This window comes from Symphalangus syndactylus, chromosome 8 (genome assembly GCF_028878055.3).
Source record: "Symphalangus syndactylus isolate Jambi chromosome 8, NHGRI_mSymSyn1-v2.1_pri, whole genome shotgun sequence".
In the NCBI taxonomy this organism is placed as follows: Eukaryota; Metazoa; Chordata; class Mammalia; order Primates; family Hylobatidae; genus Symphalangus; species Symphalangus syndactylus.
This window is the reverse complement of record NC_072430.2, coordinates 27,259,482-27,547,839: the sequence shown is the minus strand read 5'-3', so window position 1 is coordinate 27,547,839 and position 288,358 is coordinate 27,259,482. Positions and strand designations below refer to the sequence as shown.

General features: G+C 43.0%; 2 protein-coding genes, 2 long non-coding RNA genes and 1 pseudogene across 29 annotated transcripts in view; 2 read left to right on the top strand and 3 right to left on the bottom strand.

Annotated features, from left to right (window-relative positions):
- Window positions 1-135,372, bottom strand: part of FOXN3 (forkhead box N3) — a 463,072-nt gene extending 327,700 nt beyond the window's left edge. For 2 of the 22 annotated variants that reach the window (XM_063644029.1, XM_063644040.1), the window contains exons 1-3: window positions 135,192-135,371; window positions 20,228-20,346; window positions 2,303-2,405 (exon numbers count right to left, since the gene is read on the bottom strand). The gene's annotated coding sequence lies outside the window, so the exon portion shown is untranslated. Of the gene's footprint in view, window positions 1-2,302; window positions 2,406-9,682; window positions 9,812-9,880; window positions 9,925-20,227; window positions 20,347-47,483; window positions 47,773-88,889; window positions 88,936-135,191 lie in introns of those variants that run through there. The other 20 variants (XM_063644028.1, XM_063644041.1, XM_055288469.2 and 17 more) reach the window with 14 other exon arrangements.
- A 9,634-nt stretch (window positions 135,373-145,006) lies between these two features.
- On the bottom strand, window positions 145,007-287,757 carry LOC134737289 (uncharacterized). 5 transcript variants are annotated; one of them, XR_010122028.1, is made up of 5 exons: window positions 287,211-287,730; window positions 219,249-219,330; window positions 153,430-153,529; window positions 147,450-147,646; window positions 145,007-145,222 (listed from the first exon to the last, which is right to left on the bottom strand). It is a non-coding gene; the product is annotated as an uncharacterized lncRNA (long non-coding RNA). The 5 variants fall into 5 exon arrangements; XR_010122031.1 differs by lacking the exon at window positions 147,450-147,646 and having other exon boundaries at window positions 287,211-287,745; XR_010122032.1 differs by lacking the exons at window positions 147,450-147,646; window positions 153,430-153,529 and having other exon boundaries at window positions 287,211-287,757.
- Window positions 152,677-161,254, top strand: LOC134737295 (uncharacterized). Its single transcript, XR_010122039.1, has 3 exons — window positions 152,677-152,741; window positions 160,351-160,410; window positions 160,919-161,254. It is a non-coding gene; the product is annotated as an uncharacterized lncRNA (long non-coding RNA).
- On the top strand, window positions 183,471-184,081 carry LOC129487557 (interferon-induced transmembrane protein 3-like). Its single transcript, XM_055288478.2, has one exon. The coding sequence runs from the start codon at window positions 183,518-183,520 to the stop codon at window positions 183,917-183,919; it is 402 nt and encodes a 133-aa protein (XP_055144453.1). The 5' UTR covers window positions 183,471-183,517; the 3' UTR covers window positions 183,920-184,081.
- LOC129487556 (cysteine and histidine-rich domain-containing protein 1-like) lies at window positions 252,176-253,538 on the bottom strand (annotated as a pseudogene).
- Window positions 287,758-288,358: the final 601 nt, after the last annotated feature.

Genomic DNA, 288,358 nt, shown 5'->3' with positions numbered 1-288,358 from the left:
GTCACACAATTGCCTAGGCCAGGAGTTGGTAAGCTTTTCCCATAAAAGACCATAGGGTAAATATTTCATGGTTTCCATTGCACTTATTTAACTCTGCCATTGTAAGGGCAACAACTGCCATAGACAATCCAGAAATGAACAAACATGGCTCTGTTTCAATAACATTTTATTTAGGGACACTGAAATTTGCATTCCATATACATTTCATGAGGCACAAAATTTTATTCTTTTAATTTTTCCCAACCACTGAAAAATGTGAAAACCATTCTTAGTACATTGGCGATGCACATACAGGCGGCAGGCAGTACTTGGTCCCTGGGCCGACTGTGGTTTACCAACCCTTGGCCTGGGCTTAGGAGGGGTGGCAACAATCTATTAGGCAATTTCTGCAGTGGGAGGAGAACACAAATACTGCTATTCTAGTTCTTCCACTTCCTGGTGGCTGGTGATCCCAGGCTATGATTCCAGAAGGCCCAAGCTTCTGCACACCTGTGTGCAGGAAGGCAGATGGTGCGTGGCCAGGGAGGACCCAACAGGCAGCGAGCGGGGTCTCAGCTGGCAACTCTCAGTAGCACGTTTAAGACCCAGGACAGGCCAGGTGTGGTGGCTCATGCCTGTAATCCCAGCACTTTGGAGAATGTGCCTTGGGATGCCAAGGCAAGAGGATCACTTGAGGTCAGGAGTTCGAGACCAGCCTGGCCAATATGGTGAAACACCGTCTCTACTACAAATACAAAAATTAGCCGGGCGTGATGGCGGACGTCTGTAGCCCCAGCTACTCAGGAGGCTGAGGTAGGAGAACAGCTTCAACCTGGGAGGCGGAGGTTACAGTGAGCAGAGATGGCGCCGCTGCACTCCAGCCTAGGTGACAGAGCAAGACTCTCTCAAAAAAAAAAAAAAAAGACCCAGGGCAGTGAAAGCCACCACTGCTTCCACCAGCTTAACAAAGGGCAGACCTGGCGGAGAGTGAGGGGTGGACAGGATCCACTGCACCATACCCAAATTAATCAGGGCACTTGGCTCCCATCCCTGACTACAGCCCCAGCCCTCCCCCTTGAGACCCTCCCTGAATTCTGGCTTTCAGAACTCTCTGGATGAGCTCCCAGCCTTACTTTATAAATGCGTGTTCTTAACTTATGCTTCCTCCCCTGCAGCTCCACTTCTCAGAATCGCCCCTTGTGAATTACCAGGAATTGACCTCACAGAGCTCATCCCAGGGCCCTGACAAGCCCCAAAGGCCAGACAGAGCTCAGAGGGGAGGATGGCAGGTGTGTGAGAGAAGAGTAAATAATCAGGTAGACAGGCAGAGGCAGGGTGTGGACAGGCCCAGAGAAGCAGAAAAGATCAGCAAAGCAGTGGCCAAGCCAGGGTGGGTCAACAGAAACCACTGTCCCAGCAGGACAGTGCCAGCCAAAGCCCCTCTGCAATGGGAAGGTGGAGTTTCCTCAACAGGCTCCACTCCAGGATCCTTAAGGGACCCCTGAAGGGGAGTCTGGTTCTGGGTGGGGCAGAAGATCTGGGTCCTCTAGACCTTCTGATGGAGGCAGTCAGGACCTCAACTGCCTGCGTTCACGGTGGGTTCATTCCTGTCTTCCCCTCAAGGCTCAATGCCACACCTCTTCCTTCTGCCTGGCCAAATGATCCACAGTGACAAAGCCCAACTGAGGCCCTCCCCGGTCCCTGAATTCTTCCCTAATTATTTCAATCCCAATCCTCAAAGCTTCTCCATTCCCTGAACCGAGGAACTACCACCAGCTCATAGCCCCGGCCCTATGCTCAGCACCATCTGCCATTTTCTTTTGAGTGAGTCAACTTTGCCTAAACTGTGGGCTGAGGATAGGAGCCAGCCTTCTACTTTTTCATCCCCACCTGTCCCAAGAACACACAACAGATACTCAATACTTACTGAACTCAACTAAAAGTACAACATTAGAAAGATTAATACAATTAAAGTAAAACATGAGATGGTGGCAACAAAAATAATTTAGAAGCTAATTTCTATGTGAAAATTCCCAGCAATATTCCGGTGGCTTTGTATTTCTACGACTCCCACCAGAATTTTAAATAAAGATGTCATTCAATGTTTTTAATCATCTTAATGCCTAAATTGGATTGACCACATTGTCAAGTCTGATCACCTGCATAAATTGATCATTAAGAAGATTGGGGGGAGGCGGGGGAGGATACCAGTTGATGGAGAAATAATCAATTTGGTATTTGCATTTAAATATAGCTTTGGCATTTCATTTATTCAATGCAATCTACGTAAAGCATGGCGAGCTGGGGAAGGCAGTGTGATTACCTGAGTCGGAATGGGTCCAGGAAACCGAGGTCAGCATTGCTCCCGTCACAGAAAGGACAGAGGGGCCTCCATAATCACGAGAATGCTGGTCTTCTAGAGGCTGCTGGAAAGGAGCAGTAGGAAGTCAGAATTAAGCAGAAGCAGCAGAGAGAGCCCTTGCAACCACAATGGATGTCATCTCTGGCCTGACTCTAGAAAATGACGCACTTCAGTGAAAAAGCCAATTGTAACAGTACCTCTTTATTTCTTGGATCGTTATTAAAAGACTGGATCTTTCACGAGGGAGTGTTTTTGAAACTGTCTCATGGGGCATAAGAAGATCCAGAAATTTGAAAATACATGCCATCTCAATATGAGATTATTTTATTTTGCTACAACTGCCATTGAGACATTTGTGAGATCATTTTATGTACTACAGCTGCTACTCAAACACTTGTCTACATAAAGGAAAAACATCAGAGCACCCACAAGCGCTCAAGGCCAGCATTTCACCCCACGGACCAGCCTTGATCCACTGGGTAGACCAAGTGTACAGGCTGCAAAGTCAACGACTCTATTGTTGTAAAATGAAATGTCTCTGGCTCTACTCCTCACTAAATGGGCTGCAAGTTATCAGGCCATGGTTAACCAATAATCTTGCAAAATAGGAAAGCTGGTACATGAGACAGATTGCATAATAATCTCTGAAGAAGATATCTTTTTAACCGGGGCCTCAAGGATAACAAATCAATGAACCCTCTAATGAAAAGAATGGTATTAACCTATGCACTGTAGTCTGAGAATGTTAGGAGTATATTAATCAGATCGGCGGTTCCCAAACTGTGGGTCTTGGAATAGCAGCATCAATATTGACTGAGAGTTTGTTGGAAATGCAAATTATTGGCCCCTACCCAATATCTACTGAGTCAGAATATATTATCCAGAAGTAGGGCCCAGAAATCTGTGTTTTAACAAGCCCTCCAAGTAATTCTGATATACCTTAGATCATTAATTTATCCACCCATACAAAGACATTCTGTTGTAAAATAAAATCACCCTACTCTACTTTGTGTTTAAGCTCCTATAAGGACAAAGCATAGAGTTAGGGATCGCACCATGGAGGGATGAAGAGTCAGAGATGATAAAGAACCGGCCCTCGAGAAACATATTGTCCACTATGGAAAATAAGACACATATGCAAGCAACTCAAATACTGGCAGATACTGGCAGACCGTGTTATTTCTTCTAACGGCTGGAGAGTGTCAAGACAAAGGAGACATTTGTTTCCATTTGGGGTGAGGAGTGGGGGGTGCCACAAAAGGAAGGCATCATGAAGACAATAATAATGGCCTTGAGATTAGGACAGAATTTTAACAACAACAAAAACCAGACAGCAACCGAAGCGAAGGCCCAGAGGTTGGAAAGCATGAGGGCTATTCGGGGGCATGGGGTAACCAGGTCTGGCTGATACAAGAGAAACCTGAAGGTGACCTGAGTGAGACAAGGTTACTTCCAAGTGCAGACAGGTAAGAGCTAGGGGCTCTTTTTTTTTTTTTTTTTGAGACAGAGTCTCTCTCTGTTGCCCAGACCAGAGTGCAGTGGCACAATCTCAGCTCACTGCAACCTCTGCCTCCCAGGTTCAAGCGATTCTCCTGCCTCAGCCTCCCCAGTAGCTGGGATCACAGGAGCCCACTACCACACTGGGCTAATTTTTGTATTTTTAGCACAGACAGGGTTTCGCCATGTTGGTCAGGCTGGGGGCTCCTCTTTTTCATTAAAGACCACCGAGCAGGCACCAGTGGCTTATGTTTAATTAATGTCTGGGCCAGGCACGGTGACTCATGCCTGTAACCCCTGCACTTTGGGATGCCGAGGTGGGCACACCGCTTGAGCCCAGGAGTTCAAAACCAGCCTGGGCAACAGGGCAAAACCCTATCTCTACAAAAAATACAAAACAAAACAAAAAAATAGGTGTAGTGGTACAGGCCTGTAGTCCCAGCCACCTAGGAGGCTGAAGAGAGAGGAGCATCTGAACTTAGAGGTCAAAGCCACAGTGAGCCATGATGGTGCCACTGCCCCATCTCAAAAAAAAAAAAAAAAAAAATCTACATCCAGTTTACTTTTCTGTACTTTTGGCAGTGCATTTTCTAAAGGGAAGAACCGCAACTGCTTCAAGGATTAACAGCAGAAGGTTTGTCTAGGAGGAAGAATTCACACACAAAATTTTAAAGTAGGTACAAGAATCTGGAAGTCACAGTTGCCTCAGGCCATTCTGCAAAGGGGCAAAATGTTACCACGCCTCGACAGCCCCTGAGGACATCTCTGGTATTAGCTTTCAAAAAATACTGTCACTCAAGTTGAGAGGGGTATGACTCAGTCTCCAAAAAAGTTAAATTAATACATCTCCAATTAGAGGAAAAAATGCTTTTCATGATCAAATTGGTATGGCTTTGCTTCTAGAAAATGGACATAAATAGGTTTTATTTCCTGATGTTGGTAGGTGAACAAGGCGGTACTGAAAATGTTTTTCATGTCACACCAAGACTCGGATTGAAACGAAGCCGGATTCAGAATTGGCAGTCTCTGCTTACCCATGCCAGCTTCGCCACTCAACTTTCTGAGTCACTATGGACAAGGCATAAACCCCCTGAACCTCAGTTTTTCATCTATCAAGAAAAAGAGGCACCAACCTACCCCACCTTCTTGGAAATTTAAATAAGAAAATAGAAATGAAGTTGCTGTGAAAATTATAAAGTGCAATACTATATAGAGGTATAGAATTATCCTCCTCATCGAGGCATTTGGCTACTAATTAACACTTGTTATCCTACTGGCCTTTGAAAATATAAAAGCAACATGTTTCTGATGCCCTTGAGATTCTCCTTTTAAATATTTGTAGATACAGTAGTTCTGAGGAACAAACTTGGCATCAACCAAACCATTCTCCCAAAAAGCATTTCAAGGTAAATCTTTTACTTGTAATTAAAAAATTTTTTTGTATTCCTCTAACCACGATAGAGCATCCAGTTATCTTTTAGCAGCTCCTGGTGAGCACAACTCAGTCTTCAGCAACACCGACATATATGATGGCAATAATTTATCATCTCTGCAGTCGTTTAGTCCCAGATGGACCATTTACTAATTTATTTCCATATGTAACTGGCAGAGAGATTAATCAGGCTTCCAACTCCAAAACCTGAATTGTGCTTTATTCCCTTAACAGGCTAACTCTGGGCAGAAGAGGCACAGATTTACACAGAAACCAAGAGTTCCTCTTAAAAAGCCTGTCAGCCTCAGACGCAAGCCTTACACACACACACACACGCACACGCATGCACACACTTGCACACACATCTTTCTTGAGACAGCTTGCTCCTATGTCAGCTTGGAGGGCTGGTTCTTTCCTCAGATCCTCATGGACTCCACACAGGAGCTGTGTCTGATACAACTGCAGGCAGGAGTAAAACGTAATGCCAAATGCAGTAAAGTTGCAGCCACATTCCCCTCCCTGTCTGCAAGGTCGGAAGCTCAGATTTCTGAAAATGAAGAGATCTTTTTGCCATGGTGCTGCGACCAGCTGGCCCAGTGATGCGGTGCCCAGGCGCTGGGAGGCATGTGCTTGCTTTTTTCCACTCTTTTTAAGGGTCTGAACTTGACTGAATTCAGCAGCTGCCGTGTCCTCAGCGATGGCTAATGAATTGTTAGCTTTGCTCCCGGTTCCCCTGAGCTCAACTCCCAGTCCACTTTTGTTTTTAATTCTATCCCAATGATATCAGCGTTTAGCAAAGAGTGGTGAACGGATTGTTGTTGGATGACGGTGTTTACATATAGAAAGCAAGCCAGACATGGGCAGAAAGCACCAGCTGATCCCTGATGCCTTAAGTGGAACCCAAGGCCATGCCAAGAAGGCCTGGCAGACAGGAGCATGTGGAGGTATTGTCGGCTAAGCTAAGTTCACATACCTGGGGCGCTAACCAACTCTCTCGCTTTGAAGAAGTCACTTGACAGTTCAGGTTTAAAATTCTCTCCCCTATAATATGAATTTAGCTCCCTGAAGTTCCTTCTGGCTCTAAAATCTAGTGATTCTATGAATATGAAAAAGATCAGCCATTCACCTGGTTTGTTCCATGAGTTTAGCCGATGACAAACAGCAGGAAGTTTGGAAGCATCTGAAAGTGGCTGAATGGGTCCAGATGCTTTTGGTGCTGTGACAGACACAGCCTTTGGAATCTCAGCAGCCAACAGATTCCTTTTGCTCAAAGAACAGAAGCATCTGACGACTGGTCCACAATGTATATCTTTACAAGGTTTTAAGAATTCAATTAAATACAACAGTTCCATTACAGTATTATTCTAGGTATGGCGAATCCTGCAAAAGTACATACGTCATGGCCCTTGTCTTTAATACATTTACATATTAGTTAAGGAGATACACTGCTAATCATTTTTGGTTTTTTTGAGATAGCGTTTCGCCCACGTGGCCCAGGCTGGAGTGCAATGGCGCGATCTCGGCTCACCGCAGCCTCCGCCTCCCGGGTTCAAGTGATTCTCCTGCCTCAGCTGGGATTACAGGCATGCGCCACCACCCCTGGCTAATTTTTTTTTTTTTTTTTTTTTTTTTTTTTTTTTTTTAAAGTAGAGACGGGGGTTTCTCCACATTGGTCAGGCTGGTCTCGAACTCCCGACCTCAGGTGATCTTCCCGCCTTGGCCTCCCAAAGTGCTGGGATTACAGGCGTGAGCCACTGCGCCCGGCCACTGCAATCTTAATACAATGCAATATGTGCTATAATCATTGACAAAGAAATGGTTAAGTGAACGTGGAGGATGGAGAAATCATTTCAATGCAAGGGGGAGATCTGTAAGGTTTTACAGGGGAAGCAGAATTTAAGCTGGGCCTTGCAAAGCAAAGATGGGACTATAGGTATCCGGACAGAGGTAACGGTGAGAGCAAAGGCCTGTGTGCTTTCAAGTGTGGTCGGGGCACAGTATTCAGGACCCAAGGACAGGGGCATAGGATGCCCAAGGAAAAGAAGACACAGTGAGATGAGAAGCTGGAAAGAAACTCGAAGTGGAAAGCCCTGGATGCCAACCTTTCATCCTGTGGTCTCTGGGAATCTTCAGAAGTTCTGGGCAATGGAGATTCCAGATGAGCTCTGCCTCGGGAGGTTTATTCGGACCATTTTACCACCATTTATGACTGGGAATAAGATCCATCTGTACCTTCATGTTTCTCTTAGTCATTCCACCTTGCCACTATTTGGGAATCCCTCAAATTTATTTTTTTTTTCTAAATCAATTTCCTGGCCCTTTGAATGGAAGCGATTGAGTTTCCTCTAAGTACTGCCAAGATTTCACATTCCAATGATGAGTTCGGCCTAGCGCTTTACATTTAGGTTCATGTGTTTTTCTATTCTTACAAAAGAGTTAAAATAGCAAAGACGGGTGTTTTGTTTTGGTTTCTTTCTACACTGGAAAATATTTCTGTATGATGAAAAAAATACACAAACGTCCTGACTGTTGGAAGGGCCTGCTCCAGCACTCTCCAAAAAACAAAAGTTGAACTAGTCATCCAAGTAGTTCACTGAAACTTTTTTGATCTCCAGTGTCAGAGTCCCAGGTTATTGAGCCCAAGTTTTCCAAGGTCCTTCAAGCACAATAACAGAACGTCATGTAAACTGTCTCCTACCAATGCTATTTGGTCCCCTCAGCCTGGGGGAGCCAAGCACACGTGGTATCATGCAGCTTTCACACGGAGAAGTCCCAGGATACATGGGGCACGCACCTGGCAAGCTAGGGCATGGGGACGGAGGTCTGCCCTCCCACCCACTCAAAAGATGGGTCTTAAAACTCCACTGAAGTGGGGCGTACAAGTGGGCCGAGCAGCTCGTTCTCTGAGAATGGAGCTGCCTTCGGTATGAGCCACCATAAAAAGTTTCCCAAGGTTCGCACCTATAATCTCAGCACTTTGGGAGGCTGAGGCGAGAGAATGGCTTGAGCCCAGAAGTTTAAGATCAGCCTGGAAAATATAGTGAGGTCTTTTAGTTGGGCGTGGTGGTATATGCCTGTTGTCCCGGCTACTTGGGAAACTGAGGCAGAAGGATCACTACAGCCCAGGAGGCAGAGGTTGCAGTGGGGCTAGATAGCACTGCTGCACTCTGGCCTGGGTGACAAAGTGAGACTCTGTCTCAACAAAATAAAATAAAACCAAAAAACAACTCCCATAGAAGATACAAATTTCAATTCCCATCTCTGGATTGCTCAGACTACACATGGACATATATGGAAAGCTTCAACATTCATTTATCAACTTATTTAGAAAGGCACATTGTATCTACCCACTGGGGTGTGGTGCATTCCAGGGTTCAAGTCCCTGGTTTAGAATCCAAAACCTGTCCTAGCCCTCCACATGCGCGGGTGCTCGGAAGTTCCGAGCCCCTCAGAGGTATTCTCTTAACACCTAATCAAATAATGACTATGAAGAATAATATGCAGTACATACTGTAGATAGTTCCCTGTGCACATAAAAAAATAGTCTCATACAGCCCAAAGAGCTATCTGCATCGCTTTTTCTAAAAGTCCACCTATGGTCGGAAAACTAACCTTCTTCAAATGAATAGATTAGCTTAAATTACCATGCCATTTTACATTCTCTTCACTGATACACGAATAATAAAACTATGAGGTAAATGTAGGCTTAAATCGAATAATGGGCATAAATAAAAAAATTTTTGACATTAAAAACTCAGTGGAAATTGAACTACAAGATACTTGAAAGCTTCCACAATCATAACATGCACACTGAAATCCATTAACCTAATACCTAGGCTGCTATTCAAAAGTAGGGGTCTAGCAGGCAAATAAATACTCATTTGAACACTCCTCCTAAATTACTGTACAATTTGGTTGCAAAGTCACACACTTACAAAGTCTATCATCTTTACTTGGTTGCTCTGTAACCAACACTGAAGTCATATAAGGTTACATGTGGCAGCATGAGATCAACACAGATACCAGCAAATGGTACTAAAAAGTAGCAGCAAATGTCAAAGACAAACCAGGGTCAGCTTGGAGAGAATGAGATATTTACATAAGCTTTCAGAAAAGACAATGGAGCCCCGATTTCCCCTTAACTGCACACCTAATCAACCTCTCTGCTCCTCACCTGATCATTCTGATATAAAAGCAATTTCTACAGTGATACATTCAAAGACCTTAGTTGCCATAAACTCAGCAGCTGTTAAAAAGATTCTGTTGCACATTCGATTTGCTTTAAGACTCAGCTATTTCCAACCAAAGCTTTCATTTCTTATCCATCACTACCCCCCTCCAAAAAAAAAAAAAAATAGCTTCATTAACAATATCCTTCTTTGATATGTCATCTGCCAAGGCCATTCTCTTACCTTTGTAACTCACATTTTTTTCATTTGAGGATATTTACCCAAGCAAGGACAATTGTTTGACTGGAATCTTGCAACTTTCAACTTTGCCCAGATTTTGCCATCATGCAGAAGGGGAATGCCGCAACCCCCGACACATCGTTTGGTTGAGCTAATACACATCTGAATCCAGAGCTATATTTTAAATTCTTTTACACTTACTTAATATAGTGCATGCCGCCTGTCCACTGATGCGATATCAGAAACCTGCAAGCTACTATTTCTGCAACTGTGTCACTGTAGATAGTCTGAAACATGTACGTAGCTGTTGCCATGGAAACAAACACAGCTAGGGTAGAGTGCCACGCTGTGTTAATTCCTTCACCCATGAACCCCAGGGGAATGCTAACATTCATCTTCTTTCTCCTTTAGTCTCACACTGCTTTAATATTTTTTTAGCATTATCAAATGATGTACTAAATACATATGGTACACCTGAAAATACGGATGGCTGAAATGAGCCATGGTACCAACCAAGCCTGCCGGCTGTCTGCTTAAGGTGGTACAGCTCTGCAATGGATCCTTTCCTGAACTTCTCCTGAGAGAAATAAAGAACTTTGTCTTTCTTTTAAAACGGTGTGGAAAGGACAGAAAAGGTGAGCATCTTGTCTCCCCTAAGAAGAACAGTTATCCTGCAATTGCACCAGAATAAAGATGCTATCAGAAATGTACCTTCTCAGTTCTCTGAAAGGCAGAGGGAGGCCTTGCAAACTTTCTGAAGTGGATCCAAGCTAAGAGTTGTTCTCCCTTCCAAGTAGAGCTGCATTAGCAGGCTATAAACCCAATAGTTTTAATTAGGCAAGAGCATAAACCCTTAACAAGGGATTCATCTGTCCCCACTTGGTCTTTATTCCTAAACCCATGCAAGAAGGTATTAAAATGAGTAAGTAGGCAATGAGATGGAAATCTGCCATTATTCAGAAAGAAATTGTGATTTTCCTGGAATTTGAACATTTTCTTTTTTGCTTCAAGTTCATATCTCTGCCCTTATCAATGCTTGGACCTGTGGAGAAAAGTCAAACTCTTCCACTGCACCTAAAAGCCAAAATGTATGGTTATTGGTGCACTGGGCCACCGTCTCATTACTCAACTGGTAAGCCGCTTTAAATATTGGGGTTATACTCATCACCGTAGACAAAAGTAAGCTGTTCAAAATCTTAATTACATCATATCCCTTGGGCTGGTTGATAATATTCAATCTAGATGAAAATGGCCACGTTTTAGATTTGCATGCTGATGTGTTTCACTTGAATACAATTTTCGCACTAAACAATCAATTGTAGGCTTTAAAAGTGCAGCTCTGTAACCCTCAACTGGCATATTTTAAAGAAACCACTACTTTATTTGTGGGGATTATGGCAAAATTAGCCTAGAAAAAATGAGCAAACTTTTCCTGTTATTTTCCTAAATTGAATCATGCTTGACTATTTACTATGATAATAATAATAAATTCATTCCTAAAATAAAGCAGAACAGGAAATGGATATATACACACCTTACTGGTTAAAGAAATTCATCACTTTTTAAAAGCAATCTCAAAAAGATGTTAGCGTCCAGTAGAAAACCTAGTCTTCAAGTATTAGCAGGGCAGGTAAGGATTACCTTTTAACTAATCACGACCAGTACTCATAAACTTCAGAGGCAGAACCACAGCAATGAAAACTGCAGTCCCTTCCATTAACTTTACATTTCTGCCTCTTATTTGCTTCAAGTTCAAACTCTGCCATTATCAATGCCCTTACATTCCTCTAGTATCAGAAAGCATTTTGACATAGGTTATTTCATCTGACTGTCATGAGAGTTCCATGAACTAGCTTGGCAGGTATCACCAATCTCATTTCACATTAGATACACTGAGGCTCCAAAAATCAGCAACTGGTCCGAGGCCACAAGGTAAGTGTCAGACCTCGCCTAGGTCACCTGGTCCAATGTTCTCTGTAGGGGCCGTGCTGCTCCTAAGCATGCTCACAATGCAGTTGGCTGCCTGTAATCCCAGCACTTTGGGAGGCCGAAGTGGGTGGATCACGAGGTCAGGAGCTCGAGAACAGCTTGGCCAACGTGGTGAAATCCCGTCTCTACTAAAAATTCAAAAATCAGCTGGGTGTGGTGGTGGGCACCTGTAATCCCAGCTACTCGGGAGGCTGAGGCAGGAGAATCTCTTGAACCTGGGAAGCGGAGGTTGCAGTGAGCTGAGGTGGCACCATTACACTCCAGCCTGGGCGACAAGAACAAAACTCCGTCTCAAAAAAAAAAAAAAAAAAAGTATTTGACTAGAGTTAACAATAGTTATAAAAGGATAGATACTAAGTATCAGATTAATTGGTTTGGGGATTAACTATGGCTGGTGGTGGAAGTTAGGCAAATCCTCCCCTTTGACCTCACCCACCCATTCTCTTCTCCCAAGGCTTTAGGCTGAGAGCAGCAAGAGCTCCCAGAGCAGATCATCTCAGCCTACTCACTACACCCCGCCCCACCTTCCTTCCCAGGCGTGCCAGCCCAAGTCCTGACACCATTCCTCAGAGAGGGCCCTGGAGTGGAAAGATACCTGGGGGGGTCCTTGGGCTTTGGAAGTGAAAGGGGGATTGGGAGCAGCAGTAATTATTATATTTAGCCTCCCTAAGGAAGTAAGCCATTCCAGATGCTGGCTGTCATCCCCGTACACCCCGCAATGTTTTTATTGTGGTAAAATACAGATGACATAACATTTACCATCTTAACCACTTTTAAGTGTATAGTTCAGTGGTATTAAATATGTTCATAATGACATGCAACCATCACCACCATCCATCTCTACAACTCTGTACCTAGCACACAATTACTCCCCATTCTCCACTCCCCCAACTCCAGCCCTTGGTAGCCATCATTCTACTTTGTGTGTATGATTTTGACTCTTCTACCTCATAAAAGTGGAACCATGGAATATTTGCCTTTTTGTGACTGCCTTATTTCACTCAGCGTAATGTCCTCCAGGTTCATCCATGTTGTAGCGTGTGTCAGAATTTTATTTCTTTTTTTTGAGATGGAGTCTTGCTTTGTCTCCCAGGCTGGAGTGCAATGACGCAATCTCAGCTCACTGCAACCTCCGCTTCCTGGGTTCAAGTGATTCTCCTGCCTCAGTCTCCCGAGTAGCCGGGATTACAGGCGCCCACCACCGCACCTAGCTAATTTTTGTATTTTTTAGTAAAGATGGGGTTTCATCATGTTGGCTAGGCTGGTCTAGAGCTCCTGACCTCAGGTGATCCACCTGCCTCAGCTCCCGAAGTGCTGGGATTACAGGCATAAGCCACCACGCCCGGCCAATTTTCTTCATTTTAAGGCTGAGTAATATTTCACTGTACAGATATACCACATTTTATTTATCCATTCATCTGTCGATAGACACTTGAGTTGCTTCCATGTTATAGCTATTGTGAATGATACTGCTATGAACATGGATGTATAAATATCTTTTTTTAAAATTTTTTTTTGAGACAGACTTTCACTCTTCTTGCCCAGGCTGGAGTGCAATGGTGCCATCTTGGCTTACCACAACCTCTGCCTCCCAGGTTCAAGCAATTCTCCTGCCTCAGCTTCCCCAGTAGCTAGGATTACAGGCATGCACCACCATGCCCGGCTAATTTTGTATTTTTAGTAGAGATGGGATTTCTCCATGTTGAGGCTGGTCTCGAACTCCTGACCTCAGGTGATCCACCCGCCTCGGCCTCCCAATGTGCTGGGATTACAGGCGTGAGCCACTGTGCCCGGCCTGGATGTATAAATATCTCTGAGACCCTGCTTTCAGTTCTTTTGGGAAAATACCAGAAGTGGACTTGCTGGATCATATGGTAATTTTATGTTAATTTTTTGGGGAACTGCCATACTATTTTCCACAGTAGTTGTACCACTTTACATTCCTACAACGGTGTCCAAGGGTTCCATTTTCTCCATATCTTCACCACACTTGTTATTTCCTGTTTGTTTGTTTTTTTTTTTTTTTTTTTTGAAATGTTAGCCATCCTAATAGGTATGAGGCAGTATCTCACTGTAATTTCGATTTGCATTTCTCCCCAGTGATTAGTGACATTGAGCATTTTTTTAACACTCCTACTGGCTATTTGTATATCTTCCTTGGAGAAGTATCTGCTCAAGTCCTTTGCCCATTTTTGAATTAGGTTGTTCTTTTAGGAGTTCTGTACGTATTCTGGATATTTATCCCTTATCAAATATACAATTTGCAAATATATTCACCTATTCTGTCTGGCTGCTTCTCATTTTTTTTTTTTTTTTTTTTTTTTTGAGACGGAGTCTTGTTCTGTAGCCCAGGCTGGAGTACAATGGTGCGATCTTGATCTCGGCTCACTGTAACCGCCGCCTCCTGGGTTCAACCAATTCTCCTGCCTCAGCCTCCCAAGTAGCTGGGACTATAGGCACGTGCCACCAGGCCCAACTAAATTTTTTGTATTTTTAGTAGAGATGGGGTTTCACTGTGTTAGCCAGGATGGTGTTGATCCCCTAACCTTGTGATCCGCCCGCCTCTGCCTCCAAAAGTGCTGGGATTACAGGGGTGAGCCACCGCGCCCAGCCCTCTGTCTGGTTGCTTCTTAGCCACACTTATATGCACTAGATAACTGAAGTGAATTTCATCACAATTTGGGTTATTCCTGACTTCCTCCCGAATTACCCTGGATATTGAGAACTACCAGGATTTGGTCATGCTACCAACTGGTGAAAGAGGACTTCCTAGAGGTGAATGTTTCCAGAACGCGGAATTGTTTCTAGGTAGGTCTGGGGGTGTTCATGCAGCCGCAGAGGCATCCTATGGACAGAGCTCTTGGTGGTGGGCTGCACACAGAGGGCGGGGGGCTCTGGGTGGGTGGGCTGCACACAGAGGGTGGGGGGAACTGGGTGCTTTATAAGGATGCTCCAACTCACGAGTCAATGATTGGATCCTTTGCGATGAAAAGCTTTTCAAAACGGATTGTGTATGAAAACAACGAATTGGGCAAAGTCTGTGGCTCACGATTTAGCCTGTTACAGATATTTTTCACAGCTTGCCTGGCTTTATGAACCTCTGCCCATGATGATAGAGAGGCGATCTCAGAAGCCATAGCAGCGGAGGAGTGAAGGAGGAAGAGGCCACCCGTCCAGGAAAAGGCCCCATACTAGGGTGATTTCCTAATCCTTGTATTTACATTTTAATATTCTCTGGCCTCCTCCCACCCCACCCTGCCTGTCAGGGTATCAGCTGCTCTTCTCACTGTGCAAAGTGGCCTGGCTCCCACAGTTCCCTCCTGTTTTGATTCGCATCTAATATGCCAGAGGCTGAGAAACCAAATAATAGAGTTGATTAGAATTTTGTCTGAAATAAGATGAATACAGGCCTGAGAAAGTGTCCCTGAGCACCGAAGTGCGGACTTTTGGAAGTCATTGACGCTAGGTCAATTAGCCTAAAGCCAGTTGCCTAATGAGCAATTTGCCTATAATTTAAAAGCTTTTTGAGTGTTTTTACATGGGAATGTCTTTTGATTTTGATTTTTTTTTTTTTTTTGCCGTGTCTTTGGCATTATAAGGTTTGTAAATCAAGCCTTCTAAGGGCCTACCCAGCTTGTTTTTAAACTTTAGTTTATGCTTAATTTTAGTTTCCAAATTAAACTAATTTTTGAGATATTGACAGGGAATGCAAAAGACACTCAAAATGGAAGTAAATTTCTGATGAACTGGTTATAAGGTAAATTGATAGGAACTAGTTTTAAAGAATCTTCTACATGTAATTTTCATTTTTTTGGTTGCAAAAACTACCAAGGGAACTGTGACATCTAGTCAGACTAAAGTGTGCAAACTGCTTCTCACATGTTCCCTGTGCCTTTTTCTTTCTTGTCCTATGATTGTACAGGACTCTCTCAGTTCGGGTTGCAGCCTCCACGGAAGGGGAGTCCTTTTGTATTGTTTGGCTTGGGTTTTTTGTTTGTTTATTTTTTTGAGGTGGATCACACCACTCACTGAGTGCAGTGGTGCGATCTTGGCTCACCGCAACCTCCGCATCCCAGGTTCAAGTGATTCTCCTGCCTCAGCCTCTTAAGTAGCTGGAATTTCAGGCACCCACCACCATGCCCCGCTTATTTTTTTTGTATTTTTAGTAGAGATGGGGTTTCACCATGTTGGCCAGGCTGGTCTCGAACTCCTGACCTCAGGTGATCCACTCTCCTCGGCCTCCCAAAGTGCTGGGGTTACAGGCGTGAGCCACTGCACCCAGCCAGCTTGGGTTTTTTACACCATGAATTTCATTTACGGGCACTCTTCAACAGAACTCAGCTTGCCAACTCTCACCCAGCGAAGTGCTCTCCTTCCCACTCCTTCCATGAGCCGCCATTGTGTGTTTGGAAGTCATCGGCACAGATGGCCTAAGAGGCTCCTGTGATGTTTGCACTGAGACAATAAATCAATTGCAGAAATCTGAGGACCACTCACCTGAAAACCCAATTCTTAATGCAAGGAGAGACTGGGAGAAGCTTCACCCAAGGTCAGTGGGCATCTGGCATGATCAAGACTGATGACACCAGCCTTATTCAATAGGAGAGGTCAGGGACCTTCACGACTCTGTTTCAAGTGCCCTTTGAGAGGGAAACCGAAGAACAGACCTGCCTTTAAGGCCAGAAGCCAAGCTGACCTGTGAGATCAAGACCATGCTGGGGGTGTGCCCCTATCCAACAGCATCGGGGCTGGAAAAAGGGACAGGGAAAAAATGGAGATGGTTCTTGCTACCCTCTGGGCCACTTATCCACTCCACAGAAAGCAGGTATTGTAACCAGCCTGGTACCCTGACCTGGCCCTGCCGGCTGGTGAGAGATGGCTTTTCTCGTGGAGCAGCCATCCCGCAGTTTGTCGGCAGGCGTGGGAGTCACGGGGCAGACTCCCAGAGGAGGGAACTTGACCAGGAAGGCCTCACTCTGAGGATGCTTCCACAGATGCTCAGGCAGGAGTCGGGAAGGAAATTCTCCTACGAATGGAAACGTTTCCTTTTCATTCTGAAATTATCACAGTGACGTTTGCTTTAAATGTCTCCTGTTGGGGACTGAGTAGCTAACTGTCCTCAGCATGCATGAACTCCCTATATCTCTGCATGGAAGACAGTGAAGGGCTCAGATTAATGTGCCCTCCACGGGATCGTGTCGCCTGGAGGATGGGACACAGATATCTAGCCATCGAGGAAGAGGTAAGATGTATTTTTTCCTTTTTCTAAATCTGAGGAAATGTTCAACTGTACACATGTATCTTATGCTAATCCTTAAGAAAAAATAAAGTTTTTAATACAAGAAGTCACTAGTAATGTGCATGATCAAAACATAAACCACTTAAATTAGTTGGAACTTTTTGTGTGTGGCTGTTTTAGTAAAGAACAAATAATACATTTATTAAATAAAAATAAATAAAATACGTTTGTTGGTTTGTTTACTTCTCACACAGCAGCTCACGATGACAGGCAGTCATGTCGGGACTGGACGAGCTGGCACTGTGAAGTCAGAAACCAAGGGTTTTTCTACCTTGTTGCTCCAGTATTCCCTAGTTTGTTTCCCACCTCTGCATAGTCATAAGTAGCTCACAACCACCTTGACCCTGTCTTAATCAGAAGGAAGGAGGAGAGAGGATATGAAGGGTTTGCTCCTTCATTTTAAAGGAAAAATCCAGAGGGTGTACCATCCATTCCACATGCATCCATCAGCCAGAAGTTAAGTCATGAGCCATCGCTGGCAGAAGCTGTCCGCATGAAGCTCAGGGGTTCTACTATTCAAAGGAAGAACAGGGAATGGACACTGGTGGAAAGCTAGCAGGGTTTTTAAAACACTAAATATGGGGACGCTGAGGCAGGAGAATCGCTTGAACCTGGGAGGCAGAGGTGGCAGTGAGCCCAGGTCTCGCCATTGCACTCCAGACCGGGCAACAAGAGTGAAACTCCATCTCAAAAAAACAAATAAACAAACAAAAACACTAAATACGGCCAGGCGCGATGGCTCACACCTGTAATCCCAGCACTTTGGGAGGCCGAGGCAGTTGGATCACCTGAGGTCAGGAATTCGAGACCAGCCTGACCAACATGGCGAAACCCCATCTCTCCTAAAAATTAAAAAAAAATAGCCAGACGTGGTGGCATGAGCCTGTAATCCCAGCTACGCGGGAGGCCTGAGCAGGGGAATCGCTTGAACCTAGGAGGCAGAGGTTGCAGTGAGCCTAGATCCCACACTCCAGCCTGGGCGACAAAGCAAGACTCCACCACAAAAAAATAAAAATAAAAAATAAAAACACTAAATGTATGTGTTTAATGGATATAAAGACATACAGTCAAAATTTACAAACATGCATGGGAATGACAGGCACCAAACTCAAGATGGAGTTTCCATGGGAGCCCGAAGGAGAGACAAGGTGCAGGATTAGGGAAGGACCGGGGTCTTCAATTATGTCTTCAATGTTTTATTTTATTTTTAAAAAAGTATTTGAAGCAAATGTTGAGCTCTGCCAAAGTTGGGTAGCAGGTACTCGGGTATTTTAGCTCTGTCCATGTTAGAAATAGATCATTTTTATAAAAAATTGACAACATTTGGCATTATCTCAACTACCCAATTGCAACTGACCTCATCATATATTTCACCAATTATAAACTGCAGTTTTTCTACATAGGAATCCTCTGAAATGAGTGCATCTATTAGGCAGCATTTTTTCTTCTTAGTGGTACATAAAATTATGATATAGTTTACAACTGATGGTGACTTAGATTTGAAGATGTACAGTGTATAAATTATATTTCATGGGGAGTATGGTGTATTTTAATATGTGTTGGGGGGAAAGAAGAAGAAAGTGTCTCACAAGAGGTCACCCCAAGGACTGTGAAGCTCTTAGAGCTGCAGATGACTTTAGGGAAAGGGCTCCTGGGCCACCCGTTATGGGGCAGTTTCTGACTTCCAGGCCAATGTTCTTTCCACTCTATGTTGGTGTCTCTCTGACAGACGTCATGCAAAACACAAACTTTCAGACTTATTTTCTCTGCAACTGAGGAAAACCAAGCAGATAAAAGCCCTCTTTTCTGAGTTCTGAAGTACTTGAAAATCTCTTACCTGGTGAGAAACAAAAGCATTAAATGGCACCTACAAACTAAACTCAGCCCCAAGAGGGAAGAAAAAGGAATCAGATCATTTCTGAATCAGAATTTTGCTGAGTGGACACAGCAGACACAGCCATTTGAAGACGACAAATGCTCCTCCCTCCACCCAAAGCTCCTGGCCAGCAGAGGTGGCCCAAAGAAACTCCATGACCCATTTTTCTTTAATGTCTGATATGTGCTACTGCAAACTCTTTTGCAGAAAATTAGCTAAGAATACACTGGAAACATTGTTCCTTCTAGAATTATCAAGAATGCAAATCAACCAAAATGAAGAAAAAAAAAACCCCATACAGCTGGTTTATCTGAACACAGAAAAATAAATCACCATTTATTTTTAAAAAAACATTTATGAAAGTTTTCTTCATTTCTCACATTCAGTTAGTATACAGTTGGCATTTTCAAAATTCAAACCTGGTGTGGATTTCAGATTCAATGAAGCACATTGGAAGACATCTGAGTGAAAAAATAAAAGTTCTAGCCATATGCTACTGGTGCATGAATTTGAATATTTGAAAGGTAATCTAGAAATGAGAATGCTTCCAATTCTCCTTACCAACACCGGTAATTCATAGCAACCACACGTTTTACAGATAGAGCCACTTCCCCATCTGAGAGACAACAGTAGGACCGAGTCAGGGACTGGGCTTCTGGCACAGCCTGGCTCGGTTACAAGTGTGTGATTTTTTCACTACATCACTTGACAACTCCGCAGCTCTGTTTGGTCACTGGTGAAGGAGAAATCATGATGCTTGTCTCACCAGGCATATTAACACATAAGAGGGTTTCTAAAATATTCAAGATGGTTAGCAACTGGAGGAAAAGTCAGAGGATCACACACAATGGCTGCTTCCAAAGACAGATGCGACGCCATGAAACAGGCTCTAATATCAAGCCCATCGGATTTGCCCCTTACTTCTATTTATCTACATAGCTACAAAGGAAATGACTAGAGCCAAATGGACAGCAGAGACTCTTCTCCTCACCTTGCTCTGACACTTGTTTGCACCCTGGACTAGGAAGGCAGGTGCCCCCATGCCCCAGCTGGGAGGGTTCCCTGACGGTACCCAGTTAGCTTTGCTCATCCTGTTCCTGGGCCAGGAACTGGGTCACTCAGCCAGAGAATATACAAAGCAAATAGTCACGTGCATTGCTAATCCACTCATGTGCATTCAGGGGACACCAACCCCCAGAAGACCAAAATCCATAGCATTATGCTAGCTCACTTTCCCAGGCACGTGTCAGGAATCCAACCCATGTGTTTGCAGGATGGCTGCATTGCCATGGGGTAAATCCAAACACTGAATGTTTTTATTTCTATGTATTTGGAAATGGGAAGTGGATGGCAAGGCTTGTGAGAGAAGTGAGCAATCTTTTACCTCCTTGTTGGTGAGATGGGAGAACAAAACAATAGCCTTTCTTCTGGATCCATACTGGCAATAATTCCCAATGGACTAATTCTTCAATCTGCCCCAGTTTGTGTAGAGCTGTGTTCTTCCTAGGGGCATTAGAGAAGGTCACAGTAAGGCCCAGAACCACAGCCCTGCAGGAGGAGAGTGTCCAGAACAGCCCATTCCAGGCACCTAAGTCTCTACCACTTCCCCACCAACGAAGTCCAGATTTTAACCCTAATCAAAGCTACAAATCTAGGAGAATCTCTGAGGAGTGGCTTCACAGTGGTTAGCAAAGACACTCTTCTTGGTATAGACTTCTTGTAAGATGACACATCACAATCTTACCACGATTACCAAACGCAACTCCCTCTAACAGCAACCACGGCCCACAGGACCAGCTGTTACCACTTCCCCAACCCCAGTTAGTCCTGTCTGGAGACCCGACGCCCAGAGGTCTTGGATCCATTCCCCACTCACTCATGAAGCTTGTCATGAGTACTTTCTTCCCCAACAGAACTTCATGCATCCCAGAGATGCAGAATGAGAATGATCTCCATCCGGGTCAGCGAAATACAACATATGGTGGGATAAAGGATTGAAAAAGATGCATGCTCCGTGAATTAGTTCCCCATGTGGTTTCGGCCTAGCTGAGTTATGATGGTCAAATCTTACCTCTGCAGCCTAAACTAGATCAGAGATGCAGCATGACTGAGGGAGTTTTAGTTGTTGTTGTTGTTGTTATTGTTGTATAGTTATTTGCTTTAGTCTGTAGGTTGCCTAACATTACACAGCTAATGAAACACTGTCCCTGAACCCATCCGCTCTACACAGCATGGACAGCAGCTGATTAAGCAGTCGATCAGTTTAGCCTAGAAAGCCACCTAACAGCATAATGGCAGAGACCTGAAAACAGTAAGCATTGGGCTAATCTGGAATTCCAAGGTGGTAAGGTAAGATGCAGGCAATCGGAGCTATCGAGTTGCCCCACCAATGGAAAATGGCAGTGACAAATGGAGACTGCTTTCTATTAGAGTCCTTAGCAGGCCAGGTAACACTTGAGAAATTTGAGAATTTGGACACAACTAGAAACCAGTGTTCAATAATCACTCCACCGTTGAGCCAGGGCTTTGCTGAAAAGGTCTTTCTATTTGATTGCAAACCATACATCAACTTGCCTTAATTTTGTTGTAAGGAGAAATCCAAAATATATTCTGAAAGAGATCAACTCTAACTTTATTTAGGTCATGCTGCTGACATACACAAACAATGAGAAGTGTGTGACTAATTCAGAAACAGCAAGGAAAGGTCAATGCCCAGTTTATTTCTTAACCCACAGTAATCTGTGAGTAACATGAAGAGGTATTTGCCACTACCTGCTCATCAATGCTGCAGTCTAAATGAACAGAAGGAGGGAGACGATTTCACACTCATTAAAAAAAAAAAAAAAAAAAAAAAAGGTACTCTAGTATGTAGTGACGTAAGCCTGGAAATCACACATTTAAGGACAGCTCCCAAAAGCATTTAGATAATGAAGCCTCAATAACTTGTGAAGTAGAAATGATTGTAACTGTTTTATCAATACGCAGCCTGATATTCACGCATGGAAAGTGATCCACCCAAAGTCCCTCAGGAGTTAATAATCGTTAAGCCAAATAGTTAGACCTGGAAACTTCAGGCTCAGTACCCAGGCCACACGGCTGTGTGTTTTGTTTTGGGAGGGTGGGCTGACTATATGATGCCCGATCCTAGCATAAACCAGTCAATACAATGCAACATCTGTGCTTGTCATGAAAACAGGCATTTCCGTCTACCCTCGAAGGCAACCAGCCTTCCGCATCTGGAACCACTGGGCCCATAAGGGACCTGGCAATAAATGATGGGAATTTGGCCTATAGGTGAATCACCAGGCTTGTGGCTCAGCTCAAAGCATACGCCCTGCTGAATGGAGGAGTGGCATTATGTGCACATAGAGAAGGCAGCACCGTTCCCTGTCACAATATAGACTTTGTACATTTGTAATACTCTACTATGAGGAAAGAACATCTTCTCTGAGCACATTGAAGAAAGACAGCCTAGAAATTCCACACAGCCAGAGTATCAGCTCCCAGAGGCACCTTCCCAGTCTACACCACCCCAGAGAGAGATTGGTCTGATGGATGGGGAAGGCGGTGTTGAAAGTGGCACTTGCTCAGAAAAGCAGAAGAGCTTGGGCAGAGCAGATAACATCAGCATCATTCTCATCTCCTTGCAGGTGAAACTACAAGAAAACTGAGGCCAGCAGGCAATGAAGTAGACATGTTTTGAGCAGCCCCCAGGGCTTCTGATGCCCAAAGTCACAGAAGACTCCAGACCATTGCTTCTCCAACGTTCGTGGGCCAGGGATCACCTGCAGGCCCTGTGAGATGCAGGTTCTGATCCAGCAGGTGTGCGGTAGGGCTGAGATTCTGCATTTCTAACAAGCACTCAGGGGATGCCAGTGCTGCTGGCCCTGGGCCCACGCACTGAGAAACAGGATCTGGAACAGCACCACTGTGCCCTTATGATTTTAGGCCATTCCTGCCTTCCACATGACAGGCTTTGCATGTAGCAAAGAATAAAACAATAGCTATGGATTGGCCCTATGGAGGGATGTCATATCACCTCCCTGGACACACTCCCACCAGTTTTACATCACCTGCTATCCACCCCCAGCCCCCGCCCCACCCCCACTGATATTGCTCTGAGCTCATCTCCTACTTGCCTCCCTCTCACTCCATTCCACCCACCCTGACCTCCCTGATAGTCTTGGACTGGACCAGGTCCCCATCAGCACCTCCAGACTGGCTGAGCATCAACCCGCCACTTTCCCTCCCCTCCATCAGTGAGGGAATCTGCCCTGCCCTCTGGGTCAAAGTTGCAGCACCCACGCTTGCATCTCCTGGACCTTGTTGCCTGCTTCATCTTTATCCATAGCACTTACCACTATTTGCAAATTATGTACAGTTTTTTTGTTGTTTTTTGTTTGCTTGTTTTTTTAAGATGGAGTCTTGTTCTACTGCCCAGGATGGAGTGCAGTGGCATGATCTCAGCTCACTGCAACCTCCACCTCCTGGGTTCAAGTGATTCTCCTGACTCAGCTTCCCAAATAGGTGGGATTACAGGTGCCCGCCACCACGCCTGGCTTATTTTTATATTTTTTGTAGAAACAGGATTTCGCCATGTTGGCCGAGTTGGTCTCGAACTCCTAACCACAGGTGATCTGCCCGCCTCAGCCTTCCAAAGTGCTGGGATTACAGGCATGAACCACCATGCCCAGCCTATATACATTATTTATTTCACTCATTGTCCACCTCCCCACGAGGATGCCAGCCCCAAAAGGGCAAGGATCTGGTCTGTCTCGTTCCCTGCTGTATCCCAGTACAGGACACATAATGGGCAGTGAAATATTTGCTGAATGAAGAGTTTAACTTTTAATGAAAACTGTAAAGTGCCAACCATCATCCTCAAGGACACCAATGAATTGTTTGCTTACATTTGATATAAATAGTCTTAATCTGAAGAAACGACTTCTTTGAGATTTCAAAATGATCCAGTTTTATCCTGTCATGCAAGTATGGACGTCATGGAAAAGGGCATTCCCCACGTTTCCTAGCTCTCATTCAACAGTCAGCTTAATGGGATTCCCCCTTCCTCCCCATAGAACCCACATGGATGAGAGGCGGATGGAAATCAGCAGGCAGACCTCCTCCTGGCAGAGGCCTCTCACCATGGGGGAAGATTTGAGAAAAGCAGGAGGCAGGAAGGAGAATTCCTCCATGGTGCACATGAAGACCCTGAGGCTCACAGGGAGGTTGAGTGGCTTGCACAGGGTCTCACTGCCAGTGAGTGGTAGGGCTGGGACTGGAACCCACGCATGCCTCCTAACTGCCAATATTCTGTGTACATTGCTTCTCTTAACAAGCAGAATCTGTGACTGGTTTGAGAATAGCTTCAGCTCCAAAACTCATAAGAGGGATTCTGAATAAATCTTATAACAGCTATAGAACCAGAGGAAGTCAGATCTTCCAGGGAGCCAGCCCTGCATATGCACTGAGGGCAGCCACAGCTAAGCAGAGAGGGGTGTGTGTCCATTGCAACTCCAGGACCCAAGCTGCCCTCTAACTTGACTGTGCATCTCCCCAGCACACAGCTCCATTCACACATGAGACCAGTGTGGGGAGGAGGTGGGTAACTCCACCTCGACTCTCAGAGGAACCATAAGCACAGTCACACTCAGAGCAACAGGACATTGTCAGAGTTCACAGATTACAGGCTGAAAAGACTACTCAGACTGGGCGCAGTGGCTCACACCGTAATCCCAGCACTTTGGGAGGCCGAGGCCAGCGGATCACTTGAGGTCAAGAGTTCAATACCATCCTGGCCAACATGGTGAAACCCCGGCCCTACTAAAAATACAAAAATTAGCCAAGCGTGGTGGTGTGCACCTGTAAATCCCAGCTACTTGAGTGGCTGAGGCATGAGAATCACTTGAACCCGGGAGGCAGAAGTTGCAGTGAGCTGAGATCGCACCACTGCACTCCAGCCTTTGTGAGAGTGAGACTCCATCTTAAAAAAAAAAAGAAAACAGTAACCAAATTCATCACCCCCTGCCTCTTCCAAAAGGCTTCTTCTCCTGTTCCACAAAAGTGTATGCCTGACCAATACAGGCATTCATGAGTGTCCAGAAGATTCCCCAACTCGTATTCCAATCATCTCAAAAGACCTGCTTGGTGTATTTCTTTCTTTTTTTTTTGTTTTTTTTGTTTGTTTGTTTGTTTGTTTGTTTGTTTTTGAGACAGTCTCTCTCTGTTGCTTAGGCTACAGTGCAATGGTATAATCAAGGCTCACTGCAGCCTCAACCTCTGGGCTCAAGCAATCCTCCCACCTAAGCCCCCTGAGTAGCTAGGACTACAGGCGTGCACTACTACACTCCGCTAACTTTAAAAACTTTTTTGTAGAGATAGGGTTTCACTGTGTTGCCCAGGCTGGTCTCACAGGCTCCAGCCACTGCATCCAGCCGACCTGCCTGGTTTATAACTCACATTATAACTCACATTCACTCCAAGACCAATTTGCCCTGAAGCCTTGAGGTTACCCCCTACAGGACTGCACCTGAATTAACCTGTGCTCAGTGAGGTTTTTGCAGTCCTGATATGAAGAGTATTGTATTAGTCCATTCTCACACTGCTAAAAGGACATACCTGAGACTGGGTAATTTATAAAGAAAAGAAGTTTAACTGACTCACAGTTCTGCAGGGCTGGGGAGGCCTCAGGAAACTTACAGTCATGGTGGAAGGTGAAGCAAACAGGTCCTTCTTCACATAATGGCAGGAACAAGAAGAATAAGTGCCCAGCAAAGGAGGAAGCCTCTTATAAAACCACCAGATCTCATGAGAACTCACTATCATGAGAACAGGATGGGGCAAACTGCCCCTGACTCACTTATCTCCACCTAGTCCCTCTTATGATGCGTGGGGATTATGGGAACTACAATTCAAGATGAGATTTGGGTGGGGACATGGCCAAACCATAAGTATGGACCCTTAGAGGCAAAAAGGACAGGTTGCTGCTTTCTCAGAGCGCACACCCCTGTTCTCAGCTCTTTCCCTACAACAAATGACTTTCTCTGTGGCCCTCCAGAGCAGGACATGAAGACATAGTGAGGGGCAGTATGACCAGCAGCTTGGGAACTGAAGGGGAAGGGACTTTTTCTCTAGGTTCTATGCCTGGGACTTGTGAATTGAACCGATGAAAGATAAGTAGAAAATGCATACAAATAATTATTTGATGTTAACATTTTTACACGGCATAGGGTAGGGAGAGGGGCTTTATAGAAAGACGTGAAAACCACAAGGAAGCAGTTAAATATACCATTTTAACAAAGAGAAGTAAATTGTGGAGATTGGACAAGACAAAGGAAAAGAGGGTTTGGGCTAGGGGCAGAAAATTGTGGGAAATATATGAGGGAAACCCATGGAAGATAAGAGTTATTCTAGTAAGGTGTGTTTGTACAGGCTCATCTCAGCATCTGCTCCCTATCTCCAATGATAGGAATGTTCTCCTCTTCCCGGTACGGGGAGGCCATCTTTCTCATGGCAAATTTATGCCTTGCTTTTAGGTAAAAAGGGGCAGGACAGAGAGCCCTACCCTGCAACTGCTGTTTCTCAACTGCCTTCAGCTCAAAATAATCAGTAAGTCGAAGAGACATATTTTGGGGTGGCATGTTCTGATCCACATTGGAACTGTGAAGCAAGTACTGTCAGGTGGTGTGGGGGCAGACTTTCACATGTCAAGAGTGATAAGAGTGAAATATAAGAAAGAAACTAGGCCGGGTGTGGTGGCTAATGCCTGTAATCCCAGCACTTTGGGAGGCCGAGGCGGATGGATCATGAGGTCAGGAGTTCAAGACCAGCCTGGCCAAGATGGTGAAACCCCGTCTCTACTAAAAATATAAACATTAGCCGGATGCGGTGGCAGGTGCCTGTAATCCCAGCTACTTGGGAGGCTGAGGCAGGAGAATCGCTTGAACCCGGGGGTCAGAGGTTGCAGTGAGCCAAGATCACGCCACTGTACTCCAGCACTCCAACCTGGGTGACAGAGTGAGACTCCATCTCAGAAAAAAAAAAAAGAAAGAAAGAAACTAGGCAGTCACAGCTTCCCCAGACCACTTCCCAAATGTGATTTCCACAGTCCCATCCTGTTTCTTTTCTTCCCTTTCTTTTTTTTTTATTTTTCACGACAGGATCTCGCTCTGTTGCCCAGGCTGGAATGCAGTGGCCCAATCATAGCTTTCAGCCTCCTGAGCAGCCGGGACTACCGGTGTGCACCACCATGCCCAGCCAATTTTTTTGTTTTGTTTTGTTTTTTCAGTAGAGACAAAGGCTCGCTATGTTGCCCAGGCTGGTCTCGAACTCCTGAGCTCAAGCCATCCTCCTGCCTCAACTTCCCATAGTGCTGGGATTACAGACATGAGATGAGCCACTGCACCCAGCCCATTATGTTTCCAATGCTACCATTTTTTGAGTTTGTTTTCATTTTTATATTTATTTATTTTTTTTTTTTTGAGACGGAGTTTCACTCTTGTTGCCCAGGCTGGAGTGCAATGGCATGATCTCGGCTCACCACAACCTCTGCCTCATGGGTTCAAGTGATACTCCTGCCTCAGCCTTCTGAGTAGCTGGGATTACAGGCACGCCTCACCACATCCAGCTGATTTTTTTGTATTTTTAGTAGAGACGGGGTTTCTCCATGTGGTCAGGCTAGCCTCGAACTCCCAGAGTTTTTTTTTAATCTCAAAACCCTATCCACCGTTACATCAATTCTAAATCTCTCTTTCTCTTTCCTTGTCTTTCTCTCTTACACACACACACACACACACACATGCCCTCTCCTACACCTAGAGAAAAGTTGACAGCATTTTCAGATGAAGTAGAAAGGAAGAGACATCGCTGTCTTTGTTTCTTCCAGGATGCAAGTGGCTAATGTTGAAGAGCTGCCAGAGAACCAGGTGATGACGCTTATCTTGAAAGACAAGATAATAAGGGGACGGGACAAGCCAGAGCAAAGGAGATACCAGAAAAAGAAGAAAGTAGTGAGGGAGAAGGAGGGTGGAGGGTGGGAAGAAGTTGTCCTAAGGGCTGGAGAACCAAGCCCTCCACTCCTGCTGCACAGGGCCAGAACAATGGAGCAACCTTCTTGCCCCAGTCATGCTTCTCGGTGGCAGGTCTCAAAGGGAACTGGCTACTGTAAATGCATTTGCCCTTGGCCTCAGCATCAATCAGACTTGAGACCTTAGCATCTGTGATGGCAAACTGATGACCATCCACACCTCCTTCCTAAGGTGAACTTCTGGGTAAATCACATGCCAAGACAACAGCAATGTTACCTCAATTAAGTGCAATTAAATTGCCCAGGAAAGTTCGTTATCGTGGACTCTTGGAGCTAGAGCCTTAGACCTTAGACACAGACATCATCTACTGTAACCAGACTTTACTGATGTAGAAACTGAGGTCCAAAGAGGTTGGTCAAGGTCATGCACATTATTAGGCGCAGAGCTTGCCCCAACTGTCGGGACGGCACTTTTCCACTACTCACACTGCCTAGCACAAATACATTTAATTTTAGTTCATCACACATTCAGCCTGTGCTTTCGAGGAATTTTATAGTCCTCACTCCATCTGTGCATCTTGCCATTCTACTAGCTTCCCTTCACTCAGTGCCTCCCATGTATCTATCTGTCGCACTGTCCTGAAAAGAAGAGGAGAGGTCCAGGAGTTTAAATTGATCACCATGTGTGTGTCATTTCGACAGCATCGAGATGGCTAAAACAACCACAGCTGAGAATGCTCCAGTTCCTTTTTTTTTTTTTTCTGAGACGGAGTCTCGCCGTCTCCCAGGCTGGAGTGCAGCAGCACAATCTCGGCTCATTGCAACCTCTGCATCCTGAGTTCAAGCAATTCTCCTGCCTCAGCCTCCAGAGTAGCTGGGATTACAAGCGTCCGCCACCAGGTCTGGCTACTTTTTTGTGTATTTTTAGTAGAGATGGGGTTCCACCATGTTAGCCAGGCTGGTTTCAAACTCCTGACCTCAAGTGACCTGCCCACCTCGGCCTCCCAAAGTGCTAGGATTACAGGCATGAGCCACCACGCCCGGCCATGAATGTTTCATTTTCTTCTGAAGGGTCAGTTCTGGATCTACAGTCCACTTTGGGCAAGGGGAGGAAAAAGATTGACAGCCACTAAGACAAGGCCACCATTGTCAACTTACAGCACACACTGTCATTTAGAAAGGTATTAGGTTTTACTTTTCAGAGTGATTGCAATACAGTTAAGACCATTTAGTTTAGAAACCAACCAGTCAGAATGTATTCAAATGTGGCCGGGCACAGTGGCTCACACCTGTAATCCCAGCACTTTGGAGGCTGAGGCGGGTGGATCACCTGAGGTCCAGGAGTTCAAGACCAGCCTGGCCAACCATGGCCAACATGGTGAAACCTCATCTCTACTAAAAATACAAAAATTAGCTGGGTGTGGTAGCAGGCACCTGTAATCCCAGCAACTCAGGAGGCTGAGGCAGGAGAATCACTTGAACCCAGGAGGTGGAGGCTGCAGTGAGCCGGGACCGTGCCACTGCACTCCAGCCTGGAAGACAGAGGGAGACTGTGTCTCAAAAAGAAAAAAACAAGCATGTATTCAAATGTGCACAGTCATTAAAATAACACGTGTATGGAAAAGTTAAAGGCTTGGTTTTCAGATTGCCACATGATGAAAGCGAAGGGTGTTGAGCTGCAGCATGAACCCCATTTCTGCAGCCCTTGGTACCAAAGGAGCATTTAAAGTACCATCATTGTGACGGTGTGGTTGCCTCTGGAACCCAGAAGCAGATGTGCTCCTCATCTCTGCCAGGGCTTTGGTCAAAAGCTACACACCACTTGAAATGGCTGTAGAGTTTTCAAAATGCCACCAGGTGTGGAGGGAAAAAAGCAATTAAACATTCAAATGGTTAAAGAATAATAGTTTGTTTCATCCACAAGTTGTGCATCTCGGGGAGGCAGCGTACACAGCATTATTGTTTGTGAGGCACCAACCAACACCAGAAAGGCATTTTATTTGTGTGCAGATACTATATGTGCAGAGATGGCTATCTGTGAAGATAAATGCTTCAGGGACTTTGAGCTTTAGAAAAAATGGGATCTGGCTAAAGTTTCTCCTCTCTGCTTTCTTGGTTGCTTTAATCTTTTATATCCTTACACAGGCCAAATGGAAATGGAAGCTTCCACTCATCTAAGGTGTAGAAGTAAGTAAACCACCAAAATTTCACGAATTAACACGTGGTATTCTACATGCAATAATGTGTCTTTCTGCTGTAACATAAGTTCTGACTTCTGTGATTAAAATGCCATGAAGGACTCTAGAAAACACATGATATTTAGTGACTTCTCAGCACATGCAAAGCTCTGTGGTAGGCACCATGTTTCAGGCTGCCAGTAGTTTTTTTTTTTTGAGACAGGATCTCACTCTGTCACCCTGGCTGGAGTGCAGTGGCACAATCATGGCTCACTGCAGCCTCAAGTTCCTGGACACAACCTATCCTCCCACCTCAGCCTCCCAAGTAGCTGAGACTATAGGCATGCACCACCATGCCTGGCTAATTTTTTTTATTTTTTGTAGAAACAGGGTTTTGCCATGTTGCCCAGGCTGGTCTCAAACTCCTGAGCTCATGTGATCTGTCCACCTTGGCCTTCCAAAGTGTTGGGATGACAGGTGTGAGCCACTGCATCTAGCCCCAGTAGCTTTTAAAAGCAGACATCCCATGGAAAAGATACTCTGGCCAATAGTCACTGTTCTCAGCCTCAGTCCTGAACTGCTCACCTTGACCTGTCTGTCCAGAAAACTTGGCTTCTCTCCTCCACACTCTCCCCAGAACTGACTCAAACACGTGATCTCCTATTTGTGCTGTGTCTCTAGGATTGATCACATTTAGTTGCCTCTTTGGCCACCACCACGGCTTTCCTGAAAAATGACTGCAGTTCTCGACTCTGCTCCATCTGAGGGCTAGGTTCTCCTACCTAGCATGCACCCGAACCAGACAGATGGTCAACATGGTGAAACTCCATCTCTACTAAAAATACAAAAATTAGCTGGGCATGGTGGCATACGCCTGTAATCCCAGGTACTTGGGAGGCTGAGGCAGGAGAATCACTTGAACCTGGGAGGCGGAGGTTGCAGTGAGCCGAGATCACACTCCAGCCTGGACGACAGAAAGAGACTCCGTCTCAAAAAAAAAAAGGTTTAATTAATTGGCTCACATTTCCACAGGTTGTACAGGAAGCATGATGGCTTCTGAGAAGGCCTCAGGAAACTTTCAATCATGGCTGAAGGCAAAGGGGAAGCAGGCTCATTGTACATGGCAGAAGCAGGAGGAAGAGAGGGAGGGAAGGTGCTCACACTTTTAAATGATCAGATCTCACGAGCACTTACTATGACAAGAGCAGAGCCAAGAGGGAAATCCAGCCCCATGATCCAATCACCTCCCACCAGGCCCCACCACCAACATTGGGGATTACATTTGACATGAGATTTGGGTTGGGACATAGATCCAAATCATATCACATACCAGCATCTTTAGTCTTAGATGATTTTGAGGAGGGCTAGAAGAGCAATTGCAGAGGCCTTGGCTTTCTTTGAACTGTATCCTTCTTTCAACTCCCCTCCCTGCTACCAAGATCAACGGGATGAATCTAGGTGTTATCTAAGTGAATCAAAGACGGCCCGTGTGTATTGGCCTGTAGGTTGCTTATTTCTTCACTGAAGGCTGAAACGTGTTAAAGCAAAACTCTGCTGGTGCCAAACTCAAATTTGTACACATCCAATTTTAATAGAGCCAAAGCAAGCAGATCTTTAGCCATTTAGAACTGACTGCTTTGCAGACCGCACAAAGCTACAACCAGCATCTTCTGGTCATTGACAAGACAGAGCCTTGTGGTTAGACAACCCTAAGGAGCTACTGCCTTCAAAGCAATCTGACCCAGAAGCTCCCCGTCATGCTGCTGAGCAACAGACATCACCTGGGCATGTGTAGGCCCCTCTTCCCCTGAGGGTTCCCTTGCCCTCGCCTTCTGACCTTCAACAGTCTCCTGCCATGAAGGACTTTCCCACGTGCAAACCTGTCAAAGCATTGCCCAATAAAGTTTCTATGTGCTTCTGCTACTTTGTGGTCATATCTTTTTCTCTGATCAGCCCCCAAATCCCTTGAACCTCTCATACCGGGTCTCCAGGTTTCCAATCATGTGACCTCGCTCTCCTGGCAAGGCTGATTGGAGGAGGGGCACACACCTATCCCAAGCCAGGCCAATCAGATTAACTTTCTTGGGAATACAGAATTGGGATTTAGAGGATAGGAAACAAGTTAGACAGCCAAGTATCCTTAATACTATGTTCTTCCTCCTCCCTCCCCACCTTTGCCAAGAAAAACTAAGTTTGTTTGAAGGGGGTCTCTATTACTTGCAATGAAACCACGTAAGCTCAAAATTTTGAATAAAATGTTTAAACACAGAGAGGGATGAATTTCAACCACTGGTGATCAGAAGAGATTTCATGCAAGAAAAGAATTCAGAAATTGGAATCAGGTCTTAAAGAATAAGTTCTGCTGTGGTGGCTCACGCCTGTAATCCCAGCATTTTGGGAGGCTGAGGCGGTTGGATCACAAGGCCAGGAGTTCAAGACCAGCCTGGCCAAGATGGTGAAACCCCATCTCTACTAAAAATTCAAAAATTAGCCCGGCGTGGTGGCGGGCACCTGTAATCCCAGCTACTTGGGAGGCTGAGGCAGGAGAATCACTTGAGCCCGGGAGGTGGAGGTTGCAGTGAGCCAAGATCATACCGCTGTACTCTAGCCTGAGCAACAGTGCGAGACTCTGTCTCAAACAAATAAAAAAAGAGAATAAGTTCTTCCAAGCACTCATCTATAGAGCTGTGGATGAGCACGGTGCGCCTGCTCAAAGGGAAACTAGGCCAGGCTGGAGGAAATGGTCAAGCTGGAGGGGTGGGGAGAAACGGAGGTCAGACAAGGAGACTGAGCCCCAGCTGCAGATGCCTGCGGTAGCACAGACTACAAGCTGGGGAATCCCAGTATATCTGAAGGAAACCGCATTTTCATTTCCCTGCCGTCCAGAGGTGTTTGTGAGACATGCCTGCCGAGAGAAAATTCTTGGAGGGAGGCTGAGGCAAGAGGTTTCTCTTCACGCCGCCTCCCTCACCTTCAGGGAGGCTGGAAAACCATGAAAAAAAAAAGGGTTGTGAAAAAGAGTGTGAGGGCCGCTGGCTTCCGAACTACTGATGTACCATTATGTACAAGTGAGAAGAGCCTGGTCACAGTTAATGGAGAGCCACTGGAGCTGTCTGCGTGTGGTGGAAACGGTGAAGGTGGTATTTGGGCAAATATCAAACTTCACCAAGGTGGTGAAGTTTGGGCAAAGCTGTTGGCGACGGTTTGGAGGAGGAGAGTGTGGAGCCAGAAGGTCAGATGTGAAGGAACAAAAGCCTGTCATAAGATGACGATGACACCAATAGGAATAGGGAGATGAGTGCCCACCATTCCTCAAGGAAAAGCAGCAGTCAGGACTAGCACTGACTGGGGTGGAAGGGGGACAGTAATGCCTTCAGGCTATAGGACCCAAGCTAAGGGAGACTCAAGAACCTAGGGCCAGGGATAAAACTGTAAAAGTTAGGAAAGGAGGGGAGGGTTTGTTTCTGGTGATAGCAGCATAGTTTCTCTTGCAGATAACAGCTACCAACCTTAGACTGAAAAACAATCAAATGAGCAAACAAACAACACTGCCTGAAGGTAGTGTGGAATACAAAAGCAGCAAAAGCTATAAAGGAATCTACCTTCGAAAGAAAGGAACAGCACTAGGTGAAATGTCTGGGTTTTTCTTTTTTTTTTTTTTTTTTTTTTTTTGAGACAGGGTCTTGTTCTGTTGCCCAGGCTGGAGTGCAGTGGCACGAGCGCGGATCACTGCAGCCTCCACCTCCTAGGCCCTAGCGATCCTCCCACCATAGCCTCCTGAGTAACTGGGACTACCAGCGTGTACCTCGACGTCAGGTGACATTTTGAACTTTTGTAGAGACAGGGATTTCGCCATGTTGTCCAGACTGAGTTTTTCTTTTTTTTTTTTTTTTTTGAGACAAGGTCTCGCTCCGTCACCCAGGCTGGAGTGCAGTGGCACGATCACAGCTCGCACTGCAGCCTTAACCTCCCAGGCTCAAGCAATGGGTTTTTTAAAAAAGATTTTTCACTAGTCAATGCCACATGGGACATTTAAAATTTGGATAGAAACCCAAGGTCTCACTGGTTTGGAAAACCAAAAGACAGAGTTTGGGACAACCATGAAAGTTAGAAATAGAAAGATGAAATCCCAGAAAAGGGAGTCTGAGAGTGGGAAGCCCCAAGTTTTGTGTAAAAACTGCTGAAATCTGGCTATACATATGTAGGGAAAATCACACAGACAAGCTAAGACTAAAGACACTGAAAAGATATTTACCTGCTGCTCGCTGCAAGAAAGACAGGAGTTGCAATTAGTTTCCTAAAGATAACCGCTTGAAACAAATCAACATTTTTCAAGAATAACAGAATCCAGAGTCTCTACAATGTATCATTCACAAGAACCAAGTTACTATCCAAAGTAACTAGACATATAAAGAAATAAGAAAATAGAGCCTGTACTCGAGAAAAGCCAACAGCAATCAGAAAGACTGATCCCGGCCGGGCCCGGTAGCTCACACCTGTAATCCCAGCACTTTGGGAGGCCGAGGCGGGCAGATCACAAGGTCAGGAGATCGAGACCATCCTGGCTAACATGGTGAAACCCCGTCTCTACTAAAAATACAAAAAATTAGCCGGGCACGGAGGCGGGCGCCTGTAGTCCCAGCTACTCGGGAGGCTGAGGCAGGAGAATGGCGTGAACCCGGGAGGCGGAGCTTGCAGTGAGCCGAGATAGCGCCACTGCACTCCAGCCTGGGCAACAGAGCGAGACTCCGTCTCAAAAAAATAAAAAAAAGACTGATCCCAAGGTGACCCAGAGGTTACAATTAACAGACAAAGATTTTTAAACACCCATTAAAACAATGCACATGATATTTTACCACCAAAAAATCATGCACATGATATAAAATATGCTCACCATAAACCAGAACTGACTAGGAAATCTAGAACTGAATTATAGAAGTCTGAAATTTAAAAATTTCCTGAATGGATTTAAGAGAATGGTGAGGCCAGGCACAGTGGCTCACACCTGTAATCCAGCACTTTGGGAGGCCAAGGCAGGCAGATCATGAGGTCAGGAGATAGAGACCATCCTGGCCAACATGGTGAAACCCCATCTCTACTAAAAATACAAAAATTAGCTGGGTGTGGTGGCACGTGCCTGTAATCCCAGCTACTCAGGAGGCTGAGGCAGGAGAATCGCCTGAACCAGGGAGTCAGACGTTGCAGTGAGCCAAGATCGCGCCACTGTACTCCAGCCTGGCAACAGAGCAGACTCCATCTAAAAAAAAAAAGAGAGAGAGAGAGAGAATGATGAATATTCATAGATGATAGATACATAGATAGACAGATAGATAGATAGACAGACAGACAGACAGATAGAATAAAAAGAATAGAAGAGAATCAATGATCTACCGAGTGGTAGAAAACATATTATGTACGGATCACTTGAGCCCAGGAGTTTGAGACCAGCCTGAGCAACACGTCAAGACCCATCTCTACAAACAAATTAGCTGGGCATGGTGGTGCGCACTTATAATCCCAGCTACTCAGGAGGCTGGGGTATCCATTGAGCCTGGCAGCCTACTTTAGAGAACCGTAATCACACCACAGCACTCCAGACTGGATGACAGAATGAGACCCTGTCTCAAAAAAAAAAAGAAAGAAAAGAAAACTAACAACAAAGATAATGGTAGATTTCTCACCATAAACAATACAAATCAGAAGTCAGTAGAGCTGTATCTTTATTGCTCTAAAAGAAAAAAAAACCTTATAATGCTGAAAGAAAAAAACTGTCAAATTAGAATTTTATACCCAGTGAAAATAGCTTTGAGAAACAAAATGAAATAAAGGCTTTCAGATGAGATTGGGCACATTCAGGGTGGTAGAGGGCGGTAGACACAAAATGAAATAAAGGCTTTCATTTCAATAAATGAAAAAAGCTGAAAGAATTCATCACCAGCAGACCTGCACTATAAGAAATGTTAGAAGAAGTCCTTCAGGCAGAGAGACAGTGATACCAGATGGAACTCTGCATGTACACAAAAGAATGAAAAGCAACAGAAATAACAAGTTAATATAAAATAACTTTCTTATTATTTTAAATGTCTTTAAAACAAAATTGGCTATTTAAAGCAAAAACAATAACATGAATGGTGGGGCTTATAAGAAATATAGAAGTAAAACATATGTCAACAACAATAGCATAAATGCCAGGAGGTATTGCAGTGTCTTCTTTTAAGATTTTTATACTATAAATTAATATAATATAATTCAAAGGTAGACAGTACTGAGTTGAAGATGCATATAAGTGTAAAGCAACCATTAAAATAATACACAAAGATATAGCTATTAAAGTAAACAAAGGAGATAAAGTAAAAAAAAGAATACTCAATCCAAAAGGAGGCAGAAAAAAAACAATTGAGCCAATATAAAACAAATAACAAGTTAGTTTAAACCCAATCAAATCAATAATCACATTATATATAAATGGTCTAAATACCCCAATTAAAAACAAAGACTGTCAGATAAGATTAAAAAAAAAAAAAAAAACCCAGTAGACCAAACTATATGTACTTATGAGAAAACCACTTAAATATAAAACCACAACTATGTTAAAAGCAAAAGGATAGAAGAAGAAATATCACACTAATATAAATCAAAAGAAAGCTCGAATAGCCCTATTAATATCAAGGTAGATTTTAAATCAAGTAATATTCACATAGTAAAGGTGATATTTCCATAATGATAGAGGAGTCAGTTAATCAAAAGAACATGACAATCTAAATGTCCAGACACCTAATAAAAGAATATCAAAATACCTGAAGAAAAGTAATAGAACATCAAGGAAAAACAGACAAATCGACAATTATAGACTGAGATTTCAGCAACCTTCTCTAGGTACCTGATAGAACAAATAGACAATCAGTAAGGATATAGAAGACATGAACAATACTATCAACCAAATTGAGCTAATATCAAAAACACTACACTGAACAACAGAAGACTACATATTCAGGTGCACATAGAACATTTACCAAGACAGATCTCATTCTGGCCATAAAACATGTATCAATAAATGTGAAAAGGTTAAAGTCATACAAACTATGGTCTGTGATCACAACAGAATCAAATTAGAAATCAACAGAATGATATTTGGAAAATTCTTAAATATCTGAAAACTAAATAACACATCTCTAAATAATCCATGGATCAAAGAAGAAATCAAAAGAAAAATCAGAAAGTATTTCTAACTGGATGAAAATGAAAACACAACATACTAAAATGTGTGGAACACTGCTAAAGCAGACATAGAGGAAATTTAAATATCTGTATTCCAAAAGAAAGGTCTTAAATAATTTGAATTTTTTCTTTCTTTATTTTTTTTTTGAGACAGAGTCTTGCTCTGTCGCCCAGGCTGGAGAGCAATGGTGCAATCTCGGCTCACTGCAACCCTCCACCTCCCGGGTTCAAGCGACTGTCCTGCCTCAGCCTCCGGAGTAGCTGGGATTACAGGCGTGCACCACCACACCCAGCTAATTTTTGTATTTTTAGTACAGACGGGGGTTTCACTATGTTGGTGAGGCTGGTCTCGTACTCCTGACCTCGTGATCCGCCCACCTCGGCCTCCCAAAGTGCTGGGATTACAGGCATGAGCCACCACGCCCAGCCAAATAATTTGTTCTTCTTCTACCTTAAAAAACTAGAAAAAGAACTGCAAATAAAATCCAAAGCAGGCAAAAGAAAGGAAATAATAGAATCGAAATAAATTAAATATAAAACAAAAATGGGAAAAAAAATCAATAAAAACAAAAGCTGGTTCCTCGGGAAGATCAACAAAACTCTCATCAGTATTATTAGGAAAAAAGGAGAGAATACAACAAATGACAAATATCAGGAAAGAAAAGTGATGTCATCACAGCCTACAGATATGAAAAATATAGGAGGACATTATCAACAACTTTATGCCAATAAATTCAATATTTAAATTTAGTTGACAAATTCCCTAAAAGATACAAACAAAAACCAATTTAAAAAAAGCAGGCTTACATCTATTAAAGAAATTGAATTTGTAAGATTAAAATCCTTCACATAAAAAAGACTCCAGGCTCAGAATGTTTTCTTAAATTGAACAGTTATTAATCTTCCAGATGTCAGCTTTTGTCAGAACTCGGAGTTACGAATAGCCCTCACCATACCGACACTTTCTGACTGAGCTCCTTTCTACCCCAAAGACAAGAGACCCTCATAGTTAGGCAGGAATATCATCATCCCTATTCAGCCTGAAGAAGTTACAGAAGATGCATCTTTGTTCCTCTACAACCCTTAGGATTAAGGGTTCTCTTATAAAAGCGCAGGGCTGGGGAGGGGAATATATCAGAGGAGTTCAAACCAGAGCAAGTCCATCTTGAATAGGGGCTGGGTAAAACAAGGCTGAGACCTACTGGGCTGCATTCCCAGGAGGTTGAGGCATTCCTACTCACAGGATGAGACAGGAGGTCGGCACAAGATACAGGTCATAAAGACCTTGCTAATAAAACAGGTTGCAGTAAAGAAGCTGGCCAAAACCCATCAAAACCAAGATGGCCACCAAAGTGACCTCTGGTCATCCTCACTGCTCATTATACGCTAACTATAATGCATTAGCATGCTAAGAGACACTCCCACCAGCACCATGACAGTTTACAAATGCATGGCAATGTCAGGAAGTTACCCTATATGGTCTAAAAAGGAGAGGAACCCTCAGTTCCAGGAACTGTCCACCCCTTTCCCAGAAAACCCATCAATAATTCACCCCTTATTTAGCATACAATCAAGAAGTATCTATAAGTATCCTTAGTCCAGCAGCCCGAGCTGCTGCTCTGCCTATGGAGTAGCCATTCTTTTTTCCCTTACTATCTCCAGTAAACTTGTTTTCACTAAAAAAAAAAAAAAAAAAAAAAAAAAAAAAAGACTCCAGGCCCAGATAGTGTCAGTAGTGAATTCCACCAAACATTTAAGGAAAAATAATACTAATTCTACACAAATGCTTCCAAAAAATTGAAGAGGACAGAGTGCCTTCGGCTTTATTCTATGAGTCCAGGATCACATCAATACCAAAACCAGACAAAGATATACAAGAAAACTAAAAACCAATATCTCTCATGAATATACACATAAAAATTCTTAACAAAAAAAGCTTAGCAAATCAAATCCAATAATAAAGGTAAAAGATAATATATGGCCAAGTGGAGTTTATTCCAGAAATGCAGGGTTGATTTAACATTAGAAAGATCAATCAATATAATGGACAATAGTTAGAACTAAAAAGAAAAAAAAAAGTCAAATGATCATCTCAATAGACATAGAAAAAATATTTGGCAAAATCCAACATCTATTCTTGGTAAAACCTGTCAACAAACTAGTAATAGAAAGAATTTTGTCAACTTCATAAAGAGCATCTACAACCAAAAGCACCACAGCTACTATTATATCAGGACTGAATGCTTCCCCTCTAAGATTAAAAACAAGGCAAGAGGCCGGGTGCGGTGGCTCACATCTGTAATCCCAGTACTTTGGGAGGCCGAGGCGGACGGATCACGAGGTCAGGAGATCGAGACCATCCTGGCTAATACGGTGAAACCCTGTCTCTACTAAAAATACAAAAAATTAGCCGGGCACGCTGGCGGGCGCCTGTAGTCCCAGCTACTCAGGAAACTGAGGCAGGAGAATGGCGTGAACCCGGGAGGCGGAGATTGCAGTGAGCTGAGATCGCGCCACTGCACTCCAGCCTGGGCGACACAGCGAGATTCCATCTCAAAAAAAAACAAGGCAAGATTTTCTGCTCCCATCACTTCTATTTAATATTGTATTGGAGGTTCTAACCATGCCATCAAACAAGAAAAAGAAATAAAAGGTAATCAGGTTGGAAAGAAAGAAGGAAAATTGTATTCAAAGATTATGTCATTATCTTTGTAGAAAATCCCAAAGAATCTACAGAAAAGATCCTAGAACTAGTAAGAGAGTTCAGCAAGATTGCAAGATACAACATCAATATACAAAAAGCAGCTGTATTTCTATATCTTGGCAAACAACAATCAGAAATAAAAATAAACAATATAATTTACAATAATATAAATAATTGAAATACTGAAAGATAAATCTGACAAAAGATATACAAGACCCGTATGCTAAAAAGTACAAAACATTACTGAGAGAAATTAAGGACGTATATAAGTGCAGCAATACACTATGTTCATGGAAGATTCACTATTGTTTAGATGTTAATTTCCCTCAAATTGATCTAAAGATTTAAAGTATTCCCAACAAAAATCCCAACAGGCTTTTTTTCTAGCAGGTGCCAAGCTGATTGACAATTCATATGTAAGTACAAAGGACCCAGAATGGCAAAAACAACTTTCAACACGAAAAAAATTAGAAGACTTACACTAAATGACTTTAAGACTTACAACACTATAATGATGAAGACAATGTGCTATTGGCATCAAGAGAGACAAATGGACCAATGGAACAGAATAGAGTCCAGAAATACACTCACATATATTTGGTCAACTAGTTTTAAACAAAAGTAAAAAAGTAATTTAGTAGAGAAAGGGAGTTTATTCTATTTTATTTTTATTTTATTGAGGACAGAAAAGGAGGAAGGGGAGAGGAGGAGAGGAGGAGGAAGGGGAGGGGAGGAGAGGAGGAGGAAGGGGAGGGGAGGAGAGGAGGAGGAAGGGGAGGAGAGGAGAAACAGGATGAGGGGGTGAAGAGGGAGAAAGGGAGTTTTTTCAACAAACGTTTCTATAACAATTTGAAATCCATATGCAAAGAAAAAACAGAACTTCAATACATATCTTGTACCATATAAAAAAATCAATTCAAAATGGACAACAGAATTACACATAAGACTATAAAACTGTTAAAGGAAAACATAAGAGAAAATCATTGTGATCTTGCATTAGGCAAATACCTGTTAGATATAATGCCAAAAGTGCAATCCATAAATGAAAAAGTTGGATAAATATGACTTCAAAATTAAGAATGTCTGCTCTTTGAAAGACACTGTTAAGAGAATGAAAAGACAAGTAACAGATTGTAATAAAATATTTGCATATCACACATTTGATGAAGAACTTCTATCTAGAATACCATAAAAACTCCCAAAACTCAATGAGTAAATAACCAACCCAACAATATAATGGGCAAAAGACCTGAACAGGCACTTTAGTAAAGAAGATATCTTAATGGCAAACAAGAACATGAAAAGTTGCTCAACCACAATAGCCATTAAGGAAATGCCAATTAAATCTACAATGAGATATTACCATTACATTCCTATTACAATGGCTAATTTTTTTTTTTTTTTTTTTTGGATACAGAGTCTTGCTCTGTTACCCAGGCTGGAATATAGTGGTGTGATCTCAGCCCTCTGCAACCTCCACCTCCCAGGTTCAAGCAAGTCTCCTGCCTCAGTCTCCCAAGTAGCTGGGATTGCAGGTGTGTGCCACCACATCCGGATAATTTTTGTATTTTTAGTAGAGACGGGGTTTTGCCATGTTGACCAGGCTGGTCTCGAACTCCTGACCTCAGGGGATCCACCTGCCTAGGACTGGGATTACCAACAATGGCTAAAATTTAAAAAGCCTGGATCATACCAAGTTTTAGCAAAGATGTAAAGCAACTGGAACTCTCATATCCTGCTGGTAGAAATGTAAAATAGCACAAATACTTTGAGAAATATTTTGACAGTTTCTTAAGAAGTTGAACATATATCTACTATATGACCTAGCCATTCCAATCTTATGTATATATCTGATAGACATGAAAGCATATGTCTTCCATACAGAGACTGGTACACAAAGGTTCACAGCAGTTTTGTGATAGCCCTGAACTGGAAACAATTCAAATGTTCTTCAAAACGTAAATGGAAAAACAAATTGTGGTATATTCATACAATGGAATACTACGCAGCAATAAAGAGGATAGAAGTGTTAATCCATACTCAACATGGATGAATCTTTTTTTTTTTTTTTTTTTAAAGAGAAGGAGTTTTGCTCTTGTTGCCCAGGCTGGAGTGCAATGGCACGATCTCGGCTCACTGCAACCTCCACACCTCCTGGGTTCAAGCGATTCTCCTGTCTCAGCCTCCCGAGCAGCTGGGATTACAAGCATGTGCCACCATGCCTGGCTAATTTTGTATTTTTAGTAGAGACAGTGTTTCTCCATGTTGGTCAGGCTGGTCTTGAACTCCTGACCTCAGATGATCCGCCCACCTTGGCCTCCCAAAGTGCTGGGATTACAGGTGTGAGCCACCGCACCCGGGCTGATGAATCTTAAAATAAGTATGCTGAATGAAAGATCCTGGACACACACACACACACCCCTTAAAGAAGTACATGCTATATGATTCTATTATATAAAATTCTGGACAGTGCAAAGTAATCTACAGTGACAGAGACAAAATAATGGTTGCCCGCATACTTGTTGGAGGGTGGGGAGGAAGGAAAGGAGAGATGACAAATGGGAAGAAAGCAGCTTTTGTGGATGATGAATATCTTCATTACCTTGATTGTTAGGATGAAGCCATGGATGTACACATGCATCAAAACTACACACTTTGAATATGTGTAGTATATCAATAAAGTTATTTTTGAAAGATTACCTGATATGTTAAGACATGCTTCCTAAAGTTTTCCACCAAAGTATCCCTACAGAATAAAACTCTAGGGATCTAGGGCTATAATCCATTAGCCATCAATCCCAAAACCCAAATGTCTTTAAGTCTCATCTTATCTTCTGAAAATCATACATAGGTGGTTCCTGCCTAGTCAAAAAACAATTCGTGTTTGTGTGTGTGTCTATGTTTAATATTAATTACTAGTTAAAATGCATACTATTTTACCCTAACAAATGTTTAAATTAAACAGATACCACAGAGGATGCACCCTGTTTGCTCCATTGCATTCCTAACCCCTGGCACACAAGAGAAGTATAAAAACATTTTAGCCAGTACAATTTTATAGTTATAAAAACATTTTAGGCAGTACAATTGCAAAGTCTAGACGCTTTTACTGTCTTCCTATAGTGTTTCTCTCTCCCCACTCCTCTTTTCTTTTTGAACTTGTGATTTCTGGGAAACTGGGACAGAAAATATATTTGCCAGTATTAGACACTACTTTCCTCTTTTAAGGAAGCAGTGCCTAAGAATTTCAAACGTTTATCATCTAAATGATTTGAAACAAGCAAACAAAAATTAGACTCCTATCCAGGAAGGGGGCATTTTTGGTTCTGATTAACTGAATATTCTAGATATTGCAGAAATCTTGTTGTTGTTTCCTTTCCACTGGATTATACAATGCTTCTGTATTATAATTAAGGCCTTTAACTGGCATGATGGCACACACCTGTAGTTTGAGACTTGAGAGGCTGAGGTGGGAGGATCCCCTGAGCCCAGGAGTATGTGAAGTTGCAGCGAGCTATGAGTGCACCACTGCACTCCAGCCTGGGCAACTGTATTATCAGTTCTCATGCTGCTAATAAAGACATACCTGAGACTGTGTAATTTTTTTTTTATATATACAGGGTCTCACTCTGTTGCCCAGGCTGGAGTGCAATGGTGCGATCTCGGCTCACTGCAACCTCTGCCTCCCTGTTCAAGTGATTCTCCTGCCTCAGCCTCCTGAGTAGCTAGCATTACAGGCCTGTGCCACCAACCCTGGCTAATTTTTGTATTTTTAGTAGAGACAGGGTTTCATCATGTTGGTCAAGCTGGTCTTGAACTCCTGACCTCATGATCCACCTGCCTCAGCCTCCCAAAGTGTTGGGATTACAGGCATGAGCCACTGCACCTGGCCTTGAGACCACGTAATTTATAAAGAAAAAGAGGTTTAATGGACTCACAGTTCCATATGGCTAGGGAGACGTCACAATCATGGTGGAAGGCAAAGGAGAAGCAAAGGCATGTCTTACATGGCTGCAGGCAAGAGAGCATGATCAAGGGAACTCCCTTTTATAAAACCATCAGATCTCATGAGACCACCAGAACAGCACAGGAAAGACTTGTTCTCACGATTCAATTACCTCCCACCAGGTCCCTCCCATTACACCTAGGAATTATGGGAAATACAATTCAAGATGAGATTTGGGTAGGGACACAGCCAAACCATATCAGCAACCAAGGGAGACCCTCTCTCCATATGTATTTTATTTTATCTATTCTATTCTATTCTATTCTATTCTATTCTATTCTATTCTATTCTATTTTATTGAGACAGAGTCTCACTCTATTGCCCAGGCTGGAGTGCAGTGGCATGATCTTGGCTCACTGCAACCTGTCTCCTGGGTTCAAGCGATTCTCCTGCCTCAGCTTTCCAAGTAGCTGGCATTACAGGTGCCTGCCACCACACCCAGCTAACTTTTATATTTTTAGTAGAGATGGGGTTTCACCATGTTGGCCAGGGTGGTCTTGAACTCCTGACGTAAAGTGATCCACCCACCTCAACCTCCCAAAATGCTGGGATTACAGGTGTGAGCCACCCCACCCGGCCTCTATTTTTCATATTTTTATAATGAAATATATATATATAAAGCCTTCAGGTTTCTTTACGCAGTCCTGTGGCTGTAAAGAAAGGCAGAAAAGAATGTGCAGTGTAGAAGCCCTGTGAACAAATCTCTCAGGTCTACAGGCTCAACCCTTTGCTACTTTGATAAACAATTTATAATTTTATGATGCTTTCTAGGAAAGTGGTTTATAATAAATACATATTTCATTGTCTCTAGAATTCAGAAACTAATGAAAAATTACTTTTGAACATATAGAAGTTAACTCATCCAAGCAAGTTCAAATAAGGTCAGACTGACCTCAGCTTGCCAGAATGTTGTCTGAAAGAATAAGTACCTAGGAGTTCTAATTTCTTTAGGACTTTCTCTTTCTCTCTTGCTTCAACACTTGTGGAATCCCAGTGCTATCACTGGAGCATTCATGATGTTGCAAGGAGTTAAAAGCAAGATGTCTCAGACTTTAATGTGCAAACAAATCACATGAGGGACCTTTTTAAAATGTAGTTGGGATTTGGCAGCTTTGGAATGGAGCCGGCATTTCTGCATTTCTGCATTTCTGCCAAACTTGCAGGTGACGCATCAGCAAAGTACAGTATCTGCGCTGCTGGTTCTGGACAACACTTAGCAAAGACTTAAACGCCAGTGGTTCTTTTTTTGTTTTTGTTTTTGTTTTTGTTTTTTTTAAGTTAAAAATTTATTGACATTGTGGAAAACTCTAATATTGCGTTTAATTTATAATAGGAGTTACTTCCCAAAAATGTTAATCACAGCTGGATTGAAAGAGTCTTTGGGAAATGTGGCAATGTTGTTTATATAAGTATACCACATTATAAGTCTACTGGAGATCCAAAGGGATTTGCATTTGTGGAATTTGAAACAAAAGAACAAGCAGCAAAAGCAATTGAGGTAGGTCCAGATCCTGAAGTCAGATCAGGGAAGAGGAAGAGAAGCAGCTCTGAAGATGCAGAATCCCTGTCAATTTCATTCTGTAGTATGCACCACAAGCAGGAACAAGTTAAAGCAAAATTCATTTTGCTGAAACAAAAACTGAGCTGTTTTGGTGGTTACAGCTGTCTGTGACTTGCCCATGTGATTACCTGTTTTGTTTTGTTTTGAGACGGAGTCTCACTCTGGCACCCGGGCTGGAGTGCAGTGGCGCAATCTCAGCTCACTGCAACCTCCACCTTCCAGGTTCAAGTGATTCTCCCCTCAGCCTCCTGAGTAGCTACGACTACAGGCATGAGCCACCGCACCTGGCCTTAAACTCCAGTGGTTCTTAAAGTATCGTACCAGGCCGGGCGTGGTGGCTCACTCTTGTAATCCTAGCACTTTGGGAGGCTGAGGCGGGAGGATCACGAGGTCAGGAGATCGAGACCATCCTGGTTAACACGGTGAAACCCCGTCTCTACTAAAAATATTAAAAATTAGCCAGGCGTGGTGGCGGGCGCCTGTAGTCCCAGCTATTCGGGAGGCTGAGGCAGGAGAATGGCGTGAACCCGGGAGGGGGAGTTTGCAATGAGCCAAGATTGCGCCACTGCACTCCAGTCTGGGCGACAGAGCGAGACTCTGTCTCAAATAAAATAAAATAAATAAAATATCGTACCTGGACTAGCAGCACCAGTATCACTTGGGAACGTGGGAGAAAATGTCAGTGTTGTGGCCCTTCCCCAGACCTCCTGAATCAGAAACTCTGGTGGTAGGGCCTAGATGGCTGTTAATAGCCTTCCAGGTGATTCTGATGCACACTGATATTCAAGAAGCACTAGCTTAGAGAATCAGAACTAACTGACTGCAGCTGCTGAAAAACGGCTCCATTTCAAAAGGTCTGCAATGCCCAGAGAAAGCCACGGAAACTTTAGGAAGAAGCGTAGTTATGAGAGAATATTTTAAACCAGACTGTGTTTAAGTCTTCCAAGAGACATCATCAGTTCTAATGTTTTTAAAGAAAGAAAATACCACCTTAAATACACAAACATAAAAGCTTTCTTGTTGACAAGGTACAATATATATACCACCAGCATAATCACAAGCTCCATTTTTTCATGTTTATAATAAACATGTCACAACCATATTTTTTAAAACCCTCTTCCCTCTCCAAACTGTTTAAATTTGAACACATAAAACTACATCTATTCTTAAACTTTACAAACCTTAAATAATGTGTGAGAACGTTACAAAATCATCAGAAAAACACCGCACAGCCACTGATTTACTGTGGCAAAACAAAAATCTATCAGTTGGGCAAACAATATAATTAGAGGATCCTATTTAGAATGATATTGGCAAGTTGATTTCACTCCAAGTTTAACCAGCATTTCCACTGATCACCAAATGAGAATGAGGTCAACCAGATGATTATTTTGAATAATTGTGCTACTTACATAGATTTGAAAACAAAACAAAAACCACTATTGTAGGCACCAAAGAGATCTGTATAGCTATACATGTAGGTAACAAAGGTATACCTATACATATAGGTAACAAAGACTTGAGAGATACATTCAACTGAATCACAAATAGAGAAAGGTAGGAGGCTGACATGCCAGAATTCAACAAAAATGGGAAGAAATTGATAGAGAAAAACTAAATTGTTATACTCAGGCTCCCCCAAAGGTCATGTAGAGAATGAAAAGTATATAAAAATTAGTATCTACAAAAAGGCCAGTTGAGAATGTAAATAGGCACTGATTACACCAAGTTGCTTGGGGCCACATAAACTCAAAGCTAAAAAATTACTGTGCTTTGGCTTCATTCATGTCATGCATGGAGGAAAGCCACACACGAGGTCCCTTGTTCCATCCAGTCTTTCCCTTTCACTCTCCTCTGGCTGACCTAAGAAAAACATGAATGCCAGCTGATGACACTCATTAACTGCCCTGCCTCTCAAAGTGCAATCCAGGGGCCAGCATCATCCTCACCTGGAGGTGCACTGTCAGATATGCAGATTCTGGCCGGGCGCGGTGGCTCACACCTGTAATCTTAGCACTTTGGGAGGCCGAGGCGGGCGGATCACGAAGTCAGGAGATCCAGACCATCCTGGCTAACACGGTGAAACCTCGTCTCTACTAAAAATACAGAAAATTAGCCAGGTGTGGGTAGTCCCAGCTACTCAGGAGGCTGACGCAGGAGAATGACGTGAAACCGGGAGGCGGAGCTTGCAAGTGAGCGGAGATCTCGTCATTGCACTCCAGCCTGGGCGACAGAGGGAGACTCTGCCTCAAAAAAAAATAAATTTGAGTTATTTGAGCTGAAAGCTTATTATCAGCAAAGTACTGACTAAAAGCCATGTTTCCTCTTCCTTATGTTACAGCATACTACCTGGTCTTCCCTGGAAATCCTAAAGAGCAACGAGAAAAGCTCCCACTTAAGTTGAGATGTGGGGTTCTGGTGGTCTGACCTATAACCAAGAATCTGGCTCTACAGTTTTCTTTCTTCTTTCTTTGGTTGCTTTTTGCTTGGTTGGTTTTTGGCTTTGTTTTTTATAGCAGCAAATCAGGGTCAAGATTTTCATTCCCCAAGAAGCCTTGGTAAGTGTCACCTCGCTAGTCATCCCCTTCCTGGGAATTTTGCCTGACCAGAGATGTGCTTTTTTCCCCCCCACTATGGAATATAATTATGCATTCCTTTTTTTTTTTTTTTTTTTGAGACAGGGTCTCACTCTGTCACCCAGGCTGGAGTGCAGTGGCTCGATCTCGGCTCACTGCAACCTCTGCCTCCCAGGTTCAAGCAATTCTCCTGCCTCAGCCTCCCAAGTAACTGAGATTACAGGTGCGCACCACCACACCAGCTAATTTTTATATTTTTAATTTTTATATTTTTAGTAGAGACAGGTTTCACCATGTTGGCCAGGCTGATCTGGAACTCCTGATCTCAGGTGATCTGCCCGCTTCAGCCTCCCAAAGTGCTGGGATTACAGGCATGAGCCACCACGCCTGGCCCTGTGTATTCTTTTTGATAGGAAAAACTTTCAAGACTCATTTTTCGAAGAAACATTGGAATTTTACCTTTTAGCCCTTAAAGAAAGGAAGCTATCTAACCAGACTTAACCCAGGGCTCTGCTCCAACGTCTTCCGGTGCATGCAATCTTCCAACCTAAGTCCCTACGGCAAACTGCCCTAGCTGCAAGAAGAAAAAGAAATTAGTCATCTTCTAGGCCATTGCTCAAATTTTGCTGTACATTAGACTCCCCTGGGGAACCAGTAAAAATCTCCATGCCCAGGCCACATCCCAGACCAATTCAGTCAGAATTTCTGGATGTGGAATTGGGCATCAGACTTGTTCAAACCTCCCAGGTGATTCCAATGTGCATCAAGGTATGAGAACGGATGCACTAGGCAGTGGCCTCTACCAAGTCTCCCTCTGATGCCAAGAGGCCCGTTCTATCCACTGCTCCACTCATCCTATGTTTATGCCATTCTTCCTGCATCCCAGGCAGCAGAAGCTTGGGGGATATATTTCTGCCCACATCTCAGAATCTGCTCTTCTAAAACAGCTGCTTCAATTGAAGATATATTTTGTGCAAGGCTCTTCCATTTAATGAAGAATTTTTTTCTCGTTCCCTTAATATTCTTTCCCATTAAGGCATAACCTACAAACAGCAGATGAATTACACTTACGCAATGACTATAAAGGACAGCTGTTTTATCTCAATGGAGCATTTTCTCTTTATGATTCCATTATTTTACTCTGGCATGACATGCCTAATGTTTTAAATAAGGCACAGCTTTCCTTTTCTTCCTTCTTTTTTTTTTTTTTTTTTTAAGTTAAGGTGAAATTTCAGCTGGAAATCTACTCTAAAAGATCTTCAAGAAACAGTACATATAAGAACACGGCAGTATTTATTTTTTATGAGCAGCTGAAGGTTGATCAAAACATTCCTCCCCAGCCACAAAATGTGTAACCCTGGCATTTTTCAGTACTATTTCTTGGCACACTGAACACAGGTCAAGACATGGAACAGCATTTTATTTGAATTATTATTCTTGAGCTTCCTGAATCTTCAAGCAGTAATACTTAAAGACACCCATTCATGGTTAGCAGATAATGCAGCCTTTTTTTCATCCAGCAGTGACCCAGTAGAAGGAAAATACAGTGAATAAACTTTTTACTAAAGAGGTGCTGTTAAGTTGTCCTTGGATTGCAACTGCCTGCGTGTGAACTTCTAGAATATTTTCCAGACTGTCTTTTCAATAAGCAGAGCTTGCTCAGTTTGCCAAACCTACTTCCTTACCTTTGTCTATTCTGTTCTTTGGCAACTCTTCTTAACAAGCCTACCCCATTCAAGATCTTTCCCCTGCTCTAATCCATCTCATTATATCCTCTACAATTTCACTTTTTACCTATTCATAATATGGATCTTCAGAAGAACTCCCCAAAAGGATGAAGTCAGAGTCGCAATTGATTTTCTGTTAACATTGGGAGGGAGATTTATGTATATGCCCATAGAAACATACGTCGTTTGTAACACCCAGTTAGTACAAAAGAATTAATCGTATATTCTACTCCATAAACTTGGTTCTATTCAATGATAAAAGACTATATTATTAAAGACAAAGATTAAATAGTTGTAAATAACGGCACATGTGTTTGAGCTGATCTTGAGTCTTTCCAATACATCAACACTCTGCAAAGGTCATTGGAGGCAAAATAAAGCCACCAGCCAAGATGTTTTAGGTGAGGAATGACGCACAGATGAAAAGCCTTGCCAGCACTGTGTGGTGGCTTTGGACATGGGGGCTCCAAAATCTGGCAGACCTGGTTTCAAATCCTGGCTATGCCACTAGTCCTAGCTGTGTATCCCTAGGTCAGGTTTCAGCCTCTGTAACTATCTGCATCTCTGAAATGTAAGTAATAGCAATAATGACCTTTGTGAAGTTGCTGTGAGGATTAAAGTGCTTAGAAAGTAGTGAGTATACATTAGCTATTTTAACAGCATTTCACAGATAAATGCAACCCAAAGGAAACCCATGAGCAAGAGGAATAGGTATTATTTGTGTCTGTCTTCTAGATGTGAAAAGTGAGGCTTATAAAGATTAAATAAGGTCAGCGGGCGCGGTGGCTCATGCCTATAATCCCAGCACTTTGGGAGGTCGAGGCGGGCGGATCACGAGGTCAGGAGTTCGAGACCAGCCTGACCAACATGCTGAAACCTCCATCTCTAATAAAATTACAAAAATTATTGTATTGTGGTGCATGCCTGAAATCCCAGCTACTTGGGAGGCTGAGGCAGGAGAATCGTTTGAACCTGGGAGACGGAGGTTGCAGTGAGCCGAGATCGGGCCTCTGCACTCCAGCCTGGGAGACAGAGCAAGACTCTGTCTCAAAAATAAAAAAAATTTTAAAAGATTTTAAAAAAAGATTAAATAAGGCCATTCTCCAGGTTTATCTTCCAAAAACAATGGCTGTGCTGTTCTCTGTTTAAAATTGTCGGTGGCCCCCATCACCGGGAAATTAAAAAGAAGTATAAAATCCAAATTCTTTATCATGGCGTGACTCCTTGATTATATCTTCTGTTTCTCTCCTCAACTCAACCCCATGTCAGTTCTGCCACAAAGCGTCTCCAGAGCCCCAGAAGGAATGCTGCTCCTCTCTCCTCTGGGATGCCATTCTACCTGGACATGCTTCTAACAAAGCACCCACAGCATTTCTCTGAGGGTGTTGGCTTATGTATCTGAATCCACATCCTAAACAGGAAGTTCCTTGAGAATGGGGACAATGTCCTATTCATCTTTGTAATACCAACATCTAGCCTGGTGGTACTCCACAGAATGGAGGATTCCCGGTGGATTCCATGAAATGCTTGGTGGATGAATAAGTGGACGGATGAATGGATGGATGGTCTGTTCTATCCAATGAATTCCATGGAATGACTGATGGATGCATGGATGGACTGTCCAATCTAGAGGAGTCTATGGAATGTTTGATGAATGAATGAATGGATGGATTGATGGACTGTCCAATTTAGAGGATTCCATGAAACGTTGGATGGATGGATGGATGGATGGATGGATGGATGGATGGATGGACTATCCAATCTAGTGGATTCCATGAAATGCTTAATGAATGAATAAAATGCATGGATGAATGGATGGAAGGATGGCCTGTCTAAAGCCATGCAACAAGTAAATTGCAGAGCCAAAGCAGCTCCCACATCTTCCAACCTCTTGTTGGGGCATCGTTCCCTTGGTTCCCCCACTGCCTTTGCCAATGTGTGAGTGACATCTCTGAAAAGACTGGTGAATAAATCTCTAGATCCAGAATGAACTTACCAAACAATTTTAGGCCATGTTGTTAAGAACAAACAAACAACAAAACTGTGTGCATCAATTTACATATCTATAAAAGAGGCTCATACTTAATGGTGGAGTTTAGAATACATGGAGAGGTAAAGGAGGAACAAGAGAGAAGCCTATGAGATAACATTGACAAGTTCCTTCTTCAAAAGAACCTCAATCGAAAACTGTCACAATAGTAAATATAATTAGATAACAATAATAATACCATATACCACAGTTTATTACTATCCTTTCTTCTGAGGCTTTCAATTGGAACTGAAAACACAATTACTAATTAAATGAGACAACAGGAGGTATCATTTTCCAAATGGAACCCTAGTGATGTAAATGAGTTAGTGCAGCTTCTCAAATTTCTTACTGTCACCCAAAGAGGGGGTTAATCACTTGGCTAGAGTTAACTCAGAAGAACAGATCCACATAATGTATTTGTTCTTCTGCTCAAAACGCAGTTCATTTATGCATTTCCTAAGTAGCTAGTGTGGCCACTACAAGGTCACAAAGATGTTAAAACCCAGTTCCTCCCCTCAAGTAGCATAACGTACCCAGAGTGCACAGATGGCACAAAATCTAGCCAGGACTTGGATCAAAAAACGAAGGCCTCTGGGGAGGAGATGAGAAATAGGGGACTCATATTCCTGGTCTTGGAGGAGTCCAGGTAAAGAATAAAAACAGAATTTTGAAGTGAAGACAGAATGATGCAGGAGGCTGCCATCTCTAGGGGGCTTCGGAAGATTCTGTTTTCCTTTTTCCCTTTCTTTTCTCTTTTTTTCTTTTCTGAGATGGAGTTTTGCCCTTGTTGCCCAGGCTGGAATGCAATGGCGTGATCTTGGCTCACCACAACCTCTGCCTCCCGGGTTCAAGCAATTCTCCTGCCTCAGCCTCCCAAGTAGCTGGGATTACAGGCATGTAGCCACCACGCCCGGCTAATTTTGTATTTTTAGTAGAGACGGGGTTTCTCCATGTCGGTCAGGCTGGTCTCGAACTCCCGACCTCAGGTGATCCGCCTGCCTCAGCCTCCCAAAGAGCTGGTATTACAGGCATGAGTCACCGCACCTGGCCTTTTATTATTATTATTTATTTATTTACCTATTTATTTATTTTTGAGACGGCGTCTCACTCTGTTGTCCTGGCTGGAGTGCAGTGGCGTGATCTCCACTCACTGCAACTTCTGCCCCCTGGGTTCAAGTGATTCTCCTGCCTCAGCCTCCTAAGTAGCAGGGATTATAAGCGACCGCCACCACGTCTGGCTAATTTTTGTATTTTTAGTAGAGACAAGAGTTTTACGATGTTGGCCAGGCTGGTCTCAAACTCCTGACCTCATGATCCACCTGCCTCGGCCTCCCAAAGCGCTGGGATTACAGGCATGAGCTACCACGCCTGGCCACTCTTCTTTTTGTTATTTTTAAAAATTTAGTTGTATAATACCAAATTCTTCACTTGTCTTTTAACTGAAACCTTTCCCAATTTGTGCTTTTAAAGGGATTTGAAGACAAAAAGGTTATGTAGTCAAATGAAATTTGAGAAAATGAAATAAAAATAAAATAGCATCTCCTAGAAAAGGATATAATGTGCAGTTTTGACCAAATTAACTTAATGTTTGTTTTTTAGGAGCATCTTGCTGGCTAGTGTTCTGAAAAACACAGAAAATACTGGTCCAGTGAAAATGATACATAAAACACTCCCCTGTTTTTATTTTGCCGTTGTCTCAGTTTAAAAGAAAAAAAAGGGATGTCTATAATGGAGAAATAAAGCAGGACTCATAAGTAGGGTCGATAACAAAATTTCAAAATCATCATAAACACAACCTCAGGTCCTGCTCACCACTTACAGTGTGTGACCTTGACTTAAAAATTGCTTCCACTTTCTCAGCCTCAGTTTCCGTATCAGTCAAATGGGAATAATATTAACTGCCTCTTAGGGTAAGTAGGTGTATTTATTGAGAAATCCAAGCCAAATCATCCAGCAGAGTACTTAGCACAGAGCACACTTTGACGGTCAGGAACTGCTGTGTGAGACACTGCTGATGGGTGACAGAGACAGGCTCGTTAGGGTTAGTCCACTGCAGCTGTGCCTTCTGATACTAAAACAAAAACATATTCAACTTCGATATGCTTGAAAAACTAGACATAGGCTGCATGAGAAAAGAAAAAGGAAACATACCAAAATGGAAGAGAAGTCTGAAGAACACTCATCTCGAGCCAAATTTTCAAGGAAATGAGTTTAATATGAAATTACAGAAACAGTGCCCTCGGCTGTTTCTACTTTTCTATGAAATCCGATAGCCAGATATCACGATGCAACAGAACAAAGAAAATGCAAAGGACAGCAGGATAAAATAAATACTTTAAGTTGTTTTCTCATGCCACTCCTTCAAACTGGTGTTTGCAGCATGGTAGTAGAAGGTAATGCAATAACCATGTGAAATTTACGGCAGACTTTAGGATTGTGGACATTTCTGAGCAAATAGAGATAACAACAAAGGCCAGGAACAAGTGACTACGGGGTATGTGGTTAGATCAAGACCTTGACAACAGATGCTTTACCTAGCCAAGTAAACCAATGTTTACCACTGCCCTCTAAAAGGCATGCTTAACATAAGACCTAAAATTGAAGCAAATCCTTACACTAGAGTTTCATAGCATTTTTTTTAAATCTTGCGTATAAAGTTGGCTGGAGACCTTAAGCAACCAGTTAGAAAGAAAATGAGGCTGGGCACGGTGGCTCATGCCTGTAATCCCAGCACTCTGGGAGGCCAAGGTGGGCGGATCGCGAGGTCAGGAGCTCAAGACCACCCTGGCCAACATAGTGAAACCTCGTCTCTACTAAAAATACAAAAAAAAAAATCAGCCGAGCATGGTGGCACGCACCCGTAGTCCCAGCTGCTTGGAAGGCTAAGGCAGGAGACTCGCTTGAACCGGGAGGTTGTAGTGAGCCGAGATCATGCCACTGTACTCCAGCCTGGGTGACACAGTGAGACTATGTCTCAAAAAAAAAAAAAAAATGAACTAGTTATATGCTTTTAAAAATCAAATTTTGTTAGGATAAAACATCCAAAGACTGCTGCTGCTAAGAGAAGTCTATATGGAATATTCCTTGATATAAGTGACTCAGATCGGGTCTTCAAAATACTTCTGTTGTGCAGAGATTTGCAGTAGTAAGTAGGAAATGTCTAATAAGTGTTTGCAACATGAAGGAACTGAATGGATGAATGAATGAATGAATAAACTAAATGGCTGAGTCAGAGTATCTTTGGCTGAGTCACACAGTATGTTAGAATTGGAAGAATTCTAAGATTCTTACCGATTTTGATTTCAATTTGTACATTGTGTCATTGGAAGCTCAGGACGTCACCAGGCAGATCTCTCGCAAATATTTGTTGGATATTTGAATGGAACCAGACCTACAGAAACAAGTGCTTTTCCTTCCTCGGTTCACTTCAAACACACCATGTGGGTCGTGCTGTAAGAGGTGTTTGAACCACATCAACTCCATCTTGAATAGGAGCTGAGTAAAATAAGGCTGAGACCTACTCGGGCTGCATTCCCAGATGGTGAAGGCATTCTAAGTCACAGGATGAGATAGGAGGTCAGCACAAGATACAGGTCACGAAGACCTTGCTGATAAAACACTTGGTGGTAAAGAAGCCGGCCAAAACCCACCAAAACCAAGATGGCCACAACAGTGACCTCTGATCCTCCTCACTGCTACACTCCCACCAGTGCCACGGCAGTTTATAAATGCCACAGCAATGTCAGGAAGTTACCCTATATGGTCTAAAAAGGGGAGGCATGAATAATCCCCCCCTTGTATAGCATATCATCAAGAAATAACTATAAAAATGGGCAGCCAGCAGCCCTCACGGCTGCTCTGTCTATGGAATAGCCATTCTTTTATTCCTTTACTTTCTTTATAAACTTGCTTTCGCTTTACTCTATGGACTTGCTCTGAATTCAAGAACCCTCTCTTGGAGTCTGGATCAGGACCCCTTTCCTGTAACAGTGCTATGGCTGGGATTTTGCTCCCTGCTCTGCCACTCTGGACATAGCTGTACATCCTTGAGCAAACTTTTTCACTTCTCTGGTTTCCTTATTTGTAAAACTGGGCACGTGGAACTACAAAGGTCCCTTGCATCAGCAATATTCTAAGATTACTCAGGAAAATATAAGCCCAAAGACCCAAGTTGTTAAAGGAAAAGGGTCCCGATCCAGACCCCAAGAGAGGGTTCTTGGATCTCACGCAAGAAAGAATTCAGAGCGAGTCCACAGTGCAAAGTAAAAGCAAGTTTATTAAGAAAGTAAAGTAGCGAAAGAACAGCTACTCCATAGACAGAGTAGGATGTTCCTGAAAGTAAGAGGAACACATCCACCGTAAGTACAATACTCGTATATATGGGGAGATGTGCTCTGCTACAAGGGTTTGTGATAAAGGATTAATTTTCTTAATTACTATATTTTGCAAGAATCGATATTATTATCTTTAAAGCAAAACTAAGAGTGCCTTTGTTCTCCAGATATCGGGACATCTGGACACTCCCAAGTCTGGGTCTGTTTAGTAAACACTATTAATTTGTTCCCTTAACCATAAACATCTAGAGGCTAGGAATGCCTAACTTTCTGAGAATGGAGCCCAGCAAATCTCAGCCTCATTTTCCTAGCCCTTGCTCAAAATAGAGTCACTCTGGTTCAAACGCCTCTGACAGACTTTTCACAATTAATAAAGTTCAGCATGATCAGAATAAATAAACACAATCTGAGGTTAGTCAAGTTCGTCATTGCTTTTGTCAAACAGCTCGTTTCTCTACCAAACCACAAACTACTATCTGCATCTTTTCTACACTTGTGCCTTAGAAAAAGTGGGACTGATGAGATGGCTTGGAGCAACCCCCTCCTTGTCTACCCAGAGAATTTCTGAAGTGTATTAAGGAGATTTATAATTTGAGATGCAAGTGCCATTTCATTAATTGGCATTCTTGGAGATTTTGATTTTTTCCTGCCATCAATGGGTTAATATGCTGAGATCTTCTTTTGTTTTACAAAGGGGCAAGGAAACACATTTGGCTGATACAGTCCATTATTAAAATTGCATTTCAGCAGTGGCAAAGAACTCCAGCCACCTGACGCTGGACTTAGGCATCCTCTTCCTGTGCTACAACCCAAAGCTATTACATTAAGAGCAGAAGCAAAACAATGGGGCTGCCGACAGCACAAACTCCCCTGGTAGAAGGAAACCATCAATCCTGCCGGTGAAGTATTTAGCTACAAAAGGAGAAAAGACACTCTTTGATTGAAGTATAAGAGGAAGGAATACACAGGCGCTTTTCAATCAGAGCTGGATCGCGTATACTTGAAGAAATACCAGCTTCAACCACCAGATAAGTTTGCCTCTGGAAGGCACAGCTGACAAGTACACCTGGTGAGGACTTGGAGTAAGTATGGGGGCAAATGAGGTCAGTCTTCTCTGCTCCCCCTTCAACTTGGATGCTCACGATCCACACCCATTGCCTGTGAGGTAGTTTCTACAGAGATGAAACAATGAGCTTCCTTAGGGGCCAAAGAGGCACAAGACTGACCTCTTTAGCTTCTGCGGTGCTAAGTAATATTAATAAGCTCTAAGTCTTTATGTAGAAGTCAATGAAATTAGCAGTAGGGTTTAGAAGCCAGAAACACGATGCTGGGTTATTAAAAAAACAAAAACAAAAAAACCCCGACCATTCTTTTCAGCTAAACTCCAGCTCCAGTTCTCTGGGCTAGAATAGTAGTGTTAATAGATTCCGCCTCGACTAAAAAGGGAGCCAGTGGCAGAAAATCTATTCCTCCGGCAAGGTTGCTGGGCAACCAGCAAGCTTTTGGCATGTGGCTGATGTCTCCAGGCAGCCCGGACTACACAAAGTAAGCTCTTCCATCACTTACAACTAACTTGATTTTGATGGATTAAAACCAAATAAAAATGTACTGTAACTCACTCACTTCCAAATTCAGAAATCAGAGAGACAGAAAATATCCCAACACCCAACTAAAGACTAACTTATCACAAACACTAGGATTCACTGAAGTTCATTCTACTGGGTGATTAATCTCTTCTGCATTCTAGTATACAACTGATTTGGTTTTAAGACCAGAATATCCAAAACCAATGGGGGTGGGGGAGAAGTACTCAAAATGTTTTGGAAAAATATTAATGTTATGAAGATGGAGCTTCGATGTAATGGATTCTGGTGTCAAATGCATCTTTATGCCTAGTATTTTGCTTTTTAATTTTAATGGGTACACAGTCTGGTACTATTTTAGCTGCATTTTTTTTAAGAGATTGCTTTTTTTTTTTTTTTTGAGACAGAGTCTTGCTCTGTCGCCCAGGCTGGAGTCTCCTGCCTCAGCCTCCCAAGTAGCTGGGACTACAGGTGCCCGCTACCACACCCAGCTAATTTTTTTTATTTTTAGGAGAGACGGGGTTTCACCATGTTAGCTAGGATGGTCTTGATCTCCTGACCTCGTGATCCGCCTGCCTCGGCCTCCCAAAGTGCTGGGATTACAGGCGTGAGCCACCACGCCCGGTCTTTTTTTTTTTTTTTTAAGACAGGGTTTTGCTCTGTCCCCCAAGCTGGAATGTAATAGCGTGATCACTGGTCATTGTAAACTTAAAACTCTGGGCTAGAATTTAGCCACAATTATTTAGCAAAATCTCCTTTTGCTAACATCTGAGGACATCAGTCAATAATCAACAAACCCTTACTAAGGGTTCTGAGATCCCAACCTTATGCTGTAGGGCGACAGAGAAAGGTAAGACCTTGGGCCAGGCCTTATTTAGAATACATTTACTATCAGGACATAAAGTAAAATGGCCTCTTCTCATCATCTACAGTAGTCCCTCCTTCTCCACGGGGGACAAGCTCTAAGACCCCCAGTGGATCCCTGAATCCCCAGATAGTACCAAACCCTACACATCTATGTTTTCTCCATCTAACGGAAGACAGCTACTGAGTGACTTACAGATGGGTAGTATATACAGTGTAGAAATGCTAGACAAAGGGATGATTCATGCACCGGGCAGGACACAGCAGGACAGCACGAGATTTCATCACAATCCTTAGAGCAAGATGCAACTGAAATATACACTGTTCATTTTTGGAATCTTCCATTTAATATTTTCAAGCTGCAGTTGACTGTAGGTAACTCAAAGCATGAAGAGAACTGTGTATAAGCGGGGACTACTTCTTCCTCAGAAGGTTAGTTTGGCATTTACTGTGTTTATTTCTGAAAGACGCCTCCCAGAGATACTGAACAAGCTGGCTGGACTCTAAAACTGGTCAGTTTTTCCCAGGGTTCCGGAATGAAGCAGGCCTACCTGCCAGGGCTCTGAATGCCATAAATACCTTCACACCTGATGTCTAACTTTTCTTTCTCTTTGAGAAACACATGCTTGATAGCATTTGTAATGAATCATCACCTTCAGTGAGAGCCTCTTCAAAAAACTGCACATACTGGCATGGACAGGACATTTCCTCTTCTTTGCAACCCTGAACCTGGAATCTCATTCGTCGATACCAGGCCACCAGAGGAGAGACTGAGGGTAAATGCAACCAAAACAAGGAGACGAGCAATCGTGCCCACATGTCTAAGAGTGTCGGGTGAAACCAAACTGTGCCTACTGGCTCCTTCTAACACGGAGAATGCATATGACTTCTAGACAGGCACTTTCATGGTCCAGCCATAGCATGTCCCATTCGTGGCCTCCCCAGCTCCCAGTCCATTACACATCCATTACACCGTTAGTCAGTTTCCATGTTTCTTGCAACACATTAAAATGCAGTGCAAGAGCTAAAAGCAGCCTCCTCTGAAACCATCATGATGATAAAATGCAACTTGATGGAAACCGATAAATTATTATTGCTCCGTAACAAGACATATGCCCTCAGGTAACAAAAAGTTGTTAATTTTAATAAGAAAAAGAGGCCTAATGGGTATCCTCAAGAGCTTGTGAAGGTAACTGATCTATGGGGCAGAGCTAATCTCAAGTCCAACACTGGCCACCCTTCACAAACGCCACCCCAGAAATCCTTTGCTGAGCCACTACTCCCCAAACTAAACTTTCCCTGTTACCTATAGCTCTGCCTGTCCATGGAACCTTTTCTACTTTATAGTCATTCTTTGCCTATTACTCTCCTCTCTCCTACCAGGTATATGTATGTGCGCCACGTGCAGTCCTAGGTTCTTATTCACAGAGTTAGACGCTCAATCAAGGTTAGACGATTTTGTTTTTCACTGGAGGAGAACACAACGGCATGTAAACATAACCCCTGAAAAATTAAAACTTTTTAGGTTTCTGGATCATCTGTGCTATCCGATCAAACTGTTAGCTCCAAGATGTAGAAAGAAGAATCTATGGTATGAATATTAAGTCAGCCAAACAGCTTTACTCTTTCTATGGGAGTGCTTTTTGCTTCCTGTAAATAGCCTAGTAAATGGCTGTTTTACAGAGAATTATTCAGTAATGAGAAGCCATGGAAAAATTAAGAGGCAATGATTTTTTCCCAATATCTTCTTTTCTTTTTTCTTTTTTTTTTTTTTTAAGACGGAGTCCCACACTGTTGCCAGGCTGGAGTGTAGTGGTGCAATCTCGGCTCACTGCAAGCTCCGCCTTCCAGGTTCAAGTGATTGTCCTGCCTCAGCCTCCCAAGTAGCTGGGACTACAGGCACCTGCCACCACGCCCGGCTAATTTTTTGTATTTTTAGTAGAGACGGGGTTTCACCATGTTGGCCAGGATTGTCTCAATCTCTTGACCTCGTGATCCACCCGCCTCAGCCTCCCAAAGTGCTGGGATTACAGGCGTGAGCCACCGCACCTGGCCCCAGTAGCTGCTTTTCTTAAAATAATTTTTTATATTATAAAAGCAAACCAAATTTCCTGTATAACCTTTGCCCTTTTCACATATATGTATATACATACACATGTATATATACACATATGCATGCACATATGCATACACATACACACATATACATATGCAAACATTCATATATACACACACAGTCTCGCTCTGTCAGCCAGTCTGGAGTGCAGTGGCGTGATCTCGGCTCACTGCAACCTCCGCCTCCCAGGTTCAGGCAATTCTCCTGCCTCAGCCTCCCAAATAAATGGAATTACAAGCGCCTGCCACCACACCTGGCTAATTTTTGTATTTTTAGTAGAGACGGGGTTTCACCGTGTTGGACAGGCTGGTCTCGAACTCCTGACCTTAAGCAATCCACTGGCCTCAGCCTCCCAAAGTGTTGGGATTACAGGCTCGAGCCACCACACCGGCCCTGACACTAGGTAATTTAGAAAGAACAGAAGCAGGGCAAGGTGGCTCACACCTGTAATCAGATTGCTGATGAGAATGTGAAATTGGATAACCACAGTCATTGTATGTGTTGTGCTTCTATAACAGAATACCGGACACTAGGTTATTTATTTATTTATTTATTTATTTATTTATTTTTGAGACATAGTTTTACTGTGTTGCCCAGGCTAGAGTGCAGTGGCACAATCTTGGCTCACTGCAACCTCTGCCTCCCAGGTTCAAGTGATTCTCCTGCCTCAGTCTCCCAAGTAGCTGGGGCTACAGGCACGTGCCACCATGCCTGGCTAATTGGTTTTTTGTTTATTTGTTTTTTGTTTTTTGTTTTTGTATTTTTAGTAGAGATGGGGTTTCACCATGTTGGCCTGGCTCGTCTCGAACTCCTGACCTCAGGCAATTGTTAATTGTTGATTACCACTAGAATTTTCACATTGCCTGAGGAGTATGCCACATTGCTTCTTTCAGATTTATTGATAATAGCATCCCATTTGTTTCCTATCTAGAAATTATCATTTGTAACCAATTATTTGTTACTTCCTAGTTTGCCCATCTCCCCAACGGACCGTGAACTCCCACAGGTAGATACTATTTCTATCTTACCCTCCATTACTGCCCAGCACCAAGGCTGATGTGAATGTTTGTTGAATGATCACTGCCTGAATTAACTGATTACTTAAATAATGCCTAACTGAAGTTCTAGCTTAGTTGAGGGTCTTCGAAATAAAGCTGGTGATTTAGCAATTTGCCAGGAGATTTTGCTTCACAGAAACCCTTGCAACCCAGAATTCCGAAGCTAGTTATCTCCTCTAGGGAATCTCAGGAAGCCAGTCCCTAACCCTAGGAGAGAAAGTAGGAAGTCGAAGGGGGAACTGGCAAAGGGAAAATACTTTCTCTTGTTCAAAGACGGCATTCAACACTGGACACACCTCTGTTCAATTATTCATGATAGAACACTTGAGTTGAAATAAAAAATATATATGTGTTTTTAAACACAGCTTTGGGACAAGAAACATCCCATTCACTTAGAGTAAAAATTACCTTTCACTTGCTTACTCCTGCCTGAGCTTTCTCTCCCTCCCACCCTTAATCTCTGCCCTACATATTTCCAAGATTTTCTCAGATGGTATTTTATATCATTTCCTAATTATTCCTCACATGTATATTTATGTTTGTCAGAATATATGCATGCATGCAGCTAGGCTACATATATGGTTATAAAGATGTGCACATGTCACAGCATTACTTATTTACTCTTGCTAATATAGCAGGGTAACAGAGACGGAAAAATCAAAGCGGTAGATAATTTAAAAATTATTCATATTTGACTCTAGGACACCAACAATTTACTTAAACACTAGACTTCATTTAGCTTAGGTTATTAAGACTAATTTATGTTTCAAAGGCATACACTAACTAATCGTATGGGATAATGTACGTAAAAGTATTCTATAATTAGAAGCTTAAAGTAAATGTAAGTTATTACCATAATAATGATGATTTTTCTTTTCAGTTTATATATATGTATGTATGTATATATGCCTATATATTACAAGATCTAGGTAGCCTAACACAATTGTTTTCAAATACCTGCTCACAGCCAATACTGGTCAGTGACAAAGTTTTCAAAATGAGAAATATCAGAACAAGGTATTAAGTTTTTTATAATGTGCCGGGCGTGGTAGCTCACGTCTGTAATCCCAGCACTTTTGGACGCCAAGGCAGGTGGATCACCTGAGGTCAGGAGTTCGAGACCAGCCTGATCAATATGGTGAAACCCTGTCTCTACTGAAAATACAAAAATTAGCCAGGCGTAGTGGCGGGCGCCTGTAATCCCAGCTACTCGGGAGGCTGAGACAGGAGAACTGCTTGAACCTGAGAGGCGGAGGTTGTAGTGAGCTGAGATCATGCCACTGCACTCCAGCCTCGGCGACAGAGTGAGACTCCATCTAAAAAAAAAAAAAAAAAGAAATTTATAATGTTAAATGTATTATATTTTTAAATACTCTTTATTCTGAAATTAAATTCTTACTCATGTGTTGTTTGAAAGGCCTTTTGTTTTATGAAATTATAGTGATAACAAATGGTAATTTTTAAAGTCCTTATATGTAAAAAAAAAAGAACATTTTCTTTTGAAATGTTAACTAATCCATGGAATTGAAGAATCTGTTAAAAGCTAATTCAGGCAACAAAAACACCAACGCCTGTCCATGGTCTATTTGAGAAAAGAAAGCAAGGCTCCTCTTAGCCTTCAACAATCCCAATTACAATGACATTCGAAACATCCGGAAAGATGCATCCTCTGAGCAGAGCCCTCTCTGGCCCCAGGCACTCCAGCACCTAGTGGCTTGTGTGAGCTCACTTCCTACTCCCCAATATCCCCCAAAACAGAAGCACCACTTTAGAACAAACCCCAAATCTTATACTAGTCCAAGGTGGGGGCAGGGTGAGGGAGGAATTAAATCCAATTTATTATTGGAGAAGAGACTTCAATGTTTCCATCTGATGGTTCAAACACCCATAACAGAACTGGTATTTCTTTTCAGATTCAAGGCATGGCCAAGTCGCACAGGCTCACTTCAGGGTCCAGTTTTCATCTTGGAGGCTGCAACCCAAGCGAGCTCCCTGCCCTTTGATCTGGCTGGAGCCAGAGTGTTACAAATATGCTTGTATTAAGCTATCACCAGTCTGCCTGAGGGCATCAGCCTGGAATGCGAGGATGGGAGCTTCAGACTGTGAGGTTCCCAAGTCTTCATTCACATTACATTTCTTTCTGGCAGGCTGGCTAATGCTCCTTCAGCGTGATGCCTGTGAGCCACGGTAATGCATGACGGCATCACAAACAGGACTAGAGAGTTTTGCCTCCATCCTCCAGGCCAAGAATTCAGATGAAGAACAGGAGAACTACAAGCAAACACCAGTACTCTAAATTACACCTTTATCATGCAGCTGGCAGGCACTGACTGAGCACCCATGAGCTCCAAACACCATGCTATGAGACACAAAGGAAGCTCTGTGGTCTTTGGCCATCAAAACATCCACGTTCCGCCACCCATTTCTGGGGTAAATGAATCCTTACACAGACCCCATCCCCTTCCATTCTGAGGCCTTATCCTCCTAGACTTGACAGGGCAGGTCTTCATTTTCCAAATCAAAATGTATAAAAAACTTGTTATAGCTGGAAGACATTCTGCGTGAAATAATGTACAGTGCACAGCAAACACTTCCAGTAGCACTGCCAGCCCTTCCCCATTTCCTGGACAATCTACTGAAAAATCTTCCACTCATTCTTTCATAGGTTGAGGGTGTCTGCTGGGCCAAATTGTCTGCCGGTGACAGAGAGAAACCAACAAACTCTGCATCACCTAGGGATAAAACTGAAAAAGAGAGACAGATGTCCTTGACAAACAGCACACTCTGCACTACACCTGTGTGACTTGTCACCAAGAGATGTCCAACAGTGGATGATCAGAGATGGGGAGAAAGCAGCTCACTTATTTTTCACCAGCTCATACCACATCAGTCATAATCCACAACAAAAATCAACAACTCCTGAGTCCTCGGGCGATTGCTTCATGCAAACACAGAAATGGTATAACTGCGACCACTGTTTTTTGACTCTTCCCCAGAAGTAAAGGTACTGCTTTTAATACCATGCTTGCTGGACATCCATCATCCAAAACACAATGCAATCATCGTAAGGCGGAGAGAGCGAGAGACTCTTTTCTGTGGGGCAGGAGCAGGCAAACCAGAGCCTCTGCAGACATGCAGGGAAGAAACAGTCTTCTACTTCTTGTTAGAATAACGGTGGGACGCACACACGAATGTTTCTGGCTCGCCTTAAAAGAAAGAAACTCTTTCAGAGAGCAGAGACCTTAAACATCTTATCAGCCTTTGAAGTTATGCACAATGACATCCTTTGGTTCCTTGCCCGGGATAGAGGTTTAAGCTTTAAGACTCCATTTACTTACCAGGAATTGTAGAAATGTTTTCACTGCAGCAGAAGGCAAAAGAGCTGACTTATTAAGCAGCAAGTGATAGGATGGTGAGGTAGAGGACAACATCCTTTACATGGGGCACCCGACTGTGCTAAGGGGCTCAAGAGCTGTGGGTCTAACTTTCTGGGGTTAATTTCCTTGATTTCCTGTCTTCTGCACAATCAGATCAGTTTTGTGAGACTAAAGCCAAAATCCTAGAAGCAGAATAGGTTCTGATCCATCCACTATCCCTTCAACCCGTCCCAGGTCCAACCTGTCTTACTAACACTTGTCCTTCCTCCCAACACCACTAGATCCCTACAACCCATCTCACACCCCCGACAAAAAAGGTCACAGCACTCAGCTCCCTCCAAGATACAGAGTTCACAGTGCTGGTATCTTTTCCCACGAGGAGCCAGGAAAGGAGGGCCATGTGCCAGCTGCTGCCTCACACAGTCCTCTAGGGCTTCTGCACGAGTGTGTAGTCCCCTCACGGCAGGTCCTGTACATCTGGTGGACCATTCTATCCCTGCACACTGTGTCACCAGCCAGCATGGTGTCGAGTATGTAGCGGGTACTCATGACACGCTTGTGGAACGAAGGCCTGGTTGCCCCCACCCCTACCTTTCCTCTTTCCTTTCTGCTAGATACCCATCTAGGGGTACACTCTACTTTTAGGGCCTCACCCATGACTAAATCCCAGACATCAGAACTGCTTCCCAGAGCTGTTTGGTCTGTTTTTGTTTTAATCTCACGCCACAGCAAAAATTCTCATGCAACACCCCCAAAAGCTGGGAACCCAGAGATTCTAGGAACCTAGTACTAGTCACCTAAGAAAAGGTAAGAATATCACATGCTGCTGTTACCATGGTCTGATGATCTCCGTAAAATTAATTACTGAATTGGAGCCAAACACTTGAAGGAAAACAGAAGGAAATCTGTTGCCTTGAGATTTATCTTTCTTCTTCAAAGAAAAGCGTACGGTTGCTTCTATAGTACATGATGTTAAGATAGGCCTTGGGCCAATCATTGTAAAAAGCATCTGAAAAATCACTCCAAATTGTGTGTTCAGTTGTTTTGTGAAGGATATAACTATTTGTTTACTTAAGTGGGGCCAGAAAAATCCTGTGAAAATATCAGCTAAACTCAAGTCTCTACCAGCAAATACGAGCATGCAGTTCACATATGTGTCACCGTCACGTGTATTATCTCTGACTTATACATACGAATAATGTATAAATAAGCTGAACCCATTCAAACAACCAAATAATTTTAGTTCGCAATAGAAGCATAAACATAACCCTTGGTTCAAATGAGGTTTTTACTCTAAATTGTCTACGTACACAATAAAACAAACTCCTTGCAGGGGCCTGGAGGGTGTCTCCACATGGGTTGTGTGAATTCTCCTAATTTAAAGTGTTGGGGAGGCTGGGCACAGTGGCTCACACCTGTAATCCCAACACTTTGGGAGGCCGAGGCAGGCAGATCACCTGAGGTTGGGAGTTTGAGACCAGCCTGGCAAACATGCCAAAACCCCGTCTCTACTAAAAATACAAAAGTTAGCTGAGCGTGGTGGCGCGTGCCTGTAATCCCAGCTACTTGGGAGGCTGAGACAGGAGAATCGCTTGAACCCAGGAGACTGAGGTCACAGTGGGCGGAGGCTGCAGTGGGTGGAGGTTGCAGTGAGCCAAGATCGCACCACAACACTCCAGCCTGGGTGAAAGAGCGAGACTCCGTCTCCAAAAAGCAAAAAGTGATGGTGAGTCAACATGAAGGGACTCTTTCAAACACCCCATTTGGCAGGCGTTTATGGTAGGCCTCTATGAGAAAATTGTCAAGACACTTTGGGAGGTCAAGGCAGGAGGATCCCTTGAGGTCAGGAGTTCAAGGCAAGCCTGTGCAAAATGGTGAAACCTCATCTCTACAAAAAATACAAAAGTTAGCTGGGCATGGTGTCGTGTGCCTGTGGTCCCAGCTACTAGGGAGGCTGAGGTGGGAGGATCACTTGAGACCAGGCAGTTAAGAATGCAGTAAGCAGTGATGTCGCCACTGCATTCCAGGCTGGGCAACAGAACGAGACCCTGTCTCAAAAAAAAAAAAAAAAAAAAAAAAAAGACAATTGTCAAGAAATCATTTCTGGTGTGGGGGGCTACATTTGGCCTTCATAGCCAAGAAGCCACACAGTTCCCCATAATTACATAATGAGGACAGTCTGGTAGGGAAAGACTATAAAGTGGTGCTTGTGGGTTAATTGAGTTAAAAGATGAGCCTAAAGGAGCCCTTTACTCAATAACATGAAAGTGAAAATAAAAAAAGCGTAAAATAGATTTAGAAAGCAAAACTCAGGAGGTAAAAATGACCAAATACTAACTTTTAATTCCTAATGAAGCAGGAAGGCAGAACTTGAGTCACATCTCAAGATGTTTGACACCCCAATTAGGATCCTCAGCCCCTTGAACATCTATCTAATTACCCTGGAAATGAATTCCCTGTGCAGCAGGCCCCACAAGCCTTTCCAGCCAACTCCATTGCTCATCGGGAAGTCAGGGAAAGGGAGTATCTAGGTTTAGGTTTGATGATCACAACTTCTCAAGGATTACTCGGATCTCAGAAATAAAGACTGGCAGATCAAGGGGAAAGCGCAGTCAGGACTTTTTGGTTCATTAGAACGGTGAAAATAAAATCACTTTTTGCAGTTGTAAGGAGTCAACACAGGTTAGTTTTCCAGAGCCTAAATAGTAAAAGGAAAATAGCTTTACCCTAACAAACAAGAAGGCATACGAAAGTCAAGCAAGACAGAGGGTAGAAAGAAAAAAAGATACTAATTCCACTAAAAGTGACTTTCTTCTTCATTTTTTTTGTTTTGTTTTGTTTTTTTATTAGACAGAGTCCCGCTCTGTCGCCCAGGCTGGAGTGCAGTGACACGAACTCATATCACTGTAACCTCCACCTCATGGGTTCAAGCGATTCTCCTGCCTCAGCCTCTGGAGTAGCTGGGATTACAGGTGCCCGCCACCATACCCGGCTAATTTTTGTATTTTTAGTAGAGACAGGGTTTCACCAAGTTGGCCAGGCTGGTCTTGAACTCCTGACCTTGTGATCCGCCTTCCTCGGCCTCCCAAAGTGCTGGGATTATAGGCATGAGCCACCGCGCCCGGCCTACTATTTTTTGATTTTTTTGTAGAGGTGAGGTCTCATATGTTGCCCAGGCTGGTCTCGAACTCCTGAGCTCACGCAGTCCTCCTGCCTAGGTCTTCCAAAGTGCTGGGATTACAGGCATAAGCCACCACACACGGCCTCTTTCTTTCGTTTTTATCTTATTGGAAGAAGGAGAGTTGGGGCTTTGGTTATATTTGTTGTTGTTCACTTTTGGTTTTCCATTTACTTTTGTTCCGTTACAATTTTTTTAAATGGTAATATCTGGATATAGTATAAACTTCAAAAAGTTATCAAGAATATGCAGTGAAAACTTTCTCACCTCTGTGGCCAGCCACTCAGCTCTACTTCTCAACAGCAAAAAAACAAACAAGAAACAACAAATACTACTGAAAAGGCAAAAAGAAAAGAAAGAGAAAAACCTAAAATAATTATCTAAATCTAAATCTACTGCTGCATCATTTCAGATATAATCTATGTAAATACTAGCATTTCTTTTTTCTTTTTTCTTTTTTTTTTTTTTTTTTTTGAGATGGAGTTTCGTTCTTTCACCCAGGCTGGAGTGCAGTGGCGTGATCTCAGCTCACTGAAACCTCAGCCTCCCAGGTTCAAGCGATTCTCATGCCTCAGCCTCCCGAGTAGCTGTGATTACAGGCACCCAGCACCATGCCTGGCTAATTTTTTTGTATTTTTATTAGAGACTGGGTTTCACCATGTTGGTCAGGCTGGTCTCAAAGTCCTGACCTCAGGTGATCCACCCACCTTGGCCTCCCAAAGTGCTGGGATTACAGGCATAAGCCACCGCACCCAGCCAAATATTAGCATTTCTTTCTTTTGTTAAAATAATGGGGTTTTTTTGTAAACTGCTCTGCACTCTGCTTTTTTCACTTAACATACCTCAGAGATCATTCCCTATATCTGGAGCTGCCTTACACTGTACAAGTGCAAGTACATCTGTAGGATAAATATCAAGAAATGGAACTGCTTGGCCAAACATACGCATTTTCAGTTGCAATTAATATGATCAATTTGCTTCCCGTGGAGAAACGTATCAACTTATACTGCCATCAGCGACAGGAGGAGGCTCTGCTTCTCACCTCAGCCACTCCCTCAACAGTAGTCCTCTCCATAGAAAGTAAGAGTATTGTTGGCCAGGCGCGGTGGCTCACGCTTGTAATCCCAGCACTTTGGGAGACCGAGGCAGGCGGATCATGAGGTCAGGAGATCGAGACCACGGTGAAACCCCGTCTCTACTAAAAATACAAAAAATTAGCCGGGCATGGTGGCGGGCGCCTGTAGTCCCAGCTACTCGGAGAGGCTGAGGCAGGAGAATGGCGTGAACACGGGAGGCGGGGCTTGCAGTGAGCCGAGATCGTGCCACTGTATCCAACCTGGGCGACAGAGCGAGACTCCGTCTCAAAAAAAAAAAAAAAAAAAAAAAAAAAAAGAGTATTACCAGCTTCACTAATTGAACAGGTAAAAACAATCTCTTAAGGCTAGTTTATGTTTCTCTTATTAGCAGTAAAGATAAGCATCTTGTCATATGCTTAAGAGCCATGTATATTTTCTGTCAACTGCATGTTCATATCTTAGGTGATTTTCTAGTACTTCCTGTTCCTTATTAAAGGCAGTCTCTAGGAAATAATATCTAGACTGGTCTTTTGGACAGTGCTTTCTAGTTTTCTAAGCTCATTCATTCATCCTAATTTGATAATCACAATAACCAGGTAAGGAGGCATAAAATATTATTTCTTTTTTATAGCCAAAAGAGCCAAGGTTTAGATGGTTAGGAGATTTGACCAAAGACCCCGTTGTAAGTTTGTAGCCAGGACTAGCATTCATAAAGCTTACCTTCTAGTTCATGATGTTTGTGTGCGTGTGTATGTGGGGGTGTGTGTGGTGTGTGTGTGTGTGTGCATGTGTTGGTACTACATCAAAATGCCTCTTAGATTGTAGAAAAGATTAGAAAGAAAATATTCTCTTTTTCTCTAATGATGAATTTATACTTTCTATTTACCTGGCCAGTTTTCATCATGTAACAAGCAAAATTTAAGGGATACTAAAACTTTATTTGCTCCCATTTTGTCATTTGGGCCAAAGCCTAAAGACAAGCATCAGAGGCCGGGTGGGATGGCTTATGCCAAGAATCCCAGCACTTTGGGAGGCTGAGGCGGGAAGATCACCTGAGGTCGGGAGTTTGAGACCAGCCTGACCAACATGGAGAAACCCCCATCTCTACTAAAAATATAAAATTAGCTGGGCGTGGTGGCACATGCCTGTAATCCCAGCTACTCGGGAGGCTGAGGTAGGAGAATCGCTTGCACCCAGGAGGCGGAGGTTGCAGTGAGCCAAAATCACGCTATTGCACTCTAGCCTGGGCAACAAGAGTGAAATTCCATCTCAAACAAAAACAAAAAAAAGACAAGAATCAGACTCACTATGTGCCTCATCAATGTATTAACCTATTCTCACTGGGTAGAGGCAGGGCATTGAGGGCGGAGGGAAATTAGGAGGGACTATCTGCATACCTACCCCTGGAGATCTGGTATCTTGGACAGGCCTTCTAATGATGAATGATTTGGGAGAGAGAATGAATAAATAAATGAATGCACCAACTCCTAGGGAGGGGTAAAGGGAGGAGCCTCCCAGGAGGGCAAAGAATGTACCCAAAGGAAGAGAAAGGTGACAAGTCATGTGGGCCTGCCTGCCACGTTTTGGCTACTTACAAGGAATGCCTGTGGGTTCAACCTAAGATATTGATTCCCAAGCCATCTCCGGCTTATCCCTGGCAATCTGGTCTCTGGTCTACCAGAGAAGGGCTGTGGGATGGAAAGTGCCCTGCTGATTTGGGAAAGGGATGGGAAGAGCTGTATTCTGCTCTACATTGTGGGGTGACAGAGCAAGGGAGCCAAAGGTATGGATGATGGGGGCAAAAACAGAAAGAGGCAAAACATAATCAGAGCTGCCTCTGAGCACTTGGGGTATAGACAAGACACCGGAACCTGTGGTGTGGGAAAGAACTCAGGGAGTGTGGCAGTAGTTTATTTATCGAAGCTGTGGTTTAGTACTCTTGTGCTATTAACAAATGGTATTGGAGCTCAGATCCAAAACCCAGTGATGGTCACCCAGCTCTTGACTGTCCTCAAGGCCAGTGTGGCCAAAACATATGATGAGCAGTATTTCATAAACCTGAACTCACACCTTTAGCAAAAGGTGCCGATTTCATCCTTTGGTTAGTACATTAATTGGTTCATTTCCTCTCAAGAGTAGTCCTTTCCATAGAAAGATAAGAAAAACTCTTCTCCCAATTCCCACTCTTATTGGGGGGTTAGTATATCCTAGGTTTCATGAACATGTCAGGATGGTTCAGAGATTGCCCTATAGTCTGATGGAGATCCTGTCCCATACATAAGATGGTGAGATGTGCCAGTTCAGCACGATCCTTGAATAGGGGATCATTCCAAGGGAATCTAATGGAGCTCTTGCAGACACCTACCAGCACCACTACTGGTTTCAGCCAGCCAGCCCCAGGAGTTGGCCCATATCCTGGACTATGGCTTAACCTCACCTGGTTAGCTGTGGACAAGGCCTATTGGTGGGGCTTCAGCAGAATTGCTTGCTGGGGTGTGGCAGAAGTTGAAGGCACAGATTCTGTTGCAAGCATCGGAAGGAGGTTTCTGACACCACATAGAGAAGAGGTGGGTCTCATGTTATGCAAGAATGAGGTACCAAAGGGGGGCACAGTGGCTCACAACTGTAATCCCAGCACTTTGGGAGGCTGAGGCGGGTAGATCACTTGAGGTCAGAAGTTTAAGAATAGCCTGGCCAACATGGCAAAACCCCATCTCTAGTAAAAATACAAAAATTAGCCGGGCATGGTGGTGCGTGCCTGTAATCCCAGCTACTTGGGAGGCTGAGACAGGAGAATCACTTGAACCGGGAAGCAAAGTTTGCAGTAAGCCGAGATCATGCCACTGCACTCCCGCCTGGGCGACAGGGCGAGATTCTGTCTCAAAAACAAACAAATAAACAAAAAAAGAATTAGGTACTAAAGCCAATACATCAGGCAAAGAAGCAAATACAGACAAAACTACTTTAAAATTTAAAAATTACTTTAAAATAGAGTAACCTTATAGATGTAAAAATTCACAATGTGTAGTTACTGATGGGGCACTGAGGATGGGTTTTAAAGACTCATTTGTACTTCTCCAGACAACTCCTGTCTAGCTAGCTAGCTATTTTAGCCAGAAGCACAAAAGGTAGGGTAGCAAAAATACAAGTGGTAGTGCAGGCAAAATGTCGTATGAAGTCAGAAAACATAATGGCCTGGACATAGTGACCGAACCACGAAATGGGTCATCCAGGAATGCAATGGTGCAGACATCGAAGGTGACAGGCAGACCGTCTGCTGGGGCAAGCAGGACCCCACCTGTGGGGCAGGTGTTAAGAAGCAGGCTCTCCTAAGTGGATGGAGAATGGCTGAGCACAGGACCCTCGTTTCCAGGGTTCTCAGCCAGGGAAACAAGACCGCAGTTTAAGGCTCAAAAACAAGGTAGGAATCTGGGTACCAGTCTGGAAAATCAACAGAAAGAACTGAGACTCAAGGTCAAGGCTGGACTAGGTGATGAGGATTCTGGGATCAAACTCCTTGAACAATGCCTCAGGTCAGGATGAGTCCAAGGCCTTGGGCAGGCCCCAGCCCTCAGGGAAGGTGGTGCAGGGAGGAGAGATGCCATGTTCTGGAGCTCAGACCCAGCTATGCCAGAGGTGAGCAAGGAGCAGGTTGGGTACACCACTGTCCCAGCTGCCGCAGGCTCACAGCTGGAAGGTTGGGGCGACAGCAGGGCCGGATGGGCCACGAGCTGATTGTTATTAGCTGACTGAGACGCTTAGTGCATCTCGTGTGACCCACTCACATTTGAGCACGCTTAGACTTCTTAATATGAAACTTCTTCTGCTTTACCCCCTCGCATTCTTGCCCACCCTTTCTGGAACACACAGCGCTGCCAAAGAAAAGTGTGGAAACAAAGTCATAGGACTCTTTTTAACATGACGTAGCAGAACTTATGCAAACAGGACAGATTCAGTGGCTCACACCGGTAATCCCAGCACTTTACTTTGGGAGGCCAAAGTGGGAGGATCACTTGAGCTTAGAAGTTCAAGACCACCCTGGGCAATATAGTGAGACCACCCACGCCCCAACCCCATCTCTACAAAAAATACAAAAATGTGCCAGATGTTGTGGCATGTGCCTGTAGTTTCAGCTACTTGGGAGGCTGAACTGGGAGGATTTATTGAACCCAGAAAGTTGTGGCTGCAGTGAGCTTTGATCACCACTGCACTCCAGCCTTGGTAGCAGAGCAAGATTCCATCTCTAAACAATGTGGCAAATAAGGCCGGGCGTGGTGGCTCACACCTGTAATCCCAGCACTTTGGGAAGCTGAGGAGGGCAGATCACCAGGTCAGGAGATCGAGACCATCCTGCCCAACACGGTGAAACCCCTTCTCTACTCAAAATACAAAAATTAGCTGGGCGTGGTGGTGGGCACCTGTAGTCCCAGCTACTCGGGAGGCTGAGGCAGGAGAGTCACTTGAATCCGGGAGGCGGAGGTTGCAGTGAGCCGAGATTGTGCCACTGCGCTCCAGCCTGGCGACAGAGCAAGATTCCATCTTTTAAAAAAAAAAATGTAGCAAATAAAATAAAATTTTAAATAAAGAAAGAACTTCTTTGTAAAAACAGTATGCAGAAGCAAAGCTCCTCTGAACACTGAGTGGAGGGTGTCAGGGAGTGAGTGAAGTTATTCTCTTTAGATCTGGGACAGGGAAGCAATAGCTGGGGACACAGAGGCAGCCACCCCAGCTCTCAGATACACTTCAGGGGAGGAGGGGGTCTTCCAAAAACAGTGAGGGTCTGTGAGGCTAGTCTTCCTCGCATGAACCAGTAGTGAGCTATGTTAGTCCATTCTCACATTGCTATAAAGAATTACCTGAGACTGGGCAGTTTATAAAGAAAAGAGGTTTAACTGACTCAGTTTGACAGGCTGAACAGGAAGCATGGCTGGGGAGGCCTCAGGAAACTTACAATCATGCAGGAAGGTGAAGGGGAAGCAGGCAAAATCTTCACATAGCGACAGGAGAGAGAGAGGGGGGAGTGCTACACAGCTTTAAATAACTAGATCTTGTGGGAACTCACTCACTATCACGAGAACAGCAAGAGGGAAATTTGCCCCCATGATCCAGTCACCTCCACCAGGTCCCTCCCCCAACACTGGGGATTACAGTTCAACATGAGATTTGGGTGGGGACACAGAGAAAAACCGTATCATGAACACAGGTAAGGGACTGGCCAGGCTGCGGCAATGTGCAGCCCCTGGATACGGGGATGGGCAGAGAACATGGAGGCCACTCCCTCAAAGGGACTGTCTGCCCTAGATACAAGGATAGGGAACCATACCCCATCCCTAAGTTACCTACAGAACTCAGTGGTGACGCAGAAGCTCTGGACAGCAAACACCTACCCCTGGAATAGACTGGCTTTACGAATAGTAGTATATCTTGTCACTAATTTTAGAATTGACTCCACAGCTAGTTTACAAATCTGAGTCTCATTTCTTTATAATGGCCTATCGTTATAGACCAAACATTAACATAACCCAGCAACTATTACCTGCTTTCCAAAGATTTAGGCTTTGTTATCTCTGAGGATATTCAAAAGAAAAGTAAAAGAAAATGTGTACTACAGGGCCAGTTACTGGCATAAGCACTTTATACACATCCACGTGGCTTGCAGAGGAGGTCACTAATATCCTCAAGGAATCTACCAGTCAGTAAACAAGCTGGCATTGGAAACCAGGTCTCCCTTTGGTAACTCTGCTTTGTGGCCTCTAGATATAGCCCCAGTAGAGGTGCTCCAGGTTATTTAAAAAGGTAGCAATTGCCACACTCATTCCTGGACCAATTGGAAAGGACACTGGCAATCAAGAACAGGTAAGGGAGTTTGGGTGCCTTCCGGTGAAGCCTCAGCTGAGATGACTGGGAATACAGAACGGCTTCTACCTGGAGCAGAAGACAGAGATCCATGCAGCCCTGGAGAGGAGGTAAAAGAAGATGCATGGCTGGTGGGCATCGCCAATGGGTGTCCTCCGTGATAAAAGCGTGAGGCCTCACGGTGGCCTCAGGACATCTTCAAAGGCAGTATTTTGTTTGTTTGTTTGTTTGTTTGTTTAGAGACGGAGTTTCACTCTTGTTGCCCAGGCTGGAGTGCAATAGTGCAATCTCGGCTCACTGCAACCTCCACCTCCCAGGTTAAAGCAATTCTCTTGCCTTAGCCTCCCAAGTAGCTGGGATTACAGGCATGCACCACCACGCCCAGCTAACTTTTTGTATTTAGTAGAGATGGGGTTTCACCATGTTGCTCAGGCTGGTCTCAAACTCCTGACTTCAGGTGATCCACCTGCCTTGGCCCCCCAAAGTGCTGGGATTACAGGCGTAAGCCACCGTGCCTGGTGGGTACTTAGTTTCACAGACATTAGGGAAATATGGTAGCAGAGGGAGGTCTTCCAAAAATACTTGAAAAAGACTTACATGTACAATAGTGAGCAGTGGCATTTATGAGAAAGATGGTCTATAAACATTACTATTGCTCTGGCTTTACTTTTAGGTTGGTGTGATCCTGAAGGAAGGAACTGCATGTGTAGGAAAAGGAGTTCCAGGGGGGTTATGTTAATTTACAATCATATCAAATAATATGACTCTTCCTCCTCTCCCTGTAGCTGTATCTAGGAAGTAGGATTTTAACATTTCCGCATTCAACCTCTTACCAGAAAACTACTCCTAAATAAACATCACCAATTTTACTGCCACATCACTAAGTCTTGACAGAATTACCTAAATTATATGTGCTAGGAAGAAAATCAATTGTCAACAGATTTTAAGCGTCCATGCCGTTCTAGGCATCATATTGGTATATGAAAAGAAATATATTAGCTCCCAAGGGGATTTCTATCTTTATGTCCACAGAGAAAATAGGGATGGGTAGACTTGGACTTGGTGTGAAAAATGTACAGGTAAGTAATACCCAAAGTCAAAAGGAATTCAACAATTTGCTAATATCAAACAGTACACAGTTGGCAAATTTGAGTACGTGTGTACACAGATCGTACCAAGTATTTTAAGCAACATACTAAAATTTTACTTCCAAGTTGTCGTCTGCAGGGTTTTTCCATTTCTTCTTATTTATCCACTTTTTTATTGTTGTTATTTGTTTTTTTTGAGACAGAGTCTTGCTCTGTCGCGCAGGCTGGAGTGCAGTGGCGCAATCTTGGCTCACAGCAACCTCCGCCTCCCAGGTTCAAGCAATTCTCATGTCTCGCGTCCCAAGTAGCTGGGATTACAGGCATGCACCACCATGCCCAGCTAATTTTTGTATTTTCGGTAGGAACGGGGTTTCACCATGTTGGCCAGGATGGTCTTGAACTCCTGACCTCAAATGATCCACCTGCCTCAGCGTCTCAAAGTGCTGGGATTATGGGTGTGAGCACCGTGCCCGGCCTATCCACTATTATTTACCCAGCTACTCTATACAGGATGGTAGAACAGAACACTGTACCAGAAACTCCCCCACAATGTGTAGAACAATTCTGGCCTCATGTAGACCTTCAAAGGGTTATTACAAGGACATCACACAAACCTTGATGCTGTCAAAACTACGCTCAATTAAACTAATAGAAGATACTCCATTTCAAAACATACCCAGGTTACATCCTCATGAGGAGGTATCAAAAGAAAATGAATTTGTGCCACTTTTGAATGATGACATCTGTGTTACCACAGCAATTCACCTATCAAACTAATTTAGGTTTAGAGCCAAAATCAACACTGCTGTCAGAGAGTTTATTTCTATTCATTTAAGAACCTCCAGGTTAAAGAGTGGTCAGTGAGAATTTTAATGTCTTGGGAAAAGAGAGAAAAATGAGAGTCTAAGTACCGCACACAGTAACAAGAATGGGACTTTCAGTTTACCCAGCAAATAGACCAAGCAGCTAGTATCAGGTTCTATCCTGTACATCGAAGAGATGCCAAAACACAACCTCTGTCTTAAAGGGGCTTACAGTCCTATCTGCAAAGACATTGACCATGCAGATGTCACAACGATGACAGCTAACTATTACTGATGACTTTCTATAAGCCAGGACTGTCTTATGTGCTTTATTAAATTAATCCTCACCAAGTACTGTCCCACTTTACAGGTGAGTACATAAAGACACATTAAGTAACAAATATTTGAATAGTACTTCTCATAGATGAGTTGCAAATAAACATGATATTCTATCTCATCTGATTCTCAGAACCACAGTGATGCAGACAGTATCCCAAGTGTCCCACAGCCACACAGAATGGCAATGGCAGAACCATGATGGAAGACAGGTCTTGTGGCTGCTAATCCACTTCTATAGATGGCACTAAAAGGCAGGCCTATGAGATCCAAACAAGATACAGACAGAGAATTCTATAGACCTTCACTCAGGAGGAGATCGCTTCCTGTTTGGGTTGTCCGGGCTGCATTCACAAAGAAGGGTGATGCATGCAAGCCTTTGAGGAGTAGGTGTGTTCAGATGGGCAGAAAGGGGAGGGGATGCCACTTGCGAGAGCAAGAGAAGCCAGAGCAAAGTATGGAAGAGGCAGGTATGAGGGACATTTGGGCATCAGAAAACAGATCTGTTTGTTTGAGGGAGGGTCAATGGGGCAATTGCAGGAGATATTGACCGCAGGAAATGGCGTGCCATTGCAGATTTTGCCCAGCATGATAGGATAGGAGAAATTAACATGGTAAAGCTTTCCAGAAGGTTTTTGTGTTTTTTTTTGAGACAGAGTCTCACTCTATCCCCCAGGCTGGAGTACAGTGGCTCAATCTCGGCTCACTGCAAACTCCACCTCCCAGGTTCAAGCAATTCTCCTGCCTCAGTCTCCCAAATAGCTGGGATTACAGGCACCCGCCACCACATCCAGTTAAATTTTTTTGTTTTTTTTTTTAGTAGAGATGAGGTTTCACCACGTTGGCCAGGCTGGTTTCGAACTCCTGACCTCAAGTAATCCACCCGCCTCGGCCTCCCAAAGTGCTAGGATTACAGGCATGAGCCACCGTGCCTGGCCCAGAAGGTGAATTTTAAGTGAGGGGATAGTGAAAAAATAATAGTTAAGGAGAAAGGATCATTGTGATTGCTAAATATAGAATAAATAATATAGAATAATCCAAATTATAATTATAGAATATATATAAAAATAAATAGGATCAACCCTCCAAACTGAAGAGCTTTAATGCTTTTGGTAGAACCCAGAGAATCTCTACAAATAAATGTCCGCAACTCAAATCTCGTCTCTGAATTCTTTCTAACTTTACTTTTGTTTTTTATGGCTAATCCTCAGATTGACTCATATGCTCTCCTTCCGTGCTAAAAGTGAAAGCTACATATCATCATCATCATTAATAATACATGGACGGGACTCAGGTTCCTCACTTGACAGGAAAAGCATAAAGACAGAGCAAGCTCTGAAAGTACAGTTGAAGGTGGTAATGATTCACCGCAGTTTAGTCTCCAAAAACCCTCCATGGAAAAACCTTACCCAGCCTCACCTGGTATGCACTGAATTGTAGTCCCCTAAAAAGATCTGTTGGAAGTCTTAACTCTCGGAACCTCAGAATGTGACCTTATTTTGGAAACAGGATCTTGCAGCTGCAATTAGTCAAGATGAGGTCATCTTGAATAAGGTGGGCCCTAAATCCAATATGATGATGTCCTCATAAGAAAAGAAGATGGCGGTGGCTCACGCCTGTAATCCCAATACTTTAGGAGGCCTTGACGGGTGGATCACCCGAGGTCAGGCGTTCGAGACCAGCCTGGCCATCATGACAAGACCCCTGTCTCTACTAAAAATACAAAATTAGCTGGGCATGATGGTGCACTCCTGTAATCCCAGCTACTTGAGAGGCTGAGGCAGGAGGATTGCTTGAACCTAGGAGGTGGAGGTTGCAGTGAGCCAAGATCGCACCACTGCACTCCAGCCTGGGCAACAGAAGGAGAGCTCGTCTCAAAAAAAAAAAAAAAAAAAAAAAGAGAAGAGATACCAACAGAGAGACACAAGGAGAACACTCCGTGATGATGGAGGCAGAGACTGGGGTTAGGCTACCCCAGGCCAAGGAACGCCCAGAATTGCTAGCGACACCAGAAGCCAAGAGAAGGGCATGGAACAGATCCCCTCCTGGAGCCTTTGGGCTGCACAGCCCTGCCAACACCTTGATTTTGACTCCTTGCTTCCAGAACTTGTGAGGGAATAAGTTTCTGTTGCTTTCCCACCCAGTTTGTGGCACTTTTGTTATGGCAACCCAGAGAAATGAATCCACTGGCTTCATGTCCACTTTTAAGAGGTAGGACAGAAAAGGAAAAACACAGACTCACCCAGGACCTGGGAGACATGATCGAGTTCCAGGCTCCCTTCTGCAACCCCTGCCCAGGTGAAGCTCTCTGGGCCCACCGTCCTCATCTTTGACGAGGCCTAAGGCCATTTTTAGCTTTAAAGCTCTAGGATTCTATCACATCATAGCCAAAATAGGCATTTGGTCTCATATTTAAGGAAGGGGAGATGAAAAAAAGGAAACCACTTTCAAACTGCAGAACCCTATGCCCACAAGTAGAAGTCAAGGAGAAAGTGGAAAGAAAGAGTAATTAGTGGTGGTGGTTGCATTTACCATATGCCACATAATCATTCCACCTTCACGTCAAATCTGGCCTGCAGCCCTCATGCCACAGCAACTTAATACAAAGAGACGCTGGGAGCTGCCAAACGCAGAAAATTAATACGAGGGATGCAAGGAGAATCTCTGCAACTACATTTTATTTCTCTAACCTGCTCGTGTCAAGGTCATTTCGCCCCGGAAATATAAAACCTGCTGTGTGGAGAAGGGGTAAAAGAAAGAAAAGAAATCCTGGCAGTTAAGCTGTCCCTGTGACCCTCACCCCAGAATGTCACTTACTTTTCATCTCACATAATTCCTGGCCGGTGGGCTCCTCGGAACTGCTAGAAACTGATGATTAGTAAAACAAATCCCACGAGTAAAGACCAACAAGAAATTCCTATAAAAACCTCACCCATACACACTATACTATTTTACCTTTTTTTCAAAAGTAAATTGCGGCTGTCAAATGACACCCTTTCATTACTGTCACCGACTCTTTTAAGAACAACTAATCAGAAAAGCCTACAGAGGTATTTAATCAGATTTTTTTTTTCTTCAAATGACCTAATGTTTTGGTATAAAACTGCTGCCAGCTCACGCTGGGTAGAAATTTAGCATTGTCAGCATTTAATTATTATTTTATCACGGATTTCTTTACTTTCCTACAGGGAAGAAATAACTTAATTTAAAAAAAAATGCAGCAAGTGCTTAGCTTTTAAAATCACGAGACGCTTGCTTCATTATTGTGCTTTGTCAAAAATTACTAGCTCAGGATATGGGACATATCACGGAAATGCACTTTAGGTTAATAAGTGGTACTGCCATCACTGGCTTCAATCTTTCAGGACACGGAAACTGGGAAGTGAAAATTATGTTCATTGTGTTGGTTTTTGGGAAATGAGATTATTCTAGACTCATTCACGTTTGTGTGTCATAGCAGCTACATATTCTCCTGCCCCTAGGACACCTGGGTCAAGCCTGTGGCTTTACCATTCCCTCCTCCTCCTCCTCCTCCTCCCACTCCATCTTCCTTCTTCTCTACCTTCTCATCCCCTACTCCTTTCCTCCTCCTCCTCCTCCTCTTACTCCCACCCCCTCCTCCTCATCCTTACCCTCCTTCCCCTACCCCCTCCTTCTCCCCTCTTCCTCCTCCTCCCTTGCCTTTTTTCCTCTAAGGTGGGAATAAGAGAGTGAGGAGGAGAAAAGGAGGAAAAATGGAAAGAGAAAGAAAACACAGGTGAGTGTGTGTGACCTCTAGCCAACTGACCCAAGGCTACAAGTATATGACCAATAATGGTGGCACAAGGACCAGACATCCAGGTGCGTTCCCTAAAACTACTCTTTCATTTTTTCCTCATCATTCAGCTAAAATCTCTTTTTAGAAAAATACCTATTTCATCATTAACACCACAAAACCCCCAACCCTTCATCTGCCTCTCTTCCCCCTTAACAAGTTCCTTTTTCCTTGCTTTCGAGTCGAGCTCTGAATAAGCTGGAAATGTTTGGTGCAGACAAGTCAGCAACAATTCTTTCTTGAGCATCTACTGCAAGCAAATAATAGTGCTCACTTCTGAGGGTAGGATGGGGTATAAACCTAGGTACAAAGTGGTACTAAGGCAAGACTGTACAAGGTACAAAGCGATACGAAGGGAAGACTGTACTAGGTACAAAGTGGTGTACTAAGGGAATATTGTACTAGGTACAAAGTGGTACTAAGGTAAGACTACTACGTACAAAGTGGCACTAAGGCAAGACTGTACTAGGTACAAAGTGGGGCTGAGGGAAGACTGTACTAGGTACAAAGCGGTGCTAAGGGAAGATTATCATGGCACATGATACAATTAATGAGTGACAAGAACAAGGAAGGTTACAGTTACCTACTGGCTTCAAAGGTGTTTTGTGCCACCAAACAAATCTCGTCGATTTTGTTTGTTTGTTTGTTTGTTTAGACAGAGTCTCACTCTGTCGCCCAGGCTGGAGTGCAGTGGCGCAATCTCGGGTCACTGCAAGCTCTGCCTCCAGGATTCACGCCATTCTCCTGCCTCAGCCTCCCAAGCAGCTAGGACTACGGGCGCCCGCCATCACGCCTGGCTAATTTTTTGTACATTTAGTAGAGACGGGGTTTCACTGTGTTAGCCAGGATGGTCTCGATCTCCTGACCTCGTGATCCACCCGCCTCGGCCTCCCAAAGTGCTAAGATTACAGGCATGAGCCACCGCGCCCGGCCAAATCTCGTTGATTTCAAAGAGAACTTGAGACTTCTCCCCAAAACCTGTCCTCCCCCAAAACCTATCCTCTCGCTGCCCTCCCAAATTTCTCCCAGCTTAGTAACTGTCACCTCCTAAATGTCAGCATCTGAGGACCTTTGTTTCCCTCCCCGCTTCCATTCTAATCCACTAGAAAGTTCTCTACATCTTCACCACTTCTGTAGTTCACTTTAGTCCGGGGACTTTGCTCACCTGGTCTCCGTGACTGCACTGCTGCCCATCTATGAACCATCCTGCATGAAACAGCAGAAGGGATGCTCTGAATAGAAACCTGACCATGCCACTCTCATACTTGAAACTGGCCGACGGTTTCCCATGAGAGCTAGAATAAACCTAACCTCCTCCCTGCCCCCGACCGCCTCCGCGCACATCCATGCCACACTCTCCCTCACAGTCGCTCCTTCCACCAGCCCCAGGGTCTTTGCACAGGCTCTGCCCTCAGCATGGAAGCCCTTTCCACCACGTGCACAGTGAACTCCTTCGGGATTTTTAGGACTCTTTGTAAATGTCAGCTCCTCAGGGCTGGCCCCTAACATTTGTGTCCTTTCTTGCTTCTTATCACAATTTGCAATTGTTCCACTTGTCTGTTTACTTGCTAATTATACAGAAATTCCTTGCTGGCAAGGGCTCCCTCAGACCTTCTCACTCCATAACCCAACAACTAGCATAATGTTTGGCACAAATGAGAAATTCAGTATTTTTCACAATGAATAAATAAAATGCTTATTTATTTCCCAAAAAAAGTCTATGTAATAGGAGGACGCTCCTAAATGTATTTACACATGGTTTGGATCATGGATGGTTGGCCCTTTCTTAGATAAACTTCAAGTTGAGTTATGATTATGTTTAAAAGGCGCCATTGGCTGGGCATGGTGGTTCATGCCTGTAATCCGAGCACTTTGGGAGGCCAAGGCGGGCGGATCACGAGGTCAGGAGATCGAGGCCATCCCGGCTAACACGGTGAAACCCTGTCTCTACTAAAAATACAAAAATATTAGCCGGGTGTGGTGGCGGGTTCCTATAGTTCCAGCTACTCTGGAGGCTGAGGCAGGAGAATGGTGTGAACCTGGGAGGCGGAGCTTGCAGTGAGCCGAGATCACACCACTGCACTCCAGCCTGGGTGACAGAGCGACACTCTGTCTCAAAAAAAAAAAAAAAAAAGGTGCCATTTCCACTATCCTACCCAGATTACCCACTGACAGCAGAAGGGCAAAATGCATGGAGGGTAGGGGTGGGTGCCCACACTACGTAGGTAGTGGAAAGTCATGGTGATCTTGGGTGAGCAGCAGGCTGTAACAAGTCCTCCCAGTAAGATTTCAGCCCAGCTTTGCTGAGCTGCAGCTGTGGCCTGCCTTCTATTTCCACCTCCTAAAGGAAATGCTGCTTCCTCCATGAGGTGGCTGGGTGATCACACTGAGCACTGTATACTGAACCAACTTAAAATGTATGGCTGCTTTAGAGGTCTACCTGGACACACCACTGACATAGATAATCAACCTCAAAGAAACCTTCATGCCACCAGAAAATCTTGATCATGACAAATCAATCCAACATATATTTGTTGAGGCCAGACATTGTTCTAGGCAATGGAGAATAACAGCTAAAATGAAAAACTAGTTGCTGCCTTTAAGGGACTTACAGACCAGAGTGAGAGTGTGTCCGGAATTGGTGGGTTCTTGGTCTCACTGACTTCAAGAATGAAGCCCCGGACCCTCGCGGTGAGTGTTACAGCTCTTAAGGTGGCGCGTCTGGAGTTTGTTCCTTCTGATGTTCAGATGTGTTCGGAGTTTCTTCCTTCTGGTGGGTTCGTGGTCTCGCTGGCTCAGGAGTGAAGGTGCAGACCTTCGCGGTGAGTGTTACAGTTCTTAAGGCAGCGCGTCTGGAGTTGTTCGTTCCTCCCGGTGGGCTTGTGGTCTCGCTGGCTTCAGGAGTGAAGCTGCAGACCTTCGCGGTGAGTGTTACAGCTCATAAAAGCAGTGTGGACCCAAAGAGTGAGCAGTAGCAAGATTTATTGTAAAGAGCGAAAGAACAAAGCTTCCACAGTGTGGAAGGGGACCCGAGCAGGTTGCCACTGCTGGCTTGGGCACCCTGCTTTTATTCTCTTATCTGGCCCCACCCACGTCCTGCTGATTGGTAGGGCCAAGTGGTCTGTTTTGACAGGGCGCTGATTGGTGCGTTTACAATCCCTGAGCTAGACATAAAGGTTCTCCACATCCCCATCAGATCAGTTAGATACAGAGTATTGACACAAAGGTTCTCCAAGGCCCCACCAGAGCAGCTAGATACAGAGTGTCGACTGGTGCACTCACAAACCCTGAGCTAGACACAGGATGCCGATTGGTGTGTTTACAAACCTTGAGCTAGATACAGAGTGTCGATGGTGTATTTACAATCCTTGAGCTAGACATAAAGGTTCTCCAAGGCCCCACCAGAGCAGCTAACACAGAGTGTCGATTGGTGCATTCACAGACCCTGAGCTAGACACAGGGTGCTGATTGGTGTATTTACAATCCCTGAGCTAGACATAAAAGTTCTCCACATCTCCACCAGACTCAGGAGCCCAGCTGGCTTCACCCAGTGGATCCCGCACCGGGGCTGCAGGTGGAGCTGCCTGCCAGTCCCGCGCTGTGCGCTCGCACTCCTCAGCCCTGGGGTGGTCGATGGGACTGGGCGCTGTGGAGCAGGGGGTGGCGCTCGTCGGGGAGGCTCGGGCCACGCATGAGCCCATGGAGTGGGTGGTAGGCTCAGGCATGGCGGGCTGCAGGTCCCGAGCCCCGCCCCGCGGGAAGGCAGCTAAGGTCCGGTGAGAAATCGAGCGCAGCGCCGGTGGTCTGGCACTGCTGGGGGACCCAGTACACCCTCCGCAGCCGCTGGCCCGGGTGCCAAGCCCCTCATTGCCCGGGGCCGGCACGGCCGGCCGGCTGCTCCGAGTGAGGGGCCCGCCAAGCCCACGCCCACCCGGAACTCCAGCTGGCCCACAAGCGCCGCGCGCAGACCCGGTTCCCGCTGGCGCCTCTCCCTCCACACCTCCCCGCAAGCCGAGGGAGCCAGCTCCCGCCTTGGCCAGCCCAGAAAGGGCCTCCCACAGTGCAGCGGTGGGCTGAAGGGCTCCTCAAGTGCTGCCAAAGTGGGAGCCCAGGCAGAGGAGGGGCCGAGAGCGAGCGAGGGCTGTGAGGACTGCCAGCATGCTGTCACATCTCAAGAGGAGTCATCTATACAACATCTATACATCTATGGCCTCAGATCCGTGCCTGCCAAAGGGCACCATCATCAGTACCTGATGGGGACCCATCAGGTATTGCTCTTGGCCATCACCCTGACTCCTCTTACCACCCAGGGAGCTATCCACAAGGAACAAGGGCCTGAAAGGAAACTCAATTTAACTTTCTCAAGAGCTGAGTCCAGTGCAGAGCTCCAGCAAGGCTTACTCACCTGGCCACCGGGAAGAGAGGAAACAAGTGGAGTCACTTGGTAACCTTTTTTTTTTTTCTTTTTTGAGACGGAGTCTCACTCTGTTGCTCAGGCTGTAGTCCAGTGGCGCAATCTCAGCTCACTGCAATCTCCGCCTCCCAGGTTCAAGCGATTCTCCTGCCTCTGCCTCCTAAGTAGCTGGAACTACAGGTGCCCGCCACCACACCCAGCTAATTTTTTGTATTTTTAGTAGAGACAGGGTTTCACCATGTTAGCCAGGATGGTCTCAATCTCCTGACCTCATGATCCGCCTGCCTCAGCCTCCCAAAGTGCTGGGATTACAGGTGTGAGCCACTGCACCCGGCTGGTACACTTGGTAATTTTTAAGGCACAGTAATCTTGCACACCATTGCTTGTGGCCCATTTCAAGTTCTATAATTTGGCATATCAGTTTCACAGCTGCTCCACCCAAGCAGTGTGGAGGGCAGTTGAAGAGTGGAGCTGAAAACATGGTGTCCCTTGCAGCAAACCTCATGATGCATTAAGAAGCTCTCCCATTTTACAGACGAAAGAACAGGGGAAGATGAAGGGATTGGATTGCTAAGGCCATAAAGCCATGGGATAGCTGAGTAGGATCGAAAACCAAGCTTGTCCAACCCATGGCCTGCCAATGGCATGTGGCTCAGGACGGCTTTGAATGCAGCCCAACACGAATTTGTAAACTTTCTTGAAACATTATGAGTTTTTTGCAGTTTTTTTTTTTAGCTCATTAGCTATCATAACTGTTAGTGTATTTTATGTGTGGCCCAAGACAATTCTTCTTCAAATGTGGCTCAGGGAAGCCAAAAGATTGGACAGCCCTGATCTAAACCCAGGTCTTTGGACCTCAAGTTCAGTTATCTACCTTTGCCTTCAGACTAACCATGGTAGCGATGTCACACGTAGGAAGTGGATTTTACAGCAAATCCATAACCACTGTCAGCAAATAAAAGTAACCATTTCTAGACATTTCAAACTTTGTTGAAATTTTAACTATAACTATCCAGAATGACCAAGACATTTAAATAAGAAAGGAGCACTAAGTAGCTAAAAGCCCATGCACTCAGAACTGCACTCAAAGACTGTCCCCTCAAACTTTTGTTCAAAACCTACAGACTCTTACTTTGAACCTAATTCTAATCAGGTGTGCAGTCTGGCTTCTTAACCCCTAGACAGGTAGAGGTAGTAAATTAAAACAAATTCCTGGAGGGAGACAGAGTGATTGCAATGAAAGGCGATAAACTGGCCTGGCGTGATGGCTCACGCCTGTAATCCCAGCACTTTGGGAAGCCAAGGTGGGTGGATCATTTGAGGTCAGGAGTTTGAGACCAGCCTGGCCAACATGGTGAAATCCCACCTCCACTAAAAATACAAAAATTAGCCAAGCGTGGTGGCAGGCACCTGTAGCCCCAGCTACTCAGGAGGCTGAGGCAGGAGAATTGCTTGCACCTGGGAGGTGGAGGTTGCAGTGAGCCGAGATTGTGCCACTACACTCCAGCCTGGGCAGGAGAGCGAGACTCTGTCTCAGAAAAAGAAAAGAAAAGTGACAGACCGAGAATGAAAAAAGAATAAAAGTTGGTGAACTTTTTATATAAGTATCAGAAAGTAAATATTTTAGACATCACGTACCACACCACCTCTGTTGCAACTACTCAACTCCACCACTGTAGCTCAAAAGCAGCCACAGACAATACCTAAACAAATAAGTGTGGCTCTGTGCCAATAAAACTTTATTTACAAAAAACAGATGGTAAGCCCGATTTGGCCTGCAGGCTATAGTTTGCCTACCCCTAAAATATAGGGAAGCTTCAAAGCCAACACAATGATGGTAGTTTGGAGCCATATCATTAAGAAACACCTGAAAAGCCCTTCAGATACCTGGTATTACTGAGTAGCATGGTCCTTGATCATAAAATTATAGAATTTTAGAAATGTCAACAACCTTAGGAGTCTTATGGTCCAATTCTTCATTTTTATAGATGAAGACATAAATGCTCAGAGATGTTCAGAGACTTGTTAAAGGTCACACAGTGAATTAATGATTAAACTTAAATTAGAAGTAGAGTTTTGATTCCAAGTTTAGAACTCTTTCCATTACTCCATATCTATTATTTTAGCCTTTCGGTAACAATGGAATGGAGGAAAAGCTCATTTAATTAAAAGACTACACCCTTGAGATTGTTAAGATTCTGGAATCACTAAAGTATACAGATCAAACAGTTCTAGATGTTTATAAAGATGATTTTAAATCAAGTCAAAGGTTAAATTAGGTTTCATGTACTCAGAGAATATAACTTTAGAAGCAGTGCTAAAACACCACATTTCAAATAATTAAAAGATTAATATATGTGGAAATTTGTATTCTCCCTTGTGTTTGGGAAAATGAAGTCTCGCTGTCTATTAGTATAAGAAGAAAAGCTGGCCACTGAAGTTGATAAGTTTAGACATGCTCATAGGAATAAATTCTGACCAGTTTCAGGGCAGCCCGAGAATCGCCCAGACACTGGCTGGCCCTAAGTAATTTTTCTAATTGCTGGATGCCACATATTCATTCAATTGCCTCATTCAATTGAAAAATAAAAGACACCCTTCGTCCTACCTTTGTGATCTTCCCCTTTCCTATCATTAGCAATGTCTTCTGCTCCTTTTCTGAATTAATTAGGAAATAAAAATAGAACCCTGACATGTTTATAAAGATTCAGAGTGCTGGTTAAACATGAAAGAACAGAGGTTGGGAACACAGAGGTGACAAATTTTATTTCTGTGATGACAAGTTAGAGTCCTCCTGCCAGCTGGCCCTTGCCATAGCCAGAAGTATGCACCTGTCTACAGAGAAGTCAGGGAAGAAGGGGGAGCTGAAAAAGCCTCGGGGCCCCCGCTTGGCCTTCCATGCCATGCAAATGAGTTCTAATTGCTCGGGGTCATCGAACAGGGTTCCATGTGGCGCTTCCATGACAGCTCCTGGCAGAGAGGGAGGCAGGGAGACAACTTCTGTTAGCCTAACCGCAAAGGTGGTCCTGTTTCTGCTTAGACCCTAGAGCAGGACTCTGGTTTGGCGAGTTCACCTCTCCCTACCTTCTGTCATACAGGAAAAGGGAGAAGAAGGTGCGTCACCTAGTGCTTCTGAGTGTCCCCAAGATGCACTTCTAGTTTGACAGTCCTGCCAAAGGAAATGAGAAGCGATAAGTGATCCAGCCCCGATTAGATCAGCCGCCCTGGGAAAGGTGCTGAGCCAGAGATATTTCACTGAAATAAGGAGAATCTTGGGAATAGATTTCTGGCAAGCAATCCTGAAGCAGATATAGTCTGAATTGGAAATAGATTTCATGGGCAGATAAAGTCTAATAAATGGCAGGTCACTCAAAAATCATATATCATCAAGTCTCATACAGTGTCTGTGAAGTTTATTATCAATAATTTAACATGAGAAGAGCCTAGCCCTTAGCAAATATTTAATTTCAAAACATACCTACTGATTTACTCAGATACAGCATACATAGTATATTAAAAATATATTGCAAGAAGCCAAACGCCAATAAAGCTGCACTTAGAAGACCAGCATGCTTTTTGCTTTCCAAATCCCATTAAGGAAGGGAATGGCCTCCCATCCACGGAGCTAGTCCAACAGCAGTTTCTAAATTGCACTGGAAAAGAAAGTTTGCACATAGACAATACGTGAGCCCCTTCATTCCCAGGTCAAGCAACAGGCCAGATAACACATATACAAGTACTGGGGACAACAATTAAGGACCCCATCAGAATGTGCATGCTGTGCCTAAAGGCCACAAGAGGATTAAGGCAAGGTCATGGCCAGGTGCATGATCCCAGCACTTTGGGAAGCCCATAAGTTCGAGACCAGCCTGAGCAACATGGGGAGACCCTGTCTCTATTTTAATAAAAAAACTAGCAGGCTTGCTGTGGGGGCACCTGTGGTCCCAGCTACTCAGGAGGCTAAGGCAGGAGGATCCCTTGAGCCTGGGAGGTCGAGGCTGCAGTGAGCTGTGATGGTGCCATTGCATTCCAGCCTGAGCAACAGAGCAAGACCCCATCTCCAAAAATAAAATAAAGTAAAAAGAAAGCAAGGTCTTTAGTAGCAAAGACGAGTCATTTTTTAAGGAGACAGGAGGCAAAGGGAATTATCTCCATGGCCACTGTTTGCAATTATTGTTGGTCTGAGCCACTCTGCCTTCAGCCCCTACTCAGTAATTCACTCTACTCCAAAGCAGACCCCCACCTCTTCCTGGCTGAAAAGTGCCACCTCTGGGCAGCCAACATCAGCAACAAGGGTTCTAGAAAAATGGATGTTTTATAAGAGAATGGTAGTTCATTTAACCAAGTTAAAAACAGACGCATGGTCTAATAAGGACATATTCGTTCCATGGTTATCACTTCCAGAATAAGGTTTCTCATCTTCTCTGGCGAGGCAATGAACGGCCTGGCGGGGATATGCTTGGTGGCTGGCAGGGAGAGAGCAGAGGGAGAACCAGTGGGTGCCTGCAATCATCTTCTACCCAGGAAACAGGGAGGGGACCACTGAACTGAGTGCTTGAGGGAGCTTGGTGCCAGTCCCAGCTCTGCCCCCTGCCAAGCCACAGCCCCAGGATTTCACTCCACCATCTCAAAGGGTCGGTCCCTCCCATAGTGTTGGAACATAACTGTTATCAGCTCTCAGCAGAAGGATTTCCTACCACTTTACATCCTTATACTGGAATCTCAATGGGAAGCTTCTCTGATCGTCCTACAGGCAGTGGCTGGAACAAGAAAAGAAGACTGGGCCAAATGTTAGGAGACCTGGCTCTTAACCTCCGAGCTTATCTAGACATGCAAAGACCTCAGAGGCTCCTCCGACTCTAAAATCTCTTCCCTATGAAAATCAGAATTGCCTTTACAGCTCTAAAAAAAAAATTATAAATTTCTAGTTCTTCTGTATGTTGTGCCTTTATAGGGAAGGAAGGGTGTACTGGAACTCTAAAACACTCTACTGCTACCCCCACCAGCTGATCTGTATGCAAACAAGGCCAGCGGGAAGCTGAAGCAGATGAGATCAGGTAAGAAAATCACAAAGTTCTCTAAGCCAAAGTGAGGTGTTCACAGCAAGTTTGTCTATACTGACTCTGATGAAAGCTAACTCAGACTCAAAGTTTCTCCTTCATAAACTGCAATCGTCCTTCCTCCTCTATTTTCCCTGACAAAATCTTCACCTTTCTGCCATCCCATGAAGGGGACCCCCAAGAGACACTGACTCTAGAAGATCATAGTTAAGATCACTCTAGTGATGACCTTGAAGGACGTTGCTATCTGGGTAGGCTCACAGGTCAGCTGGTGACCAAGCACTTGACCCTTGAGATTCATGATAGAGATGGCAGAAAGGAAACTGCGAGGTCGCTTTGGGTCAGTAAACCCTGGCTGGGGTGGGGATGATAGGGAGAAGGGATGAACACTATAATAAACTCAAGCGAGGGGGGCTGGACAAACTGCCCATTCCCTGCTTTTACCAAAGGCAGGTCCTCTCCAATGCTGGTGAATTCTCTGCAAGGCAAAAACCCAGTCTGCAACTCATTGTTACAGCCAAACACAAAGCACAGCTCCAGAGCACACAAACCACCAAGTATGTACAAGTCAGCATTTTGGAAGCAGAAGGAGCTGCCACGCTCGGGCCCTTGGAGGCTGCTTAGGGGAAGCTCTTTCCCTCTCTCGTGGCATCTCTTGATTCAAAAATCAACTTAGGTCCCAAATCAGAGGATACCGACGGTCTCTAACAACTGTTTCTTATTTATAGTTAATAACCCCAGTTCACACTTTGTCTACTTTGGGAAGCACTAGGCAAAGTCATGGCCATGTGATCAGCTCCCAATGCTGGGCTGGGGCTGGCAACCGCCCTCTGGCCTCCACACAGCACTTGTGAAACTCTTCATTCAGCAGAACTGGGGACCAGATGCTTCTATGCCCCACCGATAAACTCCCCGCTCTGAAGTTAGGCTAAGCAGAAGAATCAGGTCTTTGATTTTTGCACAAGGTCTCACGGAAGCAAATTCCATGGCTGACACCATAAGTGACTTGTTTTCAGCGGTTCCTGACACCTCTGATGGCTCCCAAGTTTATTTTCCAGAGACACCCATCTTAGGCAATTCTGGCAGCCCCAGGGGGAAAATGTTAGAAATATCAAAACAGCCACGTGCTGTAGCATTTAGCACATTGTAGAACAATATAAATTTAGTGCATTTAGACCACTTTATATTAACTAATTTAGAAAACGTTGCTTTCGCAGACTTTGCCGGGTGCCTTTCACTGCCAAACTAAATACTCCACTTTAAAATACGCCCCTGCGTACTCATGTGATTTCTCCTTTTAGGCTAGGAATGTAATGTTGACATAAATGTCAATAAAATTAATGAGAGAATGGGCCCTCAAATGGTGCTCCTGTGAAGAGAATTTGTTAGACTGGGACCTTTGAGCCCAAATGTATATATAATTATATAACACTCAGACAAGGAAGGAATCTAAATGTTAAGCTTTAGCAAATTTATCACCTTTGTCAGAAATGCTGTTACCTACAAAACAAAACAAAACAGGTTGCAAGTAAATTAAGATGAAAATACCATCAGATTAGAAGTCTGTCACGGCAAGCTACTGCAGAATTAGAAGGCTGGCCCATCTGCTGGGTATCGAATCCTTCCCTTATCTGTATAGAATTCGGATCAGATGTCTTCTGTTCCCCGAACACTTCCGCCGTTGACTTTGCAAATAGACCTCCTCCCGCCCAACCCAGCTCCTTCCCCTCCCTCCTTCTCTCCCAACTGGCCACTTAGGAAGAGTAAAAATGGCAATTAGAACAGTAGCAGCTATTTTCACTCAATAGTCAAAGAATTGGATACTAGCAGAGTGGCTGCCTCCATCCGTATGCTGATATATAACTACTTTGTCTTGTATTCGTAGTCTCAAAAATCTTCCCTAAGTATAGTAGAATCAGAGAAAATCGCTCTAATCATTGACAAGCGCCCTGTGCTGAGTAAAGCAGCCAGTCTTCTCTTGTCACAGTAAAAGGCTGGGAGTAAAATTTCCCATAAACACAAGGGAAACCTACATTTACTCACATGCCAAGGAAAATGGCAAGGAAGACGCACGTGTAGCCACAGCACAGTCTATGCAGAGGGCCTGCAAATGCCTGGGGTGTGAGTGAATGCCTGGAGGGGCGGAGTTTCCAAGATAACAGCTATTGTGTTTTCTTTTTCACACTTCAGAAGGGAATCCTAAGGACTAGACTCCACTCATCGCATTCCTTTTTCATACACTGATCTCAAGTACAATCACGTAATTTTGAAAATCCATGAAGTCTTCCCTAAATAAAATTATAAGGATAGGTTTCTATTTCCTTCCGATTACCTAGATACCTCCGTCTTCTGGAAAACCCCAAAAAGACCAGTAGACGAATCAGGAAGGTCCTAGGAGTGATTCCTACAATGGCAGGAATCATAAAGGAATCAAAAACCTGCAAATTCATGGCAAATGATGTCATGATGAAATGATGCCACACATCTTTACAAAGTTCACAAAATCCATATATTCCTGGGGCAGTCACAGGGAATTTCTAATTAAATTTCAGGGAGGGAAAGAGAAAACGTTTAACTACCAGCTTCAAACACCTCACACTCCTTCTGTTTCCTAGGAAGTCATTCTTACCCTGGATAATGTAGAGTGCCTGCTTCGGACCCAGGGAAAATTCTCCATTTTCTCCTTCTTTTTCTTCAGGCTATCAGTTCATCATGAACAAATATGGAAATTTTCCTGAGGAGGAAATTCAACTACCAAAATAACTCCTTCATAATTCACACGTGCAATCACAACGGTGATTAATAAAAACCTGAAACAGCTCCTAAAAGCCTAAAGCATTAATTACTCTGTTAGATGTCAGGACTCTATGAAAACCTATGACAGCAGGTTACTCAGGCAAATTAAATCATGTGAACTTCCAGTGGAAAAAGAGAAATCTTCCCTTGGTGGATTTGCAACCTAGTAAATGTATGCTTTCGAAGAGAGGTGACCAACCCACAGCTCTTCAGGGCTCTATATTTCAACCTTGAAAGACATATGAAAGGGAAAAAATGCCATGGCAAATTGAATTTATGCTGGGCTGAAGGGTAATATAATATCCTTTGAAAGACCTAAAATGGATGAATGATACTTTTCCATTAAAGAAGAAACTAACTCTCTTTGAATGTCTATGGTGTGTCCAGCCCTGTGGCTTTTGCAACACAGATGCCCGCTTCTCTTTCAGCAACTTCAATGCGAGTTCCTTCTCAGTGATTTTTGCTAGCTCATCTTTTTTCATCTGATCTTAACACCTTAGTGCTCAGGACTCTGTCCAGGCACTTCTGCCTCTTCTGCCCCCTCTCTCTGGATGATCTTACCCAACCTGCTAGCTATAGACACCACGTATGTGCTGATGATTCAAATTCCATGACTCTCCCCCCGAGTTCCAGACAGGTACATCCAGCTGCCCCCGGATATGTGCAACAGGCATCTCAAACTTAGGCTGACCGACACAGAACTCTTGTTCTCCACTTGCCCACCCCAAATGTGTTCACTCCAAGTCTTTCCAATCTCAAGAAATGATACCACCTTCCAAAATTCTAAAATAATTCTCCATTCCTCCCTTTCTCTCACCCTCCCCTTCTGATCCATCAGCAAGCCCTGTTGCCTCTGCTTCCAAACACAATTCTGAACCGCTCTTTTTTTACCATTCCACTTCCTCACTCTAGCCAAAGCCCCCTTCTTCTCTCCTAGACACTGTCACTCCTCTCAACTGGTATCTCTAGTTCCGTCCTCCACACAGTAGCCAGAATGATTTTCTTGTTTTGTTTTGTTTGAGACAGGGTCTTGCTCCTTCGCCCAGGCAGGAGTGCAGTGGCACTATCACAGCTCACTGCGGCCTCAACCTGCTGGGCCTAAGTGACCCTCTCACCTCAGCCACCTGAGTATCTGGGACTATAGTCACATGCCAACACACCTGTTGAATTTTTAAAAATTTTTGTAGAGATGAGGTCTCTACAAAATATTGCTGAGGCCAGTCTCAAACTCTTGGCCTCAAGTGATCCTCCCATCTCGGCCTCCCAAAGTGCTAGGATTACAGGCATAAGCCACCGTGCCTGGCCTTTTTTTTTTTTTTTTTTTTTAGACAAGGTCTCACCCTGTCTCTCAGGCTGAAGTACACTGGCATGATCATGGCTCACTGCAGACTCAAACTCCTGGGCTCAAGGGATCCTCCCACCTCAGCCTCCTGAGTAGCTCGGACCACAAGCACATGCCATGACGCCTGGCTAATTTATTTTATTTATTTTTTTTGTAGAGACGGGGTCTCACTATGTTGCCCAGGCTGGTCTCAAACTCCTGGCCTCAAGTGATCCTCCTGCCTCAGTCTCCCAAAGTGCTAGGATTACAGGCATCAGCCACTGTGCCCAGCCAAAATATTCTTTTAAGAATATAAATCCAATTCAGTGGCTTCTTTGCATAAAATCCTCTAGTAGTTTCCCAATATACCAGCAATAAAATCCACACTTCTCTTGCCTATAAGCCCTGAGGTGATGGGGCCCTGCCATTTCATTTCCCAGCCATTCCACAACTCACCAATCTCCAGCCAAACAGGCCCTTCTTCCTGTTCCTCAGACATGCAAGCTACTCCCACCTCAGGACCTTGGCATGTACAAGGCTAGCCCCTTCCATGCAGAGAACCTGTATCTGGCCACCCTTACCAAATGGTTCAACTACCATTCTTTGTGATTTTTTTTACCCTGCATGATTATCTCACACCCCATAGTATCTTGTATATTTATTTGTTTAGCTGTTTGTCATTTCCTTGTGTCTTCAATTGAATCATAGAGGGAACTCTGACTCTCTCACTGCTACAGAGTACATACCCAAATAATACTTAATAAATACATAAAGGAATAAATATGTATTGCTACAATTTTCCCTAACTTTATGAGATCGATTATTCCTATTCTGAAGAGAAAAAAAAAATGAGGTTCCCAGGGTTCAGTGCAAAGTTATAGAGGTAACTGAAGGCAAAGCCAGAATTTGAACCTGAATCCATTTGACTCCAAAACCCATATTTCTAAACACCAGATTGGTATTTCTAGCAGAGTTTAGAAAATCAGTCAAGGGCAGTAATTTTCCTCCTAAGAGTCTCCAGAAATAAGTTGCCCAGGAACTTGTATTCGGCTCTTCCACCACAACTACCTCATCTCTAAAATGGATGAACAAAATGAGTTTCTGACAAACACGTTAGGAGGAAGAATTTCCTTCCAGATTACAAGGTGTTCTGTAAACTCTCAGAGGATGGTTTTCCAGGTACCATGCTGAGTAGTTTTAGCCAAAACCTGTTCTGTGCTCGAAGGAAACCACCACCCAGGGCTCTCAGTCAAGCTGGGTAATTGTATAAATACAGTCAAGAGTTAAGGACCACATAACAGTGCCATATATGGACTCCACTTTCTCAAAACCCCTTAAGGGGATACAGTCTCATCCTACTGGAAAATGTTAGGCAAAGGATGGAAATAGTTTATTTCTAGACGGTCCCCCACCTCTGCCCAACCTCCATCTGTGTAATTCTTTGTACTAACACCTGATCCCCCTCCAGAATTGAGACAGCTCTCCCTCAAATATGTGTTCCCTAAGGATCTTGACCTGGTTTTATTTCTAGTGGGAATACATTTGCTCCATAATTGATGCAAGTTGAGGGCAAGGGACATGACATTACTTTATTTCTCCTAAATCAAATTAAATCTGGATCCCAAGGCCTCACTTAATGGAAATTTAATTTCAATTATGTATTTAGGGACCTATTCCCCTTCTGAGGTCAGAGGGACATCTTGGGGGCTTACATGGTACCTAGAGAACAGGGGGAAATGGCCAGGTGTGGTGGCTTATGCCTGTAATCCCAGCACTTTGGGAGGCCGAGGTAGGAGGATCACTTGAGCCAAGAAGTTCAAGACCAGCCTGGGCAACATAGTGAGACCTCATCTCTACAAAAAAAAAAAATTAGCCAATCATGGTGGTGTGTGCCTGTAGTCCCAGTTACTTGGGAGGCTGGGGTGGAAGGATCACTTGAGCCTGGAAGGTCGAGGCCACAGTGAGCCATCATCATGCCAATGTACTCCAGCTTGGGTGACAGAGTGAGACCCTGTCTCAAAAACAAAAACAAAAAAGGCTGGGTGCGGTGGCTGACGCCTGTAATCCCAACAGTTTGGGAGGCTGAGGGGGGAGGATCACCTGAGGTCAGGAGTTCGAGACCAGCCTGGCCAACATGGTGAAACCCCGTCTCTACTAAAAATTTCAAAATTTGCTGGCCACGGTGGTGTGTGCCTGTAATCTCACCTACTCGGGAGGCTGAGGCAGGAGAATCGCTTGAACCCAGGAGGCAGAGGTTGCAGTGAGCCGAGATCGTGCCATTGCACTCTAGCCTGGGCGACAAGGGGAAAACTCTGTCTCAAAAAAAAAAAAAAAAAAAAGAGAGAGCGATAGAATAGGAAAAAAGCGTGTGGTTTTCAGTTCCCTGGGTCACTTGCATGATACGTGTCATCTGACTATTCCCCAGTACCCGCTCTTTTCCCTCCAAACCAAGTGCTTGACCACAGGAGTGCTTGACTGTGGCTCCCAGGGCCATGGTGTTTGATGTTAAGTCCTTCCAGCATCCACATGCTACCCTATCCCAGAGTTTGGCACATTCTCTTATACCACAGGACAGTGGACATGGGTCTCTTCCACTTCAGGGATTCCCTCTCCTACAGTCAGAGAAGCCTAGCAGCCCCTCACAATCTCCCATTATTCACACTGAGCCATTTTTGTATTCTCAGTTCCTATCATCCGCCTTCCTCACATCCTTGACTTTTATCCAGTTTCCTAAAAAAGTCTGAGTTGGGGTTGACTTCTACGTATCTGGAAACCCAACATTTAGCCCCAGGACACAAAGTTACTCTCTGAGGCAAGGGAGTCCAGATTCAGAGTACAAACATTTCACTGTTTTATCAAGAAGGAAGGAAGAAAAATAATTTTTTCAGGTCTTCTGCAGCAGTGAGAATAAACACACTAATGTGTCCACCAAGTGTCATGCCACATGTTCCCCACGTTCTCCTCTAATAATCTTAATAAATCTTCTGGCTCCAACTGTCCCCCCTCTGTGGGAAGCATGTAAATCATTATGTCCATCCTTGTTCTCTTCCCAAGCATGTCTTGGTATTTTCAGCTGCCCGCTCCTCATCTCTACCAGGTAACACATCAGACATCTCAAACTCATGTCCAAAATGAAACTCATCACTTACTTCCCAGTCCCTTCTCCAAGGTTCTCTATTTATATTAATAGCCATGCATAGTGTTCAGCACATAATCAGCATGCAATAAATATTTTTTAAATTAGTGTATGAATAGAGGAATAGCCAACTGAAGAATATAAATACCTTAGCCTAAGCGTGAAGAGCCTAGGTGAGTTGACTTGAAACTCATCTTTTTTTTTTTTGAGACGAAGTCTTGCTCTGTCACCCAGGCTGGAGTGCAGTGGCACAATCTCAGCTTACTGCAAGCTCTGCCTCCTGGGTTCATGCCATTCTCCTGCCTCAGCCTCCCGAGTAGCAAACTCACCTTTTTAAAACAGCTTTATTGGGATATTATTCACACATTTAAAGAATGCCATTTGATAGGTTTTAACATATATATACACCTGTGAAACCATCACCACGATCATCATCTCCAAAAGTTCCCTCTTGCTCCTTTTAATCCTTCTCCCAGCCATCTCCCCTGCCATCTCCAATCACTCATATGCTTTCTGTCCTTATAGATGAGTTTGCATTTTCTATAACTGTATATATATGGAATCATACAATATATATGCTCTTTTCTGGTAGGGCTTCTTTTACTTAACACAATTATTTTGAGATTCTTCCATAATGTCATGTGTATCAATAGTTTATTTTTATTGCTGAATAGTGTTCCATTGTATAGATATACCACCATTTGATTTCTCATTGGCCTGTTGATGGCATTTCCAGTTTGGTGTTATTGTAAATAAAGCTGCTATGAAGATTACATACAAGTCTTTGTGTGAATGTACGCTTTCATTTCTCTTAAACTGGCATTCTCTTAGACTCATTAACTGTAACGAGTAGATCATATGGTAGATATATGTTTACCTTTTTAAGAAATTGCTAAACTGTTTTCAAAGTGATTGCTATGGCTTGAATGCTTTTGCCCCTCAAAATTCATTTATTAGAAACTCATCCCCAGTGCAGCATTGTTGAGAGGTGAGGCGTCTGGAGAGGTGCTCAGTTCGTGAGGTCTCTGCCCTCATAGATGGATTAATGCCGCTATAGAGGGGCTTTCAGGAGTAGGTTCTCTCTCTCCTGCTCTTTTGCCATGCAAGGACACAGCATTCATCCCATTTTGTGCTTCCACCTTCTGCCATGGAAGGATGCCGCAAGAAGGCCCTCACCAGACCCAATGCTGGCATTTTGATCTCAGACTTTCCAGCCTCCAGAACTGTGAATTTGTGTTCTCTCTCTCTCTCTTCCGTTTTTATCTTTATTTTTTGAAATGGAGTCTCACTCTGTTGCCCAGGGTGGAGTGCAGTGGCACTATCTCAGCTCACTGCAACCTCGGCCTCCTAGGCTCAAGCGATTCTCCTTGTCAGCTTCCTGAGTAGCTGAGATTAAGGCATGTGCCACCACATCTGGCTAATTTTTGTATTTTTAGTAGAGGCAGGGTTTCGCCATGTTGGCCAGGCTGGTCTTGAACTCCTGGCCTCAAGTGATCCGCCCACCTCGGCCTCCCAAAGTGCTGGGATTACAGGTGTAAGACACCACACCCAGCCTATTTATTTATTTTTTAGACGGAGTCTTGCTCTGTCACCCAGGTTGGAGTGCAGTGGTGTGATCTCAGCTCACTGCAACCTCCGCCTCCCGGGTTCAAGCCATTCTCCTGCCTCAACCTCCCGAGTAGCTGGGGCTACAGGCATGCGCCACCACCACACCCGGCTAATTTTTGTATTTTTAGTAGAGACAGGGTTTCACCACGTTGGCCAGGCTGGTCTTAAACTCTTTAACTCAAGCAATCTGCCTGCCTCGGCCTCTCAAAGTGCTGGGATTACAGGTATGAGCCACCACACCTGGCCCTGACACTAGGTAATTTATAAAGAACAGAGGCTGGCCTGTAATCCCAGCACTTTGGGAGGCAGAGGCGGGCAGATCGCTTGAGGTCAGGAGTTCAAGACCAGCCTGGCCAACATGGTGAAACCCCGTCTTTACTAAAAATATTTTAAAAATTAGCCAGGCGTGGTGGCGTGTGACTATAGCCCCAGCTACCCAGGAAGCTGAGGCAGGAGAATCTTTTGAACCTGGGAGGCGGAGGTTGCAGTGAACCGATATTGCACCACTGTACGCCAGCCTGGGCGACCCAGGGAAACTCCATCTAGATAAATAAATAATAGATAAATAACCTAGTGTCAGGTATTCCGTTATAGCAGCACAAAACGTACAATGACTGTGGTTACCCAATTTCACATTCCCACCAGCAGAGTATGAGAGTTTCCGTTTCTTTACATCCTCATCAACATTTAGTATAACTGGTCTTTTTAATTTTATACTAGGTGGTGCAGTATCAAAATGTGAATTTAATTTCATTTCCCTAAAGATTTATAATGATGAATATATTTTTAGGTACTTATTTGTCATCCATATATCTCTTTGGTAAAGTGTCTCTTTTCTTTTCTCTTCTCTTCTCTTCTCTTTTCTTTTCTTTTTAGACAGAGTCTCACTCTGTCGCCCAGGCTGGAGTGCATAGGCACAATTGTGGCTCACTGCAACCTCTGCCTCCCGGGTTCAAGCAATTCTCCTGCCTCAGCCTCCCAAGTAGCTGGGATTACAGGCACCCGCCATCATGCCCGGCTAATTTTTGTATTTTTGTAGAGACGGATGGGGTTTTACCGTGCTGGCCAGGCTGGTCTTGAACTCCTGACCTCAGGTGATCCGCCCGCCTTGGCCTCCCAAAGTGCTGGGATTACAGGTGTGAGCCACCGTGCCCGGCAAGTGTCTCTTTTCAAATTGTCCATTTTTTATTGGCCAATCTCACTTTTCAACCTTATTTTTTCCAGTATTCCTCTCTGTGTACCATTCACTCTAATCAAACTTAACGTATAAGCCCCTAAACCCACACACCTCCCACTTTCCTCTATAATTTTGCTGATGCTGTTTCCTTCGCTTTAAATAACTTAACGCCTTCTTCACCTACATTTTTGCCAGTTCGAATTCTAATGATCCTTCAAGTCCCAGAAGAGATGCTACATTCATTCTCAAGCCTTTCCTGAGCCCAGTTTGAGAGTAACGGTTTCCTCATCCAAGCTGCCAGAAATGTCTTTTTCTTCTGCCATTTCTAACTTTCTACCTTGATTTCTACTTATTTGTTGTTGTTTTTAACAAGAAAAGTAAATGTGTTTAAGTCATGTCTGCTTTATCATATGTATGCTAGAGAAATTCATTCCCCCCGATCTTTGAGGTTTACTTTACCCAAATTCATTCATTAAACAAATATTCCCTGAGCATCTACTATGGGTCAGGCGTTACTGGAGGCCCCTGGGATACATCCATGAGCAAAACAGAGACTAAAAAAGCTCCCTGCCCTGGCAGAGTTGACATTCTAGCAGAAGGAGATGGATAATAATAAAGAAATAATAGGCCGGTCTGAGTACAGTGGTATTTACAACTAACTGATCACAAAAACGAATAGATTTCTTTGTTTCTTCTCCACTCCCACTGCTTCACTTGACTAGAAAAAAAGAAAGAAAGAAATAACAGACAAAACAAATAGTAAATTACATAGTATGCTGAAAGATGAAGAGCATTTGGTAAAAAGAAAAGGTAGGGCAGGGTGAAGGAGATTAGGGATGCTAGAGATTGTAGGGGTGGGGCAGGTGACAATTTAAATAGGGTAGTCAGGGTAGGTTTACATGGGAAGTAACATTCAAGCGAAAGCTTGAGTGAGATGGGATCATAGCCATGAGGCTATCTGGGGCTACTTCCTCATTGTCCATGCCTCATAATCTTCCTATATTCTATAGACTACAGGTCTTGAGGTGGAATCTCTATCTGATTCAGCTTGGTATCTTCCCTCTCAAATTACCCAGCACCAATGCCTGGCCTGGCATACCGGATCAAAAGGATTTGCTGAATGAATGATAGAATAAATGAATGCATGGACAGGCTTCAAATCTGCTGGGAAAATATCCAAAAATGAGAAATAAAATGAAAGCAGGATGTAAGAAAAGAGAAAGGTTAATACAAAAGAGAGGATGCCAAAAGCTGAGGCTAAAAAGGAAAAATAAAGAAAAAGCTACAAAAGCACTTCTCAAAATAGGAACCTTGTCATGGACTCTGTGGAGGTTTTAGGTTCCTGAGCACAAAACCAGCATCAGAAGCTGATGTGGTCTCCTACGCTTACCACAGATTAGCGTGAGGTTCGTGAAGACGTCATACTGTCTCCAGAAATAAGCTATTCAACTGCTCAATTGCAACTACTCTCCCTGATCATGATTCAAAAAGTGTATGTTATCTGAAGTAGATTGATGAAAAGGTACATTTTTTTGTTTGTTTGCTTATGCCTCTATCTTAGAAAATATTTAAGATGGCTTACCCAACGCAGGGGATGCGGGGCGGTAGATTTAAACTAAACAGGCTCGCCAAATGCTCTCCCTGACAAACCTCAGATTCTGGTATTCCCTCCCACCATTTCACTAGTGTGCCTCTACTACTGGTGATGTGTACCCATCAGGATTTATTTGCTAAAAGACTCAGATTTGATTGTAAGCTTTTCACATCAATGCAAAAAGGGAAATATTTCCAATCACATGACTCAGTATCTGTAAGATAAAAGCAAATCAACTGTTGTCCTTAAAGGTCTCTATGAAGAGCTCACTATATGTACTAGGCAGTGTACTTAAGAGAAACAGAACCAGTAGATGTACAGACATTTATAGAGATATCTTTTAAAGAACTGGCTTGCACAATTACAGGGGCTGGTGACTCCAAAGGGTACATTGGCAGGCTGGAGACCCAGGGAAGAGCTGATGTTGCAGTTCAAGTCCAGAGGCCGTGTGACGGCAAAATTTCCTCTTTTTTGTGAAGGCAAAAGTTCCTCTTTTTCGGGGGAACCCCGGTCTTTTTCTCTTAGGGTCTTTGACTGATTAGGTGAGGCCCACCCACATTATGGAGGGTAATCTGCTTTATTCAACGACTGCCAATTTAAATGTTAATCTCCTCTAGAAAATCCCTTCACAGCAACATCTAGACTGGTGTTTGACCAAATACCTGGGTATTGTGGCCTAGCCAAGTTGATACATAAAATTACACTGTCTAAAGCAGGATTTGCAAATTCAAATGCTCACAGGAGCCAGGCAGACAAAGAAACTGAGTGAAGCCAGTGTCAGATGATAGAGAACAATAAGGACTGGGGTCATCTAGAGAGTGTATGCCTCATCTAAAGGCAATGAAATTGAAAAAAATTTAAACCACTGTGTGGGAGAAGCAACATTTATCTCAGGGTAAAAAATGCCCAGGCATCAGGCCAGGCACAATGGCTTATGCCTGTAATCCAAGCACTTTGGGAGGCAGAGGCGGGCAGATCACTTGAGGTCAGCAGTTTGAGACCAGCCTGGACAATATGGGGAAACCTCATCTATACTAAAATACAAAAATTAGCCAGGTGTGGTGGCATGCGCCTGTAATCCCAGCTTTCAGGAGGCTGAGGCAGGAAAATTGCTTGAACCTGGTAGGCGGAGGTTGCAGTGAGCTGAGACCACACCACCGCACTCCAGCCTGGGTGACAGAGTAAGACTCTGTCTCAGAAAAAAAATAAAAGCCCAGGAATCATATTTTGGGTAAATTAACAGATAGAGCAATGGGCATATGGGGGCTTTTTTGTTTTAGCATCTGATATAATTTGGATCTGTGTCCCTTCTAAATCTCATGTCAAATTGTAATCCCCAGTGTTGGAGATGGAGCCTGGTGGGAGGTGACTGGATCATGGGGATGGATTTCTCATGAAAGGTTTAGCACCATCCTCTTGGTGCCATCTTCACAATAGTGACTTCTCACAAGACCTGGTCATTTGTAAGCGTGTGGTACCTCCTCCCTTTCTCTCTTGCTCCTGCTCTGGCCATGTGACATGCCTGCTCCCCCTTTGCCTTCTGCCATGACTGTACATTTCCTGAGGCCTCCCCAGAAACCGAGCAGATGCCAGCATCATGCTTCCTGTACAGCCTGCAGAACCGTGAGCCAATTAAACTTCTTTTCTTATAAATTACCTGGTCTCAGGTATTTATAGCAATGCAAGAATCACCTAATATAGGACAAAAAAAGCCCAGGAATCGTGACTTGGGTAAAGTAAAAATTCAGCAATGGGTGTATGTCAGCTTTTCTGTTTCAGCATCCAGCAACTTAACAACCATCAACACTGCCCGATGGCACCAAGATAAAGGACAATTCAGGGAGTGCTCCAGGTTAACATCATGTTACATAGAGAGCTCGCTAATGGCCAGGTTAAATTCAGGAACAGGTCAGACAACCAGCAATCCTCCATAAATATCACCATGCCCAACCAAATACTGGAAAGGTGTTGGGTAGCAGTATATTTGTGGTTAAACTCCTGGTCAGCACCTGGACTGTAGCTCTCCTGTATAGCTAGTTAAGTATGAAGATATGTGATTTAAGACATAGCAGGGGTAGGGCTGTTGTCTTCATGAAGAAAGATTTGGCAAAGATGGAAAGCCAAGGCGTTAGATACCCAGGGGCAAAGCCAACGCTCCTCAGAAAAAAGCAATGATTTCAGGACACTTTAATACCCAGACAACTGGGCCATCAAGTGCCCATGACTGAAATACTTCTAGCCTGGAATTTTGAGAAACCTAATCAAACACACATCTTTTAAAGGGTGTACAATGTCTAGCTTCTCACCATGCAACTTCTTAGTGTGCCCTCAAAGATTAACTAGTTGCGAAACATATGCCACAAATCTAGTGACTTGCTGTATGGTATTACTAACTATAAACCAAGTCAAGGTTGGGAAACATCTACCAAAAAAAAAATTAAATATTTGAACTGCAGTCATTTTTCTTCTGATAATAATTAACCAGCACAGCTGTTTACCATGTGCACGCCCAGATCATGAGACCAAAACACTCTTGTCCTTGTATGAGATGATGTGTTTTTCTAATATCTAGAAAAGACACACCCTTCTCTCCAGACCACTACCCAGACTTACAAAAGCATTTCAGATTTACCTACAGGTGTGAGCCACTTAAAAACACAATAAACTTGTCAGAACCTTTAATAACTTCCCACAAAATCAAATCATTGATAAAAGTCAAATCAGTCTCATTTTGAAAAATCTCAAGATGGCAGAAGGCACCACCAGTTCCTTGAGACTGGTTGTGGTACTCCTCACAATTTGAGAATCCCACAGCCCATGCCAGACCTCAGAAACATTTCCTATTCCCTGCTTCGACTGCATAAGGGGAAGAAGAAGAAAAAGCACACCCAGCCGAGGTCTATAGGCGAACAGTTGCGGCCGCGCCGTGCAGCATGAATTTGAAATGCTGTGAAGGCAGCCCAGGATGGAAGTTGGATGCTTTCTACCCTGAAACCACCTAGCAACAGTCGAGATGCAGCTTCTTAAAATCAGCCATGAGAATGAAGTTGGAGGGGGGGGGCGCCTATTCCTAGTGATTTTTATTTTCCATAATAAGCAAATTCTGAGAAGGGCTGTGTGGCTGTATTCACATCACAAAGCTCCAAAGGCTATTTTAAGAGCACCCTGTTTCTGCTTAGGAGAGGAAGAGAAACTCAGCCCCTTCAGGCACCTCAGAGCTGTCCCAACTTCCCCTCCTGACTCCTCCTTTCCGAACAGTTTGGAAACAAGGCAGCTTGGCCAAAGAGGGCAGCAGTGCTTGGCACAGGGTATGGACTGATGCTGGGCAGGCCCCAGGTTTCCTGGGCATCTAAGCAGCCGAAAGGAGAAGGAACCTACTAAGAGTTGGATATGGCACCAAGTCGATGGTACCATTTGAATCTACCCACCTGCCAATGACACACAATAGAGAACATTTTTTTTTAAGCTCAAAAATGGAAAAAGGGCAGAGTATTTCAATTATTATGGAGATGGGCAAACCAATCAATGAATGATTCTTAAGCCTTCATGTTTGTCCTGTAAGTAAACTGAAGATGTGCAAGTCATCCTTTCTGTCCTGGAAGAGTTAATATTAACCCACACGGACAATGAGAAGGGGAGAGGAGACCCAGCAGATGAGAAAGGTGGAGTAATTTCTGGAAGACTAAGGGTATATGGAAGAGTGACAGCTGAACTCAGGCAGAAGGAGGAAAGCTGACACTCAAAAATTCCCGCAGAGGGGAGAATAGAGCAGAATCAAGTGCATTCACCCCACTGAATCCTAAGGCTCAGGAATCGGAGGCATCAGATACAGAGAAAGTGGGGATGAGGTGAGGGAGTTTAGTTAGACTTGTTGGGCTCAGGAAACAATACAACAAAGTGGAGGCTTCAGAAGTAGCCCCAGAAGCAAAGTCCCTCTCCGACTTTCTCCTGCTCTCCTGTCTCTCACCCCCTCATTCGCCCTCAAGGCAAGCCATAGAAACTAGAATTCCTCTTCCCCAAAGAAGGACATAGAAACCAGAACCCCTCTCCTGAAGAGTCAGCCGTAAAACCTAGAAATACAGCTCTAACCTTCCCCCCACCCCCACCTTTCTGTGCAAGAAATTCTCTGATCTACCTTGTCTGACAGTAGGTCATAAGACCCTCATTCCAGGGGAGGTCTACCCCATACCTGGAGTGAAAGAATGCCACACAGAGAGGCCAGGAAGAATCTGAACGGTCAGGCCTTGCTAGGATCATTCTTTCCTTGTCCAATCACAGCTCTACACGACTGTCCATTATACATCAAACCTAAGCATAAAAATGGATAGCTTTCTCTGTATCTTTAGGTCTTCATTCCAAAGGCTCTTGTGTCACATAAGGCTATGATTAAGTAAATTTGCTATGGCTTTTTCTTGTTAACCTGTCTTTTGGTATAGCAGTGTCGGCCGTGACCTTTATGACAGGGAGAAAAGGGATCGCCTTATTTCCAGCCTACAGAATCCACACTGAAAAGTTAGATCTTCATATTCTCAACCCTGGGAGCCACAGCTCAGAAGAGAGCAGAGATGAGACATCAGACTGAAAAGCAGAAGGCAAAAGCTAAACTCCGTGCACTGAATGGTAAGAGCCCGTGACCCTTGCCCACCTGGCTCCCAGAATGCCAGCACCCAAGTTCATATCCCCTACACAGGAGATTAGGAGATGCTTCTCTGAGAAGGAATGGCCCCAGAGGAAAACCTCTGGAGAGATACTGATATTTGAGGAAACTGGCTCAAACATCCGACCACTCCACAGGGAAGCTCCCCAGTCCATGAGCAGCGCTACTCAGGCACACAGTATCCAATAAGCTCTTCTGAGCCTTTTAAGATTCATTTCAATATGAAAAGGAAATTCAGGCATCACCAGGAATTTAAGGAACATCTACACTGTGAAAGTCAGACATCTAAACAAACAGGAAAGGTGTGGTGGCTCACACCTGTAATCCAAGAACTTTGAGGGGTTGAGGCAGGAGGATCGCTTGAGCCCAGGAGTTCGACACCGGCCTAGGCAACATACGGAGACACCATCTCTACAAAAAATTTTAAAATGAGCCAGGAGTGGTGGCACATGCCTGTAGTTCTAGCTACCCAGGAGACTGAGGCAAGAGGGTCACTTGAGCCCAGGAATTTGGGGTTATACTGAGCTATGATCATACCACTGTACTCCAGCCTGGGTGACAAAGAGAAAAAAAAATTAAAATTGAAATTAAAAGCCAATAAGGAAAACAAGAAACTCAAAGGAAACAGAGATAACACAGGAAACAGAAGAAAATACCCAAAACTCTAATTAATGTTCTAAGAGAAGAGAAGGCATTGCTTATCTTAAAAGAAGAAGAAACATTTAGGAAAAACTTAAAAGGTCTTGGAAATAAAACACATGAAGGAAAAAGAATCCCATAGAAGATCTGGAATTAAAGTGATGGACACTATCCAGAAAGTAAGGCAATAAGACAAAGAGATGATTAAGAAAAATAAATAAGCAAACAGAAGGATCACCCCAATGTTCAACTAATAGAGTTTCTAAGTATTGAGAGAGAATTTTTTGGGGGGGAAGGATTTAAAACAAATTAATACAAAAACAAGCAAATAAGCAAAACCACAAAATCCACAAGAACCTTCCCTAGAACAGGAGCATAAGTCTTCCAATTGAAAGATCTGTTTAAATGTACAGCAGAATGACTTATAAAGACGCAACAAGGGTATAGTATCATGAAATCTCACACCAGGGATAAAATTAAAATTCTAAAAGCTTCCAGAGGAAAAAAAATCTGTTCACATAGAAAAGATGAACCATCAAAATGGCAGATGGACTTCTCGACAACAACAGAAGCTAGACGTTCATTGAGTATTGCCTTTGAAATACTGAGGAAAACTTATTTTCAACCTATAATTATATACCTAACCAAACTACTGACCAAGAGAGGGGATAGATGAGAGACGCTTTCAGAGATGAAGTTCTTGGAAAATTAACCTCCTGTGCTTACTTAGTAAACAATTAGAGAATGTGCTCTAACAAAACACCAAATGTAGCAAACCAAAAAAGAAGAGAACATGGGATCCAGGAAATGAGAACAATATGGGAGACAGGTGAAAAATAAGTCCCTGCACAAAAGCTGGGCCAAAACAGGCTTATAGAGCAACCAGGCCAAATTAGAACAGGGAAATCAAAGTGGAAGGTGTGCATTATTTGCCAAGTTTGAGCAACAACAAAATCAGATTGAAAGTCCGCTGGAAGGCATGGGATGAACAGGTAGGAAGAAAGGAGGGAGGAAGAGAGGGAGGAAGGAAGGAGGGAAAGAGGGAGGGAGGGAGAGAGAAGGAAGGAAACAAGGAGGGAGGGAGGGAATGAGGGAACGAGGAGGAAGGAAAGAAGAAGGGAGAGAGAGAGAAAGGAAGGAGGGAGGGAGGGAGGAGGAAAGAAAGGAGAGAGGGAAGGAGGGAAGGCGGGAGAGAGGGAGGAGGAAGGAAGGGAGGAAGAGGGAGGAAGGGAAGGAAGGAGGAAGGAGGAGTATGTTTAGGGACAGAGAATCATATAGAGAGAAAACAAATATATATAAATCAAAACGAGATAAGGTTTATTAAAAGCAAAAAAAACTAAAAGGGCGTGGTGGCTCATGCCTATAATCCCAGCACATTGGGAGGCCAAGGCGGGTGGATCACCTGAGGTCAGGAGTTCGAGACCAGCCTGGCCAACAGGCAAAACCCCTGCTAAAAAATACAAAAATCATTGGTCTCACTGATAAATAGTGTTCACATTATATAAACAGAATGTCAATTCAAGGGAAAAGAAGGGGGACGGTCTAAATTCTCATCACACTAAGTCTATGGATAATTTTAAATTGATTAAAAGTGAAGAAAATGATCTTAGAGGATTTTTTAAATATAATTTTTTAAATGTTTACACTGTGAAATTTCACATAGAGGAGTGCACAAAACCCAGCTCACTACAGGCTGAACCTCAGCCTCTCGAGTAGCTGGGACTACAGGTGCAGGCCATACTTCCAGCTAATTATTTTTTTTGTAGAGGTGGGGTTTCCATGTTGCCCGGGTTGGTATCAAACTTCTGGGTTCAAGTGATCTGCCCACCTTGGCCTCCCAAAATGCTGGGATTAAAGGTGTGAGCCACTGCACTGGGCAGCTATAGTTGCATCATGTCTATTTTTTGAGCTTTATATAAATGGAATTCAGATGTGTGTGGTGAGGACTTCTTTCACACATTAATGTCAATGAGACTCATCCAGGTTGTGTAGCTATAGTTTGTTTTTATCAGTATGTCACTTTTCATGAATACCATAAAGTATTTGTGTGTGTGAACACAAGCATGCACATTATATTATACTCTTGATGGACACTGGGTGGTTTCCAGTTTTGAGCTTTTATGAATAATGCTGCTATGAACATTTCTATCCATAATTTGGGGTACATACGTATTCACTTTTCCATTGTGCCCGTACATCAGGATAGAACTACTGACTTACAGAATATGTATATGTTCATCTTTTATTAGGTAATGCTGATTAGTTTTCCAAAGTGGTTGTACCAATTTACACTCTCACCACCAGTGTATGAGAATTCTCATTTCTCCAAATCCTCACCAACTCTTGGTATTGTAAGTCATTTTCAGTTGTAAGCATTATGGTGGACATGCAGTCACATTTCACATGGTTTCTAATTTATATTTCCCTGAAGACTTATGAAGTTGAACAACTTTTCACATGTTTATTCGACATTTGCACATCCTCTTTGGTGAAGTCCCTGTTTAAGACTCTTGTCCATTTTTCTACGGGGCTGTTTTGTTTTTCTTGAATTGATTTGTAGGAATTCTTTGTATATCCTTCATATAAGCCTTTTGTAAATTATAGATGTTGAAAATATCTCTTAATTTGCCTTTCATTCTCTATATCTTTTGATGAACAAAAGTTCATTTTAGTATAGTCCAATTTTATCTGCCTTCTCCTTTATAATTGGTTCTTTTGGGTCCTGGCACACACCTGTAATCCCAGCTACTTTGGAGGCTGGAGCAGGAGAATCACCTGAATCCGGGAGGCAGAGGCTGCAGTGAGCCGAGATCCAGCTTGGGCAACAAAGTGAGACTCTGTCTCAAAAAAAAAGTACCTTTTCTACTCTTGGCATTTTGTGTTTCCATATAAATTTTAGAATTGGCTTCTCAATTTTCACAAAACCCTCAGGATTCTGATTGGGATTACACTGACTCTATACATCCCTTTGAGATGAACTGACATCTTTTAAAAAGTAAATCTTCCGGCCGGGCGCAGTGGCTCACGCCTGTAATCCCAGCACTTTGGGAGGCCAAGGCGGGAGGATCACGAGGTCAGGAGATTGAGACCATCCTGGCTAACACGGTGAAACCCCGTCTCTACTAAAAATACAAAAAGAAAAAAAAAAAATTAGCCGGGCGCGATGGCAGGCGCCTGCAGTCCCAGCTGCTCTGGAGGCTGAGGCAGGAGAATGACGTGAACCCGGGAGGCGGAGCTTGCAGTGAGCTGAGATCGCGCCACTGCACTCCAGCCTGGGCAACAGTGGAGACTCCGTCTCAAATAAAAAAAAGAAGTAAGTCTTCCATCTCATAAACAACATACATCCCTCCATTTATTTAGGTCTTCATCTCAATAGTGTTTTATGGTTTTCAATATAGGGGTCTTGCTAGATTTATTCCTAGATAATTTGATTATTTTTATTCTAATGTAAATTCATGTTCTGTTTATTAGTGATAAAGAGAAATACAATTTATTTTTTTCATATTTACCTCATATGCAACAAACCTGCTAAATTCATTTTAGTTCCAACAACTTAACCGAAATTTATTTTGAATTTTCTATATACTCAGTAATTCAGTCTCCCAATAATTAATAGTTTTATTTATTCCTTTCTAATCCTAATACCTTCATTTCTCTTTCATGCCTCATCACACTACCTAAGATCTGCTGTGCAATAATGAATAGAAGTGGTGATAGATGGCAGATTTGTCTTTTTTCCTACTCTCAAAGGGAAACTTTTAACATTTCACCCATTAAGTATGTTTTTTACTTTTTAATGATGTAGGCTATTTTTTATATATACCCCTTTTACAGTAAGAAAACTTCCTTTTTATTAGTTTGCAGAAATCTTTTTAATTGAGAATAAATGTTAATTACATCACATATATTTTCTATATCTATTGAGATGATCGTGATTTTTTCCCTTTATGCTGCTAATATACTAAATAAAACTGACTAATTTCAAATATATTACCCTAACCTTGCATTTCTAGAAGATAACCAACTTGATCATGATGGAGTAATTTATTGCTGGATTCACATACTAATATTTTGTATAGAATTTTATTTTATTTATTTATCGAGACAGATATTTTATTGATTGATCGATTGAGACAGAGTCTTGCTGTGTCACCCAGGCTGGAGTGCAGTGGCACGATCTTGGCTCACTGCAACCTCCGCCTCCCCGGTTCAAGCAATTCTCCTGCCTCAGCCTCCCGAGTAGCTGGGATTATAGGCACGTGCCACCATGCCCAGCTCATTTTTGTAGTTTTAGTAGAGACGGGGGTTTCACCATATTGGCCAGGTTGGTCTCCAACTCCTGACCTCAAGTGATCCTCCTGCCTCAGCCTCCCAAAGTGCTGGGATTACAGGCGTAAGATACTGTGCCCGGCCTTGTTTAGGATTTTAAAATTTATATTCATGAGTGAAACCGGCCTGGAATGTTCCTTTCTTATAACATTTCAGTCAGGTTTTAGTATCAAAATTGTACTGGCCTCTTGAAACCAGCTGGGAGTATTCCTTCTTTTTCAATTCTCTAGTCGAAAGTTTGTGGAAAATATGTGTTATTTCTTCCTTAAATATTTGGTGAACTCAGCAGTAAAACTATCTGAATCTGAAGTTTTCCTTATGGGAAAGTTTGTAATTACATATTCATGAGGAGACATAGAGCAACTCAGCCTGTTATTTTTCTTATAGCAGTTTCAGTAAGTTGCATTTTAAAATTTTTGTCCATTTCCTCTAAAATGTCAAATATATTGTCATAAAGTTTTTCGTAATATTCTCTTACTATCTTTTAAATATAGTTATACCCTTTTTTCATTCCTAATAGTGGTTGTTGGTGCTATTTTTTCTTAATTAGTCTCACCAGGATTTATTGATTTTATTAGTCCTTTGGCTCTGTCGATTCTCCCCCCATTTCATTACCTTTTATCTTATCTTTATTATCTCCTTTCTTCAATATTGTAAAAAAAATTTAGTTGTTCTTTTCTAACTTTTGGAAATTAATGCTTAGGTTATTTTTAAACCTCCCTTCTTTTCTAATATATGCAAATATAAATAGGCTTTAAATGTCCCCCTAAGCATTGCTTTAGATGCATTCCACAATTTTTGGTATGTCATATCTTCATGGTCATTAATTTCCAAATATTTTCCACTTTTCATTGCCATTTATTCTTTGACTTGTGATTGCTTAACTTCTAAACATATAGGGATTTTTCATTTATATTTTTTGTAATTGATTTCTAGCTTAATGTCACTGTAGTTGGAAAATATACTCTATGATTTCCATCCTATACTCTATGATTTCCATCAATATGTTAAGAGTTGCTTTATGACTCACCAAATAGAGAACACTGGCAAATATTCTATGTGCACTTGAAAGGAATATCTATTCTATATTTGTTGAGTGCAATGTTTTATAATTAGATGATGTTTGTTAATTAACTTTGTTCAAATTTTCTATATCCTTATTTATTTTGTCTCTAGATTGTATCAATTACTGAGAGGTGTTTTAAAATTTCTAACTATGTAGATATCTGTATTTCTCCTTGTAGGTCTTATAATTGTGTGTGTGTATGAAAGGGAGACAGAGAGAGAGCGAGTGAGCGCAGTATAAGTGAATTGAATCTTTCTTATTATGAAATATCTCCCTTATCTCTAACAGTGTTCCTTGCCTTACAGTTACGCCATCTTTCTTTGGGTTAGCTATGCAATCTTTCTTTTGCATGGTATATCTTGCTACATTCTGTTATATCGGGCCCTTCTGTATGTTTATAAGAAAGGTTTGTCTCTTTAAAGCATAGTTTTAAAAATCCAATCTGATAATCTTTTGACTTTTAATTTGACTAGTCTATTTATATTGAATATAATGGCTGATATTTGATATAAATCTATTATTCTACTATTTTTTATTTGTCTCACCTGCTCTAGGGTCCTTTTTCTATTTTTCATCTTTGTTTGAATTTCTTAAGTATTCTTTATTATTCTATTTTCCCTCTTTCTTAGCTTGTTATTTATACATTCTGTCATCATTCTTTTAAAGATTATCTAGAGTTTAAAACATGCATCCTTAACTTATCAATGACAACACAACTTGGTTATCACTTCCTGTACACTACAAGGAACTTGGAATTATTTAACTTCATTAACTTCTTTGGATTTATGTTCTACTTTTACCGTGTATGTTATTCCCTACATATTTTAAACTCCACAAAACATAACAATTATTATTTTATACAGTCAATACTTATTTATATTTAACCATTGAATTCTTATTTCTATTGCCCTTCACTCCTGCTTACATTTCTGAGCCTTGATCTGGGATAATTTTCCTTCTGTCCCAAGGATACTCTTTAGTGAATACTTCCTTTAGTATAGATCTGTTCATGATTTTTAAAATTATTTATTCATTTATTTTTATTTTTTAATAGAGACAAGGTCTCACTGTCTTGCCCAGGGTGGTCTCAAACTCCTGGGCTCAAGCAATCCTCTCACGTCAGCCTCCCAACATGCTGGGATTACAGGCATGAGCCACCATGCTCAGCCTCATGATAATTTTTTAATATCTTTAATTCTTCATTTTTGAAAAATCTGGTAAATAGAATTTATAGTTGACAGTTGTTTTCTTTCAGCAATTTGAAGATAGCATTCCACTTCCTTCTGACATCTATTGTTTCAGTTGAAAAGTCAGTTGTCAGTCTTATTTTTCCTTTAACGGTAAGAGGTACCCACTCCCCAACCCTGATGCTTTTCAGCTTTTCTCTTTTTGTTTTATAAATGTTACCATGTTGTCCCTATGTTGTTCTCTTTGGTTTTGTTTTCAGAAATTTTACTATGTTGAATCTTTGTACTTATCCTGTTTGGTGCCCTAGGGCTTCTGGATTCTGTGGCTTTGTGTGATTTGTTAGTTTTAGAACTATCTCAACTATTTTTTTCCAATTATTTTTTATGTCCCACTTTCTCTCTCCTCTCCTGCTGAACCTCCAGTTACATGTATATTAGGCCTTTCTACCATATTTAATATGTCTTTCACAATCTGATATTTATTTTCCATCTAAAAGCCTCTAAATGCTTTATTGTTGATATTTTCTTCTGCTCTATCTTCTAGTTCACTAACTCTCTCCTCAATTGCATCTACTCTATTGAACCAATTCATTTGGTTTTTTTAAAGCTTAATTTTTAAATTACAATTTACACACCATAAAATTCACCCACTGTAAGTGTACATTCAATGGTTTTAGTCATTAATTCATTTATGCAACCATAACCATCACCACAATCCAATCTTAGATCATTTCCATCACCCAAAAAAGTTCACTCATTTAGATTTTAACTACAGTAATTGTATTTTTCAGTTCTAGAAGGTCCATTTGGTCTTATTTACAATTTTCAGTTCTCTGGCAGAGTTTTCAATCTTATCTTTTAATTCTTGAAACATATTAATCACAGTTATGGTAGGAACCATATCTGATTAATCTATTATCTGGATCTCTTGTAGGTATATCCAATTTGATTATTTTTTATTGGTTTCTTTTATCATATCTGGTCTTCTCATGTGATGTGTCTATTATGTCTACTGACTGACAGATACAGTACATGAAAAACTACAGTGATAACATGAGTTTCTGGGAAAAGTATCTTCCTCCAAAGAGAATTTTTATTCTGGCTTCAGGCAGGCATCTAGGCTAGGGGCACTAATCTGAAATTATTTGGGTTTTGGCTTCAGTTCCTATGTTTTATTTCTGATTCACCTAGACTTAGGGTTCTCAATGAAAGCCCAGGTTGTTTACTAGGGCTTCTGCCTCTTCACAGGACCTAAATACAATTACCACACTCTCAACCCCATGAACTTGTTGAAAGCTATGCTAAGTTTCTTAATCTCTTAGCCTCTACTTTTTGAACTGAAATTTTTCTCAAGAAGATAAAACTCAAAAGCAGAGTTCACCTCTCTGAGTTTTCTACCACTCCTCACTCACCCCACCAACCCAGATCTTGGTTCTGCTATTCCCCATTGCCCTGATGGCTCTCCAATTTTTCCAAACTGATTTTTTTTCTTTTTAATTTTGAGCAGATTTTCTCAGCAGAAGAGTTAATCAGAACAAACCTGATCTACTATTGCTAAATATATGCACTACCACTGTAAGTTAGGTGACCATAATTTATCAAACCAGGATGTCCTTGAAAATGAAAGTAGACACTACTAGTGATTACAAGGGGGTAGTAAGCATAAAACAAAACTATCACAAACATGTCAGACTGTATGGTCATCCCAATAATAATGCATGGAGTGAATGAATTCTCTTAACAATCCAGAGGGATCAGAAAGGGCTCATTTCAACACAACATTTCAAAAGAAACAATTGAGACAGATTAGATGCCCCACGGAAATTCCACTGTTGTTTGTAGGGCCCCTTCTAATCTCCTTTAGGGATTTAGCTTTTTCTCCAAATTTTTATTTTGGCAAATAAAACATAAATTTTCTCCAAATTGTTATTTTGCCTAAACAAAAATAAATTAATTTAAAAATCACATTGGCCACATCGAAAATAGGGAGGTATGGTCTCTTCGCTTTATGGTGACTGAATTACTTGGTTTTAAGGATAGAAGTAAACCCTTACTCATTGTGGGAAGAGACTACTCAGTGGCTCATTGCATTAACAGAGGAAGTTAACTATTACAGCCTGCCAGTTCTTGGACCCTATATACTATTAATGTCCTTGGCTGAGATTTGGTGCATTCGTGTAGTTTTGGAAACTCCTTCAAGCAAGAGAGAAATTTTTCTGAAAAAATAGAGAAACCTTAGACTTGAAAAGAAAGTGAGTACAATTCGCAAGAAGAGCACTGCACCATATTCCCTTTTCTATTTTATTAGAAATGCTGTATTTTGCTCTCATTTAGCAGAAATTCTATCCCTTATTCCATGAAGCAAACAACATAATAAGTAAAGGGCTTGCTCTGTCTTGGCTTCTGAGAGAGCTAGATTTGCCTCCTGGGTCATCTTCTTAAGTGAACTCCTTTGGGCTGGAGAGCTATTCTCTGATTAATGCCAGAGCCAAGCCCAGGGAGATGCTCAATCAAATAAAACAGCATTGATGCCTAATTATAGACTCACCATGTCTTGTATTTTGCAGCCTGACCCTTCCTGGAATTTTGACGATGCTATTCAGGATACCACTTCCTATTCTTAATCTGCATATTTTAGATGGCTTGATTCAAAACAATGTTTTGGATACAAACATTCCAACATTTTTCCAAAACACAGGCTTTATCAGCATATAAAGTAATTTGCCACATGCATTGTGTTTGCATCCTAGCAAGTGGATAATAGATTAGAGTTACTAAAACGTCAGTGTGTTTTCCCATCCATAGTACACTGTGGTAAGAAAGAAAGAAGACTCAATGAAAGGAAAACAAAATATGATTCCACAATTTAACTTAGGTCCATATGCCATTGTCATTTAAGACCAATAACAACAGAAAATAAAAATGAGGCATTGAAAACATTGAGCCCAGCAACAAAGCCATTAGTTAAACTCAGGTACGGGGTGATATTGTGGCCAATAACCTAGGATCTGTTTCAGCTGAGATTATCTATGGCCCTGGGGAATATTCCAGAGCTAAACTCCTCTGCTTGTAGATGTGCTCAACACTGGCCTGGAGACAGGTCAGCCTTCTTATGGGAGGCCTAAAACCAAAGGAAAAATGAGTGCAAGGTCTTTTTTTTTTTTTTTTCCCTGTTTCTCCACTGTTTGTCTATACTCCTTCATCAAATCCTCTCTGAGGCAGGGTCTTATCTCCCTACATCCAGCCCCTCAATAGTACTAGCACTCTGTAGACCTCAACAAATATTTCCAGGTGGAGTAAATGAATTCTCACAACAATCCAGAAAGGAGCAGAAAGGGCTCATTTCAAGATAACGTATCAGAAATAACTGAGACAGACTAATCTGATGTCCCATGGAAATTCCACTATTGTTTGTAGGGTCCCTTCTAATCCCCTTCAGGGATTTAGCTTTTTCTCCAAATTTTTATTTGGGCAACTTTCAAACCTAAAGAAAACCTGAGCCTGGGCAACATGGAGAAAGCCCGTCTCCACAAAAAATACAAAAATTAGCTGGGCATGGTGGTGCACACCTGTGGTCCCAGCTATTCGGGAGGCTGAAGTGGGAGAATCACTCAAGCTTGAGAGGTAGAGGTTGCAGTGAGCCGAGATCACACCACTGAACTCCAGCCTGGGTGACACAGCAAGACCTTGTGTCAAAAAAAAAACTGCGAAAGAAAAAGAAAACCTGAAGTAATAATGCAATGAGTAAGAGGCAGACCACGCATATGGTCTGCATCCCTAAATATGTCAGCAGGTATCTCCTTAGAACAAGAACATTTTCATTCATTCAGAAGCTTAATTTTTTTAAAGCACACCATGCATTCAAAACTGAGTGGTAGGTGACTTTTTTTTTTTTTTTTTTGAGACGGAGTCTCACTCTGTCTCCCAGGCTGGAGTGCAGTGGCGCGATCTCGGCTCACTGCAACCTCCGCCCTCCCAGTTCAAATGATTCTCCTGCCTCAGCCTCCCGAGTAGCTGGGATTATAGGCGCCTGCCACCGCACCCAGCTAATTTTTTGTATTTTTAGTAGAGACAGGGTTTCACCATCTTGGCCAGGCTGGTCTTGAACTCCTGACCTTGTGATCCACCGCGCCTGGCAGGTGACATTTTCAAAAGTCCAGTACAACATTCACACCTCAAGGAATGTATTATACAGTTGGTGACTTAGATTATACAAACATAAAATGATTTGGGGTAATTAAATCCTAAGGTTGATAATGCTCTTTATAAGTAAAATAAGAGCTCAGAGAAGTGAAAAGTAAGGGTGGACTGAAGTTTCCGAGAGGAAATATGTGGCAGAGATGGACTGGCTGTTCATCAAACCTGTTTCTTCTTCTTCCCGGGCAAACATCTAGACCACCTTCCCAGCAATCCCCCTTGCAGTCAGATGTGGCCACCTTACCAAGTTCTAGCTAATGGAAAGGGAAAAAAAAAAACAAATTGAGCCACATCTGGGCCTAGCCAATAAAAACCAGCCACTCATGAGCCTCCACCTGCTTTTCCTTTTTCGCTATTATGATCCAAATAAGCACTGTGACCTTGGAGCCATGGGTTGAAAATGACAGAGTCTCAAAATGCCAAGGAGTTGGCTTGCTAAAACCTGAAAGAGTGGTATCCACTAATCAGGTCACCCATTTTGGGTATGTAAGAAACAACTTCTATTGTTTTGATTCATGGCACCATTTTGGCTTTGTTAAAGAAGCTAGCATTACCTCAACTAATATGTTGGAACTTAAAATACCCCTGAATACCTGCAGAAGGAAGTGATAATTTGAAAATAAGGATTATGCTTTTTTCTCTATTGCTTTCTGCACATATGATCTGTACCATAGTTGGCCAAAGGCATTCATGTGTTTCAGGATATATTAATATTATTAAAGAAGGAATACAAAAAGAAAGAAGGATGTAAGTTTCTTTTCCGGTAGTAATGGCAGAGTAAGTACCTGTCCAGTCTTCCAACTGAAAACAACCAAAAATGCTGGACAAAATATTTCCTCAAAAATAGTTTGAAACATATTCATGAGCTCACACAAAAAAATAAGGCACACTCAGAACAGAACGCTTATATTAGTTTTCACCTTGAAGGCATTTAACAAACTGGGAGAACCTGAGCTTCTGTTTTTACAACTTAGCAGGACACAGGGGAAAGCAGACAAACTTGGTGACATTTACGAAGGCCCACCAAGATAGAGTGTATAATAACAGGCATCCAGCTACAGAGAGGACTTTAAACTGCGTGTCTCAAAAATAAGTGCTAAGTAGAAAGGGAAAAGTCTTTACTAAAAATGTGTAACCATGAGGTAGTCCTCACAAGGGTTTACAGAACAAACTGATTACCTGTTTTGTCCCCAAAACCTCAAGTTGAGAATTTTAAGTCCTTGCTTTGCAGGTTGATAATGATCCTAGGAACCTGACAAAAACAAATGCAAATTCTAGAAAAACTCACTTTCAACTCCAACCCACTGATAAAGAATTCACACTAATAGAGTTTCCAAAAACAAAGCAAAACAAAACACACACACACACACAGCCGCAAACACAGAGAGAGAGAGAGAGAGAGAAAGAGAGACAGAGAGAGAGAAACAAAGCACCATGAACAACATACCAGTGAAAACAGTAGAGAGGAGAACCAGGCCAACAAAGACTTCAAACTTTCAAATGATTAGACACAGAACATAAAATATTGTTTAAATAAATAAAAGGGAAGAAGTATATAAGAATTGAGCTAGATCAGATAGATTAGACACAGGAAACCAGAGAAAAAAAACGGAGTAAATTATCTAGACTGCAGCACATAGAAATATAGAGATAGAAAAGATGACAGAGAAGCTAAAACATGGAAAAGACAGAACAAAGGTATAACATATGCTTAATCTCAAACCTGGAATTAGAGAGAAAGAGTACAGAGCAGGAATAGCAGCCTGAGAATCTTCCAGTTCTGATGAGAAAGCCAATCCACAAAATTATAAAACCCCAAAACCCCCAAACAAAATAAACACATACAAATAAATTGACATCTGAACACTTCATGATAAAATTGCCAAACACCAAAAACAAAGAAAATATCTTAAAAAACAGTCTAAAGTACTCTTGGAGAAAGAATACCTTCAACACAAATGGCAATAAGACTTAGCATTGATTTATCAGCAGTGGAAGTCAGAAAACAATTCAGCATCTTTAATATACTGAGAGAAAATAACCATAATTTTATACCTGGCAAAAATATATTTTATACCTAGCAAGATTCCATTTTAAGAACAAGGGGGAAATGGACATTTTTCCAGTGAACAACAGCTGAAAGAGTTTTCCATCAATTTATCCTCACTAAATAGAAGAGAAGTGATGAAGGGGGTGGGCTGGGGGAAGGAATTATAAGCAAAAAATGTAGTAAACATATGGGTAAATCTTAACAAACATTTCTGGTTTAAAATGATAACATGTAATCTGTGAGATTAAAAAAAAACAAAAAAAAAAGATAAAACTAAAACACTGGGCAAAAACGAAACCTAAATTGGTAGAGCAGTGATTGGAGTCAAGTGGTCTAAGGTTCTGGCATTGTTTGAGAGGAGAGGAAAGACACTAATTGGCTTTAGGCTTTGATAAGTATGCATGCTAAAATTTCTAAAGAACCACTAGAAAAGGAAATATGCAAAAGAAATATGGAAGAGGCAGGAAAAATGGAAATAAAATGAAGAAATAAATTAGAATATATGTGTAATTACAATAAATATAAATGCATTATGTATTTCAGTTAAAAGACAATTATTTTCAGACTGGACAAAAACAATATCCAGCTACATTTGTACATGTCATATATAAAAATGCAGCTTAAATATTAGGACATGAAGAGTTATTTATATTAGAAAAAATATATTATGTTTTCATTAACATATTAGAAATGAAAACTTCAAAAGTAATTAAGCTGTCAGAAAAATAGAAGTGTTACACTCTTTTAGACACAAAGTGTAAGAAGAATAAAGATACAAACAGAAATTAAAAAGAGGCTGAACGCAGTAGCTCACACTTGTAATACCAGCACTTTGAGAGACTAATGCAGGAGGATCCCTTGAGCCCAGGAGTTCGAGACAAGCCTGGGCAATATAGCAAGACCCCATCTCTATTAAAAAGTAAAAAAAACTAGCCAGGTGTGGTAGTGCCCTATATAGTTTAAAATGATAATATGTAATCTGTGAGATTAAAAAAAAAAGTAAGCAAGCATATAAATGATATCACAAATGAAAAACTGCAATGACACAGAGATTAAAAATAAGAATTAGAGGCTATTATAAACAATCATTATGCCTCCCAATGTTAAAACTGAGATGAAATCAACGAATTCCTAGAAATGCATAAATTGGTAAAATGGATTCACAAAGCAATAAAACACCAGATTAGTCTTACTATAAAATAAATTGAATTAGTAGTTGTAATCTTCCTAAAAGAAAATACCACTTCCAGATAAACAGATGATTACTATCAGAAGGTAACTACTATTTTGAGGTATACATAATTCTAGTCTTATATAGACTATGCCAGACAATAGAAAAACTCTTTGACTTATTTTAAGAAGGATAGAAAAACATTGATACCAAAATTTGATAAGATCAAGGTTGAGCATTGAAGCCAGTAAAAAAGAAAAAAAATTTGATAAGAAAAGAGAATTATAGGACTTCTCACGCCTGAACATAGGTATCTAATATAGGTGCAAAATTTGGAGTGTGTGTGTGTGTGTGTAGTGTAAAAATAAAACTAGCCGGGTGCAGTGGCTCATGCCTGTAATCCCAGCACTTTGGGAGGCCGAAGTAGGTGGAGCACCTGAGGTCAGGAGTTCGAGACCAGCCTGGCCAACATGGCAAAACCCCAACTCTACTAAAAGTACAAAAATCAGCCGGGTGTGGTGGCACACACCTGTAATCCCAGCTACTCAGGAGGCTGAGGCAGGGGAAGCTTGAACCCGGGAGGCGGAGGTTGCAGTGAGCGGAGATTGTGCCACTGCACTCCAGCCTGGGCAACAAGAGTGAGACTCCATCTCAAAAATAAAATAAAATAAAATAAAAAACTGTATACCTACCTCACACTATACACAAAAAACAATTCTGGGTTGACTCAAGACTGAAATATAACAGCCAAACAGGCACTTTGTAAATGAAGAAACATGTATGACCAATAAACATAAGATGCTTAAGCTTATTAATAACCAAGAAAATTAAAATTAAAATGAGATTATTTCACACCTACTAAATTGGCAAAAATGTTAAAGTCTGACAATATTAAATATCAGTGAGAATATGAAACAACAGAGACACTTAATGTTGGTGAGGGTGTTAACTGGTATAGCCACTTTTGCAAACAGAAGGCATTAAGATGCTGGAGAGCAGTGAGTTTGCCTCAAGATCTGTTGTGGCCAGCAGAGGGGACCCCATTTAAAGACCACCAAGTGGCTAAGACTCAGGTTTGGGCCAGGCCCGGTAGCTCATCCCTGTAATTCCAGCACTTTGGGAGGCCGAGGCAGGCGGATCACTTGAGGTCAGGAGTTTGAGACCAGCCTGGCCAACATGGTGAAACCCTGTCTCTACGAAAAATACAAAAATGAGCCGGGCATGGTGGTGCATGCCTGTAATCCCAGCTACTCAGGAGGCTGAGGCAGGAGAATCGCTTGGACTCGGGAGATGAGGGTTGCAATCAGCCGAGATTGCCCCACTGAACTCCAGCCTAGACGACAGAGCAAGACCCTGTCTTTAAAAAAAAAAAAAAAGGACTCAAGTTTGCTGCCCATGTGCACAGAGGTGGGACCGAGTCAGCAGGGAGTGCCACACAAGTTCTGATAAAGCCAAGAGGATGACCAAGCTAACATATTTAGCAAACTGGATCACTTATTGGAACCCAACCAATCTTTCTTTCTTAACTAAAATAGAATGGAGTAGGTCAATCTGGATTAAGTGTAGCAGGAATGATAAAATCCTGTAGAATTTATGCTTCAACTATACATGATACCTTTTTTTTTTCTTTTGAGACAGAGTGTCACTCTGTTGCCCAGGCTGGAGTGCAGTGGTGCAATCTTGGCTCACTGCAACCTCCACCTCCTGGGTTCAAGCAATTCTCCTGCCTCGGCCTCCCGAGTAGCTGGGACTACAGGCACGCGCCACAACACCCAGCTAATTTTTTTTTTTTTTTTTGAGACGGAGTCTCGCTCTGTTGCCCAGACCGGAGTGCAGTGGTGCAATCTCAGCTCACTGCAAGCTCTGCCTCCCGGGTTCACGCCATTCTCCTGCCTCAGCCTCCCGAGTACCTGGGACTACAGGCGCCCGCCACCATGCCCGGCTAATTTTTTATATTTTTAGTAGAGACGGGGTTTCACCGTGTTAGCCAGGATGGTCTCGATCTCCTGACCTCGTGATCTGCCCGCTTCAGCCTCCCAAAGTGCTGGGATTACAGGCGTGAGCCACCATGCCCAGCCAACACCCAGCTAATTTTTGTATTTTTAGTACAGACAGGGTTTCACCATGTTGGCCAGGATGGGCTTGATCTCTTGACCTCGTGATCCACCCACCTCGGCCTCCCAAAGTGCTGGGATTACAGGCATGGGCCTATACATGCTATCTTATAAAAACTTCTGTTTCATCTATCCACAGTATACATACATATATGTGGTGTACAATGTATCTATATCTTACTGTAGGTCTTTGAAAACCACTAGACTAGACTATGTGTTATAAAACCACAGACTTCAACTACTAGTATAGCTAAACAAGCAGCTCCCAGAAGGCAAGAAACCTTGCCTCCAAGAGCAGAGGCCACCGAGCCTAGGGACCCTGAGTTTGTTCCTCCTTCATAAGAAATAAACAGAAGAGCAAAATTGACATTCCTTCCCACATGCACTATCACAGGCGAAGAACTGGGGATGGGGTAGGCGAGACAACCTGAGGGAATAAGCATTGTTTTCCTATGGAAGACTAGAATTATCTTAAGGAACGGTTTGGATTAGCAGATCCAACTAAGTTTTTTAATGGGTGTGATCAAAAGCTATTCTTTCTCTTGACGATCAATGGGTGTGTGCTGGGGAGGAAGGCTCACTGTAGACAAAATGAACAAACTGCATTTTCTCTGCACATTGGAGTTTTCCAGTGAATGCAAGTGGTGACTGTACTACATGGAGGAACAAGGTTGTGGCCAGAGAACAAGATGCACAAAGGCTGGGAAGCTAGAAGGACCACAGCGAGTTCGGGGTGAAGAGTCACTGACTAGATCCTGGGGCATTCTCTGAGCAGTAATAAGTGGGGCAAGATTATAAAAGAACTTGAAAGTGAGGCAGAAAAAGAGAGACTTGGTAGACTGGGCAATGAGAAGCCATCAAGGTTCTTTTTTTTTTGATAGGGAGTCTCGCTCTGTCGCCCAGGCTGGAGTGCAGTGGCGCGATCTCGGCTCACTGCAAGCTCCGCCTCCCGGGTTCACGCCATTCTCCTGCCTCAGCCTCTCCGAGTAGCTGGGACTACAGGCGCCCGCCACCACGCCCGGCTAATTTTTTGTATTTTTAGTAGAGACGGGGTTTCACCGTGGTCTCGATCTCCTGACCTCATGATCCGCCCGCCTCGGCCTCCCAAAGTGCTGGGATTACAAGCGTGAGCCACCGCGCCCGGCGAGAAGCCATCAAGGTTCTTTTTTGAGACAGGGTCTCGGTCTGTCACCCAAGCTGCAGTGTAGTGGCGCAATCGTGGCTCACTGCAGCCTCAACCTCCCAAGCTCAAGTAATCCTCCCACATCAAGCCTCCCGAGTAGCTGGAACCACAGGTGCACACCACCACGCCTGGCTAATTTTTGTATTTTGTGTAGAGATGGGGTTTCGCCATGTTGCCCAGGCTGGCATCAACGTTTTTAGTAGACAAGGAGCACAACAACATTGACAACATAACAATAAAAATAGCTACAATAATTTGAGTTGCAACCACGTGCCAGGCTGTGCCAAGTGCTTTGCAGGGACTCATGATTTAGCCCTCCCAATAATCCTTTCAGGATTTCCACATTACTGAGTTTTATTTCCATAGTACTTATGGAAATATTACCTAAGGCTTGAGTCTTAGGTTAAGTAACTCGCCTAAAGTCACACAGCTGTTAAGTGGCAGGGAGGGGGTCTGAGAACAGGAAGTCTAGCTTCAAAGCCCGTATTTCAAGAGGGTTTTAGGGACAGAAGTCTTCCAGAGCATGATCAAGGTCACTCGTAGTTTTTTTGGAGGGAAGCACCAGTAAAGGTTGTGGAGATAGATGAACAGGGGGTGGATTTTAAAGAAAGCAACAAGAAGCCCTGGGGATAAATTAGATACATGTGATGTAAAATGAGGGCGGGGGCGGGGGGCGGGGGGCGGAGGGTGGCGGTCCAAGTTTTTTAGCCTGGGAAATAAGGATAATGGTTGTAACCGGGGGAGAAAAAAATGAGGGCCCTTATGGATAATGTCTGCCTGAATGCTTAACTTTGAAATTATGCCACTCATCTTGTTCCCATTTTTCAGATTGAAAAACCACTCTGCCAGGATCTTCATGTTGAAGCTTAAAGGGACTATTAAAAATGATTATTCTAAAACATCTATAGTTGCAAGACTGTAGAAGGAACTGAAGAGGAAAGAGTGGTAGCAGAACCTGCTGATGGCCTGGCCACGTGGCTTTCAGGCTTTACCATCTCAGGGCACACCAGCCCAACTGCCAGCTGCTACCAATGGCATCAAGAAGTCCCTGAGAACCTTCTCTGGCTGAAGACTACTCTGACAGCTTTCATAGATCTCAAGTACTGGGATCAACACGCCCTGAGAACAGTCTTCAACCCATGACCGAAAGCAGCGTGGCTGGCATAGGCGCCCCACGTGCCCCAGTGCAGCTGAGCTCCACCGCCCACAATCTATCTGATGGGATAAGTCATGACTGGCTGCCTTCCCTTCCTCATTTCCCTCTCCTGCACCTACTGGTGTCTTCCTGGGATGGTCTCCCAAGTAAACCATCCACCCTTCAATCCTCCTTGCAGGGTCTGTTTCTAAATTAAAACCAAAGGCATAATATCTCCAGGAAGGATCTCAGGAGGGTGGCACTTCAGTCTGTCTATATCTGCTTAGAATATGAACTTCAAAAGAGCCACATTTGGGGATATTTCCAGTTAAGAAGCCTATGAGAGTTACAGAACAGGGGATAGTCTGTCTGGGAATAATTTCTTCACCCTCGTATCCCTATCATAGGGCACAGTTCCTGGTATGCAGTAGGTGCCCGCAACTGCTCACTGAATGAACATGAGGACGATTTGTTTCCCCCAATTTGTGCATATGTCTTTGGCATTTCCCTTGATTAATCTTTTAAAATAATTTCATACATGTGAAATATGTGAAATCGGACCTGTGAAATATTAATTAGTTCTATCAAGTTCCGATCATTCACCTGAACTCTTTAAGAGAATTAGAAAAGCAGCAGACACACATTTCACTGAAAATGTCTACATCTGTTTCATTGCTAGTTCCACCTGGTCACACGTATACTAGGCACAGTGGCATGCCCAGTGATGATTTAATTTTTAAGTTTCCCCTACACTCTTGCAAGAGCAGAGCTCTTGCTTAGATTAAAAAATCAAGCTGAACCCCACCCTAACTTGGTCTCTGTAGACTTTATATGACTTAGGGGTATAGGGGAGCCCCAAAAAGAAGACTGAATATCTTGCTGATCTGCTGACTTAAGCCAGTATTTTCTTATTCTGAAAGAAATCAAGGAGATGTCAGTATATCTGCACACCTGAGTTTGTTGAGCCGTTCAGACCAAGTGTGAAAGTGAGTGTTGTCTAGGAAATCTGTTTTGTGTGTTAGACATGCTGCCAATTATAGCCAGTTAGACTGGGTATAATCTTTGCGAAATTCTGGAATTAGGACTTTTCATTTACCAAGTAGGTAAACGTGCTCAGGGGTGGACGAAGAGAAAGTCAAAAGGTGAAGACAAATAAAGAAAAATAATCAGGCTGGGCGCGGTGGCTTGCGCCTGTAATCCCAGCACTTTGGAAGGCCGAAGCGGGTGGATCACAAGGTCAGGAGATCGAGACCATCCTGGCTAACACAGTGAGACCCCGTCTCTACTAAAAATACAAAAAATTAGCCAGGCGTGGCGGTGGGTGCCTATAGTCCCAGCTGCTGGGGAGGCTGAGGCAGGAGAATGGCATGAACCCGGGAGGCGGAGCTTGCAGTGACCTGAGATCGTGCCACTGCACTCCAGCCTGGGCGAGAGAGCAAGACTCCGTCTCATAAAGAAAAGAAAAAAAGAAAGAGAATCACTGACAAGGGACCTAAAAAGCCCCTTCCATCACTAATGGTCAGATGTGAGAACACAGAATGTCAAGAAGCAAAATCCTATTTCCGGTGGGAATTACAGCAAATATTCCCCAACCCATCCTGCGCTTTTTTCCCCCCGAAGGGAACTCCATTTTCAGTGTGGAAGGGGAAGTCTTCAACCCTGGGATAGAAATAGTCAGAGGAACAGTTGTGAGGTGGTCAGTCTCAGGGGAAAGCCTGGGATTTGGAGTCAGGGGACTTGACGGTGAGAGCTATCAATAGTCGGGTACCAAAGAATGCGTGACTCTGGGAACACAGTTGCCTTGGTTTCTTCATCTGTAGAATGGGACATGAATGCATATTATCATTAGGTATTAGTAGCAGTATTATTAAGCTAATATGAGAACCAAATAAAATAATGCAGAGAGCAGTATCTGATAAATGAAGGCCCCTCGCCAGTGTGATGTGATTTTTCTGTATCACCCAATACTGCCACACTTCCCCAGAAGTGTCAAGAGGCCATTCTAAATGCTGAATCTAGTCACAAGAAACAACATGATGGTCTTAATTTAGAGATATTTATTAAGTAGTCATTATAGAGTCACTGTTTTATTTTAAAGGCTGCAAAAGTATTCAGTTTGCTGAATTAGGAAATTTCAGAGTGCAACAAGAGCTCTTAAACTGGCTAGGTGTGGTGGCTCACACCTGTAATCCCTGCACTTTGGGAGGCTGAGGTAGGAAGATCGCTTGAGCTCAGGAGTTTGAGACCAGCCTGGGGAGCATAGGGAGACCCCATTTCTACAAAAATAAAAAATTAGTGGGGCATAGTGGTACACACCTGTAGGTCCCAGCCACTCGGGAGGTTGAGGTGGAAAGACTGCTTGAGTCCAGGAGGTCGAAGCTGCAGTGAGCCCTGACTGTGCCACTGCACTCCAGCCTGGGTGACAGAGTGACAGAGTGAGACCCTGCCTCAAAAAAAAAAAAAAAAAAGTCCGGACGCGGTGGCTCACGCCTGTGATCCCAGCACTTTGGGAGGCCGAGGTGGGCAGATCACGAGGTCAGGAGTTTGAGACGAGCCTGGCCAGAATGGTGAAACCCCATCTCTACTAAAAATACAAAATTAGCCAGGCGTGGTGGCACGCACCTGTAATCCCAGCTACTCAGGAGGCTGAGGCAGGAGAATTGCTCGAACCCAGGAGGCGGAGGTTGCAGTGAGCCGAGATCGCGCCATTGCACTCCAGCGTGGGCGACAGAGCCTGACTCTGTCTCAAAAAAAAAAAAAAAAAAAAAAAAAAAACTCTTACATTATCTAAAATCTAAACTTGTATAATATACTAAAATCCCTCTCCAAGTGGGACCTGCTACTCTCTGAACCTTAAGAAAGTGGCATCTGCAAAGGCACTGCAAAGGTACTAGGCACACATTTGGAGAAGCCATCTGTTAGCAACTTCAGCAAGGTCCTGGTAACTGGTATGTATCCTTCAGTTCAAAATGGGAGCTTAATGCTCACTCCCAAAGAAGCACTGCTCCATTATCATGAATACGCCCTGGGACGGTTCTGTTGGTTACACACTCATGCTTCTTTGAAATGCAGGTGGGAGGAGGAAGGAGATAGCTTTAAACAGCCTCAACATGAAAAGCATCAGTCAACACAATTCAATAGTTAACCATGATCATTTCGATCATTTCATTGTTACCACAGCCAACTATTTGGTCCTTATGCTAGTTTCATCTTTGTAAAGGAAATATTTTATATGTAATTTTTTTTCCAGCACAAATTGTTGGAAAATCTTTGGCTTCCTGGAAAACTTATTATTTTAGTTGTCATCTCTAACCCCATGCAGGTAGTAGAAATGTGGCAAGCACAATGAAAGTAACAGGAGAATGTACAGAGGGATCTGTCCTTTCTACTTCTATAGAGTCCTCAACTGAGCTGCCTCTGAGAAACAATGCAGGGAGGTGGGCTGTGGCCATGAGCAGCACAGTTCTACTACGGTTTGCCTGAATGAAGAGTCTCCTGATTTCTCACCTCCATACCAGGCAGAGGTGAATCTAGTGATTGTGAAAATCAAGAGTGGAACTGAAGGGGATTCCTCTGTCTGCCACCCCTAGAAATCCTCAATACTGACAGCTTCTGGGATGTAAGGGGGAAAACTGAGCCCGATCTCAGTAGTGCCATTTCAGAACAATCTCATCATTGAGGAGATAATGTGAATATATTTGATGATATGCAAATATCATCTGTGTGTTATCATTTTACTCAACACTCAAAACACTACTGAGTCTGCCAAGCAGATTTATATAGCTTGGCAAATTTTCATTTCATGAATGACACTTCATATGAAATTATTTTCACTGACTAATAGAATAACAGTGATAGAACAGATCTTGAGGTGGAAATAGAATAAAGCCATGCATTCCAGCAAAATTATCACCAACTAATCTCAAACACCCCCATATGATGTTCCTATAATTTATAAATAAAAGGGTCCCTGGTTTATAAGTAACCCCTAAAAATATGCCTTCCCTCTCATTATAGACTGGGCCAGGGCTCTGTCATGCTTGTGGTCAGTCATCTTTTTCTGTATGTACGTAGGCTTCCTAGGGTACATGCTTGTGGTCAGTCATCTTTTTCTGCATGTACGTAGGCTTCCTAGGGTACACTGTATTATATCACTAATTGCCACCTTTTTCCTACTCACTATGAGCACAAGCGGCCTCTTAAATTGTCAAGGCAAAAGTTCTCTCTTTCGCTAAGAGGTTCCAGGGCTCTGCAAGCAATTCCCCAAGGTCTTCTTTAGAGAACATTTTAGAAGCAGTGGTTTGCAAACTGTGTACACAGTGGTACTGGGTTCCAGAGTGTGCCCTGGGCACAGCCCAGGCGACAATAGCAGGCTCTGGGCTCCTAGCTCCCTCAGAGCAGCTCTGTTTTTATTTGACTCATATATTAGCGTCTTGCATAAGATCCTATTTGGTGCTAAGTATAAAACAAAAATGATGTCTATGAAAATGTGTGCAAACCATTGCAAGAAATGGTTCCGTCTCCCTCAGGCACTCTTAACCTCCTCACCAGGCTGCTCTCTGCAAATGGAGGCGGATGCATTTATTTTCCTTTAAAGAAGCTTACTCTTTTCTCCTCTTCCCGAATTTGAAACATCTAGGAATTGAAGCAATTAAATATACTCATTTTCAACATTCAGAAACTAATCCACACTTCTGCACAGCAAATCCTTTCAAAGTTAAAATTTGTTTTTCTCATGTGTACTATAAACTGGATTTAGCCAACCCATCCCCAATTTCGATTTTTTTTTTTTTTTTTTTTTTTGCTATCAGCAAGGTTGGCATATACCTGACGTGTATTCTTTATGGACTTTTTGTTATAAGCAATGAGAAGAATGAAGCTGCCTCTTTCTCTTTACCTCTCTACACTAATCCAAAATCGACACTGGCATTTGGTTGGTATTCTGGAATAATTATTAGAAATTTGGCATAGCCATCCAAAAACAGCAGCTTCAGTGAGTATGTAAGTAACTAGCTGACAACTGAAAATGAACTGGAATTGTACTGAACATCTTGTTCATTTGTATTAGGAAAATAAGTTGCACATGGTCGTACCATGATCAATTTTCCTAATTCCAAAATCAGAAAGAAATAAACCTAAATGCCACACAGGTTTGCAGAGAACGAATTGTACCACTCCAAAGCCCCTTTGGAAATGAAGTGTTCTGAGCCAACTATTTGCAAGACAATAGAGAATGAAGGTAGATTCTAGAAACCAACAAATCCCATTCATTTCCTTCAGTTTGTAAAAACAAGCAACTGACATGTTTCCTGCCAATGAACACACTTGCAGATAAGAAAGCTCCCTACAGGAAATCCTTGCTAAAAGAGACCAGTTGTGCCATTAAACTTAATCTTCTTTACCAAGTCCCAATCAGTTAAATATCTGGGTGATTTAGCATATATTTCATAATCCCATGTTGTCAAATATTTAACTCTAAAGTATATATTTCTATGACATACATGCAGAATATTAAGTAAACATTAAAATAGAGTTAGGAATCTTCTCCTCCCCACTCCCCACTCAATTAGTTGATGAAAACAAGGGAAATTTGCTGCTTTTTAAAAAGACCAAATTGTTAATTGAACAAGTTTTAAAACTGACCATTATCAATTAAGATAAAGCTATTCAATGCTTTAAATTGCCATGACTTGAAGGAAGACATTTCTAAATGAGTATCAAGAACATAAAATCTGAAGACTGCCATTAACAAGATTAGAAAAATATAAGAAATGAGGCTGGGCGCAGTGGCTCACGCCTGTAATCCCAGCACTTTGGGAGGCTGAGGCGGGCAGATCATGAGGTCAGGAGATCGAGACCATCCTGGCTAACACGGTGAAACCCCATCGCTACTAAAAATACAAAAGATTAGCCGGGCATGGTGGCACACACCTGTAGTCCCAGCTACTTGGGAGGCTGAGGCAGGAGAATCGCTTCAACCCGGGAGGCGGAGGTTGCAGTGAGCCAAGATCGTGCCACTGCACTCCAGCCTGGGCGACAGAGCGAGACTCCATCTCAAAAAAAAAAAAAAAAGAAAAAGAAAAATATAAGAAATGTATTTGCTTTATATTTTACAAGGTTCAATGTTGATCCTCAAAGTCAAAATTTAGGACAGGGCCTCTTTGGTTATTTTTCTCTTAGCGAAATGAACGGGGTGGGGGGTGGAGGCTAGGGGGAGGGGAGGTCTCCAAACTTTTTTCTTTATAGTCCTCATGGAAATCATTACCAAGATACTGGAAATATTTGCAATTTTGATACTGGGACCGTCTCAATTATCCTAAAAACAAAAGCACTCTTCCCCATTCACAAAAGAGGAAACTTTTCTATTATAAGTCAACTGGGTAATAATAATGGGAATTTTGAAACAGTTATTTTCATTTAGATTTTCCTTTCCCTGGTTAGCTTCTGAGAACACCCTCTCTTCTATTTCCCAAAGTACCAGGCAATCTTCATCCCTCCCCTTCACCCCCCACCCCCACCCCCACCATCCCACACACAAACGCAGCCTTCAAAATGCCACCAGTTCCATTGCTTGAGTTCAACTTTGAACCCTCTTGTAAACACAAACACCTCATTATAACTTCCCCCGATGAATCCTCATCCACAGGTAACATTCTAACCTTTCTGGCTCTCAAGAGTTTTGTTCTAACTGTAGACATACAAGTCAGTTTGATCCCACAATTAAGTGTTCAAATACATTGTTCTTAGCCTTCCCTTGCACAGCTCAGGGGAAGCAAAATGCAAAGTAAGCCTGGGGGCTCATCCTTGGTTTAAGGCTCTTTCCTCAAATATTTCCAGTAAAAATACAGTTATGAAATCTAGGAGACCACATTTTTGGTTGTTGTTGTAAAATGACCTTGATTTGACAGGCACGATCTCAGGTTTCAACAGATGCTGTGGGAAAGCTTACAGAAGCCAACGTGTTCTCCAGGCATCTGTGATGACATGCAGGTTTTGTTTTTGTTTTTGTTTCTTTTTAAGTGGTGGTCATGGTAGAGTATGTATGTGTAGTGGGGGTGGGGTGGGGTTACTCCTCTCGGTCTCCATGACAACCATGTCTCCACTCATCGGTTATTAGATACAATCCACTTCCTGTGTCTAAATTTTTAAGCCAATCAGAAAAGTGTTTATACATTTAACAACTTCTGGGACAGTGCTTCTTTAATGAAATCGCTTTAAAGGCTCAAATGAAGATGTTCATGGGCTTCACAGTTTGTCTTACAGATATAACATTTCACAATGTTTACTAATTCATATCCTTACATGGTGCAGAATGCCCTTCTTCTTGGATGTGAAATGCATTCTCCTCAAAGCAGTTGCCACAATCTCTTAGAATAGTGTGCAGGCTGATTTTGATTGTTTGCTTTTCATTGTCTTTTCCTTTCACTGTCACAGTTTTAGACTTAGTGCATGAAACGTGCTAATACACAAGGCACTTAAATTATCAAAGTAATGATACAGTTAAGCATCCATCTACTGATGGTCCTTTTTTTAAAAGACTCAGATCAAAACACGGTTAGGAATCATTATTCTAAGTTGAACAACTTTGCATTCTACAACTTATGAGCAGAAATCATTGAGAATGTATTGTAAAGTGCTGTATCTATATGTGTAAGCTAGTAGCTGACGTCTGCAAAGAAATTTGTCACCAAAATGGCCTACTTTATCTGGATAGAAACAACAACAAAAAATTAAACATAAAGGTACCTCGAGCAAACTGCACCCGAATGAAAAACCGACCCTGCAGAAATCTGTGCACAAGAGGGCTATCTGAAACTACAGCACGATTTTAAAAGAAGGTTTTGGGTGACTGTTTTCATAAGTCTCAATCTAACTGACCAATCAGTGTGAGAGTTAAAGTGGGCTCCAGTCATTCGTGCAGCCTTCAGAGCTCTGCACCCTCCGAGCTGCTCTCCTCTCCCAGGCAGAGTCGGCGATCAATGAAAAACAGGGAACAAAAGGAATATAACAGGATGTCTTCCTTAGCTAAGGAAAACGATTCCCTTTTTCCTCAATGAGCCAGTCGCACCCTGCCTACGACAGCTCCACACGGGAGCTTCCAGCAGACCAGTCCTTTCGGGTGAGGCACATTTTACATTTGCAATCATGTGTCCCAACTGCTAGCAAATGTGTCACCTTAAGCACAGCCTGTGACGGAGGGCTCCCCGAGCCCAACCAATTGAAACTAATAAATTAAATAAATTAATAATCCCACAATTAAAAGCTCCCGGGAAAGATTGCCTTTCCCTTCCCCAAATGTCATCCCGGGAGTATAAACAAAGCATGAAAAATAGTCTCTTCAGCCTTCCCAGCCGGCAATCATGGTTTTCCCCTCAAAACAATGTTTCTCCAAAAAGAGAAATCTTCTTATTACCTTCAGTGGAAACTCATCTGTAGATGTCATATCAGGATAACCCGTTACAGCATTTGAAAAGAGGCTGAAACTGCCCATAGATTTGACACTGTTTATAATTGATAGCAAAACAGTTGCGACAGCAATGCTGTAAACTCTGCCCAGCCAAACAAACTCCACATTTAACACGTTCCTTCCTTGAAAATAAAAGTAACGCCCGGGGAGCCCACAGAAGTGTGCTTCCCTAAAAGTAATTAACAGAATTGCATCAATTATTTGATTATTTTTATAAATATCCATTTGTCTGCAATTTTTTTAAAAAAAATTTAAAAAGCGACTATCCACACATTCCTAAGAAACTTTTTTTTTTTTTTTAATGAACTTACTTTTGAGACAAAACTAATGAAAATAAGCAACTTGCCATGGCTGGATCTTTCCCATTTGGGCTGCAAGCTATAAATCAATCTGAAACCAGGTGGAAATAGGGGGGCGGACACCTTAAAAAAAATCAAAGGGTGCCCCAAAATGCAGCAGCCTGAACACGGAGGGCTTCTCGTGACAATGCTAAACCCGCGCAGATTAGGAGGCAGGAAATGAGCCCCATTTTCGTTACCTTCGATCGCCTGCCCCCCCGCTGCTTCTCGTGGCCGCATTGGGGGGCTGCGGCGACGCTGGACTCGCGGGTGGCCCCGCCGCCGGGTCGCGCCGTCTCCCGGCCGAGCTGCAGCAGATCACGGCCGGAACCCCGGCTCCTGCGCCCGGCGCCCGCCCGGGGTCGGCGGCGCGGCTCCCACCCGGGCCTGGAGCCCTGCTGGGTCCTAGTGCGCGCCGCGCGCCCGCCTCGCGGCCCGGTCTGCAGCCCGCACCGAGGGCAGGCAGCTCCCAGCGCCGCGAGTCCCCGGGCGAGGCCGCCACCCCCTCGGCCCCTTGCGAAAGCGGCCGCGGGGTGTGCGGATGAACTGGAGCTTAATGTCAAATCTTGGCACAAGATGTTCAAAAAAAGGACATTGGCTCCAACTGAACTCTTAGAAGGCAGATGCTAGGATCTGCAGCCCGAGGGTAAGCGTGGGGGCAGTACCTGGCAGACAGAGGTTTGCCGGGTGCACTGGTGACATTGGCTGTTCACAGACAGTGAGACGCGGTACGGGATCGATAAAAATAGATTTCAAAAATATAACGCTAAAAAGAAAAAAGGTTGAAAATGTGTGTGTTTAAAACAATGTTTTAAACTGTTTTTCCCAATACTTCCCCCCTGTTGACAACAGGCCCTTTTGCATTTCGCTTTCTTTTACTTTATAATATGCTCTTTTAAATAACAAAGCCCCATATGGCTAAACATGTAGTCATTTGATTTTCAAAAGACCTCAAAAATTGCATGAAAATATGCACTCATGTATCTCCTAAGAAATCAACGAGAAAGAATTAATGGTGGCATATGGCGTGCCTCATAGAGAAAACTTAATTACAAATTAAAACAAATGCGAAAATTCACAAATTCAGTAAACTGAAAGTAAATTATGATCCTAGATGTATACACAAATCAGCTCATGTACAATTAGGAAGACTGTAAATTCCAAGTTTCTCTTTCACAAAGGGGAAAGGGTGTTTGTTACATGAACTCATATCAGATTCCCCTCGTTTGCCCCCAAAAGGGCTGTCAGCAACCTCCTGGCACATTCATTTACTGCAGCCCACCTGGAAAGCAACTTTTAATCTTGCAAGTGCTCATTTAAGAGGACAATTCTATTAGCCCTTAATTCAAAATAAAAGTGCTTTAGTTTGAAAAGCCTGTTTGAAAGCCTTCAAGACTGGGAGCTTTTTTTCAGTCTTTGATATCACCAAGTTTGAAGGTCACAATTCTGTAAAACTGCTAATAACAATGGCACTGTGGTTTACACCATAAGGAAAATCAAATATGTGCTTTCTGATTTCTATTTTTGAAGCAGAAAAAGTCCCTTTGAAAAGTACTCTTGCCCTCCCCCTTTCCAATTTTAGCTAAACAAGTGTAATGGAAGATTTTTAGTATTAATTAAACATCAAAGGCACCTTCTCTGATGCCTTATATCCACGCAAAGAACTAGTTGTCATATGCTACACTTGTCAATCTTAAATTACTTGCACATACATCTCATGCGATCTTTACCACACCTCTGTGAGAAAGCAGATACAATAATCTGCAATTTTCAAATGAGAAATTGGAGGTCCCAAAAGGTAAAGTGACTTGTTCAAAAATCACATGGCTGGTGAGCAGAGCAGCTGGAATCCCATCCTGTCTCTGTTTTCAACAAGCCGTGTTTTTTGAGTGCATCACCTGGCCTCCCAGCTATCTCTCTGTAAGTACTGTGGAAAATGAAGCATCCGAAACAAAAACGCAGGTAGGTTTTTTTAGTCATCATTTCTTACCTGTCTCAGAGCAGCAATTTACCAGCAAGGAAATATGAGGCTTGTTGGAAATATGTTAGTCTCTGCTAAAATGAGAAAGATGGCTAGGAAGACCCACTCACACTGGTCAGATTTCTGTCCTGGAGCTGCCCAGGGCAACTTGGCAGACAGAAAACTTCAAACTCTGAGGCTGAGCAATGCCTCATCCCCCATATGTCTTTTTGCTCTTTATCAGAAATTAAGAACTGACTCCACTTGACACATGGAGGAGTAGGGTTTTCTCAAATTGAACTTGGGTTTCTATGAGCAGTCCCAGCGCCGAAAGGCCTCAAAACCTCTGGAAATTCATGTACAAGGTGGCCTATTAGTGGGATCCAGGGTGTCTCTGTCCAGACCTGGTGACCCCTGGAACTTTGATGGGTCCCTTTCTCAGCCTTCCTGCACCTATGGTAAAGTCACCACCCAGTTCTGTGTGTGGCGGTCCCCTTCCTCCTCCTCTCTGCCAAAAGGAAATGTAACTTCTCTGATGATGTGTCCTTAAATACCAGCCAGGTGACGGGCTGGGTGACATTTAACTGAAAAAAAAAAATAATAAACCAGAAACATTTCATTCTAAAAAGTGATTCATTACTTTTCTTGTGCAGTTCACAAGGACGGGGCTAGGCATGGTCGTATCATTGGAAAATAAGTATGACCTTCCTGGAAGGATTAATGCAAAACTTACTTGATGAATTCATTTGATCCCTTTGTTGAAAACTGGTCTAATTACTTTATAGTCATACCATCCATGTGCCTGGCAAATGTTGCAAATGCTAGGCTCAAAGCAATCTTAGCCCCAGTAGCAAATGATGAGAAGCTGGGAAGAAATGCTGGTGGTGAGCTCAGTTCACCTCTAGCTCAAAGTTAGAGCACACCAGAAGAGGTACTGGTCAGGAGAAACTGTCATTCATTCATTCATTCATCCATTCATCCAATTGTGTATGTAGCAAATGTTGAGCAAGGTATTGTTCTAGGCTCTGGGTAGAAAAAATAAAGTTTTCAAGCACTCCTATCGCATGGAACCCACAGACAGGCAAACAATTGCAGTGCAGTGGTATCAGTGGAGCAGTAAAATCATGACACTGGGGATATGAGGGCAATCTGGCTGCGACATCTGTCATCCCATTGATCTCCAGGGTTGATTCAGCTGATCTGGCTGGCTAGGCAGGTGTCCCCTTTCTCCTTCACCGCTCCATCTGCGTCCCTCCTGAAGCTGCGCACTCCATCGAAGAGGACGACTGTCCCTGATAGAGGAGGACTGGTCTTTGCTCAAGGGTGTATGAATAGCTGCGCTCCCCTGCTAGAACCTCCAAACAAGTGCTCAGATCACTGGTGCTCTGTATTCAAACACCAACTGCCCTGGTCCTGGGCCAGTTGTCTTCTAAGCCATTCCAGGCCTGCCCTTTGCTCTGTATTGCTAGAAGCTGTCTCTGGCAGGCTGAGTTTCACAGACGCTTGGGTCAGTTGGTTGGTGGCTGGATATGGCCAATGAGGGGCACTGGAGGAGTGGAGGATGAAAAGAAGATAGAAGCCAGAGAATGTCATCGTGTCCCTCCTGCCTCTGATGGCATCTCTCGCAGTGGCTGCATCTGGTTGAGGCTTCTGTCAGGTGACTCTAGGCCCTGGGCTGAGGTAACACTGCCACTTCCTGTTAACTGTCCAGCGTGGGGACGTTCTTGGCTCTCTGCTGGGATTAGTTTCTGGGTGACTTCACTGAGATGCACATGAGAGTGGGGAGAAGAAAGTCCCCACTGGAGAGGACATGCTAGGCACTGGGCAAAGGCGTGGAGGATGAAAATGCGAGGCTGGCCAGTGCACTACCTGGGGAGCGACGAGGCTAAACAGTGAAGCCTTCAGATGAGGGGGTGTCTGCAGATCCTGCTGGAGATGCAGCAGGATCCAGAGTCCACTGGGGTTTGAACTTGATTGTGATTTCTACTTGGGAAACCACTTTATCTCCCTTTACCCTTTGCTTAAATATTCCCTTCCCGATGTCTCTTGCTCCTCCTCATCCTGTTTTTTTCCTTCTTCCCTTTCCCCTGTCTAATACATTACTATTTACTTATCATTTTTGTTATTCATTATCCGTTCCAACACACACACACACACACACACACACACACACACACACACACGAATAAAGTTATACAGGGCCAGGAATCTTTGCTCTATTCAATGATAATTTACAAGAACATAAAACAGTGACTGGCACATAGTAGGTGCTCAATAAATTTTTTTAATGAATGAATAAAGTTTATAAATAAAAAGTTATTTGTAGTAGTCAGAGTTCTCCAGAAAAACAGAACCAGTAGGATGTATTTATTATAGAGAGAGAGAAAAAAAGGGATTGATTATAAGGATTTGGGTCATGTGATTAATGAGGCTGACAAGTCCCCAGATTTGCATCCAGCAAGCTGTAGGCCAAGGAGAGCCAATGGTGTAGTTCCAGTCTGAAGGCCAGCAAGCTCCAGACCCAGGAAGAGCTGATATTTCAGTTGAGTTTGAAGGCAGGAAAAAAACCAATGTCCCAGCTCGAGGCAGTCAGGCAGGAGGAGGTGGTCCCTCTTACTAGAGGGAGGGCCAGCCTTTTGTTCTAGATGGGCCTTCAGCTGATTGAATGAGGTCCACTCACATTAGGGTGGGTGTCTGCTTTCTTAGTCTACCTAATCAAATGTTAATTTATTATTATTATTATTTTTTGAGACAGTCTTGCTCTGTCACCCAGGCTGGAGTGCAGTGGCATGATCTTGGCTCACTGCAACCTCTGCCTCCCAGGTTTAAGCGATTCTCTTGTCTCAGCCTCCGAAGCAGCTCGGATTACAGATGTGTACCCTCATGCCTGGCTTATTTTTGTATTGTTAGTAGAGATGGGGTTATGCCATGTTGGCCAGGCTGGTCTCAAACTCCTGACCGCTTCGACCTCCTAAAGTGCTGGGATTATAGGCATGAGCCACTGCACCTGGCCTCAAATGTTAATCTTATCTGAAAAACACCCTCGCAGACACACCCAGAATAATGGTTACCCAAATATGTGGACACCCCATGGCCCAGTCAAGTTGACACGTAAAATTAACCATCACATTGTAAAAGACTGTGTTTTACCAGGATCATTCTAGAAAGCGTATGGAGGATGATTTAGATCCAAAATGTTTTAGATCTCAGAAGGCAGGGTGACTTACTAGGAGGTAATTATTATCCTAGTTCAGATGCAGACCTGAAGGAATTCATCATTGGTGGCTTCAGATGACCCTTCAGTGACCCAGGGGTGATGTCTGATGTTACACACACCAAAGGCATCACACAGACACAACTCTCGGAGGAATCCATCAGAAGTGCAACGCCTAGAAAAGAACACAGTGGATGACTACGGGGGGTCCTGGCTGCCCGTGCAGCAGGCTGAGGACAACAGTGTCTTCTGGCCACTTTAACTACTCAGTTGCAGTAGACACAAAACGGGGTGGCAACCTGGCTCCTTTTGGGGGGATTTCTCATTCCACGCAATAGTCCTGGTGTTGGGTGGGAACAGCAGGATTGGGCCCAGGGTGGGCACTTGACAGCATGCTGGGCACTTGACCCCATGCCAGGACAATTAGGGTCCTCTGAAGTTCCCTAACTGAAGCCAGGGGAAGCGAGGATCCTTCTCTTCACTTGGATTGCCAAGCTTGGGTGCCACCAGTAGCCCCATCCTCGGTTTGCAGGCTGAGAAGATGGATAACTGTGCAACTATTAGCCTAAGCACGACGTTAAAACACGATGAAAGCCCAATATAAACTTCAGATTATCCAAACAAACTTTTTTCCCCTCCATCATCATAAACAGTTTAGAATAGGCTGTATATATCGCCACTGTTTATATACACACAGGGATGCACCGAAATCCTCACTGTACTGGGAAGATCCTCGGAACACTCTCCAGCTTTCTAGATATAGGTGGTATCAGGTTATACTGAAAGAAAGATTTTCCACTTGCTTCTTTGTATGCTTCCAATTGCAATAAAATGCCACCCGCCTTCACCCTGTGAAGTCACAAGCCTTAACATTCCCCATGAAACCGATAGCCTCACCCTTTCACTAACGCAGGCTTAGGAGATGGTGAAATCACATGTGACTTGGATGTCATTACTTTTACCTACCATTTTATAAGGGATTTATTGCCTCTTAGCGGTGACAGCACTAAATCAGTCCTATGAATCTATGTTTGTCAAGAGGAATGGACAAAACTCACTTTGATTCCTTTGTCTCTCTGATAGCTATCACATTTATTCCTTCGTTGACCAAACCCGAGCTTGCTTTGGCAATAATGGCTACTGGGCGGCATCTCATCCCCGGCTCTTACAGAGCCAATCATGGAATTGCCCAGTTTGTGTTTCTCAGACCCCCTTCTCAGTTCTGGCCCAGGCCCTTTAGGAATCATTTATCCTGGGGCCTGACTCCCAAGCAGGGCTGCGAAGAAGGCCTTGAGAGGAAAGCGTGGGGCAGAACGCTGCCAAAAAAACAGCCCAATCTGGCTCTCAGCCAACCAGCTGGCTGCTGCGGGAAGGCCTCTCCCAGCCTCTCCAGACCCCCCCCTTTGTCTCCCTCGGCCTCCCTTTCTCAGCTGTCTCGCCTCAGGTAATCATCCACACTCTGCACTTCCCCTGCTCTTTTTATTCCGGCATTTCAGATCACTTTACATACGTTAATTAAGCCTTAAACCACTCAGGAAAGAAAAGCAAAAGGCGCGTGGGGATGTTTGCACTGCGCTCCTCCCAGCTGCTCTGGCCCCGGAGCAGGCCAGCCGCGGGCCGCCCCACTCCCACCCCGGGAGGAAGGAGAGCCGCAGAGGCTGCTGCAGACCGAGAGGGCTTCTCCTGCTGCACGCAGGGTAGGGGTGTCGAGGGTGGAAACTGACTCCACACATCACAGAACACCCCGTCTCATTGAGAGGCGCATGTCATTGTTACGGGACAACCTCCCACATATGGTCACTTGCTTACAGTTGATCCAGATGACCTTTGGAAGGTGGGTCCTGGGCAAGACTGCTGGTGGAAAGAGGCGGTCTCTGCATCACACCTAGGTTAGGTGCACTTCAATCTGTGCCGTTGTGGTCGTGATCGTGGGTTTTTGAATCAGAGATGTCTTAGTTCACATCTGGGCTCTGTTGTCTCCCAGCTCAGCTGTCTTCCACATATTGCCTGATATCCCAGGCCCGACGGTCTTATCTGCAAAGTGCATGTGATAGTATCCACTACCCTCCCCCAACCTGGATTTTTGGGGAGGATGAAATTAGATCATGCGTACAAAGTATTGGCACGCCAAGTGGTAGATGTTAGAGCTTGTTTGAGCCATCTTCATGTTTAGTCCCAGCCAGTGTGAATTAATCTAGTTCTGCTATGGCGGTTTGGACGCTTTAGCTCAAATTGGTGCTAAAGTCTCTCGTTCACAAGAAATGGTGGGGAAATCCAAATGAAGTCTAGTTTAGTTAATCGTCTGTATCAGTGGTAATTTTTTAGTTTTGGTAAATGTGTCATGGTTATTTAAGATACTAACATTACAGGAAGTTGGGTGAGTGGTGTGAACTCTTCTGTTTTTGCAACAAATGCTCATCTAATGATAACAATAATCTTATGAAAATACATCAAAATTCGTAATGGCTACACAGAGGGCATCATACTTCACCTGATATGGTTAGGCTTTGTGTCCCCACCCAGATCTCATCTTGAATTGTAATCCCCATAATCCGCACAATCCCCACCTGTGAAGGGAGAGACCAAGTGGAGGTAATTGAATCGTGAGGGCGGTTCCTCCATGCTGTTCTCGTCACAGTGAGTGAGTTCTCACGAGATTTGATGGTTTTATAAGGGGCCCTTCCACTTTTACTCGACATTTCTCCTTCCTGCCACCTTGTAAAAGGAGGTGCCTTGCTTCTTCTTTGCCTTCTCCCATGATTGTAAGTTTCCTGAGGCCTCCCCAGCGATGCTGAACTGTGAGTCAGTCAAACCTCTTCCCTTTATAAATTACCCACTTTTGGGCAGTTCTTTATAGCAGTATGAAAATGGACTAATAGATTACCTATATTTTTAGTGTACTATTTTAAGATACCTCCATAGTGACCAAAAACATGCCAAGTCTTTGTTACCAAAATAAGAGACAATTTATGTTATCTCTAGCTGTTATCACCACCAAGAAAAATCCCTTGAGTTTTCAGTGTCTACAAGGTACCGTATTGAACCTTAAAATAGCAAATATTACTATCCGGTAAAACCATTACCTATGTGGCAGTCATTTTAAAGCAGCTGTTTGGATGTAAGATACTTGATAACCTTACCATTTCAGCCCCCAGTGCTTCCCTTATTTCACAGAAAATGAATGGCTTGCCAGTCCATCAGCTCCAAGCTTTCCCTTTTGGTGGGTGGTCACTAGGAAGAGCAATCTTGTCAAATAACACTGTAGATTTTATCTGCTTGCCACTCTGAGTAGTTTTTGAGAGGTTCGTCTTAAAATGCTGAGGGTATTTTTTCTTCCCATAACTTAATAAGGATCAGATAATTTAAATGCTTTTATGTCCTCATATTTTAATACCATGCAAATTGTACTCGCAGGGGGTCAGAAGGAGATCTTTCTTCCTTTCTTCCTTTCTTTCTTTCGACAGGGTCTTGCCCTGTTGCTCTGAGGCTGGAGAACAGTGGCTTGATCATAGCTCACTGCCACCTCAAATTCCCCAGGCTCAAGCAGTTCTCCTGCCTAAGCCTCCAGAGTAGCTAGGACTGCTGGTGTGTGCCACTACACCCAGCTAATTTTTCTCATTTTTTTGTAGACACAGGGGTCTTGCTATATTGCACAGACTGGTTTCCTGGACTTAAACGATCCTCTGGCCTCAGCCTCTCAAAGTGCTGGGATTACAAGCATGAGCCATCACACCCAGCCCAGAAGGAGATTTTCATTGAGTGAATGGTGAGTTTTATGAAGAGCCTCGACATCTCTCCCATCAAGGAATGTGAATAGAATATGGCTACATTAAGTGGATTCTGTGAGAATCACAGCTTTAAAAAGCAAATCCTCTGTCTTGTCAAGTTGCTCAGCTCTCCAGGTGATTGGCAATCTGTGAGGTGTGACTCCTGAATGTAGAGGAGCTACACCTGGACATTTGATTGTGCCTGTTGGCCGAGCGTTCATAATCAAAAGTTGGGTTCGCATCTGCTACCCGCAGGGCATTAATGGATCTGGGCCTGTGAAGAAGGTTAGGGTACAGCCCCAGTTCTGAAGTATGAGAATGACATTTGTCACTCTTTTTAGTTGCCGAGGATGTGACCCCTTCCTGTGCCCGGGGAATCCCCAATCTCTGGAGGCACAGACCACGTGCCCACCCTTTCTTGCAGTTGAGAGTACAAGGGGCATAACCTAGGTTCCCCCAGCAGCTGGGGATAGGAGGGAGTGGGGTAGTGCTTCATCCAGCAGCTGTAGGAGTGGCAGCAGCGCTCCATCTGCAGCATGAATTTAATTTAGGCCTTGATCCAGGCTGCATCCTCTTGGAGCTGATCCTCTAGCTCTCTTTAGGACCCTTGTGGGCCACCCACCATCCTGTAAATAAATGCCCTTCCTGCTCAGATCAGCCATGCTCAGCTTCTGTTGACTGACACAGGAGTCTCCTCTCAGAGTCTCTATCTTGGATACCAGTTGCACCAACAAGCCATTATTCTTCCAGTGGTGGCATGGTGTTCCTGCTGATCCCTCACTGGTCAGACTCCTCCTGTCATGACAACATACACTTAGGGATGGGGCATCTGCGGCCATGGAATGAGATTTCACTAGTTACCTGGGTTGTTGGTGCTAAGTGAATCAACCAGAAATGTAAGCAAATTTAATCTCAAGTACTTTTCTGCATGGGCAAGATGGGGCACGTGTTGATACTTATTTCTGGTAACATTGGTAGGAGTCTTTCCTAGGACACCAGAGAACGTAATACACTAGAGTTTTGGCCAAAAGAAAGAAACGACAGTGACAACAACAACAACAAAACCCTCCATAGTTACAGGGAAAACTTTTTTTGCTATTTTTTAACAGAAAAGGAACAGTTTCAATATTCAGTTTGTCTTCTTTATCCAGCCTCTTCTTTCTGTGTTGTAGAAATTCCATTGTGAACACTTATACTTCATCCATTGACTCTAGATGACACTGAACCTCACGATAGGAGACGTTCAGTGTGAGATGGATCATCTTGTTTCAAAGAGCAAAGAACTGATCCCTGAAAAGATTGAGAGAACGTGAGCTTCCATTGATAAAAACCAGGAATACAGGTTTTTCATATTCTCCCAGCAACTTAAATGTGGAAGTAGAATAATTTCTCCCAAAACAAGAAGACAAAGATATCGTTAATCCTTTCAATTGCATTACCTTTAGCAGCCGTAAAAATAAGCCCAGCAACAAATACTCAGGGTCTTAAATGAAAGCAGAGTAGATTTGAGAGAATTGGAGCAGAGGGCACAATGAAAGGCTTTGCCTTTCATTTCGAATTTTTTGTGTAGTCAGTTGTACAGCGACTGTGACTCCATGAGAGAGGGTGGTCATCCCTGCACAGCTGCAAAGGGTAGGGGCCATGATTTCCACCTCTTTTCCTCCCACGTCTCTGTCAATCTGGCTTCCACTGAAATCACTTTCACTAATGCACTAATAAATCCCCAACGGCTTAATCTACCTCTCTAGGCTGTGTCACACTGCTGCTTTCATTTTCTTGCAACTCTTGCCTTTACTGAGCTCTACATTCTTCCTGTTTTCCTTCTCCCTTTCTGACCAGTCCTTCTCCGTCTCTCCCACTGGCTCGTCCTCCTCCCCCGCACCACGCCCCCAACTAAGGCCGCAGTTCTCTCATGGGTTCTTTTCTCTTCCATTCCACATGCTTTTTCTTGGTGATCACGTCCATTTTCATGCCTTCTGACAATCACCAGTAACCAATGACCAGCACGCACGTATTTCCTGAACTTCAAATCCCTGTCTCTAATAAACTCCTGGACCCCTCCACCTGAATATTTTGCTGTCACCTCAAATTCAAATTCAATGTCTCAATCTGGATTATTATCATTTTGCTCCAAACCTCCACTTTTTTTTTTTTTTTTTTTTTTTTTTTTAGACAAGGTCTTGCTCTGTCCCCCAGGCTGAAGTGCAGTAGCATGATCATGGTTCACCGCAGCCTTTACCTCCTGGGCTCAGGTGATCCTCCCACCTCAGCCTCCTGAGTAGCTGGGACTACAGGCACGCACCACCATGCTCAACTAATGTTTTGTAATTTTTGTAGAGATGGGATTTCTCCACATTGCCCAGCCTGGCCTGGAACTCCTGGGCTCAAGTGATCTGCGCTCCTTGGCCTCCCAAAGCACTGGGATTACAGGCGTGAGTCACTGCATCCAACCAAACCTTCACTTCTTATATTCCTCTATTTACTGCCCGGAAAGCTCTAAATTATCCTCAACATGCCCCTCCCTCCTGTTCCACCCTCATTCACCAAATTCTACAGATTCTGCCTTAGAAATTAATCTTAAACTTGGCCCTCCTCTCCATCCTTCTGGCCTTTGCCTGGGTGAAGCCCCCTTCCCCTCTCTATGGCTGCGGTCCCCCACGCATCCCCACACTGCTTCCCAGTATCTTGCACCAGATGAGACAGACTGCTTGGGCAGCCAAGGGAGGAGAGCTCAAGCGGACCTAGGAGGCCAAGCAGATGGGAGCCAGCAAAGGAACAAAGGTTATCCACGGGGTCAGGACCCTGGGGGATCCTGAGGCTTGAATGGAAGCTATAGTTCTGCAATTGCAGCAAGTCCTGCCTCCAGCAGTGACCAAGCTGATCCCTAACTCCTCTGAGGATTTGCACATGGCCGCCTACCTCCACTCCTTCCTACTCCCAGGGTAGGAAGGAAGCTGCCTATGGCCATAGAACTCATTACCCTAAAATACCACCTCAATTCCATCGCTTCCCAGTCCCCAGTCTTTGGTGACTCCCCATCATCCACAGAATCCACAGAGTACACTTTCTATTTCCCGCCGAGTGCTACAGGACCCCATAATTGCTCACGCAGCTTTGCTGTTGAGTGTGTCAATTACTCACCTAAATTATCATTCCCCTCTCTCACACTTAACTATTGACTGTGATTTTCCAACCTCTGGAATTTGCCTATGGCTTTTCTCCTCCTAGAACCCTGTCCTATAAGTCCTCAAACCTATTTGTTTAGGTCTTACGTGGTTTTTCACTTGTTAAACCAACACGTATTTAGAACCAACTAGGGGCCACGCCAATTCCAGCAAAGAAGACTAGAGCTCTCCCCTCAAGGAGCACTTAGTCCACTGGGAAAGGTGGACAAGGAAAAGGAATTTGCATTACAATGTGATAAATTCCACAGTGATGTTGCCATATGATGTCCTGGGAAAACCTTTCTGGGAATCTCTCAAATCTCATCACCATAGAGATGTTCACAATAACTTACAGAGAAACCATTTCCTGTCTTCTGAACGCCAGGGCTATGATTCTCAACTTTCTTGTACACAGACTCATCTGGGGCCTGTAGTCCCAGCTACTCGGGAGGCTGAGGCAGGAGAATGGCATGAACCCAGGAGGCAGAGCTTGCAGTGAGCCGAGATCGCGCCACTGCGCTCCAGCCTGGGTGACAGAGTGAGACTCCGTCTGGGAAAAAAAAAAAAAAGAGAGATTCATCTGGGGAGCTTTTTTTTAATACACATTTTCCAAAGTCTCACTTTCAGAAATTCTGATTCAGTAGACCTGAGATTCGGCCTAGGAATAAACATTTTTCATAAACCCCTCAGTGATTTTAATATCGGTGAGGCCGCAGGTCATACTTAGGACAACATTGCTAATGCGTTTATTGTTTTTGCAACTCACATACCATACCAGATACTTTCTTGTAGTCTACACGATTACATGAATGGCTTATCTAGTTTGCTAAATAATAGATCTTTAAAAGCAGAATATTTTACCTATACATCTTTCTTTTGTTTTGTTTTGTTTTGAGACAGGGTCTTGCTCTGTTGTCCAAGCTAGAGTTTAGTGGCATGATTGCGGCTCACTGCAGTCTTGAACTCCTGGGCCCAAGCAATCTTCCCACCATAGCCTCCCAAGTAGCTGGGACTACAGGCCTGTGCCACCACGCCTGGCTAAATTTTTTTTATTTTTAATAGAGACAAGATCTCACTATGTTGCCCAGGCTGATCTTGAACTCCTGGGCTCAGGTGATCCTCTCACCTTAGCCTCCCAAAGTGTTGGGGGTTACAGATGTGAGCCACAGCGCCCAGCCCTGTTATACATCTTTATACTCCTTCAGGGCATAAGAATAGTACATGAGTAATTGCATATATTTTGTACTTCATAAGTCCTTAACAATTTTAGTATAGTCATATTTTGTATTTAACTTTTTATAACTATATGTTGATTTCATAATTTAAAATTTTTTTTAAAAAGATTGATGTGAGGACGTGTTGCTGCTGAAAGGCTGAGAGGTGCTAGTGACAAGGTGGGGTGGGGATGGGAGGTGCTGCTGCACCCCAGGGGCCCACACTCTCAGGGAGGGGCGTTGCAAACAGGGCGCCTGCTGCACAGACCAGCTCAGGGAGGTTCAGGCTGCACTAACACGATGCTGAGAGAGTGTCTTAGAAAGGTGCCATTGGGCCTTCATGGGTAGTGTTCTTTTTTCTTTTATTAATTTTTGTAGAGACAGGGTCTCACTATGTTGCCCAGGCTGGTCTTGAACTCCTGGGCTCTAGCCATCCTCCCGCCTCGGCGTCCCAAAGCACTGGGTTTACAGGTGTGAGTCACCACGCCCAACCTAGAGGCTGTGTTCTTTAAAGTCAAATCTGAGGCTGGGCATGGTGGCTTGCACCTGTAATCCCAGTACTTTCGGAGGCTGAGGCGGGTGGATAACTTGAGGCCAGGAGTTCAAGACCAGCCTGGCCATCATGGCAAGACTCCGTCTCTACTAAAAATGCAAAAATTAGCTGGGCGTGGTGGTGCACACCTGTAATCCCAGCTACTCGAGAGGTTGAGGCACGAGAATCTCTTGAAGCCAGGAGGCAAAGGTTGCAGTGAGCCAAGATTGCACCACTGCACTCCAGCCTGGGTGACAAGAGTGAATAAAATAAAAGAGTCAAATCTAATCTCCTACCACATCCCACAGTTGTGACAAACCGTTCTCTCACACGATGTTTCCCGTGGCATTTTCAAGAAAATGCGGAGGGAAGCCCATGAAGCCCAAGACTCCACCCAGGTGGAGGCTGCCTGCCTTTGCTTGTAACCTCTCCATCAGGGCACCGTGCCTGACCATACCTGCCTGCAAAGCCTCTAGGGCTTGCAGGACCTCTGGAGCTGCTGTACTGAGATGCGGGTCTCAACCATTGTGGTTTTGGTTCTGCCTTCTCTGTGCTCGGACTAGATCTCTTTCTAGACATAAACCTAACTTCCCCTGTGATGCCACATGCGCTGGGCCAGGGCTTGTTGCAACCTCCACAGTTGTGTTTTCTGGACCACCCACTCAGTAGCATCCCAGACAGTGAACCAGAGCCCTAATTGGGCCTGGAAATCATTGGAAGAGAAATAAAAGAGGATTGAGCTGGGATTACTCTTCTTTCTTATTTACCACTCCCTGAGAGCTCTTCTTCCCCAGCCTCTCCAGCTGGCCTCTCTTCACAACTGAAACTACCAACCCTCTCTGCCACCCATCATATAGCATTAGCCCTACTCCAGTCTTTCTAGAAAGTTCTTGTTCTGGAGTCCAGAACAAGTCCAGATATTGAATAAGGCATATTTTGGAGCTCAGGACCCAGTAGGATATAGCCTCGTAGCTGTAGCAAAACAGGGAAGATTGGTTAGAATTGGACCCAGAACTAGACCAGGATGGAGCCCAACTAGTCCCAGGTGCTGTGATGGCACCCACTGTGGTAGTGCCATCATTGGGCATACTCACATGCCCTAGTCCATGCTCACGGACAGATGGAGCAAAGCAACTGGGACCTAGAGATACAGTCAAATCGAATTAAGCTAGTCCATTGGTGGATAAAGGGTTCCTAGCCCCTGGGCTGAGTTTGAGGACATTTTCTTAGCGGGGACTGCATTGCCAGGTAATTTGGCAGAATGTAGAAGCAATGTAAGAATCCAGCTACCGGATCTGTGGGTCAAGGAACATACTACGACTTCTGAGCAAAACTAGTTTTGATATTTGAACAAAACTAGAGGGAAGAGGGCTGAGGCTTGGAGTTAAGCTTCGGGAATCCTGCCTGCCTGTGATTCTCCTTATGGAATTCAGAGGAGTAAACAATGCCCCATGCCAGGACTGACATAGAATACAGAGAGGATAACCCAGGCAGCCCCAGGTACTTGCCTGGGTCCAAAGGCCAACCTTGGCCTTCAACACCGCAACATTTCTTTACTATACAAGTGGTATCCTTCATACTCGTATGTCATGGTTTATGCTACCTAAAAATTAGAATTGACCTGTAGTCCCAGCTACTGGGAAGGCTGAGGTGGGAGGATCCCTTGAGCCCAGGAGGTCAGGGCTGCAGTGAATCATGATGATGCCCCCACACTCCAGCTTGGGCAACGGAGTGAGACCCCCATCTCAAATAAATAAATAAATAGGCTGGGCGTGGTGGCTCATGCCTGTAATCCCAGCACTTTGGGAGGCTGAGGTGGGTGGATCACGAGGTCAGGAGTTTGAGACCAGCCTGACCAATATGGTGAAACGCCATCTCTACTAAAAATACAAAAAATTAGCCAGGTGTGGTGGTGGGTGCCTGTAGTCCCAGCTACTCGGGAGGCTGAGGTAGGAGAATCACTTGAACCCAGGAGGCAGAGGTTGCAGTGAGCCGAGATTGCACCACTGCACTCCAGCCTAGGCGACAGAGTGAGACTCTGTCTCAATAAATAAATAAATAAATAAAATCAGATTTGGTCACCATGTGTGCCTCTTCAGAATATCTGCTAAGCAAAGTGGGGAAACAGGATTAGAAACAAAGTTAGTATCTTTCCTTTTTATAGGAACTTAGTGGAAGTGAGAATCTTTAGATGTTCCATCTAGTCTAACCTACTGATGTAAGCTGGCACTCCATAAAGTCCATTATTTTAATTTCTAGAAAAGAATTCCAGGGGCAGATCTATTGATATTACCAAGGAAAATTTTAAAAATGAAATGCTTATCACTTCTTGGTACATACTTGTGAAAACCTTATGATATACTTTATATTTTTTATTGGCAAGATGTCATATAGGCTAGATCATGTGGTGGGATTTGCTTTTGTTAACATCAAGGGAGCAATGCTAGCTAATTTGTTTGGATGGATGTGTTCTAACATTGCTCTAAAAATTATTGCTGGGCATACTAGGATCATACTAGGATCTCTGTCACCAGAAAAGCCCAGCCTCACTGTCCTTGGTGGCTGACTCTGTGGTCATGGGGCTCATAGATGCAGAAAGGCACACCTACCTACTTTCCCACTGTCCATTTTTGCTCACTCTGGTTTTTTTTTTTATTTTTTATTTTTTTATAGACAGAGTCTTGCTCTGTTGCCCAGGCTGGAGTGCAGTGGCGTGATCTTGGCTCACTGCAACCTCCGCCTCCTGGGTTCAAGCCATTCTCCTGCCTCAGCCTCCGAGTAGCTGGGACTACAGCCACCTGCCACCACGCCCAGCTAATTTTTGTATTTTTAGTAGAGAGAGGGTTTCACCATGTTGGCCAGGATGATCTCAATCTCTTGACCTCATGATCTGCCCGCCTCGATCTCTTGATCTCATAATCTGCCCACTGGGATTACATGTGTGAGCCACCACGCCTGGCTGCTCACTCTACTTTATAGAAGCCGCTTACTCCCTTCACCCCTTCTCTACTCAATGGCCATAGAGAGTGTCTGGTCATTCCTTTTCCTACTGTATCTTTAAAATTCTATCAATGAGGTTTTTACATTCCATTTTCTTTAAGATGTTTGTTTATGCTGAAGAACTCATACAGAGATTTTCTCTCTCTCTCTCTCTCTCTCTCTCTCAGGGGATTAGCATTTTAGTAAGAGCTGAATAATAAAACTAGACTGTAAAAGCCTGTCAGAAATGTAGTGGTGCATGTCTTACTTCTCATAATTGCGTGGGAATTATTAGGATTGAACTTTGTTGTTGTTGTTGTTGTTCCAGAGTGAAAAAAACGGGCCAGTTTTCTCTGCCAGGTCACAAGGATGGATGTCAAAGGGGAAATGACCTGTGATATCTTATAAAACATAAATCCTATTTTTCTAGATAGGAAGATATAGCACAAAGTGATATGGAGTATTAATGAGTGGACCACCAGATCTGCTTCAAATGTTTTTCAACCTCTGGTAGGTCTCATACTCAGTTGAAAACTTGAGGCAAACACATATATGCACAAAGACATACCAAACATGGTAGTGATTTCAAGGGAATTGTGGACTCCATGGCCCTCAGATTAAAGAAAATCCTTGTAGGTCATCAAAATGTTTTCTCTATCCTTTGGGTTCAACTTTAATCCAGAAGTTAGAATAAATGGATGAAATTTAGTTTCCAGTCAAGCAATAAATATACACAGTTGACTGTTAAGCAACATGGGTTTGAACTGCATGGGTCCACTTTTACATGGATTTTCTTCCATCTTTGCCACCCCTGAGACAAGACCAATCTTTCCTCTTCCTCCTCCTCCTCCTCAGGCTACTCAAGGTGAAGACAACAAGGATGAAAACATTTATGGGGATCCACTTCCATTTAATGAATAGTAAGTATCTTTTCTCTTCTTTATGATTACAAAATATAACTTACAAAATATATATTAATCAACTGTTTATATTATCAATAAGGTTTTCAACCAACAGAAAGCTATTAGTAGTTAAGTTTTGGAGGAATCAAAAGTTATATGGAAATTTTTGATTATATGGGGGCCTGTACTCCTAACCTCTGCATTCTTCAAGAGTCAAGTTAATTATGCTTAGTGTTGTGCTAGGTAGGAAAGAAGGCAGAAACGTTGTAAGGCAGTCATCCCTGCCTTCCAGGGCTTTGGGAAGACTGCACAAACTCACATGGGGTATCTTTAAGCAAGACACTATAGAGTTCAGTGCTAAATTGTGTGGTGTGGATGAAGAGTGCTACAGGCTCTCAGGAGAGGGGGGTCAATAGTTTAGTCAAAGAAAATTTCATAAAAGGATTTCATTTGTACTTGAAAGAATCTCTAGGGCTTAAACAGAGGGGGATATGGTAACATTCCACGGAGACAATATAGCTCAGGAGAGAGAATACGGGTTTTGACATGTGGTACATCTAGGTTTGAATCACCACTCTGTCCCTTTTAGGCTCTATAACTGTGCTAAAGTTATTTAATATCCCTGAATTTTAGATTCTTCATCTGTAAAATGGGCATTTTTAAAGAATGGATGGGAGTAATCAATTAGATAATTTTGTAAAAGTACCTGAGACAGTGCCACGAAGGCAAAAACATCCCTCTTGTTTGCATACACAATCCAAGAGCATTACCCAGGGGTTGACACATAGAAGGTGCTTGACAAATATCTGCAAGAGGGGTTGAAAGAATGAGTGAATGAATCAATGAATCAATGAATAAAAAATATGTTGAGGAGTAAGCAATAATGATGAATCTGATGTGTGGCAATATGTAATTTCTTCTTTAAAATATATTGTGATAAAATCAAATTCTATGAAGAGAATAAAAAGATAAGCCATGGCCCAGGAGACAATAATCACAAAACACATATCTGTTAAGGGACTGTTTTCCAAAATACACGGATATCTGAAAACTCAATCAGAAGAAAACAAACAACTAGTTAAAGGATGGGGCAAAGGCTTTACGATACACCTCACCAAAGAAGATACACAAACAGAAAATAAGCATATGAAAAGATGTTCCACATCATATGTCATCAGGGAAACACAAATTAAAATAACAATGAGATACCACTACACAGCTGTCAGAATGGCCAAAATCCAGAACACTGACAACAGCAAATGCTGGTGAGGATGTGGAGCAACAGAAACCCTCATTTATTGCTGGTGGGGATGCAAATGGTGTAGTTATTTTGGAAAATAGTTTGGCAGATTTTTTTTCACAAAACTAAACAAACTCTTACCGTATAATCCAGTAATCATGTTCCTTAGTATTTATCCAAAGGAGTTGAAAACTTATGTCCACACAAAAACCTGCACACAAGTGCTTACAGCAGCTTTATTCACAATTGCCAAAACTTGAGAAGTAACTAAGATGTCCTTCAGTAGGTGAATGGATAAACTATTGTACAATGGAATGATGTGTGGCAATATATAATTTCTTTGTTCGATATATTGTTATAAAAGCAAATTACATCAACAGAATGAAAAGATAAGCTATAGACCAGGGGAAAATATTTTGCGCATCTAGACAATGTAATATTACTCATTGCTAAAAAGAAAATGAGCTATTAGGCCATGAAAAAACATGGAGGAAACTTAAATGCCTATTACTAAGTGAAAGAAACCAATCCAAAAAGACTCCATGCTGTATGATTCCAACTATATGACATTCTGGAAAAGGCAAAACTATGGAGATAGTAAAAAGTTCAGTGGCGGCCAGGTGCAGTGCCTCACGCCTATAATCCCAGCACTTTGGGAGGCCAAGGCGGGTGGATTGCCTGAGGTCAGGAGTTCGAGACCAGCCTGGCCAACATGATGAAACCCTTTCTCTACTAAAAATACAAAAATTAGCTGGGCGTGGTGGCAAGCGCCTGTAGTCCCATCTACTTGGGAGGCTGAGGCATGAGAATCTCTTGAACCCAGGAGACGGAGGTTTCAGTAAGCCAAGATTGTGCCTCTGTATGCCAGTCTGGGGGATAGAGAAAGACTGTGTCTCCAAAAAAAAAAAAAAAAAAAAAAAAATTTCAGTGGGCCACTGGGGGTTAGTGAAAAGAGAGGGACAAATAGGCAGAGCACAGGATTTTCAGGAAAGTGACACTATTCTGTAAGCTACTATAATGGTGAATATATGTCATTGTACATTTTTCCAAACCCACAGAATGTACAACACCAAGAGTGAACCCTAATGTAAAAACATTTTTATTCAAAAAATCAAATTATAACTATAGCTATAACTAAAATGCATTCATATTGTGTGCTAGGTTATTCAAGGACAAACTCCTCCATTTCTGGGTTATCTGGGTTTTTTATAGCTTTATCTCCAGCTCCACAACTCTGATTCTAGTATTATTTCCCATTGTCTTTCATTTTCAGTTTTTAGCAGTGTAATATGATGTTCCTACATGCGATTTTTCTGTATTTACCATGTGGCGTTCCCTGAACTTCATGATCTGTGGGTTGATGTTGTTCATTAGTTTCGGAAAACACCGGCCATTGCTCCTCAAATATTTATTCTATCCTATTCTCTCTCCTTTCCAAGTATCTAATTGCCTATATGTTAGACAGTTTCACTGTCTCTTACATCTTTTATTTTCTTGTCTATTTTTTCCCTATTCTTCTTTTACCTGTGCTTCAGTTGATCATTTTCAATTAACTCATCTTTCAATCACAAACTTGTCTTCTTCTGTGTCTAATCTGCTATTAAACTCATTTAATGGGTAAGAGCAGATTTTTCCACTCAAGAATTTTCATATTATTCTCTTTTATAGATTCCAAGTCTCTGGTAAAAATACCATCTTATTTTTTTTCTATTTTCTTGTACATATTAATCATAGTTATTTTAAAGCCCTTGTCTTTTATGGCCAATGTCTGGACTACCTGTAGGTCTGTTTCTATTGCCTATTTTTTCTCTTAGTTTTCAATCATATGGTACTTCATATGGGGCTTGTAATAGCCGTATCATTTTATGAGACCAATCCTATTAGATAAATCCTTAAGAGACCTCCAGATATTTGTATGTTCATAAGGCAGATGCTTCTTCCCCAAATCACAAAGATATCTACTTATAAACAAATATGTAAAGAGACAAACATCACTATCTGGTTTATACCATTTGGGGTTCTTGAGACTCAGGGATTTCCAGCATTCAATATTCATTCAACAAGTACTTGAGATCCTATTTTGTGTCCGTACCATTCTAGTGCTGGGGATTTTTGGTGATCAAGGTAAGGTCTCTGTCCACTGGAATTTGCATTTCATTGAGGAAAGACACAAAAAATAAATAGCAAGAAAATGAGCAGATAATCATGAGTGCTGTGCTGATAATTAAAGTAGAAAGACATGATAAAGAGTAATGTGGTGACTACTTAACATTGAATGGTTAGGGAAGGATTATTTCGGGGAAAGTGACTCCAAAGATGATAATTTAATGACAAGAAGGAACCAAGTTATTATTGAAAAAGCCGGGGCCGGGCGCGGTGGCTCACGCCTGTAATCCCAGCACTTTGGGAGGCCCAGGCGGGCGGATCACGAGGTCAGAAGATCGAGACCATCCTGGCTAACACAGTGAAACCCCGCCTCTACTAAAAATACAAAAAATTAGCCGAGGTGGCGGGCGCCTGTAGTCCCAGCTACTCAGGAGGCTGAGGCAGGAGAATGGTGTGAACCCCGGGGGCGGAGCCTGCAGTGAGCGGAAATCGCGCCACTGCACTCCAGCCTGGGCGACAGGGAGACTCCGTCTCGAAAAAAAAAAAAAAAAAAGAAAAAGAAAAAGCCTTTGAGGCAGAAGAAAGAACTAGTGCAAGATCCTAAGAGAGGAATGAGTTTGGCACATTCAAGGAAAGGAAAGAAGGTCAGATTTATAGGAGAGAAGAGGTTCAGAGTCAAAGAACTGAGTCAATAGACAGGAATTCTATCACGTAGGGCTTTATATGTCAGAGTAAGGAGTTCAGATTTCTCCTTACTCTGATAAGAAGCCACGGAAGGAATTTAAGCAGGAGGGGAACAGGATCTGCTTTCTATTTTGAAAAAAGTAGTTTTCAGAAGAGCAAGATTGGAAGCTGAGAAACAAGTTAGGTGCTAATTGTACTGGTCCAGGAGAAGAATGGTGAGGGCTTAGATGAAGTTATCCTCATCCAAGCAATGGAGATGAACACCTAGATTTGGAAATCATTGGCATGTAGATGCTATTTGTAGATGCCTCAGGACTAAATGAGACTCTTGTATTTCTTAGCCAAGTCAAGTATATAGAAACATGATATCCTGGGACCAGAAGAGACATTAAAGATCCTTTAGGCCGGCTGGGCCCCATGGCTCACACCTGTAATGCCAGCACTTTGGGAGGCTGAGGCAGGCAGATCACGAGGTCAGGAGTTCAAGACCAGCCTGACCAATATGGTGAAACCCTTTCTCTACCAAAAATACAAAAATTAGCCGGGTGTGGTAGTGTTCGCCTGTAATCCCAGCTACTCAGGAGGCTGAGGCAGGATAATTGTTTGAACCCAGGAGGCAGAGGTTGCAGTGAGCCAAGATCGCACCACTGCACTCCAGCCTGGGTGACAGAGCGAGACTCCATGTTAAAAAAAAAAAAAAAAAAAAAAAAAGATTCTTTAGGCCAATCCCATTGTTTTATAAGTAGGGAAATTGAGGCCAAGTGAGGTTAAGTGCTGTCTTCATAGTCATATAGTTCATCAGAATTTAGGATTTCCTTACTTAGTTCAGTGCATTTTCATTACCTTCTGCTTCTGAAAGAGTTGAAAGAGTACAACTTATCTTCAAAGTTATGGTAAATATTTGTTGAAAGAAATAATTATACTCTGTGCAATATTGGATTTTAAATGATCAAAAAATTTAAAAAAAAAGAAGAAACCACAAATGCATTGCTTAAAAATATTTCACTATCAATCTGAATTCAAATAAAAAAGCAGCTTCGTTGGCAGACTAGTTGGCTCAGTGAAAAATGAATGAGCAGAAACATTTTTATCCAAATTATTGTAGCTGATGCCACCTTCTTTTTAAAAGAGTGTTTTAAATTAAAAGACCAATCATTTCTTCATCATCTAGAGGGGGAAGAAACTTGTAATGTAAAATCCCATTTACTGAGTTGTTAGATAGCATAGTAAAATTCCACAGACCTGGGTTTACACACACACACATATGCACATACATTTACAATTGTATTGCATAGACAGCAAGTGTGTGTCTTGCTTCTACCAAAGCAGTACAAAAGGAAGCTGAGAGAGTCAAGGGAAAACCCTGTCCACGTTGTGTTGGCACAGTTAGAGTAAAGTGAAAGAGTCAAAGGTTGAAACCGATACTAAGACTACTATCAGATTTAGCAGAAAAGAGCTCTTCTAGGTACTGCAGATAAAATAATACGCCAATAACTGATTGATCATTCCTTTTATGAAAGTACCACTTAGTTGTTTGTGAAACCCTCAGTAGCTTTAAAAGATACTCCAAATATCATATCCCAGATATTGTTCCACCTGTCTTTTCTGAAAAAGAAGCAACAACTGTGCCTTTCTCCAGTTCCTGTGTCCGGTAAACTCTTGGCAACAACATTATAGACAATCACTAGCACTATTTAACCTCTTTGAGCCTCTATTTCCTGATCAGTAAAATGAAGCAGGTGATCACTTGGGAATCCCCTGGAGTCTTTGAAATCATAATTCTAAGCTTTGTCAAAGCCAAAATCAATAAAAAGAAGAAAATAGGTTCTAAGATAACGCGAGACTAGCTTTATTTTTTTTCTGTGCTTGGGCAGAGCTGTGACCAGCCACCTGGAACATCATATTGGATTCTGACTCCCTTTCTTTCTGCACCAAATTAAAGTACCTTTTCTTCGGTATTTCACTGAATCTTTAAAGTAGTCAGTAGTAAACACCATTTTGTAAATAAAGTCTCATCTGGTAACTACAAAATATAAATATATCTTTCAGACACGATCTCAGATGAATTCTTCAATGCAAATGGAAATGGCTTTTTTCTTTTTTTTCTATTTATTTTTATTTTTTTTATTATACTTTAGGTTTTAGGGTACATGTGCACAATGTGCAGGTTTGTTACATATGTATCCATGTGCCACGTTGATTTCCTGCACCCATTAACTCGTCATTTAGCATTAGGTATATCTCCTAATGCTGTCCCTCCCCCCTCCCCCAACCCCACAACAGTCCCCGGAGTGTGATGTTCCCCTTCCTGTGTCCATGAGTTCTCATTGTTCAATTCCCACCTATGAGTGAGAACATGCGGTGTTTGGTTTTCTGTCCTTGCGATAGTTTACTGAGAATGATGTTTTCCAGTTTCATCCATGGAAATGGCTTTTTTCAATGTATTATTAAGACATGATAGATAACTAGCCTAATGCGAAGACTTGATCTAGTGTAAGGTCAGTAGACAAAAGACCACCTGTGAAAACCAAGGGTTGTACCCTTTTAGTAAGGGGAACTTTGTCTCCTGTTGGCCTAAAACCAGTTTGTGAGGTCTTTGCAGGAGCCGATGCCACCCCAGTGAATGTCAACAGATGAGTAGAAGTCTTCAGCTTGCTGATTGCCCACTGAAGACCAAGGCCTCTCTTCTTGCATCTTCCTTAGTTCAGCAAATTCTCTACATTTAGGGAAAAAGAAATCACCTCAACATCAATCTTGATTCCCTCTATTGCCAATAAATGTTGACCCCATTTAAAGTCAACTCAAGTTTGACACATATTATAGTAAGGAGCTTCTATATTTTCCAGGATTTTAGGAATTTGGTGGTAGAACAGAAAACAGTCCTCATATTATTATTAGTTTTTCTTTTAACAACTATAGTTACTTTATTATTGTATCCCCAGCACCTAGCACAGTGCCTGATAGGTAGTAAGCACACAGTCTTTGTTGAAAGCTGAGCAAATGAATGAATGAACAGACCTCCTTATAGTCTGGTGAGAAACATTATGTGACTTGAAGGCGGAGAGTAGAACTACATTTACAGTTCACTTAAAAATTTCCCCACTGGCTAGTGCTCTTATTATTAAAATAATTCCCTCTCCATCCACAAGGTAGGTTCCAGGAACTCCCCTTCTTTCTCCTTTGTTTTGGGGCTTTTAAAAATCTTGGCCAGGTGCAGTGGCTCAGGCCTGTAATCCCAGCATTTTGGGAGGCCGAGATGGGCGGATCACATGAGGTCAGGAGTTTGAGACCAGCCTGACCAATATGGAAAAACCCTATCTCTACTAAAAATACAAAATTAGAAGGGCGTGGTGGTGCACACCTGTAATCCCAGCTGTATGGAAGGCTGAGGCAGGAGAATCGCTTGAACCCAGGATGTGGAGGTTGTGGTGAGCTGAGATCATGCCATTGCAATCCAGCCTGGGCAACAAGAGCGAAACTCCGTCTCAAAAAAAAAAAAAATCTTCTCATAGTTGGCCCTCCAAAGCTACCACTTTATCTTCCCTTTTTTGTGTCACAATCTTTCTTTTGACTCTGCTCTTTTCTCTCTACTCACAGCTTTAGACTTGGTACTTCAAACTGTTTGGGGGATTCCAGAGCCCACCTTCATCTGAGCAGGTATTTTATGAACATTATCTCATTAATTATTTTCTCCATTTTATAAGTAAATCAAATTAGACTATGAGCTGTCCCACAGGAAGTAGAAAAGAGTAGAAAAGGCTGTGCAGTGGCTGATGCCTGTAATCTTAACACTTTGGGAGGCCAAGGTGAGAGTATCTCTTGAGTTCAAGACCAGCTTGGAAAATATAGCTGGGCCCTGTCCCTATAACAAAACAAAGCAAAACAAAACAAAATTAGCCAGGCAAAGTGGTACATGCCTGTAGTCCCAGCTATTCAGGAGGTGGAGGCTGAGACTGGAGGATTGCTTGAGCCCAGCTAGGATCACACCACTGAACTCCAGCCTCGGTGACAAAGCTGGGTGACAAAGCCTGTCTCTAAGTAAAATAAAAGAGTAGAAAGCAAAAAGATCAGTTTTGCTCCAAAGCCTGTCTTCTGTCCATTTCACCTTATCACCTCGATTATCCAGAAGCCCCCTAAAGTAAATTACATCCTCACCTCTTCTCAGATTCCACCTGAGACTACTGAACATGGTACAACCTTGAAGACTCAAAGGCATAATGAGAAACATGATTTCCAGGGTAATGGAGATGACTACAGCACGCAGGACTAGTTGACCAAACACAAAATGACACCTACATGCTATAATTTTTGAATCTTTGTGTCTGGCTCTTTTTCCATTGCCAGCCATCTTGTCAATTTCTAGAAAGTTCTTGATCTCCCTTGAATTAGTTGTTTCTAATCTGTGGGCTAAGAAACCAGCTAACCAGATTTATTAGGATCATGTCTAAAATGGGAGATGGTTGCTGAATGACAAAGTAAGAAGATGGAAATAAAGTACATGAATAAAGAGCTTAGTGCATGAGCTCTGTGGCATTTATTCTAACTTCTCAGGGGCCTTTTTCTTTGAACTGTGTTCTCTGTGGCTGAGATTATTGGAAAAGTGACCTCTGGGTAAGTGAGTTATTACTGCAAAAAGGCATTGTTTCCTTTCAAATGAATAAGAATGGCAGCTAATACCATATTCTGTTTTCTTTGTAGAATGAATTCTCTGTTAAAAATAAGGTAACAAAAAACTAACAATAAAAAAAGGTAGAGCAATATACTCTAGGAAACAAGACCTAAAGTGAGTCACATTATATGAATAGCTAAGTTGATAGGAAAATAAATGTTGTTTTGCTTATAACACTGAAAAGTCAATAAGCAGCAAATGAACTTTGGAGCAGCCAGGCCGATATTCATTTAGATGCACTTCGTAATTAAAAACAACGCCTAAACAAAGCAAGAGCGGTAAACACAATGCCTACCAGGGTCCCATCTGCAGGTGAGCAAATTGGTGTACAAATACATTTGTAAAACATATTCATGAGACATCAATAGCTTATTAATGAAGAGAATAGGGGAGGGGTGCCTTTATTCAGAGTAGGTCAACAGTTTAAATTATAGTAAGGAATTTGAAATGGAAACTGCTGGTAAAAATATTTAGAACACCAACATGGCAAAAAACAAAAACAAAGAAAACACCCTTAAAGCCTCAGATCTTTATACTCTTGATAATTGTTCAACAAAGATTTAATGGCCTTTATCTGGTGGTAACACTGCCCATTCTTCACCTGCTCATGACAAATAACATCTCCTTTACCCTTGACTTTTTTTTTTTTTTTTTTTTTTTTTTTGAGACGGAGTCTCCCTCTGTCGCCCAGGCTGGAGTACAGTGGTGCGATCTCGGCTCACTACAAGCTCCGCTTCCTGGGTCCACGCCATTCTCCTGCCTCAGTCTCCTGAGTAGCTGGGACTACAGGTGCCTGCCACCATGCCTGGCTAATTTTTTGTATTTTTGGTAGAGACGGGGTTTCACCGTGTTAGCCAGGATGGTCTTGATCTCCTGACCTTGTGATCCGCCCGCCTCAGCCTCCCCAAGTGCTGGGATTACAGGCGTGAGCCACCGCGCCGGGCGCAGAGCTTCTTAAGACTATCTTCAGGCAGCCATGAAGGATAAAGAATATTTTATTGATGAATATAAGCACCTTTGATATTTTAACCACTGTCTTGGACTCTAACCCTAGTTTGTGTGCCAGAGATTCTAAGTTGGCTTTTTCTTGTGTGCCAGCTCCTATCATTTGATTGTGCCTTCCAGAGTGTTATGTTGAGAAAGTTTCTGAACTCACATTTGTGCTCAACAGGAAGAAATGTAGTGGTTGATTGATGATGTCTGCCATTGGCAAGATAGAGGTGATGACAATATGTATGCCAAAAAATTACCATCCCTGTCCTAGATCCTGCCTGCAGTGAGTTGAGAGACACCTGGTTCCTGTTGAATTTCTTTCTTTGGCACTGGCTCAGTTCCTTTTATCCAATTCTTACTTGTGGAATATCCAAGCATTTTGTTTCTGCATTGAAAGAGTATAAAATATATATGAATTTATTTGTTGGCTATGTGGTGGGTAGATTATATATATTATGGAAATAATTTAAAGTGGTTGAAGAGGATTTAACACACATATGCTTTCAATATGAGCAACACAAACACACATTATGAGAGAACAAAAAATGATGTCCCAATAAAGGTTCTCAATTTCTCAACCTAGCTCCTGATAGAGTCAGAATCCCTTCCGTGTAAACATTTTTTAAAAATTAAAGAGAGCGGCTGGGCACAGTGGCTCACACCTGTAATCCCAGCACTTTGGGAGGCTGAGGTGGGTGGATCACCTGAGGTCAGGAGTTCGAGACCAGCCTGGCCAAGGTGGTGAAGTCCCATCTCTACTAAAAATACAAAAATTAGCCCGGCATAGTGGCATGCACCTGTAATCCCAGCTGTGGCAGGAGAATCGCTTGAACCTGGGAGCTGGAGGTTGCAGTGAGCTGAGATCACGCCACTGCACTCCAGCCTGGCGACAGAGTGAGACTCCATCTCTAATAATAATAATAATAATAATAAACAGAGCAAGTTTTTAACCAGATTATAGGATGAAAAAGATTAACAACATTGATCAACAGGAAATGCTATGATTTATGTCATAGCAGCAAATTATTTATGTAATTCTATAAACTTGAATATACTCTTTACTGAGAAGTAAATGGAAGGAGGGCAGCTCTTTAGAAGAAATCAGAAGAGGAATAAAAGGAAGAAGGAATGTTACATTCAGATATCCAGTCATTCAAGGAATGTAGGGCTCCTGCCCTCAAGGAGCTTGCAGTCTAATTTATGTTGGTGCATACATGTACCTAGGCCATGTGTTTGGAGAACTACCAGCTAGTGGATGCTGACTGTTTGTGGTAAGAAAATAAGTCAGGCATATACCATGATCTCATCTATGCTCTAGTAGGTAGAAGTTCCTCCAGAAGCCTAGCAGGCTATTCTTAATATCAACTACCTTGCATCTTTTGAAAATAAAAAAAGTACAAAATAACTACATAAGTGTATAAGTATTTAAACAAATTAATTTCTTCAGAAGAGGGTCCCTTTCTTACTTACCCTTGTACAACCTATGCAATGACTAAAGTGTAATAATAGTTGAATGAGGAAATGAAAATAAATTAAAAAGAATGTAGAAAACCATCACCTTTCCCTTGACTTTTGGCCTGCACTGTACAATAGCCACTAGCTACTTGTGTCTATTAAACGCTTGAAATGTGGCTAGTCTGAATCAAGGTGTGCTGCAACTATAAAATGCACCCTGGATTTTGAAGACTTAGAATTAAAAAAGTGAAATATACCATTACTAATTTTGTCTATTGATTCCATGTTGAAATGATAATATTTTTGATACATTGTATTAAGAGATCTTACTAAAATTAATTTCACCTGTTTCTTTTTACTTATTTAGTGTGGCTTCTAGAAAATTTAATATCATGTGCCCTTAATTTTCTTGGCCAGGTGTGGTGGTTCATGCCTGTAATCCAAGCACTGTGGGAGGCTGAGGTGAAAAGATTGCTTGAGCCCAAGAGTTCAAGACCAGCCTGGGCAACATAGCTAGACCTCGCCTCTACCAAAAAAAATTTAAAAATTAGGTGGGGGCCAGGCGCGGTGGCTCACGCCTGTAATCCCAGCACTTTGGGAGGCCGAGGCGGGTGGATCACGAGGTCAGGAGATCGAGACCATCCTGGCTAACACGGTGAAACCCCGTCTCTACTAAAAAAGTACAAAAAATTAGCCAGGCAAGGTGGCGGGCACCTGTAGTCCCAGCTACGTGGGAGGCTGAGGCAGGAGAATGGCGTCAACCCAGGGGGGGCGGAGCCTGCAGTGAGCCGAGATCACGCCACTGCACTCCAGCCTCGGTGAAAGAGCGAGACTCTGTCTCAAAAAAAAAAAATTAGCTGGGGATGGTGGCATATACCTGTAGTCCCAGCTGTTTGGGAGGCTGAGGCAGGAGGATCGCTTGAGCCCAGGAATTCGAGATTACAGTGATCTGTGATCAGGCCACTGCACACCAGCTGGAGGAAAGTGAGACCCTGGCTCTAAAAAGATTTTTTTTTTTTTTTTTTTTTGAGACGGAGTCTCGCTCTGTCGCCCAGGCTGGAGTGCAGTGGCGCAATCTCGGCTCACTGCAAGCTCCGCCTCCTGGGTTCACGCCATTCTCCTGCCTCAGCCTCTCCGAGTAGCTGGGACTACAGGCGCCCACCACCACGCCCAGCTAATTTTTTTGTATTTTTAGTAGAGACGGGGTTTCACCGTGGTCTCTATCTCCTGACCTCGTGATCCGCCTGCCTCGGCCTCCCAAAGTGCTGGGATTACAAGCGTGAGCCACCGCGCCCGGCCAAGATTTTTTTAATAAAAAAGTAAAATTTCCTAAGTGGCTTGTTCTATGTTTCTATAAAATAGTGCTGCTACAGACAATTCTTTCCTTAAAACTTTCAAGATGGATGGTGGTGTGGTTTATTTGTGAAGATTCAGAGACAGGTAAACAGTTTATGTTAATTCTTTGAGTCTGGAAAATTATTCCTCTATCTATCTGAAAGGACAAAAATGTCATGAGTGCCTATAGCAGGCAGGTCACAAACTTTTCCTCTACAGGGACAGATAGTAAGTATCTTAGGTTTTGAGGATTAAATGGCCTCTGTTGCAACTATTCAACTCTGTTCATATAGTGTGAAAGCAGCCACTGACAACACCTGAGAATGTGGCTGTGTCCCAATCAAACTTTATTTATAAAATCAGGCAGCCTTGCAATTAGTCACTAGGAATTTCTCAGTAAATAATTATACCAGCATGACAGAAATACACCAAAAGATAAGAGGATTTGACACAAGTGGTCAAATCCTGTTCAAAAACACACATTGTCATATTTACCAATTATAGGACTAATTTGGCATACGGGGGAAACAACCTAAAATCATGAAACTCTGCACTAAAGATGGCTTTAAAACAAACTAATTTTTAAAGTTTATGCATACTGCATTTAGTGTACCGCCCCATATACTAATTCATTATAAAGCTATTTATCTCTAAAATGATTTAATATTTGTAATTTTAAAGGAAAAACAAATATGTCCATACACAATCCATTGCAATCTATCCTAATGTCTGTTTTCCCCATGGTCTGAGGAGATCATGAGCTCTCAGCCAATGAGAGAGAATATGACAGACTATGCTGTAGCCTCCTATCCATTGAGTATTACCGTACTATACGGCTTACACTCTCAACCACCAATCAGCTCTTTGCTGTGTTACTTGAATCGATTTTGTAACATGTTGTTTAGTTTGTGGTGGTGACCTCTCTTTTAGACGCTTATCTTGTGCTCTGGTCAATAGTTTTGATCCATTAATGACTAACAAAAGTACACATGTGATAAGACTAGACGTGATTTCAAAGGAAGAGTATCATGAGGGATTTTAAAAGTAAGTTTTAATGGCTAGGTGTGGTGGCTGGAGCCCATAATCCTGGCACTTTGGGAGGCCGAGGCAAGAGGATCACTCGAGCCCAGGAGTTTGAGACTAGCCTGGGCAACATGGTGAGACCCTCTCTCTATTAAAATACACACATACATAAAAGAACAAAAAGTTTTATGATCGCTTGAGGCACCCTCATGGACAGCATGGACATAGTTGAGAAACAAGAGTGAAAGTCAGCAAATGCTTGGGATTGGTAGGAATTGTTGGACATTGGGAAGGGCATCATGAGCACCTCTGCAGCCCGGCATGGGGAGAAACCACAGTGGGAAGTGTCTGCCCTTTCTGGGGATTTGGAAATAGACATAAGATTGGTAATACAGCAATGTGGGATGCTGGGCACACAACCCCACAGGGATGGGGCTTTAATAGGCTCCTACAGTACTGGTTTGAGTAGTGGTCCCATTTCTGGAAATGCACGTCCCCCAGTAAATAAGTTTAACTGAAGTATAATAATTCAAACTAAATTTTTTCCAGTTTGTTTTGACAAATAGGATATCTTTGGACCTGCTTTAATAAGTCTACTTTAAAATGTAATGTACATGTGTCATTCATTATATATTCAACCATGTAAATATCTTGAAAACAGTTTATTTTCTAAAGTAGGTTTAATATTTTCCTCCAAAATATTTTTAAACCATTAATTTCCATGACAAACCCTGTAATACAAAAGTAATCTCTGAGCCGATCTCTGACCACATCATGACAAGCTCTAAATCGGCACCATCTAAATTAGAGCACCCACCAGCTAAACAGCAGCATCTGTCATTAATCTCTTTGTAAACTTATTTTTCTGCTCAAAAAGAGATAATAAAATTGTGCTTGTAAGTTAGGGTTTAAAATTGGAAAGGGATACATGATTCCTTTAAAGAAGATAGTCTGCTTCAGAAAGCCGTTTGTATTCCATTCTGGGTTAGAGATGGTTACCAAGGAGACCGCGCAACTTCATCAGTAGGCTTCTAGGATTGGGAATCTAGTGGGCTCTCAGGAAATATTTGTAGAAAGAAAAAGAAAGAGAGAAAGAAAAAAGGAAGAATGAGAGGAAGGGAGGGAGGACAGGCTTTCTCCTATTAGAAAACAATGCTGCAATGGTTAATTTTATGTATTAACTTGGCTAGACCATGGTACCCAGGTATTTGGCCAAAAATTATTCTAGATATTTCTGTGAAGGTAGTATTTTTAAAGATAAAATTAACATTTAAATCAGTAGACTTAAGAAGAGGGAATTCTGCAAGCAGACTGCCTTTGGAGTCTCACTGCAGCAGCAACTCTTTCCTGGGCCCTCATTCCCGCTACACAACCTTCTCTCTCCAGCCTGACCTTTGGCCCCATGTGGCATTCCCTATGACTAGTCCAAGGAAGAGAAAACTCAAACCTGGATTATAATTGTTCTGTGAGATATGCAGGCACCACTGAAAGTAGACAGCTTCAGCACGACAGCCCCTTTTGGGGGCATCCCTGAAGGACAGTGGTGAAGGGAAATCCCCCACTGTGGGCAGAACTTTGGGCAGTGCACCTGGTTGTTCATTTTGCTCAGAAGGAGAAATGGCCACATATGCAATTATATACCAACTCATGAGCTATAGCCAATGGTTTGGTTGGACGGTCAAGGACTTGGAAGGAGCATGTTTGGAAAATCGATGACAAGGAAGTCTGGGGAAGAGATGTGTGGATAGACCTGAATGGATGAAATATGTGAATAAGAAATAGATCTGAATGGATGAAATATGTGAAGATATTTGTGTCCCGTGTGAATTCTCACTAAAGGATGACCTCAGCAGAGGAGAACTTAGGTAATCAAGTGGGTAAGATGACCCATTTTAGTTTTGTTTTTAATTTTTAAAAAAGTAGTCAAATGCAGTAGTGAGAAGGGGAGAAAAGTGGAACAAGGAGTTCTACCTGTAACTGACGGTGCACAATCCATTGAGATAACTCACTATCTTCGGACCAGCCAAGAGGACCCATGTTGTGAATACCAGTCAGCCTCTTTCCCCAGCCACCTCTGTCATTGCCCAGTGGACTCATGAACAAAGTGGCCACAGCTAGTACCCTGTAGTCCTAGCTACTTTGGAGGCTGAGTTGGGAGGATCACTTGAGTCCAGGAATTTGAGGTTGCAGTGAGCTGTGATTGCGTCACTGCACTCCAATCTGGGTGACAGAGCGATACTATCTCAAAAATAAAAAATTAAATTCTAAAAAAGACCGAGATCTTCCAAGGAAGAGGGAATTGTGCCTCCAGACTGCTTTTGGACTCAAGCTGCAACATGGACTCTTTCCTGGGTCTGTAGCATGCAGGTATGCCCAGCAGATTCTGAATCTGACAGCCTCCACAATCACTTGATTCAATTCCCTAAAATCTCAATCTCTTCTCTCCCTCTCTCTCTCTCTCTCTCCCTCGTGTGTGTGTGTGTGTGTGTGTGCATGTCTGTACATATATATGTATAGACACACACATGCTATAGTTCTCTTTCTCTGGAGAACCGTAAAACAAGCATAATATAAAGTCACATTGTGGTGCTGATATAAACTCATCATATACGTCTGTAAGTGCTTTCTGTGGCAGGGCGCGGTGGCTCACGCCTGTAATCCCAGCACTTTGGGAGGCCGAGGCAGGCGGATCACGAGGTCAAGAGATGGAGACCATCCTGGCCAAGATGGTGAAACCCCATCTCTACTAAAAATATAAAAAATTAGCCAGGTGTGGTGGCATGCGCCTGTAGTCCCAGCGAGGTAGAGGTAGAGGTAGAAGTTGCAGTGAGCCGAGATCACGCCACTGCACTCCAGCCTGGTGACAGAGCAAGACTCTGTCTCAAAAAAAAAAAAAAGTGCTTTCTGTAATGATTGCTGTTACACAGATAGATGGTGTGACACAAAGCAGGAAGACAAGCGAGGTTCCTGGTGAACGCAGCAGTAAATAGCAGGAGGTGAGGCTCTCCTGGTATAAACATTCCAACCCCCTACTGAAGAAAATTCAGAATGGGTCTTCGATTTTTAAGCAAAGGGGAGATGAGCCCGATAGTCTCAGCCTTGCAGTGGGTAGGTGAGAGCAGAGGAGCCATCTGTCCTGGAAAGTCCATTTGTTTAATGAATCCCACCAGCCATACAAGCAGATCTAATCCTAGTGGCTCTGAAAGCCAGGGGCTTTGGGAAAAGTTACAGCGCTAGCCAGACAGAGCAGTCAGGGGCTGTGATTAGAAGTATAATGATTCCAATGATGAAAACAATTCTTTCTACAAATCTTTAAGAAAAAACAAAGATTAGACAATGACTGATAAGATTTAAGGATGGGTGAAAATGTAGCAAATGTACTTAGGCGTATATTTTCTTTAGTAATTTACTCGGTGGGGCTGTCTGCTTTTTAATGTTATCTGTTTTAATAAAGAGATCTCTCCTTTGTAAAGGAAATTATAATTAGGTTGTAAACTAAGTTAATCTTTCAGTTAATCATACCTTTGGGAGATCTGGGTGTTTTAGACTGGAAAGCTCTAATGTAAGAATCGTCACTTACTTAGTGGCCACTACCCTAATCATATGCAAATACTAAGAGGAACTAAACAATCTCTTGAGTGCTGAGCTTACAAACTCAACCCCAATAAAGAGAAAAAAAAAATCAGAGGACCAAAACAGTATTAAAATTTCCATATGCATGTGAACCTCAAATGCAGTACAGAGTCTCCTGACACTGTCAAACATCAATAATAATTATAACAAAGTGGCATTCTAGGCACCCAATCAATGGTTTTGAACTTTTTCAAGATGACAACTCCCTTATGGTATTTTCAAAACTTTCAGTATCCCCTTAGAGTGGTAGTTGTATTTTAGTATCTGATACAAAAATAATGAGACAGCATTACTACGAATTTGGAAGTTATGGAGCAGTGGCTCACACCTGTAATCCCAGCACTTCGGGAGGCTGAGGTGGGCGGATCACTTGAAGCCAGGAGTTGGAGACCAGCTTGGCCAACAGGGCAAAACCCTGTCTCTACTAAAAATACAAAAATTAGCCAGGCATGGTGGCAGGCGCCTGTAGCCCCAGCTATTCTGGAGGCTGAGGCACGAGAATCGCTTGAGCCCAGGAGGTGGAGGTTGCAGTGAGCTGAGATCATGCCACTGCACTCCAGACTGAGTGACACAGCAAGACCCTGTCTCAAAAAAAAAAACATTGGAAGTTATTATTTTAAATGAATGTGTAAAATATTACTCATAAAAACTGTATATATTGAGAATGGTAGTTCACATGTGTATGAGCTCCATGATTTATTTAGTCTAGGTGTGTACATGGGTTCATAAGTCCTTTGCATAATTCCTTGGCAGCCTCAGAGCTCTTTAGCCACTGGTTTAGATAATGGGGTGTGAAGCTTCTCAACAACCTAAATGTCTTTAAGGACCCTGCATGTTACAGCAAACGCAAGATCATCTCTCTGGCTGCCATGGCTAGGCAATGTCTCATACTTTATCATGATTTATCATGACTTATCATGGCCTCCACTGATACCATAGCTTCCTAACTGTCTCACTGCCTCCGCTCACCTCCACTCCTTCTCCCAATTCTAATTCACCCTCCATATTACGGCCAGAGCCACCTTTCTAAACATCTAGATGGGCCCACGCCATTTCCCCACTCAAACCTATTCATGGCTCTTCATCACCAACAGCAGCCTTCTCAGATTTGAGCACACATCAGACTCCTTTGGAAGACTGTTAAAATGCACATGATGGGGCTCCATTCCCAGAGTTTCTGACTCAGTAAGTGTGGGGTGGAGGCTAACGATTTGCCTTTCCAACAGGTTTGCAGGTGATGGTGATGGTGCTGGTCCAGGGGCCCCATTTAAGAACCACTGCCCTAGGGTATAAAACCCAGACTTCTTAGTATGTATAACGAAGTATGTCCTTCCTGGTCTGGACCCTGACATCTCTCAAATTTTGTCTGCTGCCTGGTTTGCTCTTTACTCCTTATCTACTTGTCAGTTTCTACTCCTTTTAAGCTCAAGCCTCATCTCCCTCTCAGAGGGCCCTCCAGGCAAAATTAATTGATTCATCTTTCATGTTCCCATTGACTTGGTTCACATCTTCATCTTGTAGCATGCATCATATCTCTTTGCAATCATTAGCTTACACATGTCTGCCTCACCCACTAGATTGAGGGCTCCATGAAGACAAGGATCTAGTCATCCATCTTAGCGTTCCCAGCACTAGAACACAGAAGGTGTTTAATAAGCATTTCTGCATACTTTTGAACCAGTACAAATAGCAAACACAAAACTTTTTAAAGACACATTCTCTAGGGCAGTTAGAAACCCTGTACCCTGTTGCCTCACATCCGTAGATTAGATTGTTGGCAGAGTTCAAGACTCAAGAGGTCAAATGCTGCTTACAGCAAAGAAAGTAATATGCTAACACCCTGCAGCTATTTGTGATCCCGATTAAAAAGGACACATGTGACTGGTGAGGTGGCTCACACCTGTAATCCCAGCACTTTGGAAGGCAGAGGCAGGCAGATTGTCTGAGCTCAGGAGTTCGAGACCAGCCTGGGCAACATGGTGAAACTCATCTCTACTAAAAATAGAAAAAATTAGCTGGGTGTGGTGGTGCATGCCTGTAATCCCAGCTACTCAGGAGGCTGAGACACGAGAATCGCTTGAAACTGGGAAGCAGAAGTTGCAGTGAGCCAAGTTCGCACCATTGCACCACTCCAGCCTGGGTGACAGAGCAAGATTCTGTCTCAAAAAAAAAAAAAAAAAAGACACGTGTACATATATATGTCATGCATGCAAATAAAATTAAGAAACATATGAAATCTTTATTGGAATCTAAGACTAGACTGGTAGCAGACCAAAAACTTGTGTTTGTCTCTGAAATTCTGTATGGTTCAATGAAAATCAGAGATGGTTTCACCTTCATCCCAGCAACACAGCACTAAAGCAAGGGCAACAACAATATTTCAGTGATCCTTTCCATAGGCCTTTTACAAACCCTGTTGGAGGACTTCCCAACAACACAATAACTGGGGGATGGCCATGAGAGATGGTGGCAGGGGGTTAAATGTTTGAGATTGTGCATGGTCCAAGAGGTAAAGAGAAAAAAATAGAGCTTATAAGAACATTCAATGTGGCTGCAAACACAAAGTGGATGATATGTGTACCGGGGTCTCAAGACTATTTGTACAGTTGCCTCTGGAGAGATAGCTGCACAATTAGAAAGCAGCACCTTCCAAGGTAAACAATGCTGTGTTATGTATACAGAGTCTATTATTCTATTACTGGCTCCTACATGAGGCATATTCTGATTAATCACACACCGACTAGTAGAAGAGTTTGCATTATAGTTCCAAGGATCAGTCTTAGGATACCTGATCTCTAACTGCCATAACCTGTCAATTCTCATTCCCTCTCTCCCTTCCTTCCTCCCTCCTTTCCTCCCTTCTCTCTCTCTTCCTTCCTTCTGACTCCTCTGCCTTCATATATTCACGTAATTTTTTAAATGTATGTATCCACACACATCCTCCATTCTTCAATTACTTCTCATGACTTTCATAAATTAGTTTGTTAAATGATACTTCCTCATACTCTGATAATAGCTACCAAATCTTGCTTAACTTTTAACGATCTGTCATCAGATCCTGTTCATCAGAACATATTCAACTTTAAAAAATGTTCTTTCAATATTTTATTCATTCATTTATTCAGTAATTAAGTGTCATAGGTACTATGACACAGCAGTGAACAAAATAAATATGAATCGTGACCTCATAGCCTTGTGGGGAGAACAGTAGATGAATGATATGGTTTGGCTCTGTGTCCCCACCCAGATCTCATCTTGAATTGTACTCCCATAATTCCCATGTGTTGTGGGAGGGACCCAGTGGGAGATAATTTGAATCATGGACGTGGTTTCTCCCATACTGTTCTCGTGGTAGTGAATAAGCCTCACAAGATCTGATGGTTTTATCAGGGGTTTCCGCTTTTGCATCTCTCTCACTTTCTCTTGCCACCACCATGTGAGAAGTGCCTTTCAACTCCTACCATGATTCTTAGGCCTCCCAAGCCATGTGGAATTGTAAGCCCAGTTAAACCTCTTTCTTCTTCCCAGTCTCGGGTATGTCTTTATCAGTAGCATGAAAACAGACTAACACAGTAAACAAGTAATCTCACAAGCAAATACATAATTACCAAGTACCAGTACCTGGAAAGAAAAGTCTTTCCTATGAGATACTGAGTGTGGGATCTAATCCGAATGAAGGAAATATGGAAAATTTCATCACTGACCCCAATTCTTCACCCTTCCCTGTATCCAAGCCGTTTGCCATGTGACGTTGCAGCCCCTCCCACAAAAGGGGTAGTGTCCTTACTTTCTAACTCTGGCTTTGGCCTTTTGACTTGATTTGACCAATAGGAGAAGGCAAAAGTGATGTTGTGCCAGTCTTGAGCCTAGGTCTCAACAGTCCAAATGCATTTATCCCTGGCTATTGTGCTTCTGCCATTGCCATGAGAAGGACATGTCCGGGTGATAGGATTTGGATCTGTGTTGCCACCAAATCTCATGTCAAATTGTAATCTCCAGTGTTGGAGGTGGGGCCTGGTGGGAGGTGATTGGATCATGGTGGTGGATTTCTCATGAATGGTTTAGCACCATCCTCTTGGTACTGTCCTCCCAATCATGAGTACATTTTTGTGAGATCTGGTCATTTAAAAGTGTGTGGCACCTCCCGCTTCTCTCTCTCTCTTGCTGCTCAGGCCATGTGACATGCCGGCTCACCCTTCACCTTCTGCCATGATTGAAGTTTCCTGTGGCCTCCCTAGTAGCCAGGCAGATACCAATGTTATGCTTCTTGTACAGCCTGCAGAACTGTGAGCCGATTAAACCTCTTTTCTTTATAAATTACCCAGTCTCAGGTATTTCTTTACAGCAATGCAGGAATGACCTAATACACCAGATTAGCCTGCTGGTCTTAGCGGGAGGATGAGAGACACATAGAACTGACCTGTCCCTGCTAATGTACTCTAGCCAATCCTGGGTTAAAGCGCCTGTAGTCCCATCTACTCTAGAGGCTGAGGTGGGAGGATTGCTTGAGCCCAGGAGTTTAAGTCTAGCTTGTGCAATATAGTGGGATCTGTCTCAGAAAAAAAAAAAAAAAAGCAGAGCGTCCAGCCATTTCAAAGGCACATGTGTGAAACAGGCTTAAATGCAAGAACTCCAATAATGCATGTTTTGAGCTACTGAGTTTTTTTTTGTTTTTTTTTTTTTTTTTGAGACGGAGTCTCACTCTGTTGCCCAGGCTGGAGTGCAGTGGCGCAATCTCAGCTCACTGCAAGCTCCGCCTCCCGGGTTCATGCCATTCTTCTGCCTCAGCCTCTCCAAGTAGCTGGGACTACAGGCGCCCGCCACCATGCCCGGCTAATTTTTTGTATTTTTAGTAGAGACGGGGTTTCACCGTGGTCTCAATCTCCTGACCTCGTGATCCGCCCACCTCGGCCTCCCAAAGTGCTGGGATTACAAGCGTGAGCCACCGCGCCCGGCCAGAGCTACTGAGTTTTGGCATAGTTTGTTACACAGCAATAGCTAACTGATACAAGATACCAAGGAGTTCTTCTACAAGAAGGTGACATTTGGGCTGAGACTTTTTTTTTTTTTTTTTTTTTTGAGACAGAGTCTTGCCCTGTCTCCCAGCCTGGAGTGCAGTGGCGCAATCTCGGCTCACTGCAGGCTCCACCCCCTGGGGTTCACGCCATTCTCCTGCCTCAGCCTCCCACCTAGCTGGGACTACAGGTGCCCGCCACCTCGCCCGGCTAATTTTTTGTATTTTTAGTAGAGACGGGGTTTCACCGTGTTAGCCAGGATGGTCTCGATCTCCTGACCTCGTGATCCACCCGCCTCGGCCTCCCAAAGTGCTGGGATTACAGGCGTGAGCCACCGCGCCCTGCCTGGGCTGAGACTTAAATGTTAAATGGGTATCAGATGAAGAATGCAGGGCAGAGTGTCTTGATGAAGGGAGAGGCATGTATGAAAGACTTTAGGTGAGAAAGAGCTTGGTGCACTCAAATAACTGGAAGAAACTCTGTGGTTTGGAGAAGGGAATGAGCTGACGCCAGAGAGGAAGCAGGGCTGGATCATGTGTGGTTTCTCATATAGTCGACTTAGAGATTTTAAGATTCAGTTTCAAAAATTAAACTCAGAAGAGAGCTATTTATGATCAAAAACATAAAATCAAGGGATTGTTGTCTTCATTATTATTAATGTAGAACTGTGCTGTCTGGCCAGGTGTAGTGGCTCATGCCTGTAATCCCAGCACTTTGGGAGGCTAAGGCGGGCAGATCATGAGGTCAGGAGATCGAGACCTTCCTGGCTAACATGGTGAAACCCCATCTCTACTAAAAATAACAAAAAATTAGCTGGGTGTGATGACACATGCCTGTAGTCCCAGCTACTCGGGAGGCTGAGGCAGGAGAATCGCTTAAACCTGGGAGGCAGAGATTGTGGTGAGCCGAGACCGCGCCACTGTACTCCAGCCTGGGCGACAGAGCAAGACTTTGTCTCAAAAAAGAAGAACTGTGCTGTCCAGTAGGGTGGCCATTAGCCACTATGGCTACCCAAGCTTAAATTAGTTTAAATTATTATTATTATTATTATTATTTTTGAGATGGAGTCTCACTCTGTTGCCCAGGCTGGAGTATAGTGGCATCATCTCAGCTCACTGCAACCTCCGCCTGCCAGGTTCAAGTGATTCTCCTGGCTCAGCCTCCTGCGTAGCTGGGATTACAGGCGCCCACCACCACGCCTGGCTAATTTTTGCATTTTTAGTAGAGATAGGGTTTCACCATATTGGCCAGGCTGGTCTCGAACTCCTGACCTCAGGTGATCCACCCGCCTTGGCCTCCCAAAGTGCTGGGATTACGAGTATGAGCCACTGTGCCCGGCAATTAAAATTAAATAAGATAAAAAAATTCAGTTCCTCACTTACACTAGCCTCATTTCAAATGCTCAGTAGCCCTATGTGGCTAGTGGCCACTATATTGGCAAAGCAAATATAGAATATTTTCATTATCACAGAAAGTTTTATTGGAGAGGGCATTCGTTTCTTATTGCTGCAGCATGAATTACTACAAAGTTAGCAGCTTAAAGCAACATAAATGTATTATCTCGTAGTTTCCATAGGTCAGGAATTTGGGTGCGGATTAGCGAGGCCCTCCACCCAGGGTCTCAGCAGGCTGAAATCAAGGTGTGAACTGGGATCTCCTCTGAGGCTCGGGGTCCTCTTCCAAGCTTAGTAGTTGGTGGCAGAATTCATTTCCTTGCATCTGTGTGACCAAGGGACAGCTTAATGCTCCCAGAGACCACTCTCAGGTCCTTACCATGTGACCTCCTCTTCTCACAACATCAAAGCTTGCTTCTTTCTTCCAGAGGCCAGCAGCATATATTCTCTGACCTTCAGTTTCTTTTAAAGGGCTTGTCTGATTCGATCAGGCCCACCCAGGATAGGGCTCCCTTTTGATTAACTCCAAGTCAACGGATGAGTAGCCTCGTCAAGGGAGTGACATCTCACCACATTCTCTGATCCTGCCACGCTCAAGGGGAGGGGGTATATCCACCAGTGGGGCAGGGAATCTTGGGGGCCATCTAACATTCTGCCTACCTTAGACATCAGTGATCTAGAAAGTAGAGAAAGGTTAACTAAATGAATCAACCGGGAAGGCAAGTAGTGGGAGAATTTAGAATGATTAGTACAGGCTTAGAGTACAGGGGTAATTGCCATTCAAATAATCTCTACATGACCGAGGTCTGTAACAGCATTCTTGTAATTGAAGGCTAGCTTCAGCTAGGATCAAGGTTTATCTACAGTAGTTTCACTCTTAAAGCAGCTGTAACCAGTACCCTGCACGCTGCCATGGGGGACAGAAATAGGTCCCCTAAAAGCAAGCACAAATAGAAATTACCTTCAGGGCTGACATGCCTACATTCTATTTCCTTGCTGTTACTAACCTCCTGGAGTTTCTGACCTTATACTAGTCTTGATCTCCAAAACCCAATTGCTGCTTCTCAGATTAACTGATTTACTGGCTTGACACACCGTGGCTTTGGCCTGAACTCTCTGGCTTCCAGACCCTTGGCCCTCCTGACTGCAAACAACTGTGGAGCTTCCACCCTTGGCCGGATACTCCTGGGCACAGTCCTCATGCCTCTCAATCCCTGTTTGGCTGCTCCTGTGACTTGGGGTTCAGGGAAGGAGAGAGTCTGAAGCACTGATTTTCAGGGGGAGGTGAGCTGGTAAAAAAAATCATTTATACCATTAGGCTTAGTTTTCCTGAATGTAAACTTCAACCCCTGATTATAAGGACTCTGTAAGGCTAATTATTAATTTTAAAGAAGTGCTAATTAGAAATCATGCAATGAATATATTTATCATTTTGATAAAGTTGTATCTACATAATTTAAAATTTTACAAAGAAACTCTTCATTAAGTGTTGCACGACATTATTTTAAGAAATTCTATTTCAAAGCTCACCTGATTCTGAAATGGCCTCTATAGTAGCACTTTCTTTTTTTAAAAAAAATGGTTCTTTCTCACAAGTGAAGAATAAGTGTTTGCATTCTAACTATAATCAGTATTTCAACCAAGTGGAGATATTTTAGTGCCTTCGGTGGGCATTTATCTTCTTGCTATCAGCACAATAGAACAAAAATGTACCCATATTAGCATTAATAATAAAACCAAGTCCATTATGCAGACTTTCTTGTCAGTTAAATTCGTTGCAGGCACAGTTTTGGATTCAGTTTCATCCATTTGGAAGTACTTTTGCTGTCAAGCAAATTTTTGTTTTATCATTTTAATTTTGGAGGTTTTTTTGCTCTCCTGTGTCTGAATCACCTTTTTAGAGGTTGGAAAATGGTTCTTCCCCACTGATATAGGAAGGAATTGATTTGGCAAACTTAGATATTTTCCCTGCGATGTGAATAGAGTTAATTTTAACAGAGCTGTTTCATTTTAACAGCCTCAACTTGCACAGTGTGTGTCATGCCAAACAGCTTTGTGTATCATCATCGACTGATGTCAGCACAGTTCTAGAAATAGTATTTGATAGTTAACAGCTGCCACAGAGCCAGAAGGGGAACACGAGACATTGTGTTTCAGGAGGGTTCACGAAAACTCGTGGCTATTGTTTTTATTTATTTATTTAATTTCTTGACAACGAAAGAAGAGCTTAAAATACCAAGTGTAGGCTTTTAAAAAGAGACTAATATTCCTCAGTAGGTCAAGTGACTCCTAGAACCTTGATATCATAGGCAATATAAATATTGTGTTCTGAACTACGTATTTGACTAATTTAATATAGCTTTTACTCATTTTACAATTATGTATTTGGTCAACAGGTATAGAGCAAAGGTTTGCCTTTAGACCAAATAGATGGTGAAACCATGTCTTTTGTTTGTTTGTTTTTTTGAGACGAAGTCTCTCTCTGTCACCCAGGCTGGAGTACAGTGGCGTGATCTCGGCTCACTGCAACCTCTGCCCCCCGGGTGCAATTCTTGTGCCTCACCCTCCCGAGTAGCTGGGATTACAGACATGCACCACCACCCCTGGCTAATTTTTGTATTTTTAGTAGAGACAGGGTTTTGCCATGTTGGCCAGGCTGATCTCGAACTCCTGACCTCAAGTGATCCTCCTGCGTTGGCCTCCCAAAGTGGTGGGGTTATAGGCATGAGCCACCATCCCTGGCCATTTTGTTTTGTTTTGTTTGTTTGTTTGTTTGAGATGAGTCTCACTCTGCAGCCCAGGCTAGAGTGCAGTGGCACAATCATGGCTCATTGCAGCCTCAACCTCTCTGGCTCAAGGGATCCTCCCATCTCAGCCTCCTGAGTAGCTGAGACCACAGGCCAGCACCACTATGCCTAGCTAATTATTTTTATTTTTTGGTAGAGATGAGGTCTCACTATGTTGTCCAGGCTGGTCTTGAACTCAAGAGATCCCACCACCTTGGCCTCCCAAAGTGCTGGGATTATGGGCATAAGCCATCACACCCAGCAAAAACTTTTCTTTAAAAAGCCAGATAGTAAATATCGTAGGCTTTGTGGGCCATTTACAATCTCCATTGCAATTATTCAGTTCTGCTGTGGCAGTACTAAAATAGCCATAGACAATATGTAAATACATGGGTGTGGCTGTGTTCCAATAAAACTTTATTTACAAAACAGGTGGTGGGCCAGATTTGGCCATGGGCCATACTTTCCCCACTGTTGCTTTGGATCATAAGTGGCAGATGCCACATATTTCCATGCAGCATGTCATAAAGGTGAAAGGTACTGACACACTCTTATAAGCTTGTGAATCAACTTCCACATGTGCTCCCTGTGGAAACGCAGGCGGCCCTTTAATGGCCACAGAGGGGCACTTAATTATATACATATATGTGCTCTACAACCACTCTAATAATGGTATGAGAGTAACTGAGCAATAGATAAGCCTTTATGAACTGAGAGGATAAAGATCATGATCTCTGGTGTACAATGAACCTGATTTTTCTTCCCTTTCTTATTTTATTTAAGTTAATATCACCCTTAAAGTTTGAATTATCCTGCAAGAATGCAGGTTCATTAACTCCCGTTCAGCTTGTGCATCATCTTAATGAGACATATTTTGTAACGATGTGAATCACAAAACAGTCCTGGGTTCCAGAGGACCTAAATGTTTCATTGAAGTCGTTACGAGCATTGCATACTAGGAGGGAAAGAGATTTTATTATTTAAAGATAACTTGCACAGAGAAAAAAAAAAACAATCCTAGGAAGAAAAGTTGAAGCATAGCCTGAAAAATAAAATAATTTTAAAAATCAAAGAACATGCTGGTTGTAAAATGCTATTGAGACAGCCTTTCTCTGGCCACTCCGTGCCCCCTCTCAACCATGAATTTATTACCATGAAAAGTGCCAATCTGATGGTATACAAAGGTGGGGGGAAAATGTAAGAACAATGCCTTACATTTTCTACATTTTTTGCATTCATGTATCACACTTGATACATTTTTCTTGGAGATGCCATTTTAACCCCTGGCATCTCAAAGGCAAAGTGATGGTCTCACACCTGGGAATGCTTAAGTAGGATCTCATCCATTGACAACTTCCTAAAAGGTGATCACTTTTTCCAAACATGCCTCTTGCTCTATGCTACATTTTCTTTTAACAGTCTCTTTTTGTTTTTAATTTTTTGTTTGTTTTACAACAATTTTTTTTTGACGTCTTTCCTTCTCTTAATGTTATTACTGGGGCTCAGAAACCGATACCCTAAAATATGGTGGTCTGACATACTGAAGTGAAGAAGCCTCAAGGTCTCTCTGAACTTCTCCATCCCATTGTCTCTCTCAAAACCTTTATCTGCCTAAGATCTAGACCCACCAAAAGGAACCGTTGTTCCTTCTTCTCCTCCCTGTAAGACCAAGAAGGTAACCACACCTGAACAGACCCTTTCACAAGAAAATGAACAAGTTAATCTCTGTTCCCTGATCCATTCATTCTTCCTAATAATCCCGTCAACAGAGTTCCTCTTCACTCCCTTCCCATAACCTGTCTAGCCAGGATGGCATATAAGCTTCAAAACCCCATTGCAGGGTGGATGGTCACTGCGTGGCTCTCTGTGTGTATGTGTTAAATAAATTGTCTGCCTTTTGTCCCATTAAACTGCCTTTTGTGAGTTGATTTTTCAGGCGAACCTTCAGAGGGCGAAGAGGAAGCTCTCCTTTGACCCTACATTGCTGTAATCTCTTGACTGTCTTGTCTGTCCTTGTTTCTCCTATTTGTTACTTTCTGGAGATGGAAAAGTCAGCCATTTGTCTAATGGAGTTCAGAATGATTTTAATACTGTAGCCTCTCTTTTTAGATTGGTCTGTTACTGCCTTCAGTAACTACGCCATATAACACCATAGTGTTGCATCATGCTAAATGTTATAATGCCATCTTCTTCTTTAAGGGGTTATTCTCATAGCAATTTAAGTTGAATAAGTAAATCATTGTACTCTTAAGTTATTCCTATCGGTGTGCATAATTTATAAAAACTAGGCCTGCTATTGTGTTATTCATTTTCCTAATTGGGTTAGGTCCATCTGTAGATCTCTTTGGCTCTCAGTTATCTGGTTTACCCTCACGCCATCATGAATAAACATCACTGGTCTCAATATTGATTGCTAGAATATCTCAGCCCTAATTTCATCATCACACTCTTTAAATGGCATGGAAGTATTTTTACGGGCACTCTTTTCTCTCCCAAACCCCCCATTTCATCCTCTGGAATCCCTATAAAATGCTAAGTAAATTTCCTAACATATTCCAGTCTTTACCAAATGTTCCCCCTGCTTCCTAATTATAACTGAAGCCTGCTCTCCCTTGAGGACGTGCAGGGAGCTGGAGCTGGGGTGAGGGCAAGAAGAGCTCCATATTCTCTTATCTTCTCATTGTGCGGCTGCCAAACCATCTTTTTTTTTTTTTTTTTTTTCTGAGACGGAGTCTTGCTCTGTCACCCAGGCTGGAGTGCAGTGGCACGATCTCGGCTCACTGCCAGCTCCGCCTCCTGAGTTCAAGTGATTCTCCTGCCTCAGCCTCCCAAGTAGCTGGGATTACAGGTGCCTGCCATGGTGCCCAGCTAATTTTTTTGTATTTTTAGAGCAGACGGGATTTCACTATGTTGGTCAGGATGGTCTTGAACTCCTGACCTCGTGATCCACCCGCCTCAGCCTCCCAAAGTGCTGGGATTATAGGTGTGAGCCACCACACCTGGCCAAACCATCAGTTTTTACCTTCACATGAATGTCTCTTTCTCTTCAGCCTCACACCATCCAACTACGTAGCATCTTACAGCTCCTCATGGTGTCATCTGCTGGGACAGAGGCTAACATGGTAGAAGGACTTCATAAATAGCCAAGGAATCATGCCTGTAATCCCAGCACTTTGGGAGGCCAAGGCAGGCAGATCATGAGGTCAGGAGTTCAAGACCAGCCTGGCCAACATGGTGAAACTCCGTCTTTACTAAAAATACAAAAATTAGCCAGGTGTGGTAGCACACGCCTGTAATCCCAACTACTCCGGAGGCTGAGGCAGGAGAATTGCTTGAACCCAGGAGGCAGTGGTTGCAGTGAGCCGGGATCGTGCCACTGCACTCCAGCCTGGATAACAAGAGTGAAACTCTGTCTCAAAAATAAATAAAATAAAATAAAATAAAATAGTCAAGGAATTAATGAAATAATGCATATAATTCTTGCTCATTTTCTGTATTCATCAAAAATGGCTCAGCCTTCCCCTCTCTGACAGGTCCCTGAGTCATTTCCAGGGTCTTTGAACTTGTTTAAATCCTTGCATCACTCTTTTTTTCACACCTATGTTCCAGTGGCTGTTGCCTCCTCATTCGTGAGTGTACCAAGTTCCACGTCATCTATAGCACTATACTCACTCAAAAATCTTAAAATTCTTGAAGTTCATTCCCAATCAGTCTCTGTCTCTACTGTTCTGCCTATTAAACTATCTATCTCAGTGTTTCTCTGAATTTTGGTATCCACAAACAACTTTATGGCTATTTAGAACATGTGGATTTTCCATTGTAGATAAATTGGCTTTTAAAAGATTATTGAAACCGCATGAGTTCCTTTGTTCTGTTGAGGCAGAAATTGGCAGGCAGGGGATTTATTTGAGGAGTGCGTTTGAGATTAACATCTGTAGGAGAAAGGGAAAGAAGGCAGGTTGGGAAGAGGGAGAATTAAGCTGCAGTGTAGTCACTGCAAGGCCTCAGTCCCACAGGCAGCTCCTTCAGCACTGGTCTGAACTGGGGCATTGGGATTGAGCTTCCATACAATGGCAACTGGTCATTGGTTGCAGGCTATCCTGGAAAGGGGGTATGTCCTTGGACAAGAAAGCTTTCTTCAGCCTAGGCTATTCCCTAAAAGGATTGACAGCTGAGAGCTGTCTGCCTACAACCTTCCTAGCACCTGGGGCAAAGATATCTTAAAGCTGGGGATCTGGGCAATGTAGTCCAATATCGACAGCGGACACTCACTCAGGCTCAGGAGGCACATTGTTCATCATCTGCTGTGCTCTGTGGATACAGCAGGGCTGGGTCAGCCTTTAGACTTTCATCTGACTAGCCTAGCCTTTTCCTTGTTGTGATTATAGGTAGTGACCCATTAATACTGAGTGCAGAGAACCATCCCCGTAACCCGACCACTGCTGGTCTTCGCTGGACACCATGAACCACACTGTCCAAACCTTCTGCTCTCCTGTCAACAGCGGCCAGCCCCCCAGTTATGAGATGCTCAAGGAGGAGCACGAGGTGGCTGTGCTGGGGGCGCCCCACAACCCTGCTTCCCCGACGTCCACCGTGATCCACATCTGCAGCAAGACCTCCGTGCCTGACCATGTCATCTGGTCCCTGTTCAACACCCTCTTCATGAACCCCTGCTGCCTGGGCTTCATAGCATTCGCCTACTCCGTGAAGTCTAGGGACAGGAAGATGGTTGGTGACGTGACCGGGGCCCAGGCCTATGCCTCCACCGCCAAGTGCCTGAACATCTGGGCCCTGATTCTGGGCATCCTCATGACCATTCTGCTCATCGTCATCCCAGTATTGATCTTCCAGGCCTATCGATAGATCAGGAGGCATCATTGAGGCCAGGAGCTCTGCCCATGACCTGTATCCCACATACTCCACCTTCCATTGCTCGCCCTGCCCCCGGAGCCGAGTCCTGTATCAGCCCTTTATCCTCACACACTTTTCTACAATGGCATTCAATAAAGTGCACGTGTTTCTGGTAAAAAAAAAAAAAAAAAGAAAAATATTTGCCAGTCTACATCAGGGCTCATGGAGTGCCTTATCTGCCCAAATATAAGACAATTATGTACATAAGACAGTAGCTCCATGAAAAAATACAAAACAAAAGCCTTTTGGGCAATTTTAATATATATGCATACGATATGGTTTGGCTCTGTGTCCCCACCCAAATCTCATCTTGTAAGTCCCAAAATTCCCACGTGTTGTGGGAGGGGCCCAGTGGAGATAATTGAATCATGGGGGCAGGTCTTTCCTGTGCTGTTCTCCTGATAGTGAATGAGTCTCATGAGATCTGATGGTTTTAAAAACAGGAGTTTCCCTGCACAAACTCTCTCTTTGCCTGCTGCCATCCATGTAGGATGTGACTTGCTCCTCCTTGCCTTCCACCATGATTGTGAGGCCTCCTCAGCCATGTGGAACTATAAGTCCATTAAACCTCTTTTTTTTTTTTTTTTTTTTTGAGACGGAGTCTTGCTCTGTCGCCCAGGCTGGAGTGCAGTGGCTCAGTCTTGGCTCACTGCAAGCTCCGCCTCCTGGGTTCACGCCATTCTCCTGCCTCAGCCTCTCCGAGTAGCTGGGACTACAGGCGCCCGCCACCACGCCCGGCTAATTTTTTTGTATTTTTAGTAGAGACGGGGTTTCACCGTGGTCTCGATCTCCTGACCTCGTGATCCGCCTGCCTCGGCCTCCCAAAGTGCTGGGATTACAAGCGTGAGCCACCGCGCCCGGCCTCATTAAACCTCTTTCTTTTGTAAATTGCTCAGTCTCAGGTATGTCTTTATCAGCAGCATGAAAATTGACTAATACAGCATATATGTATAAGTGTGTGTGTGTGTGTGTATTTAGAAATGGGGTCTCACTCTACTGCCCAGGCTAGAGTGCAGTGGTGTGATCATGGCTCACTGCAACCTCCACTTCCCGGGTTCAAGCAATTCTAATGCCTCAGCCTCCCAAGTAACTGGGATTACAGGCACACACCACCACGCCCAGGTAATTTTTGTGTTTTTAGTAGAGCCTGGGTTTCACCATGTTGGCCAGGCTGGTCTCAAACTCTGGATCTCAAGTGATCTGCCCACCTCAGCCTCCCAAAGTGCTGGGATTACAGGCATGAGTTACCGTGCCTGGCCTCACTTTATAAGTTTTCTAGAGTTTTTCAGAACACATCATCTTTATTTCCATCTAAGTTGCCTAAGATATAGTACCTTTGGAATCTTTATATAATAATGATCCTTGATTCTCAGTCAACAAAATAAAATAAAAAGAATACTGACCTTGAAAACTGTATCCTAAGCTACTTGTGAACTCCATAATATAATCACTTGTTTTATTGCACCTTAAAGTGTTTTTAGAAGACTGTTCTCAACAATTTCCAACACTTGTAATTGAGAGGTCATTTTCCCATTCATAATTACTATATCTCTGTTAAACGTTTTCCTCTCCTTTCCTTTCCTTTCCTTTCATTTCCATTCCTTTCCTTTTGAGACGGGGTCTTGCTATGTTAGCCAGGTTGGTCTTGAATTCCTGGACTCAAGCAATCCTTTGGCCTCAGCCTCCCAATAAGCCAGGATTACAGGTGTGAGCCACTGCGCCTTGCCTAAAATTCTTTGTTTTTCTTTTAACTGATGCCATAGCTTATTATTGTAAGAATATAAATGTCTTCTCCCAGGGGAATTTATTGTTCAAAATAAAGTAACTAAGAGGGCTTCATGTAATATGAATGACTTTGTAAAGATTTTAACTGAAGTCAACTTTTCTGTGAGACTATTTTGGGGTGGGGGTTTGGGGAAAGACTGCATTATATTTGGGTATATGCAGCAACCACAATGAAAAAGTTTTCCTCTATATAATGATTTCCAAAGAGAAACAGGGCTTACCCTGACCCAATTTCCTAATCTCCACTCTTTGGTTTATCTGCATTATATCTTCTCTCTAGCACCAGATAAAAGTTACTAACGGTAGGAAGAAGAAAATGCAGAAACATCTTCAAAGTTGCACACGATGTGGCTGGGCAGTGGCTCATGCCTGTAATCTCACACTTTGGGAGGCCGAGGTAGGAGGATTGCTTGAGTCTAGGAGCTCAAGACCAGCCTGGGCAACATAACGAAACCCCATCTCTACAAAAAATACAAAACTAGCTGGGTGTGGTGGCACACACCTGTGGTCCCAGCTACTTGGGAGGCTGAGGCAGAGGGATCACTTGAGCCCAGGAGGCAGAGGTTGCAGAGTAACTGGGAAGCTGGTAAAATCAAATTAAGCAAATGACAAATTGCTCAGGAACACAACAAAGAATGCACTAGTGGCAAAAATCCTTTATCAAAGATATCAGTGGATATGATGTGATATCAGCCGCCCTCAGCATGGGAGAGTCCTGGTGACCCTGGTTGGGTTTAAGCCCATCACTCCTCCTGGGCCCGAATCCCTTCCACAGCTACGTATCCGCAGCATTCCTCTTGTAGCAGTCTGTGTGCCGCCGACCCCACCCCTGATGCTGAAGCCAATAGACATTTATCATCCCTCCTGCACTTGACCTCTCCTGCCTTTCCTCTAGAAACATGCTTCTCCCTTGGAATGACTAACCCAACTTCTGCACAGCTTTCCTTTTCTCTCTCTGAACTCCTCCTTTTTAATCTTTAAGGAAATCTCTGCTCCTGAATTACAGGTAAATGTTCTTGTTCTCTAGAGTTTCACTGTCTGCCCTCTGCTTAAACTACATCCTCTGCCTGAGCAAACTGACTTATCCCTGTTGCTTTATTTGTTACCTATAAGCCAAAAACTTCCAGTCAGACTGTTTGGGTTGAAATCCCAAATTAGCCACATTCTAGCTGTGGAGTCTTGGAAAAGAGTATAATAAAAGGACTGATCTCACAAGGCTGGCTATTTAATGATTAAATGAAATCATACATGTAACATGCTTAGTACAGTTTCTGGCACATGGTGTAACACATTGAAATGTTAGCTGCTTTTCTTAGCATCTCTATTTCCAGCCTGTATCTGAATTTGGAATTACCTTGTATAGATTCATTTAGATTTCCTATAAACACTGCAAACTCCACAGGCCCAAATTTAAACTTGCCATCCTACCCTATTCATCCCACTACCCCATACACACACATCACACACACACACACACACACACACACACACCTACAGAAAGAGATTTATTTTAAGGAATTGGCTATGTGATTGTGAAGGTTTGGTAAGTCCAAAATCTGCAGGTTAGGCAGACAGGCTGGAGACCCAGGGAAGGGTTACAGTTCAAACCCAGGGGATATCTACTGGCAGGATCCCTTCTTGCTGTGGGCAAGTGAGTCTTCATTCTTTTTTTTTTTTTTTTCTTTTTTTTGAGATGGCGTTTTGCTCTGTCACCCAGGCTGGAGTGCAGTGGCGCAATCTCGGCTCACTGCAAGCTCCGCCTCCTGGGTTCACGCCATTCTCCTGCCTCAGCCTCCTGAGTAGCTGAGATTACAGGTATGCACCACCACATCCGGCTAATTTTTGCATTTTTTAGTAGAGACGGGGTTTCACCATGTTGGTCAGGCTAGTCTCGAAGTCCTGACCTCAGGTGATCCACCTGCCCCAGCCTCCCAAAGTGCTGTGGTTACAGGCGTGAGCCACTGCACCTGTCCTAAATGTTCTTTTTTAACAAGTAAAGCATGCTCGCTGGTAAAAAGTCTCGATACAGAATTGATACAATGGTATCAACAGTTCATCAATAGTAAAATCGGAGTTTCACCACTCCTGCCTCATGTCCCACTGCCAGTCCTTGCATTAGGGAAACTATGAATGATTTGGAGAGTAGGACCTGCCATCTGATTTCCATTTCAACTTCCATTTCCCAGGCGTCCTGCCCAGGAGTTTTACTCTCTTTCTCACAGCTTATCTCCCCCAGGCTCCCTCCGCCTGACCTCCCTGGCCTTCTGCCAGATCCTCCTAGACATTCTCCACTTCCCCAGAACACTTGCCTGTGCTATTTCCTCTCCGCCCCACTGACCCCCACTCCGTCAGGCATATGGATCCTTTGAATCCACGGAGAAGTTTTCCTTGACAACACTTCACCCCCTGGCCACATCAGATCCCCTCTTATGCCCTGGGCATGTTTTTCTTCAGAGCTTAAACTGTTTGAACTTTGCATTTATGTGAGTGATTATTTGACTAAGGTCTGACACCCAGACCGTAATAAAAGTTCTGGAAAGTCAACAATCATGTGTTTCTTAGGTTGCTATATCCCCAGCACCCAACGCCACATTTGATCTAAAGGTGTGTCCTGTTAGTTGGACCTTCACAATAGATCCAGGATCTAACCATTTCTCATGACCTTCCCAGGGATCTCCCGAGCTGGCATCGGGACTATGACTATAATGCCCACATGCTTTCCGTGGTCTATGTTAGGGGGACAAGGACCCTGCGTGTCGTATGCTTCATTACGTACCCAGTGCTTTATCTTTGCCCAGCACATGGGCACACGATTAATATTTGTTGAACTGAATTAACCAGAATTGTTACTTTATTTTCTTAATCTCTATTTCAGCCATAGTTATAATACTCACATCCATACATATTCTTACCACATATTTGAGCAGAATCGAGGTCTAAGTAATAATTTATATGTATTCCAGCACAAAGATATTGCAGTATTTAGTAAATGACATTATCACTATTTAAAATAACCAATTCATCGTTTTTATCTTTACACTTTCACCTATATTCTTATCTACCATACACACCAAGGATAAGGTGCATACCTCTTTAGAACACCAGTTTCTTATCTGTAATAAAAGGGAGTTTGGAGCTGGGTGTGGTGGCATGCACCAGTAGTCCCAGCTACTCTGGAGGTTGAAGTGGGAGAATTGCACGAGGCCCAGGAGTTCAAGGTCAGCCCAGGCAACATAGTAAGACCTGTCTCTTAAAAAAAAAAAAAAAAGTGTGGGCAGGGGATGGTGTCTTTCAACTCTATTTCTGGGGCCCTATGTGATGAGCTGCATAAGCACCCACTTCTTATTCATCTTTGCATCCTGAGAACCAGCCCAGGTCTTGCATGCAGCAGGAACTCAAGAGCACAGCCCTGCTGTGGGCTGTCTACATTCAAACCAGCCACGCACCGTGTTGGCTGTACAAACCTGGAAATTACCTTAATCCCTCAAAGCCTCGGTTTCCTCCTCTGAAAAGTGGAGATTGTAAGATAATGCTTGCAAAGAGCTGAGCACAGGGTCTGACTCACAGTCAGCTCTCATGGAATGTGCATGAATGTATGAGCCAGTGAATCTAGGATTCTAGACAAATTGCCTAGATTAAATGGCAAAGTGTGCATTCTTTCTTTGGTATCATGTTCTCTAAAATATTGAATGGTTAACATAACTGTTTCTACTCTTCAGTTTATAAAGTAGATGTAAATTAGTTCCTTGCATTTGTGCTAGAATACCAAATATTAATAAAATGTACAGTTAGTAATTGCATTGATATTGCTAATGCATGTACAATAAAGGGCATATACTAAATCTTTATTTTTATGTATAAATATGCACATAAACTGATTATGTCTACATTTAAATGAACAACAGTATGAATATTTCCTGAAAGTTTGTTTTGGGCAAGAATTTTCTGTTTCTATTATAATAAAAGGACTTGGTCAAGTGTGGTGGCTCATACCTATAATCCCAGCACTTTGGAAGGCTGAGGCAGGTGGATCCCTTGAGCCCAAGAGTTCAAGACCAGTCTGGACAACATGGTGCAACCCTGTTTCTAGACAAATTAGAAAAATTAGCCAGGGATGGTGGTGCACACCTGTGGTCCCAGCTACTCGGGAGGCTAAGGTGGGAGAATGGCTTGAACCCGGGAGGTGGAGGCTGCAGTGAACTGTGATCGCGCCCCTGCACTCCAGCCTGAGTGACAGAGCAAGACCCTGTCTCAAAAAAATAAAAATAGAAAATAAAAAAGACCCACTTGATTATCATATTGTTACCTAATTATGCCCTGAACAAAATTAAGTCTGAACTTTTATTGGGTTAAATCAGAGCTCGGGAGTTACATTATCTTGCAAAAGAAGTTTCTGACTGTCTCATTAAATAAGAGAAGGTGTAACAACAAATTTAATTATCAAATGTGACTTTTTCTGCCAACTTTTTTCCCTCAACTGTTTATGCTGTTGGTTTAGCCCATCTGGTTTTTATTTGAGAATAGAAATCACAAATCCCACAAACCATCCACTGATTCCTAATCCTAGAAAAGACTGGTATTACTTTAGCAGCATAATATGTTTTTCTTTCCTCTGGTGGAAATAAATGTGCAGCTTTATAGTGGATTAAAAAAGACAATTGAGAAATTTCCTATTATAAACATGTATGGTATCTTAATTTCCTAGTATAATAACCGGCCGACTAACATAATTAATTATATTTTAAATGCAAATTGTTGACAACGGTTCATCTGGTTGAAATTATTTAAGCCACATCAACTCTAAAGAAAGTCCTGCTTTCTAACTCCTAATTCTTTTTTTAGAAAAATAATTCCATATTCTCTCCCATGCCCAGCAATCTCTTAAAAATTTCACATGATATTTAAAGCACCATCACTACAACCCCATAGAGACAACTAGGCAAATATAAGTGATTTATATGCAGATTTCAACCTATTTACCGAGCTTAATAGTAAGAGACAAAATATTATATGCAAAATGCGTTCATTTAAATTTTTGATCAGATCTTTCTGCTGCTTGATGGAGCAAGCAAGTTATATTGGTATAGGAGCAAGTACATTTCAGAATAGAAGTCTCAAGCCAAGTTTATATGTAGTGAGAGACTTGGACAACAGTATGGCTAGATAATCCATTAGTTTCACTCATCTTGACTGACAAGTGTCTCTGAAATGTGAATCAACCCTGAAATTTCCACAGGAAGTACTAAAGTAGCTGAGATAATGACAGCTCTCAGACCAACAGTGCTGTGGGACCCACAGGGATCACCTTGCTTTATGTTTCTGAAAAGGCAGGATGCTGGCCACGTGTGGTATGCAAGATAATTTTAGGAAGCACACACACATTGGTTATATTTACAGTTCTGTTTGTGTATCAACATGCATTAGAACAAACAACAAACATTGAAACTGTGATTGAGGCTGGGTACAGTGGTTCATGCCCATAATCCCAGCACTTTGGGTGGCCGAGGCAGACGGATCGCTTCAGCCCAGAAGTCTGAGCAACATGGCAAAACCTCGTATCTACCAAAAAAAAAAATTAACTGGGCATGGTTGTGTGTACCTGTAGTTTTTGCCACTCAGGAGGGTGAGGTGGGAGGATTGCTTGATTCTGGGAGGTTGAGGCTGCAGTGAGCCATGATCGGGTCACTGCGCTCCAGCCTGGGCAACAGAGAGTCAACAACCACCACCACCACCGCCACCTAGGATTTTATGGATGTTACTAGTAGTTAAGTAAAAAGGTGAGTTGATTAAAGGAAAATATTGGCCGGGCGCGGCCTGTAATACCAGCACTTTGGGAGGCCGAGACAGGTGGATCGCAAGGTCAGGAGATCAAGACCATCCTGGCTAACATGGTGAAACCCTGTCTCTACTAAAAATACAAAAAATTAGCTGGCATGGTGGTGGGCCTCTGAAGTCCCAGCTACTTGGGAGGCTGAGGCAGGAGAATTGCTTGAACCCGGGAGGCAGAAGTTGCAGTGAGCCAAGGTTGCACCACTGCACTCCAGCCTGGGCAACAGAGCAAGATTCTGTTTCAAAAATAAAAGAAAAATATTAAGAAAATAATAGGGCAGGTAGCATATGCAAATGATGAAAATAGTCATGGTCATATATATGGATGATTAAAATTTGGATGACACTGACCCTAATTTTATAGGTGAGGAAAATGAAGCTCTGAGTAGTGTTTTTTGTTTTTGTTTTTGTTTGAGATGGAGTTTAATTCTTGTTGCCCAGGCTGGGGTGCAATGGCGCGATCTCAGCTCGCTGTAACCTTTGCCTCCTGGGCTCAAGCGATTCTCCTGCCTCAGCCTCCCGAGTAGCTGGGATTGCAGGCACTTACCACAATGCCCGGCTATTTTTTGTATTTTTAGTAGAGATGGGGTTTCACCATGTTTGCCAGACTGGTCTCCAGCTCCTGACCTCAGGTGATCCACCTGCCTCGGCCTCCCAAAGTGCTGGGACTACAGGCATGAGCCACTGTGCCCGGCAGGCCCTGGGTAGTTTTAAAGGTTTACCCAAGATCCTATGGCTTGTCAGAGGTAGAACAGACCCCATAACTGATTGTTTCACACTCTATGTATTGCATTTAGACTATTTGAGCCTCACAAACGTATGGGCTTTTTTCTAGACGCATGGGTCAATGAGAAGTTCAGATAAATTCTCAAGCTATTTGTGTATTTGTTGTTGTTTCTTTTTATGGAACAACAGTGGTATAGTTGTCATTTGGCCAGAATAAAAAGGTGCTAATGACAGTTGATTTCATGTTCAGCTGTGTTTAAACAGAGTAATATTGATTAGATCTGTATTGTTAATTAAAGGTATAGATGTGAAATAGAAGAATGATAAATTTATAATCTTTTTATTTTGTTAACTTCTGCACCTTCTTAGTAAATGCATCTATGCTTAAAATGACACTTTTATCCAATACACTGAGGCCTTTGGACATTTTTTTTTTTTTCTTGAGATGGAGTCTCGCTTTTGTTGCCCAGGCTGGAGTGCAATGCCGCAATCTTGGCTCACTGCAACCTCCGCCTCCCAGGTTCAAGCGATTCTCCTGCCTCAGCATCCCGAGTAGCTGGGATTACAGGCATGCAACATCTCGCCTGGCTAATTTTGTATTTTTAGTAGAGATGGGGTTTCTCCATGTTGGTCAGGCTGGTCTCCAACTCCCGACCTCAGGTGATCTGCCCGCCTCGGCCTCCCAGAGTGCTGGGATTACAGGCGTGACCCCTGCGCCTGGCCGGACATTTTTGCCTTTTATGTGAAAGATATTCTATGATATATTCTATAGCGGGGGTGTCCAATCTTTTGGCTACCCTGGGTGATATGTTTTCGCTGTTGTCCCCACCCAAATCTCATCTTGAATTGTAGCTCCCATAATCCCCATGTGTCGTGGGAGGGACCCGATGGGAAGTAATTGAATCATGAGGGCGAGTTTTTCCCATGCTGTTGTCATGACAGTGAATAAGTCTCATGAGATCTGATGGTTTTATAAAGGGCAGTTCTTCTGCACAGGCTCTTTTGCCTGTCACCATGTAAGATGTGACTTTGCTTCTCCTTTGCCTTCCACCATTGTGAGGCCTCCTCAGCCATGTGGAACTGTGAGTCCATTAAACCTCTTTTTCTTTATAAATTACCCAGTCTTTAGTATGTCTTTATTAGCAGCATGAGAATAGGCTAATACGCTGGGCCACATTGGAAGAAGAAGAATTGTCTTAGGCCACATATAAAATATACCAACACTAATGAGAGCTGATGAGCTAAAAAAAAATCACAAAAAATCTCATAAAGTTTTAAGAAAGTTTACAAATTTGTGTTGGGTCAATTCAGAGCCACCCTGGGCCACATATGGCGTGTGGGCAGTGGGTTAGACAAGCTTGTTCTACAGATTCCTGGAAATAGAAAACAAAAGTCCACATATACATATGCTCCAGTAACGTGGTGGAGCCATTTCCCACCAGATTGCAAGCTGCTCTTCCCACCACCTTGTTCAGTGACTTCACCTTGGTAACTTGAAATCACTAGCTGTGGCAGGAGAATTTACACCACAGAAATAGGAAACGATACAAATCAGGGCTTCTTCCTCCAGAGAGCTGATCACTAAACACTTTACCAGCACACCACTTCTTTGAGCAGTTTTGAGGGTGGAGAGAAGGCAAGCCCTTTTTAAATGAGGCTTGGGAACTTTAAGGAATGATATACAAATTAACTTTGATACCAGTAGAAAGCTTCCCAAGGGAGTACAGAGAGGCATCCCAGAGGCTCTAGGGAGCAGATAAGCCGCGGAATGCAGAAAGCATTTGGCTCTGTTTTCTTTGCTTACCAGGGACTTTAGTACAGTTTGAGCCTTAAGGAAAAACAGTTTCAAATAGTTAGAAATGGGCTTTCTTGTTATTCTGCTGGCTAGAAAGATACTGCCTAAGGCTCTTTGGAAAATTAAGATGACAGGTGATGCCTTCTTCAGAAAGACAAATTTCTACGTAAAGATTCTCATGAATGGGATAGATATGTGCTGTCCAATAGGAATCAAAATGTTCTTTGTTTATGCCGCTAGACACATGCTGCTATGTAACCCCTGAAATGCGGGTAGTCTGAATTGAGATATGCTGTAAGGTAAAATACACACTGGATTTCCAAGACTTAAGAAAAAAAAAGAATGTAAAATATCATATTAACATGTTTGTATTGATTACTTGTTGAAATGATCATCTTTTGGATATATTAATTATTAAATAATATACATTATGAAAATTAATTTCACTTGTTATCTTTACTGGTTTTTTTTTTTTTTTTTCTGAGACAGAGTCTTCCTCTGTTGCCCAGGCTGGAGTGCAGTGGCACAATCTCGGCTCACTGCAACCTCTGCCTCCCAGGTTCAAGCGATCTTCCTGCTTCAGCCTCCTGAGTAGCTGGGATTACAGGTGGATGCCGCCACATCCGGCTAATTTTTTGTATTTTTAGTAGAGACGGGGTTTCACCATGTTGGCCAGGCTGGTCTCAAACTCCTGACCTCAAGCGTTCCACTCACCTTGGCCTCCCAAAGTGCTGGGATTACAGGCATGAGCCACCTCGCCTGGCCTCTCTTTACTAGTTTTTAATATGGCTCCTAGAAAATTTTAAATTACATGTGCACAGCTCTGGACAACAAAGGAAAACCCCATATCTACAAAAAAAAAAAAAAAATACAAAAATTAGCCAGGCATGGTGGCATGCACCTATAGTCCCAGCTACTTAGGAGGTTAGATGGGAGGGTCACTTGAGCCCAGAAGGTCAAGGCTGCAGTGAGTTGAGACTGTGCCACTGCACTCCAGCCTGGCCAACAGAGTGACACCCCGTCTCAAAAAAAAAAAAAAAAATTACATGTGTGGCACACACTGTATTCTTATTTGACATCACTGGGCTAGATCATGTCCAATAGAACTTTCTATCTATAGTGATCAAAATGTTCCATATTTATGCTGTCCATCGAGGTAGCCACTAGACACATGCTAGTATTTAACCCTTGAAATGTGGGTAGTCTGAATTGAGATGTGCTGTAAGGTAACATACAGCTACTTCGGAGGTTGAGGTGGGAGGACTGTATTCTGAATCAGGTGCTGGAGAAGGCAGAAGAGTACAGGGAATCAAAAGAGATGGGCAAGCTACAAATGCAGCTCAATTTTGCACAGCTCATAAGACAAATTTCATAATGCAATCTCTTCATCTACACTGAGGGTTAGAATGCCAGGAAAATGCATAACAAATGCCCAACATGTTGTATAGACAGAGAGGACAACACACCCAAATATTTGAAACCATGAGCTGTAAATCTGAATCTCAAGCACAGTCTATATTTCCCTCAAACCTTCTCCCTTGGGTACATAGGATTATGACACTGTTGAGAAGGTGCTCTGGAATTCTGTGAGAAACTCGGGCCAAATTTTTAGTCCTGCTTCCAATATATATGTCCTCCTTCCAGCCCCAGCCAGAAAAAGAACGTTATTGTGCTTGAGAATTTATGTCAGATCACTACCCACCTTGAAATCCAGCACCTTTTCTCAGATGGAGAGCCATAAGGCATAGATTAAGGTACAAGCAGCCCCTGTAAATCAGAAGGATGGCTAAACCTGGACAGGACTCAGATTTCATTATTTTAATTTCTGGTCTTCAGTTTCTCAAGGAGCTTTAAAAAAACGCAACACAATAATTCAAATACACTCGATGTTGAAAATGCATTTTCTTTTTTTTTTTTTGCCCATTTCTCAGAGGTAGGCTTGGCTTCTGAAGCTGTCACCAAGGCATCTCATTGAGGGCAACTGCTACAGCCAGTGGGAAAAAAAGGGTTTGTTTTCAACATAAAATAAACAAAAAGGGAGGGGAGGAAGAAATGCATTTTTTCTTCCAAACCTCCAAGCCTTCACTTGGAGGATACCCACTTCATTGGCATCTTCTGGGTTAAGGAGACAAAGGTCATATTCTGATGAGAAAACTCAGATCAAGCATAAGTTAAGGAAGTTTCCACCACCCACGTCACCTGCAAAACCACCACGTAGGAAGCACACTGTGAACCCCTGAGAGGGAGCATGGCTGGTTCATAAATCCTTGCTTTCTCTGCACACTCCTTCTGGGACTTTTGCATTCACCGCAGAGAGTGGGAACTGTAAAAATAGACTATATGTTTCTGAAGAAGTGAAAGACTTATTGCATAATGGTGGTAAACTGTGTCTACTAGAACAGAATGACTGTGCATGCAAACATAAAACTCAAAAAATAGCTACCATTCCAGACAAATTTATTTTTTTTAAATATTCAGCCTAAGGAAAAATATGTGGCTCTATGAGTGGAGTAAAAGCTTTGCTCCCTGACATTGGGAAAATGGAATGACATTAGGTAGTCCAAAAATCTGGCCAACATATCAGGCTAATTCACACTGACCTCTCCTCAGCTGTAAGTTTCAAGTTATTTCTCTCCTCTTTACTTCCTTTTCTCTTTGTAAGACCTACACGAAAATGGAAAGGAAATAATTTGGAAACAGAAAGTATCCATTTTTGCAGAAGCCCTGTAAGGTACAAATCTACCGTTTCCTTCCTTCCTTTTCATCCCTAAGAACAACAAGAATGAGAAAAACATTCAGACAGACACAGCTGTCAAGTAGAAGAAGAGGCGTCTCCTCAGCCCTGGCCTTTGCTCCCTGCCTTCCCCTTTTCCCACTCTCCCTCTTGCACTTCTGTGGGGACTCTGGATCACTGCTGAAACTGTTGTCCCTTAATAACTTCTCAACTGTGGATTTGCCGATCCGTAAAACAAATATTTATTAAGCAACTAGAATGTGCAAGCCTGGGCTAGGTACTGGGGGATGGGAGACCATGGCAAGTGAGAGCGAGAGATGCAATGATAAACAAGACATGAGAACTTTCTTAAAGGAATTTAAAATCTAGCAAACAGGCTGGGTGTGGTGGCTCACGCCTGTAATCCCAGCGCTTTGGGAGGCCAAGGTGAGAGGATGGCTTGAGGCCGGGAGTTTGAGACCAGCCTGGACAACATAGTGAGACTCTGTCTTTAAATAAAGTTTTTTAAAATTAGCCAGGCGTGGTGGTGCACATCTGTAGTCCCAGCTACTTGGGAGGCTGGAGCAGGAAGATCACTTGAGTCCAGGAGTTTGAGGCTGCAGTGAGCTGTGATTATGCCACTGCACTCCAGCCTGGGGGACAGAGTGAGACTCTGTCTCCAAAAATTAATAAATAATAAAATAAAATCTAGGGTTGATACTCTGAGTGTATTAAGTGTTATGATAGCGTGGCATGAAATCTGAAAAAGGTCCTTAGGAGAGGCCTTGTCTCGGAATGCCTGGAGGTCTCCGTGGGGTATACCTGGTAGAAGTCGATGTGCCTTTTGGGAAGCAGAAATTGTGAGGGAAATGAGACGCATAAGATCATTGCCAATTCAGTGCTTCAGGTCAGAGTAGATGAGACAGGTTGAGACTACCTGGCTTTTGGCCACATCCCTGAGTCTTAAGGGAAGAGGCCCAAATGGACAAAATCTTTCCATCAATAGCCTGTCCATTGGGTATCCAGTACCCAAGGTCTCATGGTTCCCTTGCTGGTAGAAAGGGTTCCTTCTCTCTTTGGGTTATTTTCGGAATCCATATGGACATAGTGCTAATATAGTGTTTTAAGCAGCTGGACAGTCCAACCAGAAGTCAGATCAAAGAAGACATACGAGGGGACTACGTATGTCTGCCATTGTGACCATCAACAGCATCTTGGTGGCCTCAGAAGTTAGAAGCTCCTTTGAAAGGCTTCTCTTCAGAAGATGTTGGCAATCTCATCCTCACAGCAATGGGGGCATCACAGGTTGCTGAACATGAGGGAGGAAAATGAGACACACTGAAGGTAGGGTTTATGCGGATCAATGAGCCTGAGGTACTTCATGGAGCCTGTGTTCATTTATGCTCCCAAGGTTTACTGAGCATTACCTATGTGCTGAGCACTGGGCTAGATGCTGGACATACAATGACCAACCAGTCAGACACTGGCCCCTGCCCCAAATGTTTTTGGTCTGCTTGGGGCAAACAGAGGTTACTTATACTTGTATCAGTGATAACTTCATTGGGTAAGTCCTATGAAAGAAAAGTACAGGATTGAGAAAGCATAAAGAGGTGTTAAGGTAGTCTGAGGGGTTATAAAATGCTTCCCTGGGCAAAGGGAACTGGATGGAAATGTTCTTACAATTGCAGGTATGGACAGGAGTAGAGAAATCCTCTAGTCCTGTCCTAGTCCTAGCTCTAGTCCTGTGATGGCTTTTGTGGCTCTGTTATTACTCTAAGTCTGTGTGCCCTGGAAAACCTAGGTTACAAAATACATAGAGAGCTGTGGGAACTCACAGGAAATTGACTTTTGAGATCTGGGAAGGCCCAGTGCCCAGCACATAGCTGAAGCCCAATAAACACTGGGGTATATACATGAACACAGGCTTCGTGAGGTGCCTCAGGTTTGTTTTGGGGCAAGGAAAATATTTGGTGGCTTTGTAATTGGGCTTTGAAATATGAGTAGGGATTCTTTATTTCTTTACTTACTTATTTTATTTTTTTGGCAGAGTCTTGCTCTGTTGTCCAGGCTGGAGTGCAGTAGTGCCATCTTGGCTCACTGCAACCTCTGCCTCCCAGGTTCAAGTGATTCTCATGCCTCAGCCTCCCAAGTAGCTGGGTTTATAGGTGCACACCACCATGCCTGGCTAATTTTTGTATTTTTAGTAGAGATGTGGTTTCACCATGTTGGCCAGGCTAGTCTTGAACTCCTGACCTCAAGTGATCTGCCCACCTCAGTCTCCCAAAGCACTGAGATTACAGGCATGAGCCACCACACTTGGCCTCCTTTACTTTCTTAATAAACTTGCTTTCACTTTACTCTATGGATTCACCTCAAATTCTTTCTTGTGCAAGTTCCAAGAACGCTCTCTTGGAGTCTGGATCAGGACCCTTTCCAGTAACATCTTTCTGTCAAACCCCGAAGGGATGATACTGAGGAGACCCCCGACCCAAAGAACTAGACTGTAACACTGATTGGCCAACTTTGGAGTCAAGGAAACTTTTCTTCTGAAATATTGACAGCATTTAACAATTGAGTAAAGTATAATTCTGTCAAAATTTGAAGCATATTTGTTTCTCTCTACCAGATTTCTCCAGAATTGAAAACTGTTTGTGAGTATTCTTAACTAATGGCAACATAGTTATTTGCATAAGTGCAATAAGAATCTGTTCTCTTTTGCAATAGGACAGAATTGGAGAAACTGGTATTTTACCAAGGCTTAAACTAGAATGGTGTGCTTTCCTTTAAGGAATCAAATTTGACTTATAGAGCCAATAAAAGCCCCTTGGGAAAACTGGCCTCATACCTTGACTACACAGGCCCTGTACAGGGTTTCTGACCTGTGGTAAGTAAAGAATTACCACAGGGTCAGGAGCCTCAAGTTATCTTAAGACTTCAAGAGGAGAGGAATTTATTCAACTCACAGGTATTTAAGGGTATAAACCTATGACTGGGCTCAGCTTTAAAAAAGAGTCTTAGCTAAGATTCCTTATGGAACAGTTCCATCAAAGCCAATTTTAAAAGCCTATATGAAAAATAATTATTCTCGCTGCACTTTATACAAATAATTGGGCCAAGTATAATAAAGCAAATCTGTCTTACCACAATTTGTCTTTTAGTAAAAATGAGAAACTAGAAAGAGAAAATTGTGTTTCAAGAACAGGTACACCTGTTATTAGATTCTAGTCTCGTCAGTTGTTTTTGAATTTTTTTTCCTGTGATTTAGACTGACCCTGCTTATTCATGTGAACCAATCAGTGATCTGTGATTGCAGCTTAGAAGAAACAAGGGGGTTGTGTAATGTAAAAAACAAAAAACAGGATCAATATTCTAATTTTGGCACATATTGGAATCAGCTAGCAACCCCGTATCAGCTTGGTTCCAACAGTTTCCCAGTTCATGAAAAGCCTTCTTATTTAGTTTGCTTGGGATAATATTACTTATTTTGTTTTACTGTTGTGGAATATATTGCTGTTGTACTTTCTGTGTAGGAATGCAGGGTAAGTTTACCAAATGTTTTCTTAAATTGAACACTTATTAATCTTCCAGATATCACCTTTGGTCGGAACTCAAAGTTATGAATGGCCCTCAACATACTGATGCTTTCTGACTGAGCTCCTCTCTACCCTGAATACAAAAGACCCAATAGTTAGGCAGGAATATCATTGCCCCTAACAGCCTGAAGAAGTTACAGAAGATGGATCTTCATCCTTCTGCAACCCTTAGGATTAAGAATTCTTTTATAAAAGGGAGCAGGGAAAGGTTAGAGGCATTTGAACCGAGCAATTTCAACTTGAATAGGAGCTGGGTAAAATGAATCTGAGACTACTGGGCTGCATTCCCAGATGGTTATGGCATTCTAAGTCACAGAATGAGATAGGTCAGCACAAGATACAGGTCATAAAGACCTTGCTGATAAAACAGGTTGCAGTCAAGAAGCTGGCTAAAACCCACCAAAACCAAGATGGCGATGAGAGTGACCCTTTTTTTGGTCACTATGATTCTATGAATTCTTTCACATTTTTAAAGAAGACATCAAATAAACCAGCATGGTCTTTGTCCTCTTGTCCTGTAAAAATGCTTGAGAGAATTTGCTTTCTAACCAGACGGTTGAAGCAAGGCAAGATAGGGCAAAGAGCATTCTTGTTTGGGTAAGCCAAATAAATATCCCTTACATTAAGGAATTTGATATTTATTCCACAGAAGATAAAAAGTTATCAAAAGCATTTGAGCAGGGGTGTGATATCATCAGCTCTGTATTCTAGGAGAATTTCAATAACAATGTGAAGGAAGGTTTAGACCATTCATACATGTTATTTCATCAAAACTTACCTGCTTTTCTTTAATTAGTATAAGGGTGATATGTATTATAATGTAATAGCTATCTAAGTATATGTAGTCACCAATAAAAGTTAATTTAATGAACTTTAGTTGAATGTGAACAGTTCCTAGAAATGTAATGACAACCCTCCAAAAAAAACCCTAGCTTAGCCGGGCGCGGTGGCTCACGCTTGTAATCCCAGCACTTTGGGAGGCCGAGGCGGGCGGATCACGAGGTCAGGAGATCGAGACCACGGTGAAACCCCGTCTCTACTAAAAAAACAAAAAAAAATTAGCCGGGCGTGGTGGCAGGCGCCTGTAGTCCCAGCTACTCAGAGAGGCTGAGGCAGGAGAATGGCGTGAACCCGGGAGGCGGAGCTTGCAGTGAGCCGAGAATGCGCCACTGCACTCCAGCCTGGGCGACAGAGCGAGACTCCGTCTCAAAAAAAAAAAAAAAAAAAAAACCCTAGCTTTATTTTGGAAATGGGGTCTTGCTCTGTTGCTGAGGCTGGAGTGCAGTGGTGTGATCATAGCTCACTGCAGCCTTGAACCCTCAGGCACAAGTGATCCTCCTGTACCAGCCTCCTGAGTTGCTGAGACTACAGCATGTGCCACCACACCAGACTAATTTTTTTTTTCTTGGTAGAGACAGGGTCTCGCTATATCATCCAAGCTGGTCCTCCCACCTCAACCTCCCAAAGTGTTGGCATCACAGGTGTGAGCCACTACACCCGGCCCAAAACTGGCTTTCTTATGGAGGGTATTTCAAGTTCTAGGAGAAGGGAAAGAGGAGAAACCATTTTGGGGAAAGGAAAACATTTGGTGCCAAAGCTACCACCCAGTAAGTCAGTCTTTGCTCTTGCCATCCACATGCTTTTCCATGGCTACAGATCCCTCAGATAGATTTGCTTCTGTATGGGACAGTGTGTTCACTTGAAAATTTCCATTTAAAAATAACAAAAATAGATTTTTTTCCTAGAACTTTTTCTGGGTTAAGTTTCTGGAAAACACGGCTTTTCCTGTATTTAAATCAAGTTGCTATAACTGAATGCTTAGATGTGGCTCTCAACGCTTCCACATTTCACAGTTTTAACTGGGACTGTGACCACTCAGCACTGACATATACTTTGGGCAAGAATCTGTACAGCACCTCTCTCAGTGAAGACTGAAAAATAGATTTCACTTCAGGGCTTCTTCCTGTTTAAATTGTTTGGATGTGTTGGCTCTTCTTGTTTCTTTGTGAAACCTGCTTACCACTGCTACCTTTTTTCCTTTCCTTCTTTGAATATCTGTTTCATTCTTTCATTCAGTTGTTCATTTAGCAAATATTGATTGAGTTATACCATACGTCAGTTACTGTCCTAAGGACAGAGGTAGTGTATTAGTCTGTTTTCATGCTGCTGATAAAGACACACCTGAGACTGGGGGTAATTTATAAAGGAAAGAGGTTTAATGGACTCACAGCTCTACATGGCTGGGGAGGTCTCACAATCATGGCAGAAGGTGAAAGGAACGTCTCACATGGCAGGCAAGAGAGAGAAACGAGAACCAAGCAGAAGGGGAAACCCCTTATAAAACCATCAGATCTCATGAGACTTATTCACTACTACAAGAACAGTATGGGGGAAAATGCCCCGATGATTTGATTATCTCCCACTGGGTCCCTCCCACAACACATGGGAATAATGGGAGCTACACGTCAAGATGAGATTTGGATGGGGACACAACCAAACCATATCAGGTAGGGAAGGGCCAGTAGCTGTCATCAAGAGCTATGCCATCTCATGGGGGAGACGACGTGATGGAGCCATGGACAGGCTGCCGAAGCTCAGAGGAATCAGGGTGGGGGGCAATTTTCAGAGGAAGTTGCATTGAGCTGGTTCTTAAAGATGAGTAGGTGCTTGGGATGTCAAGAGCAAGAGGGAATTCTAGGCAGAGGCAAGGAGACACATTTCCTCTCATCCCTTTCAGCCTCTTATCTCCCCTCATCCATAAATTCGATTTATCTTTTTAAAAGTCAATCACCCAAAGTGGATAAAGATGGAGGGGGGAAACACTAGAAAGCAGCAAAAGAAAAATATTTTTGAACATGCTTTTGTCAAATGCTGAGAGTATATAACTCTCTGTGCACCTATAAAGACTGTACGTGGGTGGAAGGTTGGGCCTTGTCTTTTTGTAACATGAGAAATTCCTGGGCCTGCCGCTGTGAGTTTTCATTTCTCAATCCAGAAATTTTTGTATGTGTGCCCAATTGATGACCTGCCTCGGCAGTCATAACTTCTTTGTCCTACATCTTCCGTGAATGCTTTGATTTACCATTCAAGGTATTGTTCATGTGACGGCGAAGACCTACTGGAAAGCCTAAGGGAGATGGGCAGGCCGCAGGTAAGAAAATGGCGCTGCCAGCTAGGCGCGGTGGCTCACGCCTGTAATCCCAGCACTTTGGGAGGCCGAGGCTGGTTAATCACAAGGTCAGGAGTTCAAGACCAGCCTGGCTAAGATGGTGAAACGCTGTCTCTACTAAAAATACAAAAATTAGCCAGGAGTGGTGGTGGGCGCTTGTAATCCCAGCTACTCGGGAGGCTGAGGCAAAGAATTGCTTAAACCCACGAGGTGGAGGTTGAAGTGAGCCGAGATCGCGCCACTGCACTCCAGCCTGGTGACAGAGCAAGACTCCGTCTCAAAAAAAAAGAAAATGGTGCTGCTTTTCTCAGCACAATTCAACAACATACATACACTCTAAAGCCATTAGAAAGATCAACTGGGTTTCAGGGAAGGTGTGGAGGGGTGTGGAGGGAAGGTAGATGTTATTTTTGTAAAACGGGCAAGGCATTTACTGTTACTGAGTTCCAGAATTGATCCTGATGAGAACCCTGTGTCTAAGCCTCTTAGAACTGATGATAAACCACACAGCACTTTAGGGAGTGACCAGCCATCGATTTGCATATGTGAGGCAACTTTGCTATCTAAAAATTTTTTTTGAAATACACTACTTCTGAGCTGTTTTCTTTAAAGAAACACTAACTGATATACATGGATAATTATTTTAAAATGCTTTTAAAAAAAAACAGTTGTGATGCTTTTCACCATCAGCCTATACTAAAAGATTCATAGCCCACATTGATTTTTCTTCCCCCAAAGACATCTCAATTTTCAATAAGCCTTGAGGCCTCCCTCTTTCCATACAATCTGCTCCTTGCTTCCTCTGCTACGTCTGCCCTCTGGCCACCTTCCCAGACAGTCCATTTTCCAAACATGTATATTATTTTAAGGACGATAACTGGTTTGAGATACTTTATTGCTCAGTTCCTCTGTGAGGTTGTATTGCAGACATTTGGGGACAAACAGGCAACATTAGCCATCTCTGTATATGAATAGACCCGAACCCGCCCACGATAACTAACTAACGTGGCCCAAGGTTCTGCTAGAATTAGAGAGAAAAGCAGGGGAATTGGGGTGTCTTCTTAGAATGTCCCCATTGACAGCACAAAGAGGTAAAGTTTGTCTTCAACACCTTCTCCCCTCCCTACTTGGTGTCATTTTGTCTCTTTAGATTAGGCATTTCTTTTTTTTCTTCCTTTTTTTCTTTTCTTTTTTTTTTTTTTTTTTGAGATGGAGTCTTGCTCTGTCGCCCAGGCTGGAGTTCAGTGATGCGATCTCGGCTCACTGCAAGCTCCGCCTCCCGGGTTCATGCCATTCTCCTGCCTCAGCCTCCCGATTAACTGGGACTACAGGCGCCCACCACCATGCCTAGCTAATTTTTTATATTTTTAGTAGAGACAGGGTTTCACCATGTTAGCCAGGATGGTCTTGATCTCCTGACCTCGTGATCTGCCCGCCTCAGCCTCCCAAAGTGCTGGGATTACAGGCGTGAGCCACCACGCCCGGCCTCTTTTTTTCTTTTATTTTTTTAAGATGGAGTCTGGCACTATTACCCAGGCTGGAGTGCAGTGGCACGATCTCAGCTCACTGCAACCTCCGCCTCCCAGGTTCCAGAGGCTCTCCTGCCTCAGCTTCCTGAGTAGCTGGGATCACAGGCACCCGCCACCATGCCTGGCTAATTTTTTGCATTTTTAGTAGAGACAAGGTTTCACCATGTCAACCACGCTGGTCTCAAACTCCTGAACTCAAGTGATCTACCCCCCTCGGCCTCCCAAAGTGCTGAGATTACAGGCATGAGCCACTGCACCCGGCCTGGGTTAGGCATTCTTGTTCCCCAATCCTAAACATCTAAACCATTTCAGAGAATTGATCTTGTTTCCTAACGTATCCGGTTGGAAAGCAATTCCTGCTAAGGTGTTAATAAAACAAACAAATAAACCACAGTAAGTACAAAAATCAAAACTACCACCACAAAAAGTCTCCTAAAGGTATCTGCAATGTGATTCATTCATTCCCTCCACAGATGGCTGCTGAGTGCCTAAGGCGTGCCAGACATGGTGCTAATTAATGAAGATGAAACAATGAATGTTCAGAACTCAGTATGTTAATGCTATAATAGATTGCATGAGATGCTAGGCAAGCTAAAAAAAAAAATCAACCATTTTGTGCCAAGCTTTGTGTGCATTGTCTCATTTCCTTCTCCCAACAATCCTAAGAGGCAGATAGTATCATTACTCTCATTATACAGAGGAGGCAATGAAGGTTAGGGAGGATACATAGGTTGCCCAAGGTTACATGGTTAGTACATGCTAGAACATGGACTTGAATCCTTACCTGGCTGACTCCAAATCCACGTATCAAGCTTTAGCCAGGCTGTTTCCCTGCGTCCAGCAGAAGACACACTCAAAGTTCAGTTCAGTGAAGAAAGGGAGGCACATTCCAGGTGGAAGGAACAGCATGTTGGAGGGTTTAGAGGCAAGAATCATGGCGTGCTCAAAGAACCCCATCTAGATCATATGGTTGAGAGCGATCTAAGGAAAGGAGTGACAGATCAAGGGCAAGCCTCGAAAATCCCAACATTTTAGGATATAAGGGCAAAGAGGAGGAAGCAGGAAGGACAGACTTAGCAGAATGAGGAAGGAAAACCTTCAAGCCGCCAGGGAGTGAAGGGTGGGATGTCAGGTACATGAATCCCCAGGTCCGGAAGAGACGTTTTAGAGCATCTTTTAGTGACTTACATAAAGATACACTGCATAGGTCACCATCTGTTTCTCCCACATCGCCCAGTGAAAGGATTGACCATGGGTGAACTGGCTGATGGATGGAATCACAAAATTGTAGAGATGGGCCATGGGATCATTTCATTTAACCATCTAATTTTCCACAAGAGGAAATGGAGATCCAGAACTCTATGGTGGTTTGCCTAACATTGCATAGCTGATTAAGAGTTGTGATTAGAATTCAGATAAACTGACTCTAGCTCAAAAGGAAACATTTCTGACATATATTCTATGCAAAGGACATGAACAGACAATCCACAGAGAAAATGCAAAAGGCAATAAAACACGAAAAAAATTGTTTAACTTCACTCATAATCAAAGAATCCACAATAGTATTGGGAAACAAACACACTTGTGTATTGCTGGGGGAAATTTAAATTGTAATAATCTTTTGTGGAAGATATTTTGGCAATATGGAAGTGGCAATATAGTATAGTGATTAACAATTATCAGCCTTGAAGTGAGTCAGGTTCAAAGCTAGGTCTGCCAATCACTCTCACTTTTTTTTTTTTTTTTTTTTGAGACAGAGTCTCGCTCTATCACCCAGGCTGGAGTGCAGTGGTGCTGTCTTGGCTCACTGCAACCTCCACCTCCCGGGTTCACGCCATTCTCCCGCCTCAGCCTCCCGAGTAGCTGGGACTACAGGCGCCCCCACCACACCCGGCTAATTTTTTTGTATTTTTAGTAGAGACGGGGTTTCACCGTGTTAACCAGGATGGTTTCGATCTCCTGACCTCGTGATCCGCCCGTCTCGGCCTCCCAAAGTGCTGGGATTACAGGAGTGAGCCACTGCGCCCAGCCCACTCTCACTTATTAACCATTTTCTGGGCACAAGTCTCAGTTTCCACTGGAAAGTGCATATATTAATAATATTTACCTCATAAATTTGTTGTGAAGGTTAAGTGAGATTATATTTATTTATTTTTTGAGACTGAGTTTCGCTCTTGTTGCCCAGGCTGGAGTGCAATGGCTTGATCTCGGCTCACTGCAACCTCCACTTCCCAGGTTCAAGCGATTCTCCTGTCTCAGTCTCCCAAGTAGCTGAGATTACAGGCATGGACCACCATGCCCAGCTAATTTTGTATTTTTAGTAGAGACAGGGTTTCTCCATGTTGGTCAGGCTGGTCTCTAACTCCTGACCTCGGCTGATCTGCCCACCTCAGCCTCCCATAGTGCTGGGATTACAGGCGTGAGCCACCACGCCCGCCTAAATGAGATTATTTTTATAAAGCATTTAGCACAGTACCTAAAATATAAAGAGTCCAATAAATGGTATCCCTCCTGATCATTATATATAAAAAGTTGTACAAATACATTCATGGGCCTGGCAATTTCATATCTTGGAATTTATCTTACAGAAATGATCAGAACCGAGCACAAAGATTTATGTACATGAACATTCATCACAACATTATTTATAATAGTGAAAAATTGTAACCACAAATGCCCAACAATAGAGTGGGTAAATAAATGATGGTTCATCTGGTTGATGGAATACCATGTGGCCATTAAATATCATGCTGTAAAAGAACACTTAATCATCTGAGAAAAGATCCATATCAAGTGACAAAAGCAGGTTATACAGCAATACATAAGCATAATGCCAATTTTATAATAAAACATATATACATGCATGTATTCAACACACATAGAAGAGTGAAAGGCAACTTGGTGGGAAGGAAAGAACTCTGACATAAATCCATGCCGGTCATACAAATACATGTCTATAGGAGACCCCTGTTCCCTGAATTGAGGAAAATCCAGTTCAGTGGATTGTGTTGTAAACTCTGTAAAAAGATTGATTAAAAAAAGAATAAAAATCAGTTCCTTTTTCTGAAATTATCAAAACTATATAAATATTTGAGTTTAACGAGCCATTCTCCACCTTTTGGGTTTGAAAAGACCTGAAAGGAAATTACATTTTACGGTTGAAAATGTATCTCAGCATATTGGGACTTCTATATTTAACTTCTATTAACACTTTTCAATGCCAGCATGAAAACATGTACCTTAGACAATTGTCCTCAGTGGTATTTCTTATGGGAAGCTGATTAGACTAAATAAAATAACGTAGCAAACTAAATAGGCAAACCTCTGTGGATAAACACTAAAAAGAATGTTAGAGTTGATTTCTTTACTATTTTCTTCCATCAATATGTCTTAGGAAACCTACAGAGGAATTATAGTACAAATGAGAAGAATAAAGAACACAAAGGAATAAGTGATCATTTTTCCACCCATATGATTCCAAATAGTTCACTCTAATAGACTTTGAAAAGAGTAGTTTGCATTCTCAGCTATAAATCACTTATCTACTCTTTCTAGCTGTCCATTATTTGTGTAAGGTTTGGAACATACACGTCAAACAGGTCTTACAAATATAAAGAATCCAACATTATTGTGTTTTGGGGTTTTGATTGATTGATTGATTGATTTTTAAGACAGGGTCTTGCTCTGTCACCCTGGCTGGAGTGCAGTGGCACAATCATGGTTCACTGCAGCCTCCACCTCCCTAGCTCAAGCAATCCTCCTGTCTCAGCCTCCTGAGTAGCTGGGACTACAGGTGCACGCCACCATGCCTGGCTAATTTTGTTTATTTTTTGTGCTTTAATTTATAATATAATTAAATTACAAATGTGTTCCTAATAACATGCTGTTGGACAAGTCACTTATCAAATCCTCAGTGTCTTCATTTATAAACATATAGTATTGAACGTAATGATTTTTAAGGTTCCTTCTAACTCTAAAACTATACAGCAAATTATGGCACAAAATTAAATTAAATTTTAAAAACTGTGCTTCTCCTGGGAAAGAGGTTGGCCTTATTAAGAATTCATATTGAAACTGTAGAAATTACAAAATGTCTATGTTAGTATTTTCAATGTTACAGAAACACATTTCTGAGTATTATAGTAATTTTAAATCTGATTACCAGAACACCATAGATTAGTTACAATCAAGATTTAAATTATTCAAATGATAAGTATGCTAAGAAATTATTTAATTTTTTTTTTTTTTTTGGGGGACAAGGCCTTGCTCTGTCACCCAGGCTGGAGTGCAGTGGTGGGTGCTGTCATGGCTCACTGCAGCCTTGACCTCCCGGGCTCAAGCAATCCTCCCACCTCAGCCTCCCAAGTAGCTGGGACTACACGTTCGCACCATCAAACCCAGCTAAGTTTTAAATTTTTTGTACAGACAGTATCTTCTTACTGTATGGCCCGGACTGGTCTCGAACTCCTGAGCTCAAGCAATCCTCCAGTCTTGGCCTCCCAAAGTGCTGGGATCACAGGCATGAGCCACCATGGCTGGCCTTCAAAATTCTTGTTTCATTTTGTGGACCAACAATTTGCGTAAATGCCTTTATACTTTGGTTTATAACACTCTAGTTTTGAAAGATACTTTATAGTTTCAATGTACATTTTTATGTAATGTCTCATAAGAATATCATAACAAATCTATGAATGTAGGTTTTTTTTTTATTTACAAAGATCAACTATTTCTGTAATAATAAACTATTTTCCCCAAGTAGTGTAGTTACTTGAGTAGGAGAGCCAGGACTGAAAACTAGATCTCAAACTCCAAAACCCCTCCTGTTTCTGCTACATCACATTGCCTCCAAGGCCATAAGCCTCATTTAAAAGCAAGTTTTTAGATATCTTTGCAGGTGGCTTCTGTGCACAGCTAAGATTATTCAGTGGTTACATTTTTTTGTTTTGGTTTGGTTTGGTTTTGAGACAGGGTCTTGCTCTGTCACCCAGGTTGGAGTGCAGTGGTGGAATCACAGCTCACTGCTACCTCCACCTCCTGGGCTCAAGCAATCCTCCCACCTCAGCCTCCTGAGTAGCTGGGACTACAGGCCTGCATGCACATCTCCAGGCTTAGCTAGTTTTTGTATTTTTTGTAGAGATAGGGTTTCACCATGTTGCCTAGGCTGGTCTCAAACTCCTGAGCTCCAGTGATCCACCCACTTCGCCCTCCAAAAGTGCTAGAATTACAGGCGTGAGCCACCATACCTTGCCAACAATCATTTTTAAGGAGGCTTTTATAAGTTCAGTTGAAACTCCTTTAAACATTTTTAACTACATTTATATATTTGATGTATTAGATTTCCTTTTGACATAACTCAGGTGTCTATCTTAACAATTTCAAAAATTTCCCAAGTATTTGTATTATTCTCATAAATCTAATAAAACATGTTGAATCATATATATATATATGAATAATTTGTTACTATAGTCCGGGCACGGTGGCCCATGACTGTAATCCCAGCACTTTGGGAGGCGGAGGCGGGCTGTTCCACTGAGTTCAGACGTTCGGGACCACCCTGGCCAACATGGCAAAAGCCCATCTCTACTAAAAATACAAAAAATTAGCTGGGCATAGTGGCGGGCGCCTGGAATCCTAGCTACTTGGGAGGCTGAGGCAGGGAAAATTGCTTGAACCCAGGAGACGGAGGTTGCAGTGAGCCGAGATTGTGCCACTGCACTCCAGCCTGGGCAACAGACTGAGACTGTCTCAAAAAATAAAAATAATAAAAAATAAAATAAAATTTGTTACTATAAATGTATAACTAAGTTGTCTTAACTTAAGTGTTCCAATACTTTGTATGAATGTGGAAAGATTTCTATATAGAAATCACCAGCCTAAATCAATTATGATTTTTATTTAGAATAACAAGACTGACTTGTTTAATCTAGATGTGAAATTCTCTTAAACAAAAGTCACAAATATAAACAGATTCCTTCTTGACATAAAATATAAATAATATAGGTTTGATCATCTTAAATGTTTATGTGCTCAAGTTTAAATCACTTCAAACTTTGGGTTTGGGTTGATGTCGAGGTTTGTGGCTTCAAGGGAGGTGTGTTTCCATCACGGAGCACATGGGTGCAACAGGCTGGGGGCTGAGCCTGCCATCTGATCACTGGGATTCTCATGGTTACTCCTGAATATCAGGGAGAATTAAAGTTGCTGCTTTGCAGCAAAAGCGAGTAGATTCTCTGGAGTGCCTCTTGGTACTGCCACATCCAGTGGCCAAAGTTAGAAAAGACTATCATCCCTAGAAAATAGACACCTCAGGAATGAAGGTTGAGGCCATGTCCCCAGACAACGAAGTCTGGCCCACTGAGCAACTGGCTGGGAGCAAAGACTACACGGAACGGGTAGTAGAGGAAGGAAGTTATGAAAACCAACTTTGAGTTGAGACCAATAGCAAAAATGAGGAATGAGGTAGCTACTTATATACCTCTATTTATATAGGTATATGAGTATCTATCTACCTATCAATCAAGTATCTCTATACATAGGAGTAGTTCTGTGTGTGTGTATCTTTGTTGTGTGTATATATATAGATATAGCTATATATACATATATATATAGAGATATATAGATATATATACATATATATATATATATTTTTTTTTTTTTGAGACAGAGTCTTGCTCTGTCACCCAGGCTGGAGTGGAGTGGTCACCACTCACTGCAGCCTCAACTTCCCCAGGCTTAGGTGATCCTCCTATCTTAGCCTCCTGAGTACCTGGGAAAACAGGCACATGCCACCATGCCTGGCAAATTTTTTTGTATTTTTTGTAGAGACAGGGTTTCGCTATATTGCCCAGGCTGGTCTCAAACTACCGGGCTCAACAGATCCGTCTGCCTCAGTCTCTCAAAGTGCTGGGATTATAGGCCTGAGCCACTGTGCCTGGCTGCACCTTTTTTTTTTTTTTTTAAACATATATTAACTACTTTCCTTTTTATTCCTTTTCCCTGGCCCCTAATATTTTATACAGTGGTTTTTGGTCATGATTTACTTGAATTTAGCCCATAGGTTGTGGGACATCAAGACTGGGTTGTGACTGGGCTAAAGAAAACAAATAAACATTACCTAGAGATAGATACGGTGTTCGTCTCCCTGTGGGGAGAAGCCAAGTGCATTGGAATGTTACTGAGGATCTGTTGTTATTGCTGTTACTTGGAAGCTTAAATTTAGGAAAAAGAGTGTATAAGAACACTTAGCCAAATATGTGGTCTGCAGTGGACAAGGTGGATTAGTGCTCAACAGCCATTCTGATATATTTGGTGTGTCTTCCACTACTGCAGAGGTGGAACACCACACACTCCCTTTCACACTTCTTTGAAGCAAGGTTCTGAATATAATTTAGGTTCTCACGATGCGCCAGCTTGGTTCCAGCTTCACTTCTGCTGCTTTTGCTATTTCTACTGGCAAGCAAACATTGAGTGTTTCTTCAATAGAGTTAACAAATGGCCCAGTGTGCAGTCACTAGCCTTGTAGGTATCCAAAGAGATCACGGGGCATCCATTTCACTGGTGTAGATTTCATGAGGGTGCCGTGACTCTGGTGCTGGCAGCTGTAGGATCATAGGGCCTCCCTAATGGTAGTGGTTTCCTAATGGTGGTGGATTTCTGATCATGACTGTGGCAGTGTGGCTCCCAAGCTAGCAACTGTAGTGGCAGCTTCACAAAGTGGCAGGCAGTTTCCTGTTACACAAAGGCCCTGATCTGGTTCCATGTGGTGGTTTGGACAGTCATACTCAAAGTTCAACCTACAAGGGTTCCCTCAATCCTAAAAACAAGCCAGAAAGCCATTTATCATCCTATAACAAATTTCCTTCTGCTTAAACTCCCTAGAGTAGTGATACGGTTTGGCTGTGTCCTCATCCAAATCTTATCTTGACTTGCAGCTCCCACAGTGGGATGGACCCAGTGGGAGGTAATTGAATCATGGGGGTGGGTCTTTCCCATGCTGTTCTCGTGATAGTGAATAAGTCTCACGAGATCTGATGGTTTCATAAGGGGGAGTTACCCTGCACACGCTCTCTTCTTTGCCTGCTGCCATCCATGTAGGACATGACTTGCTCCTTCTTGCCTTCCACCATGATTGTGAGGCCTCTCCAGCCATGTGGAACTGTGAGTCCATAAAACTTTTTCCTGTATAAATTACCCAGTCTTGGTATGTCTTTATTAGCAGCATGAAAATAAACTCATATGAGTAGATTCTGACCTCTGCCAGGAAACCTCAATTCATTAAAAAGATCTTCCCACCTAGGTCTAAGTCTTTTGAATTCATCAGAATTCTCCCTTTTAAAATATTTTTCCTATATGGCAGGTTCACAGTCTTACATGTATTTAAACATCTTCTCTCTCATGGTTTTGACTATGTCATGACTAGTTTTATGAACATTATTCTACTGTCAGCTCTGACTATTTTTCATTCCACTTTATCATCTTAGGTGCCTAATGACCCATGCTGTGCATGAGCCTCCCAGGATACCCGTGGACACTTCCTTCTAGCTGCTGGCCTGTGCTCTGAACTGTTCCCTTCTCCTTGCATCCCTCTCCTCCTTGGTCAGAATCCTGTTCCTCTGTGGTCAGTTTAATCTAATAAATGAATTCAGGCTGAGGTAAGTGGGGGACCATGAATATAATGTTCTAATATTGATAATAATAATAATCACAGGCATTGTTGGTATTTTTTGTTGACTATGTGCCACATACTTTTCAAGAATTATCTCATTTACCTCTTAAAAATACCCAGACTTAACGAGTTAAGTCCTATTATCCCCATTTTACAGATGAGGAGCCTGGGGCCTAGAGAGGTTAAAAAAATATGATCAAAGTCTCAAAGCTAGTGTTAGAAGCGGGACTCGAATCCTTGGTTGAGTCCAGAGTCTGTTCTCTTAACTACCACACACTATTTCCTCTTGAAATGCAAAGGAGTGCTTTGAGAATTTTAGGTGGCCTTGCAACTTGATGGGAAAAAATTATTTTAGGATTTTAGGATGATGGAGTCTTCTACCAACACAAGCATTTGTATTTTACTGAGATCAGGAGAGCTAAATATAAGACAGTAGGAGCTAAACGAGAAGATTCCATATTTTGTGGGAACACAACCATTTCTGTGGTAACAAGATAAGCATTTGGGCTTATTTCATTGTACATAAGGAATGAAACTGGGAAACATACATATTTAAAGAAGGATAAAGCCATATAGGTAAATGAGCAAAAGTAGAGAGATCTGGGAAAGTCGAGAAAGGTTAGTTTATTCTTATGATAAAAATATTTCATTAAAGAGTCCATATTATGATAAGCTTCTAAAAGATTAAAGTGGTATAGATAAAGCAGTAAATCGAGTTTAATGCAGGATTAGATAAGAGGCTGGTAGTCTGTAATAACGATAAGATGCTTAAAGCTTAAGGTCACTGATTATTTGAAAAAGAGGAAAAGGTGAGCATGCAAAATGGATCTCGTGTTTGATAAATATTAGGTTCCCGAGGTAACAATAACCATAAATGATAAGGCAGAAACTTTGCGATCTTGGCAACTAACTGGAACGGCTGTATGGAGATCATTTCCACATTAGGAAATTATGTGGAAAATCTAGTGAGGTTGTCAACATTCCAATATTATTAATAAAGTAGGGCATGCATAAATCCTATGGGCTTCCCTGGTGTCTAACTCTCCAAAGTGGTCAATGAAGTATAGGGAGTGAAGGTTGGGCTAACTCATGTGTGTAACTAAACCTCTGTCTAGAGAGACCAACCAGTTTAATAGCTGATCTGGGCAATTCTATTTGTAGACACTTATGGACCCTTACCAATATTCTGTGGCCAAGTTGTTCTGGGCTCAGTCTGATAATAACCTCTGTGGAAAGAACTTTAGGATAATGAATGATCAGAGGGGCTATGAAAGTTTCCAAATAAAAATTCATGTATGCAAATGCCCTTATTTTATTGTAAAATTCACTTTTATTGTTGTTGCTATTATAACATTAAAAAAATTTGTTTTGAGACAGGGTCTTGCTCTGTTGCCCAGGCTGAAGTCTAGTGGGACGATCACAGCTGACTACAGCCTCAACTTCCTGGGCTCAGCTGATTCTCCCACCTCAGCCTCCCAAGTAGCTGGGACTACAGGCACATGTCACCACACCCGGCTAATTTTTGTGTTTTTTGTAGAGACGGGGTTTCACCATGTTGTCTAGGCTGCTCTCAAACCCCTTGGCTCAAGCAATCTGCCTACGTCAGCCTCCCAAAACGCTGAGATTACAGGTATGAGCCATTGTGCCCACACATTTGGTACATTTTAACTACCAAATGTAAAGCAAATTAATTTAATGATTTGCCCTTTGCACAGAAAGTCATTAGGTATACATAGTTTCATCGTTTTTCCCTCCATAGTGCTAAACATAAAACTATTCTGTTTAGACTTTTGGTTTAGCTTTATGAATTTATCTTCTACCCTCCACCATGCAAATTAAAGGTTCTGTTTTGATACTGGGAAAAAATGATCTAAGATTAAGAGGACATTGTGTATATGTCTGTGTGTGCGTATAAATTAATTTAATGTGATCCCTTGTCCAACCACAATCACGTTTTCAAACTAAAAAGTGTGTCGAAGTGGTTTTGGAAGAAATTAGTCTGGCAAGATGAAGAATAAAAAAGTTCCAAGTGAATGATCCTTTGGAGTGGAAAAAGGTTAGCTGTGAATATGCTTTTGAAATATACTACAGAGGATTCTCATCCTAAGATTACGGTCGTTCATGCCTCTAGGTTTAAGTGTTGCTCAATCAGCAAGGTGCTCAATTCACAGTGATTGCTGTGCATTTCCTTGTTGATCAAGAAAATGCATAATCTCAGCCCAGACACATTTACCAGCACATTTACCATAAAAATGAATATAAGAAATAGGATTTTGATTTAAATTTTCCAGTTGCAGCAGATCGAGAAAAATATATGCAGGAGAGGATTCCATTTGAAAAGCTCTGATTCAAATAAGTCCAAAGAGAATGCATCTCTATGTACCTAATGTTGTCTTCGAATTAGATAGTAAGCTTTTCTCGCTCAAAGCCCTTGTCAATTTGATTAAACTCACAAACATGTGACTGACTCCGCCTCAGTTAAAAACACTCAAGCCAGAGAACGACTGAGAAGCGTGTGGCTTTGTCTTTCTGAGTGGGTCTTTTGGCCAAGCGATCATTACACTAGCTAAAAGGGTGTACGGTTAAATTTAATACTCCACAGCTGAATTCTCCAATCGCAGCTCACTGCAAAAAGTGATTTAGAATAATGCAAATTTGAGTTCAGAATCTAGAACACCCTTCCAGGCACGGAGGTTTTCCGTTTAAATCGCCCTCGGGAAATACACTGATTTTCAACGTCGTTTTAAAAGGCAGCTTTTGGAAGCTGCTATCTTTTGCATATTCTCTTTCCGAGATTAAAGTACCTTCAGGTGACAACACCTAGGGTAAAAGGACGGGACAGCAGGCTGCAGACGTGCGTGCGCGTGTGTGCACGTGCGTGCAGTCTTGAGTAGGTGTGGGAAAAAGGTCCGAAGAGATTCCAAAATCAAAAAAACTTCGGCCTACCCCGGCCCGGAAGACCAACTCAGACCCCACCAGACAAACTGGAAAGTCTCCAAGCTCTCAGTCGCCCCAGTCGGCGGCGGAGTGAGTGGGGCCGACCGGCCCTGCGGCCCTGCCACGTTTCGGGGCGACTCAGTTTCTCCACTGATAACCCCGGGCGCGAGGTCTCGTCCATCTGGAGTGGGAGCTAGGCAGGGACGCCACCTGGCCGCCCACTCGGGGCCCGTGGCCCGCGTTTCCCGCAGGCGCCGGCGGCGTCGGGCGCGGCTGCCGCGCTGCCATGGCAACGACGGTCTGCCCCCAGCTTCCCGGCGCCGGCGCGCCAGCGGGGCGGGGCGGGGCGGGGCGGGCGGGCGTTGCTAGGAAACCGGCGGCGGGCCGCCTCCGCGGCGCGGTCTCTCGGCTTCCACCCTTCACCTACTTCCCCTGCGGGGCCGGGGTGGGGAAGGGTCGGGGGAGGCCGTCGGGAAGCCACGTGGTGGCCCGGGGCCTCGGGGCACCTTCCCCGTCGCGCCGTCCCTTCCAGGTCGAGATGACGGCCTTTTCGCCCTTGGCGTACAAGTATTGAGTCCCGCGCCCTGGGAGGGAGACAGCGCTCAGCAAATTTAGATGAATGCAACACTTCGAAGTGGGCTGTGGACCTCTGGTCCCCCATCCCCTGCCGGCTCTATTAGGACAGGAAAGTCCCCAAACTCCACTGAGGGCTCTTCACCCACTCTTCTTCCCCCTCCAAAGGAACCATCTCTTGAACTTCACGAAATCCAGGAAAAATGCTAAGCGTTTTGTATACATCACCTCATTTTCAATCCTGTGAGGTGGGAGCTAGGAACTTCATTTTAACAGGAATAAAATGTGGCCTACAGCTGGTTGGGGTGGAGCCAGGACTTGAAGTCCAGTTGTGCTTATTAACTTCAAGGTCTCTGCCTTTTTCTAATGCTCAAGTTCGTCCTCTCAGCTGCCTCTTGGCTAGCCCAGCATCCCCCTTTGCTTCCAAACACCCACACCAGCCAGTACACACTGTCTGGAACATGGTCTGACAAGGGGATTAAAAACTTGAAATCAAGGTTGTCCAAAAAATCTGGGGCATACGGTTTATGTTGATGTATCATTGATAATTTACAGATGTCCCACTCTGTAATGTACTACCAGAATAACCACTTATGATCATCAAATTCTTAGGAAATGAAAATCCAAACCAAAGACAATTGACTCATGGTAGGTACTCCATTCTGGGCTTTAACTTTTTTTTTTTTTTCTTGTAAACCATACCATAGCTGTTCACTAAGAGTGTTTTTGTTTTTTTTGTTTTTTTTTTCCCCCTTTTTTTCTTTATTTCCTTGTCACTGACTTGAAGCTCAAGAGTGTATTTTCTACTAGGGAACTGTCTTGGGTTGCCAAGGATTTGCGTGCAAGCAATTTATTAAGAAAGAGCTTCAGGATAAACTAGAAAGGGAAGCAGAATAGGAAAGAAGCAGCCAAGCAAGGGAGCAATTTAAGGTGAAGTTCCAGCCCCAGCGGGATCCCCAGCTAGTTCTGGAGCATAAATTAGAATTTATCCCAACTTGAGGCAAGGGAGCTGGGGTTTTCATAACCCTGCACCAATTAGTCACTGGCTATAGTCTTTCCTGGAAAGGGTCGGGGGACAAAAATACCTAGCACTTCTGGTTCTGGGTGAGTCTGGGTGAGTCTAGGCACTTAATTTACACATGTTAAGTGAGTCTAGGCACTTAATACCTCTTCTGCAGTGAAGTGGCTCCTGTAGATTAAGGGAAGGAAGTTCTCTGAAGGAAGTTAGGGGTATGAACCTTTAGGAGTAAACCACTTAAAAGCTGGGACTAGGGGCAATGAACTGGAAAGGGGGATATGAAGGGATCTGGGCAGAGCACCAGCAACACCCATGACAGTCCACCCCTTGCACCACTTAGATCCACATGTGCGTTAGTTTGTGCTCAGGTTGCTATAAAGAAATACCTGAGGCTGCAAAATTTATACAGAAAAGAGGTTTAATTGGCTCATGGTTCTGCAGGCTGTACAGGAAGCATGGTGGCCTCTGCTTATCTTCTGGGGAGATCTCAAGAAACTTTTTATCATGATGGGAAGTGAAAGAGAAGCAGGTACATCCTACATGGCCAGGGCAGGACCAAGGAAGAGAAGGGGAGATGCTACACACTTTTAAGCAATCAGATCTCGCCATAACTCACTCATGAGAACAGCACCAAAGGGGAAATCCATCCCCATGATCCAGTTACCTCCCACCAGGCCCTCACCTCCAACACTGGGGATTACAAATCCACATGAGATTTGGGTGTGGACACAAATCCGAACCATATCAACATACTTCTCATGTCAGTTTCACTTCATCATGTCACAGCTTATTCAAAATTCTAATTGGTTACAGATCTAGTAAGACAGACCATAGATAGCCCTTGCTACAGCTGGTCCTAAGACAATAACATATTCACCATCTGTATTAGTTCCTTCTCATGGTGCTAACCTGAGACTGGGTAATTTATGAAGAGGTTTAATTGACTCACAGTTCAGCATGGCTGGGAAGGCCTCAGGAAACTTACAATCATGCTGGAAGGGGAAGCAAAGACATCCTTCTTCACATGGCCACTGGAAGGAGAAGAATGAGAGCCGAGTGAAGGGGCAAGCCCCTTATAAAATCATCAGATCTCATGAGAATTCACTCACTATCGCTTGAATAGCATGGGGGAAACCACCCCATGATTCAGTTACCTCCCATGGGGTCCCTCCTACGATACTTGGGGATTATGGGAACTACAATTCAAGATGAGACTTGGGTGGGGACACAGTCAAATTATACCATCATCTTTCTTCCCTATCCTCCATTCTAGATTCTCCTCAACCTCAACTAGCCCCCGCCTTTTTTCTGTTTTTGAGACAGAGTCTCGCTCTGTTGCCCCCTGGAGTGCAGTGGCGCCATCTCGGTTCACTGCAACCTCTGCCTCCTGAGTTCAAGTGATTTTCCTCCCTCAGCCTCCCAAGTAGCTGGGACTACAGGTGCGCACTACTGTGCCCAGCTAATTTTTTTTGTATTTTTAGTAGAGATGGGGTTTCACCATGCTGGCCAGGATGGTCTCGATCTCCTAACCTTGTGATCCACCTGCCTCTGCCTCCCAAAGTGCTGCGATTACAGGTATGAGCCACTGCGCCTGGTCCTCAACTAGCCCTGCTGCCAGTGTAGGTGGTTTGCCCAATGAAGTGACCCAAAACTTCATCTTTGAGGGATCTGAACTCTGTACTACCATGTCTTTATTAGGTAATGGTTTTTGAGTGGAAAAATATTCCTCCCTGTCCCATTATGTAGCAGCAGCCCTACTTCCTTATAATAATGGTCAGTTACTCGTGCCATTATATAACTGCTTTTTTTTTTCCCCTTCATGGAGTCCAAAATAGGACAGTAGCTGTAGTTTCGTTTAGTGGGACTCTTCTTGTGTCCACTGGTGCAAAGCATTTTCCTTCCAGGAACTAGAACCTCTAGACTCAATGCTCTACAATTGTGAGGATAGGAGGCAGACAGTCCCCTAAGAAGGTCTCTGAGAGTGATGGTGAGCCAGGCTACTCCTGTTTCCACCCTTTGCTTCCCAGATCCATGCACTCAACTCACTAGAGATGCAATATAGTATAATGGTTATTGGTTTAAGTCACATACTGCATCCTGAAGCATAATGGCCCAACCTCACACAGTATCATTTCTAAGTCAGTGCCTAGCTATGCCTTCAAAAAATGGTTATGATATTATCAGGATAGATGTTTCTGAATGGTGTGATATGTTGTGGGACCAGTGGATCTCACAGTTATGTGACTACCGACATACTTCCTCTACCAAAAAGCGAGGAAAAAAATGCTTTGTGGATTCTGTTGGTAAATCAGACATTCTGAGTCGTGTATTAGTAGATCTTGTCAAAGCACTGCAAGCAGGAAGGGCAAATCCATACACAGAATTTGTACCAATCCCAGTCAGAACAAAATGATGTCCGTTCTTTCCAGGATGAAAGAAGTCCTACTTAATTAACTTGCCACTAAGTCTCTGGTTGGTGTCCTCAAGGAATAGTCCTATACTGGGCACTCAGAGTCAGTCTATGTTATTGATAGATAAGACTTTTTTGGGAGGAGGGGGGAACGAAAAAAAGTCTATCTTGCTCTGTTGCCCAGGCTGGAGTACAGTGGTGCCATCTTGGCTCACTGCAACTTCCGCCTCCTGGGCTTAAGTGATCCTCATGCCTCAGGCTTCAGAGTAGCTGGGATTACAGACACACACCACCATGCCTGGCTAATTTTTGTATTTTTAGTAGAGACAGGGTTTCGCCATGTTGGCCAGGCTGGTCTCAAACTCCTGGCCTCAAGCAATCTGCCTGCCTTGGCCTCCCAAAGTGCTGGGATTACAGGCATGAGCCATTGCACCTGGCCAGATCAGACATTTACAGTGGCAGTGGCTACGTTAGCTATGGGGAGAAGAGGTTCATGCTTTTGGACTCATGCATAGCCTCCATTTCTATCACCATAGATACTACCTTCATGAACCTATTGGGCAAGAACTAGGGTAGCAGCTAAAGACAAAGGCTGGCTGATACCTTCTGGATTAGTCATCATGTCTACCTGGTCACTTAATGCCTCTTCTGCAGTGAATGCTCTCTGGTAGGCATTAATGTGCGATGCAAGAATCTGCATCCCCATTGTGCCTACTCCTATAGGTGTTCTTCCCCCAAGACTCCTTGCACCCATTTTCTAATTGTACATCTTCCAGACCCAAGACCAACCAGTGGAGTCATTTGCTACTGGTATATTAGTCCATTCTCATAGTGCTATAAAGAACTACCTGAGATTGGGTAATTTATAAAGTAAAGAGGCTTAATTGACTCACAGTTCCACAGGCTGTACAGAAGGCCTTAGGAAACTTACAATCATGGTGGAAGGGTGAACGGGATGCCAGCACATCTTACATGGTGGGAACAGGAGGAGGAGAGCGCAAAGTGGGAGGTGCTACACACTTTCAAACAACCAGATCTCATGAGAACTCTTACCATGAGACAGCACTAGGGTTGATGGTGCTAAACCATTAGAAACCCACTCCCATGGAATTCACCTCCCACCAGGTCTCACCTTCAACCCTGGGGATCACAATTCAACATGAGATTTGTGTGGGTACACAGCCAAACCATATCAACTGGGAAGTCCAAGATCAGCCCCAAGGTGCTGGCACATTCAGCACCTGAACCTGAGGGCCTGCTTTATAGACAGCCGTCTTCTCACTATTACCTCACATGTTGGAAAAGACTTGCTAACTCTCTGGGGCTTCTTTTATAAGAGCAGTAATCCTAGTCATGAAGGGGGAGCCCCTCATAACCTAAGCACCTCCCATCTTGGGACTAGGATGTCAACATATGAATTTTGCAGGAAACACAAACATTTAGTCTATAGCACCAAGCAAGGTTGTGAATTAAAGTGAAGTTCCAGCCTCAGCCTGACCCCTTAGGAGCTTTTGAGAATAAATTACCCAGGAGTTTGTCCTACCTGAAAGCAAGGGGGCTAGGCTTTTATACTCCCACACTAATAAGGAGTATATAGGCCACCAATGGGGTTTGTGAGTTCCCAGAGATTTTTGGTTCTGGAAGCATCTGAGTGAAGAGGTTCCAGGGTACCAAGAGGAGTCCTCTGAAGAGAACTGCAGGTATGAACTCTTGGGAGTAAAGCCGTAGAAACTGGGGGATGGGTACACTGAACCAATTAGGAAGAGACTTTTGGGGGTCCTGAAGGAGTACCACAACTACTAAAGAAGCTAAGATTAATATACAGGTAACTGACATAAAGCTCCTTGCAACTGACAAAATGGTCGACTAACCTGGGTTTCTGGCTTCCCCCTCCTCCTCAGAATCTATCTCTGAAGAAACCACTGGGGAGACATAAAGACGTTGGGTCCCCATGTGTGGGTTGGTGAGGGCACAGTGCATGACAGCTCTGAGCATCAGAGAAACAGTTGCAATGGAAAGATTCTGAGTAGACCGTTACCTTTTGTGTCTGGGTTATGGAACACTGTGACTTCCATGTTGCTAGTAGACTCCGTCTATTGTGTTGTTGGGTTGCATGCGTTGATATAGCGAGCAGCTTTACCAAAGCATGCAACCTTAGAGCACAACGCTGCAGAGGCCCACATGGCAAGGCGATGCAGGAGGCCTCCAGCCAACAGCCTACAAGGAACCGTGCCCCTCAGCCCAACAACTCTCAGGAAACTGAATTCTGCCAACATGAGTTGAGAAGAGGATCCTTTTCCGGGTGAGCCTTCAAATGACAACACAGCCCTGGTCAATAACTTGACTGTGGCCCATGAGAGACCCTGAAGCAGAAGATGTAACTAAATCATGCTCAGATCTGTGATCCATAGGAACTGTAAGATAATACCTGTATGTTGTTTTAAGCCACTAAGTTGCGGCAATTTGTTACACAGCAATAGACAGCGAATACAAGCTTTCTGCAGCTGGTCTTTAGGCTTGAGCATACCCACCCTGTGTATGATTATCAGTGTACAGGTCTTATCTACCTGCTAGAATATAATGCTCAACTTTGGATCTCCCTGCAGCAGCTAGGGTCTTGCCCTGCACATTGCAAGCACACAGTAAATGATTCCTTTGCAGGAACTCCAGGCCTAAATACCAGGCATTTATAATAATAATAACAAGAAATGATTTACTTACTATCTGCCAGATCTTGTTCTAGGTCATTTAAAAATCTTAATTAATTAATTAAAAAAATGTTTTTAAGATAGGGTCTTGCTCTTCTTAAAGATAGAGCCAGGCTAGAGTGCACAATCATAGCTTACTGCAACCTCAAACTCCTAGGCTCAAGTGATCTTCCTGCCCAACCTTCCTAGTAGCTAGGACTACAGGCATGTACCAAACACTGGGCTAAATTTTTAATTTTTAATTGTTTTGTGGAGATGGGTCTTGCTATATTGCCCAGGTTGGTTTCAAGCAATTCTCCTGCCTCAGCCTCCCAAAGTGCTGGGGTTACAGGCATAAGTCACTGCATCCAGCCAAATTTTCACGTTATTTAATCCTCATAGCCATCATATTAAGTAAGTAGGTTCTATTAGGACTTCCATTTCTTTCTTTCTTTCTTTCTTTCTTTCTTTCTTTCTTTCTTTCTTTCTTTCTTTCTTTCTTTCTTTCATTTCTTTTTGGGGGGGGTCTCACTCTGCCACCCGGGCTGGATTGCAGTGGCGCGATCTCCACTCACTGCAACGTCCGCCTCCTGGGCTCAAGTGATCCTCCCACCTCAGTCCCACAAGTAGCTGGGAGTACAGGCGTGATCCACCATACCCAGCTAAATTTTGTATTTTTTGTAGAGACAGGGTTTCCCCATGTTGGCCAGGCTGGTCTCAAACTTCTGAGCTCAAGCGATCCATCTGTCTCAGCCTCCCAAAGTGCTGGGACTACAGGCATGAGCCATTGTGCCCAGTCAGGACTTCCATTTTATGAGAAACACGAGGTTTATAGCAAACAAAGAACTCGCCAAAGTCTGACATTGAGACTGGCTGAGCTGTGACAGTCAGTCTGAAACCCAGACAGCCCAGTTTCAGAGTCTGTGTTGCCTGTTAGAATTGAGAAGAGATGGAGATCAGAACCACATAAACATTGTCATTTTCTGAAGCACCATTAAAAATTCCAACTCCTCAGCCACCTGTCAGCTGTCAGAGGGCAGGATTGTACCTTGTTTGACATGAAATCCCACCATTAATATTCAAAACACAGAAGTAGTAGGAGCCTTTAAAAATCGGGTGAATTAGTGAATAATGAATCAATGAATGTGACGCCTTGAGTAGGATGTGGGGTGGAAAGAAAAGGGAACATATAGAATGTTCTGTTTCTAGATATTACAGTAGCAGAATCACATGGCTCATTCCAACATGTTTCTGTACAGTTGTTATCAATATTAGCTCTCCCAGTACTTATCTGATAGCATGAGTCAGGAAATATGGTGCATTTTTCTTGATTTGAAATTGAGAGCAGAAATAATTCATAAGAGGTAAGTGAAGTGGAAGGCGGTTATTGTCCCTAACAAATGTGTCTATTTCTTACTGGTCTATACACATGTACACACACCAAGAGCCCGGGATAGATCTAATTCTGCATTCATACTAGTCTATTGCCTGCAGGGATAAGTGAGGTTATATAATGGGCTGGTTCAAAGAATGTGCTTGCTTATATATGCAAATATCTGTCTAAATTGCTTAAAATAACAAGTTTCCTAACACCCTAAACTGGGGGAATTTGGTTTGAAATGTTTAGACATTACCCCTCATTAGGCCTGCCTACTACAAATATATGAAATGAAAAATGGCTCCTTTCAATGCCAAGTTCCTTAGCCACATGATAGTTTTAGAGTAAAGGAAGAAGTTAAAGTCTTTTCTTATATTTCATTCATATTTTAAGTACTTGAGTCAGGATAATAATTTTATTTGTTAACAATTTTTGGCTAGGCACAGTGGCTCACGCCTGTAATCCCAACACTTTGGGAGGCCAAGGTGGCTGGATCACCTGAGGTCAGGAATTTGAGACCAACCTAGCCAACATGGCGAAACCCCGTCTTTACCGAAAATACAAAAAATTAGCTGGATGTGGTGGTGTGCACCTGTAATCCCAGCTATTCAGGAGGCTGAGGCATGAGAATCACTTAAACCTGGGAGGTGGAGGTTGCAGTGAGCCGAGTTCGCGCCACTGCACTCCAACCTGGGTGACAGAGTGAGACTCTGTCTCAAAAAAACAAAAAACAAAGAACAAAAAAAATTTTATGGTTAGGCTGCTTTGGTTATTTAACACAGACACAAAATGTATGGTAGAGTTCCACTAACTATGTGGTCATCCTCTACTTAGTAGAAGTGGACTCGGCTGTTTTTATTTATTTATTTAATTAATTTTATTTTTTTGAGACAGGGTCTCACTCTGTCACCCAGGCTGGAGTGCAATGGCATGAGCTCAGCTCACTGCAACCTCTGCCTCCAGATTCAAGCAATTCTCCTGCCTCAGCCTCCCAAGTAGCTGAGATTACAAGCGCCTGTCACCATGCCCGGCTACTTTTTATATTTTTAGTAGAGATAGGGTTTCATCATGTTGGCCAGGCTGGTGTTGAACTCCTGACCTTAGGTGATCCGCCCACCTCGGCTTCCCAGCTATTTTAGGTGGTGCATTCTGCTCTCTAAGAAAACTAGGTGCAGCTAACTGAGCTGCATTTTCTTGAGCTTTCTTTTGCCTTTCTCTTTTCTTTGATTGCCATCCTGACTGTGGCACACAAAGCTGGTCACACCGAGCCCTGGTTCACACCTTTGGCTGATTCTCCTGGTCTCCTCAAAATAAAGGATACAGTCCTTGGCCTGACCTTCCTGGCCTTTGTCATCCAGCCTCTACTCCTATCACTGACTTCATCTGTCAAAGGTTTCTCCCACTCTCCAGCCTCCATCTTTCTTCTCTTCTCCATTTTCAGTTTCTCAAATTTTCTATGATTTCCAAAGCCTTTAGGCCTTTGCACACATGATTCCCTCTGTCTTGTTCACCTTTCTTCCCCACTCCCTGGGTCTTGACTGACTCTTGGGCTTCCTGCTAAGATGTCAGCACCATTGAAGCACTCCCTCAGCTGAGATTGGGTGCTTCATTAGTCTGTTTTCACACTGCTGATACAGACATACTTGACACTAGGCAATTTACAAAAGAAAGAGGTTTAATGAACTCACAGTTCCACGTGGCTGGGGAGGCCTCACAATCATGGTGGAAGGCGAAAGGCATGTCTCACATGGAGGCAGACAAGAGAAGAGAATGAAAGCCAAGTGAAAGAGGTTTCCCCTGTAAAACCATCAGATCTCATAGACTTATTCACGACCACGAAAACAGTATGGGGAAACCGCCCCCGTGATTCAATTATCTCCCACCGGGTCCCTCCCACAACATGTGGGAATTATGGGAGATACAATTCAAGATGAGATTTGGGTGGGGACACAGCCAAACCATATCAGGTGCCCTCCTTGGGGCTCCTATGGATCCCAGAAGACACCCTGCTGAGGGCCCACTTCATTAACATTGTCCAACTCCTTGCTGGCCCATGAGCTCCTAGAGGGCTGGGACCCTGTACTGTTTGCTTCAGTACCCTGCACAGGGGCCTGGGTCATGGAATAAATTTTAAAAACATAAAAGGAAAAAAATCTGTTAATGAATGTCCTCATTACTCTCCTGTAACCTTCGTTTTTCCACTTTGGGGGGATCTAAACTGCAATTAGTACAGTTAGTAGAGTTTGTAAATTTCATTCCAATTGAATGACAGTTTAAGTAAAATAAAAGCTGTCAGCACAATAGAAAAATTTTTTGAAAGCAAAATTAAATTAACTTTGGAAATTTCAATCATATGAAATTAATTTCTATAATTTAAAGCACAAATTTGAAAAACAGCTTCTCAAATCTTGGATTCAAGCACTGCTTCTAAATCAATCTATTTTCAATGCTTGCAGACCCCCATCACTCTATGAGAATATGGCCATAAAGGCGATGCTGCCTCTCACCCTCCCTCGCAACTTTTCTTAGAAAGCGTGACAGGCATTTTTTTTTCTGCTGGCATTATAATGAAAGGAAGGGTAAATATAGTAAGATTTTGCTTCATGTAGTGCTATAGGACATAAAAATAGATAAGGTCTAAAGAACTGCCCTAAAATATAGTGTTTATGAACCAAATTGACTTTTATTTAGAACAGAATTCTCTCTGTGCAGTGCACACTGTTGCCTTTGGCATCTCCCCTGGTATTATTGGCAGTAATAACAGTTTCACCAAAGCGAAGGGATGTAACTTTGATAATTTAGGAGTGTTCTCAATCAGGCCTCAACGCCCTCCTAGATGGAATTGTCTTTAAAACTGGTGCTGGAAGTTGATAAAATCAAGGCTTTATTTTTACTGTGAAGGTTCTGATGGGCCTTGTTCTAAACTCTTTGTAAACTGTAAATCACTATTAGAATTTTGTTTACAGTCTGAAACTTCCTTTATCGGTTTGAATTTTTAGAACCGGGGGCTGAATTTCCTGTTCGTGTACATCATGTAGCTCTTATTCTAGGAAAAACTCCAGCGACATTCTTGTTCAGTAAAGTGAAGTAGGCCTGATCCTATTTATCAAGACTGACTTCTTAGGTTTGCTGAAAAGACATTCAGTGGCTCACCAGGCAAGTCAAGAAATGAGAACAACACCAAAAGAGAGCATAAGATAAAGGGGGTGTCTCAGTCTGTTTGGGCTGACTGATACCATAGACTGGGTAATTTATAAACAACAGAAATTTACTGCCCACAGTTCTGGAGGCTGGGAAGTCCAAGATCAAGGCAGCAGCAGATCTGGTTTCTTTTGAGGGCTCATGCCTCATAGATGGTACCTTCTATGTGTCCACACATGGTAGAAGGGACAAACAAGCTCCCCAGGCCTTGATTGTAAGGGCATTAATCCCATTCATGAGGGCAGTGTCCTCATGACCTAATCACCTCCCCCACCTCTTAATACCATCACTGTGGGGGTTAGGTTTCAATGTGAATTTTGGGGAGGACACAAAAATTCAGACCATAGCAGAGGATGTATTCGCTTCTTAGGGCTGCCATAACACATTGCCATAGGCTTGGTGGTTTACAAAAAATGGTACCTATTCTCTCACAGATCTGGAGGCTAGAAGACCAGAATCAAGGTGTTGGAAGGATTGGTTCCTTCTGGTGGCTATGAGGAAGAATCCATTCCACACCTCTTTCCTAGCTTCTGGTGGTTGTCAGCAATCCTTTGCATCCTTTGGCTTATAGAAGCATGACTCTAATCTCTGCCTCCATCATCACAGGCCCTCACACTTTGTGTCTTCGTGTCTGTGTCCCACATCTCCCTCTCCTTTCTCTTAGAAGGAGCCCAGTCATTGAATTTAGGTCCACCCTAAATCCAGGATGGCTTTATTTAAAGATCTTCAATTACATCTGCAAGGACCCTAATTTTTTTTAAGTTCTGGGGTACAAGTGCAGGACATGCAGGTTTGTTACATAGGTAAACATGTGCCACAGTAGTTTACTGCACCTGTCAACCCATCATCTAGGTATTAAGCCCCACATCCATTAGCTATTTATCCTGATATTCTCCCTCCCCCCAACCCCATGACAGGCCCTGGTGTGTGTTGTTCTCCTCTCTGTGTCCATGTGTTCTCATTGTTTAGCTCCCACTTATGAGCGAGAACATGTGGTGTTTGGTTTTCTGTTCTAGTGTTAGTTTGCTGAGGATAATGGCTTCCAGCTCCACCCATGTCCCTGCAAAGGACACAATCTCATTCCTTCCTTTTTATGGCTGCATAGTATTCCATGGTGTATATGTACCATATTTTCTTATGAGGTCACATTCACAGGTACCAGAGGCTATGACATGGACATATCTTTTTGGGGGACATAATTCAATCTACACTAGAGAAGGAAAATTCACCAAGGTAAAAAAAAATCCTTGCTGCTTTGACCCTCTCAAGAGCTGTCTATATTTTGACCTTCTGAATTTTCTCCTCCAACCACTAAGGCTAACCCCTGCCCCTTTTACACAGTGTTTACAATAAAACCAGAATATGAAATATCACTGTGAGGAGAGCTTGAAGACTGAAAAAGAGAAAAATAACCAAGAAGCAAGGAAGGAAGACTGGTCTTAAAATCCTAAAAGATCAAAATATAGAACCAGTGACATATAACATGATCTCATTTTTTGACAAAAAATAGTTGTATATATGCTAAAAAGATATATGCCAAAACTACACAGGGATTCACTGGGTTTTGGGAGTATAGAATCTTAAATTCCTTCTTTATGTGTATTTATATTCTATAACTTTATGTAATTTAAAAACATATTTTTAAACACAAGAGCTAATTGTTTATTAAAAGATATGAAATCTGCTTGGTGTGGTGGCTGATACTTGTAATCCCAGTGATTCAGAAGGCTGAGATGGGAGGATCACTAGAGGCCAGGAGTTTGAGATCAGACGGGGCAACATAACAAGACACCATCTATAAAAAAAATGTAAAAACTTAGCTGGGCATGGTGGCATGCACCTGTAGTCCCAGCTGTTTGGGAAGCCCAGGTGGGAGGTTTGCTTAAATCCAGGAGCTCAAGGCTGCAGTGAGCTATAGTTGTACCACTGCACTCTAGCCTGGGCAACAGAGAGACTCCATCTCAAAAAAAAAAAAAAAAAAAAGATAATGACATTCTAGTATCTTAGTCCATTTAGGCTGCTGTAACAAAATACCATAAACGGGGTGACTTTTAAACAAGAAAAACTTATTTCTCACAGTTCTGGAGGCTGGAAGTCCAGGATCAAGGCACCAGCAGATCTGACATCTGGTGAAAGCTCACTCTCTACTTCATAGGTGGCCTCTCTTGCTGTGGCCTCACGTGGTGGAAGGGGCAAGGCAGTTCCCTGGGGCCTCTTTGATAAGGGCACTCATCCCATTCATGAGTGCTCTGTCCTCACGATCTAACCTTCCTCCAACAGCCCCTCCTTCTAATGCCATCATGTTGTTGATTAGATTTCAACATATGAGTTTTGGGAGGACACATTCAGACCATAGCACCCAAGATGGCAAAGGATTACTCATCTGGTCAGGTCTTTCCAAGAGGCAATTACTCTGAGTCAAGTAGAGAAGGTGGGACAGGAGTCAGTTGGCACCTTTCCCTGAATCTCCCTTTACAACTTTCACACACCGTATCCTGGGGTTTGGCCACTGTCTAGATGATCTTACTGAATTGTAGATGTGAGAGCTGGAAGAAACCTCACAGATCAACCTCCTTATTTTATAGACCATTAAAGAGAGCCCTAGAGAAGGTAACAGGCTCTCCCAAGGCCCCATGGACAGACATAGAGTTGAGACCAAACCCCAAGAATTGCATTTCCCAAGTGGAACTTCCTCCATTAAATGCAGGCAGCTGCTGTCAAGGTCTTGTCCATGAACCAGTGAACTAACACAAATTATAGTGCCCATTTCCAGTTCAACTTCTAATGAACACACCACATATCTGTGCCACTACTAAGTGTACATTTGTTAAGACTTATTCATACAACTATTGCTAACTACTTGCACCCCATCCAGTCACTGGGTAATAAAGACAGATAGGCACATCTTCAGGATGCTACCTAGTTAACAAGGAACTGTAACCTAAATGTCCCAGGCCTAGCCAGGTTGTGAATACAAATGAGACCATTTTAATATAAAGACATAACTCTCTGTGACCGGAGTTCCCAACTGCTGTCTTGGAATTTTAACACCCTTGCAAATCCCTGCCCTGGTTATTTTAGGGAGTCTCAGGTCATAGGGATGTAAAGGTTTGGGGTTTGCTAGTGGTGTCTCACAGACATTCAGCAGTAGCTCTGCTCATGGTCCTCCCAGGGCCTCATCTGGGAAGCCAGTGGTCCAAAAACTATTTGAGGAGATATGTTTATTAATTTTAGGTGTCAACATAGCTATGTCACGGTACTAAGATATTTGTTCAAACAATTCTAGATGTTTCTGTGAAGATTTTTTTAAAGGTAAGAATAACATTGAAATCACCAGGTGTGGTAGATCACAGCTGTAGTCCTAGCACTTTGGGAGGCCAAGGCAGGCGGATTGCTTGAGCTCACAAGTTCAAGACCAGCCTGGGCAACATGGTGAATCCCCATGTCTACCAAAAACAAAAAACAAAAATTAGCCAGGAGTGGTGGTACGTGCCTGTAGTCCCAGCTACTTGGGAGGCTGAGGTGGGAGAATGGCTTGAGCCCAGGAGATGGAGGTTGCTGTGAGCCGAGATCATGCCACTACACTTCAGCCTGGGCAATAGTGCCAAACTTGTCTCAAAAAAAAAAAAAAAAATCGAGACCAGATTAATATTGAAATCGGTAGACTTTGAGTAAAGCAGATGACCTTCCATAATGTGGGTGGGCATCATCCAGTCAGTTGAAGGTCTTAATAGAAAAAAAGACTGACCTCCCTGGAGGAAGAGGGAATTCAGCCAGTAGACTTGGCCTTTGGACTCTTAACTGCAGCACCTCCCTGGGTCTCTAACTTTGCTGGCCTATTCTGTGGAGTTTGGACTTGCCAGTCTCTGTAGTCATTTTAAGGGCTAACTCCTTAAAATCAATCAATCTTTCTCACATCTTTACACTTTTCACTTTTTTTTTTAAGTAGAGACGGGGTTTTGCTATTTGCCCATGATGATCTCGAACTCCAGGACTCAAGTGATCCTCTTGCCTGCCTCAGCCTCATGAAGTGCTAGGATTATAGGCGCAAGCCTCCATGCTTGGCCTATATACATCTCATTGGTTCTGTTTCTCTGGAAAATCCTGGCTAATGCAGGAGAAGATAACTGTCACTGTTAGTGCCAACCTAGAGAACCCTGTTTCCTTGACAGTCTAGTCACCAAAACTGTGTGGCTTCTTCACAGCCCCCATCAGACCTGCTGTTTGTCCTGAAAAGGAAATGAAAGGATCACTATCCTCAACTCTGTATCAAACTTGCTAGTTAGAGGTTGGACTCAGTGGCTCACACCTGTAATCCCAGCACTTTGGGAGGCCAAGACAGGTGGATCACTTGAGGCCAGGAGTTTGAGGCCAGCCTGGCCAAAATGGTGAAATCTTGTCTCTACTAGAAAAAAAAATACAAAAAGTAGCCAGGTATGGTGGCACACGCCTGTAATCCTAGCTACTCAGGAGGCTGAGGCAGGAGAATTGCTTGAACCCAGGAGGCGGAGGTTGCAGTGAGCCAAGATCACACCACCGCCCTCCAGCCTGGGTGACAGAGTGACTCTGTCTCAAAACAACAGCAACAGCAACAAAAACTTGCTAGCTAGAGCCCTGAAGCAGCTAATAGATGATAAAAAACCATAATGCCTATGGAAAAAAGGACTCATAAATAAAGACATCTGTTACTAAAATAAAAGCACAAAGATAGCAAACTAAATAAAAATGTTACCAACTATATATAGATTGAAAATTAGTAATACATAGTACTGGATATTTTTCCAATTTCCAACTTTTACTACCTGAGCAGTTTTCAGGATTTGCCTTCCCTATGGTTTTAAAAATGTGCTTGCAAATCATAGATAACACACATGCTAAAATGTTTTTTCTTCTTTTTCGGGGGGAGGGGACAGTGTCTTGCTCTGTCACCCAGGTTGGAGTGCAGTAGTTGCAGTAACGGCTCACTGCAGCTTCTACCTCCTACGCTCAAGCAATCCTCCCGCCTCAGCTACCATAGTAGCTGGGACTCCTGGCATGCACCACCATGCCCAGCTAAATTTTTGAATTTTTTTTGTAGAGATGGGGTCTCCCTATGTTGCCAGGCTGGTCTTGAACTCCTAGACTCAAGTGAACCACCCACCTCAGCCTCCCAAAGTGTTGGGATTACAGGTGCGAGCCCCCGTGCCTGGCCCCGTTTTTTCTTCTATGTCTGATTCTTCATGCACATATTGCATGTGCTTTGTACTTTTTGGAATGGAGTTGTTGGTTGTCTTGCTTCTCATTTTTCTATTGTGGTCCCAGAGGTGTGGAATAGTTTGAATAAAACAGTACCATCATCACCTATTATGTGAGGAAGGCATTATTATGCCTATGGTGCAGAAATGGAACTAAGGCTCAGAGATGTCAAATAATTCTCTTAATGTCATTCATCTAGATTGTCCCAAAGCTGGCCCTAAGCCCAGGGCTCTGTGACTCCAAGTTGACATTGCCTTTTTGATTGAGATGCTTTGAGTAAATTTTATCGAATTGGCTTAATATAGCTGAGTAGTGATTCGCCAGATTTGTGCCACCACATAGAAGGTTATATAGGTCCTTATCCGTAAGCACTATAGCCTAATGTCATTGCCTGTGCTGCCTGCTCCTCCCACAGTTGACCCTGTTTCTTCCTTTCCATCAACACAGCTGGCTGTTCTCTGGCCCTTGGCTACTAGCTCTCAGCTTCCTTGATCTTTTCCAAGGCTTCAGTGCAAAGCATCAGCTTCTTCTCTGCCTTCTGTTGCATCTCAGTTTTCTATTCCCCACTCCTAGGTAGGCCCCCCACAAATTTAAAAAATCTAATTATTCTTAACACAAATGAGTTTAAAGCACATGAAGCAAATTTCTCACAGTTGCAAATAAAGGCACTGTACTCATTAGTACAAGTGACAAAAATCCAACACAATCAGCTTTATGGAGTTAATTGGCTCATGTACCTGGGAAGTCTGGGGTCGATCACCTTCAGGCATAGCTGTATCAAGTGGCTCAAACAATGATAAGAGGGCTCTATCTTTTGACTTTGACTGACTTCACTCTCAAGCAGAATCTCTCCAACACAGCTGCAAGGACCCCTGTCTGGCATCTTCAGGCTCCTGTGTTTTTCAGATCTCTGCATCCTAGAGCAAGGGAGAAGGACACTTCCCTCCACCCCTACCCCTACCCCTAGCTCTCAAGCAAACTCCCTATAATGATTTTGATTCACTTTGCTTGGGTTGCATTACACCCCAGCAATGGGGTGGGGTCACACTGTTGACAGCCTTGCCAACATTACACAAAATGGGTGAAGGATCAGATAGAAAAACAGGAGACAGGCCAGGCATGGTGGCTCATGCCTATAATCCCAGCACTTTGGGAGGCCAAGGCAAGCGGATCACCTGAGGTCCAGAGTTCGAGACCAGCCTGACCAACATGGAGACACCCCATCTCTACTAAAAATACAAAATTAGCCGGGCGTGGTGGCGCATGCCTGTAATCCCAGCTACTTCAGAGGCTGAAGCAGGAGAATGGCTTGAACCCTGGAGGCGGAGGTTGCTGTGAGCCGAGATCACGCCATTGCACTCCAGCCTGGGTGACAAAAGCGAAATTCTCTCTCCAAAAAAAAAAAAAGAAAGAAAAAAGAAAAACAGGAGACAGAGTAACATTCCACTTCATCATGAACTTTCCCTGAGGGACTTCTCATGACAGCAGAAACAGGAAGCATGTGTCCTCTAACAACCACAACCACCACAGTCTCATTCAGCAAGATTGACCCCCACCTTCCAGTTGGCCGAGGTTGAACAGGTACCCAGCATTAGATCCAGAGGCCAGGAGAAAGCAGCCAGATGCAACAGGCACACCCAGTCCCTGAAGCCCTCACTGGTCCCAACTACCCCAGGCCCTGCCAGAAGTATCTGTGGAGAGGAGGGATGGAGGCGTTCAACCCCCTTCTCCACTCCTAGACCCCCAGAGCAACTTCAGGGACTCATTTCAATAAGTATATTCCCAATTTATTTCTTTTTTTTCTCCCAGATCTAAATGATCATCATGATGGTGATGGAGGAAGCAGTGATAATGATGATGATGATGTCATAAAACTAAAATTACTGAGCACTAAGTACTGGTCAAGACGCTTTAGATACATCAGTTCATTGAATCCTCCCAACAACCTTGTTTTACAGGTGAGCGTTTGAGGATGGGTGAAAGGGTCTGGCTGTGTCTGTACCCAAATCTCATCTTGAATTGTAGCTCCCATAATTCCCATTTGTGGTGGGAGGGACCTGGTGGGAGATAATTGAATCATGGGGGTGGTTCCCCCAACTGTTCTCGTGGTAGTGAATAAGTCTCACGAGATCCGATGGTTGTATAAGGGGAAACTCCTTTTGCTTGGCTTTCATTCTCCTTCCTGCCATGTTTGCTTCCCCTTCCTCCATGATTGTGAGTTTCCTGAGGCCTCCCCAGCCACACTGAACTTGAGTCAATTAAGCCTCTTTCCTTTATAAATTACCCAGTCTGGGGCAGTGTCTTTGCAACAATGTGAGAACGGACTAATACAATAGGGAAATTAAGAAACATACCCAGGGTCACATCTAGTAAAGGAAGAATGGGGCCTTGCACTCAAGCAGTTTCTTAACCAGTGGTGAAGATTCTTGTTAGTGGGGCACTTAATGATGTGCCACATGCTTTACATGAATTACCTCCTTTAACTTTCACAGCGGCCCAACAACACAGTGCCTATTATCGTCCTTGCTTCACGAAGAAGAAAGCGAGGGGTTCACCCACTCAGTCAAAGTCCCTGAAGTGCAGAACTTGGCCAGCCCCACAGTGGACTGGCTTCTGCCAGGCAGTTGGGAGCCACTGCCATCTCCAAGCAGCAGGAAGAGATGCTCAAAGCTGTGCTTTTGGAAAATCAATCTGGCAGTAGTGGAGAAGATACACTGTCTTTTCTCAGCTCAGCATACCAGTTGGAAGGCCTAACCACAGAGCCAGCAGGCGGCAGAGCTGGGGGTTAGATCCCACATCTACCTGATTCCAGCGCCCTTGCTCGAATCCCCCCAAACCTAGCTGCCTGAAGCCAGATGAAGGCTTCCGGCTCCACAAGCGCCCTTCCCTCACTGCGGGTGCATTGGCATCTCACTTCCTTGACACACTTCCTCTTGTTTTGAACCACTATATTGGCTCATCTCAGCAGCAGACAGCTCCTCTGAATAGAGTATGGCCCTGAAAAGTCAAAATCTACCACCAGCTGGAGCTGGTAAGGCTGCAATACTTCCTGTTGAATCGGGTCCTGGGGCCAGAAACCACATTGTTATTTATACCCGAAGCTCTTTATTCATGGTGCTTTACAAAACAAAGAAGGGGCAGCCCCTGTCTTACGGAGCCAGCAGACCGCAGAGATACAGAAGACAACAGACAATAATAAGCCCTCTCCCCTCTTCTTAAGCTGTAACTTCCATCCTGCCTGAACAGTCCCCGCCACTGCCCCTTTTGTTTCTTCTATTACCTTCCCCTGAGCAGTCTTATTATGGAAATAGACTCCTAATTAACACATCAGGTTTCCGCTTTTCCAAAAAGTCTCTGAAATTGGCCTGTTTCATGATGTTGTTCACTCCAAACACCCCCTGCTATCTTTATTTTGTTCTGCTTTTCGTCCTGGCTTATATCATTTATTTCTTTGTATTGAAAGCTTGTCAACTCATGGGACCTGGCATGTATTAATTAGGAGGATGGTCTGGAGCCCGACACAGCTTGATGGAAAGCCAGTCTGAGTGGGGAATTAGGCAGAGAATCAGAAAGAAGCTGAACCAAGCAGCAGAGGGGAAGATGGCTTAAGACCATGACCCAAATTTCAGACCCAGGGTGACCAACTGTCAGCCTTCCGGGCTGGGATTCTTCCCTTAAGCTAAGACAGTCTTCACTTTGTGCCATAAAAGTGCACGTCAGGTCTCACCTCTGTGCCATTTGCTCAATGTGTACCCCCCTGCCAGGATGCCCTTCCTTCTCTTTTCTACCTACTAAGCTCTGCTGCTTTTCAAGGCCAAAATGAAGTCCCATCTCCCATAAAAAGCCTTCCACGGCTCCTCCAGTCCTGAGCAACCTCCATTTTCATGACACTCTTATAGGATTTGTAGCACAGAATTTAGGCCTTGCTTATGTAGTCTTCTTAATGAGTGTCTCAGTCTCCAGTCACCCGTCAGAAAGAAACAGGGTTCAGGAAGACACAGGTTGAATAAGAAAGAGGCTTGTTTGCCCCTCCGGGGACAGCAGGAGGAGAGAGACAAGCTCAGCAGGCCCGTGCGATTGCGCAGAAGCCAGCCTCCAGCATTGCCCGGGACAATCTCCAGCTGTTTTTTAAAAACATTACCAAGTACACAAATCTCTGCTTCTACCAGCTGGCTAGAGTTGCCCATGTGAGAAGCAGCTCAACTGGAAACCAGTGTCTGCAAGTTGAAGGGCGTGTCCTTGGATTTTGGACTCATATCTGAAACATTTATTCCTTGCTCTGCCCACAGGTCTTAATACGCATGGGGAACACTGTACTGAGGGGCTTTGTGCCCTCCCCTCAAAATCCTTTGTCCATTTCTGAGTGGTCTTCCCTTGGCTTCTATTTTTTTTTTTTTTTTTTTTTTTTGAGACAGAGCCTTGCTCTGTTGCCCAGGCTGGAGCGCAGTGGTATGATCTTGGCTCACTGTAACCTCTGTCTTTTGGGTTCAAGCAATTCTCCTGCCTCAGCCTCCTGAGTAGCTGAGATTACAGGCATGCACCACCACATCCAGCTAATTTTTGTATTTTTAGCAGAGACGGGGTTTCACCATGTTGGCCAGGTTGGTCTCAAACTCCTGGCCTCAGGTGATCCACCTACCTCAGCCTCCCAAAGTGCTCAGATTACAGGCATGAGCCACCAAGCCTGGCCCCTTCCCTTGGCTTCTATGCCTGCTTCTAATGACTCTCTTCTAAAGACTGGTGACAGATGTACCTGGAAGTTTGGGTCCTCCCTGGGGGGCCATTGGTCAATGGCTGACTGGTGCAGAATATGAAAGCCCAGCTCTGGCATGCCTGGAGTTGGGATACAATCAGAGGTGTAACTTACACTCCACTGCTTTTTGTGGGGCCATGCTGAGGCTGGGACTTGGCCTGAAGTGGCTCTCTTGCTGGGCTCCTTCCCCTTCCCCATCCAGCCTGTTCCTCTCCCACCCCCTCATTTCCCCTGGAGCACTTTGTTTATAAATTCTGGTATACCAGTCCCCATCTCCGAGACTGTGTCTGTGAGACCCTGACCTGCGAGAATGCATATGGCACATCTCTTCATTGGTAGTCAGCCCACCATCACCCCTTACAAGCCCATATTTTAAGGCCATTTTATAAATTCAAATGTTCCCTCCAATACAGTGAAAATCCATCCAGTCATGCTCAGGTGATGTGATGATAGACACCTAGTCGGAAACTTATTTTTATTTATGTCGGTTACAAATTAAAGTCATCATTCATCCTCTTAGCACAGTAGTATCTTGCCCCTCTGTGACTTTGGATGCTGCCGAGGTAGTACGAATAGATTTCATTCATCTTTCTAGATCCTGTGTTCTTGATATTTGTAGCTCAAGAATGATTCTGCACCACTGGCCCTGCCCCAAATCCTCCTGATAGGCTACTCTGAGTAACAAGCAAATGAGAAAATGCCTTTTCTGTCCCAGGCCACACAGATCACTAAACTCTAAGTTTATTAAAACCTGTCTCTAGACTGGGCACAGTGGCTCACGCCTATAATCCCAGCACTCTGGGAGGCTGAAGCAGGTGGATGACTTGGGGTCAGGAGTTTCAGACCAGCCTGGCCAACATGGTGAAACCCCACCTCTATTAAAAATACAATAATTAGCCAGGAGTAGTGGCGGGTGCCTGTAATCCCAGCTACTTGAGAGGCTGAGGCAGGAGAATCGCTTAAACCCAGGAGGCGGAGGCAGGACAATCGCTTAAACCTGGGAGGTGGAGGCAGGAGAATCGCTTAAACCTGGGAGATGGAGGTTGCAGTGAGCCGAGATCAAGATTGCACCATTGCACTCCAGTCTGGGTGACAGAGCAAGACTCCATCTCAAAAAAAACAAAAACCTCTCTCTAAACCCACCAGCACACTGCTACCTTTGCTGCTGCTGTGCATATTCTCTTTGAAACCCCATTCCCCACCCCCAAGCCCCAAACCAGGTCTTATAATTCTTTGCCCCTTCATAGTGCTCAGCACAGGGCCAGGGGCAAACTTGTCAAATTCATCAGTCACATGGGAAATAAAAGTCACAGACAACTTTGAACCAAGCCAGGTAAATAGGGTTTGTGCAAGAGTCAACCTATTCATAGGACCAAGTACATTTCCAAGCTAGAGACAAAATTGGCCACTGAAACATATTTTTCTGAAATGTAATTTCTCCAACTCCTTTAACTATCTATCCTCAGGTGCATTTCGTTTTTCTTTCTAGCGCTATTGTTCTGCAACTTGATCCCTTTTCCTGCCTCTCTGAGAAATTCAAGTTTTCCTGAACTTAGGGTTTTTAGTACTTTAGATTTCTAAGAAAGGCAGTTTATTAGGAAACCTTGTGTTTACTCAAGTTTGCAGCAGGTCCCGGTTGGCCAGCAGGCTAAATGTGATTCCTTGAAATTCTGTTCCAGGCATGGACTCCCGGGAGCTAAATGTAACATTTAGTCATCAATAGGATAATTTAGGTTCATTCTTTCTGCTTGCCTCCTTAAGAAGGGATTGGAGTTCACGCTGGTATTCTCTAGAAAACGGAACTACCTTCCCACCCTGTAGAAGTATGTTATGATTGAAAGAGCCACCTATTTCCTGCGTTGGCTTCTTCTCTGCTTTCGGATTTAGGCACGGTGTCTTTTCAGATGTGCTGACTTTTTACGGCTTCAGCAAGGTAATACTGTATAAATGCCGCTGGCCGTTTACAATTTGGGATTCAACGCCACGTCTGGATCTTGTTATGTAGGCATTTTCAGAGCATTACAGCTCAGCTGTGAAAGCACTCTGGCTTAAAGCGAAAATGCAGTAGAACCTTGCTAATCTAACAACTTAATAACACTTGCCACCCCTTCACAGCAAGGACTTAATGGTAAGACTCAAAGTGAGGCTTCATGTTTTAGAATGCACAGGAATGCATGCCACAGATGACTGTGTTATCATCAATAATCTCCAACTTTGCTTATTAAAGCACATGCAGCAACGTTACTTTAACACCACACTATCCTTTAATTCAGCCACCAAAGATAACCTCAAAATAACAAGAACCTCACTGAGACCTTCTGAGTTATGCTTTGCCTTCTATCCTTCAGCACCAAGATTCTACGGGAAATGTGTTGTGGGCCTAAGGCTTTTAGTTTCGTTTCTTTTCTTTTCTTTTCTTTTCTTTTCTTTTCTTTTCTTTTCTCTTCTTTTCTCTTCTCTTCTTTTCTTCTTTCTTTCTTTCTTTCTTCTTTCTTTCTTTCTTTCTTTCTTTCTTTCTCTCTCTCTCTCTCTTTCTTTCTTTCTCTTTCTCTCTTGACAGATTTTCGCTCTGTCGCACAGGCTGGAGTGCAATGGCATGACTCGGCTCACTGCAACCTCCACCTCCCGGGTTCAAGCCATTCTCCTGCCTCAGCATCCCAAGTAGCTGGAATTACAGGCCTGCGCCACTATGCTGGGCTAATTTTTGTATTTTTAGTAGAGACGGTGTTTCATCACCTTGGCCAGGCTGGTCTCGAACCCCTGACCTCAGGTGATCCTCCCGCCTCAGCCTCCCAAAGTGCTGGGATTGCAGGCGTTAGCCACCGTACCCAGCCATGCTTTTAGTTTCTACAGGTGTCTTTAGAGGAATGTTCTAAACACGTTTTAGGTACAGGTATCCAAAACCCAGGTTAGATTATCTGCTTTTCTAAGGATTTTATTTTCACATAGCTAAGTCTGATTTTTGGTTAGAATGGGTTAGTCCATTTTTTTTCCCTATGAGGGCGAGGGAAGCTTTCATATTCAAATTTAACTTGTTTCTGATGATCTCTAAATGATTTCTATGGCATATACTAGTTAAAATTTGTCTTCTATTTATATTTCTCTCTTCATAAAAATACTGTGTTTAAAAAATAAGCAAGACTAAAGAAGTGACCTATTTTTATTTCTGAAATGTAACTGATCTCACCTAAAATTTTACTAACTCTAATAAAGATATTACAGTTGAAATTTCCCTGTGTCTGTGTGTTTAATATTGTTATACTCTTCTGTCTGATGAAACTTTTTACAGATCTTGGAAGGCAGCCCTCAGTAACAAAGTTTAATAGAGATACACAAGGGAAAATTGATGACCTGAATGTATTTACAAGTTCCCATGAAAATGACTACCAATCTATTCAATGACAATGTTTTATGTTGAATATGGTGCTTGTAACTGAATACAACATAAATACCCTGTAAACATGGACACAACCATTTTAAGCAACTTGAAAAACACACTGATAGTTCATGTGATGCAGATTTCCTGTATGTGGGGCTTTAGAATGCCAAGTCTTTGGTTAATTCTTTTTTTTTTTTTTTTTTTTTTTTAAGCAGAGTCTCTGTCACCTGGGCTGGAGTGCAGTGGCGTGATCTGGGCTCACTGCAACTTCTGCCTCCCAGGTTGAAAAGATTCTCATGCCTCAGCCCCCAGAGTAGCTGGGACTACAGGCATGAACAACCATGCCTGGCTAATTTTTGTATTTTTAGTAGAGATGGGGTTTCACCATGTTGGCCAGGCTGGTCTTGAACTCCTGACCTCAGGTGATCCACCCACCTTGGCCTCCCAAAATGGTGGGATTACAGGCGTGAGCCACCACGCCCTACCCAAGAATGCCAAGTCTTTGGTTAATTCTGAATAGGGTCTAGGTATGATCTGTATGAACTGCTCTGTGGAGATCCTTTATCTTTTGGCAACAAATTGCTCAAAGCTTCCAAAGTAATTGTCACTTACCCTCTCATTACTTCGTGTGAATCTAGAGACGGCATTTGTCAAAGGTAGAAAAGATGCCTCAGAGTTTGCCCTGGCCCAAGCTGTCCCAAAGTCATGTCAGTTTAGCATCACTTCTTATAAATAAGTTACCACATACCAGACTATTCTAACCCAAAATATTCTTCAAGAAAAGAGTGTTCTTCCATAGGAGTATATAAACACAGGTATTTCTCTTGTCGTAAACCCAGCATCACCTAATGTGGCAGGAGAAACTTGAGCAGTAATACAATATTCCGAGTAATTGTTAGCTGATCTCTTAATCTTCAAGGGACGGAATTCCTAGAAAACCAACAGAGCATCTTAACTATTCTAAGAAATTTTTCTGGGTTTCATGATCAGTATGACCTTGCCTGCCAAATTCTCAGGAATCCACAGAAAATCCGTCATAAATTTTAAAATTATCCCTTAAAAATGTGTGTGAGATTATGTCCCCTGCCCTGCTCAAAACACTCTAATGACTTCCTATGACAATTGGAAGAAAATTCGGTCCTCACCACGCCTCCAAGGTTCCTCATGGGCCGACCCTGCCTTCACGGGTAGCATGCTTGCACTGCCTCCCTGGGCTGTGGCCACTGTGGCCTCCCAGACTCCATTCTGGAGCCCATGTACTCACTGTGCCCCTGCTGGGAGCACCCTTCCACTGCTGACTCACCAACAGCCGCGACTTGTTCCCTTATTCAGAGCTCTGTTCAGATGTCTTCCTTCCTCAGAGGGGTCTTCCCTGACTCCCTTGCTAGGGGCTGAATTATGTTCTCGCCAAATTCCTATGTTGAAGTCCTAGCTCCCGCTACCTCAGGATGTGACTGTATTTGGAGACAGGGTCTGTAAAGAGGTGATTATGTTGAGTTCACTTGAGTGTACCCTAATCCAATAGGACTGGTGCCCTTTTAAGAAGAGGAGTTTAGAACACAGACACTGATGTACACCAGACATGTGTGTACGCACAGAGACGGCCAAGTTGAACACACAACAAAAGGCAGCTATACGCCAAGGAGAGTCTCAGAAAGAATCAAACCTGCCGACACGTTGATCTCAGATTTCTAGAGTCCAGAACTGCACGAGAATAAATTTCTGTCATTTAAGACACGTGGTCTCTGGTATTTTGTTATGGCAGCTCTAACAAACAAATACACCCCTCAACCTGAGAGCTACTTCCCTGACTCTATCCTGTACCCTGCCATATGTCTCCTCATAGCACATGATAATGTGTTCCTATTTATTTATGCATGATCGTCTCTCTCCCCCGTGTACAATGAAGACTCCTTGACAGCAGGCACTTGGTCTTGTTCTCTGCTGTATTCCCGATGTCTAAAGTAGTACCTGACACATAGTAGGCATTCAATGAATATTTGATTAACAAATTACTAAATATATATTAAATAATGCACAGTAGCCAACTTCACAATAACTGTAATAGGAGCTTTGAACAGCATATACACAGATACTGAGGTCTCATGTTTAAATCAAATGAACCAACTTATTCCCTAAATGTATAGTAACTTGTATTGAAATGACTATAATCTTGGCAGGCACCTTGTAAATGACATTGAAATAGACCTAATAACTAGAGAGGCACTGAGAGGAAGCTGTGAATATGAAATCAAATTCAAGAACATATATGTATATATTTTTGCTGCTTTCATGGTCATTATACTATATTTGGAATAATTAGGAAAAAACACACCACAAAGAAGCTAATGTTCAAAAAGTAGAGATACTTGAAAGTCTTTGAACACCTCACTAGAAATAATTTAACCAAATAAGATTAAAATTCCAGATCAAAGGTAGCAAAAATAAAGGGAAGAAAGGCAGTTGTGAGACTTCCCATTCCCACACATGTTTAACACTATGCAAATGATGAATAGACATGGGGTTCCCATAGCAAATAATTCCATTTCCAACATCTAAAAGGAATAGCGTTGCATCACTGTTCTTGGAAATATAGCTGGTAGTTTCCATCACTCATGAACTGAATGATCTAGGAGCACACAAACAATAGAGAAAAAGAATGATACTGAGGGATGAATCTTTACCACTGTGTAATAAATCAGCAAATATGTATTGACTACCTGCTTCTATGTGAAATTCTATCCATGGTGTTATAGGAAAATCCACCATTATATTCAAAAGCTTCATGCAATTTATGTAGTCAAGGAAATCTACACTGAATGGCACTGGGCATTAAGCCCTTTGCTGGAATGTAAGCTATGGTCACGACACCGACTCACCTGTGTATTTCAAGATCCTTACACATAATTAGTGCTCCATTAATATTTTTTGAATGAATAAAATGAATATCAAAATAAAAGTCAACATATGGCTGCACTTCAGAAATGTAACAGCAATGGCTCAGCTTCTTGAGTCATGAATTCAAAGCTGTTAAACAAACAAAACCAGGCTACTGGTCATCCATTTTAGTGATATAGATTACCTGCAACTTTGAGATCAGATAATATCCAGTGTCTACCATGGACGGCTCTCCTGGCAGTGACAGGGAACGTCTGTCATTTTTGTCTCATTTGTATGTGTTCTGCCCTTCAAACTGAGGTGCGGGAACAGCATCTAGATTTCCCTCTCCACATTCTCGGGTCACACAGTTTGAGTGGAGTCGAACCCCTCCTCCAACCCCGGGCCTGAAGACAGACACCTGGCACAGGCCGGGTCACCTCGACGGTTCCTTCCACTTGACCACAGGGGCCTGGCTTAGGGATGTTAAGTGGCCCAAGACAGGCCCATAAGACTCAATCCCAGGATTCATACTGGGACTTTTAAGGGGAAAAAGTCCTCTCTTTCTACCAGACTTCAAACTTTTGGATATAGGCCTGTTGCTACTCAGTTTAACCATGTCAGCAGGGATGTGAAAAGACTCTGTAGGTGGAGAATGTGTGTGTATGTGTCTGTGTGTGTGTGTGTGAGAAAGAGAGAGAATGAATGAGAGAGAACCACCACCTCGTCACTTGGATACAGCTGTGCCTGAAACTGGAGATTCCCAATGATCCCAGTTATGCCACTAACAATTTCCTTTCCTATTCTCACTTCAGCAAATTTGGGTTGGCTTCCCGTAGCTTGCTAGTAAAATAATTCGAACAATACAGCAACACAGGGCAAGCCTCAAATTAGTCTGTTTCTCAGTGGAACATTGCATGGTGAAAATAGTTGTCAAAAAAAAAAAAGGGGGTAGAAATTTATGGATGGGCCAGGTGCGGTGGCTCATGCCTGTAATCCCAGCATGTTGGGAGGCTGAGGGGGGAGGATCGCTTGAGCCCAGGAGTTCGAGACCAGCCTGGCAAGGGTGAGACCTTGTCTCCACTAAAAATAAAAAGTTACCCGGGCATAGTGACATATACCTGTGGTCCCAGCTACTCGCCAGGCTGAGGCGGGAGGATTGCTTGAGCCTGGGAAGTCAAAGCTGCAATAAGCTGTGATCATGCCACTGCATTTTGGCCCGGGGAACAGAGCAAGATCTTGTCTCAAAAAAAAAAAAAAAAAAATTAGAGATGAACCCGTAACTGATTAGTTACCTTTGGACTCTCTGTTCCTCATCTGTGAAATGGGGATAATAATAAAACCTGCCTTGTGACGGAGTAAAGAAATCAATATATCAAAATACTCCCAATGTTAACCAATACTGTTGTTAGCCCCATTTAAAAAATTATGTCCACGCAGAGTTCTGTTGTTCCATGTGAGGGTACTGCTTTGGCATCAGATATGAATTAGTACCAAGGTGAAATAATTATTCATGAGGTCTCTTCATTACTGGATACATTGATTATTCATTCTGTCTTTCAAAAAAGGAAGTCCATATCTGAGTCTGGAATCTGGCCTGACACCTGAATCCACAGGGAACACCCATGGATAAACAAGAGGCCCCTGAAGGACAGGGTCCCTCATCACTGCAGAGCCTACAAGGACCAGGGAACCTGTGGCTCCATCTGCACCTGTGGAACCAACCAAAGTTGCCATCTCTGTGGAATCCAGTAGGGAGATAAGTATTTTTAGAGGAACCGAGGGAAAAGGATAATGGTAGCTTTAGCTTGAGTCTTGAAGCTGTCGCAAGAGAAAATAACAGTGTTGGTAGTTTCTCCCTCCTGTTTAAGCACTTCAGCAAAGCGCCTTCCCTTATATTAAACTGGGAAGTAAGAAAAACCTAGTTCCCATGCCAGCTTACAAACCCACAGGCCCACTTGGCCACAGACTTCTAGCACTCATGAGTTCTCTTAGAGAGTAACTGGGGGACTGGGCCAGACTGCAATATAAGAATTTCCCTCTGATGTGAAAAGAAAAAAAAAGAAATTTAATCATCCCAAAGACATGTTAATGTCCCCTTCCCCAAACCCTTTTTATTATTTCTTCTTCTCTTTTCTCTCTCTCTTTTTTTTTTTGAGATGGAGTCTCATATTGTTGCCCAGGCTGGAGTGCAGTGGCACGATCTCGGCTCACTGCAACCTCCACCTCCCAGGTTCAAGCAATTCTCCTGCCTCAGCCTTCCAAGTAGCTGGGATTACAGGCGCCCGCCACCATGCCCAGCTAATTTTTTGTGTTTTTAGTAGAGACAGGGTTTCACTATGTTGGCCAGGCTGGTCTCGAACGCCTGACCTCATGATCCACTTTCCTTGGCCTCCCAAAGTGCTGGGATTACAGGCGTGAGCCACCGCGCCCGGCTTCATTGTAACCATTTTTAAGTGTACATTTCAATGGTATCGAATACATATACATTGTTATGCAACCATCACCAGCAACCATCTCCAGGACTTTTTCCCCTTCTCCAACTGAAACTCTGTACCCATTAAACATAATTATCTCCCAATTCCTCCCTCCCCAAGGTTCCTGGCAACCATCCTTCCACTTTCTGTTTCTATGAATTTGACTACTCTAGGAAACTCATATAAGAAGAATCATACAGTATTTGTTCTCTTGTGACAGGCTGATTTCACTTAGCATAATGTCTTCAAGTTTCATCTATGTTGTATAGCTTTGTCAGCATTTCCTTTTTTAAGGCTGAAGAATTAATATTCTGCTGTATGTATGTACCATCTTTGGTTTATCCATTTATCTGTTCATAGACACTTAGGTTGTCCACCTTTTGGCTACTGTGAATAATGTTGCTATGAACATGGGTGTACAAATCTATGTTGGAGTCTCTGCTTTCAATTCTTTTGAGTAGACACCCAGAAGTGGAATTGCTGGATCATATGGTAATTCCATGTTTAATTATTTGAGGAACTGCTCAAATAATTTCCACAGCAGCAGCTCCGTTTTACATTCCCACCAGCTATGCATAATAATTCCAGCTTCACTGCATTTTTATCAACACCTATTATTTTCTGATTTTTTTTTTAAATGATGGCCATCTAAATGGGTGTGAAGTGGTTTCTCATTGTGGTTTTGATTTGCATTTCCCTAATGATTAGTGGTGTTGAGCATCTTTTTATGTGCTTATTGACTATTCATATATCTTTTTCAGAGAAATGGCTATCCAAGTCCTTTGCTCATATTTTAGATGGGTTATTTGGTTTTTTCTAATTGACTTGTGGGAGTTCTTTATGTAGTCTGGATACTAATCCCTTATCAAATATATGATTTACAAATATTTTCTCCCATTCCATAGGTTGCTTTTTCACTCTGTTGATAGTGAGTGTCCTTTCATGCACAAATTTTTAGATTTTGATGTAGTCCAGTTTATCTATTTTTTCTTTTGTTGCCTATGCTTTTGATGTAATATCCAAGAAATTCTTGTCAAATCCAATGTCATGAAACTTTTTCTCTGTTTTCTTCTAAGAGTTTTATAATTTTAGGTTTTACATTTAGCTCTTTGATACACTTTGAGTTAATTTTTATATATGATATAAGGTAAGGGTCCAACTTTATTCTTATGATGTGGAGATCCAGCTTTCCCAACACCATTTATTGGGCTAGAAAACCATTCAGTTTGGAAATCATCTGTAATTGTGAATTAAAAATTTGTTCTCTTCTCAGTTCTTTCAGTGTTTGCTTTATGTATTTTGAAGCTCTGTGAATAGGTGCATATACATTTAGGACTGTTGTGTTTTCTTAATGAATTGATCCTTTTATTATTGTGAATTGCCTTTTCTAATCCATGGTTATATTGTTTATTCTGAAGTCCACTTGGTCTGATATCAATATAGCCACCTCTATTTTCCTATTATTAGTGTTTGTATAGTATATCTTTTTCCATTCCTTTATTTTCATCCATTTGTTGTCTATATATTGGGTTTCTTTTAGACAACTCTGAATTGGGTCTTGCTCTCTTATCCACTCTCACAATATTTGGCTTTTAATTTAAGTGCTGTTATTTAATGTAGCTACTGATAGGGATGCATTTAAGTCTACCACTTTACTATTTTATTTCTACTTGGTTATCTGTTTTTATTTTTTCCCCTCTTTCCCTGCTTTCTTTTGGATTGAGTATTTTTAGGTTCCATTTTTTCTCTATTGTCTTATCACCTATATCTATCTGTTTTATTTTTTAGTGGAGTACAGTATAGGGTTTACAATATGCATCTTTAACTTACTGCAGTCTACTTCCAAATTATAGTATATCTCTTATTATATAACTGAGAATCTTACAATAGTATATTTTCATTCCTCCCCTTGGGTCCTTTATGCAATTGTTGACATACATTTTACTTCACATAGATAATAAATCCACAATATATTATTGTTTTGGCTTTAAACATTCAACTCATTTTAAAAGAAATTTGTAAATAAGGGGGAAATATATTTTCATTTGCACACATATTTACCACTTCCAGTGTGCCTTCCTTTATGTAAATCCAGTTTTCCACTTGGTATTATTTTCCTTCAGTGCAAAAAGCTTCCTTTAACATTTCTTTTTTCTTTTTAAAAGAAAATTATGTTTATTCCAGGGTAAGGCATTGCAATGGAATATGTATGCCATGATAAACTATATGCATATTCAGGGAGGTAAAGAAAGACAAAAGTTTTTAAAAGAAAAAATGAGGAGAATTGCATAATTGTTTGAAGATACTTATCCTTGGCTATAAAGATCAATAATAAGAGTGACACTCACTTGATGCTAGACAGGCGGTTGTTGGGCAGATGTTCTTGTGGAAGTATTTTTTCATGTGTAAGGTTGTGATGGACTTTGTGCAATCCTTTAACATTTCTTATCGTGGAGGTCTCCTGGATGAAAAGTGTTATTTTGTTTATGTTTCTTTTTAAAGATTATTTTTGCTGGATATAGAATTCTGTGTTGACTTTTTTTTTTTTTAAACTTTTAGCTCCATGACAACGCATATTTATTGTCCTCTGGCTTGCATTGTTCTTGACAAGAAGTCTGTGAATATTCTTGCCTTTATTCCCTGTATGTAGTATGTCTTTATTATCTGCTTTTAAGAATTTCTTTTTTATTACTGGCTTTCAGCAATTCACTATGACGTGTTTTGTTTATATGTTTTTCTGCTTGGGGTTCATTGAGCCTCAGAGCTATATATTTATAGTTTTCATTAAATTTGGGGAAATTTTGGCCATTATTACTTCAAATAAATTTTTTGTTCTCCCTTTTCTGGGACTCCTATTTTTTATACATTAGACCACTTAATATTTTCCCAAGGGTCATTAATGCTCTTTTTTTCTTTTCTTTCTTTCTTTTTTTTTTTTTTTTGAAACGAAGTCTCGTTCTTATCCCCCAGGCTGGAGTGCAATGGCACGGTCTTGGCTCACTACAACCTCCGCCTCCCAGGGTCAAACTATTCTTCTGCCTCAGTCTCTCGAGTAGCTGGGATTACAGGTGCCTGCCACCATGTCCAGCTAATTTTTGTATTTTTTTTTTTAGGAGAGATGGGTTTTCACCATGTTGGCCAGGCTGGTCTCGAACTCCTGACCTCAGGTGATCCACCCGCCTTGGTCTCCCAAAGTGCTGGGATTACAGGCGTGAGTCACTGTGCCCAGCCTCTTTTTTTTTTTTTAAGAGAAACAAATCAATAAAGCATTTTTTATTAACCGATAGTAAAACATATGCTAACTGACAATAACTGTGTCCCTTTATGTATGAGTCTAAGATAAATATCATTCAGATTTTTATCTGGACAACAAATTCAAAGGCTCCTTAAGAAATAAGAAACAAAATACCATGATTACTAATATAACCAGACTAAATATAAAAGCTATATATATGTGTATATATATTTTAAAAAATCAATGTTTTGATCAATGTAACTAATCTGAGGTTAAAATAACTCACTGCTTTAAATAATATTTCAATCACATATGTCAGATTAAGATCCTGTTTAGGGGAAAACAGCCTCAGAAGGAAGTATTAAAAAAAAATGTGGCCTGGCACAGTGGCTCACACCTGTAATCCCAGCACTTTGGGATGCCAAGGAGGGCAGATCACAAGGTCAGGAGATTGAGACCATCCTGGCTAATACAGTGAAACCCTGTCTCTACTAAAAAATATGAAAAATTAGCCAGGCGTGGTGGCGGGCACCGGTAGTCCCAGCTACTCGGAGACTGAGGCAAAGAGAATCACTTGAACCTGGGAGACAGAGGTTGCAGTGAGCCAAGATCGTGCACTCCAGCCTGGGCAACAGATCAAGACTCCGTCTCAGAAAAAAAAAAAAAAGGTATATTAATCATTACTTTTAATCAAACTAAGTATCAACCTTTCCCCCAACCTATAAAGACTTCGTGTCTCTAAATGGTTCCTAAATCATGAAAGATAACTTGAAAATTTTTAAGTAGATCTCAAGGTATTAGATGCTTATACGCACTATGTGGGCCCAACTTTTACTGCCCAGAGTTTCTTGTCATGGTAATGTAACGTCATGAAAGTCTGGTCACCGGATCTTTTTGTTTTTATTTGTAACAGAGCTAAACCTTTTAATAATTATATTAACTACATCTAAGTTATTTGCTAATGGTAGTAGAATGATATATATGCTTTATTAACAAAAAATAGTACTACTGGAAGTTTTTCTTTTAAGAATTTCATAAATACCAAGGAAAAGAAAAGACTCAAGGGGTTTGGGAAATAAAGCCCTTTTATTTTATTTTTAAATCTATATAAGTTTAATTTATTCCCAAACTTTCTAAGTTCTTCCAGAGTTCTGGACTTCATATTTCCTAATTTTTCTTCTTGAGTTCTGCACTGCTTCAAAACCTATCCAAACAATCTAATTCTGTGTTACCTATATTTAATCTAAATAAAGTATATATATAGTCAACACTGTATCACTAGAACTCTGAAGCTCTTCATGAATTACTTTTAAAAAACTCCAGAAGAATTAAGCTATTTTATTTAACATGTAATACATAGTCATAAAGCAAGTCCATATATTTAGTTTTCTGATAACCTAATGTGTTTCCACAAACCTTTTCTAAGTCTACAATTTCATATAGTTTTCCATCAGCGAGGCAAGATACATATAATTTCTTTTTATATTTAACTAATTAAAGGTTTTAAGAGGGTTTAGTCTCTAACTAAGTAACAATTAGTCATAACACCATACAAACACATTTAAATATTCAGGAAAGAGGTTTTTAAGATTATTGCTTAGTCTTATAAAATGGTGAATTTTAACCAAATTGATACCTCTGCATTCTTATTTATGCTTCCTATACTCTTACATCATACTGCTTGGCAAGCAATGTAAGTTTTGACGTAATTTAAAAATTCAAGTAGTTGTAAACAAATTCTAATTTGTTAAACAATTCATATATTCCCCTTTACTTACTACACTACCTTGGAATTAATCCTCCTTAAAAAAGTAATCATCCCACATAGAAAAAAACTGCAGAGCTTCTCATCTCTTCCTTAAATATTTTCAAGTACTGTAAGAACACAAATCCATGAAAAACTGATTAAAATTTGACATTTCATCTTGCTTTACTAATTATGGAATAATAGAAAGACATAAAAAACGTGTTCCTTAATATTTCTGTGCTCAACCGAGAAATACAAAGAAATACTGCAATTATAGTTATGGGCTATTTCCAGCCTCTTCAAGTACAGGACACAACTCTGGTTCCTACCAGTAAGGAGAAATTAATAATCAACCTTACATAACATAAAAGAAAGACGAGAGGCACAAAAAGACAAACTGACTTTGGCTTTTAAGAACCTAATGTTAACCCTGAAATGCCAGATTCAGGAACACAGCAACAAAACAAAAGATTAGGGCAGCAAGCCACCACTTCACACAGTATTAAGAATTCTAAAATACGGAATAGACTTCCTCCCCTCTCCCACTCAATCTGTTGTGTCTTCTTTCTGTTTTTCCTGCTTTTTCACTGCAGGCAGTTCAAGGCTTGCCCACTGCATCGGTTCAGCTTTTCTCACAGTGATCTCAATCTTTGTTGCAGTCAAAGTTATGTAACTTCGCTTTACATCAATCACACCCCGTAATTTCACATTTTGATCAAATTCCTTCTCTCCTTCAAATACAATGTGCACATTTAACAATGTGCTATCACTTCTACTCAACTAAGTTCTGGAAGTGAATTTTTAGCATATGCTGGAAATGGTAAGTTCACCTCCAGTCTGATGCCAGTCATGTCTACATGGAACAACTTTTTTCCCAGCAACCTTTTTCTTCTTTTTTTTTTTTTTTTTTTTTTGAGATGGAGTCTTGCTCTTGTTGCCCAGGCTGGAGTGCAATGATGTGATCTCCGCTCACCGCAACCTCCGACTCCCGGGTTCAAGTGATTCTCCTGCCTCAGCCTCCCAAGTAGCTGGGATTACAGGTATGTGCCACCATGCCCAGCTAATTTTGTATTTTTAGTAGAGACAAGCTTTCTCTGTGTTGGTCAGGCTGGGCTTGAGCTCCTGACCTCAGGTGATCTGCCCATCTCGTCCTCCCAAAGTGCTGGGATTACAGGTGTGAGCCGCCGTGCCCGGCCTCCCAGCATCCTTTTTAGTCCGCATGTGTTTCCCTGTTGTACAGCCCTCTTGGGCTAAGAATGCATTAAAATCAGAAGTTTTTCTTCTATAACAGCTCCAGTATTTCATCCCCTCATGGAAAATAGCTTCTCCAGAATGATATACACAGACTTTTTCTAGACTCTCTAGACCCTGATACGTCTTTGAACACGCTCCATTCTTACAGGAGGTGCCAATATTAATTTCATCATTGTCTTCTTTCTTATCTTCTTCATTCCCTGATGATAGTTTATCAAGTGCTTGTTTTAGGGAGGCAGATATTTTTAATTCCAAATTTGTCATTGGTTCATCTGGGCTTGGCCGTTTTATTGCTTCTATTGGCTTAGGGGCTTGAATGATGTGTTCCTGAAATTTGGGTTTCAATTCAGATAGTTCCTTCTTCTCAGTAGTCTTGACTTCAGGTTTGACTGGCTCAGGTGGCTTCCCACTATTATGTCTACCTTTTGTACAGCCTACAATGCTTAAGAAATCAGAAAAATCAGTTGTTCTTCTCTTATAGCAAGACCAACCCTTTAAAGCATCGTGAAAGACTGGAACACCTGGGTGGTATGTACAGGCATCATCGGAATTGGTCTCATGATCGAAGCGCTGACCGCAGCCCCAGTTGTAGCACCGCAAAGCCATTTTCTTTTCTCACCACCGCAGGAAGGCAAGGCCCAAACACCGGGAACGGCAAGAGGATGCGTTAGCCACTCCCGTCGCTAGCACTGGTTTTGACGACTGAGGCGGCTGCTGGCTTCGGGAAACGACCGCTCTTTTTTTGTTGTTGCTGTTGGTTGTTTGTTTGTTTGAGACGGAGTCTCACTCTGTTGCCCAGGCTGTAGTGTAGTGGCACGATCTCGGCTCACTGCAACCTCCATTTCCCTGGTTCAAGCAATTCCCCTGCCTCAGCCTCCTGAGTAGCTGGGATTACAGGCACCCGCCACCGCGCCCAGCTAAGTTTTTTGTATTTTTAGTAGAGACGGGGTTTCACCATGTTGGCTAGACTGGTCTCGAACTCCTGACCTCAGGCAATCCACCCGCCTCGGCCTCCCAAAGTGCTGAGATTACAGGCGTGAGCCACCACGCCCGGCCTTTCTTTTTTATTCAGGCTTTTTCTCTGTGTGCTTCAGTCTAGATAGTTTCTTTCATGATTTCTTCTAGTTCACTGACCTTTTGTTCTTCGGTGTCCAATCTCTAATTAAAATTTCCAGTGAATTTTTCATTTCATTTGGTTCCATTGAAATTCCATTGACTTGGCTGGGCGTGGTGGCTCACGCCTGTAATCCCAGCACTTTGGGTGGCTGAGGCGGGTGGATCATGAGGTCAGGAGATCGAGACCACGGTGAAACCCCGTCTCTACTAAAAATACAAAAAATTAGCTGGGCGCGGGGGCGGACGCCTGTAGTCCCAGCTACTCGGGAGGCAGAGGCAGGAGAATGGCATGAACCCGGGAGGCGGAGCTTGCAGTGAGCCGAGATTGCGCCATTGCACTCCAGCCTGGGCGACAGCGAGACTCCGTCTCAAAAAAAAAAAAAAAAAAAAATATTCCATTGACTTTATGTTGATGGTTTGTATTTCTCTCCTCATATGGTCACGTTTTTATTTAAACTCTTGAGCGCATTCATAAGAACTATTTTAAAGTCCTCATTTGATCATTCCATTATCAGTCATTATGGGATGATTTCTACTGATTAATTTTTCTTCTGGTTATGAATCATATTTTCCTGCTTCTTTGAATGTCCAGTAACTTTTGATTGTGATTATTAATGTCACATTGTTTTGTGACATTTGTGTCTGGATTTTGTTGCCTTTCTTTAAAGAGTATTGAAGTTTATTTTGACAGGCATTAATTTACTTGTGGATCAGCTTAATCCTTTCAAGCTTGTCTTCAGGCTTTATTAGGTTGGGTCTAGAGTAGCCATCACTTTAGGACTAGTTTATCATAATACTACAGCATGACTGTTCTGGGGTCTCTAATAAATGCCTCAGTGGTTATAGTAAGCAAAATTATTCCACCAAAGATGTTCACATCTGAATCCCCAGAACCTGGGAATATGTTAGGCTACATGACAGAGGGGAATTAAGGTAGCAGCGGCTGGAATTAATGTTGCTAATCAGCATGCCTTAAAATAGGGAACTTATTCTGAGTTATCCTGGTGGGCTCAAGGATCCTTAAAAGCAGAATAGGGATGCTGAAGAAGGAACCAAAGAGTTAGCAGCATGAGAAGGACCTGGCTCAATGTTGTTGGCTTTGAAGATGAGGAAGGAAGCCATGAGTTAAGGAAAGTAGGGTGGCCTCTGGAAGGTGAAAAAGGCAAAGAAATGGACTTTTGACTACATCCTTCAAAAAGGACAGCACCATGCTGTGATCTTGGCCCAGTGTGATATCTGTGTTAGACTTCTCATCCACAGAACTGTAAGATAATAAATTTGTGTTGTTTTAAACCACTATATTTACGGTAATGTATTACAGTAGCCACAGAAAGCTAATACAATGATCAGTGAGCTTTCTCCACACCAACTGGGTTGTCTTCCAGACCATCATGAATGCTCAGAATGTTCCAGTTTATAGCTCCCTGGTGGTTCTTTCACTCTGTTTTGTTTCCTTTGTCACAGGAATTATACTTTTGCTGTCCAATATCTGAAAACAATTGTATCATATAATTTTCTAGTTGTCTAGCTGTTTACAGGTAGGAAGGAAACAAGTAGAACTGGTTATTCCAACATCGCTAGAGGCAGAAATAATATGTTCAGTTTTGCATATTGAGAAACAAATTTACATAGTATGACTTTTAAAAAACTTCCTTCAACACAGAGCTGAAGACTCAACTCAGTTCCACCCTCCTCAATTACAGCACTGCCTTCTTTTGGTCTTAGCAGCCACCACTGAAGATAAAAGTAATTCCCTGTGTCTTCATAGCAGCCTTCCCTCCCAATGTGTCTTGAGTATTAATCTCTTCTTTTAAGGAGGCCAGTTGTACTGGTTTAGGGCACACCCCAGTGACCTCATTTAAGCCTAATTACCTCTTTAAAAACTCTATCTCCCAATATAGTCACATTTTGAGATATTTGGGGTCTTTGAATGCATGAATTTTGGAGGGACGTAATTCAGTACATAATAGTGCCCTTCCATGCTTAAAGTTACTGTGTTTTTTTTTGTTTTTTGTTTTTTTGAGACAGAGTCTCGCTCTCTTGCCCAGGCTGGAGTGCAGTGGCGATCTCGGCTCACTGCAAGCTCCGCCTCCCAGGTTCACGCCATTCTCCTGCCTCAGCCTCCCGAGTAGCTGGAACTACAGGCACCTGCCACCATGCCCAGCTAATTTTTTGTATTTTTAGTAGAGATGGGGTTTCACCGTGTTAGCCAGGATGGTCTCGATCTCCTGACCTTGTGATCTGCCTGCCTTGGCCTCCTAAAGTGCTGGGATTTCAGGTGTGAGCCACCACGCCCGGCCAAAGTTACTGTTTTAAGAACACTGGGAATCTTTTCTTCCGTTTCTGTGGCCCGTTGACTGTTCTTCCTCATTTAAGAGCAGCAGCAAATATTAAGGAAAACTTGATTTGGTCTGGTGCAGTGACTCACGCCTGTAATCCCAGTACTTTGGGAGGCTAATGCAGGGATCACTTGAGGTCAGGAGTTCAAGACCAGCCTGGTCAACATGGTGAAACCTCATCTCTACCAAAAGATATAAAATTAGCCGGGCATGGTGGTGTGCACCTGTAATCCAGCTACTCAGGAGGCTGAGGCAGGAGAATCACTTGAACCCAGGAGGCGGAGGTTGCAGTGAGCCAAGATGGCACCACTGCACTCCCCACTGGGTGACAGAATGAGACTCTGTTTCAAAAAAAGAAAAGAAAAGAAAAACTTGATTTGCTGGACAGGATACCAGGATATGGTCAGGATACAGTTCTTGCTCTCAAGGGGCTTACTTTTTGTGGCGGCATTATATTTTTGATATATAAAAATCTTGGCTGTATTTTTTTGTTGTTGTTGTTGTCCTTAGTACTTTCTTCTACCCACTGACCCACAGACAGATTCTCTGATACCCTGGACTCTCACACAAGCCTCTTTATATTTACATACCTATAAAGGGAATTGGGGCATCTGAGTCCTGAAGGACCTTATAGTAAAGAATGAGTAAAAATCTCACAGTTAACTGACAATGAAATATCAAAGAAATGAGGATTTCTCTATCAGATGATGACATTAAAGACCAGCTATGCCTCCAAAAACCAGAACTTGGGTTCAAATAAAAAACATTAGAAAACCCCCAAACTACCTAGAATTTCTTTTCTGCTACCCTTGTGGCACAGAAACTCAAGAAATAAATTCAGTAAAGAAATGCATTTCTTGCACCTTGAAATCCATACCCATGGTATTGTCTAACTGGGGAGGTAGGACATTTCCATAAAAAGAGAAGCACTGACGCTTTTAGATGCTGAGGGTAAATAAGTTGTGTAGGAGACACTTTCTACAGTAGGTCAAAGCCTGTAGAGATGGAGAGGACATTGAGAATGTGAGTGACCTTCTTGCAATATTAACTGACCATACTGGTTAGGGTAATGCAAAGTATCTCTGAAGCTAGCTGCTAGAACAAACGCCAAATGTCAAAGGCTAACCACAAAAGAAGTTTACTTCTTGCATATGTAACCGTTTGACAGAGGCAATCCTTGTTGCTAAATGGTTTCCTCCACACAATCATTCAGGGACCCAGGCAGCTAGATCTCCCCAGAGCAAGGGGAACACTTTAACAACACTATAGGGCAGTGGATCCCAACCTTTTTGGCACCAGGAATTGGTTTTGTGGAAGACAATTTTTCCATGGACTGGGGTCAGGGGATGGTTTTGGGATGATTCAAGCACATTACATTTATTGTGCACTTTATTTCTATTATTATTATATTGCAATACATAATGAAATAATTATACAACTTGCCATAATGTAGAATCAGTGGGATTCCTGAACTTGTTTTCCTGCAACTAGACAGTCCCATCTGGGGGTGATGAAAGATAATGACAGATCATCAGGCATTAGATTTTCATAAGGAGCATGCAACCTAGATCCCTTGCATGCACAGTTCACAATAGGGTTTGCTTTCCTGAGAATCTAATGCTGCTGCTGATCAACAGGAGGCAGGGCTCAGGTGGTCATGTGAGCAATGGAGAGTGGCTGTAAATACAGACGAAGCTTCGCTTGCATGCCCACAGCTCACTTCCTGCTGTGTGGCCTGGTTCCTAACAGGCCATGAAATGGTACTGGTCATGGCCTGGGGGTTGGGGACTCCTGGTATAAGGCACTGCTATGAAAGGAATCATCCTAGTTCGCATTCCCTGAGCACTTCCCGGGGAGCAGGCAATGTGTTAGGGCTCCCCATACAATCCTCACAATAACGCTGTGCTGAGGAGCCAGGTTCCGGAAAGGTTCACACCCAATTTTGGCCAAACCCAGCCAGACTCTTAATCTCTCTGCTCTACATCAGCCTCTGGATTTATGTTGCTCTTACATTCCTGAGACATGCCAGTTAATTCAAAAACATGTAGAGCAAAAATGAATTTTCTCACAAGACACAAAGGGACAGCAAAGCAGGAAAAATGCTCTAGTAGGTTGCAAAAGACTCCAGCCATGTAAATGGTTTTGCTGCATTGCATTAATATGAGCAGTAAATAAGCAGTTTATGGGGGAAAACTGAATACATTAAAATTTATTCATGGAATAAAACAAGAAAAAAAACCACCACTGACTGATGGCGTACTGGCTAGGGTAGCCTGCAATCGGTAGTATGAAAGTCTTCATTTGCTACCCCATAAGAATTCTAACATACCGAGTCTCTCATCATATTAGTGGTGTTCCCAACCAAAGGCCCCTGTTATTCTTGGTGGCCCTGCTGAAACTTGTTCATAGTATTGTCACCTGGGTGAAGCCTGGGGCCAAAGCCTGTGGTAGTAACAAGAAAGATCAAGCCCTGAGTGCTGAGTGCAGGCACTGCTGTAAACACATGCGTCAACCCGTTTCATCTTCATGTTCACCCAATAGGAAGTTTCCATTATTATCTCCATTTTATTGGTGAGGGAACTAAGGCGCTAAGAGACTGAATAACTTCTTGTGATGGTTACTTGTACATGTCAGCTTGGCTGGGCCAGATGTCCAAATATTCTGGATGTTTCTGTGAGGGTGTTTTTAGATGAGATTTACATTTAAATTGGTATGCTTTAAGTAAGGAAAATTACTCTCCATAATGTGGGGGAGGCTCATGCAGTCAGTGGAAGGCCTGAATAGAACGCAAAGATGACCTTCCCTGAACAGGAGAAATTCCGCCCGCAGACAGCCTTTGAACTTCCTCTGCCGCACCCGCTCTTCCTGGTTCATCAGCAGACAGCCTTTGGACTTGAACTGTGTCTGTTTCCTGGGCCTCCAATCTAGCAGCTTCCCCCATCAGACTGTGGAGATTCTAGACACGCCAAACCTCCACCGTGATGTGAGCCAATTACTTAAAATAAATTTCTTCCTGCACACACACACAGACCACACACACACACCTTATTGGTTTTGTTTCTCTGGAGAACCCTGATTAATACAGATTTTGGTACCGAGGGTAGACGGTGGTCAATGGTTTGGTTGGATGGTCAGGGGCTTGGAAGGAAAATGATTAAGAAATTGATGGCAAAGAAGTCTAGGAAAGAGTTATGTGGATAGACCTCTAAAGGGGCAAAAAATATGAAGGTATTTGTGTCCCATGTGAGTGCTCACTAAAGGGTGGTTTCAGCAGAGGAGAACTTTAATAATCAAGCAGATAGGCTGACCGGTTCTGTGGGTACCAGGTAGCCTCTTTCCCCAGCCACATCTGTCATCGCCCAATGGGCTCATGAACAAAGTTGCCATGGTGGCAGGGATGGAGGTTATGCATGGGCTCGGTAACATGGATTCCCATTCCCCAAGTCCAACCTGGCTATCACCATGGCTGAGTGGCCAATCTGCCAGCAGCAGGAACTAACACTGAGTCCCTGCTATGGCACCAATTTTCCAGGTGATCAGCCAGCTACCTGGTGTCAGGCTGATTACGTTAAACCTCTTCTACCCTGAAAGGAGCAGCATTTTGTTGTTGCTAGAACAGACACTCTGGATGCAGATTTGCCTTCCCCTCATGCAGGGCTTCTGTAAAAGCTACATTGCACAGACTTACAGAATGCTTTCTCCACTGTCATGGTATTCCACACAGCATTGCTTCTGATCAAGGAGCTTGCTTGATGGAAAATGAGGTGTGGCAGTGGGCCCATGCCCATAGAATTAGATGGTCTTGCCACGTTCCCCACATTCCTGAAGCAGCTGGCTTGATAGAGGGTGAAATGGCCTTTTGAAGACTTTTAGCACCAGATAGGTGGCAGTACCTTGCAGGGCTGGGACAAGGTTCTCCAGAAGGCTGTGTGTGCTCTGAATCAGCCTCCAAAATACAGTGCTGTTTCTCCCCATAACCAGGATCCATGTGTCCAGAAACCAAGGAGTTGAAAAAGAGTGGTGCCACTCACTATTACCCCTAATAACCCACCAGCGACATTTTTGTTTCCTGTCCCCACAGCTTATACTCTGCTGGCATAGAGGTCTTAGTACCAAAGGCAGGAATGCTTCCACCAGGAGACATATTAATGATTCCATTGACCTGGGAGTTAAGACTGCCACTCAGCTACTTTGGGCTCCTCAGGCCTCTAAATATCAGGCAAGAAGGGAGGGACTGTGCTGGCTGGGGTGATCGAAGCTGGCTGCTGAGGCTATTTTGGACTGCCATTCCACAATGGATGTAAGGAACAGTGTGTCTGGAATACAGGAGATCCCTTAAGGCATCTCTTAGTCATGCCATGTGATTAAAGTCAATGGAAAACTACAACAGCCCACTCCAAACAGGACCGCTAATGGCCTAGACCCTTCAGGAATGAAGATTTGGCTCTTCCTACTGGGTAAAGAACCACAACGAGCTGAGGTACTTACTGAGGGAAAAGGGAATATAGGTAGCAATAAATACCAGCTACAGTCAAGTGACCAGTTATAGAGACAGGGACTCTAATTGTCCTGAGTATTTCTTCCTGATTTTGTTATGAATGTGTGTGTTTTCCTCTCTTATCTGCTTATCGTGTAACATAAGCTGTATTGACTTAGTATCTTAGTATTTAAGTATCGTTACCTTTGCATCATATACTTAAGCTACAAGATCTCAAGGTAAAGAAGAAAGATCATTCATGGACTTTGCCTCCTCTTCTGGGGAAAGGGTTAGTGGGTTTTTGGCTGTACACAGGATAGTTCTATCACATTACACAGAGCTATAACCTTATGATTGTCTTTACTTAAAGATTAAGTACAGTTTAGGGAGATGTGTGGGGGTGCCCAGTCGACACGACTGGACTTGGGATGGTTAATTTTATGGGTCAGTTTGGTGGTCCATGGTGCCCAGATATTTGTTCAAACATTATTCTGGATGTTTCTGTGAGGGTGTTTTTGGATGAGCTTTACTATTAAATCAGTGGACTTTGAGTGAAGCATATTGCCCTCCATATGAGGCTTCTGCACATAGTGGAAGGCCTGAATAGAACACAAAGATGACCTCCCCTGAGCAAGAGAAACCCCGCCTGCAGACAGCCTTTGAACTTCCTCTGCAGCACCGCTCTTGCTGGTTGACCGGCAGACAGCCTTTGGACTTGAACTGTGACTTTTTCCTGGGCCTCCTCCAACAGATTATGGAGATTTTAGATATGCCAAGCCTCCACCGTGATGTGAACCAATTGTTCCGTCATGTATGTGTGAATCCTTTTGGTTCTGTGTCTCTGGAGAACCCTGCCTAATACACTTGCCTAAGATTATATAGATGATAAACAGTAGAACTGGCTTTAAATCCTGCAGTTTAGTGCCAGGATCCACACTCTTGATGTATACCATTCTGTTAGCCTTTATCAGTGTAATAGGTAATGTCCATTTGAGGCCAATAGTGATAGCTTTTTCCCATGTCTTCATATTAACTGATCATATTTGTTAAGGGGATTCCAAGTGGCTAAGAAGCTAGCTATCAGAATAAAAACTCCAAATGTCAAAGGCTAATCACAATAGAAGCTTACTTCTTACATATGCATCAGTTTGATAGAGGTGATCCTGGTTGCTAGGCTACTTCCTCCACACAGTCATTCAGGGACTCAGGCTGCTATAGGCTCTGCCTCCTTCAACAGTAGCTTCTAAGATCACCCTGGGCTTTGATTCCACTCTAGCCAGACAGAAGGGGAAAGGAAAATGGTAGATTAGGCATGGAAGGTTTTTATACTCACTACTGCTAAGGAATTTGTTTGTTTGATTTAAAAGGAAGGCAGTTTAAATTGTTTTATTCTGCAATTATTTTGTGTGTACGTGTAGGTATGTATGTAAAGTTTCCAATCTCTCCTTCATTTTATTTCAAACTCCTTAAATTAACAGGGTATAAACAGAGAGGCAGGTATATTTCTTCAGGAATCAACCAAATTGACTGGAAGAGCTGTTTTACATAGAGGATATTGAGAGAGAAGATTGGAGATAAAGTCGAAGCCAGATTGTGGAAGGCCTTGAAATGCTTGGCCAAAGGGCTTGGACCTTATTCTCTGAGAGATCTCAGGTTCTTTCTCTCTCTCTCTCCTCAACTAACTGCCCTTATTCTCTACAGCAATGAATCACAGGCTACATTCACCACCATGTGACATGGTAATATTTAACTTGTCCTTTGTTTATTTCCTTTCTTACCCCATACCCATCACCTGGATAAACCATATGAATCTCAACCGCAAGAACAATGATTTATATTTTTCTCAATGCTGCACAAGCCTAGGAGAGGGTCTCATACGTAATGTTTAAGGACTACATTCTGTTGACATGCAAGAGGTGTATGTCCCTACACCTTCAAACACCCTACAAATCGTTGAATGTAACTATAGCGTATCGTTTCCTCCCCAAATCTGGTATATTTTGACTGAAAAATGTGAATAATATCTTGAAGCTTCTAATGCCTTTATAAGCTACCACATTCTGATCAGAGTTCTTGGCAAAATGGCTTAATGAATTATGCTTCCTTGTTTTGAGATCACATCCTCCAACTGTTTTCATATCATGAAGCCAAGTCATCATCACATTTGACATTCTGTTCCTTGAAATTTCTATTATTGGGCTAGGAATGTCTTTCTCAGGCCTCTTTATTTTCTCTTTATTTCGAACACTAGGACTAGCAGAACTGGTTTTTTGACAAAGGAACACAGCCTTAAGAAAAAAAAAATCACATTAAGCCAGGTGCGATGGCATGCACCTGTAGTCCCAGCTACTTGGGAGGCTGAGGTGGGAGGATCACTTGAGGCAGGAGTTCAAATACAGCCTGGATGACAGAGCAAGATCATATATCTTTTTTTAAAAAAATCACATAAAACGCACTGCATAAGGAACTACATGTCGAGAACAAAACTCCGTTTATCTGACAGTCAGCTAGGATCACTCACTAGCTGAGAAATTCACTCCCGCCGCAAGCCTGTGACTCAAATTCATGGCTCAGCAAAATTACAAATGACTCTATATCATGGATCTGGCATTTATAAACAATCAACACCATACATGCTGACCATGCAGAAGGCAAGCATTTATGGTATAATAGGTAAATGTGACAATGCATTGACCCCACCTAGTTACCAAGCCTGAAACATGTCTGCATGAATACATATGCATACACGTGAGTTTGGAGATATATATATTTTCACGTTCTCTATGGTTACTTAAGACGTTATCTCAAAATAGTGGCTTACAACAACAACAACAATCATTTCTTCTTATGTCACACAGTTCTAGGAGCTGACTGAGTTCAGCTAGGTGGTTCTCGCTCTGGGACTGGCCATGGTTGCAGTCAACATGTAGGCAGAGCTAGAATTTTTTTTTTTTTTTCCCCTGAGATGGAATTTCACTCTTGTTGCCCAGGCTGGAGTGCAGTGGCATGATCTCGGCTCACTGCAACCTCCGCCTCCCAGGTTCAAGCAACACTCCTGCCTCAGCCTCCCGAGTAGCTAGGATTACAGGCTTGTGCCACCACGCCTGGCTAATTTTTTGTATTTTTAGTAGAGATGGGGTTTCTTCATGTTGGCCAGGATGGTCTCAAACTCCTGACCTCGTGATCCACCCGTCTTGGCCTCCCAAAGTGCTGGGATCACAGGCATGAGCCACGGCACCCGGCTGCTAGAATCATTTTAAAGGCCTCTTTATACACATGTCTGGGGCCTGGACTGGGAAGACCCAAACAGTTGCAGGCTAGAGCATGAAGACAGGCAGCTCCTTGGGCATCTTTCTCTATTTCTATTTGGTCTCTCCATTTGGTTGTTCCACTACAGTGGCTTCAGGGTAGCTGGACCCTTACACGGTGGCTGGTGACACAGGGCTCCAAAGGCATGTGTCCCAGGAGAGAGACGTGCTATGCTCTAACATAATCACGTGCTTCCCATCACCTTTGCTGTCTGCCACTGATTAGAAGCACATCACAGGTCCCACCCACACTTGTGGGGAAGAGCATGACACAAGCTGTGAATACGAACAGGCAGGGATAATGGCGGCCACCTTAAAGTCTATCTGCCACACTTAGTAGAATTTAGCAATGTTGCCCCACGTCACATAGCTAGTGAGCAGCACAAACAGGATTTGACCCCACGCAGTCTCGCTCCAGAGTCCCCATTCTCGAATAGTCCCCTATAGGGCCACTCAGTGTGAGTGACTATTTTTCAATAGTTCTCATTTTCACTTTAAATGAATACATTCTCCTCTGTGTCCTCAGTTAGTAAGAGACTACACTACTCCCATCACACTGGCAGAATCATGCTTCTGGGTCTACAGAGCTGAAGACCAGACTCTGACACATGGCGACCTCATGCAGGTAATGCCATATCCATCAACAAAGTTCCCTGCTGGCACCTGTTCCATGATCGTCCTCGAGTCACAAGAATATACCTAACATATTTGTACAAACTGAAAAAGAGATTTCCTTAGAACATCATCGGGCCAGAAGCCCACGGGCAGGAACAAATGAGTAGTGGAAAAATGGAAAACAAATGGGAGAAAGTTCTGTAGATGCTGGGATTTCAGCTTTGGAAAGGCCCCTGGCCACAGCTGATTTTCTACAATGCAACCGGCTGAAAAAAATACATCTCTGCAAAAATAAAGGAAAGCCTAACCGAGTGCAGCTGCCATCCTCCCAGTAATGAGATTTGGAGGATTATTGCTGAGATGAATGGAAGATATCATATGGTCGCTGCTAGAAATATTTGCCATCCCGGTCTAACTACATGAGTAGACACTAGAGTTCTTAGCAGACCCACATATGTTTGTTTTTAATTAAAATGTGCTGAATGAACTGTTAGCAGCACTGAAATAATGAAGAAAAGCAACATAAGACAAATCGGCTAATTGACAACTCCAAACATTCTATTTTATACCCTTCAGTTATGTTAATAGAGGTTTCCAATATGTTCTAGCTGAAATAATCATTACACAAACACAGTTACATAATAATCTAAGGGGTAGATGAAAATATAAATAACTATAGCAGCAAAAACCACAAATGGGTCAAAGGATTACAAATTCATTTTCTCAGTCTTTATTCCAAAACAATTTAGTGAGTGCTTATTGGTTATTATGTGCCAGGCGCTCATGGGCTAATGCCTATGATGAAATCATCCTAGTCTTTCCGAATATACATTTTTGTTTAAGAGAGTGTGTTCTATGAGTACCAGGGTGCTGTGTAGAGTATGTCTCCAGCCACATGATGAAACAAAACAGCAAGCGACTCTTGAAAGGGAGAGATCATTTTAAGTCATTTCAAAAGCTAGTTCATGTGAAGGCAGAGACTCTGGCCAAGATCTTAACAAATTACATTTTATTCAGTGCACAAGAAATTAGCACAGCTGCCTGAAGGAAAATATGTCCTGGGATTGTGTACACAGTGCAAGGCCAAAGGGCAGCCATATTCCAAGTAGACTGTAAACAGGAGGTTTATTGGAGGCCTTTCCAAAGAACGTGGCCAAATTTCAGCCGTGAGATGACCAGAATTCCAGCCAAAATTGGGAGTGATGGAAACTGTCAAATGTCTTTGGATCTTTTGTGGAGATTAATCCCTTGGCTGTGCAGTCTCTGATGAATGAAGGAGAATAATTCAGAGTCACTGAGCACCCTTGCTCTTAACTGGAGGGGCAGGATATCAACGAGGTAAGTGAACGCCAATGCATTTAGAGTTTATTTACAACTAAACTGCTAAAGCCTCAACTCATCCATATTCAATTAGAGAAAGTTGTGGTTCATCCAAGACAAGACGTGAGCCAAAATTTGGGGCGAGGGTGACATCATCTGAAAGGGCTGGAAATAAAGTGTAAATTTGAGTATCATCTGTATATAAGTGATAATTAAAGCTGTGCAACTCAACACGTGCCAAGAGAGAAGGTCAATAAAAATGAAGAACAACAGGGTCCCAAACCACATGTTACTTCTAAAATGAAGATTTATTTTTTTTTAAGGTGGTGGGGGGAAGCTTTTCTTTCCTGCTGCATGATCTCAAAACAAATACAGATCACCTGCAAGGGAGACTCACTTCTTCTGCAGAAAGTCACTGAATTACTTGAACATTGAGCTAAGGAGAGGGGCTTTTCTGTGTGATCTGTACTGCAAGGAAGTAAGAAGTCATTCCATTTAGTTTGGGGAAGACTTCCCCAACCCCTAAAATAGATGACTTTAGTAAATAATATCTAAGAGAACCACCAATTCAAGCTGATACTTGATTGTCCTTTTCAAGTCTGGTGTTAAATTTGGGCAGGAAACACAAGTTGCTTTTATCTGGGTGCTCGATAATTTCATTCATGCAGTGAAGAAATAGGTTCTTTATTCTCAGCTGTGTTTGAACACTTTAACAATGGGATAACTGAAGTAAGATGCAGCTTGAATCAAATGAAATGGAGACTTGCCCACAAGGACTTATTCATTATAAAAAGGGCAGCTCTTGTCCTAATCGTTCCTCTAGAGTTCTATGACTTAGGGCTCTTTTTATTTTTGACTACCAGCTACCTTTCCACATCATGGACGCTTTCTAAAAATACCAAGTTCCTCAGTAGCTGGAGCTGAGCAGGGAGTGAGCCTAACCATAAATGATGGGTGTTATGGGTTTAAATTGTATCCCTCCAAAAAATCATGTGTTGAAATTCTAACCCCCAGTGCCTCAGAAGGTGACCATATTTGGAGACAGTGTCATTAGAGAGGCAATTAAGTTAAAATGGGGTCACAAGGATGGACCCTAATGCAGTATGGCTGGTGTCTGTATAAAAAGAGGAAATTAGAACAGACATGTACAGAGGAAGGACCATATGCAGACACAGGGATATGACAGCCATCTACAAGCCAAAGAGGGAGGTCTCAGAAGAAGCCAATCCTGCCAACGTCTTGAACTCAGACTTCCATCCTACAGAATTGTGAGGAAGTAAATTTCTGTTGTTGAAGCCACCCAATCTACAGTACTTCGTTATGGCCACCCCAGAAAACTAATACGATGGGGCAAAAGAAGTAGAACCAGGGCCAGGCGTGGTAGCTCACGCCTATAATCCCAGCACTTTGGGAGGCTGAGGTGGGCGGATAACCTGAGGTCAGGAGTTCGGGACCAGCCTGACCAACATGGTGAGATCCCATCTCTAATGAAAATACAAAAAGTTAGCCAGGCGTGGTGGCACGCGCTTGTAATCCCAGTTTCTTGGGAGCCTGAGGCAGAAGAATCGCTTGAACCTGGGAGGTGGAGGTTGCAGTGAGCCAAGATGGTGCCACTGCACTCCAGCCTGGGCAACAGAACGAGACTCTGTCTCAAAAAAGAAAAAGAAAAGAAATAGAGCCAGGCCGAGCACAGCGGCTCACACCTGTATAATATTCTGTGTATTTTTTTTTTTGGTATATCTTAAATTTGTAAAAGAGTTTCTAAAAGCAAAAAGAATGGTCAATTCATCCATTCCTGGAGATACTTTATTTAAATTTGCTTTTGAGTGAAGTCAAACCATGAATGAAGGAGCTGCACAGTGGGACTTCATTTCACCTTGAACTCCCTAGAAAGGCCTGGCTCCTTCTTGCTGCATTTGAGTTTATGCAACTGTGGGCGCACTTTAGGAATCAGCCCTATGAGCCCCTCTTTGCATTTGTTAGAGGAAAGTGGTTAATGATCTTGTTTACTACTTCATACAATTTTTCCCTTACTAGGCCTCATTATTCTGAAGATACTTTTTATAAGCAGACAAAAATCCTTTTAGAATAAGGAGGAGCATAAATAAATACATGATTAGTATATCAAATGCAATAACTATCTCTGCTAGTGGATAACAGGCTCATATCACTAGAAGGATGAAAGCAACTTTTACTGAACTCCTACCGTGAGCCAAGCCTTCTGCTAGAGGCTTTAGACAATTGTCTGCCGAATTTTAATTTTCACAATCTTATGAAGCAGATTATGAGAAAGTGTAGGTAACTTGTCTAAAGTCACATTGTAAATGACTAAACCAGAAAACCACAGTATTTTATGATCATACAAAGAATGGAAGAGGGGAAGGAGAAGAGCTTATGTTAATTTGTTGAGAACCTACTTCCAGTGAACCAAGTATTTTTCATCCCAATTTAGAAATGAGGAAACTAAAGCTCAGAGGAATATATAAATGTATAAATATATGTAATATATATATTAAAAATATATGTAATATATATAATATATATTTGCTCAAGGTGACATAATAGATGAGTGTATTAGGCAGGTCTATTTCTAGAATTAGAGGAGACATTTAAGACAAGGAGATTTCATGGAAAATACATAAGCTGGCTCTATTTCTTTTTTTTATTATTTTGTTTTTTTAGAAACAGGGTCTTATTCTGTCACCCAGACTGGAGTGCAGTGTAGCAATCATGGCTCACTGCAGCCTCAACCTCCCCAGGTTCAGGTGATCCTCCCATCTCAGTCTCCCAAGTAGCTGGGATTACAGACAGATGCCACCATACCCAGATAATTTTTGTGTTTTTTGTAAAGATGTGGTTTTGCCACATTGCCCAGGCTGGTCTTGAACTCCTGGGTTCAAGGGATCCACCCACTTTGGCCTCCCAAAGTGCTGGGATTACAGGTGTTAGCCTCCGCCCCCACCCCATGCTCAGCCAATTCCAGAGCATTTAAATGTTTACCCACATATAGAAGGGATTTCTGTAGGTCTGTAGGTTTGTCCCATGCCTCTGAGTGGTAGGTGGTATCATATGGTATGCACCATTATGCCTCATGCACATTCAACTCAACATTGCTTTCTGAGATGGAGACACTTTGTTATGCTTGGATCTTACTCATTCCTTGTAGGGGCAGGGTTATGGGCTAAATTGTGTTCCCCTCAAAATTTGTATGTTGAAGTCACAATTTCCTAGTACCTCAGAATGTGACTGTATTTGGAGACAGTGTCTTTATATAGACAGTTAGGTTAAAATGAGATCACTAGGGTGAGCTGTAATCCAATATGACTGCTGTCCTTATAAGAAGGGGTGATTAGGACACAGACACAAAGAAAAGCCATGTGAAGGTTAAGAAAAACAAGCAACAGGGAAAGGACTCCCTATTCAATAAATGGTGCTGGGATAACTGGCTAGCCATATGCAGAAGATTGAAGTTGGACCCTTACCTTTCACCATATACAAAAATTAACTCAAAATGGATTAAAGATTTAAATGTAAAACCTCAAACCATAAAAATCCTAGAAGACAACCTAGGAAATACTCTTCTTGCTATCGGCCTTGGCAAAGAATTTTTGGCTAATTCCCCAAAAGCAATTGCAACAAAAGCAAAAATAGACAAGTGGGACCCAATTAAATTAAAGCACTTCTGCACAACAAAAGACACTATTAACAGAGCAAACAGACAAGCTACAGAATGGGGGAAGATATTTGCAAATCATGCATCCAACAAAGGCCTAATATCCAGAATCTATAGGGAACTCAAACAAATCAACAAGGAAAAAATAAATAACCCCATGTATTAGTCCATTTTCACGCAGCTATGAAGAAGTACCCGAGACTGGGTAATTTATAAAGGAAAGAGGTTTAGTTGACTCACAGTTTCACATGGCTGGGGAGGCCTCAGGAAACTTACAATCATGGAGGAAGGGGAAGCAAGCATGTCCTTCTTCACATGGCAGCATCAAGAAGTGCTGAGCAAAAGGGGGAAAGGCCCTTATAAAACTATCAGATCTCATGAGAACTCACTATCACAAGAACAGCATGTGGGTATCTGCCCCCATGATTCAATTACCTCCCACCAAGTCCCTCCCACAACACATAGGGATTATGGGAACTACAAGTCAAGGTAAGATTTGGGTGGGGATACAAAGCCAAACCATATCATTCCACCCCTGCCCCCCACCGAATCCCATGTCCTCACATTTCAAAACACAATCATGCCCTTCTAATAGTCCCGCAAAGTCTTAATTCATTCCAGCATTAACCCAAAAGTCCAAGTCCAAAGTCTCATCTGAGACAAGGCAAGTCCCTTCAGCCTAGGAGTCTGTAAAATCAAAAGCAGGTTAGTTACTTCCTAGATACAGTGGAGGTACAGGCATTGGGTCAATACACCCATTCCAAATGGGAGAAATTGGCCAAAACAAAGTTGCTACAGGCTCCATGCAAGTCCAAAATCCAGCAGAGCAGACAAATCTTAAATCTCTGAAATAATCTCCTTTGACCCCATGTCTCACATCCAGGTCACGCTGATGCAAGAGGTGAGCTCCCATGGCCTTGGGCAGCTCTGCTCCTGTGGCTTTGCAGGGTACAGCCTCCCTCTCAGCTGCTTCCATGGGCTAGCATTGAGTGTCTGAGGCTTTTCCAGGTGCACAGTGCAAGCTATAGGTGGATCTACCATTCTGGGGTCTGGAGGATGGTGGCCTCCTTCTCATAGCTCCACTAGGCAGTACTCCAGTGGGGGCTCTGTGTGGGGACTCAGTTCAAAGACACTGTATCCAAATAAAGAGGTTCTCTATGAGGCTCCATCCCTGCAGCAAACTTTTGCCTGGACATCCAGGCTTTTCCATACATCCTCTGAAATCTAGGCAGAGGTTCCCAAACCTCGATTCTTGTCCTCCGTGTACCGGCAGGACCAATACCATTTGGAAGCTGCCAAGGCTTGAGGCTTGCATTCTGAAGCAATGGCCTGAACTGTACCTTGGCCCCTTTTAGCCATGGCTGGAACTGAAGCAGCTGGGATGCAGAACACCATGTCTCAAGGCTGCACAGAGCAGGAGGGCCCTGGGCCTGGGTCCAGGAAACCATTCTTCCCTCCTAGGCCTCCAGGACATTGACTGGGGGGCTGCCAAAGGTCTCTGACATGCCCTGGAGACATTTTCCCATTGTTTTGGTGATTAACATTTGGCTTCCTGTTATTATGCAAATTTCTGCAGCAGGCTTGAATTTCTCCCCAGAAAATGTGTTTTTCTTTTCTATCACATCATCAGGTTGCAAATTTTCCAAACTTTTATGCTCTGCTTCCTCTTGAATGCTTTGCACCTTAGAAAATTCTCCCTCCAGATACCCTAAATCATCTTTCTCAAGTTCAAAGTTCCACAGAACTCTAGGGCAGGGCAAAATGCGCCAGTCTCTTTGCATAGAAAGAGTGACCTTTATTCCAGTTCCCAACAAGTTCCTCATCTCCATTTGAGACCACCTCAGCATGGACTTTATTGTCACTATCAGCATTTTAGTCAAAGCCATTCAACAAGTCTCCAGGAAGTTCCAAAGTTTCCCACATCTTCCCGTCTTCTGAGCTCTCCAAGTCTCTAGGAAGTTCCAAAGTTTCCCACTTTTTCCTGTCTTCTTCTGAGCCCTTCAAACTGTTCCAACCTCTGCCTGTTACCCAGTTCCAAAGTAGCTTCTACATTTTCAGGTATCTTTACAGCAGCACCCCACTCTCTGTGTTACCAATTTACTTATGCAAATTTAAATTTAAAAATGGGCAAAGGACATGAACAGACACTTCTTAAAAGAAGTCATACATTTGGCCAACAAGAATATGAAAAGATGCTCAACATCACTAATCATCAGATAAATGCAAATCAAAACCAAAATGAGATACCATCTCACACCAGTCAGGATGGCTATTATTAGAAAGTCCAAAAACAACAGATGCTGGCAAGGCTGCAGAGAAAAAGAAACGCTTATATGCTGTTAGTGAGAAGGCAAATTAGTCCAGCCACTATGCAAAGCAGTCTGGAGATTTCTCAAACAACTTAAAACAGAGCTGCCATTTAACCCAGCAATCCCATTATATACTGGGTATATACCCAGATGAAAATAAATCATTCTACCAAAAAGACACATGTACTTGTATGTTTATCACTGTTCTATTCACAATAGCAAAGACATGGAATCAACCCAGTGCTCATCAGTGGTAGACCGGATAAAGAAAATGTGGGGGCCGGGCGCGGTAGCTCACGCTTGTAATCCCAGCACTTTGGGAGGCTGAGGTGGGCGGATCACAAGGTCAGGAGATCGAGACCACAGTGAAACCCCGTCTCTACTAAAAAATACAAAAAAATTATCCGGGTGTGGTGGCGGGCGCCTGTAGTCCCAGCTACTCGGAGAGGCTGAGGCAGGAGAATGGCGTGAACCCGGGAGGTGGAGCTTGCAGTGAGCCGAGATTGCGCCACTGCACTCCAGCCTGGGCGACAGCGCGAGACTCCATCTCAAGAAAAAAAAAAAAAAAAGAAAATGTGGTATACGTATACACCATGGAATACTACGCAGCCATAAAAAGAATGAAATCATGTCCTTTGCAGCCACATGGATGCAGTTGAAGCCCATAATCCTAAGGGAATTAACACAAGAACAGAAAATCAAATACTGCATGTTCTCACTTATAAGTGGATGCTAAACATTGAGCACCCATAGATGTAAGTATGGGAAGAACAGACCCTGTGGACTACTAGAGGGGGCAGGGAGAGAGGGGCCAGGAATTGAAAAACTACCTATCAGATACTGTGGTCACTACCTGGGTGACAGGATCTGTACCCCAAATCTCAGCATCACGCAATATTCCCAAGTAACAAAGCTGCACATGTACCTGTGTGTCTAAAATAAAAGTTGATTTTTTTTTTTGAAAAGGCCGTGTGAAGACAGGGAGAAGACAGCCATCTCTACCCCAAGGAAAGGGGCCTCTGAGGAAAGCAGCCCTACTGACACCTTGAGCACAGACTGCTAGACTCCAGAACGGTGAGAAAATAACCTTCTGTTGTTTGAGCCACTCAGTCTGTGGTACTTTGTCACAGCAGCCCAAACAAATTAACACAGGCAGCAAAGTATTCTACAGACCACAAACACCACAGTATTTTAGCCAGTCTCATGGTGGACATTTAGATTGAAACTAAATACAAATACACATCCTTGGACAGGGCTCTTGTAAGCACCTGTGGGAGTAAATACATAGAAATGAAATTGCTGTTACAGGGGACGCGTGTTTTCAAATTTACAAAATGCTGCTAAGTTGTTCTCTCAAATATCTCTGTTGATTTACACTCCCAACAACAGTGAATGAGGGCACCATTTCTCTCACAGCTTAGCCAACATTTGATATTCTCAGGCTCTGCCAATGTGATTGGTCAAAAAAAAAAAAAAACCATATGGTTTTAACTACGCTTTCCTAAGTTTGCATGAAGTTGAATATTTTTTAATATACACATTGCCTATTCTTATTTCCCCTTCTATACATTCTCAATTCATATTTTTGGTCTGTTTTTCCTTTGGGGTTGTGTGGCTTTTTCCACCTGATTTGTAGGGATCACATACGTTCTAGCTCACAATTCTCTGTCTGCTAGATCTTCTGCAAATACCTTCCCCCAGGCCCCCACTTGTCTTTTAATCTAGTTCATGGTGTGCTTTTGACAAAAGGTTTTAAATCAGGTGTCATCAGATAGACCTCTGTTTATAGTCTGTATTTTTTGTATTGTCTTAAAGAAAATACTTTCTGGCTGGGTGTGATTACTCACACCTGTAATCCCCGGAGGCTGAAGCAGGTGGATCACTTAAGGCCAGGAGTTCAAGACCAGCCTGCCCAACATGGTGAAAACCTGTCTCTTCTAAAAATAGAAAAAAATAGCCGGACATGGTGGCACATGCCTGTAATCCCAGCTACTTGGAAGGCTGAGGCATGAGAATCACTTGAACCCAGGATTTGGAAACTTTAGTGAGGTAAGATCACACCACTGCACTCCAGCCTGGGCAACAGAGTGAGACTCTGTCTCAAAAGAAAAACATGTTTTCTCTCCAAAATTCAAAAAGGTATTCTCTTATTATTTCTTCTGACAGTTTTAGTGTATTTTCCCCATATTCCAGTCTTTAGTACCTCTTTAATGTATTTCAGTGGTGGCAATAGGTAGGAATTTTATTTTCTTTACGATTTTTTTCTTTTCTCTCTCATTTGCGAGTGAATTGTCCCAACGCCACTTACTGAAATATCAAATGCTTACTCCAGTCATTAAAAATATATATTCAGCAAAGCACCCATGGACCATCTCATTTTGAGTAGTGTAATTTCCTGATAAATCCTCCATAATGTATTAGGAGAAAAATGTACCCCTAGGTAAGTAAATAAGCTGATCTAAATGGGTATTTGGCTATGAGCCAAGCAAATGCTAGAGTCATCTGCCAAAAAATGGTTTTGATATTGGAAGAGTTGATGTTAAGCCCTTCTTCCTGACAGTCATTGGATAGTGGGGCCAGGTGTCTTTTGAGGCCACTCTGAGTTTGTAATGATTAAACCATGTCCAGGACATTTAGGAGAAGACTTGTCCTTCCATTGTCCCCACCAAGGGAATGTGCTTCCTGCCCAGCAGAGCAGTGGCCCCTGCACAGAAATCTCTGGAATGACGTGCTAAAGCCAGCCACAGCGTTGTCTCCGGAGGATGGAAACAGGGTGCTTGTGAGGAGGGTAATTTTTCATTGAATTCCTTTTCTATCTCTCTTAACTTTGTTGACCCGTATGCATATACAATTGATTCAAAATAATTTTTTTAAAAGCCAAAAAAAAAAAAAAAAACCCTGCCAAGTTATGTCACTAAGACACTAAGGAAAGTCAAGAAAAAATACATTCCTGTGGCAGTCTGCTAAAAACAAACAAACCAAAAAAAACAACGACAAAAAAAAAAAAACAGATGTATGAGAACTTCTTTTGCAGGGGTAATTAAACTGGAAATTATGTTTCACCTTGTTTGAATAATTTAGAGAATTGTTTTTCATACATTCCTTAGTCACAAGACACTTTGTTCAAGCTAGATCTTCCTCAAAGACCAATATACAAAATTCCTGTTTAAAAATGGGGATCCCCATCAGCGGCCTTTCAGGCAGCTCTGTGGGTGTCCCCAGGGCTCTTCCGAGTATATTGAGAAACTTCCTTTAAAGTCAATGTGTTTGAGAGTTAGATATATAATTATCTTTTGCATCTTCTTCATGTAGTAATACTACACCCCCCTTTAAAATTTACAGCATTGTGTATTTGCTTATGCTGTAAACATTGCTTGAGCACCTACTGTTTGCCAGACCCTAGAATAGACAGGAGGAGGAGGTGACTTAAACGTGGTAAGGTCTGAACAAAAGGTTGAAATGTGAATAGAAAACAACCAGGAGGGCATTCCAGGCCCAGTAGACTGCAGGGGAAAGCTGGAAAGCTAGGAGGAAGCAGGCTGGCAGATCGGGAAGATGGGGGTGGGTGCACCCAGTGTGCATAGACGCACGGGGCATCTGTTGGTCCTAGCAGGTGCTGAAACTGGAGAGGGAGGGAGCAGTAAGTTATTATTGCCTGGTGGATCTTTCTAAGTTTGGACTTGGCAGACCATGAGGAAGCGATTGAAGGGTCTTAGACAGGAGATTGACACAGTCATATTTTGCTTTGGAATGATTGCTCTGACCTAAGTGAGCATTGCAAGGGGACGCGATTAAGGCAGTGAGACTGGGTAGGGAGGTCTTCGCAGCCACCCAGGGAGGAGATGATGATGGACAGATTTGAAGGCCTGGCAGAGATAGAGCAGAGGGGGTGACGAAGACGGAATTAACTGGATGTTGGTGGGAGGCAGAAAAGGGATGTGTCTAGGAAATTTCTGGAGTTCAGGCTGTATAACTCAGTGGGGTTGGATAACTGGGGCCATTCAACAAAGCAAGGAAGATGGGAGAAGGGATTTGGGCAATAGATGATGAGCTTCATTTGGGGGAAGGTGTTGATTGAAGTACCTGTAAGACATGAGGTGGAAATGTCCAGCAGGCAATCAGATAGCCGATCTGGGATGGAGGTGAAGGCCTGAGGCCATCCTCAGTGAGCTGATAATAGTAGTCAAGAAGACACTTGAAACCCCCAGGAGAATGTGAGCAATGAGAGAGGAGAGGCCCACATAGGCAGATCTGGGATGGAGAGGAGAGGCCCACGCAAGCAGTGGATGGTTCGCGTGAAGCCGGTTAAGATGGCGGTGCAGGGAGGAAGAAAGAGAGTCAGGGAGAGTGGGGGTCAAAGAAACCAAGGAGGGAACGAGGATAGGAGGAATTATTAGCAGGCTCAAACCCTGCACAGAGAAGAAGCTTAGGGACTGGAGAACTCATTGGACATAGCAACTAGCAGCTCACTGGAGAGAATGAGGAAAGGCAGTTCCCAGAGACGTGGGCAGCGGGGAAGCCATACAGCAGGGCTTGGGGAGTGAATGGGCAGGGAGAAACTGGGGAAAAGTCGGGTATGACCACTCTCCAAAAACGGCGATGATGAAGGCAGTGTCAGCCACCTCCAGGTGGGCCTGCTTCAGTCCTCTGATGAGCAACACAGAATGACTGGACCCGCGCCTCTCAATTCCAGCTGCGCTTCTAATTCCAACCGCACAATAGAAGCACCTGGGGAAATTTTTAACATAAAAAAGTACCAAAGCCGGGGCCGCAGATTTAATTGGTCTGGGGTGGGGCCTGGGCAAGGGTATATTTTTAAAGCACCACAAGAAAGTCTAATGTGCTGCCACCATTAGGACCATGGCTCCAGTTATTCCCTATTTTGAGCAACAAAGGACTGAATGAGCTTGCTTAGGGAGAAGTCAGAAGTGGTCCTCTGACATTGATCTGTCTTGTCGGGACACAAAGGAGAGGTTCGTGAAAGAAAGAGTCCTGCACATTTAAATGTGTCTGTGTGGGCCCAATTCTTTTCAGTAGAGATAGGCCCTGAAATTAGGGGAGCACCAAAAATGTGTTCTCCATTGCTGGAGAGTAGGATTTCGCTGGGCTTTTCTAGAACATAAGAGACCTGTCCCCCAAATCATTCTGAGTCTATACTTGCCAAATCTCCTTTTGATTAATAATTAAACTCTTCCTGGTGATTGTTAAAATCATACCCGTTTTGCATAATTTCCAAGAAATACATGCATAGGATGAAAAATAAAATGCTACAGAAGTAACCTTCTACCTCCCACATCGCCTCCACCTGCAGCTGCTTCCCAATGCCAACCACCTGACTGTTTCTGCTTTTGTTTTTTCTGGTGGTTACCTCCATAATCTTAAATCATATGCTTACTCTTCTCCTTCGTAATTTACCAATAGTATACATCATCTACCTATTTTGAAAGGTAAACATCTACTAACTCTGCCTCCACTTCCGCTTCTCCCTTCCAAAGTTTGGTGGTTTTAGTATTATTTTTAATCCTTCCATTGGTTACTTACGTAATTTTAAGTAATATACTTAAAATTCCAGTTCTCACTCCATGAACTTACCTTATTTATTTATTTTGAGACAGGACCTTATTCTGTCACCCAGGCTGGAGTGCAGTGGCATGAACATGGATCACAGCAGCCTTGAACTCCTGGGCACAAGCAATCCTCCTGCCTCAGCCTCCCAAGTAGCTGGGATTACAGGCACATGTCAACACACCTGGCTAATTTTTAAGTTTTTCTTTTTGGAGAGATAGGATCTTGCTGTGTTACCCAGGCTGGCCTCAGACTCTTGGCCTCAAGTGGTCCTCCTGCCCCAGCCTCCCAAAGTGCTGGGATTTCAGGCATAATCCACCACGTTTGGCCTTATTCCATGAACTTTCTTTTTTTTTTTTTTTTTTGAGACGGAGTCTCACTTTGTCACCCAGGTTGGAGTGCGGTGGCGCGATCTCGGCTCACTGCAAGCTCTGCCTCCCGGGTTCATGCCATTCTCCTGCCTCAGCCTCCAGCTGGGACTACAGGCGCCCGCCACCACGCTCGGCTAATTTTTTTTTGTATTTTTAGCAGAGACGGGGTTTTACTGTGTTAGCCAGGATGGTCTCGATCTCCTGACTTTGTGATCCGCCCACCTCGGCCTCCCAAAGTGCTGGGATTACAGGCATGAGCCACCGCGCCCGGCCTAAACTTTCAACAATATTTCTTAACTCCACACAGTATGAGATGGAGATACCAGCTCCCCCACTTTCCCCTTTCAACTTCTTCCAGCTTGGTCTTTGTTTTTCCATTGTTCTGATTGGTAACATTACATTCTGTTCTGCAACCATGATGAGTCCTCTGTGCTTGGTCTACGGGTTAATTCTACTAGTTTGAAGCCAATGAACTGCATTAACATTATTGTGGGTGGGTAAATATCATTCCCTGGAGAGCCAAAGACTGCGTTAGGATCACACTTCTTCCTCTTGCGTTCAGTGTCACCACCTTTTGGGTGACTCTATGTTCCCAAGAGCACAGCCAAATTGATTTTCTTTTACTATATCCCTGCAGTTACTCAAAATTACCATTCATTTTATTTTGCCTTTATTTGGACCATGATTTTCTTGTACCTTTTTGAGTTTTTCCTAGACCTTTTTTTTTTTTGTAGAGAGAAGAAACATATTTTGTCCTTGCCACATCACGAATATTTTCTAGCTTCTTACTCCTTCCATCTGAAGCATCGAATACCTTCAATTTTTCTTCTTACAGAGAGATTTATTGGACCATGCTGACTTCCTGCTTTAACTCTGACTTAATGACTTTTAGACCTCTACACAGCTACCATCTTTCCCCTGTGTTGATACTGGGAAATGAATATTAGAGATAAAGAACACAAACTTTTTTTCCATCAACTTTTAAGTTCCGGGCTACATGTGCAGGATGTGCAGGTTTGTTACATAGGTAAACATGTGCCATGGTGGTTTGCTGCACAGATCAACCCAATACCTAGCTAATGGGTGCTAGGTATTAAGCCCAGCATCCATTAGCTATTCTTCCTGATGCTCTCCCTTTCCCCACCCTCCCCACACAGGCCCCAGTGTGTGTTGTTCCCCACCATGTGTCCATGTGTTCTCATCATTCAGCTCCCACTTATAAGTGAGAACATGTGGGAACACAAGCATTTTGATCGCTGCAAAGAGACAGTCTCATTGTAAACAAAATCCATTTGTCATGTATTCATTTGTCTTGCCTAAATTTAATTAGTGTGATTTGTCATAGAAAGACTGATCAGCTATGGATATATAAAGAAAATTCATGTTCTGGGCCTCAGAGATTAAGTATTAGACCCTGGAGGTAGCCACCCAACCACCCTGAGAAGTCTCACCATAACCAGCCCAAATCCTTCAATGCATCTGTAGTGGGAACTGGAACGTGCTGCCTGGAGACACAAAGGACTCAAAGGACTACGGCACTCAGTCCCCTGCCTCAATCCCAGACATCTCTGAAGGACCAGCCATCTTCAGAGGTCCCCATGGGGTGAGCTGAGCCCTCTCTCACAATTGCCAAGAAGTTCAACTTCTTTCTCTGTCCAATCCTTCTTCCTTCATTCTCGTGCAGGTTTCCCCCAAAACTCTCCCCCAGAAACATCTATCTCAAAGTCTGTTTCCTGAGGATCTATTCCTACAACCACACCTTTATCCCATACCCCAGAATTGTAATATCAACAAACACACAATAAAAGGTCAATTGCCGATGGGGATAATGAATTATTGTGGGAAGCGGTTGTTTTACAGGCAGGAAATGAGATGAGGATTGGGTTTCAGTCCTAGGGGAGGCAGGAGAGGCTGGGATTCAGGGCACCTAGGGAGGGGAGCAGGAACTAAGCTTTGTCAGAGGTAGGAATGGAAGACAGAGCATGAGATGCAGATCACCACCGCAGGTATTAGAATGGGGTACAAAGCTGAAGAAGTGGTAATGATGGTTGTGACTCTAAATTTTCTTGGGGAGAGGAGCTCTCTGTTTGTAAATTCAGTTTTTCCTTCTATTGTACACGTACCTTGAGACCCTGGTGGGTGGATGGGAGGGTGGAAGGTACGGGAGTGGATGAGGACCTGAACTGAAACAACTGCAGCAATTACAACATGTTCTGGAATATTCAGGTTGGTGAACATGTTTGCGCTCATTCACTTAAAGTAACTTTAAATTCCTATTAATTCAAACTAGAATGAGTTTATATAGAATCTATGCTATAGGAAGGGAGTTGGGAGGGGGAGCCAGCTTTCTAAGGCCAGCATTAGAAAATGTCCATCCTACTAATGCAGAAACGGAAATCCAAATACTGCATGGTCTCACTTGTGAGAGTTAAACATGGGGACACACAGACATAAAGATGGGAACAATAGACACTGAGACTCCAAAAGAGGGGTGGGAGGGAGGGGGGAAATGGCTGGGAAGACTTCCTATTGGGTACCATGTTCACTATTTGGGTGATGGGATAAATAGAAGCCCAAACCTCAGCATCACGCAATATACCCTTGTAACAAATCTGCACATGTACCCCTTGAATCAAAAATAAAAACAGGCCAGGCATGGTGGCTCACACCTGTAATCCCAGCACTTTGGTAGGCTGAGGCAGGTGGATCACCTGAGGTCAGGAGTTTGAGACCAGTCTGGCCAACATGGTGAAATCCCGACTCTACTAAAACTACAAAAATTAGCCGGGTGTGGTGGTGGGTGCCTGTAATCCCAGCTAGTTGGGAGACTGAGACAGGAGAATCGCTAGAACCCGGGAGGCAGAGGTTGCAGTGAGCCGAGATCACACCACTGCACTCCAGCCTGAGCAACAAAGAGTGAAACTCCATCTCAAAAATATAAAAATAAAAATAAATAAATAAAAACAAAAAATGAATATGTCAGTCCTCGCCAAGATAGTTAAAATTAACTTCAGCTTAATTAGAAATGATAGAAAACCTCAAATAATAATAAATTTAACAAGATACACATGTAATTGTCTAATAGAAACCAAGTCTGGAAGTAAGCAGAGGGGAGACTGTCCTGGTACCTGGCAGTTTTGCAAACGCTAGGAAGCCAGTCTCCATGTTCTTGCCCCACCAATCGTAACGAGTACCCACCTTATGGTCTTTTTTTTTTTTTTTTTTTTTGAGACAGGATGTCACTCTGTCACTCAGGCTGCAGTGCAGTGGCTCAGTTATAGCTCACTGTAGTGCAGCCTCAACCTCCTGGTTCAAGCAATCCTCCCACCTCAGCCTCCAACGTAGCTAAAACTACAGGCACACACCCCCATACCTAGTTTATTTATTTTTTGTAGAGTTGGGCTCTCACTATGTTACCTAGGTTGTTCTCAAACTCCTGGGCTCAAGTGATCTTCCCATCTCAGCCTCCCAAACTGCTGGGCTTACAAGCATGAGCCACGACCACACCTGGCCTTCAAAATTCTTATTACACTGTGTGGACCAACAATTTCTGTAGATGCATTTACACTTTGGTTGCCCAGGCTGGTCTCAACTCCTGGCCTCAAGTGATCCTCCCACCTTGGTGTCCCAAAATGCTGGGATTACAGGCATGAGCCACCATGCCAAACCCACCTCATGGTCTCAAATGGCTGCTGGAGTTCCGGCCATTGCATCCCTACCAGAGGAAGGATAGCAGGAGAAGAAGGGCATGGTCACACTGAGCTGCAAGGGAGGTTGGTGGTCATGTGCCCAGTTATTAATAAAATATGAGAGCTCTAGTACCAAGGCAGAAGGGAAGAACAGGCATTGGGGGCAATCCACAGCTTCTACCACACCTGCTTTCCCTACTCCAGACACCTGGCATCACCTCTACCCTTCATCTGCCAGCCCAGCCCCCCTCTAGGGCTGACCGACTCCCACACAGAGTAGTCAGTGAGTTAATGTCCATGGTCATGCTGTAGGACTGCTGCTTGGCACTTCTGTGCCTGCACACCAGAGAATTGCACTTCTGAATCAGTTTCCCTCCCAGCACCCCTCTTCCATGACGGTGGCCTGTCCAGCTTTTGCCAATGCCCTCTCTATGGAGTCTAGTCTCTCTCTCTCATGCCCTCAATCTCTCCAGACACTGGCTGGGGCCCTTTTCTGATGGACCCACCACCCAGGTCCCAGTATCAGGCCCCCCAGCTTCCAGGGTCGCTTCCTGCCTAGACCTTTGCTTCACCTCTCTCCACATCTTCATTGAGTTGCTCAAACTACACCTGAACTTGACATGCTTATTAGCTTCTCACCAATGACGATGGTGAGCAAAGTCTTTTTTTTCCTGGAAAGGATTAATTCCAAAAAACTATAATTCTTAGGAGCTATATATTTTTCTTTCAAAATAAGAACTTGAATCCCAAGAGAAAATGTACACCCTTGTATTTCAGATCACAAGGGCATGACCTGTCAACTCAGAGAGTGGCCTACAGCCTTGGTTCCATCTCTTGCTAGCTGTGGGACTTAGGCATATAACTTACCATCTCCGAGCTTTGGATTCCACAATGGAAAGCTATCCTAAGCACAGCACCTACCTTCAGCATTATAAGGAAGATTATGGAAGATTAAATGAGGTACACCGCCCGGTGCATGGTAAGCACAAAGTAAAGTTACTTATAATAATAATTGATTTGTAATAACATGAATTTTAAATATCAGTAAATTGGCACTGATTTTTTAGTTGCTAAAATGTTACTGCCTGGGCTTTTGTGAGAAGTAGTTCAGTGCAGCCAGCGTTTTAATTTTTCATTCTGAAATCTTGTCTAACTCCTTACTTCTTCCTTTCCCTGGTGGACTCAAGCAGCGGAGGTCCCACGGTGCCTTACACCTGAGGAGGTGTGGTGTGTACGTCAAAATCAAGCCTGCTTCCTTTTGGTAGATGGTTACACCACACCAGGCAAGGGCCTGCCTACTCCAGTGTGACAGATGTATTTTTCCAAACCCATCCACTCAGGAGATCGGTTTACTGGCCCAACCACATCTGCTGCCCTTCATATTACATCTTGGAGTGGCAGTTGAGGGCCTGGCCAAGTACAGAACTTGTCTTTTGGGGATGAAGTAGCATTCTCCCCCAAATTTCACTTTCTTTTCTACACCTGGATTTCTTTCCGCAGTCTCATTTTGTCTTTGTCTTTTTGGCTTTCTTTGTCTACACAATTGTTTTATTTATTTATTTGCCCCATCCCCCTACTTTTTTTGCAATGGGGTCTCTATATTGCCCAGAAGCATCTGGAACACCTGGGCTCAAGTGATCCTCCCATCTCAGCCTCCCAAGTAGCTGGGACTACAGGCCTGAGTTACCACACCCAGCCCCACCATTGTTCCTTTTTACATATTAAATAAATAAATAACCTATGCTTAATTTAGAAAATGCACAAAAATGAAAAGACGGGGAAAAAAAACAAACATGTAACCCCTGCACCTTGGTGTGTACCTGTCCAGAACACCACACAGGCACACAATTTTTGTTTTCTCGGAAATAAAATCATATGAGCTAGACCAGTGGTTCTCAATCAGGGTGATTTTTCCCCCACAGAAGACATTCAGCAATGTCTGCAGACATTTTAGGTTGTCAAAACCGGGGCAGATGGTGATACTGGCATCTAGTGGTTGAGGCCAGAGATACTGCTAAACATCGTAAAATGCACAGGTCAGCCCTCAACAACAACAAATTACCTAACCCCAAATGTCAAAAGGCCCAAGGTTAGGAAACTCTGGTCTAGACCACGGTTAAGCAAACTATAGTCCTCCTGGTTGGCTACCTGCTTTTATAAATAAAGTTTTATTAGAACACAGAGATGTCCATTCATTTCTATGTCATCTATGGCTGCTTCGACTTACAAGGCAGGTGAGCAGTTGTAACAGAAACTGTGTGGTCACAAGCCCTAAAATAAATATGAGCCACATATGAAATTTTAAGTTTTTCTAGTGGCCACAATTTTTAAAAGTACAAAAAAAGCAGGGGAAATTAATGTTAGTAATATGCCCCAAATATTATCATTTCAACCTTGAATCAACATAAAAATTAATGAAATATTGTTATATTCTTTTATTTCCATATTAAGTCTTCACTTACAGCACTTCTCAATTCAGACTAGTCACTTTTTTTTTTTTTTTGAGACGGAGTTTTGCTCTCATTGCTCAGGCTAGAGTGCAGTGGCACAATCTCAGCTCACCACAACCGCCTCCTCTCGGGTTCAAGCGATTCTCCTGCCTCAGCCTCCTGAGTAGCTGAGATTACAGGCATGTGCCACCATGCCTGGCTAATTTTGTATTTTTAGTAGAGACTGGGTTTCTCCATGTTGGTCAGGCTGGTCTCGAATTCCGATCTTAGGTGATCCGCCCACCTCAGCCTCCCAAAGTGCTGGGATTACAGGCGTGAGCCACTGTGCCCGGCCCAGACTAGTCACATTTTAAGTGCTCATGTGGCTGGTGGCTATTGTATTACACAATGCAGGTCTACACTGCATTTTTCACTAAACTGCTTTCTTTTATTATTTTATTTTTAATTTTATTTTATATATTTTTTTGAGACGAAGTTTCACTCTTGTCGCCCAGGCTGGAGGGCAGTGGGGCAGTCTCGGCTCACCACAATCTCTGCCTCCTGGGTTCAAGTGATTCTCCTGCCTCAGCCTCCCTAGTAGCTGGAACTACAGGCACATGCCACCACACCTGGCTAATTTTTTTTTATTTTTAGTAAAGACAGGGTTTCACCATGTTGGCTAGGCTGGTCTCGAACTCCTGACCTCAAGTGATCCCCCTGCCTCGGCCTCCCAAAGTGCTGGGATTATAGGTGTGAGCCACTGTGTCCTGCCACTAAGCTGCTTTTTTTACTTAATGTAAATAAAAGACTTCTCATGTCCACCATGTATTTTTATATCACTTTTAAAGTGTTCAATGTTTTAAAAAGATTCCCATTTTCTGGATATTTATATTGCTTCTGAGTTTCACAATTATGAACGATTCTGCCACGAACATTCTTAGATAAAACTTTTTTACCTCATCTTTAATTATTTCCTTAGGATAAACTCCCAGACGTGCGTCAAAGTGCAAAGAAGCATTTTTAAGTGTTTTGAAATATATATATTTTTAATAATAATAATAATACCTTCCCTACAAGATGATTACAAGAATTGAGTTAGTACAAGTAAATCAAATTTTATTAATTCAAGTAAGGTCAATAAAACTTAAAATAGTAGTGCCTGGCACATAAAGGCACTCTATAAATATCATCTATTATTGGTATCGGTATTGCTCCTGAATTTATCTCCAGCACTGTGGTTCTAATTATACCTCCATTAACAATGCCTAAGAATGCTTGTTTCTGGTATACTCTTTCTAATACTATTATTTTTATAGCCCTTGCAAATTTTATATACAAAATTGGCTTCTTGTTATTGTTGGTTTAATCTGACTGTAGTTCATTCGTTTTCTTCGATTTAGGATGTTTTTCTTGGGTAGAGTTGTTACAAGCTCAGTCTATAGCCACATGCTTAAGAGTTGGACCATGTGGCTGGGCGCGGTGGCTCACGCTTGTAATCCCAGCACTTTGGGAGGCTGAGGCAGGCAGATCACGAGGTCAGGAGATCGAGACCACGGTGAAACCCCGTCTCTACTAAAAGTACAAAAAAACTAGCCGGGCGTGGTGGCGGGCGCCTGTAGTCCCAGCTACTCGGAGAGGCTGAGGCAGGAGAATGGCGTGAACCTGGGAGGCGGAGCTTGCAGTGAGCCGAGATTGCACCACTGCACTCCAGCCTGGGTGAGAGAGCGAGACTCCATCTCAAAAAAAAAAAATAAAAATAAATAAATAAATAAAAGAGTTGGACCATTTTTCACCAGAATGACCAGGACAATAAGTGACCATTTGTATCAGTCAGCTTCCACTAGGTTATGTGTTGTAACAAGTGCCCCTAACATCTCAGTGACTCACAATAACAAGTATGTATTTCTCACTCACACTGCATGTGACAGCCCAGGCTGAAAGAGCACGCCCATCGGGGACATGCCATTCCCATGGTAGAGGGAAAGGAATACATGAGAAAGAAAGCAAAGGTGAAGTCTCCAAAGCTTCAGCTCCTACCCGCACAGACTCCCTTCCGCTTGCATCTCATTGGCCAGAGCAAGTCATGGTGCCAAGTCCAATACCAATGGAGCAGAGAAGTGTATTCCCACCATAGGAGACACTGCAAGCTACATGGCAATGTGTGGGAACTGAGATAGGGAGCAATCCACCAGTAAAACCGATGCAATTAACTAATTGTGTGCCTCTACTTGCCTCAAGTCAGGATTCCCCCTATATGATTCATTACAGCTCTCATAGAAATGATAAGCCCCATCCCCGCTACCCACTGCGGGAACAGACAACAGATACTGAGCTGCTGTACTGCTTCCAATGGGCTCTGAAGACAAACTGGTCTGGAGAGACTCAGCCTAAACCAAACATGAGGACATCTCCCACTCCCTGCATGAAGGGGCAAACTTGCCTATCAATGAAAAGAACTTTGTGCCTAAAGTCATCATTACATCACCAACAAGTAGGAAACAATAAATCTCTGATCTGATCTCACCGTCATCAAACAATCATCCATCATACACAGAGAGTGTAATGGTTCCCTTAGAATAAAGAGGATGGGGTTTATATTGTAGTTGGCCTCACCTGTGAGATCAATAGTTGCTATCAGCAGCAGCAGTAGCATAGTCACCACCATCACCTCCAGCACCTTTTAAGGTCAAGCCAGTTACCATACCCCTGAAACCAGCCAACAGCACCCTGGTTGGCACAGGATGTTTACAGACAAAAGGACCGACCCCTGTCCTAAAGAATTGAACCCTTGGCTCTGCTAGCATGGCTGGTTGGAAAATTATTATGCTACTTGAATCCTCATAAAAATGTATTCCTAAAATCCTAACACTAGACAGTTTTAGCATTAATAAATGTATATTAAAATTACAAGCTGTTGTACCTCAACCCTGAAAGAAACCATTCTAGAAACATGAAAAACAAAAAAGAGCGAGGCATGTTTCCTAAGGTAAGTCACTTCCTATTTGAATCATTTATTTATATAACAAGCCTTTCTGGACTGATTAAGAAAACTGCCAGTTACACTTACCAGCTGTTCCTCAGGTTGGGGAGAAGCACGGCGTTTTCCTCCTGCTTTACATGTGAGCGCCTGTGTTGGAGATTTTTGTCCTCGTATCCAAATTCTCCCCCCTTCTGTCAGTCTCTGGAAGGACTTGATGCTCAAAGAAAAACACTTCTCATCCTGAACCAGTGGCAAAGGGAAGAAAACCAACACGATCCTTTACATCCCCCTGGGCTGTTAGCTTCCTTGAGCCTTAGAAAATGATCAGGAATGAAAGTACAGTATTTTCTTCTTCCTCCGTTTTTAAACTTTAGGTCTCCCAACGCCCAGCTCAAATCCTACCTCTCCTGTGAAGGCGTTCCTAACGACCTCAGCTGAGAATGGTTTTCCTTCCCTGAACCTCAATTGCAGCTTCCTGATTTTACCCCCCACCAACACTGTCTTCACTGCCTGGTAATGTTGGTTAACTTCCCAAGTGGGCTGTAACAGCTACTGATTTTACAGGTTCTTTCTAACCTCCCTTCTTCTGAGGTTTGGAGTGATTGGTTCAGGGTGAGCCTGTAACCCCAGAGGGACCGTTCTGCATTTCCTCTTCATAGTTAAGTATGCCTTGAGAGAGAGAAGCTCCTGTTTTCTCCTAGGTCATGAGCTAGAAGGGAATTGTGAGCCTGGAACTTCTCAAAGCCATCTTCCCTGGACTCCTGCAAGAAGCCAATGTTGGGAGACGGAGAATCCTAATGACATACTTTGTTTTTTTTTTTTTGTTTTTGTTTTTTTTTTTTTTGAGACAGAGTCTCGCTCTGTCGCCCAGGCTGGAGTGCAGTTGCGCGATCTCGGCTCACTGCAAGCTCCACCTCCCGGGTTCACGCCATTGTCCTGCCTCAGCCTCTCCGAGTAGCTGGGACTACAGGCGCCCGCCACCACGCCCGGCTAATTTTTTTGTATTTTTTAGTAGAGACGGGATTTCACCGTGGTCTCGATCTCCTGACCTCGTGATCCGCCTGCCTCAGCCTCCCAAAGTGCTGGGATTACAAGCGTGAGCCACCGCGCCCGGCCCGACATACTTTGAACCCTTAGATCCAGTTATGCCTGAAACTGTTAGCCTGAACCTCCCAATTATGGGAAAAAATACATTCCCTTTTCTGCTTAAGTGAAAAGTCTTTTTCTTTTCCTTC

What these genes read in the sequence shown, in the direction of transcription:
- LOC129487557 (XM_055288478.2), top strand. Translation starts at nt 183,518, where the DNA reads ATGAACCACACTGTCCAAACCTTCTGCTCTCCTGTCAACAGCGGCCAG.